The 213,964-nt window shown below is 37.4% G+C and overlaps 8 protein-coding genes across 9 annotated transcripts; 4 read left to right on the top strand and 4 right to left on the bottom strand.

Annotated features, from left to right (window-relative positions):
• Positions 1-2,110: 2,110 nt before the first annotated feature.
• Positions 2,111-10,627, bottom strand: LOC125242324 (RE1-silencing transcription factor-like). Its single transcript, XM_048151098.1, has 3 exons — positions 9,186-10,627; positions 7,857-8,093; positions 2,111-4,286 (listed from the first exon to the last, which is right to left on the bottom strand). Exons 1-3 carry the CDS (start codon positions 10,324-10,326, stop codon positions 2,296-2,298), a joined length of 3,369 nt encoding a protein of 1,122 aa, XP_048007055.1. The 5' UTR covers positions 10,327-10,627; the 3' UTR covers positions 2,111-2,295.
• Positions 10,628-10,962: 335 nt separating this feature from the next.
• Positions 10,963-11,556, top strand: LOC125242232 (transmembrane protein 258). The gene is made up of 2 exons (XM_048150967.1): positions 10,963-11,120; positions 11,198-11,556. The coding sequence occupies exons 1-2, from the start codon at positions 11,115-11,117 to the stop codon at positions 11,435-11,437; spliced, it is 246 nt and encodes an 81-aa protein (XP_048006924.1). The 5' UTR covers positions 10,963-11,114; the 3' UTR covers positions 11,438-11,556.
• A 13,516-nt stretch (positions 11,557-25,072) lies between these two features.
• Positions 25,073-56,788, top strand: LOC125242055 (scavenger receptor class B member 1-like). Its single transcript, XM_048150759.1, has 13 exons — positions 25,073-25,240; positions 42,181-42,247; positions 44,184-44,278; positions 47,789-47,952; positions 49,224-49,371; positions 51,038-51,131; positions 52,059-52,165; positions 52,476-52,600; positions 52,941-53,064; positions 53,615-53,759; positions 54,411-54,529; positions 55,014-55,139; positions 55,609-56,788. Exons 2-13 carry the CDS (start codon positions 42,205-42,207, stop codon positions 55,870-55,872), a joined length of 1,554 nt encoding a protein of 517 aa, XP_048006716.1. The 5' UTR covers positions 25,073-25,240; positions 42,181-42,204; the 3' UTR covers positions 55,873-56,788.
• Positions 56,789-62,154: 5,366 nt separating this feature from the next.
• LOC125242264 (carbohydrate-responsive element-binding protein-like) lies at positions 62,155-64,795 on the bottom strand. 2 transcript variants are annotated; one of them, XM_048151010.1, is made up of 2 exons: positions 64,694-64,795; positions 62,155-63,425 (listed from the first exon to the last, which is right to left on the bottom strand). In XM_048151010.1, exons 1-2 carry the CDS (start codon positions 64,694-64,696, stop codon positions 62,313-62,315), a joined length of 1,116 nt encoding a protein of 371 aa, XP_048006967.1. In that variant the 5' UTR covers positions 64,697-64,795; the 3' UTR covers positions 62,155-62,312. The 2 variants fall into 2 exon arrangements, with proteins under 2 accessions (XP_048006967.1, XP_048006966.1); XM_048151009.1 differs by lacking the exon at positions 64,694-64,795 and adding an exon at positions 63,797-63,920.
• A 1,819-nt stretch (positions 64,796-66,614) lies between these two features.
• LOC125234682 (protein enabled-like) lies at positions 66,615-67,460 on the bottom strand. Its single transcript, XM_048141027.1, has one exon. The coding sequence runs from the start codon at positions 67,458-67,460 to the stop codon at positions 66,615-66,617; it is 846 nt and encodes a 281-aa protein (XP_047996984.1).
• Positions 67,461-71,796: 4,336 nt separating this feature from the next.
• LOC125240465 (mitogen-activated protein kinase kinase kinase 4) lies at positions 71,797-127,287 on the top strand. The gene is given in 33 exon segments (XM_048148360.1): positions 71,797-72,100; positions 87,939-88,088; positions 91,540-91,634; positions 93,773-93,900; positions 95,632-95,814; positions 97,050-97,210; positions 99,389-99,489; positions 101,760-101,947; positions 102,755-102,891; positions 104,224-104,450; positions 104,575-104,782; positions 105,364-105,484; positions 106,951-107,051; positions 108,701-108,860; positions 109,109-109,276; positions 110,273-110,409; positions 111,871-111,969; positions 112,393-112,543; positions 112,875-113,036; positions 114,297-114,449; positions 115,257-115,403; positions 115,976-116,163; positions 116,898-116,979; positions 117,613-117,720; positions 119,124-119,229; positions 120,328-120,512; positions 121,422-121,530; positions 121,533-121,588; positions 121,990-122,155; positions 122,576-122,698; positions 124,144-124,244; positions 125,506-125,685; positions 127,037-127,287. Coding segments are annotated over 33 exon segments (4,509 nt in total). The 5' UTR covers positions 71,797-72,020; the 3' UTR covers positions 127,085-127,287.
• Positions 127,288-135,907: 8,620 nt separating this feature from the next.
• Positions 135,908-185,043, bottom strand: LOC125234644 (choline O-acetyltransferase). Its single transcript, XM_048140979.1, is given in 15 exon segments — positions 135,908-136,175; positions 136,586-136,783; positions 140,040-140,143; positions 140,146-140,228; positions 141,123-141,245; positions 141,811-142,031; positions 145,551-145,729; positions 145,873-146,050; positions 147,461-147,644; positions 148,146-148,318; positions 172,932-173,126; positions 174,854-174,924; positions 178,706-178,859; positions 183,740-184,168; positions 184,621-185,043. Coding segments are annotated over 15 exon segments (2,925 nt in total). The 3' UTR covers positions 135,908-135,965.
• A 9,919-nt stretch (positions 185,044-194,962) lies between these two features.
• Positions 194,963-203,444, top strand: LOC125234635. The gene is made up of 2 exons (XM_048140967.1): positions 194,963-196,621; positions 203,358-203,444. The coding sequence occupies exons 1-2, from the start codon at positions 194,963-194,965 to the stop codon at positions 203,442-203,444; spliced, it is 1,746 nt and encodes a 581-aa protein (XP_047996924.1).
• The last annotated feature ends 10,520 nt before the right edge of the window (positions 203,445-213,964 follow it).

Genomic DNA, 213,964 nt, shown 5'->3' with positions numbered 1-213,964 from the left:
AAATTTTTGAGCGAAATTGAAACCTACGATAATTTAGGCATAATGCAACGGACCCCTTTGAGAGAAGAAAAAAGTAGAAAAGAATCCTTATTGAAGATAAATACCTACGTACGAAGAAAAGTCGTTTTATCACAAATCAATTGAACAACACGTATGCAATTACAATTGCAGGTGCAACGCACATGTATCTAAGAATGCAGGAATGTGACAAAGTTACCCGTGCGGTCCGTTCAACGACTCGGTCGACTGAACTGCAGGAATTTGTATGAGAAAGTGCTGGTGCCGGGTTTGGTCGGGTCCACGTGTAAGTTTGCAGGATATACTGTTATAGGATATTGGCGAGATATAAATAATTGAAAAGTTTTCTTGTGTGACAGTGGCGCCGCCCTGGTGGATAGAGATATAAATTTTTAAACAATTGACGTTTCACATTTCTGATACTACGAACGCAGTCAATCTTGTGTTTTGCATGAGAATATACACATTCTACAATAAAAATAAATTCGTATTTTTTTCTAAAACCATACACCTGCGATAGATGTTAACTTCAATTGCTGTTGAGAAACGGGCTTTACAATTAACTCACACTAATAAGTACGTGTCAAAACTATGACATGTCAATCGCATATCGAACACACAAAGCCCGTTTCTTAACAGCAATTAATGTAACATCTATCGCAGGTGTATGGTGTTTTTCAGAAAAAAGTTACGAATTAAAAAAAACTTACTATGCTATTCTGTTTCCTATAATGGACCTAACTATTAGATGCCGAAGTTAACAGAATTCATCATTCATTTACGTCCATTCAATAATTAAAATCTTTGGCGCACTAATTAATACGGAACAGTAAAAAAAAGAGAGTTACAATTTCGTTTGCTACGGCGCAAAGGAATGGTATCTTGGCTATACCCAAGCCTCAAATTTTACATTTGATTAGTTTATTTACATTAGAATTAACGCCCCTAATAAATGCAAGTGACTAGAAACATTTCAAGATTTCATTGTTCTATTGTCGATTGATTTAATTTTGTGGGTGAAACGGGTGACCTGCGTTTAATGTGTTATTTGTATGCAAGTCAATAGTGTAAATACACACAAAACCATGAAAATGGGTCAGTTTGAACTGATATGACGGTGATAAACAACAATTTTTCGTTGCTTTTGAATGAATAGTAAATGAAAAACGATTTTCATTGGCATTTTATTACCTTTATTGCAAGTGAAAGACGATTTAAAGGAAATTCTCCCGAAAATTATATGAAAATTCCACAAAAAAATTAAACCAAAATGTGACCGATAGGGAAAACAAAATGAAAATGTAGGTATTATAATAAAACAAAAAAAAGAGTAAATAATACCCAGTATATTACAATAATCATAATAACAAACAGTCTTTTAAAACATATTAATATTTCCTTAAATCTACAAATAATCTAATATTATTTACATTAGTAATTAATATAGAACCAAAGTCAGCAAAATCCAATTGGTTTCAAAAGCTGTAACAAAAGTATGCTAATAAAGAAAATTCCATCTATTTACCTATCTAAGGCACTGGTCACACCAAACGCGAGTAAGCTATAAGCGGCGATAGAAAAGAACAAAAAATAGTCGCTTCCGTGTAAACAAAAGATACGAGATGATAGTGCCAGCGAGTTACCTATAGTTCGTCGCCGAGCTATGAACTAGATATCGCTCGTTCTCTCTTTTATTAGGGTTCCGTAGTCAACTAGGAACCCTTATAGTTTCGCCATGTCTGTCTGTCTGTCCGTCCGTCCGTCCGCGAATAATCTCAGCAACCGCTAGCACTAGAAAGCTGAAATTTGGTTTTGTTAGGGTCCACTACATGTAAAGTGGAGACTGATTTTTTTCATTCCAACCCCAACGTGTGATAAATTGTTGGATAGGTATTTAAAAATGAATAAGGGTTTACTAGAATCGTTTTTTGATAATATTAATAATAATAAAATACTCGTAGCTCATAATTTATGTGGTTTTGTATATTTATACTTTTATATTATATATATATATCGCCTGTCTGAGTACCCACAACAAATGAAATGAATAAAGAGAATAATAAAATACTCGTAGCTCATAATATTTATTTATTTATTTTGGTGAGACCAGTGCTTTAGGCGATGTTTATAGTTACTCGCCTAGCGGTGAGCTATCAAAATCGCCTCGTCTCTTTTATTTACTAGCTCGCGGTGGGACCAGTGCCTTAGTAAAAAGAGGACATTACTGATTTTGCTTCTATGTGACTCATTTTATACAATCATTTTCGGTGGTTCATATCAATATTCCTTACATTTATCCTTCATCAATTCAATGTTTTTCACATTAATTTTATTAACAGACTGCCTGACCGACGTATTCATCATAGGATCTTTCTTGCCCTGTATAAAATTAGGGTAATCATTACTAGTACCTTCGCTTGTATGGGAATCCTTCTGATTGATTATAGGGACCTCTGTCACTACTCTGTTTATATCATTTACTTCATTAGGCACACTAGGTACGTCGTTTTCTAGAAAATGGAAATCATTATGCATTAAATATAGAGATTCTAAAGGAAAGTTCATGTCATATCTAGATAGTAGTTTGTTGTCATCAGAATTATCATCTATTTCGATGACATCGTTCTGAGGGTCGGACACATCTAAAGCACCAGCTGAAAGATCTAAATGTCCTGAATATTGTTCTCCTATAATATTATCAATTAAATATTGGTCTATTATAGAAGGATTAGTTGTGGTATTGTTTATAGCCATGTTATAAAACGCGTCGCTTTTTACTTCATTTTTAATCTCTTTAAAGTTCTTGTGGATATCTTCTAGAGGCGGTGACGCTTTATACTCCCTGCTTAGAGTCTGGTTGGTCATTATGTTAGCGTTACACATGCGTTCTAAACTCGGTGATTGCGTGTTCTGTTTGATTGTAGCTTCTATTTTGATGTAACTGGGGTCGTTGTTTTGTATTTTTTGAGGCGGTGGAAGAATGATTGAGTTGACGTTCATTTGGTTGTTGAATGTGAACATTTGGGAGTTGTCCACGTTGTCCACAGGCGGTGTGGATGCGTCATGGAGCATGGTTTCTTGAGGGTACGGGATGATGTTGCTAGGGGATTCGCTAAGCTCGGGCTCTGGTTGTAATTGCATAAACTGAGTAGTTATTAGGTTGTTAAAAGTGACTGCTCCTAATCCAAATCTTTCATTATCTTCTAATCTTTTAAACGCCATCTTTTGCTGAGAATGGAACATATTTTCTTGATCAGGACCTTTTAAAATTAGGTTACTTTTCACAGATATTTTAGGTTTTTTCCTGGGCAATCCATCTGGTTCTATTAAATTTACTGGAGAATTACTAGATGAGGGTACTGGTAGGATCTGTGTAGGTTTTATAATAGGGCCGATAACTTTAGTCATTGGGAGGGATATCTTGTGTACAGGGTTGAGAGTTATGTTTTGCATGGATAGTTGTGCGGGTGGGAGTCTGATAGGGAAATTAGCCATGATATTGTTACTCATATTGCTTATTACTGAATGGTTAGACACTAAAGAGTTCACAGTACTGTTTGGGCATAAAGTCTGCTCCATTGGAACTGAAGTATTCAAATAGTGTAGGTTCCCCTGAGTAGCATCATAGGTTAAATTCTGCAGAGTATGTTGTGTAGTATATTGCCTATCCATTAAAGTATCATTTGAACTTTCCGAAATGAGACAGTCGGAGTTATTATCATCTTTACTAAGATCAGTAACAATGACTTGCGGATCGAAGTTACCCTGTTGTTTTTCATTAGAAGAATTTGCATAATTTTTGGGATAGTTCTGCGATAATGTTTCAGACAGACTATCACAATCGTATACTTCAATAGGGATATCATTAACTGGTTTCGGGCTCTGTTCCTTACTTTCTTCATTGACTTGGGTCGTTTCTTCAACTTTGTCTGTTGTTTCGCTCGGTACAGTCCAAAGTTTTTTGGACTTGGTCATTTCTATGAGCAGTTGTACTCCTTCTTTGTCCGGGTGGGTGGTGAGATGTGATTGGTACTTATCTTTGTTGACTGTTTTGAAGGTGCAGTAAGGGCAGCGATGGACGTCGGTGGAGGGGACGTTGGGGTGCTTGGAGATCATGTGACTGGCGAAGTAGTTGGACTGGATGCAGCTGAAGGGGCAGTGCTTGCACTTGTAAAGGGCCTCCTTGGTGTGTAGCTTCTTGTGTCGCCGCATGGCGTTGTGGTCGGCTGCGCGGTAGCTGCACTGGTCGCAAGAGTAGGGCTTGTCACCTGGAACAGTACAACAAGTTATTGACGGTTAATTAATTAATTTATTTATTTATTTAGTTACAAGAACGGTTTACCCAAGCACGTATATATAGAAAGTCTAAGGGGGGGGGTTCGGGTCATGAACTCAACCGGATAAAAAGAGGTCTCGAACATTTAATTAATAATGATGCAAAATAAAAGACACTACTTCGTTATAAAACTTTTCTTCTTATTTTTCTTCTTAAAATTAGTTGATTGGCAATATCATTAGCGTCTATTATTACGGCAGCTATTTCCCTATGGATAGACGTAAGGGCTAGCCCCGTGAGGCGCTCTTGTCCCGTCCTATTACGCAAAAATGTTTTTAACCTTTTTAAGGTTGAAAAACTTCTTTCAGCAGTTGCTGTAGATACTGGCAAAGTGGCCAGTATCAATAGCAACTTTCTGATCGAAGGAAAGAAATTTGGATCACACTGGTCGATGGCTCCAATAGCAGGTCTAGGTTTTTTTTCAGGCTCCAAGGTTGACCAATGACTCGGTTCTAACTCGGATATCAAATGTTCCAAGAAAGGATAATATACGTTTCGCCGGTAGTATATCTCCGCAGTTTCCCCTGGAACATTATTGCGATGGGTTTGGCGACCAGTTGTACGAGGTGCCACTAGTTCACCGCCAGGCCATAAATTTTCGGCGCCCTTGGGAAGAAAATTCACTACGCAGGAAAATAAATCGCGAGCGTAGCGAGCGCGAAATTTTTTTCATAGTAATGCCGTAATTTGAAGATTAACGCAATACAAAATTTATGGATTTCATCAGACAGAGTGCGAAAGGGACAAATGGTTGAATTTTCGTAGTCGCACCCTAGTATAGTTACGTGTGGCTGAACGTGAATATCATGTACATAAAATAACAAACAAAATGGGGCACTATAGTGGCCAAGTCAGGAAAACAGATTCGGAATTTGTCCTAACTAAAAGAGCAGATAATTATAAATAGTAAGCGCGATTTTTTTTCCTATTGACTTGATTAATTAAGACAACTCGCCAGCGGCGAATCCGCGAACTTTCAAGCTTTTATCGTCTGCATCTGCACTGCAGAGTTGCGGTCTTTGACATAATTTGGGGTATTTTGACTTCACAGGGCGCCTATGTCCCCGACTTTTAGGCCTTATATTTCGCCATCTCTATTATTTTTATATTAATGCTTAAAAGTTAATTAAGAGATTAACTGCGGACTCGATCGTCACCGTCGGGACGCCCATTTCGGTATTTTGCCACTAAGTGATCTGAGTGCTTTGAAATTCGCTCACCATCTGCTCCGACTCACAAAATTGCGCCTCCCTGAGACGTTTTGCGTCTTTGGCTTTATGAGGAACTCCGCTTTGGACTATCGGGTAGACTCATATTTTTGCATTTGGATAGCGACGTAGCTTTGCCATTCGCCGCACAATGTGGTTCGTCAAGGGCTAGCAACAGCGCCCTTATGAATGGCAACCTGGTGCAACTTTCCACTTAATCTGAATTACAAATCTAGATTTTCAATAGGTGGATTAATTTCCGAATCCTCTCGCCCTTTTGTGATATATGCGCGCCCACGCAACGTATAATTATTTGTATGGATTTTTCCATATTCTCGATTTTGGCGCCCCCTTACCATGTGGCGCCTAGAGCGGCCGCTCCACTCGCTCTACCCTTAATCCGGCCCTGCCTAAGGGGGGGGTTTGAACCCCCTGAACCCCCCCCTTATATACGTCCTTGGGTTTACCAATTACACTTGTACATACATCAACTCCGATAAAACATATTGTTAAAAAGTATAGAAAACAGTGATCCGTTTCCTTTACACTTGCATGATATGTGTACCTGTGGTAGTGAGTGACACGAGAAATAAACGCAACGTCTAACTGTAACACGGCTCCGCGCAGGTATGAGACCCGTAGCGTGCTAGCTGGAAAGCTGCCCTGCGTGTCACACAGACTCGCTGTCAGGGAAACTCACACACGTCATGGGTCGCAAGATATAATAACCTCTTAGTCAGCGTCCACACTCATAAGACGCATGTCTCGCGGCGCGGAACGGACGTCTCCGCCACACCGCCTGAATGTAATTCAAAAAACGTCTCCTCAGTACATTTTGTATAGGAAGGACGTAAGACGCGCCCCAGGCGTCGTGGCGGCAGCGTGGCCAACAAACCAACTTAAAAATTGGCTTATAGATCAGACATTCTACGATTGTAAAGAATTCTTTCTTTACAGATAGTTCCTAGTTTTAAACTAATAATTTATATACTTATTTGCGATTGTATTTATAATTGAAATGTAATTTATTTATTACCAATAAAATGAATATGAATATGGTTGGTAGTGCTGCTGCTCCAGGTTGTGCAGAAGGAGCAACAGAGAAAGAGTAACAGAATATTAACGGCTCAGCCACGACATTGGTCTAAGCGCGACAGCGGTGAGCGGCAGCCATATGTGCGAATGAAAAGTCCCGTTGCTGTGTCTCGCTCCAATGTATGGCCGCCGCTCACCGCTGTCGCGCTTAGCCCAATGTCGTGGCTGAGCCGTAAGGGTCTCATACATTGTATGACTCATCGAGTTCGGAATAGACTATAAGTCATCCATACTAATATTATAAATGGGAAAGTGTGTGTGTCTGTTTGTTTGTCCGTCTTTTACGGCAAAACGGAGCGACGAATTGACGTGATTTTTTAAGTGGAGATAGTTGAAGAGATGGAGAGTGACATACGCTACTGTTTGTCTCTTTCTAACCCCCCACTTTCCTGAAATGGGGGGTGGGTGGAAGTTTGTATGGACCATTGTATTGACGATCGGTCTGGCGCAGTCGGTAGTGACCTGCCTGCTGCGCCGCGGTCCCGGGTTCGAATCCCGGTAAGGGCATTTATTTGTGTGATGAGCACAGATATTTGTTCCTGAGTCATGGATGTTTTCTGTGTACCTATACACTATGTAACATAATTGCCGAAGATAAATCCTACGGCTTATACATTACCTTCTATAGTACCTTTAATTTTCATGGTGTTTATTTTAAAAAAAGGAAGTGGTATTCGTAACCGCTATTCGATACCGGTTATGCTCTTAAATGGATCACCAGCATTAATGTTACACCCTGTATAAGTATTTACATATTATATATATCGTTGTCTGAGTACCCACAACACAAGCCTTCTTGAGCTTACCGTGGGCCTCAGTCAATCTGTGTAAGAATGTCCTATAATATTTATAATATTTATAATTATTCCGTGATTTTAGAATTTAACGCGAGCGAAGCCGCGGGCAAAAGCTAGTATGTTATAAATTCAGAATTTGATTTACATAGCTAAAAGCTAATCTTTTTCTAAGTCTAAAGACTCTAAAATCACCTTGAAAATTGGCTTAAAAATTTAACAAAGCATCAGTAAAAACCTTTTGCAGGAATATACAACAGCAGCGGCTAGTCGATACAAGCCGATTCCCACCGGCTTGCCTAAAATTGATTACTAGGTACCTAATGTTAAGGTAGGTTTCATTTTGCTTTGGTGTTGTCTAGCAGAAATTTTCACCAGCCGCCACTGATACACAATGAAACTCACCCGTATGTGACCTCAAATGCAGCTTCATCTCATCTTTCCTCGACGAAGTATAATCACAGTGGCAGCACTTGAACGGCTTCAGCTTCTCGTGCACCGTTGAGATGTGGAGGTTCAGCCTCCGCTTGGTTGAGTAGCGCTTCGGGCAGAGTGAGCACTGGTGCACTATGGCTTCTTTGTGGAACATCCGGTGCTTAGAGAGCTGGTTGGCGTTCTTGAAGGTTTTCGTGCAGATTGTGCCTGAAATTGAAAAAAGAAAGGAGATTTGAGATTTTAACTATAAAACTCCCGTGAGACTCATACATATTTAAAAATATTTTAAGCGGGTTACTCACGCATTAAGTCGATATACCTTTCTCAAGAGTAGCGACCCCGCCTTTACATGTCGAGAGCGCGACGCATATTGACGACGCATACAGTATGCGTCGCGCTCTCGACATGTAAAAGCGGGGTCGCTACTCTTGAGAAAGGTTCTCGAAATTGGACCGAAACATGTCGAACGCTATATCGACTTAATGCGTGAGTAACCCGCTTAAAATATTTTTAGAGATTTGAGATTTCCATTCGAGAAAAAATTTAAGCTGTCAAAAACCTTATACAATATCTGACGATGGGTCTCTATCTGATTCGAATCAATTCGCTAACCACGATATAATAACGTGAGTATGTGCAATGTACAAAATCTGTAAAAAGATCCATACTAATATTATAAGTGGGAAAGTGTGTGTGTCTGTTTGTTTGTCTGTCTTTTACGGCAAAACGGAGCGACGGATTGACGTGATTTTTTAAGTGGAGATAGTTGAAGGGATGGAGAGTGACATAGGCTACTTTTTGTCTCTTTCTAACGCGAGCGAAGCCGCGAGCAAAAGCTAGTATTTCTATATGTAATATGTGTGCATCAAAATGAGAATTAATTTATATGATTATGTAACCTGATAAAAAAATATATTTAACCAAAATATGTGAGTGTGCATGGAAAACATCCCACTTTGTTGTTTGCTATAAAGCTGCTTTGACAGTTTATTCATATAAAAATACAAGTCAATCTAACCTTAATAGCAACGGACACAGTGTGTTTAGTAAAGCATATTTTTTTTATACCACGTCGGTGGCAAACAAGCATACGGCCCACCTGATGGAAAGTGGTCACCATAACCTATGGACGCCTGCAACTCAATCAGTGTCACATGCGCGTCGCCACCCCATTAGAAACTTGTACATTCCCCTTTGCTGTGTTAAATACACAGTAAAAGGAGTGCACACATTCCAAGGAGGGTTCAGGTAACCAGTTAAAAATAAGATTATTTAACCAAAACATTGTCTCCAACTTACATGCATAAGCTTTCACACTGCCATGGCACTTCATATGCTGGTTGTACCTCCCTCGCTTGTATGTTTTAAACCCACAGATCTCACATGTCGGCATCTCCATATCTATCTCATGAGTCTTCCAGAGATGCGTATGTATGGCTTCCACCTCTACAAACACAATGGCACACTCAGGACATTTGAATATAGTTTTGTAATGACATTTTCTATGATACGCTAGTTTTTCGTCACTCTTTAAACGAAACCGACAATTATTCACTGAACATAACTGTGTTTCACACTCAAGTATAGTTTCTAGCTCTTTTTTCTCCTCTTTTTTATCAGTAGTATTTAGGGGTTTGTATTTTGCTGGTCTACCAAGCCTGTTCACTGATTCCATGCTGTCTATAGATGGATTCATGTTACTATCGGCAGGTATCCTCGGCTGAATGGATGAAATCAGGTCTGGAGGTACGCTGGACACTTGCAAGACATTACAAGCTGTCACGGGTGTCACAGCGTTAGTCACATTGACATACTGAGTTGAAATTGGATTTGTGTACACAATGTTTATGCTAGCTTCCTGAATGATCTCCTTAGGATCAACCTTTTCAAAGTTCGGTGTGCTCATCTTCTGCAATTCATCCACTGATATGAAAGCAACACCTTGAGGTAAAGAATCATTGTTAGCATTCACAATATCTGGGACGATTTCGATAACCTGCGGTATTTTAACGTCAGCTTCCTGAGGCGCAGACTGGCTTGTGTTGTCTTCTTTCTTTAATTTGGCGTTTTTTAGAGCCAGCTGAACGAGGCTTTTGACCATTTTCTTGACGTCTTTGATCCCCATTTTGTGATGATTGCGCAGATGGTTCCGTAAAGTCTCTTCTGCGTCGAAAACGCTCGTGCAACCTGGGCAGTTGATTTGTATGTTGTCCGCGAGGCCGTTGCTCTTCGCCAGGTCTGGGTGCGCAGTGAACAAGTGGAACTTTATGTCATCCTCAGCTAGCGCCATGTACGGGCACGCCTCGCACTTAAAGAAGGCCGTAGACCCCACAGATTTCTCTTCATACGACATCAATTTGTCCTTCACTGCTGGTTTGGCGTCACTTGTGTGTGCCTGCGCCCCTGCCTCCATGTTCACGATAAATCGTTGAGACGACATTGTTGTGCGATCACCAGTAATCCTAATCTAAGTGACCATTTTAATAATATTCATGTTTTATGAGAAAAATACAATAGAAACATGAGCGAAATAAACAGAGAAATCAGCTGTCAACCACATTATGTCAAAAATCTGTCATGTCAAAAGTGAAGTCAATAGTCTACAACTGCGTTCTACTTTCGAGAAATGCTCATAATAAAAATGTATGTTTCAATAACTTAATAGTGCTACAAGTAAAGGTTTATTTTAAAAATAACATGAAATATTGGATTCATATTCCCAATAACTGTTTAAACATTAATTTTAAGAATTTCCAACATTCTGTAAAACTACTTTTTATGAACGCACTTGTTTTTTCAAAACGTTCTGTTACACGCATGGTAGCATGATAGCAATATCACCTTAGGGTCCCCATACGTAGTATCTTCTTAGTAGTTTGTGGGGTCCCCCCACATCTGGCGTCTCGCGAGCGTTGCGTCGGGCCAACTGTATGGAAAAAGACGCGACGCTCGCGAGGCGCCAGATGTGGAGGCACCCTTCAATGTAAAATTAATAAAACTGTAATAAAAAAATTGCAGCACAATATGTAATAAATGTGATAATGTTGTAAATTATTTCAGTATATTTTTTTCTGAAAAAGACGAATATAAAACACTGATAATTTATTTAGTTCACTCGGTATTGCGTATAACGGAAAGTGCCCTAAACGCTGACGTTTCCATTGGCCGGCGATTGACAATTTTCGTTCGTGCTTCGTGTATTTTATCCCAACAAAAAACCACATAAAAATGACTGTTAGTATTCTTTTAATCCCTGTTTCGCGTATATGTACTGGTAAATTAAGAGTCTGATTATTTTACTTTCTTTCTAGTTGGAAATCGAGTCTATGGTGCGCTATGCCTCGCCCATCAACCCGGCGATTTTCCCGCACCTAACGATGCTTCTACTGGGCATCGGCATCTTCTTCACGGCGTGGTTCTTCGTGTACGAAGTCACAAGCTCAAAAGGCAACCGGGACCTGTTTAAGGAACTTCTCTTGTCTCTCGTAGCAGCTCTGTTCTCTGGCTTTGGTATCCTATTCTTACTGCTGTGGGTCGGGATATACGTCTAACAATCGCCAAGTTTTAGTTTGTAAGCTATTATTATGCACCATTCCTGGGAGGTATGTGGGACTGAGTTGTCTCTGATGAGAAAATTTTATATTTTAAGAAGTAAAATTTATGCTATCTATATACTGTTTTCTTTCAAAATTCTGAGTTATTTTGGACCCAATGTTTTCTTAATGAGCTTTAATTATACGATTAGGGGGCACTTAACCCTAGAGGGACTTGATCTAAATTATAATGCAATAATTATTTGCCAATGAATATAAACTGTTTCTACAAGAGCCAATCAAAACATGCAGTATGCAGAGTGGCTGGTGAAAATTCCTGCTAGGCAACACTGAGCACAAAAGAACCTTAACATATAGGTACTTTACTAGTAATCAATTTTAGGCAAGCCGGTGGGAATCGGCTTGTATGAACCAGCCGCTGCTGGTATGCAGTAAAGTCAAATCAATCTTTGTCAATTCCTGAACAGACATATCGAGGGTTTACTGGTGAAACCCGATAAGTTGAGCAAACTGGATTTTTGAAATTCGAACTATGTGTAATTTCCACAATTTCAAGGACAGGACAAATTATCTCGATTTAATGGGTTCCACCAGTAAACCCTCGATATCAATTGCAGCTTGGAAAGTCTCAAAAGCATTATAATGATTGGTTAGGTTCAGGACATGAGATCTCCGGTTTCAATTACTGAATTTTGATGAGGATATGAAGTCCATAAAAGAATCAGGACTGTAAGGACATTAATCTGTGCATTGAGGGAACAGCTAAAGACACTCAAGAAGCAGTATGGATCTGAGGGTACTTAATAGGTAAGTATGAGTAAGTAATAGTAGCCCTTTGTACTGTTTATAAAATAAGGTAGTAGAATTAGTAATCGCTAATAGAACACTATGCTAGTTTATTTAATGATTAGAATTGAAGTACAAATCTCTTCCAGTTATAAGGAGAATTACAATTAAATTTGTTGAACGACAAACACTTGTTAGTTTCTTTTGTTACATACCAGCGTGCATAGCCGAATGCACAAACGCTCACAAAACGAAACGCTCGTAGATATCTACTCTTATCTCTATCGCTCTTGCGTATTGGCGTGACAGAGCCAGACTACCTTTCGTTCGTTTTCGTTTCGCGTTGTAGAAATGACATTCGGCTACAGGGCCTGAAGTTACAAATCATAAGTCTATGAACTGCATTGTACGCTTACCATCAATTGTATACGGTTGTTTACCATCGTAATGGCCATAATAATAATACATCTACATCAATTACACATTACATTTATTACCCTGGCATTTCCTACATATTGCTAGTTATGCTCGCAAAGTTAGGGATTGGCTCTTTGCTATTATATTCTGTAAGGCGTTATTTTTTATTTAAGGAATTTGGCTACCTATTTCGTACACGTAGTAGGGTAATACTATTTTTTTGTAAAATATTTCTTAAGTGGGACCCCTAAGACATGCCTTCCAAATGTATGTAGTTAGGTAAATAATATAAACCTATTCCAAGTATTCCAATCCACAGGGTAGACCTTTCGTAGGTACATGAATCCAGGAAACATTAAGTATTATGTATATACGAATATGAGCCGAGTCAGAACTCGAACCCACTCCCTCCGGCTCAGCAAACATTACCGAATGACGTACCTAAATAAAAACGTTGTCATCATTAATTTGCAATGAATCGGCCTTGGAGCTAATACATTGAAATCATATTCAAATAGAAAACAGAGATGACGAACATTGGAAAGGAATTTGGCTGTTTAGCGACTATGTAGTTATTTACTTACTATTCTATTACTTAGGCAAAACGTTGGTTTTATTCGTCTTCAAAATCTAAAGTTCAAAACACTCTTAAGTACATAAGGTAAACAGTTCCAAATAACCTAACCACAAAATTAAAAGTTTTGAATAAACCTCCGACTTAGTGGAAACATGGCTAAGAACACTCCCGACTAACTCAGCTTTCAGACAAAAAAAACTAATTCTACATCGGTTCATCCGTTTGGGAGCTACGATGCCACAGACAAACAGACACATCAAACATATAACACCCCGTCGTTTTTGCGTCGGGGGTTAAAAATTAAATCCAAGGAGAGCCTTTTTATGCGATAAGAGCAGACAGGTCGCCTAAAAGTAAGCGATCACTGCCGATCATGGACACACGAAACACCAGAAGGGCTGCAAGTGCGTTGCTGGCCTTTGTGTACGTTGTTTTCTGGGAGGTTTGAAAGTATGACTATAAACCACGAACAATGTATAGAATTAAGCGTGGGTGAACTTTAGTAATAACTTTGAGGTGCATTTCTTGTTATGATGGTATAAATGACACACGAGAAGACGAATCGCCTGATGGTAAGCGGTTCTATTTCTATTTAGCCTTTATAGCGGGATGTTTTAAAGTAACAACAACGGTTTAACGAATCCAAGCTATATTTTAGTTAAAGTAACATAACAGTTTAACTTTAAACATTCTAACACAATAAAAATAAGACAAAGGGTCGCGCGGATACGCGTGCGTTCTCGAGTGAAAGCTAACGGCCACTGTCTGACGAAAACGCCGCGCTGCCAGCCGCTACGTGTTTTGAACGAAGCTAGTTGCACACAATAACCAGCTAAGGTTGACCCGCGGCTTAGTCCGTCAGGAAGCGAGCCGGGGGTCTACCTCGATTGGTTCTCTTAGGGAGTCGTCTATCTCTCTCTTGACTCGTGCCGCCTCTCTGAGAGGCGTTAGGCGTAAAGCCAGTGTCACACGCTATACCTTTTCTTCTGAACGTGGTCTAGTGTTTATGATTGTTTGTTTAGATGAAGTCGCGTAGTTCAGTGTGCCTGTTGGCATAGGCCTCCTCCAGCTCTTTCCAGTATTTCCTCTGCCTGGCCAGTCTATTTAGTCCAGAAAGGCCCTACAGTGGTTATAATTTCGTCCTCCCATCGTTTGAGCGGTGGGCGTTGAGCTCTTGAACCATCTCTGGGGTGCCACATGAGGACTTTTTGGCTCCATTTTTCGGTCTTACATCTTACAGTGTGGCCGGCCCACCTCCATTTTTGCATGTCTATGTGTGTTAGGATGTGAGGATGGTAAGCGGTTACCTTACTTTTATATTATACCGTGGACAGCTGTAACGGCTCAGCCACGACATTGGTCTAAGCGCGATAGCGGTGAGCGGCGGCCATACATGATTAATGAAAAGCGCCATTAGCAATTGATAAGATAATTATTATTATCTATTAACACTAGAATAAGTCTTTTAATATAATTTAAGGTACTAACTTTGAAAATGAGTGCTTCATTTCGCCGTTAAACGTAAGTTTGGCGAAAAAACTAGAAACTGTATAACTGTAATCTTTGTTTTCAATAAAAAAAAAAAAAAAAACATAGGAGCGAGGCACAGCGATGGGACTTTTCATTCGCACGTATGGCTGCCGCTCACCGCTGTCGCGCTTAGACCAATGTCGTGGCTGGGCCGTAACACCAGACGAGTTGTAAGTTTGCGCTCTGAGTTTTATTACTTTCAATGCGCTCAAGATCGTATCGATGCAAAAAATACCATGTGATACTTTAATTCACATGGCTCAACGGTGCGGGCCAGGAAATTTCTGGAGTAGTGTACAGTTGAGGACTGGTAACCTTTTGGTGAAGATGAAAATGCTGTCGTTAAGAGCAATGGTGGAAAGAAGGAAGTGATTACCTAATCCGTACAGTCAACCAATGAGGAGGCACACTGACATTTTATCCCGCCAGGTGGCGCCTGTGCAAGTGTCTAGGCATGTCACTGTCATTCATATGTGAGAGAGAAAAAACATATCATCTTCTCGCTCTCGCGTATGAAATTCTTTATCTGTGCAATGGACTAATAGGGTGGCGCCATCTGACCTAAGCTTTGAGTGTGCCTCCTCAGTATATAGTGACGTTATAAATCAGATTGTAAGAAATGTGTTACTTCTTATCATTTTGACATGGTTATAGTGTGGCCTAGGTTTCCAGGGTGGTTGACTGTACAATTTATCGGAGACATCTTTTTTTAAGCCTAAGTCTCCTTAGTAATCTAGAATTCTTCTAAGTCCACTCAGTATCACGCACAGCACGCACTCTCAAATAAAGTAACTCAAATCTGTATTTTTTAAGTAATCACACTCAACTATTATATTTTTAAGCATGAAATAAATGTCATATATAAGTACCTACAAAGAAAAAGTGATCAAGGTCTTCAAGTGTTCCGAGCTGGAAACGAAATTGACCAGTGTTCTCCGTTTACCGGACGGGGGCCTAAACCGCTCGGCCATCGGGTCACGGTGGCAAGGGTCAAAAATTCCAAGTAGGTATATGACAATTTCCGAAAGCTTTAATCTCGTTTTCTTTGTTTATTTAGATATAACATTTATTTCAAGTTTTCAGTATGACGCAGTTCCTGTTAATGTAAAAAGGTACTCGAGAACATGGCGCACTCTGTCCTTTACATATTTTCCAACATTGTTATTAGTAGTAAATAATTTGTAAACACGAATATTCTCAGCGACGCAAACGGTATGGTTTGGCTCCGCCAATCACAGGTGGAATACGATAAGGTGATCACTGATTATCATTAGTTCGGAACCTGTTTGGTTATTGTGAATAGGAAATGAAGCATGCTATAGAATGGATAATCGATAATAGCTACTATGAATACAGAATATGTTACGTTACTCGAGAAATTGAACAGCGTCCCCAAAAGCAAATAGGATCGAGTATTTTAGAGAGTTACTGTCAAAGTAAAATGTGTAATCAACTAATCACAGTGCATAGACTACCATATCTCGGTCTCGACACAAGCTTTAAACTTTAGAACCTCAGTTTTGACAATTTGACCCATATTCTTAGCTTGATATGTGTTAAAATATCAAATATTAATATTAGCGCCATCTAGCCGAGTGTCCCCCGAAGGTGTGTCGCCATCTAGGTCACCGTACCTTTTTCTGTATGGTTTTGAGGTACGTTTTTTTCTTAAACTTTATCTGTCTATACGAAGTTACATACCTATGTCTTTGCCAAAAGTTATTTACGTAGTACTTGGAACCAAAAATTACACCTACTAGGTACATTTTCCTTGAAGTTCTTTCTAAAATATAGAGTAGGGTAATGTGTTCTGAACTCGGAGCCGCATAGGGCTATAAGCTGGTTTTAGTGTTACGAGGAATAACCTAACCACAAAATCTCAATCGGTTCATCCGTTCGGGAGCTACGATGCCACAAACAGACACACACACACAGACAGACAGACAGACAAACAGACAGACGGACAGACAGATAGACAAACACACAGACAGACACGTCAAACTTATAACACCCCTTCGTTTTTGCGTCGGGGGTTAAAAACCGCGCGGAGCGGTTCGCACGACCAATTTATATGAAGTTGATGTCGCCCGCGCAGACCCGTCCGGATGTTGGAGTAAGTCCGTTTTCACATTATCCGATCCGATATCGGATATCGGACCGATATCCCATACATTACAGGCGCCATCTTGGATTTGTTCCATTGAAATCCTTCCGACATCCGATATCGGATCGGATAATGTGAAAACGGACTTACTCCAACACGGTCCCTGCCGGCGTATAGCCGACGCTATCGATGCGGCAATCGTCGACGCTAGTCGCCGACAGAAATGCAGTCTGGCTCTGTCGCGCCATTCCGAAAGAGAAATAGAGATAGCTACGAAAAAAACATTATCATGAGCGTTTGTACATTTGGCTACTTACTCTGGGTGCAGATCTAGAGACACTAAAACCAGTCATAGGTCTAGAGGTACAGGATACGCTACAGGTTACCTACGGAGGTTTACTGTTTGTGTTTAGTCATGTTGGGTGATTGGTACTACATATAAGAGAGACGGCCTATCGGTGAAGGGCATAGACATAGACATCCATTAAAACACTTTTTTGGGATTTTTTATTCCATGGGAGCTAAATTACAATCAACTACTTTCAGTCGCTGCTTCTATTCGAATGTTCGTTCTCCTTGACGTTTGTATCTATTATTCTGCAAGGGGATCAACCGCGCGGATCCCTAGACCGTTCACACTACACCGCGCGGTTGTAGTATGAATGTTCCGATCTAGCATCCGCGCGGTCTCGTGTCGAGCGTCCCCCCACATCTAGCGTCTCGCGAGCGTAGCGTCGGGTCAACTGTATGAAAAAAGATGTCGCGTCGACGCAGCGTCAAGCTTTGCCATACAGTTGGCCCGACGCTACGCTGGCGAGACGCTAGATGTGGGGGGACCCTAAATTCGAATCGGGGACTGCAAGTCACCGAACATCAAATGCTGTAAAAGGTTTCATTCCGCTTTATGGAACCTCTTACAGTACCTACAATATTATGCAGTATTCTCAACAAGGTCCTGTTCAATTTGACGACGTTATTCCGCTGAAGTAGATGACATGGCAATTCTGTCTCCCGTCAGTCTTGGGGACTCAATACCATAACATTCAATATACTCTATGTAAGGAACCTTTAGGCATGGAAAGTCACATGAAAAGTTGTCGTAACTTAATACGCCGCATTCGAAAATCTTGACTGATGACTCTATACCATACTATTCAATATACTCTATGACCCCAACCACATATGTAGTAAACTGCGGTTTCCTAATCCTGAACAGTGATCCCACCACTATAACGACCGGTCTGGCCTAGCGGGTAGTGACCCTGCCTGCTAAGCCGCGGTCCCGGGTTCGAATCCCGGTAAGGGCATTTATTTGTGTGATGAGCACAGAGATTTGTTCCTGAGTCATGGATGTTTTCTATGTATATATGTATTTGTATATTATATATATAGTTGCTGAGTACTCACAATACAAGCCTTCTTGAGCTTACCGTGGGGCTCAGTCAATCTGTGTAAAAAATGTCCTATAATATTTATTTATTTATTTATTTATTTATAAATATCTGGCACCTAAGTTACAAGTACTTAGTACAGTGAGCTGCAAAATTGCATGGAGAAATTTGAATCATTGATAAATTCGCCATGGACTTTTGCAGCTCACTGTACTAAACTAAAGCCTCTCAAGATCTTGCTCGCTTGCTTATTGCGCATGATCCTAATTCTAACAGACAATTTTGTGCAGAATTTAGTTACGTAGGTATCTTGTATTCTCACTTAATTAAATTCTGTTAGACATGTAAAGTTATTAATACTCTAAGGCCCACTTGCACCGATCACTTAACTCAGGGTTAGTGGGCTGTCATCTGTCAAATTCCATATAAAATGGTGGGTTAACCCACCATTTTCGTTGGTGCAAGTGGCCCTAAGAGTTAGCGCTAAGTACCTTCTTTGTTTACCTGTCACTTGTTTCGGAGATATCCGGAAAACCGAACTTACCGAACCGTCATCATGTGCGTAGATTTGACGACATTAGTTCATTATTAGCACCCAGTTTTGGTTTACAAAACAATAGGTTCTGAACTCATGTAAAAGTTGTTTTTGTACTTATAGATACTTCCTGAAAATTAAGGATTTGTGTCTATATAAGGTACAGGGGGCAATTACGACTGGGGGGCCAATTTCTACTAATAGATTTTATTTCCATATTTTACATTTTTTGCATTATTAAATAGGCACGCATGTTCAGTGGACAGATACTTATGCAGCTTAAGTTGATGTAGTGTAAACCATGAAAAAAATCGAAAAGTTGAAAATTGCCCTGTACGGTCCTGTACCTTAGTTGCATGTTGCATGTAATGAATTGTATGAAGACACAACTATTAAATTTGGTTAAGCAGTTTAAAAATATGTAGGTATGTAACATATATGGCCACCATTCGTTATAGTAGTAATAGTAGTACTTATAGTCTCTATTGTAGTAATAGACAAGAGTGTGTCGGGCCACGCTCAGTGTAGGGTTCCGTAGTTTTCCGTATTTTTCTCGAAAACTACCTATCAAGTTCAAAACAATTTTCCTAGAAAGTGTTTATAAAGTTCTACTTTTGTGTTTTTTTTTTCATATTTTTTAAACATATGGTTCAAAAGTTAGAGGGACACACTTTTTTTCCTTTAGCAGCAATTATTTTATTTCCGAAAATATTAATATTATCAAAAAACGATTTTAGTAAACCCTTATTCATTTTTAAATACCTATCCAACAATATATCACACATTGGGGTTGGAATGAAAAAAAAATCAGTCCCCACTTTAAATGGGGGGGGGGGTACCCTAACAAAACATTTTTTTCCACTTTTTATTTTACCACTTTGTCGGCGTGATTGATATACATATTGGTACCAAATTTCAGCTTTCTAGTGCTAACGGTCACTGAGATTATCCGCGGACGGACGGACGGACAGACAGACATGGCGAAACTATAAGGGTTCCTAGTTGACTACGGAACCCTAAAAACAACTTAAAAATAACACATTGAGATGTGAAGTACAAAGGCGAAGGCGAGGTGTGAGGCCCTAAGAGGGATTTCTTCCAGTTAACCTTTATTACCGTTAACCGTTATTTATTAGAGTACAGATGCGTATCTACTTAAACAATTTAATTTAGCTATAAATATTAGAAATTTTATAAAGAATAAAACAAATTCTCGCAAATTAGGAGAAAAAGACCCACAGGATCCAAAAATAAATTTTAATTTTGCACTAGTATGATTTCTTCCAAAAATTTTCATAAGTATTGTAATTTCTGAGTTTTACCAACGACCGTTTATAAAAGTAACTACAAATTTCTAAGTGTGAACGTGAGACTTGATACACCTGTAGGCAAAAATAAAAAATCGGCCAAGAGCGTGTCGGGCCACGCTCAGTGTAGGGTTCCGTAGTTTTCCGTATTTTTCTCAAAAACTACTGAACCTATCAAGTTCAAAACAATTTTCCGAAAAGTTTTTATAAAGTTCTACTTATGTGATTTTTTTCATATTTTTTAAACATATGGTTCAAAAGTTAGAGGGAGGGGGGGGGGGGGTACTTTTTTTTCCTTTAAGAGCGATTATTTCCGAAAATATTAATATGTTCCTATATTATCAAAAAACGATTTTAGTAAACCCTTATTCATTTTCAAATACCTATCCAACAATATATCACACGTTGGGGTTGGAATGAAAAAAAAACAGTCCCCACTTTACATGTGGGGGTGGGGGGGAGGGGTAGCCTAACAAAACATTTTTTCCTCTTTTTATTTTACCACTTTGTCGGCGTGATTGATATACATATTGGTACCAAATTTCAGCTTTCTAGTGCTGCATGCTGCTAACGGTCATTGCGGACGGACAGACAGACATGGCGAAACTATAAGGGTTCCTTCGTTCCTAGTTGACTACGGAACCCTAAAAATGTACTTGTTGATTTCCTTCCATTCGAATTGTTAACCTGTACACCTGTCGTTATGTACAAGAGATGAAACAAAACAAAGCAAAGATCAAATATTCAACAATGTATTAAAATTTAAGTTAAAATGTAAAGTAGGTACATTTTTTGTAGCAAGTGCCGAGGTGAAAAGAGCATTTACGCAAACAGGGTTTTTTAATAACAAAATTAAAATAATTATTATTTTAGAACATTAAAGGTATCAAAATCAGTAATTAATAACAAATTAATGAGATTTGTTAAAAATGGCAAAAAATTGCAAATCCGTGGTCGTTCGGACCATTCAAGTATTACGTAAGCACTTAGGGGCGGGGGGGCTGTTGTTGCTTAGTTTATTTTCATGGCGTTGCAGGGAGATGTTCTAATTTAAAATTAATATTAGCTATTTATTTGCTTTTACTGCTTTTTACTAAACAATAACGCCTACTATGTGTGTTATTTAAACCAAGCTGTTTTTCTTGTATAATAAAATACATACCTACTTTAAAACAGGTATAGTTTTACAAACGCAATGGTTTATGGCTATGGTCGGGCCTCTCAAAAATTTATTAGAATATATTCCTCTTTATTTCTTTCAAATCTTAGGCTAGGTTATTTATAATACGAATATAAAAGTAAAATACAAAACCACTTACAAAACAATAAAAAAATATAAACATATTATAAAAAACCTAACCTAGGGTGCCGCCAGCAGCGGGGCAGGGCCCAAGCTGCCGGTGGTTAGGGCTGCAGAGAGAGGAACCGTCGGACTATCCGCGCTGTGTCCAAAATCACCGCCTTCTGCATCTGACCCTTGATCCAACCACCGAGCGAGAGTCTCTTAAGATGTTGGTCGAGACTCTTCGCTATGAGACCGTTCGCTGAAACGACTATCGGGACAATGATCGTTGAATCAACATCCCACATGGTGGTTATCTCGTGAGCCAAGTCTAGGTACTTACTGGACTTGTCCTTCTATTATTAGAATATATTATTATTATTGGGAATTTTAGTTATATGGTCAATATTACTGGTGTTCACGACAGGTTTTTGGTGAATCGATTCAATCACATCTTAGCAGTATTTTAAAATTGATTTATATCATGATGTCTGTATCCTCTTAGTGTACAAAATATTAATTATGTAATATATATTTTTAAGAATTCGTTCGTAATTACACGACAGGGTTTTTACACATTAGGTTAGGTATTTTTGAAAATTCTAGAAACAATTTTTTGTGGTAGGAATCGTTTTTATTTATGTTAATATTTTGCAAGACGTTTCTCGAGCGGTATTTAATTTCATTTTAGTAGTGTAGGTATGGAAAATTCCATGTCTATATTAAATACAGAGTCCAAAATAATTGAGAATTACTATTTAATTTATAAATCTATAATTACCGACGAGTTTCTTAAATTTTCTGAAAAAACAAGCCTTTGAATACCTTTACAAGAACCGGTACCCGGTAGGTAAATCTTCTAGTTGTCAGTGTTGGCAGGTTGGCACACAAAGTGTTACTTAAAAATATAATTATACACATTTTTCTGGAAAGGGGGGCCAGCTAAGACAACAATTGTTAAAATATAAGTAGTTTGCTCAAGTTGAGAACTCACTAAATTGTTACAAAAAAGAAAATAGTTCACAAAAAATCCTAATATATGACATTCACAGTTACTGCTTTAAAAAATGAACTATCATAGGTACATATCATCATTGACTTTATAAAAAAGAACAATAGAACTAAAATAAAATATTTTATGCAGTGCAGAAATAAAGAACCACATAATTAGAAGAAAAATTTGGACAGTAGTTATGTTTAAACATAATTTCATCAAAGAGAAAGATTGACCACGTCACTCCTCAGTATTTCAATCATATTAGAAAATCGTTTTGACAGTTCAAAAAGAAGCTGAACTAGTAGAAACAATTACCATTAATAAACCTTAAATTCTATGCAATAAAATCTACGAGCTAGTAATTAACATCGAACGGTAGAAATAAACCAGTATGACGTGTTATACATAATTTAACTAATTTTTGTTCAGCTAACACATGAGCAGGGCGCGTGGCGATAGAATCGATTGACTGTGTGCGATCATGTGCGTAAATGGATATTTTTTGTTAAGGCGAGGCGGTAAAAAATTCATTGAATTGGTAATCGACTAGTTTATTTTCAATTTCGATGTGACAGGTGTCATGTCCATTTCGCAAAACTACATAAACGTCAGTGTACACTTGCAAATTTGAAAATTACGATGCCTATTTTAAAAAAGGTAATATTATTATTTTGTTAGATAGGGCACTTATAATTTTTTAGGGTCCCGTAGCCAAATGTATGATCACTTTTCCTTAGAGATCATTTTCTGAAACCAAACACAATGTAAATGTGACATCCTCTAACAACGATAACGAAAAATATAAAATTTTTGTTTTCATATTTTTCGTTAGGTATGTATAAATTTTGTTATAAAGTATAACTACAGACCCAGTACTTAATAAATAAATATCATAGGACATTCTTACACAGATTGACTGAGTGCCACGGTAAGCTCAAGAAGGCTTGTGTAATGGGTACTCAGATAACGATATATATAATATACAAATACTTATATACATAGAAAACCTCCATGATTCAAGAACAAATATCTGTGCTCATTAAACAAATAAATGCCCTTACCGGGATTCAAACCCGGGACTAGGCCAGACCGGTCGTCAACACTACCTACTACCTACTTATTTTATAAACATCCCGTTTTAATCATCAATTTATTGTAATTAAACAGAATCTTTGTTCCGATAATTTTTATAATAGGTAAATATAGGACAATAAAACTAGCAAGTACTTGTAGGTATTTATATTTTCCGTTTGCTACGAACAGTACAACCAAATTTTTATCATTAATAGAATAATTTTTATCATTGTAGATTTTTTCTTATACACCGTGTTTCACTTAACACTAAAAACCTGAAAACAGTTTGTTCAGAATCGAGAGTAGAATCGATTGAGCTATATCTTGATGGGGGTAATATTTTTATTTAAATTAGTATTATTAATTATTTTTTACGTGCCCATTCTATTGTACTCGTAATACAACATTGTGTATATCGCATTGCTAGAGGTTGTTTACCTTTTTTCAGTATTTAGGGGTATTAATACTGGCCGGTTACTTGGACGATTATTTTTTCCGCTACTAGTTTGACGTTGTTTGTCAGTTTAATCTTAATGTTTATCATAAGTCTTAACAAATTGAACTCGTACCTAATTACAACCTTGTCATTTTGAATATTGAGTTTATTTGCTTACTGCGATTACCTGTTCAATTTGAAGTTTACTGTGACAAAGCTTTAAAGTGTTTTACAGTGACATCTTAGCTGTCTATTGGTAAACCTTATGTCGTTGCAGTAACGTACACAAATAAATAGTGTTATGGTTTATGATGGTAGTTAGCAATTATTTTATTGAGTGTAGAGCTAAAAGTCAAGTAGAGCTGTACAGAAAATTAAAAATTCAATTTAAAAAAAAGTAACGATCAGATTAAAAGATGAATACTCTAGATGAGTTTAAAAAAATAAAAATCAGTTGGGGTGTCTGAGGTTTTGAGTGATACCGGAAACACCGTGTATAAGTTTTTAAACCTTGTTTTACTGGATAATTTAATATAGTAGTAAATAACATACCTTGGCCATTGATGTAAGAAATGTCACAGGTCACGTGTAATTGTTGGCCGAGATGGAGCCGAGGTCAGAAACATGTAATCTAAGACTTACCTATTTACTGGCCAAGGTGTGTATATTCTGTCTGACGGAGCCAGGAAGCGGTGACTTCGTTTAGCATAGCGGCTTGAAATTTGACACTTTGCCGCTAGAGGACAGAAATTGATATTACAATTTAGTGAAATTGAATTACAAGAGTGTAGTTTAATTTAAAAAGAAAGCAAAGAACCTGATTTTTTTTTTCAATTTTATCTACATAATTATTACAAACATAAAATATAAAAATTATACATTTTGAAACAGTAATATTTGAAGGCAAATAAATCATGTATTGTTATAGAGGTAGGTACAGTCAAGATGATGAAAAGCCTGATAAATCTTGGCTTATTTAAAAAAAATCAGTTTACTTTAAGGAAACAGTCATATTTTCTTTTTTAATTATTTTATTTAGATACTAATTACTTGTATACTAATGAATTACATCAATTTATATTCTCACGCACAACTAAGGGGGCGTATCAGCTACGTATTACGTTTCTTGCCGCACTCCGCCTTAACAATGACATCATGTCAGGTAACATCGAAAAATGTAAGTCATTGGTCACAGACCATAACAAGACTCGCGCGCACCGGTCGTCGCGCGGACTCGCGAAAATTCCGAAAATTCACGGAAAAGTGAAAACCTACAGTATGCGGACGCGAGTGTGACTATGAAAATTGGAAACAGTGTATAGAAAAATACAGGATACAACAAAAAATTTTCTTTTAAATTTCAGGTGAGTTTAAATTATGTTAATTTTATTTTAATTAATTATAAAATTTTAAATCGAGTTTAATTTGTTAAAACAGTCTATGGGGTTAGGGTTAGTAATTTTAATATTATTAATTAAAATTACGAAAATTTAATTCATAAGAATTATAAATAATAAAAATCACAAACACAAATAAAAACATTTAATTCAATTACGTAGCTATTCATTTACGAGAAATATCTATAATAATTGGTTGATAATCCACATCCCGGTAAGGGCATTTATATTTAAGGTTAATTTCGACTAAATTCTCTATTTAATTTAAGGTTAATTTCGACTAAATTCTCTATATAGTCGAAATTAACCTTACCTTACCTTACTTTACCCACTAGTGGATAAAATGCGTTTTTACCCGCTGGTTTTTGGCCGCAAGAGTGGCACTGAAACTTGAGTAGTTTCATGTGCTCTGCCTACCCCTTCATGGGATACAGGCGTGTTGTATGTTGTTTACCCGCTGGTATTAAAGGACAAAACGCGGGTTTCCGAGCTAGTGAGGGGAAAATAAATAAATATATGCCCTTACCGGGCTTCGAATCCAGGACCGCGGCTTAGCAGGCAGGGTCACTACCGACTGAGCCAGACCGGTCGTCCAAGCCTCTATAACTATAAATATAAAGTCCAAGCCTCTGAAAATGCGTGTTTCAATTCATTAGGGTTCCTAGTCCTACACTATAATTTTATAGTCGAGGTATTAAATATAGATGCGGACAAGTGCCAAAAACATGTATCCACAACCTTAACGTAAGCAATAAAACCGTGTACATCATCTATAAGTAAATATTATTACCTTGGCTGTACAATGGACAATGTACGTGTACATCCTACTTTTCACGTCGGATAAATCGTCATTATACTTAATACTAAATAACTCAATACTTATAAAAATGTTCTGTTACTAAACACATGCAGTGAGACGATTTCAAAGCTCGATTATGAAACAACTGTTGTCGGTAAACAATCACTGTGACCTGTTGAGGCTATTATACAATAAAATGCACTGAAACAATGGAAAAAAAATCTAAGTTAATCTCGTTATTTTATCTAAGATACATGCGTATTGTGTTTGAACTGTCCGGCCCCAATGTCGACAACGGATAATATTAACATACCGGTAATTATGGATATAAATATTTCTTAACCGGTATTTAATATTTTGAATACTGTTACAAAACTAACTAATTTATATATCGTGTTATTCAATATTTTTTGTCTAAAGTAGGGAATTCTTTATTTACATGAACATATTCACTTAATAATTATATAAGAAACTAAGCGAAACTAAACATAAAAGCTAGCTAATGTCTAAAATAGGCCCTTGAGGCATTGTACCAAGGATACTGGCGACATTTCCTCGCTGTATTACAATGCTGATACGTTGTGCGAGGAAGTCGCCAGCTCTTCAGTTACCAGTTACCTCAACCAGACGCTTCGCGATTTCTGTGAACAACTTGTTCAAGCTGGGACCCCATGGACCTATAATTTCTACGCCAAAAGGTACAAAAAGGTGTTATTTATTTCCGTTAAATTTGACATGTTTCGTTGGCTTTCCCATTCCTCTCGCCTTACTTACCCTTCCGTTACCTTTATTATCTTTGTCACATGTGCTTTTTGGCAGCACCGACAAAAACAAAAAAGCTCCGTCTTGGGGGTCACATGGCCTAGCTGCCATATTTATGATTATGTTACTGTACTTTTCTTTGTTTTCGCCATTATTTGACAATTAGTATTCCTATGTAATTAATATATCTAATTGTAAAACTGATAATGGATGACTAATACAAAATACAACGTTACATTATAACACAAAATACATAGGTACATTGCAAATTCAATTTTTTTTACAAATACATTAAAAGTGACGTTCAAACTTAGTAAAACATTGTCTTTTGTCTACCCTTATCCAAATAGGTATGTACATTTTATTAACCCACCTCCACCTTTTCTCACGTAATAAATATATGACCCCTAATATTGGAAAAATTATACATAGACTATTATACTAATCAACGTTTTCAAAACAAATATCTGTGCTCATCACACAAATAAATGCCTTTACCGTGATTCGAACCCGGGACCGCGGCGTAGCAGGCAGGGTCACTAGTCACTACGCGCTACGCCAGACCGGTCGTCCAAATAAATTCATTGGTTTTTTAAAACAAAAATCTTGACTGATTTAATTGTACTTACACTCTATTGTTTTTAACCCCCGACGCAAAAACGACGGTGTTATAAGTTTGACGTGTCTGTCTGTCTGTCACTCCTTCTGTCTGTCTGTCTGTCTGTTTGTTTGTCTCTCTGTGTGTGTGTGTCTGTCTGTGGCATCGTAGCTCCCGAACGGATGAACCGATTTAGATTTATTTTGTTTTTGTCTGAAAGCTGAGTTAGTCGGGAGTGTTCTTAGCCATGTTTCATGAAAATCGGTCTACTATGTCGCAATCGGGGGTTTTTTCAAAATTTAAATTTTGTGGTTATTAATTTATTGACATAATAAATCATATTACAGAAATTATAGCACTTATATTTCTTACACTAAATATAAGTTATCAAGAAGCGGAAGGTACAATTAAGGTATTAAGAAGTATACTTAGATGCGGACAACGTGACAAAATATGTATATGTCGCAGGGAAATGGCCAAAACAGAGATTTGATCAAATCTCTAAGGGATATGATCAAATCACGCAGGATGTCAAAATGACGTATCCATTTCATCATTTCTCTAGATCAAATCACGCAGGATGTCAAAATGACGTATCCATTTCATCATTTCTCTAGAAAATTTCAGTCATTTGACTAAATCCCTGACACTGTTTAGTGAAATCACAAAATCGGCCAATAGACACGCCACGTTTTGTCATTTCACTAGATTTGTTTAGGGATTTGATAAAATCCCTGAACCACGACAGCAAGTTGACGAAACGTATTAAAAAAGTCGACTAGTTTTAACATGTCGCTAAACAAATTCAGGGAAATGATAAAGTCTCAACTGGTATATGGTGATTTGATCAAATCTCTGAACTGGTTTCGTGAATTGACGAAGGCAATAATCTAATATATCCAATTTGATTTATTAAATTCTTGCCTTTGTCACTTGATTTCATTAAATCTCTAACTAGATTAGTGAAATGGTAAAATAAAATGTCAAAATAGCTATTAAACTTCTTTTTAAAACCAGCTATTTTAATCAAATACTAGGTGGTTGTAAACTGAAACATAATTATTTGTATGTCTATCAAAGAATATAATACATGTCTATCCCATCATGAAAACCATAGGGTATTCCGGACCTTTGGGAGGCGTGCGCGGAACTGAAGCCAACATGTAGAGGCTTTAATGAAATGTAAGGTGTACAACGAGCAGATGCTGCCCTTGTCCGTGTCATGGGAATGGGACGAACGCAGAGGTAGCACCCGCCAGGGTGTAAGGACTATTTGAGAGTTAAGTAATGGAATCTAAATCTAACAGAACTCCCAGGAGCACGTGGGTACGTGAGGTCGCTGTTCCCCAACAGCTCGACACAAGCTGCCCCGCATTGACTGACTGCACTGGTAAAATTAGTGGGCGATTTCTTTACAGTACTCATTTTACCCTGCTATCTGATCCATGAAGACATTTTAAGTAATTGAATCCGTTTAAAGAGGTTTTTTTTTTCTATAAATACGAAAAAAAATAGAATAAGTGAAGAAACAAAGCTAAAAATGTTTCATTTTTAATTATTTTCTTATTTATTAAAACATTTTGACTTTTCACTGAACTTGTTTAGCGAAATGATAAAACTAGTTGACTTTATAAGCTCGTTTCGTCAACTTGCTGTCGTGGTTCAGGGATTTTATCAAATCCCTAAACAAATCTAGTGAAATGACAAAACGTGGCGTGTCTATTGGCCGATTTTGTGATTTCACTAAACAAAGTCAGGGATTTAGTCAAATGACTGAAATTTTCAAGAGAAATGATAAAATGAATTTGCCATTTTGACATCCTGCGTGATTTGATCATATCCCTTAGAGATTTGATCAAATCTCTGTTTTGGCCATTTCCCTGCGACATATATACAGTCACCGGCATAAAGAAGTGAGGATTTCTGTACCTTGTCATGTTAAGTTAACGTCTTGTCTGAAATGCCATACGAAATTGTCAAACGAGTAAAAGCGATAAGAAACAGAAATCATCACTTCTTTATGCCGGTGGCTGTACGACCAGGCAGGCAAGCATGGTCGCGCGATAAACGACATAACGTCAGGCCGTCCTTTTCGCACTATTGGTAAGTGCGATAGGGACGCATCGATGGGATAAAGTTTATCGAACTAGTGTGCTACGCCCGCTGAACACACATAGCTTATAATTATGTTTGTTCAGCGGGCGTAGTATATCTAGGGGATAAACACAGGGTACTTACACAAAGGCAATTGTTTTTTTTTTCTATAATTCTTAAGTTCTTGACCCTAAGGGTAGAATAATGAACAATGGAAACTACCGAAAAAAACTGGTAAATTCCACATAAAATGCTTAATTTTAAACATAATAAGTTTTTTTTTACCAAAACAAAGGTATATACTTAAATGCGTTACAACAGTTAAGAAAATATATCTTACTTGTAAAAACGAAAACTTAATATGTTATTCATAAATTAATTTAAATAAATAAACAATGTTTGTAATAATTAATAATTTAGTTTTTGTAAATATATTTATGAAATCGGGTTCATTGTTCGTTATAATTTATTTGTAAATTCATGTAGGTTCTTTGATGAGTAAATATTTTGTAAATAATAAAATACTCTAATAACGCAGATATACCTATGTCAATCAATAAAAGTAGGTACTTAAATCTGTATTTTTTTTTATAGAAACTGTCAAGTAAATAACTATTCAATACCTAAATAAACCTTAGCATATTGTAATAAGAGTTATGAATGCGTAATTTTGACGTACCAAGGTGAAGGTCCTGGGTCAAATCTATTCATTTGAAAACAAGATTAAAACGGGTTTGTTTTCCGCAGTTTCAACATATTCTCCAACGGTTGATCTAGTAAGGTCACTATCTTATAGTTAATTCATCGTATTATCACTGCAAGTTGTCAGCAAGGACGAGGCGAGCTTCGTTTTCAGAATAGGGTCACGTGTAAATTTCTAGACAATTCCTAGGCCCCCGGGGGAAGGGGATCATTGACCCCCGTCAGGACCCCTTCAGTGAATCCTCCCTTGCTGGTGTGTTAAGTTAAACTCCACCGCGTCATAGCGCGCATTTTTAATACTCTATTTCATTAAAATGCACTTCAGTTATATAGTAATTTCAAAGAACAGGGAGCCGATTTTTGAATGTCGACTATTCGATTTCGTGAATTTCGTTCAATAATATCTCCACTATTAGCGATTTAAAATCTACTAATTGGATCAAAAACGAGTGGACTAGCCGCCCTTTTTCAAAAATAGCATTACGTCGTTTCCACAGACTTTCGAACGGCGAATTCTTGCCTTCGAGATTCAAAAATCGGTCCCCAGAAACGTAAACGTGCTTTTTTAGGGTTCTGTAGTCAACTAGGAACCCTTATAGTTTCGCCATGTCTGTCTGTCCGTCCGTCCGTCCGCGGATAATCTCAGTGACCGTTAGCACTAGAAAGCTGAAATTTGGTACCAATATGTATATCAATTACGCCAACAAAGTGGTAAAATAAAAAGTGAAAAAAAAAATGTTTTGTTAGGGTAACCCCCTACATGTAAAGTGGGAGCTGATTTATTTTTTTATTCCAACCCCAACGTGTGATATATTGTTGGATAGGTATTTAAAAATGAATAAGGGTTTACTAAGGTCGTTTTTTGATAATATTAATATTTTTGGAAATAATCGCTCCTAAAGGAAAAAAAAGTGCGTCCCCCCCCTCTAACTTTTGAACCATATATTTAAAAAATATGAAAAAAATCACAAAAGTAGAACTTTATAAAGACTTTCTAGGAAAATTGTTTTGAACTTGATAGGTTCAGTAGTTTTTGAGAAAAATACGGAAAACTACGGAACCCTACACTGAGCGTGGCCCGACACGCTCTTGGCCGGTTTTTTTGATAATATTAATATTTTCGTAAATAATCGCTCTTAAAAGAAAAAAAAAGTGTGCCCCCCCCCCTCTAACTTTTGAACCATATGTTTAAAAATATGAAAAAAATCACAAAAGTAGAACTTTATAAAGACTTTCTAGGAAAATTGTTTTGAACTTGATAGGTTCAGTAGTTTTTGAGAAAAATAGGGAAAACTACGGAACCCTACACTGAGCGTGGCCCGACAAGCTCTTGGCCGGTTTTTGAATCATTATTTGACTGCCTCGAATTTAAGTAGTAATTTTGATGGTTTAGAACGCAGGATTGTATTGATTTTAAGTATTTTAACCCTACTAATAATCGCCCCATATCAAGCGCGGATTCAGCTTCATGTTTAATGGAGGGGGGGGGGGGGTCACGTGGTAAAGGCCCAGGCCCCAGGAGGGAGGTCACGTGGTCTATTTGTACGGCTAACCTAGGCTCCGCGCATGCCCCATATAAATAAAAATATGAATATAAGTAACGGAGGCAAATTTGCTCAAAAGCTAAAATTATGAAACTATGAACGATTTTTACATGGTAATATCTATTTATCCTTAAAACCCAAATAGTTCTTAGTTCGCTCAATACTATTCGCAAATACTCATACAATTTTTAGCAATGTACCTAACAACAATTGGACATCGTACGATATTATGAGTGAAAACATCTGCCACGTAACGAAACATTTAAATACATATCGTGTTACCGTATGTTAAAAACATGTATCCGTTTATTTCGTATTTATTTCATAAAAAATGCTGAAAAACATGTATATTTTATAAAGTATGCCTACTAGACTTAATCGCGTAAAACTTACGTTTTATATTTAACGTTACGTTTAACGTTATTTTACGTTTTTTTAGAAGTATTCGATACAGACTGTGTACATGCCGTTGTCGAAGGTGGCGGGGCAACTAAGGTCAGCAAAGGATGTTATTCCATATCAGACGCCAGGCGTTTATAAGATTGACTGTAGCTGTGGTAGTTCTTATATTGGAGAAACCAAACGCACCATAGCGGAAAGGGTCAAAGAACATATCGCGGCGGTCAAAAAACGACAAATAAATAAGTCTGCGGTTGCCGAGCATTTGCTAGAGTCAGGACCGAACCACTGGATTGAACTGCATAATCCCAAAGTCCTTTCAACTGAACGTCTTTACTATAGCAGGAAAGTACGTGAAGCGATTGAAATCAGGAAACATCGTAATTTCAATCAAAATGAAGGGCAAGGGATTTCATCTTCGTGGAATCCAGTGATTAGCAAGTGTAAACGTGAGAAAACTTCCCGTCTCATACCATCGGATGTCGTGAGTGTTGTATGTAGGCAGAGTGGCAACCCTAGCGTAAAAGTGACTGATGACAATCAAGTGCGGGTAGTTCGAAAAACTCGTACAGCTAGAAGATGTTGATACAACTCCCAGCCAGTCTACCCGTGACCACGGACGTAATGTCATGTCCGAAACGTCGGGTTAAATATAAAACGTAAGTTTTACGCGATTAAGTCCCGTTTTAATTTAATAATATGAGTGAAGATCGTGTTAGTTTAAATCAATATATGCCTACTAGCACAGTATGTTCGTTTTTTAGGGTTCCGTAGTCAACTAGGAACCCTTATAGTTTCGCCATGTCTGTCTGTCCGTCCGTCCGTCCGTCCGCGGATAATCTCAGTAACCGTTAGCACTAGAAAGCTGAAATTTGGTACCAATATGTATATCAATCACGCCGACAAAGTGCAAAAATAAAAAACGGAAAAAAATGTTTTATTAGGGTACTCCCCCTACATGTAAAGTGGGGGCTGATATTTTTTTTCATTTCAACCCCAACGTGTGATATATTATTGGATAGGTATTCAAAAATGAATAAGGGTTTACTAAGATCGTTTTTTCATAATATTAATATTTTCGGAAATAATCGCTCCTAAAGGAAAAAAAATGCGTCCCCCCCCCCCTCTAACTTTTGAACCATATGTTTAAAAAATATGAAAAAAATCACAAAAGTAGAACTTTATAAAGACTTTCTAGGAAAATTGTTTTGATCTTGATAGGTTCAGTAGTTTTTGAGAAAAATACGGAAAACTAAGGAACCCTACACTGAGCGTGGCCCGACACGCTCTTGGCCGGTTTTTTTTACTAAACGTTGTTCTTTAACAAAAATGTCAACTAGGGGAAGGTGAGGTATAATGATTCCCTTAAGGGAAAAACTTAACTGTGGCTAAAGCTGAAGACAAAAACCGCAAGATTTCTATTGTTGTAGGTAGTAAACTTACTTGACGTTGTAACTGCACACTTGTTTTTTATTATATGTGTGTATTTTTATAGTATTAGAGGTTTTTGATAAAGTTTAGTAAAGGATCATTTTATACACACCCTTGTATAAAATGATCCCTGGGGTAGGGGTAAAATAATCCCAGGGATCATTTTAAACCCGGCCCTTTATTTATTACGGCCCGGCATTTTATTACGGCCCGTTTGTGCAAACACTCTCGAGTTTTTTGTTGGGACAGTGCATATACTCGTCTCGTCAACATTAAATATCCGATGGGGTGGAAAATAATGTTTTGCTTGCACATTTGCGAAAGTCGAAAAAATTTGTCCACCACAGGCCTTATTAAAGGCTCGCGCCCGAGCAGAAGACATCGATTCTGGGGCACGCATCGTAATGTCCGGATGTCTACGTCTAAACTAAATCAACGAAGCCATTCAAGTCCAACTTTTCCTTTTTCTTCAGAAAATGGATGAGGTCAATTATTTCTGCCAGTTCGTGAGCTAAGCTTAAAACATCCTGTGTGGTCAGTCCGTACATTCTAGACTCCATGTCCTTAATGTAATCAACCAGTTCCTGTTCTTGTTCTAAGTTAAACACAGTTTGTTTGCGACCTAGCTTTTTAGCGGAGCCTACAGCTATTTTATTTACCTTTGGCTCTTTCTTTTAAAGCCATCACCGGGACCTTAAACTCTACTTGCAGTTTTGTAAGGCATGCCATCTCTGACGGCATCTAATGCCTTCTGCATTTTGTTCTTCAAGCCAATTTAGGCGATTACTTTTGCGTATATAAATTCGCGGCATGATCTGTAAAAATAACAAATACTAATGGGGTAAAATGATTCCAGGGATCATTTTAAACACATAGAAAGGCATCGTTTTGCCCCAAACACCAAATTTCTAGATATCGATCAAATTATAACCTTCAAATAACGCGTGCGGTGATCAAACATGGCTTAAATATTAGCTAACCGATATTAATACCCTCAAATAACACAATATTTCAATAAATACGAACATGAATAAAGTAATGAAAGTTCAAAAACAGGCTTATCTTAGATCAGAGCCACACTTTTTGATTATTTTTTAATAGAATCACGCCGAGCTCTCGCACCGCCATGACACTTGGAGAGGTGACTGGCTCAGGCGCGGGGAACATGTTTAAAGCGCATTTGGATAGATGGCACTAGTTGTCTCTGATTTAGGGCGGGGGATCGTTTGACCTCCAGGGATCGTATTACCTCACCTTCCCCTAAGTAGGTAGGTTTCTACAATACTACTTACACTACAGTAGCCAATGACTATTATAAATTATGGAAACCGTTTTTCTATTTTTGTTACGTTTTCTAAACTGCTTTTGTGATTATTACCTACCATGCAAATATACGTAATTTGCAAAGCCTGACTAAACGACGTTAAAAAGTAATTAATTTCACTTTTTTCCCATCCCACAGTTGACAAAAATACACTCGTTCAATTTTCCATCTCCCGTATTCATATTCATATTCATTTATTTCGTAAATGTACAGATCATTACACGTCAACAGTTACAGTTTATATATACAAATTTAAAATTTTAGAATAATGGCAGTCAATGTTTGCATAGGTACAATCATGAGAAATCATAAAATTATAAAAATAATAAGAATAACAATTGGATACATAATTACGTTAATGTTGAAATGTTACAAAATTCGTGTACATCGTAGAATGCATTTTTGATTAACCATTTCTTCAATTCTTTATAAAACAATTATCATTTTCTAAATTTTGAATGTCATTTGGAATGGAATACAATTATAAATTATTGAACCTATTACATAAGTAGTTTTGGTAGACTTGGTGAGTCTGCATTTGGTCGTGGCTAGTACCGCCCCTTAATGGTCTCACGTCTCACGTGATAAATGAATGGCACCTATTATTTTATTTAGTTTGCAATAACCAATTAATACTATTGTTATTCTATTAATGTGGTTAATTTATTTGTGTTAGTAATATCATTAATTTTTTTATACAGATCTTATAAAACAATAATTTCAAAAAATTACCGCTATTTTAATTCTTCATAATATTTTAAGCGTGTTACTCATGTTTAATTTGGTTAGGTCACGTTAGGTCGAAATAACGCTCGACATGTTTCAATTCATTTCCGAGGATCTTTTTCAAAGAGTAACGACCCCGCCTTCACTCGTACAAAGACTACAAAGATCTTCGGAAATGGTTTAAAATATTTTTTCTACTCCCGTGTTGTTATTCGTCATTTACAGTGTCGTGCATAGATCGTTAAAACCCTACATAAAAGATGCCCGCCCCCGCCCGGCGCCCCGCGCACCCACGCATACGATATAGCTCTTAAAGCATTGTTAGGAAGCCTTTAAGGGATATAGCGGGCCGCGGGGCACCGGGGTCTGGCGGCGACGCGGGGGAGTGCGAGCGACAGGGTGAGGCAGGAACAGACGGGAGGCCGACGCGTCAAAATACTCAAAATACAGGAAATAGTGCGAATTTCACGAATGTTATTCTAGAAAACTATTAAAAAGTAAGTGCATGGTCGTAGAAATAGTACATTACATCAGAGGCCGGGAAAATGAGGATTTCCGGCCGAGTGGGTATATACGGCCGAGCGAGCGTGCGAGCGAAGCCGGATAGGGATACGAGGCCGGCAATCCGTTTTCACGCCGAGGCATGTATAGTGCTTTTCTCAAACATACAATGAAATAAAAAATGTTGTCGAAATTAAAAAAAAAGTTACTTTGCAGGCCTAAGCCTAAAAAATAATATAAAATCCCTTTACAGTCCTCTCGAGTTATTGCGCCCAAAAAGCGATACTTCCCAGCCCATTTTAAGGAACGTAAAGACAATATTTCATTGCATGTTTTATATTCAATATTTCATTGCAACGGTGTTTAAGTGAGTCAAAAAATACTCGTGGCGTCTTTTTAACAATTTTCGGCTTCGCCTCAAACTGTTACTCACACCACTCATCTTTTTTGACCTCACTTAAACGCCAGTTGCATAAAATACTATTGAATACAGCTTGGAAAAAAAATTGAACTATTTTTTTCATCATAGCAACACTTACTTTTCTCATACAGAAGTGTCAAAATAGTTGCCAGTGTTGCCACATTCGAATCAGTTTATATAGACAGGGGCGCCCTTATTACTTTCTACTCTTATTTGTCAGGCTATAATGTTTAAGTCTCACTGGAATAGTTTAAATTTTAATTATTTATTTTGTCTTTACATAACGATTTTTTCGATCGCAAAACGTTATTTACTTTTTTAGAATCTAAACTCGTTTTTAATGACTATGATAATGTCAACACAAGGTTTTTTATTATGATCTATAAATTATAGTGACCTTTGACGTCACAGAACGTGAAGTAGTATTTAACTCGATGAGTGTAATTTATAATTATTTACGCTGACGTTTCGAACGTAATATTATTAACTGCTGCATTGTGTTTTTTCTTGACCCTATTTTAGTCTTCAATTTTTTTTTCATCTAAGTATGTTTATTTTTTATTATTTATTTACTTGCTCACAAAAAGGCTGTCCATAAAACCTATCTCATTATTCATTTTATATTTCTATTTACTTAAATATGCAAATTTCATATAAGTATTACGGAAATATGAAAAACAACTTACCTACTTAAATTTATGCATGCATCCTGAAAGGTGGGCCAAAATGGTTACCGAGTGGGACCCACGGACTACCATAGCTATAGATGGTGTAGGGGGGTTCAGGCAGAAAAGGAGATGGTGCGATGACTTGGAAAAAAGTTATTCAAACTGGTGGGAAAATGCGAGTGATAGGGTCGAGTGGAGGAAGAGAGGCCTTTGCCCAGCAGTGGGACAACAATGCAGGCTTAAAAAAACATACTAAAAAACCGACCAATTGCGAGTCGGAGAAGCCCACCGACAGTTCCGTACATAGTTTCAGCAATACTTAAGAGTCGACTAAAAGTATATATTAGTGCCATCTCTCGGTGAATTAGCACACAGCTCTGGTTCAGTTCCAGCTCTAGGCACTAGATGCCTTGATAACTTTTTCTTAGTATAAGTACAACATTTATGATTTTTTTTTAAATTATAAAGTAGTAGTTTTCGGTTCAGAATTTGCAACTTAACCAAGTTCGTCATTCTCAAATACACATTTTTTGCTTCTTTGACGTATGTATTTATATTGCCTAGAATTCATGTTAATTTATGTTAATTAAAAATATAAAAATAACTAATAGGTAAACTCTCAACTTAGCCTATAGAAATGAAAAACAAAATCAAAAAGGTAATCACGGTCTATATCCCGGTCAATATAAGTCAAATGAAAATAACCGTGAATCATTCAAAACTCTTATTAAAAACAATATACTTTGAAAATTGGTATTCCTTAATAGTTTCTAATAGTGGGGACGTTTATCGACAAAAAGAGGCCAAACCTTCTTTTTCTTGACCAAAGCATGAAACTTGGCACAGTTGTTCCTTATATCAAAATAAGCCGATTAAGATCGGGAGCCTTCGGGAGCCTCCCCCCTGGGGCTCGGGAGGGGGGGTCAAAGTACCGCTTCACCCGGCTTGCTTTGAAAAATTCTAACATAGCCCGTTTAGTTCATAGGTCATGTTTGGTATCGTTTTCGAGTAAATCAATAACGTAGAATTCATTTTTGGTACTAAAATTATGATTTAATGGTAAATAAAATAAAAAAAAATTTAAAGTTTGAAATTTTCATCTACGATTTACAAATTCAAGTCATCATAAATGTCAAACTGTTTGCTTTTTCTACAAATAAAAAATATGATATGAAAGCCTATTTAATATAGGTTATGAATAATATAACTTTTACCCACCTTTACTAACGTTAAGTTTCATAAAAAAAAAACTTTAAGCCGCGCGGCGTCGGGACGCCGCGAGCGTAATTTTAAAATACCTTTATTTTAAAAAACTCTATTAGAACCCGTTTAGCTATTAGGTCATATTTAGTACCGTTTTCGAGTAAATTAATAACGTAGAATTTAGTTTTGGTACTAAAATGACCATTTAATGTTAAATGAAATAAAAATAAAAATAAATCATTTTCTGTGAGTTGCAAATTCAAGTCACGATAAATGTCAAACGGTTTGCTTTTTCTATAAATATAAAAATATGATATTAAAGCCTATTCACACAGGATAGTACGCGTTCACCTACGCGAGCTTAGACTGTCTGCGGGGAACGCGCCTCTTTCATATATTTGATCGCCAGTGTCAGAGGTGTGTTAATGCATAAATAGAAAAAGATTCATTATTATTGACGTGTCGACAACGGCAACACTCGGGTCGGACCACACGATCAAAAGACCGACTGTACCTGTTATTTATTCATTGTAGTGAATCCTGAAAGAAATTTATATAATAGTATTTTATACAATCGTGATATAATACAAAACTTTTCAGTCGAGTACCATGTGTAGTACGGTACGAGAGTGAAAAGCTTAATTATATCACTATTGTATACAATACTTTTTCTACGAGTCATCATCTTCGTCATCAATGGACGGAAATATCACCATTCATGCAAGTTAAAATTAATGTCAATAGAGTCGTTCACCGTTGTATCAACATCGAATTACCTAGCAACCAATTGTTTGTAATAACCGTCTCTGATTGGCCGATAACGCGACAGATAAAAAAATGTGTTTCAGATGCAGGAAAATTTGCCAGGTATCGCAAATTAGTATAGAAATTGTATGAAGTTCTATTTTTGAAATTATTATAGTTAACTAAAGTCAATTATAATGAGCTTATTATAATTGAGTCGGAACTGCCATAGAGTATCCAACACTGAAAAGTTAGCACTTATAGTTTAGTCTGTGGTGTCCTAATTGACAGATTACTCATACTCATACTCATACTATACATTCCCTTCACAAAAACATAGCTGGGTACATATGGAACTGCATAAAAAAGGCTCTACCCTCTTTATGCAGTTGCATCGGTTTTTGCAACCTGATTTACATTTACATCTTGTAACTTCTAAGCAGTGTTGTCTGACCAGTGTGGTACCCATTCGTCTCCTTCTTCCTTCCATCCCCAAGAAAACGGACTTGGCAAATTTTGGTGTGGCACCAACGCCAACGCCTGACTCCAAACAAGAACGCCCTGAGTCCCATTTCTCAAAACTGAAAGTTACAAGTTACAAGCGGAAGTCTCTTTCCAACTTGTCATATTAGACATTGACAACCACTTGTAAATTGTAACTTGTAGCTTCGAGAAATGGGCCCCTGGTACACTGTGCGCAGTATATGCTGATCCAAGGCAGCCTCTGAAGGAGGTATGTTCTCCAATTGTCGATCTTTTTTGGTACCTAAAGAGGTAGGTACTTCGACCACTCATTCACCGTTGCGCAACGACTTGGTCTGAAACAATATGTGCATTATCATTTTAGAGTCTACAACTATCAAATTACAACTTTTTGGTGGATCACGTAACCTTCAGTATTACCCACTTACGTTACGTATCATAGAAAATTATTACAAACTTTAGTAGAATCTGATTTGCCTCTGATATTGCTCCATCTTGTAATAGTTTGACACCTTGAGTGGCCTGGCTAAGCTTCAAAGCCAAAAGAAAACGTTTCTAGATTAGACATAGTATGGGATAGGTACGATAAACGCAGCTTGAAACGATCAACAAGGGAGAAACATGGCCACCCAAGGCTTCAAACTATTACGAGATGGAGCAATATCATAGATAGGCTAATCAGATTCTACTAAAGTTTGTAATTATTTTGTATGATAGGTAAGTGTGTAATAGTGAAGGTGATTCACCAAAATGTTGTAATTTGATAGTTGCAGAATCTGTTTAAATAAAATGACAATGCACATATTGTTTCAGATCAAGGGTCCTTACGCAACAGTGAATGAGTGCCGGAAGAACCTCTTTACTAGAAAAGATCGACACTTGGAGAACATACCTCCTTCCGAGGCTGCCTTACTTCATCATATACTGCCATTTGTCTAAGACTGGGGCTAAAGACATGCCAACCACACCCTTGCTGCCGACGCATTAGGACACCACGGACTCCACTGTCAGTCTATTGCTGGCCGAATTTTGTGACACACTGCACTTAACGATTTAATCCGCAAGGCTCTCGGCACAGCGAACATGCCGACAACCCTCGAACCTGTCGGCTTGTCAGCAGCAGACGGAAAGCGGCCTGATGGTTGCTTGCTTTTGCCTTGGTTTCTGGGACGACCCTTGGCGTGGGGCGTGACCTGTGTGGATACCTTGGCTCCGTCCAACGTCTAACGCTCGGCCCAGAAACCAGAGACTGCTGCTGCAAAACGCCCAGTTTAAACGCGCAAATATGCATTTTTAAGAAACAACTACATATTTGCGGCAATTGCATTTGAAACATTTGGACCATGGTCATCAGACACCAAGCAGTTCGTGAAGGAAGTTTCCACCAAACTTGTCTGGGTGTTTGGTGACATAAGAGAAAAAGCAAACGGTTGACATTTTTGTTGACTTGAATTTGCAAATTATAGATGTTTTTTTTTTTAATTTATTTACAATTAAATTATAATTGTAGTACCAAAAATAAATTCTTTGTTATTAATTTACTCGAAAACTATATAAACATGACCTAATAGCTAAACCGGGTCTAATAGAGTTTTTAAAATAGAGGTATTTTAAAATTACGCTCGCGGCGTCCCGACGCCGCGCGTCTTAAAGTAATTTTTTAGTGGAACTTAACGTTTGTGAAGGTGAATAAAAGTTATATTTTTTATAATCTATATTAAATAGGCTTTCTTATCATATTTTTTATTTATAGAAAAAGCAAACAGTTTGTCATTTATGATGACTTGAATTTGTAAATCATGGATGAAAATTTCAAATTTTTAATTTTTTTTTAATTTTACTTACCATTAAATTATAATTTTAGTACCAAAAATGAATTCTACGTTATTGATTTACTCGAAAACGATATCAAACATGACCTAATAGCTAAACGAGGTCTAATAGAGTTTCTAAAATAAAGGCATTTTAAAATTACGTTTGCGGCGTACCGACGCCGCGCGTCTTAAAGTAATTTTTTTGTGAAACTTAACGTTAGTAAAGGTGGATAAAAGTTATATTTTTTATAATCTATATTAAATAGGCTATCATGTCATATTTTTTATTTATAGAAAAAGCAAACAGTTTGTCATTTATGATGACTTGAATTTGTAAATCATGGATGAAAATTTCAAATTTTTTAATTTTTTTTATTTTATTTATCATTAAATGATAATTTTAGTACTGAAAACGAATTCTACGTTATTGATTTACTCGAAAACGATACCAAACATGACCTATTAACTAAACGGGGTAAGTTAGAATTTTTCAAACCAAGCCGGGTGAAGCGGTACTTTGACCCCCCCTCCCGGGCCCCAGGGGGGAGGCTCCCGAAGGCTCCCGATCTTAATCGGCTTATTTTGATATAAGGAACAACTGTGCCAAGTTTCATGCTTTGGTCAAAAAATTTAAGGTTTTTCAATAAACTCCCCAACTATAAGCCTTTCAATAATATATGTTTAATTGTTTCAGTGCATCGAATGCTGCCAATGAGAGATGGCGTTCAACACTACTCGAGAAGCCAAGTTAATGGCGAGGAGTGAGTTTTTTTTTTTATTAATATTATAAATGGGCTTACTCTTGGCCACAGACTAGCCAAAGACAAAGACGTGGCCTACGATGGAGTGAGCTCGCCCAGAAGATGCCTGTTCACTCTTGATTCATTAACTTATACACGGTGTAACACCAGGAAGTCGAAAGGTTTTTGGGGTCAAAATAAGGAAAAAATATGAATTTAAGTAAATTTCACCAAAAAAAATATGTTTTTTTCAATGTTCTCGAATATATTTTGCTTTTGACGACCGGTCTGGCGCAGTCGGTAGTGACCCTGCCTGCTGCGCCGCGGTCCCGGGTTCGAATCCCAGTAAGGGCATTTATTTGTGTGATGAGCACAGATATTTGTTCCTGAGTCATGGATGTTTTCTACGTATATAAGTATTTATAAATATTACATCATTATTATATATATCGTTGTCTGAGTACCCACAACTAGAGATGGGTCGTGGGTAAATACCCAATCTACCCACCCAGGTATTTACCCGGTAAATACCTATCTACCCGGTATTTACCCGTATCTACCCAAATTGACGGGTAGATTCATTTCATGTTGCACATGCTGATTTGTGTTAAAATGGAGATAAATACTAAGTTAGTGGTTGTAATTATTATACACAATTCAAAACGAAACTGTTCAGTCAAATATATAATAAAGATTACAGAAGTTTTAATGTATATTTTTAAAAATAATTAAAAAAATATGTTTTACGTGTGCTTTTTAGATTGCATTAAATAGTCGTATTTATACGATAAAGATAAACTTCCTAGTACTGGTTGGAGGGGGTTATGGTGGGGTTAGGGGGGGTAAAATGTATTTTTTTCATATTTCATGGAAACTATCATGAATATCGAAAAGTTTTGTATGTACGAACTAAAGTAGACACAATTTCCTACAAAAAAGTTTATATACAATTTTGTCATAAAACATACTATGTATGAGTTATGAGCTTCAAAAAGTGATTTTTGAAATATTTTTATTCACATATTTTCATTTACAATTTAATTTATCAGACTTATAATTTATATTAAAAGCATTTTAAATTATTTCCGTGTGTCAGAGAATGATATTACACCATTTTTATAGTTGGAAAGATACACTAAAATCACATTTTATCTCATAGCAACCTATTCGTTCTCAATTTGAATAAACATTATGTGTACAATTACAAAGACTGACTTAAATTAATCTATTTTAGCCCAAAACACCATTTAAAACGTCAAATTTGGAAGAAAAATGAAAATACCCGCGTATTTACCCGCGGGTAGGTAAATATCGGGTATTTACCCGGTAAATACCCACCGTCGGGTATTTACCTGGGTAGTTACCCATCTCTACCCACAACACAAGCCTTCTTGAGCTTACCGTGGGCCTCAGTCAATCTGTGTAAGAATGTCCTATAATATTTATTTATTTATATTTCTTATCTGCAAAGTTAATGTTTAGAATAAATTTAAAAGTGGAAAATGTCTGCCTTGGGTGAGACTTGAACTCACGGCCTCTGGATAAATATTCCAGCGCTCTGCCAACTGAGCCACCAAGACTTCAACCAAGCCAGCGAAATTTTCCACTACTAATTTTCTACTCAGTTGGCAGAGCGCTGGAATATTTATCCATAGGCCGTGAGTTCAAGTCTCACCCAAGGCAGACATTTTCCACTTTTAAATTTATTCTAAGCCTAGTGGCATCGATTGCAGACGTTTCTGCTAATCAGAAGTTAAAATAAAGTTAATGTTATTAGTAAACCTGGCACCTAAAACGAATTTAGATTTTTTTTTTATTGAATCCTAATTATACTCATGTGTTGCCCCATCTCTCTCCCAGTTATTCTCCCACATTCATTGTACCTACAACTTTTGCGTAAAACCCCATTTATATTTTTTAAATGTCTACTTACTAATAAATATGTTTTCTATTGCAGAAAGACTCATAATAGCCTTCTTTTCTGGCGTGCTGTGCATCGTTGTATCTGTGATATTAATGGCCATCGATCCAGTCCACATTATAGCTAAATTTGTGAGTACATATTTTATACATTTTATTAGAATTTATACTTTACTCTTTAAATTTTACATTACAATTAAAAAAATATATTTCACTAAATAAAGATTGCTGCTTCAGTTTGTCCAATCGCAACATGTCAAAATTAAATTTGGGAAGTGCACAATTATATTGCGTAAAAAAAAACAAAAACATACAGACAATTGATAACCTTCTCCCTTGAGATTTGGAAAGGCGGTTAATAATTTATGATGACTGATAAAAGATATCCTACTTCCTACGAATTATCTCCATAATTTAGTGGATTTAACATTTTTACAAAAGTTGTTTCCATTGAAGTGTTACAGAATTATATTTTAACTAATATTTTGTATTAATTAAATATGCATGCATATAAAGTCATGGTTGTCCTTACATAGAAGGTAAATTGGTTTGTTTACATAAGATGATAATATACAGTAAGAGGTAATGTATTGCGAATTCTGTTAAGTCTAAAGTGTGACAGACAACGTCAATGACAACAATAATGGCGTACATTGAAGCTAATATTTATTTTGTATGAAAAATTGAAAATTTAAAGACTTCATAATTTTTAAAAGTCACTGAAAAAATGTTGGTCAGTTTAATGGGTATAGCCTACAGTTTAATTTTTTGCTTTTGTTACAGGCCCCACCCTGTATAATTTCATCTTATCTTAAATCAGTTCGGCCGTTTATTCAATATCAGCGTCAAGAGGTTAACAGACGAACAAACAAATTATTATTTGCATTGGGATAGTGAAAGTAAAAAGTGTATGATTAATATGATCGTTTAGTAATCATAGTAATTATTTTTGTCTCCTTCAAGTACCTATGTATCATAAAATCAAACTCATAAAAACCTTTATTTCACATACCTATATACCTACATAAAATGTTGTTGGTACTGGGTACTTATTTATTGACTGTAAATATAATTTGTCTCTTTCATAAACATTTTTACAATTATTTGTCCTACTCATAATTTGAGACCAAGATGCGTATTGCGTTATCTTTCTCCTAATTCAAATTTATCCTGCTTTTTCTGTTATCAAATAATCGTACGTGTTAGAAAGAGATAGTTGTATATTTAGCATTCCACCCGTTTCTGTTCAAGGTGGAGTGGGACACGATATAGAATTTTAAACGCTTGTGTAACTCTCTCGTTGGTATCCTCACGTACAGTTGACATCACTTTAGCAATACGTAGTAATGTGTACTAGGCCAGTACGTGATTTCCTTAATTTTTAAGTGACCGTCAAAAAGGTTTTCAATTTTACTTGATATTTATTTATTTATTTACTAGCTTTTTCCCGTGGCTTCGCTCGCGTACTAATCTAATCATGTTTTCCCATACAAACCATGGACCCCCATTTCACCCCCTTAGAAAGTGAATTTTGAAAAATCCTTTCTTAGTGCTCCTCTACACTTTATAAGGAACCTACGTGCCAAATTTGGAATCGCTAGGACCAGCGGTTTCGGATGTGCGTTGATAATATGTCAGTCAGATAGGTAGATTTATTTAAACTTTATTGCACAATAAAAAAAAGTATAAATGGCGGACTTAACGGCGTAAGGCATTAAGTCTGCCATTTGTACTTTTGCCTTAAGGCATTCTCTACCAGTCAACCATAGGGCAAAACAGAAAATCGCGAATTTGATATTACCACAAAAGCTGCATTTGCAAAGCGAATTTAAAAATACATGTTTTTTTTAATATTTTAATCAAATATTTTGTCAAGGGATATGTACTGTACTGTAAACTTACAGTGCGTTTTCATTTAGGAAATATTTCAAAGGCAAAAATCAAAGATGGGTGCTGAAATATACGGGATATCCGTCCTACATCCGGTATTGGATAGGATAATGTGAGTACGCACTACGCAGTAAGACTGACCTAACATAACAGTACCTATTTACAGTTAAAACTGTTTACTACGACTTAGTTGACTATCTGTTAAACATATTCTACAAAAGGCCCTAACAATAATACACTAATTGATATAGGTACTATCAAAAATACGTCATTATTGTGACGAATACGGATGTAAAATTCCGTTTTAAGATATTGTCATAGTTTCATAATAACTTAGTTAAACAATAAGCTGACAATAATACTCTAATTGGTTTACAATTCCATGATTACTTAATATGACGCAAGTAAGTGACAATCTTAAGATGTGGTGTTAATAAAAAGATCCGTAAATATCTACAGGATGAAATAATAATAATATAATCCGTTTCCATAGTTTTATTACATGAGTAACTATCACGGTAACCGAAAACAATATTATATCTACAGGTGATTCATGACTTTCTTGAGGCGTGAATAGGACTAGACCTATATAGTATATTTCAAATTTTATACTCTATGGATAAATTTACAGTCGTACATATACAGGCTGTCCGAAGACTATAGGACATGAAGGGAAAGTACATGCCTTAAATATCATAGATAGATTATTTGGCTGAAATAAGACTTTGTTTTTATTTTTAAAAGTTAGTAATTCTGCATACAAAGACATTCTAAAGAATTACTTGCTTCGTTTAGGAATCGAATCGACTGAAATGTGAAAAAAAAAATCACCAACACTTATGATGCCAATTGAAAGAATGTCCAAAAAATAATAATACTTCTTAAGTAACATATTATTTTAAAATATCTTAGGACTCCCTGCATAATCTAAAAATTCTGCACAATCGAAATGAGTAATGACACATGTTAGCGTAACAATCGAGTAGAAAAAATATAGTTTTGTAAAAATACGCGCCGCAAGGATGATTTCTTTCTTTAGATACCAATGTTAGATATAAGTATATTAATACTAAGAATAATGACAGAGATAGTGAGATAATTAAAAGGTTTCCACAGGTAGAAATCGCGTAAAAAACGGAGCGTGTGAAACTACAAATCGATTGATTTTTTTTTGTAATAGTTGTAAACTTGTAATTATGTTGCCTTGCTTGACACCATAATCAATTGATAGATCAGTGAACACAAAACGAAAACAATAGAAATAAACTAGAAATAATTACATAAGTACATACTTAATATAGTGGTGAATTTCCACCTAACGTAATGCACTTTAACAAAAACAAGTCTCTCGCGTTTTCCAAGTGTCTCTTGAAATGTTTTGTTTGCTTAACAAACACTTGAATAGGCTTGAATAGGTTTTAAGACAAAAAACTTAGACCAAGTAAACTCAGCAGCGAATTTTATTTATACTGTACTTTTAATGTCATTTTCATTATTTTTCTTCCTCGGTTCCTCCACTGAATGTGGCGACCACATAAAGTCGTTATTTTGTGCAGTGTGCACCAAAGCTCCCCACTCCGCACGGTCTTCTACGGTCCTAATAAAAGACGCATGTGTTAATGCCCTGGCAGGCCTTCTTAAAACTGTCCACCCAGCGGGTTGGTGGATGGCCACTCCCCCGTCCTCTAAGATCCATCATGCCAACCTTTTTTTTCAATTATATTTTCATAGCATACACAACTTTTTTTTCAGCAAACACGCATAGCTCCAAACTCTCTGCCATACCACCTACTCGAGTCCGAGGTAGAAGGAGTCCACGTGAAAGCATACCTCTTCAACGTCACAAACCCTGAGGAGTTCCTGAGCGGAAGGGACAGAAAAATGAAAATGCAGGAGATCGGCCCTTTTAGCTACAAGTGAGAGGTTATTGTTATGTTAAACTCGAAGTTAGAGCAACGACGCATTATTTGACACGTCCTTAACATTTTGAACTATTAAAAAATTGTAGTTAAAATTTAAATTATAACATACAATGCATCGAAAACCACTCTACTTCGGATCGACACCGTTAGGTTAGTTCACCGCGTTATGAGCTATTAAATAATTACTTACTTAATGACATAAAAAGGCACTTTACGCCACATCGCTTTTACTACAACTACAATCAGAGGTAGAGGGAATCTATGTGAAGATTTAACGTCACCAACCAAATGAAATTCCTGGGTACGTAGCCGAATGGCACAAATGCTCATGAAACGAAACGCTCGTAGAATATCTACGTATCTCTATCGCTCGTGCGCATTGGTGCGTCAGAGCCAGACTACCTTTCGCCGGATATGAAGATGCAGGCAGGAGACCGACCCTTTTAGCTACAAATGAGTGGTTATTGTTCTATTACTCTCCTTTTGGATCAAGATTTATATTTCTTTGACTCTTATAACATAAAACCATTTGAAACTAAACCAAGTAAGTAGTTTCAATATTAAAATTGAAGATTGAAGCTAGGAACACACTACGCGGACGTCCGTCGTAAATCGACCGCGGACGGGAATCTGGACAATGGAAATACACATAACCGTGCAAACTATCGGTCGACGGACGCGGACGTGGCCTTGAGCGCACGGACGTCCGATCGAAATCTGGCTCTCTGGATGTTTTGTTCCGTGCACACTGATAGGTCGCGGTCGCGGTCGTTTTACGGCGGACGTCCGCGTAGTATGTTCCTAGCTTGAAGAAACAGAGTTGTGTTCGACGCATAAGGCTCCGCGCACACGGGCGACAAAACTGTTTTGTCTCCGTCGCTCGGTCTATGGGCTAGTATGAAGGTGCGCACACGAGGCGACGCAACTTTTCATACAAATACGAAAGTCGCCGAGCAACTTTGTCGCCCGTGTGCGCACTGTCTAATACATCGAACACAACTCTGTTTACCGATTAACACTGTTAGGTTAGCCTACGCGTTATGAACTATTAAATAGTGCCATAAAATACACTTTTTACCACAACCCTCAACGTCACAAACTCCAAAACCAAATAAACAGGCGCTTGTAAAGTACTTCTTGAATTGAAAGCCTTCTTAAAACATGTTTTAACAGACATATTATTTTATTAAACTAGGTACTTACTTTTACCTGAGATGACGTTTTAAATTAAAACAGTTTCACATTGCAGAATTACTTATTTACAGAGAACTTCGCTCCAACGATGATTTAGAGCTAGATCAAGATAAAGGTGTGGTGCGATACACGCCCAACGTGAATGTGGAGTTCGTTCCCGAAGAATCTATCGGGAGACCAGAGGACATCAACGTCACTATACCTAATATTGCTATGCTGGTGAGGAAATTTTCATAATCTTAAGGTTACTCCGGAAAGGTGGGCCAAAATATTTACAGACTGGGACCCGCGAAACACCTTAGACGGGGCAGGCCGGGGTGCAGGCAGACCAAAAAGGAGATGGCGGGACGACCTGGACGCATTCTACCCAAAATGGTGGGAAAATGCCAACAACAGGGTCGAGTGGAGAAAGCGAGGGGAGGCCTTTGCCCAGCAGTGGGACACAAAAGAGGCTAATTAAAAAAAAAAAGTTACTCAAGGAAGTTTGCTTTCCTCATAATGCTTTAGCCTTGCTAAGGTGTGTAGCGTATTTACCTATACTTTTTCTTTTTCCCCGAGATTTTTTTTTAAATTATCCTTGTTTGATCATGTAAAATCAATGTTTCAAAAAAAATAGTGCGTGGAGTCCCGCCGTGTAAAGTAAAAACTTTATGTGGAAATGAAAATAAGAATGGGTATTTAAAAAAAAAATCACTGAGCGTTAAACATTTACACGCTGTGAGTTGGAAATCGCATTTGAAATTTCACTTCAATAAATTCGTCATTTATGAAACTGACTTCATTAAATATTGCTGCAATACTTTGGAAGCTTTAGACGCTACATGAGCGAAACTGCTAAAATGGAAAGGAGACCCCCTTTCAATTTGGGAATTTTAGTTAAATATACTAGTGTTATTAAGTAGATTTATCGAACTCAAGGTTTCAAGGTTATTGCGAAAAAATCTTTAAAATCGTGTTTCAGCTCTCGACTGTTTCCTCCTTCAAAACTTAATCAAACTTAACGAAATTTGAGAATCTGAATAAATATGAAATTATCTGTGTCGGACCGCTTAGTTTTTTGGCTAATTGTTTTGAATACCACACCTTTTTTTGCGCCAAGATCAATAAGACCGTTTATGGAAATTTTTGATGGGCTCTAGCGTCATTAAAAATAAGAATATCAAAAAAATGAAAACGGTCCGACGTCACAGATAAAAATAATTATAATCTGTGTTGAGAAAATCAGTGTTCTGAGGAACCAGGGAGGAAATAGTCGAGAGCGTTTGTATGGAAAATTGACCCCTCCTGTATTATATACAGGGTGTAAACCGAATACGGGCGAACCTCTTAACGGTGGTGAGTATAGGACATAAAAAATGGAATTAGATAACTTTTACTTAAAATTGAAATATTTTTTTTATCCATACAAATTAATTCGGCCCGCAACGTAATGCAAACACACTCGCGTTAAACGCTCGTTGACAGTTGTCATTGATTGTCATCGCAACCACGTTTACAGTACATTGCTGCTGGGAATTTTTTCAAAAATTAATTATGGGCTGAAACTTAAGAGTAACTCAAAAACACCTCTTAATTAATGATAACAATATTGAATTATATACCTGGGGGGTTACCATGAAGTGCTAAAGCCATTCACTTTAGGTTGAGAGAAAGGGACGAAGCTATAGCAGTTCTATAGCTCCGTCCCTCTCTCTCAACCTAAACTGAACGGCTTTAGCACTTCATGGTAGCCCCCCTGGTTTCATTTATCGCCCTTATTACGTTTACGCACTGTATATCGTCTTAACGCGACTCCTACAGCCCAAAAAATGAGTACCTATTCAGGTATTGAATAAAGAAGCTTAACCTGTAAATATGTAAGTATTTTAAAAATGTTTGTCCCCAGAGTATGACAGCAATGATGTCCTCATACCCATTCTGGACTCGACTGGGCTACAACGCTTTACAGAAGCAGGTCGATTCGAGAGCTATCATAACAGGTTAGTAATGTCATCATCCTCCTTGCGTTATCCCTGCATTTGCCACTGCTCATGGGAGCCTGGGGTCCGCTTTGACAACTAATCCCAATATTTGGCGTAGGCACTAGTTTTTACGAAAGCGACTGCCATCTGACCTTCCAACCCGAAGGGTAAACTAGACCTTATTGGAATTAGTCCGTTTTCCTCACGATGTTTTCCTTCACCGAAAAGCGACTGGCAAATATCAAATGACATTTCGCGCATAAATTCCGAAAAACTCATTGGTGCGAGCCGGGGTTCGAACCCGCGACCTCCGGAACGAAAGTCGCACGTACTTACCGCTAGGCTACCAGCACTTTTTAATAACTAGGTATATAAGTTTAGGTTAGTAATAAATATATCATACTTTATTACCAGCCTCTGCCCTTGACTACTTCCCTGAAAACCTCCTCAAATTTTCAAAGAAATAATGTTTACACTCGGAAATTGTTGGTCATGATGACTTTACACAGTTTATGAGTTTAGCTGTTCTAGGAAAACATTGTCATTTTACTATGGACAGTTTTACGACACGTGAAATTTCCCCATATAAACAGAATAATACACTGTTGCCGTATAAATAAATTGCTTTATCATTCTGCAGCAGAAATAGCCAATGAGGAGGCACACTGACCTTTTATCCCGCCAGGCGGCGCCAGTGAAAGTGTCTAGGCATGCCAATGTCATTCATATGTGAGAGAGAGAAAAAAATATCTTCTTTTCGCTCTCACGTATGAAATTCTTTATAAGTGCAATGGACTAATAAGGTGGCGCCATCTGTCATAATCTTTGAGTGTGTCTCCTTATTACTACCCGTGGACAGATTTATACCAATTCCTTCCTTCATATACTAGTCTTTTCAAATCTGTGCATGTAAAGATATTTCATATCATGTATTATATTTTGCAGTCCCAGCACACGAGTACCTATGGGGGTACGACGAGGCCCTTATCACTATGGGAAACACGTTCATGCCCGGATGGATACACTTCTCTAAGATGGGCATCATGGACAGGGTAAGACAAGGCATATTTTATAATCTGTACCTACATAGCTCTACCTAAAACATGTACGTACATAGCTCTTTTTCCAAGAAAATCACATTTACTTGCTCTTGTTGTTGTTGACTTCTAAGTCATGCATGAATCTGCCTTTCTGAGTTTTATAACCTCCATTTTTTTTTCTACATCACACGTGCTGAAAGCAACTTAATTTCTAAACAAAAACAGAAATTGTGATACATGATGCAAAACGAACATATTTATAAATAATTAATTTTACTAAAATTTCTTCTTACTTATCCAAATATGTCAATTTTATTTTCAGTTATACGACAAGTCGGTCCCAAACCGACTAGAAGTTGGGGCAAAAGATTCAGACAAGTTTGAAATTAAATCCATGAACGGAATCAGTGGGCTGAGACCTTGGGGATACGAGAATAATACGACCAGGTAAACTGAGTTTTCTTCTATAGATTACATATAAAACACTCTAAAAAGGCCAAGCCCAAGCCCAATTCAAAGCCCAAGTTTTTTCTGATCGATTGAAAATGAGGTTATAGATAAATTTCCGCTCGCAACCTGTAAAGTTTGACCAATGTTTCCGTTGTAACTCCTCGTTATTAAAAACATTTCAAGCAATCATTGACTATATTTTGTGGTCTAATTTGATTTAAAGTTTTCCTCTATATAGTTATATTCATATTCATATGAAACTTTTGCCCACATCATCAGCAGTGACAACATTGGAGAAAATTGTAGAACCTATTGATTATCTATGTCCCTCTTTCAGAACGAAATGCAACACCTTCATAAACGCGTACGAGGGAGTGGCTTACCCGGACGACCTAACTCCCGACACGGAAATCCGGATCTTCCGGAACGTTCTGTGCCGGTTCCTCGAGCTGGACTTTAAGGTAAGGAAGCTAATGATAATATAATCACTAGCCTATGAAACCGTTTTTAGGGCTCCGTATCAATTCAGGGACTGAATAAAACCGTATTCTGCGCCTTCTTCCGTATCCGTCTGTCATATCGCTAAATATCTCGAGGACTACAAAAGTCCATAAGATAACGATTTCAAATTTGGAATAGTCTCTTCGGTCTCTTTAAAGCAAGAGTGAATAGGCTATTACTGAATCGGTGAGCTCCATCTTAGACTCTATCTTCACTTTCCACCAGGTGTGACTATCATATTAATAGGGTCAATCGCTGATCAGTCTACAATAAAATAAAAAAAGTCACGAAAAACGCTAACCCGGCCACAGAAGAGATCCCTTATAGGGATAAGTTCGCCTTTGTACCTCTGTTCCTGTAAACTGTATATGAATCTGTTGTAGACAATAAAGTGATTACTACTAATACACATTTAAACTATTATATGTATTCTACTTTGAAAAATTAAGTCCAGTTAGTAGGACAAATGATCCATTCCTCTGAATAATCCAATCGATATCAAAATTTCAGGAGCAAATCACCATGGACTTCGGGGCTGATGCGTTGGTGTACAAGATCAGTAACCGGACGTTTTCGCCAGGGAAGGACAATGAGTGTCTCTGTGGCAAGGGGATTTGTATGGACGGACTATCGGATCTCTCGCCGTGTTTTTATGGTAATAAGTCACGTCATACAGTTTAGATTAAAAGAAATATTCATTTGCCTGAATGACACTAGAACGTCTTGAAACAGAGATATCGGGATAAGAGCAGTCGTTTTTAATTTAAAAATTAAATTGAGTGTAAGTCCACTAATGGGACGTAATAACAGGTCGAAGATATCATAATAGGTTACATTGCTACAAAAAAATAACGACTAAGGGCCAGTTGCATCAAAGGCAGTTAACAGACACATCATCGTCACGCGGCAGAGGTCTATGGAACTTCTCATACAATAAAATTTAGCGAACGTTTTGACGGTAACAGACGTTTGGTGCAACCGACCCTAAATCAGTTAAGTAGTTACTTAAATTTTGAAAAAAACCCCGACATAGATAGTGGACCGATTTTAATCAAACATGGCTAAGAACATCCCGACTAATTCCGCTTTTAAACAAAAAAATCTAAATCGGTTCATCCGTTCGAAAGACACACATACCTACAGACAGACATGTTAAACTTATAACACCACGTCGTTATTGCGTCGAGGGTTAAAAAAGAACAACGACTAATTAATTGATCTTAATATTTTTTGAGGTATTTAACTGCAAAAGAATGCAGGTTTTAAGTATATAAGGGTCAATAACAGGGGTAACTTTTCCTTTCAGGTTTGCCTCTTGCCATGTCCAACGCGCACTTCCTGAACGCGCCTCCTGAAATGTACGAACGTATCGAAGGCCTTGAACCGAGCGAGGCCAAGCATGGGGGACGGTTTCTTATAGAACCGGTAAGGACCAGTTTTATATCACTCATAGCATTGGTAAATTGTGTGAAGGAGTCACCAGTGTCACCACTCCTAATTGGCACAAATATTTACACGTAGCTAATTATATGAAATGTCAAATATTAATGTGAGCGGCAGCCGTTGGAACTACATAAATTAACACTGTTTAACACAGAGAAGCCTACAAATTGAGGGCCGCACCAGTCATGCATACAGCGATGCAATAGTGACCAATTTTTTACGAGCATTCAAACTCTGTAAGCTTTGTGGACATGGTCACCAGCTCATCACCGATAAGGCTGTGACAAGGAAACCATCATCATTTCTCTTTATGTTTAAGAATTTTAAACCAGCAATGGCAATTGCATTACACCTGATGGTGGTGATCAACCTTGGTTGATAAGATAAATTTCGTTGTAAAAAAATACCATCGAAAAATTCGGTCATGATCCTCAGACAACTGATAAAGATTTTATTGTATTTGCAGCAAATCGGAGCTGTAATAGAGACGGAGTTCACAGTTCAGGTGAACATCGTAATGGGAGACGTGAGCTTCAACGACGAGGCCAAGGCCACGTCCGGCATGGTTGTGCCCGTTGGGTATTTTAGAATTGTGAGTATTTGACGAAATAGGCAAAGATAGCAAATTCCAAGCGCTGCGCTAGAGATCGGATGGGATTTCTGTGCATATCTACTCGAACGGGCTTGGGAAAATCAGCAGGAATGAAGACCCTGTTGAACTTGATTTTAGTCTGTCATTGTAAGGAGACATGAGGCGTACCATAAAGAGGCGTTTGAACAAATTCCCTCGCATCACTACGAAAATAAACTTTGCAGGACGAACAGTCATGGGAGCTGATGCAACGTTATCCATTTTCTGTAAAGTAAAATTTATACTGTAGTAAAGCTGAAACTTTACCAAATCTTTTTTAATTTTTACCTATACTTTCAAGACAAGCTAATTCTGGTTTCCAATTTTTCGCTAAACAAGAAACGTTATAATGTTCAATTTAGGTTTGCAATAAAGAGAAGTTGTATTGCATTGTATGGTATTACATGTTAACAGAGATTTTCTATTTCAGATTCTCCCAGCCCTTCCCGAACACACCAAACAACAGCTCAACCTGATGTACAAAACAGGTCCCGCCATTTTCTTAGCGGTCGAGATATGTCTCTACATCCTCGGCGCAGTTCTTATAGCCTACTCCTTCGTCCAAGTCTGCAGAACTTGGCTCTGTGCTGATGAGAGGGCTATTGAGTACCAGACACCGAGTGATGAGAAGAAGGCCACGATATTGTGCGTTCCGCTGATGGACTTTGATTCGAAAAGCAATAGTTTCTTGTGAGGAGCACGTAAGTTTTGCCCACATCACCAGCAGTGACAACATTGGTTTAAAATTGGTGTAACTATTGATGAAGACGTCATCGACTCATCAGTTATCACCATTAGAAAATGCATGTATCTAATGCATTCAGAAAGGAAACATTGAAAGTAGACATTTCGTTATGTACATCTACATCGCATAATCGGACGATAAAGATGATGATATTTAAATTTTTGGTGTTTCTAGTTAAACCTTCAAGAAGGTACCCTCTTGTACGTTTTAGCATGTCCATGTTGTATAGGGAAAATACGATGAAAAATAAATCTTTCGACAAACATTGAAAAAGTTTAAGAAGAACCTCAAAGCCAGTTACTAAAGTGAACATTTTACAAATAAAATAAAAGTAGTAATGTAGTATACTAATCCACCTACATATTAACGCTATAATTTGATTACAAATATCTTTAAATAGTCTACCTTATCCTGGCTTAGTACATTTCAAATTTAAAGAATTAGGAGTTTACGGAATCAGTTTTTGCCTATTGTTCCGGATAGATTTTATATTTGAAACAGGAGCACAAATATTAACGGTTTTTTTGAAGTCTGACAGTAAGTAAAACAGTGGCATGGGGCACTAGTTTAATCGCAGTACTAAATCGTTCACGAATACACTATTGTTACTTTTTGCTCGAGTTACAAGAAGTAATATGTCAGTAGGTGTTAGCTATAGTACCAAACTATGTCATAATATCATAGTCATAGGTGCGTTTAAACATTTGACTGAAGCTAATTTTATGCTGCTGTCGAAAAGTTTTCATAATTGTAAATTCTCACATGGAATAATATTAAAAATTCCTTTGTAGGTAGTACGGAACTATTAAGGAATTTCCGATTTTTTTTTTCCAGTTTGGATTTCATTTTTTTTTCATTTAATTTTCAAAAATATTTCTAAACTTTTAGCAAGTTTTACAATTATGCACATGTGTTGATAAAACGCATCAATAATGTTTAATGTACCTTATATGTACAGGGTTACATCGTTTTGCTCAAACAGTGATATTTTCTACTAGTGTTTAAGTAATTTGTAAATTTAATTTAATTTTACAAGGGGAAATGCGTTTAAGGATTTTAAGTATTTAATACGGATCCATTTAGGTTAACTTTAGGACGTATTCCCATCTGTCCCTCACGTGACCAAGACGGGGACAGATGGGAATACAAAATTAGGAATAAATATTACTGTGATACGTGGTGGCACGTAAAACATATTTATGTACTTAAATTGAGCAATAATTTTGTGTTCATGAATAGACTTTTATTAGGTTACTTTGTTGTACATAGATTAAAAATAATGCAAATTATATATGTATATTTTTTGTTATCATAAATATTATATATTTTCACAGAATTTTAAATTTGTAAAAAAATCCTTTAAGGTGGCTCGCTTAGGTTACCCGAAGCTCAGGCTGCGTTAGATGGCGTTAATCTGCAAATTACCAGTCTTATTTTTTTTGTGGAGTCGTACAGGCATTTATATACTTTCAATTATGCTTCGCGAACATTTAATATTAAAATTGACGTATTACAACATACATTCAACTTCTCATTGTAACGTTAATCCCCTCAATGTACATAAATTTACTATTTTACACTATTTTTAAGTACCACTCACACATACAAACAGTGTTTTTGTATCCCTTCTAGTCGATAATTTCACGCGGTGACAGCTTGTTTAAATAGCCTTGCGGTAAATACGTGCCATCGCATGATTTGCATGGAAGTACTGGGTTCGAATCCAGCTAGGACTTTTTCTCTTTTTTTTTTTAATACTACGTCGGTGGCAAACAAGCATACGGTCCGTCTGATGGAAAGCGGTCACCGTAACCTATGGACGCCTGCAACTCAAAGAGTTTCGCATGCGTGTTGCCGCCCCATTAGAAACTTGTACACTCCCCTTTGCTGTGTGTGCACAGCAAAAAGGAGTGTACAAGTTCAAAGGAGGGTTTGGGTTGCCGACGACTCAAAGGACAATAGACGGAACAAATTAGTTCCGTAAGTCCTCCCGTCGTCAGCACCCCGCACCCTCGTTGAGCTCTGGCAGCCTTACTCACCGGCAGAAACACAACACTATGAGACACTATTTTTTGTTTTATTATTTATACATAAATGTATATGTACTCGTACAGTAGTTACTGAGCGTTTTCCACAAAAAAGATTAAAAACCTATTCTCTTACATGGTAATAATTTTTGGGTTCGTCGAACTCAGAATTTCTAACATAATTATCCTAATCTGATATTTTAAAAAATTCCAAAAAAGTATAGATAAATTTTAGTTTCTAAACTACGATTCGAATGATTTTTTTTTCTAATTGTTTATTTTCGATGGAGCAAGGGTATTCAAATCGCTTTTGAAATCTTAAATTAGTAAATGAAAATGCAATAGTTAACTGAGTAACGTAATGCTTTAAAAACTCAAGTGGACTTTTTTTTATCTAAGGAGTAATTTCGATAAAATATTATATTTAGCGAGGGTATTAAAAGTTGTGTTTTATATCTCAACTTAATAAATAGAAAATCAAAATGACAATAAAAATATCAATAGGTTCTCTAAGATAAAATTGATACCTTCGGCTCTCCATTCTTGCTCGGTCAATAAAAAATACGAAATTTATATACAAAAAAATACAAAAAGTTTATAGAATCCTGGGAATCGAACGCACCTTCACGGCGTGACAGACGACTGTACACCAACGACGCCATTACATAACACGCTGTTCCCGACGAAATTGGGCTATACATATATAATTATTTAAATATAAATAATAATGTCAAATCCATACTAATATTACAAATGGGAAAGGGTGTGTGTCTGTTTGTTTGTCCGTCTTTCACGGCAAAACCGGAGCGACGAATTGACGTGATTATTTAAGGGGATTTAGTTGAAGGGATGGAGAGTGACATAGGCTACTTTTTGTCTCTTTCTTACGCGAGCGAAGCCGCGGTCAAAAGCTAGTTTATTATAAATGGGAAAAGCTGGTTACTCTATAATCTGAAGTGGAAGAATTCGTTGTTTCACCAAAGATAATGTGTGTTTGTTTGTTTGTCCGTCTTTCACGGCCAAACGGAGCGACGGATTGACATGTTTTTTAAGTGGAGATAGTTGAAGGGATGGAGAGTGACATATGCTACTTTTGTCTCTTTCTAACGCAAGCGAAGCCGCGGGCAAAAGCTACAGTACAGCACGGGTAGCATGGTCGCGCGATAGACGATAAAATATCAGGCCGTCCCTGTCGCACTATTAGTAAGTGCGATTATAGGGACGGCCAGATGTTTTATCATTTATCGCGCGACCATAATTGCCTGCCTGGACCAGATTATATTGATGATAATTCTTATTTGTAACCATTTAGTTAATATTGTCTTCAGTTACCGCGATAGTTACTCATGAAATAAAAACTATGAAAACGGATTAAATCGCGTATAATGAGTTTAAAATTCATCCCGATGTTTCAAACACTTTACAGCGTTCGTGGTCAACGGGTGACTGAGGAAAAATTACAATGTGCAAAAGCTACCCATATTCTTGTATATAACCATTTAGTTGTTGAAGAAAAACATTCACACAACAATAACATAGGTCAACCAGCTCAGTAAATGCAATACTTTACTAATACTATGCCCACACTATGACCTATGTATAATGTATTATACCAGACGTGTAATATTTTATTTTATCAACAAAGGCATAATAAAGGATTGTATTGTATTTTTGTATGAAAATAAAAAATAGGAAAGCAATATAGTAATAGTCAAATATTCCATTAAAAAAATAAAAAATACTTAATAAATCCATAAAAGTTCAAATGATTAAAAAAAACTTCGGACTCGAACCCACGATCTTCTGCATCATAGTCGGTCGTTTGACCGAGACGCCATTTCGATTTACATTAGCAGTGTCGAAATACACGATATGTATCTTTGTTGACAAAATGCGTCATTATTTCTGAGTCTGCTTGAGTTAACTAAACCAATATCTTTAAATAATTACTTGTCAAGAGCCAAATGTCACTGATGACAATGTCAACTAAAAATGCGCGAAATATGACGGCTCTGTGTCTGTACACAAAATTTGGCACGCACATTTACGTAAAATTAATAAAAAATTCACAAGGATTTGTCCATGATTTCTGTATGAAACAATGTATTTCATTCACTACCGCGACGACGGATAATGTATAGTAGATGTATGCGCATATTTTTTTATTTAGTTGTAGTGTGCGGTGACTAAATAAATGGTAGATGTTTTTTGTATGGAAAGCATCTCCTCAGTACACATTTTGTATAGGAAAGACGTAAGACGCGCCCCAAGCGACGTTGAAGTCCGTTCCGCGTCTGAAGTCCGTTCCGCGTCTTACGACGTGCGTCGCCTGAGTGTGGGTTGCCGCTTAGTATTTTTCAATACATTCTCACATTTCATGTAAATATTAAAGTAGTTACTATTTAATTATGATTTTTTTGGGTTCGGATTTATATAAATTATATTTTGTACAAATTAAAAATGATATGTTGAAAAAGATGTACAAAAAAGGAACAAAGGTACAAAAAAGCTGTTGTAAATAAATAATTTATAATATAAAAAAATACATGTTTTAATTACAAAACCTCTGGTAGGCGATTAGAGTACATAATATGTAGGTGTTAATCATCAATCATCATGTAAAATTAATGATTTATAAAAATTGCAGGTTATCGGGTTATATAAAAGGGTTATCGTAAATTATCTGAGTATCTAAGAATTCGATTAGAAAACAATAAAATAAAGAAAGAAAGACGGATACCCAGTTATCTATGTTGCCCCTATAGACATCATTCTTCTTCAAATTCTTACCCAGCTGGAAATGAGTCATCACACTCATCACTGTCATCAGTGGAATCACTATTACTTTTACTACTGCCACCATCACTGCAACCATCTTTTTCATCAGTTTCATCACTATCACTGTCACTGTTAGAACTATCATCGGAAACCTTACGTTTCATTCGTTTTGTTGAATCTTTTTTTTAATCTGCATTTGTATATCTTGGATAATTTGATAATTATCTTCTTGGCCAAAATATAGTGGTACAATGTTGTTAATGCTGAAAGATTGGCACGATATCTACCACCATTGGATGTGATTGTGTCATCGTCTTCTGAATTTGCTTCATATCGCTTTCATTTTGATGAAAGCCTTTGATTATTAAACTTTGTAATCCAAATATTAATAAAATGATCAGTGTCAGAATATATACTCGAATAAAGGACGCATCTCTAAAAACTAATGATGTAGACTGTAAAGTTGTAAACCACGCGCTATTATAAAATGTTACGTAAAAAAACATGTGGCTCTGTACTTTAAATACTAAAAATGAAGATAAGAAGGTACTCAATGTACATAAAAAAACTGCAACATTTTTGTTACTGGTCTAGAAAACGTCTCTTCTTCTTCTCATTTTAGACATGCAGCTATTTATGGCCGTCTTACATGCATAACATTCCCATAATAGTCAAAATCTCTCGAACGACTGTCACCGTCTGTATCACTGTCATAATAACTATCATCTGTCTCATCACTAGAGCTATATTGATGCCGGCATTTATACTTCTTCTTATCTTTTTTGATCCATCTTTGTATTTCCTTGAGCGGTGGGTGGTCGTGCTCCACAGGTTCGTAGTATGTTCTCGCGTGGATCACTAGTGGCGCTGCTGGCGGTGGTGGATACAAATAAGGTATAGGTGGTACGGGTGGTCCTGGCACCATCGGGTAAGGGCAGTTGAAGCAACCAGTCGCGGTACAGCAAGGCTTAATATTTTCCTCCGGTTTCTTTGTACAATTTTCAGCGGTTTTGTTTAAATTTGTAGGTTTCTGAAGATTTCGTTGGATTTGTTGTTGCATTAGCAGCTGATTATAATCGAAAGGTAATCCGTTTACAGATAAACTTTGGAAGTCAAACATTGGTAGAAATATTTGAATGAGAAACAGTGCGTAAAGCTTAGAGCGCATTTTGGTAATGGTAAAGTTGAATCGAATCATAGTTCGTTATAAGGAAACTGTGTGTACGTAACCAGTGATTGTTCATTGAATTCTACTTAAGGTAATTATGTAAAGAAACCAAGCATTGTTATACAAGGCCAGATGTTCAGTTTTTGGGCCTAAAATTTTTTTGGCGTAATAACTTAAATTGATACGTGGATAATTTTTGGCTTTGGTAAAGACAACAAAAAATTATTAAAATAAATTTATTACAAAATACATTTACATATAAGAAAACTTAGATAATACCTGTTTGTCATCCCCATGCACCCTATTTTTTATTTAGTGTGATTCAAAATGCACTTGGTCGACCCAACTGTTCTATACATATAATTTCTATACAAAATTTTTGCTTTACCATTATGTACAAGATGTATTGTATTAATTTATTGAACAACATCAAAAGATACTGTGAGATTAGTAATTTTCTTGTTTGGCGGCGGACTGAATATGACAGTTCTAGTGTCTTTAGAACTGACAGGCCTGACAGCAGATCTTCGACCATTATTATTAAATTCCACACTTTTTGATCTATCTGTATCTGTTCCCATCAAATGTTTAGCATCGTCTTCGCTAAGCTTTTTCTCAAATTTCACTTTCCCGTTCCTGCTTATGTAGGATAACATCGGTTTCACAAGCTTGGTTTCATGAACTATTGTTCCTACATCATGGCTACTTTCGTAACTTCTAGCATTCTTCCTAATGTTACTGAAACGTCGCCTGCTTTTTATGTGTTGCTTGCTTTTTATGTGTTTCCGTCTCTTTCTACGTCGCCAATCTTTATTATAATCAGTATCTGTGTCCGAGGAACTGTCTGAAGTATCAGTATCACTAACTTCGCTCGCCGATTCTATGGGAACTCTTCTCGGTGGACGTCTGAAAGGCATAGCGGGCGGCAAGGGAAAGATGAATATAGGACCTGGCGCCGGAGGTACCATAGGTGGTACCATAGGATACATAGGCATAGGCGCCGGTACTATGGGCATGGGTGGCGGCGGTTTAGGAGGCTGAGGCTTGGGAGTATCGCCACTACTTTTACATCTGCACTTCTGATGACACGGGGAGCAAAAGGAGTAAAACGCAGGCGTGCAGCTCGGAGCGCAAACGCACGGTGGACAAGGAGGGCACTGCTTCGGTCTCGGTTTGTCGTTGCAGAATCTCGGAGGAGGCGCTTGTGGCAACATGAATGGTGCAGGGAATCCGAAAGGCAAAGGGAATGCAATTGCAAAGTGTCCATCACCATTTCCGTCACCGCCATCATTGGGTGATTGGGTTGTTGTGGTAGTAGTAGTGGTGGTAGTTTTTCTGGTGACTATGATAGGTACGGGGACGGGGTAGGGCACAGGGACAGGTACGGGCGGCGGCGGTGGCGCCATCATGAGCATGGGCGGCGGAGGCGGCACCGGCTGGAACATCGGCACTGCCGGCATCGGCATTGCGAATTGTACGTTCACTGGCCTCATAGCAACTAACAATGTAATTGCCGATATCCATGGTCTCTGTAACAAGGCATTAGCATATCCTTATATCTCTTAGTTTAATAACCTTAATTTTACATGAATATTAAATGAATCATATGAGAATTTAAGTTTTTGGTAGTTAAGATCATCAATTTATCAAAATATTGTGTTGTGTATTGTGACATTACTATTAGGAAGTAGTAAACATTCTTAACTTGTACAGTCATTAAAATTACTTATGAGTATAACTTAATAACAGTAAGCGCTAAATACACTATAGTTTCTTTGATAAATTAATTGCATTTGATCTAAACCTCTAATGATCTACCTCCCGTTATAATTAACAGAAATCACTAAAATCAGCTAGATTTATATATGTATACTTAGCCACTTATTGTTCACAGTCTTACATAGGCCATTTTGTAGTTACAGATTATTAACAAAAAATATCCAGTTTTCGAAGAGTTTTAAGGTGGCTCAAGTCATCTACACCTATGATTTTAACACACGGGTACATTTTTATACCACGTTAGTCACGTTATATATTTAAGTATTGTAAATCTATTGAAATTGTACCCTGACACCGTTCTGTACGACGTTGTGTAACTTCGAATCAGCTATAAAATGTAGAATATCGATTTCCATAATGTTCAAGTACCTAATACAAATAATATCTGTGTTTATTGTTTATAACTCAGCACGGGAAGCATGGTCGCGCGATAGACGATAAAATATCAGGCCGTCCCTATCGCACTTACAAATAGTGCGATAGGGACGGCTTACTATGTTTTGTTCTTGTACAAGTCATTTATCACTTATCGCGCGATTTTTTGTTGAAAAAGCACAGACCATATCATTACTCTAATAGTTAATTTATAGTATTTTATTCCTGCCTGGTCTAACTATTTATACGATGACGAAGTTATTATATATAAGACACCGTTTATATTTCATGTAGTCACTTGGGAGATTTTGGATGGTAGAATTAGACCACCAGATTTTATAGACGTACCAAGATTTTATAGACGCAATAAAAGAAAAGGGCATTATTTCGTCAAATTGAAGTTTGTTTTGAAATTAAGCTAAGATGGGACGGGTCTCTTTTATAGAGGATGGGACGGGTCTCTTAAGAGGGGATGGGACTCTTAAGAGGTCCTATCAGTGTTAATGTCATTAGAACGTCACAATTTCATATATTTTTGGCGTTTAAAATACCACCTACAATTAACGGCTAACAAAATCACTGCCAGATAAGCTTGGTCTAAAAGTATTTTATAAATCTCATAATGAACAAGATAGGGACATACCATATCGATTAAATCCAACTCACACTTATAAGAAAACTGACCATCTGCGTGAATGACCACTGAACTACTGAACGTTATCAGGCTTCATGTCGTTCATTTTTAACAGGAACAATGCAAAAGATACGATCAAGACCGAATTCAAAAGATTCTTGAGTAGTTTGACTGGATTTCGTTCATTAATGTATACGGCCATGAGAAGAGCAGCTAATGTAGCTTCCTCAAATTGGAAGTAAAGCCTCACAAGAAATTACTATTGTCCAGATAGCGCTCTTATTCTGATGTATGCGGTGACAGTTCAGTATTGTATGAAAAAATAGTTTTCTGGTCAAACTGGTTATTCCAGAACTTTGAAATTGCAGTGCCACGGTGGTTATAACCACCGTGGCTTATAAGCAGGAGCAACGTATTCAATCGTTAGTATTTTTCTCTGTCATTCTTTAGGTACGTTTTTATTGGAGTAAATACGGTAGATTAGTTCGTATCCTTTTGCCCATGTGGTGATGAGATTATATTTTCACCACCCCCTTTTCTTTCCGGTAGTGTCGCAGAAGTCTACTGTGGAATTTATGTTCAATTGTGGTGTGTACGATGGGCTAACGAACTGTCACTGCCATTATATTGATTTGGTTTTCTTTCAGCCCTTAAATGTCTAAGACAGGCTTCCCTATTTGGGAATGCAGCCGTTTATGTATGTATGAAGAATAGTAGATTAGTCATTTCTGCTGGCCTAGCCAAAATGAGAATCAACGCTAGACGCCGATCGAAACGCAGGCTGACTCTGTCGTATCAATACGACCACAGGCGATAGAGATAACTCAAGTCAACCCACGATAAGTTTGCAACAATTTTGACAGCCTCACCGGTGCAACTGTTATTTTAAACGTCAAAATTCGATGAAATGATGACGTTTACTTTACCCTTAAAGAGGCAGGGCTATCAAAATTGTTGCAAACTTATCGTGGGTCGACTTTAGCTGCGATAACGATATTATCGTAAGAATTTGTGCATTTGGCTACGTACTCTGTTTGTGCTGTTTGTGTTTGTGCGAGAAGAAATACTTATTTGTTATACAAGGGGGCAAAGTTGTATTTTAACGCCGAGTGTGGAATTGAAAAACGAGCAAGTGAAAGGATTCTGTAGTTGAACCACGAGACGAGCAAAGCGAGTGGTTCGAGAATAGAATCCTGAACTTGCGATTTTTTTACACCCGAGAAGTAAAATACATTTGCAAACACAAAACTTTTCCCCTCACTAAAGCGAGGAAACTACAACGCAAAAAATGCGTTTATCACTGCTTCCACAGGTGGTAAATCATCTTTATTACTAGGTGGTAAATCATCTTTATTACTAGATTCACCTACTTTAAGAAAATGAGTTATATCAATTTTCAAAGCAGTTAATTTGACTATATTCAAGGTCAAATTACTTTACCCACTAGTGGATAAAATGCGTTTTTACCCGCTGGTATTAAAGGACAAAACACGTGTTTTCGAGCGAGAGAAAGAGCGTACACCCATCTTAAAGGCCGGCAACGCACCTCCAACACCTCTGGTGTTTCGGGTGTCCATGGGCGGCGGTGATCGCTTACCATCAGGCGACCTGTCTGCTCGTTTGCCTCCTATCCCATAAAAAAAAATAGTGAGGGGAAAATACATAAAATGTATGCGTTCCATTAAAAATTAAAACCCTCTTCTCTTTCCGCATTAACGCTTAAAAACTAAAAAAAAAAAGCGAGCTTGAATTGAACTTAACGTTTGAAATAACACAACTTCCATGTAATAAAATATAAAACTGTATTTTCATTTACAAAAGTATAAAATTATCCATAAATAGGTACTGTACATTTTCGAGTAGGCAATAATACCTACCTACTGCTCTTTTCTTACTGGATTGATAACATTTTATTTACATATAAGAAAATTTAGTGCTGTTTACTCTTCGATTCTTCGCGAATTTCTTGACGAGGGTTTTTTTGCCGTTTTTGAATCTTTTGAATTACCATTTTATGATCTGACTCTTTTGATAAGTCTTTAGTAACAACACGTTTATTTGGCCTCGTCTCGTCTTCATCTCTGCTATATTTCTTGTTGGTCTCTCGTGCTCTATTTACTTTAACAGTATCTTCATTAGGGCCATCACTATCACTTAACCAATCCTTTGCTTCACCTTTTGAAATAGGTTTTTCAAATATAACAAACCCGTCTTTGCTAACGTATTGTAGGACGGGCGTTAAGAACTCCTGTTTTTTAGCATGCCTCATTCTCTTATGTCTCCTCATAGCCCTGCGGTTTTTCCAAGTCCAACGCTTTCTCTCGTAGTCATTCGAATCGCCAGAACTTGAACCGTCAGTGTCCGAGCTTGAGTCAGCGTCAGAATCATGATGATGATGATGTGATTTCTTGATAATCTTGACTTTCCTTTTGTGGGGTTCAGAAGGCTTCTTCGAATCTGGTCTAGGATCTTTATAAGCTGGATCAGGAGAGTAGAACGGCATGACAATGACGGGAAGTTTGGCTTGTGGCGGACCACCGAGCATAGGCATGCCCATTGGCATTCCGGGTAAGCCCATAGGCATCGAACCCATGGGTGCCATTCCCATGGGCATTGGAGGCATCCCCATAGGCATTGGTGGAGAGAAGGGAGCAGGCAGAGGTTTATCTGGAGGAGGAGGAGGATTCCCTGTAATTCCTGACGGGCCAGGCATGAAAGGTGGAATCTGAGGAGGCAAGAGTGCTCCTGGCTGCACAGGCGAGTTGGAGCTGGTCATTTTACAGTGCATTGGCAGAGATTGAGGGAGGAATTGGAAGTTGGTCGGACATGGTGGCAGCTCAGGCTCAGGGTTTTTTGCGAAGACCGTCGTGAAGCTTACCAGAATTGCAAGAGAGCGCAGTTTTCTGGCCATCATAATCTGTGGAAAGGAGGAACAAACTTCTGAAATATGATATTGTGCACTGTACCTACATGACTAAAGAATTATGCCAATTATTTTTGATTAGTTTAGACAAACATATCGGAATTCAAAAATGTTCATTAAATCATATTTATGAGCTTTGATTTAATAATGAATTAGGTACTAAATATTATTTAAACATACCTTTTCAATATCATCAAGTAGTAAAACTTTTCTATTTATCCCAATTAGCTTCCTCCAAAGCGTTTCTTGAAATGCGTATACGCAGAGAACCGCTTTTATGTAAACCAAAAACTATGAGGCCAGGTGGCCGGGGACAATCAGTCGACAACGTAAGATTTACGTAATCAAACGTACAATATGCTCATTGTCGATTTGGCTTACGTAAAACGGGATTATAGGATCTGTAAGGTGAACGATAAACACTCTTATAGGTACTAATTTAGCCGTGGAGCTACTTGCAAAACGGTCTAGGAAACCAGCATAAATTCGACTTTATAATTTTAGGGTAGTTGCTATAAGGCTAGACGACGCAAGGTTCACAGAAAAACATTGTTTTGTGATTGGTGTAAGTAATGTAATACGTCTTAGGTTACCCTAATGTACATGTTTGTTTACACCTAAGCATGTTACATATGAACTTACCTAATAATCACATGCTGTTGTAAGCTATATAACAGCATGAAATACAGGTTTTCCTTAGTCGCGGCCAAATTTTGGTTCTACTCGCACAAGAGTTTGATATGACAGCAATATTGCGTAAAATATCAAGGTACGTAGTGTAACCAGTGTAACTATATCTTGCCTGTCACTTTTCATAACACGTCAGTGGCAAGCGCCTGGTTGTAAGTGGTTACCGTAGCTAATAGACGCCTATAACTCAATGAGGAGTATTAGATATTCGTTACCGATTCTTTAAAAATCTGTGTTACGCTTATATTTTGAAGAACCCTGTATCTCTTCACTGCGGTTCCTCCACAGTTCATTCCACAACTGAAGTTGGAACAGAGGGTCTACAGAGGTAGTAAATGTAATAATTTCATTTTGAACCGCAACGTAGCTACGCTTCCATTATAGAGGGAAGACAGCCTGCCGATAGCGAGCGCTTGCGTAAGATGTTGTTCGTGTAATTTTACATTCATATCTATGTACTTTTCAGATGATCCACCATATCACGCTATTCATGACCCTCCATGCCTTCCACGCTCAAGCTCAGTTCCCAATGCAGTTCCCCGGAGCCATGCCCATGCCAATGGGCAATATGGGCATGCAACCCATGCCAATGCAAATGCCAATCATCGGCCCACCGCAATTGCCAAGCGTCGTAATGCCATACCATTCACGCACAGTCGATAAATTTAGAGAGAAACCGAAGAAGTCCAAAAAACCAAAGAATAAGTCAAAGAAGAAGAAGCCGAAAAAGAAGCATTATGAATCAGAGGAATTCGATTCTTCTGATGATGACAGCCGATCCGAGTCTTCGTCTGAGAGTCTTGAAATCAATTTTACACGAAGAAATAAAGAACATAAGAGAAGACGTGAGGTTCTGACGCCAGTGGTGTCTTACGTGACACAAGATGGATATGTGGTTTATCAGAAAAAGATAAAGAAGGACCGAGCTAAGGACTGGTTGGAAATGGGGAAGAATGAAGATCCTAATGCGCTGGAAAACAAGGATAGTGAAAGCTATGAGGTTGAAGGAAAGGGTGCAGTTCGGAAACGTCGAATTCGTCGTTCGAAACATGGCGATTCTGACGAATGAGTGAAGCTCGACTTTATATACTAAGGCTTATTTTCCATTAAGGCAGAGAAAACAGGAAAGTTAAGGATATCGAACAATAGTAATCTATTTTTTTTTGTGCTCTGCTGGATTGAAACCATTGCCCTTAGTTGAATCCCGTATGTTTCGTCTCTGTCTTACAAGTCTTATTACTATTTAAGCTATAGTGTACAGTATACATAAAATGGTACTAAATGTAACTTTGTAATATTTGTATAAAGTATAATGGCTACAGATATGTGTGTTTAAATTCTCCTACCCTCATAATAGCATACGCAGATTATCAGTAGAAAAAGATTATAAAATTAAAAATTATAGGTGTTAAGAGTTATCTTCCCATAACCACTTTAAATATTGCGCCCTATATAGGTACTGACGGTCTGGATATGCCACAGTATATTTAATCAAAATGTGGGAAGGCCCTGCAAAGGGACTTTTTCGATCAAAAGTCATTCTGATTCTAATCTCATGTACCTACATAACATAGCTTACATAAGCAGCAATAGTGCCTACAGCTACTATAATACCTAAGTAGTAGTTTAAACGTAAGTGAGCAGATCCTTTGTTCGTTTACATGAATTGTGTTACGGAGAGCCTTTAATTTTTTAGAATTGTGGTTTTTAGCGCAGTCTTTGCTGGTTGAAGTTTAACAACACACCTACAGGTAAATTTTCAATTACTAATTTAGAACGTTTATTACTCGAAATAGAGATAGATAGAGATAGATATATTTATTTGCTTATTATATTTATTATATTTATAAGGCCTAGTTACCCTTCGGGTTGGAAGGTCAGATGGCAGTCGCTTTCGTAAAAACTAGTGCCTACGCCAAATCTTGGGATTAGTTGTCAAAGCGGACCCCAGGCTTCCATGAGCCGTGGCAAATGCCGGGATAACGCAAGGAGGATGATGATGATATTTATTTGCTTCCAGTAGATATAAAATGTACATTAAAATGGTAACATGGACCCTAGCAGGGTATTGTAAAAGCAGTTACAAACTTAAAACTAGGCTACAGTATAATATTAGTAAAAAAGTATAATTAATACTTACATTTCTGGTTTTCAGACTATGTTTCCAACACTTCTTGCTATCACAGCGACGGCGGCAGTCTTCACCAGTGCTCAGCAGTGGCCACTATTTCAGCAGAATTTCGCTAATTTGCCAGAAACTCCATATTACCCGTTCCAAGGTCAGCCATATCCTCCAGGCATGCTACCGTATGGGCAATCGTGGATGCAACCAACCCCAGAAACACCATCCTGGCCGTTTAGACCAGGGTATGCTTACGGTCCGCCTGGTCATAGGGCTCCTTTATTTTTCACTTCGTAGATTAGACATTCACACAATTTCATAAGATCAAAACAGAACTGACAGTTGATGTTTGAAAATAAATTATTTATTTTGTGAAGAAAAATACAGCTGATGGCTGTCATCGTGTCTATGATTATTGTCTATGGTGGTTACTAATATGTTGCCAGATAATTGAAAAACTGTTTTTTTGTACAAAATTTGTAACGATACTTTACCGAAGTCTGTTAAAATGAGATGTTTACTTTTTCTATTATCTGTCAAGCCATTTCCGCCAGTATAAAAAAATGTCATAATTTTAAATAATTGGCGCGAGTGTTTATCATCGTATAGAAAAATTGAATTGCGCTCCTTTTTCTAGTGACAAAGTGGTTCGACTGGCTATATTTACCATTTGACGTTTTTAAAGCCGTGGAGGATAACAAAATTATATTATTAATAAGTTTAGTTGTAGATTAATTTATTGGAGTCTTAGGCCCGCAACAGACAGTCTGAAAAATTCATAATCTGAAAAAAGATTTGTATGCAAACTGACACTGACAGATCTGTCAGTGTCAGTTTGAACTGTCAGTTTGCATACAAATCTTTTTTAAGATTATGAATTTTTCAGACTGTCTGTGGCGTGCCTTAATTGCTATGTTGTGTTTCTATTCTGTCAAGCCATTTCCGTTACTATAAAGAAACGAGAAATTTAAAAAATGTATTTCTTATAATAATTAAATCTCGATATCTTAAGACCTGTTTATTGTATTGAAATAAAAAAAGATTTTTGTATTTTAGCTTTTCTTTGATTTTGAGACCTCAATTTTGGTAAAAATACCTACTCTGGCGCAGGTACTTTCTAGGTAAAAATGATACCATCGCAATCGCATCTACATTTTAAATCTAGTTTTGGTTATCAAAAGGAATTATAAAGAAGCTGCAGCAAGCTCAAACGAATTCCGTCTTCCCCAAGTCTTCCCATAAATGGACTTCTTTTTACAGAAAGTGTGGGTGTTTCAGAATAATTAAAACATTCAAGATTTTTACTAATTACAATGGCAACACAATTACCCTGAAACGTCAAGTCAATGTCAAAATAATCAAATCAAGACAAATAGACCAAAAATACGTGTCGGCTGTCGCATTACTCGTACCGATTACATTATCCGTGTATTCTGTGTTTTTTGTGTATTATGAAGTGTTTTTACCAAATCCATAACAATAGTGGCCTCTGACAATGCAGGGATACGTTCCCAGGCTACACAATTTCTCTTACCGCGCGTTCTGTGTGTGAAAAACGAAGTCATGTTCTAGTGCCGTGTTTCAAAGTTTAGGGAAAAAACATGGATGTGTCTCTAGATAAGGATTGGAAGAACAAGGTTGGATTCCAAATCAACTTCAAATCGGATTCTGAAGAAGATCCGTAAGTGTGGTTTTTGATTTATTTGAGTGGTTTAGGTTAAATCATTAATGATACGCAGTTATCAGTTGGAGAGTTTTATGGGTTGCTAATAGTCTAATGGAGAGATTACACGGCCAAGTTTAGAGTGGTCTTTACGGCTACAATTAACTTCGATGGAATGTGTAGTATTTATTTCTGGTTATTGTTGTGTAGGTTTTTTATGTGTAGTGTTTTTATTTTGATTGTCTGTTTTTACGAAGATTTTTTAAGTTTTGATGCACAAGAGTTTCATCATACACTGTTGTAAATATAATAAAATTGGCCTGTTCTTTTTAGGTCAACTTTTTAGGTTTATGTAAACTTCAAACACATTTTTGAAAAACACAATGAACCAATTCATAACTTACAATCAATTTCTCTCTGCCTGTTCTGCTCTCGGCCTGTTATTAAAGGTTGTTATTGTGAAAAATGCTTATATTTTAATACAAATTTACTTTCAAAGAAAGTCTTAAAACTAGACTTATGTCAAACATTGTGAGGGTGTTGTCCATGTGGTATCAATGAAATTAAATTATAGCCTGTTAAATCAATAAGTCCACAAATTATGAAAGTTTTAATCAGTGTTTCTTATAAGAATTAATATTTATTGTAGGTTTAAAAAATATATATTTATAATTTTGGCTATACACCATAGCAAATACAGTTTCATCTATCAGTCTGTCAGTATCTGCCAAAATCCAAAACTTTAGGACACTATTCTTAATTTTTTTTACCATAAGAAAGAAGGCAAAGGATCTTGACCCACAACACAAGCCTTCTTGAGGTTACCGCGGGACCTGGTCAATCCGTGTAAAAATGTCCTATTATATTTATTTATTTATAGAAATACCCCCTTATACATAATCTAGCCGATAATGTTTGTTTGTCCCTTTCCAACATATTGGTGTGATAGAAAGAAACTTTATCAGCTTGATAACTGTAGTGTATGTTTATGAATATAGGGAATAGACTATTAGGACCTCTGGCACTGGTATTACAGTGACCATCAGATCTATTGGTGTGGTCAAGGTGGTAATTATAGCGTGAATTGTGTGTCTGTATTGTCTTAATATGTATGTACGCCGGTAAAGGTAGAGTTTGGTGATACTACTAGAGTAGCAAATATAATCTTAAATTATATGTATATATGTAATAGAGGAGGCCTTTGCCAGGAGGCAAACTGAGTTAGAGGACTTAATTTAAAAACTAAAGAACAGTTATAAACATAAAAACCCAATATGAAACTTAACTTTAATGCCAAAAATGAGAATTCAAACTTAAAACTCAGTAACAAAGGCTATTTTAATTTAATTTTTTAATATGTAATCCATTGTCCACATGCATGAATAATAAATCATGTCAATTCACACCTCTGGGTAATTATTCCATGTAACAGAGTTATGTAAGTGACCAATTATTTGCATATTTCTTTATTTATGGTACAAATTTAAATATCAATATGTCTAAGTATTAACCTCTAGCGACCCACCATACAAAAATTTTGCTAATCACATTTGAAACAATACATAACATAACAATTGTACTAGAAAACAGGGCTGAATTTCTTTTGTTTAAAAATCAAACGAATCAAAACAAAAGCAACTCAATTCTATTTCACGTAGATTCAAATTTCATCGTAGGTATTTTGTCCTAGTATTAGGATATCGAACCCCAGGAGGTTAAAAATAAGTTTCTTTAGAGAAAAATTAATACAGTACAATCTTGATAGGCTGGCACTGGCACTTTCATGGTCCGAAACGTCCAGTAATCTGGAACTAAAACAGAGATGCAAGTGATAATTGCAAGTGCAAATTTACCATCTATGAGTTTGACTCACTTTAAAATGGTCGAATGTTTTCTGAATTCATTATTTTAGCTCAGTCTTTTTATACAACATACATAAAAAAGTATATGTATGGAGAATGGCTCTAATTCCCAGTAATCCGAATTTTCCACTAATCCGGCACCTCCATGTCAGCAACAGTGCTAGATTATCGAGATTGTACTGTACTTCAGTGCATCATAAATAAATAAACATGCAATGAACTGGTCACACATTACAGTTACGTGGAACTCTGTCAAGGCGATAAGGCATGTTCAGATATTTTTGCGCTTCCCGGCCGCTCAGATATCTCGGGGAAGTGTACAAATGTATTGCATCTATAAAAAGCTTAACAGCTATTAATGGAGATACGTTATCACAATCGCCCATCAGCTGATAAGAGCAGAGCAAATTGTAATCTGATAGCAGTATGGAAGTTAGTCGTAAATGGTTATTAGTTACGCTGCGGTTTTTATAGCTTTGTTTATGCTCTATACTATATAAAACACATATTGTAACTTTAAAAAGTAATACAGTCATTGTGCTAATTTGCCACTTCGATGCACTAGTTAATTGATCTGAAAAGTATGCTTTAAATCTCAACCTCTTAACATCGACAACAAGAAAAGAATTTGTGATTTTTTGTGAACTTTTTTAAGTTTTCAAGTGGACAGCCATCATTTAAACGTCTGAAATTGTATTTTTAAATTAAAAATGTTTGATGAAGCTATACAGTTTGTTTCTAGTGTAAGGATATCCCGGTCCATACCTGTGCCTATACTGCCTATATCGGGAAATCGCGTTGCAAGAGTTCCGTACACTACAAGAAGGGCTTAAGCGCCTCCTTTTTAGTAGGAACTTAAGTCATTTTTGCGAATAATCGATATTTTGAACCAAACGAAACAGAAATAAGTTTATATGTAATATTTAAACGCGCTCACACAATTTCAAGAGATTTGGTAGCTCCTTGCAGCGGCAGTGAGTGAAATTCGTAATTTGAGTTTTTTTCTTTTAAGTCCGACTTACGCTTTACTGTAGATTTCTAATAGGTTTTCCTGTAATCTATAAATTGAAAACTATCTCGTGTATTTTTTTTTAATTTTACGCTTAGTAGTTTCGGAGATAAGGGGGGGGGGGGGTAATTTTCTTAAATTACTTTACTAAAAATTATTAAAAAAAATATTTTTGAAATACTTATAAAAAGCTCTTTCATTTGATATGTAGCACAATATAGTTCTAGAAACTTTGATTTTTAATTTTCACTTTTACCCCCCAAAAGTAGTCCCTATAATTGAATTTTCTTAATTTAAATTACTTGTCCGTCTTCGGGTCACAGGTTTACATATGTGTGCCAAATTTCAAGTTAATCGGTTCGGTAGTTTCGGAGAAAATTGGCTGTGACAACGGACAGACAGACACACGAGTGATTCCTATAAGGGTTCCGTTTTTCCTTTTGAGGTACGGAACCCTAAAAAATGGTAGCCTCACAAAGGCTTGTGTTGTTTGCAATCAGATGATATTAAACATGTTGTTTACCTTTGTTTTATGGTGTGCAATAAAGAATAAATATCTGTGATCATCACATAATTAGATGCCCTTACCGGAACTGAACCTAGGGCCATTGGCTTTACATTACAGGCAGGGTTACTTTATTATCCCTAGGCCAGATCGGCCATCATTATAATATGTAGATGTGCAAAGATTTACAGGCTGTGTCTGACTTGCGTGCGAATAGCGTCAGGGGCGGCTCACTCCGCGATCCTTTCGCCGCGCTACAAGTACATGCCGGCGGCCGTGAGTTCGCGGCCCATTCAGTGGCGACGACCTTCGCGCGGCGCAATAGAATTCAATGTCGTCTGCACGCGTGCGGTCCGTTTGTTAATGTAGGTAAGAATTTAGAATGGCGGCGTTTTGTGAACATCAAAGGAGTGAGCCTTCTGTACTTGTACTATTATATATTCTGTGATAGCGTGTGTATCGATAGACCCGGACCGACAGGGTCTTGAACCCTTTTTTTTTTTTTTAATAAGGGCATAAATATAAGGGCCATAATCGGTAGCAACACACTTTCAATTCCTCCGGTTTTGCAGAGGTGTTCGTGGGCAGTGACCATCATATAATTTTTTTCTAGTCTATTTTTGTATCTCACTGCTGGGCAAAGGCCTTTCTCCTCTTGCTCCGGCCAGTTGCTGCAAAGTGCGTCGGGGTCATTCCGCCACTTCTTTTGTCTGCCCTGCCCCGGCCCCCCGGCTAATCGATGATGTCCAATCAGTAGCCAATTTTTCCCACCGATCAGCGTGCGTAGCCGAATGGCATTTCTCCGACGCGAAACGAAAACACGCTGCGAAAGTAGTCTGGCTCTGTAGCGCCAATGCGCAACTGAGATAGAGATAGATATCTACGAAAGTTTCGTTTCGTGAGCGTTAGTGCCATTCGGCTCTACCCTGGATGCACTCGGCAGACTGGGCAGACATAAAATAAGGGTTCCTGTTGTACCTTTTTGGTACGGAACCCTAAAATATACGCGTGCCAACGGCGGCGCGTTATCATAGGCGGGCGGTGTGCACCCTTAGATGAAGTGGATAATCAGCCTTAGATTTACATAATGGATGACCAACCTTATCAATCTTATCATTCATCATTGTTGATAAAGATGACTTGCTAAAACGGGCATTGCTACCACTGTTGAAAGGTTGATGCAACTTTAGCCATTATTAGTGAGTTTGATATGAACCCGATTCCGCGTCGATGTTTGGGGAAACCGTAACAATAGTGTCATCCTGGTAAATGTTTGTGAGCACCTCTGGCGCTTCTATATATCTCATCTTATCGCGACTGTACCACAGTATAATAAAGAGTACTATCGTACAGTATGGCCACTCCTCCCCGCTTGCCAAAAACGCGACGCAACAGTCGACCTGTCATATTTCACTCATACAAGCGTAGTACGCGTTCACCTACACGAACTTAGACTGTGTGCTAGGAACGCGTCTCTTTCATATATTTGATCGCTAGTAATCCGAGATGTGACTGTACTGAGCCCCAGTGGTCACTGGGCGCAACATCAAATGTGTCGCTTAACTTCAAACTCGGGTAAATCCATTCTGTTAAAGTTGATTCTTTTTCAGATTGTATATATTTTTATACATAATCATCCTTAAAGCAAAATGGATTTACCCGAGTTTGAAGTTAAGCGACACAAATTGTTATGATAATTTTCATAATTTACCTCCTCAATTTAAATTTGCTTCTTTGGGCAAACTCTAAAGGTAGCATAATAAAAGCGGTCGTGACTTGACACGTTTTACCGTAAATACCGGTTAGAATAACACTGTTTGCTAATTAGTTTGGCGTCTGCCACTTATTCACGTTAAAACTCAAAGCTAACATATTACGATACATCAAAACGGTGGCTAACATATTTTATAATCGTAGAAAGAGACAAAAAGTAGCCTATGTCACTAAATTCATAAGTTAGACACTGCTCGGACTCAGGTAGTACCCTATTTTATGGCTAAAGGGGCTAGTTAGAGCGAGATAGTGTAATTTTAAATTTTAACCCGCTAATGGCGCTAATATTAACCATTGTCACTTTCTGATTTTGCGAACTTAAATTCAGATGCGAAACGTAGTATTTGGTATTACATTCATTCACAAGCATAACGTCGTAGTTACTTATACACTTTTCACAAAGACGTGTGCATATTTTACTAAACTGGTGGACTTTACTGCAATGTATGGAAAATGGTGGATATGAAAACTATGCTTTATTTTTTACAAGAATTCAAGGTCTATATGTACATGTACCTAGGTATAAATCAGGAAATCTGACTTTTTGGGCCTCGAGTCTGATACAGGTAATTCAATATTTATTTTATTACATTTATGTGAATAAGACGTTGTGCTATTGTTGTAAATTATTACTTTTACATTATTTCGGTGGACAATCGACCATTTAATCGATCATTTATGCATTTAAAAGTTTTAAGACCTTTGTTTTTATTAGATTAAATTGATAAAACAATAATGTTGTCCTCGTCCATATTGCTGTAAATCCTCAAATATGAAATAAGTTCAGAAGGAAAACACTGTATTTGGGGTAGTTTATTTAGTTTTTGTCTAAAATATGTAGTTTTTATTACTGATTGATGTGTCAAATACTATTAAATAATAATGCTAAAATTTAAAATCATTTATTCGTGAACACAAACAAGACAAAGAACACATCCAACCTTAAAATAAAACAGTACTTAACACTACTCCCATGCGAAAATTCATCCGCAACGCAGGCTTCGTCATGTGGCCACAAATCCAAATCAACAACATGCTTCGTCAAACAAACCAATGATGATATCCGCAACAGGCTTCGTCACACATAAAATAATAACTTTAAGCTAAATGAAACCGTCCCGAATCGTACCCGGTTCAAATGTCCCCATCACACCGGCAGCGTTACCACGCTGAATAGCCAATGAGATCTGTTGGACCAGGTACGATCCGGACCGAGGGTCACATCCCTTGTCCCTTAAATGCTAAATAATGCTAAATATATTTACTTTAATGTTAACTACTATCACAAAACTGGCACTAAAACCTCGTTTGTATCGTTTGTTGTTGTTCGAAATACTTAGCAAGACCGATTTTGACACAAAATGGGCTTTCCTGTAAAATTACTAAAATGAAAATTGCAGTGTTATATGCCTTTTAGGTACGGAGTTATTGTCTTAAACGTCGATTAATAATAAATTATAATTTAAAATTGTATTATTTCATTTTAGAGTGAGTTGTTATCCACTTTTCAAATCATTAAGACTTCTAACATTACCTTCATTATACATACTTGAAGTGGCTCTCTTTGTAAAAAGAAATCCTGACTTGTTTATTTATGTAACACAGAAACGTAGGCTACCTATACGTCCTCAATATGAGGGTCAGTTGTATATTCCACTCATGAAAACAGCATTAATGCGAAATAGCTTCTTTGGAATGGCACCCAGGATATTCAATAAAATACCGTCTGAAATAAGAAACCTTCAATTTCATCAATTTAAAAAGCAATTGGTTGCATATTTAATTGAAAAACGTTTTTACTCCATTAAAGAGTTCTTAGATGCCGCCTAATTGTAAATAATATGAATATGAACTAATTATAAATGTATTTTTTTTTTTTTTTTATGAAACCTGAATATAATTACACTTTATTTAAAATTAATAATTATGATATTTAAAGAATAATTTTTATATAAGCAAGTGACTTGATTTTATGACATGCATGCATTAATATTTCTATGCCGTATGTGGCAGGATGTGCTGATCAAAAATGTATTACCAACCTACAATGTACCACATTCTAAGAAATAAAATATTTGATTGATTGATTGATTGATTCATCAGAAATCCACCAGAAAACAAAACGAAAAAAAATTGTCCAATTCCGGAACTAGTTCCGGAATTCCGGAATTGAAGTCCAATCTCGAAAACCAGTTCCGGAATTGAAAATCGTCCGATATTGCAAGCCCTATATGTCACTCTCCATCCCTTCAACTATCTCCACTTAAAAAATCACGTCAATTCGTCGCTCCGTTTTGCCGTGAAAGACGGACAAACAAACAGACACACACACTTTCCCATTTATAATATTAGTATGGATTTGTTAAACTAGGTTCCGCTTGCTACTGTGTCTACATATAATTTTTTTTAAATAAATACAGTCAGTCCTATATTCAACCCTTTAAGGGACTGATTATCAGTTCGGCGGACGCCATAACAGCCCGTCAAATATTGAGATTGAAAGTCAGAAAGTCGGTTCATAACATAACGCATCGATCGTAGGTACAGTCAACCAATTTGAATCCTAGGCTACTGTAGAACCTTTTCACAGTCAACGTCAAAAGTAACTTCTATGGCCAATAAAGCACGGTGTCAATAAGACAGGGTTCTAGAGTGGCCTATGATTCAAATTTGTTGAACGTACCTACTCCGTAAAGTGCACAATTGGTGCTGCCGGCTAATTTTCTATGTTATAAATATTCTATGTTAAATCTTATGGATGGAGTTAAATTATTACGTAACTCCAACGACCGCCTTAGCATTAATGTTGGTCATATTCATAAGATTACTGTATTTGTGACAACTGTCTCACTCCTTCACGCACGTTGCCAATAGCTGCTATCAGTAAGGTCAATGGATAAGGACAGCGCTGATGGCCTAGCGGTACGAGCGTGCGACTTTCGATCCGGAGGTCGGGGGTTCGAACCCCGGCTCGTACCAGTGAGTTTTTCGGAACTTATGTGCTTATTTGATATTTGCCAGTCGCTTTTCGGTGAAGGAAAACATAGTGAGGAAACCGGACTATCCCAATAAGGCCTAGTTACCCTCCGGGTTGGAAGGTCAGATGGCAGTAGCTTTCGTAAAACTGGTGCCTACGCCAAATTGGGATTAGTTGTCAAAGCGGACCCCAGGCTCCCATGAGCAGTGGCAAATGCCGGGATAACGCATGGAGGATGATGAAGGTCAATACGGATAAGTGTGCCATAAGGTGAAGTCTGTCACAGGAGGTTTTGCGATTTCAATTTTCATTCTTTTGCTACTTGCTACTCATAATTAGTCATAAACGTATTTAATTCTCAATGAAATCTGGGGGTTTGAAATATTTAAGTACGCGTACTTGCTCGCACGCTTACGCGTACTTGATAGCTATCACCCACTATACACCGTGTTTCACTTAACACTAAAAAACTGAAAACAGTTTGTTCAGAATCGAGAGTAGAATCGATTGAGCTATATCTTGATGGGGGTAATATTTTTATTTAAATTAGTATTATTATGAAATAAAACTATGGAAACGGATTAAATCGCGTATAATGAATTTAAAATACATCCCGACGTTTCGAACTCTTTACAGCGTTCGTGGTCAACGGGTGACTGAGGAAAAATTAAAATGTGCAAAAGCTACCCACTTACAAGAAATATTAACGAACCATGACCACAAATAATATAGATTTCTAAGGCAGGTTCACACACTATTAATAAAGCTAGTTATACAATATTCAAAAAATTTTACCATTACTCTGTTAAAAAATAATTAACCAATTAATCTACACAAAATTGACAAAGAAACAAACTGCAAATGTCCACCACCATACAACACAAATGCCTCACAGCCTTCGTCGTGCTTGTTCCATTATCAGATGTACTACTGGATCCCAAGCCGGTGGTAAAGTAAAGCCATCCTCTCTATTAAAGTTTGGATATTTCTTAGTATTATTAGTTATTTTTTACGTGCCCATTCTATTGTACTCGTAATACAACATTGTGTATATCGCATTGCTAGAGGTTGTTTACCTTTTTCAGTATTTAGGGGTATTAATACTGGCTGGTTACTTGGACGATTATTTTTTCCGCTACTAGTTTGACGTTGTTTGTCAGTTTAATCTTAATGTTTATCATAAGTCATAACAAATTGAACTCGTACCTAATTACAACCTTGTCATTTTGAATATTGGGTTTAAATTTGCTTACTGCAGTTACTGCGATTACCTGTCCAATTTGAAGTTTACTGTGATAAAGCTTTAAAGTGTTTTACAGTGACATCTTAGCTGTCTATTGGTAAACCTTATGTCGTTGCAGTAACGTACACAAATAAATAGTCTTATGGTTTATGATGGTAGTTAGCAATTATTTTATTGAGTGTAGAGCTAAAAGTCAAGTAGAGCTGTACAGAAAATTAAAATTCAATTAAAAAAAAAGTAACGATCAGATTAAAAGATGAATACTCTAGATGAGTTTAAAAAAATAAAAATCAGTTGGGGTGTCTGAGGTTTTGAGTGATACCGGAAACAGGTTGTATACCTAGTTACTCAAAAAAATGGTGCCAGAAATGTAGATTAGGTTAGAATCCCTATCCAGACAAAATACTCACACGGCACAGAAATCTTATATGTCACAGAGTCGGTTTAGGCGACGACGAGTGAAGCGAGGAGGAGCGTGTTAGGTTGACAGTAAGTAAACCAGAAAACCCTTTTTAATGCAAAAAACATAAGTGACTTATTCTGCGCATTAACATTATGCCAAATGTATTATTCTTCCTAAGAAAATTGTGCGAAATGACAGAATGCCAAGTCAATAGAATGCGAAGCAATTTTCGACAAAACAATCGATTATACGACTGTATACCATTTACCATTATGCCATTGTATTACTCTGCTTTAAATAATTCTGCAAAATGACAGTATGCCAAGAAATGTATGCAAAAAGTCATTCTGCCAAGCGTTGTTATGCGAAGGTAAAATATGATTAAAAAAATTATGCCAGATAATGGTAATCCGAAATCTGGTCATTGATTAAACAATTTTAACTATAAAACTCCCGTGAGACTCATGCATATTTAAAAATATTTTAAGCGGGTTACTCACGTATTAAGTCGATATAGCGTTCGACATGTTTCGGTTCAATATATGTGAGTAACCCGCTTAAAATATTTTTAAATATTGATTAAACAGGCCAAATGTGAAGGCCGGACACATTTCCCCTTATGACACACTTAACAATATGCACCTCACTTGGTGGTCGCTATCGGATGTAAGAAGCGCCTGGCATCCGTTGGCTCGTTGGGTGGACGACATTCGAAAAACTGCGGGGCACTTCTGGATGAGATTAGCCCAGGACCGGGATAAGTGGCGTACACGAAGGGATGCCTATGCTCAGCAGTGGGCGATTAATGGCTGAAATGATGAAGGTGATGATGACATTACTTGAAATCGCGCTTGATCTAGAGGTATATGGCTTCGCGCGCGAGAACTCAAGTTCTAAACCGCCAGAACTTTATGTATAAAGTTTGGTTTGAATCCATTTCTTTCTATAGCATTGGGTTTGTATAAGCACGAAAGAGAGGCGAGATAGCAATGTGACTCGTGATTAGTATAGTACGATGCGAGTACTACGAGTAGGTCTTTATTTACACTATGTTGTGAAATTTGTGAATTACGGTTGACCGTGACCCTGCGGACTTAACATTGATGGTTACGGACAATCATGATTTGAATATTTTGTACCAGCACTTGTACTGTTAACAAAAAATCACCTAATTGTCAAAAATATAAGGTTTGCTTTTGTAGTTAAGTACCTACGGACATGTAGATACTATAGCAATTTGCTGGCAATTTTGTGGGGACATTAAACTCCAGCATTTTCATTTCCAATTATGTTTTTATCAACTTGATACCTCATACCTCCGCGCTTAAAAGGTTTGGACAGACAGACATACAAATAGACGGACAACAAAGTAATCCTAGAAAGGTTCCATTTTTATACCCTTTCGAGCCGAAGGATGGAACCCTAAAAACCACACCGCTCTGTGGGTACCTATCCATTCCACCCACCTACTTACCATCAGTTACCATTAGGTATAGTCTTTCTTGGTAATGATTTATGTGTAATTGGTCAATAACCATTAGCGTGCCAATGTCAACATAACAAGTGCTACCTGCCTAAGACTATCCACACACAGGCGACGCATGTCCTAAGACGCGGAACAGACGTCAGCGCCGCGCCGCCCGAGTGTAATTAAAAATACGTCTCCTCACTCCTCAGCGACGCGTCGCTTGAGGCGCCTCTTACGTCCTTCCTATACAAAATGTACTGAGGAGACTTTTTTTTTAAATCACACTCTGGCGGCGGCGGCGGCGTGGCGCTGACGGCCGTTCCGCGTCTTACGACGTGCGTCGCCGGATTGTGGGTTGCCGCTAACCAATCTAGCCTAACCTAACTATCCATAGTCTATTTTAATGGCATTGGCATACAATGTAAACAAACCAAAACACGTGACTCCGTCATTCCGCTAAAGAAATACACTCCTACAACTTTTTGTATCTTTATTTTATATCATAGGCTAAGCGTACCACCGTTATACCAATGTTTATATATTTAATACTAGCTTTTTCCCGCGGCTTCGCTCGCGTTAGAAAGAGAAAAAAGTACCCTATGTCACTCTCCATCCCTTCAACTATCTCCACTTAAAAAATCACGTCAATTCGTCACTCCGTTTTGCCGTGAAAGACGAACAAACAGGCACACACACTTTCCCATTTATAATATTAGTATGGATTTAAGGCATTAAATGGATATCGTATGCTCATGTAAATTTACCGAGTAGGTACTTAAGATATCATCTAATCTAATTGACCTACGTACGATTTATGATTAGTAGGTTACTGGGACCAATCCGTTGTTCTATGATATCGTAAATTACTACTACATACAAGTTTTCCTACTATACTAAAGTCCAAACACCTGTGAGACATTTCACTACAGTGACATTGACACTTCATCATCCTCCTTGCGTTACCCCGGCATTTGCCACGGCTCATGGGAGCCTGGGGTCCGCTTTGGCAACTAATCCCAAGATTTGGCGTAGGCACTAGTTTTACAAAAGCGACTGCCATCTGACCTTTCAACCTGAAGGGTAACTAGGCATTATTGGAATCACTCCGATTTCCTCACGACATTGACACTTGACTCTGATAATTCCGGGTTTATTTTTGGGTTGATAAGTAACATCGTTACTCAGCGTCTATATTTCCTTGTTAAACAGGCAATGAACGGCGAATTGTCACTGTCAGGCGACAATAATCATTTTTGTGAAATAGGCCACTGTATAATGTTTACGGATTTTGACAGTATTCGGATGAAAGAAGCACAGCATTGAAGATGGCGGGACACTGCAGGATGAAACTAGCCCAGGAAGACGAAGTAGCGTATACCTGGGTGCGTAGCCGAATGGCACAAACGCTCACGAAACGCTCACGAAACGAAACGCTAGTAGATATCTATCCCTAATATCCCTATCGCTCTTGCGTATTGGCGCGACAGAGCCGAACTATGTTTTGTTTTCGTTTGGCGTCGGAGAAATGCCATTCGGCTACGGGGCCTGGGTACGTACCCGAATGGCACAAACGCTCACGAAACGAAACACTCGTAGTTAGATTAGATTAGATTAATGTATTTCATAATACAAATTACAGTATAAATTGCATGTCAATCTACAAGAATTCATATTACGATCGTCAAATATACAAGAATATAAATAATTTCATAATAATTCTAAAAATAAACAATATCAATATCTAATGTCAAAGTATTATCTCCTATAGCGGATCATCAAATTACACGATATCTATCTCTATCGCTCTGCCTATTGGCGCGACAGAGCCAGACTACCTTTTTTAAAATTATAAATGGGCTTACTCTTGGCCTCAGACTAGCCGTAGGCAAAGACGTAGCCTACGATGGAGTGAGCTCGCCCAGAAGATGTTCACTCTTGATTTGAACGTTGCCGGGTTATATGAGCTCGGAAATATAGCCGCCGGCAAGGAATTCCACTCCTTGGCAGTGCGCATAAGAAAAGAAGAAGCGAATTCGCAGAATATCTACCAAGTAAGGATGGAAACCGGCCGTGCGTTTCGTTTTCGTTGCGCGTCGCAGAAATGCCATTCGGCTACGGCACCTGAAGAGAAGCCTATGGTTTATGTATGGTCGTGCTTAGCACTGATAGGAGAGTAAAATGATGACTATGATGATTTGTTACCTATAGATGTAGACCGCTATTTCATGCTATTTCCGCGGTCATGTAATGAGGAGGGATGAGTAAAGGCAAAATAATGTTGGAGATGAATGTTGATGATGAGAGATTTGGATTGTGTGACCGAAAGATAGGGGAGAATGGAAGAGGAAGACATATAACGTGGGATAAGGGTAGGAGGAAGAAGGAGGAGATGTAGACCGCTATTTGGTAGGCAAGAGTAGGCAAAATTTATCAAGATACTACTAAAGATAATATACGATTACGTGTGTTGATTTTAAAGTAAATGTTATCTTTAAAGAATGCACGAAATGTTTGATATGGTCGGACTCAAACCGGATATTTGCTGAAATTCGAAGAGATTTCGCTTTGTTCTAGTTCCGGCCAAGCAAGACCAAAATTTAATGTACGTACTAGGCAAAGTACGTTCGGTTTCGGAACTCAATGTGCTAAGCTAAATATCATTGGATATTTCGCCAGTCGCTTTTCGGTGAAGGAAAACATCGTGAGGAAACCGGACTAATTCCAATACGACCCAGTTACCGGTTGGAAGGTCAGATGGCAGTCGCTTTCGTAAAACTAGTACCTACGCCAAATCTTGGGATTAGTTGATAAAGCAGACCCCAGGCTCCCATGAGCCGTGGCAAATAACGCAAGGAGGATGACGAGGCAAAGTACATAATGTGAATGCCTGAATTAATACCGTGGTGTGCTTGGGAATGGAGTGCCATCCCTAATCAGGGTTTCCAAGGTGTCAAAAAATATTAAAAACCAAATCAAGCCTTAAAACAAAACAAGCTTAGTATTAAACAAGCAAGTATACTAAAAGCCAAGGAGTGGAATGCCCTGCCCTGCCTGAGTCTGCGTTTCCACATGAGTACAATCCAGGTCTCTTCAAAGCAAAGTGAATAGGTATCTCATAGGTAAGCGTGCTCCACCGTAGACTGCATCATCACTTACCATCAGGTGTGATCGTGGTCAAATGTCTCTAAGTCACATAATGAGGACTCCCCATCAGTAATTTCCCAAAGATTCCCCTGCTGTACCATGCCCGTTGTCGGCGCTGGGCCTAATAAAGTATGCTGAAATGGAGTTTACAAGCCTACACTGGATGAATTTGCTAGGTAACTATCGTTTAAAAAACGTTTAAAAACTATATTTACAGAAGACCTTGGCATGCACTAAACAGTCCATCTGTTCCGCCTCCATACAATGAGACTATTCATCAAACATACTGAAAATGTTTACTGAAATAGTTTAGAATAGTGCTATTATTAGTCCTTATCGTCTTAGCGATTATGACGTATAACAAACATAGTTCAGACTTTTATTGTAATTTATTGATTATAATTAATTTTATCTCTGTTAACGAATGACAGACTAAATCGTAACTCGTGTCAATATTTAACCTAGCGTATATATATATATATATATATATACAATGCGGCGCAGGTCTCACAGGTGTGATGTTTTGATATAAATACCAATTAATTAATAAGCACTTTATTTGTAGGTCTTAAAATCACAGTCGGCCATTAATTTCTAGCCTATAGGGACAAGAAAGAGCGAGGCCAACCTGTTAGAAGGAGATAGCGTTCGTCGCGTTCACTAAGGCCCACTTGCACTAACCACTTAACTCAGGGTTAGTGGACTGTCATCTGTCAAATTCCATATAGAATGGTGGGTTAACCCTCCATTTTCATTGGTGCAAGTGGCCCTAAGGATGCGTTCTCACAACAGGCATTTTTTATGCGATAGGAGGCAAGCGATGCATACAGGCAGGCGACCTGCGATCACTGCCGCTCATTGGGAACCCAAAACACCAGAAGCTTTGGAGGTGTGTTGCCGACCTTTAACATGGGTGTATACGCTCTTTTCTTGTAGGTTGAAGGTCCATTGACAGGGCGAAGCCAAGGGCCTTATGATTATAAGAAAATAATTTGAGTCAAATTTACTTTTTTTTGCTTACCGTAACAAACGAAATTTGTTTTGCATCTTTATAGGCGTCCTTATGGCAAGGGCCGGAGTTGGTCTTTTTACTTGGAAACGATACATAATAATCTCTATTGTTTTTATACTTCTTTGCCAATATTTTTAACCCCCGACGCAAAAACGACGGGGTGTTATAAGTTTTAAGTTTGACGTGTCTGTCTGTCTGTTTGTCTGTCTGTTTGTCTGTCTGTCTGTCTGTCTGTCTGTCTGTCTGTCTGTCTGTCTGTCTGTCTGTCTGTCTGTCTGTCTGTCTGTGTGTGTGTCTGTCTGTGGCACCGTAGCTCCCGAACGAATGAACCAATTTCGATTTAGTTTTTTTTGTTTGAAAGCTGAGTTAATCGGGAGTGTTCATAGACATGTTTCATGAAAATCGGTTCACTATGTCGCGGTCGGGGGTTTTTTCAAAATTTTAATTTTTCTCATTCCAGTGACCTAGCAGACGTGGTAATGCGTCGGCCGCCGCCGTCGCGTCGCTCCACCGATTACCTACTCGACGACGTCGGCGATGGGGCTGAAGCTGACCTGCTGAGCAGCACTCCACCGAGGGCACTTATCAGGAAAAAGGAGAAGGCGAGAAGGTAACTAAACCAAAAGATTCTAAGGAGGGGTGGGAGGAATGTAGAAATAATTACTAAACCATAACTAACCTGTACCCCCTGTAACCTGTAGTCCCGTGTGGTGACGGGTTAAGAATTTCACCACCCCCTTTATTCCCGTGGGTGTCGTAGAAGTCGACTGTGGGATATGGGTTAAATTGTGGCGTAGGCGAGAGGCTGGCAACCTGTCACTGTAATGTCACAATTTGGATTTCTTTCAACTCCTTTTTGCCAAGAGTGGCACTGAAACTTAGTAGTTCATGTGCTCTGCCTACCCCTTTATGGGATACAGGCGTAATTGTATGTATGTATGTATGTATGTATGTAACTAACCTGGGTGCGTAGCCGAATGGCACAAACGCTCACGAAACGCTCGTAAATATCTATAATATAATACAAGGTGCTCGCGAGGAACCCAAATAACTTTAACGGCATATTCTTGGTCACATTTTAAGACTAAAATGTCATATTATAAACTTAGACTAGATTTCGTTTAGTTTCAGAGTTATTGCCAATTTAAAAAAAAACATTTCCGTATTGTTACTCAGTAGAAAAGGTTTCTTAACGGCGCTGATGCGCAATTGTGGAGCATAGTCTCACAGTAGTCATTGATAGATGTCAAAATGTGACAAGAAAAACTTCCAAATAATTTGGTTTTTAGAAAAATAAATGAAGGAACTCATTTTAATTGCCAACTTTATGGATAAAAAATTTTTTTATGTGAAAATACGTCCAAAAACGTAGAAAAAAAACAAAAAAAAATTTTTTTTTTGGCGAAATATTTTAAAATTCATATAACATTTTTTCTTTCTTTTTGCCTCAGAAACGCGTGGTTCAAGTTATGCGGGTTCCTCGCGAGCACCTTGTATAATAATATATAATTTATATCTCTATCGCTCGTGCGTATTGGCGCGACAAACCCAGACTAACTGTTCGCGGCGTTTCGTTTTCATTTCGCGTCGGAGAAATGCCATTCGGCTACGGCACCTGTTTATTTTCGAGCTATACATACAAGCATTTAAGTATGAAATATCCCATGAAGTAAAAATTAGCGAACGTAATAGTAAGGATGGTAACGATGACATGTCGTTTTTTCAACTGACTCCAATAGTTAACTTAACAATCAAATAATTCAGGCGAATTGTCTGCTCGTTTGCCTTTTATCTCAGAAAGTAAAAGTGTAGAAGATGACTGTTCAGACAAAAATGTCTTCGATAAAAGCTGATATCAAAACTGAAATTCATAAGGACGTTTTCACATTATCCGATCCGATATCGGATGTCGGACCGACATGCTACATCCGATAAACGCTTCCGATAGTGTCGGATGTCGGTCCGATAAAACGCATTGTTCCAAATCAATGAAGTATGATTTTGTATCAAAAAATATTTAAAAAATGTTTTATATTAGTAATTATAAGCACTATGTCTTAAATATTATATTGTAAAATTAAAATAACGAGCATAAAAAATACTCAAAGTGTCAGGCAAAATAAATAATTTTACATTCAACTATATCTACTAAAAGATGAAAAAACTAGTATCCGCAGTTCGGACCGATGCATTACAACCTTCTTTTTTCCATGGAAATCGTCAACTATTTTGAATTTCGATCATTAGTAGCTGTTTAATAGACGCCATTTTTGTCACGCACACTACAAACATACATTTTTTTTATGGGATAGGAGGCAAACGAGCAGACAGGTCGCCTGATGGTAAGCGATCACCGCCGCCCATGGACACCCGAAACACCAGAGGTGTTGGAGGTGCGTTGCCGGCCTTTAAGATGGGTGTACGCTCTTTTCTTGAAGATTTGAAGGTCGTATCGGTCCGGAAATACCGCAGGCGACAATTCATTCCACAGTTTAGCTGTGCGGGGCAGGAAGTTTCTGGTGAAACGCACAGTTGAGGACTGCCAGCCATCTAGATGATGACGATGGAAATGTTGTCGCGTAGGGCGACATACATTATATACGCACACAAACAAATATTATCGGCCTACAACTGGCGGGGGGTCCGGCATGCCAAAAAATGTCGGAAGCGTCCTGCCGATATCGGCAGTTCGATGGTGCCTCGGACAAAAACTGTTGTAGGAAAGTGCCATCGGCATTAAATCCGCAATTTTTGCGTTTTATATCGTTTTTAGTAATAGTGATCTATTAAATACATAAATGAAGACCTGGAAGCGCATAAATCTTACATTTTACATCCTTCCTACATCCGATATCGGATCGAATAATGTGAAAACGGCCTAACAATAAAATTATTTAGTTCGAATACATATGATGACTAAATCATGTCCGCTTAGTCATGTATATATTTCAGTCCGCCAGATGATTATTGGCGTGCGCGTTATCATGTGGGCTATCTTATCACCTACTTATGGCTCTCGACTGCGGTGTGATTGCTGTTAATTGCTATGGAGAGTGAGTGGTCAAATATAAACACAAAATTAAAATTTTGAAAAAACCCCCGACCGCCACATAGTGGACCGATTTTCACGAAACATGCATAAGAACACTCCCGACTAACTCAGCTTTCAGACAAAAAAAACTAAATCTAAATCGGTTCATCCGTTCTGGAGCTACGATGCCACAGACAGACACACACACAGACAGACAGACAGACAGACAGACAGACAGACACGTCAAACTTATAACACCCCTTCGTTTTTGCGTCGGGGGTTAAAAATAGGAGTTAATAAATAAAATAAAAAAACTAGAGCCCACATGTGGCTGAACAAACAAACAGACACACACACTTTCCCATTTATAATATTCATATGGATTCGCTTAAAACCACTTTTGTTTGCCAGTTTCTCTGAGGGGAAGATCATTTTATTCAGCTACAAAACAAATATCTCGTCCAAATGGTTGAAATAATAAGAAAAGGACGGGCTGCCTAATTGATACTCGTAGAATTAAGTTGGCTGTGCAAAGCCTAGCAGTCTAATAAATTTAATATAGTCTTTTCGGAAAGTGAATAGTCGTGGAATGTATTAGGAGCCCATACATTTCACGACTCTTCTCTTTCCAAACAGACTCTAAAGGTTCGGCCACACTAGGGCGTTTTGATAGCGTAGTGTTAGCGGAGCAGAATGCAAGCGCATTCAGAGCGCATTGTGAGCGGACTTGTCTGCATATGGATTATATGTTAACCACTTAGCTAGTTGTTTTATTACAAAATGTCGTTTTGATTTCTTATGTGTCATTCAATACTTATTAGAAGTTTAGAGTTGCAAAGTATGGGCTTATAAGTTACCATGTGCAGAACGCGCGCGGATCGGCGGCGCATCGGCGCACCGCCATCATTGCGCTCCGCTAACGCTGCGCTCTCAAAACGCGCTAGTGTGGCCGAGCTTTAATAGTTATGTACGCAATAAAGGCTATTGTATTATTATACATTCAGATTGTAAGGTGTTGTGTTTTTGTCAGGGAAAACATTGACGAGGCGAGGTTCCAGAAAATGATGCGTGACAGAAGAAACACAACTGTCTACGTGTCTTCCAACGATTCTCTTGTCATACCAGGTAAATACTGTCATGTATATTGAAGTTAAGAGGGCTTTCGTGTTAAAAATAGTGAAATCGCAACCGAGCGCTCGATCATACCGTGTGTGGTATCAAATTAAAGGGCTTTGTGAGTAGTTTATAAATATATATCACATTATAGGACTTTTTCTACTTGGTCTAACAAAATATGAGAAAATGTCCAAAAGTGGTAATAATTGTACCGGTGAAGGCTCGTTTTCAAAAAATTGGCAAAAATCAATAATAGCAATTTATAATCACTAAGGCATTACAGCAATTTAAGTAAACGTTGCAGATTAATTTAGTACAAAACTTACTTCGATGTGATGTAGATTTTCAAAGAAATTGTCACTTAATTTTAGGTAATTTCTGAAAAAAATTGAATTCGCCTTAGGCTAGTTTACTCTTTTTCAAAAACTTAAAATAAAAATCTAGTCTGAAATGATTGTGGTACAGGATATACGAATTATAAATTTACCCGTTCTAATATTCAAAATTGTCCAAATTTTACAAATAAGATCGACTGATTCAGCTCTATACGTGCGTTTTTCTAAACGTGCATTAGAGAAAAATTCATAATTAATTTAGTGAGTTAGTTTTCAAAAATCCAGTCTTATAAAAATCAAGATAATAAGATGCTCTAACTGGAACTTGAATTAAATAAATCTATTGGATAACGGCAAGTGAAGTATTTCACCGACTAAAACTATCAATTTTACATTCTTTTGACGTTTTTTTTGAAAGCAGCCTTAACACATTAATTGCCACCCGGTCAAATAAGCACCAGGTCACAATCACATATCAAGTTTCACAAATGTCATTTTGGTCAATTAAAAATAGATACTAAATAAAATATGCGAAATAAAAATAAAAGAGCTACCTTTCCGTAATCGTTATAACGTATACTATCAGAAAAAAATATTATTTGCCTATCTTTAATAGTTATTTGTAAGAATATGGGCCAAATTGTCATAAACCCCCTTTTGCGTTGGCGTAGTCGGGTAAAAACTGAGGTTCAAAAGTTTTTAATCCTGTGTCGAGAGATGGCACGGTCGACGGGGTGTTATAAGTTTGACGTGTCTGTCTGTCTGTCTGTGTGTGTCTATGTGGCATCGTAGCTCCCGAACGGATGAACCAATTTAGATTTCGTTTCTTTTTTGTTTGAAAGCCGAGTTGGTCGGGAGTGTTCTTGGCCATGTTTCATGAAAGTCTGGGGTTTTTTCTAAATTTTAATTTTGTTTTTAGGTTATAGTTACAGTAATCCACTTTTATACTTCCTCTTTGGATTTCTATCTTTTAGACAATATGGTAGTTTTCTCGTCAATAACAGTGCCGAATATCGGGTCGTCCGGCCCGAGAACAAAATTATTAAAAAACCCGATGGGGTCATCGGCACTGAATGAGTAAATCTATGCTTTAGTAGCATATCAAAATACACTGTTAACAATGTTAGGGCCAAATAAACATAACTCGATGCAACGGATACGCAATGGTACGCATAAGAATGCGCCGAACGGCCGATACAATCATACCACGTCCAATTAAGTAATTTTGGTTCGTTTTGTCAAGTTTTAAAGCCTCCGCCACACATAAAGCGTTTTGATAGCGTAGCGTTAGCGGAGCGCAATGATAGCGGTGCGCCGGCGGAACGCTGGCGTTCCGCTCGCAATCCGCGCGCATTCCGCTCGCAATCAGCGCTCGTTAGTTCCCGCCGGCGTCCGCTGGGCGCAACGCCAGCGTTCGTCCGGCGCACCGCTGACGCTCCGCTAACCGCTCCGCCTACGCTATCAAAACGCGCATGTGTGGCCGAGCTTTAAGTCACTGGTCCCACCGCGAGCTAGTACGCTATGGGCTATAAAAACTAACAAAAGATAATCACTCCCGCGTAAATAAAAGAGACACGGCGATGTTTGTAGTTACTCGCCCAGCGGTGAGCTATCAAATTCGCCGTGTCTCTTTTATTTGCACGGGAGTGCTTATCTTTTTTCGTTTTAATAGCCGATAGCTCATAGCTCGCAATGGGACTAGTGCCTAAACTTTGTACAATTATACATTTGGAAATATACATTGCAATCTTTCACATATCCTGGAAATGAAATATTAAGATAAGTCCAATAATATTTTTAATTTGATTCCAGAGCGTTTAAAAAAGCGATGGAGCTTAAAACGGTCAACCGACAGAGACTGGAAGAACGAGATGGGAAACCGAGGAGAGCAGAAAGCGGACTCCCTCCCTCTCACAGAAACGCCCGCCGTGCCTACTCTGGTAAGTAAGACCTCAGTATAATAAAGAGTACTATCAAAGACATATATATATAACTTCGTATAGACAGATAAAGTCTAAGAAAAAAACGTACCTCGGTACCATACATCATCATTTAAAACAAAAGGCATCATGTACCATTTATCCGTCACGAAACGGAACTGAAGTTTGCTATCCTTCTGCTCCAAAGACAGCTTTTTTTACAAATAATATTTTATGTATGTCGGTAAAAATATTTAATCATTTACCCCTAGAAATAAGAAACTCAGACATGCCTCAATTTAAAAATAAACTACATGAATTTTGTCTACATAAACAATATTACAGGATTGACGAATACATGAACATTTTGACATGAATTGTATTAAAATAATAATGAGAATATGCAATGTGTAAATAATTTGTAATTTTTTAAATGTCTAATGTAATGAGTATTAATTATTAATTTATTATTTTGCAGCAGTTACTTAAATCCTTATAATTTTTGGTCTGTTAAATAACTTTTAGCATACGCTATTAGAATAGCTTAATTAAGTAGCTTATAAGTAAAATTTGCATGCTTATTCAAGTAGAATGTACGCACTTTTTGTGTACTTACACTTAAGAACTCACTGTAATACTACATTTTTAGGGTTCCGTAGTCAACTAGGAACCCTTATAGTTTCGCCATGTCTGTCTGTCCGTCCGTCCGTCCGCGGATAATCTCAGTAACCGTAAGCACCAGAAAGCTGAAATTTGGTACCAATATGTATATCAATCACGCCAACAAAGTGCAAAAATAAAAAATGGAAAAAAATGTTTTATTAGTGTACCCCCCCTACATGTAAAGTGGGGGCGGATTTTTTTTTTCATTCCAACCCCAAAGTGTGATATATTGTTGGATAGGTATTTAAAAATGAATAAGGGTTTACTAAGATCGTTTTTTGATAATATTAATATTTTCGGATATAATCGCTCCTAAAGGAAAAAAAGTGCGTCCTCCCCCCCTCTAACTTTTAATCAATTACTTTTTGAATTTTTTAATCAATTACTCCGACCTGGCCTAGTAGGTAGCGATCCTGCCTGCTAACCGCGGTCTTGGGTTCGTATCCCGGTAAGGGCATTTATTTGTGTGATTAGACTGATGAGCACAGATATTTGTTCCTGAGTCATAGGAGCGCTGGTGGCCTAGCGGTAAGAACGTACGACTTTCAATCCGGAGGTCGCGGTTTCGAACCCCGGCTCGTACCAATGAGTTGTTCGGAACTTATGTGCGAAATTAAATATCATTTGATATTTGCCAGTCGCTTTTCGGTGAAGGAAAACATCGTGAGGAAACCTGACTAATTCCAATAAGGCCTAGTTAGGTTGGAGGGTCAGATGGCAGTCGCTATCGTAAAAGTAGTGCCTACGCCAAATATTGGCATTAGTTGTCAAAGCGGACCCCAGGCTCCCATGTGCCCTGGCGAATGCCGGGATAACGCAATAAGGATGATCGTAGCATAGCACCCATTGTACAAGCTTTACTTAGTTCGGGGCTGGGCTGATCTGTGTAAGGTGTGTATAGGTGAAAAAATTAAGAGTCACCTGTTGTGTGAGTGACGTGTTCGAATAGAGAACACATATTTAAAATTAGTAACATAAACAAAACAAACGCCTATTCGAACACGTCACTCACACATACAACAGGTGACTTTCTTAAGTTTTTCACCTATACCCCATTATTTATTTATTTAAATTCTGATCTTTGTTCAGGTGGAATCTTGCAGTCGCTTCATGTCGCTAACCTCGCGCCTCAAATGCCGCGCCTCGCACGCCGAACACACGGACGAGAGGGAAACACCTCAAGAGCAGCTGCCAGAATCTCGGGTCAACTTCCACAGGACCTTCAGCATGCTTATCAATATGGGGAATGTGGACAAGGGCTGTAGAAGGACGGTGAGGACTTTTAGAGCTTGTTTGTGTAATAAGAAACCAAATGTCTTAAAACAAACTTTGATCCAGGTCGAAGGGCTAACTATACGTATCTTAAGGGACTGTCCACACTCTCGCGACGCACGTCGTAAGACGCGGAACGGACCCTCTGTACATTTTGTGCAGGAAGGACGTAAGACTCCGCCACGTCGCTTGAGGCGCGCCCCAAGCGACGTGGCGCGCGACGCGTCGTTGGGCGGCGCGGCGCTGACGTCCGTTCTGCGTCTTAAGACGTGTGTCGCCTGAGTGTGGGTTGCCGCTAACATCACCTAGAACAATACTGTGGCAGGACCTTATTTATTTATTTATTTATTTATTGGTATTTAGGACAACAACAGCCGTAAATATTAAACTTACATAAGTATTTTTACATAGTCTTAGGCCAATAACAGTTATCCGTTGTCAACGGACCGTTGATTGAAATGTATTTATTATACACAATATATTACTAAAAAAAACTGTGTTATTTAAAATTACAGTGAAAGTGTGCAAGCCACACAGGAAATACTAGCCCCCACTACCCTAATTTTTTTAGCTGATTGGAGTACCGTTTTTGGTATTTGGTACTATTTAGTGTGTCAAACGAGTCAAGATTTGACTAGTAGGAAACTAGCCTATTCAGCTTTCATACAGACAGAAGGATTTTTAGGGTTCCGTAGTCAACTGGGAACCCTTATAGTTTCGCCATGTCTGTCTGTCCGTCCGTCCGTCCGTCCGCGGATAATCTCAGTTACTGTTAGCACTAGAAAGCTGAAATTTGGTACCAATATGTATATCAGTCACGCCGACAAAGTGCAAAAATAAAAAGTGGAAAAAAATGTTTTATTAGGGTACTCCCCCTACACGTAAAGTGGGGAGTGATTTTTTTGTTCATTGCAATCCTAACGTGTGATATATTGTTGGATAGGTATTTAAAAATGAATAAAGGTTTACTAAAATCGTTTTTTGATAATATTTATATTTTCGGAAATAATCGCTCCTAAAGGAAAAAAAAGTGTGTCCCCCCCTCTAACTTTTGAACCATGTTTAAAAATATGAAAAAAATCACAAAAATAGAACTTTATAAAGACTTTATAGGAAAATTGTTTTGAACTTGATAGGTTCAGTAGTTTTTGAGAAAAATACGGAAAACTACGGAACCCTACACTGAGCGTGGACCGACACGCTCTTGGCCGGTTTTAACACAATATTGTTTTCAGATAAGCCGCGAAGAGCAAGTATGGCAGAACGAGCTAAAAGATCTGATTTGGCTCGAGCTGCAAGCCAAGATCGCCGGCCGCACGCTGGCGCAGCAAGATCTCTTCCTCTGCCATCAGAGAAACGTTATACCTACGCTCATTAAGAATATTATTGATTATAAGTGAGTGATCCTTCTCTTAGTGATTTTAACTCTATAGGGTACTGGCACACCTCGGATAATGACGATCAAATATATGAGAGAGGCGCGTTCTTACGCACACAGTCTAAGCTCGTGTATGGAAACGCGTACCGTGCTTGTATGAGATCAAAGACATATATAACTCCGTATAGACAGATAAAGTCTAAGAAAAAAGTGTACCTCAGTACCATACAGAAAAAGGTACGGTGGCCTAGATAGCATTACACCTTTGGGGTACGCTCAGCTAGGTGGCGCTAATATTAATATTTGACATTTTAAAACATTTCAAGCTAAGAATATGGGCCAAATTGTCAAAACTGAGGTTCAAAAGTTTTAAGCCTGTGTCAAGAGATGGCAGTCTATGCACTGTGATTACAGATTTTACTTCGACAGTAACTCTCTGTAATACTCGATCCTCTTTGTATGAGATAAAACAGGTCGACTGGTCGCGTTGTTGACCGGCGGTAACTGTGAGGTAATCGAGAGCGGGTGGGCGGCACTTTCAGCGGGAAGCAGGGTGGTTATACTGAACGATAATACTCTTTATTACAAGTACTGGCATCAAAAAATACCACCTTGTAACTTGAGCTAAAAGACCCGATACCAGAGAAACGTTATACCTGCGCTGATTAAGAATATAATTGATTATAAGTGAGTATAAATCCTTTTCTTCGTCGTAAATCGTACAGTATGGCCACTCCGTGCTTCCCGCTGAAAGTGCCGCCCACTTACTATCGGTTACCTCACAGTTACCGCTTGTCAATGCAATGGCGCGACCAGTTGTTTTGTCTTATCTCACTCATACAATCACGGTACGCGTTCGCCTACACGAGCTTACGGCTCAGCCACGACATTGGTCTAAGCGCGACAGCGGTGAGCGGCGGCCATACATTGGAGCGAGACACAGCGATGGGACTTTTCATTCGCACGTATGGCGGCCGCTCACCGCTGTCGCGCTTAGACCAATGTCGTGGCTGGGCCGTTTGACTGTGTGCGTAGGAACGCGCTTCTTTCATATATGAAAGAATTGATAGCCATTGGTGTGGTTTAACTTTTTATACGGCACTGGTATTAAAAAATACCACCTTATAACTTGAGCTAAAAGCCACCCGGTATTAAAAAATACCACCTTATAACTTGAGCTAAAAGACCCGTAAGCCATAATCACAAAATTAAAATTTTGAAAAAACCTCCGACCGCGACATAGGGTACTGATTTTCATGAAACATGGCTAAGAACTCTCCCGACTAACTCAGCTTTCAAACAACAAAAAACTAAATCGAAGTCGGTTCATCCGTTCGGGAGCTACGATGTCACAGACATACACATATACAGACATACAGACAAACAGACACGTCAAACTTATAACACCCCGTCGTTTTTGCGTAGGGGGTTAAAAATCGCTGGAAAAAACTATTTCCCTTTAGAAAAATGCGTGAAATATAAAATTCACACTGAAGTTCGATTACTAACTACTTTCTACATTTTCAAAATTCGACCTTTTTTACTGTAAAATTGGAAACCAGACATGTACAGTCACCGTCATAAATAAATGATGATTTCTGTACCTTGTCGCTTTTAATCGTTTGACAATTTCGTATGACATTTCAAACACGGCATTAAAGTGACAAAGTACAGAAGTCATCACTTTTTATGCCGGTGACTGTAATATATTAGTCATTATAATATTTTTCCCCTCACTAGCTCGGAAACACGTGCTTTGTCCTTTAATACCAGCGGGTAAAAACGCATTTTATCCACTAGTGGGTAAAGTAATTTGACCTTGAATAAAGTCAAATTAACTGCTTTAAAATTGATAAAAGTAGGTGAATTTAGTAATAAAGATGATTTACCACCTCTGGAACCTGGAAGCAGTGATTAACGCATTTTTTGCGTTGTAGTTTCCTCGCTATAGTGAGGGGAAAAGTTTTGTGTTACACTCGGGTGCAAATGTATTTTACTTTTCGTGTGTTTAAAAAACTCGCAAGTTCAGGATTCTATTCTCGAACCACTCGCTTCGCTCGTGGTTCAACTATAAAATTGAACCACGTTAACGAGAACCACTATAGAATTCACTTTTCGGTCTTCACTCGTTTTTCAATTCCACACTCGACGTTAAAATACAACTTTGCCCCCTTGTATAACAAATAATTATTTCAGGTTTGTAAACCCGAATCCTTGCAAAGGCCGCTCGAAGCGTCTTTGCGCGGCCAACGGTTCGTGCGAAGATCTCAGTAAAGAAGACCCTGTCGATGAAACAGGTAAGTGCGTTTTCACATTATCCGATCCGATATCGGATGTCGGACCGATATTCCATACATTACAGGCGCCATCTTGGATTTTTTCCATCGAAATCGTTCCGACATCCGATATTGGATCAGATAATGTGAAAACGGACTAAGGGTAGCTTCTTTTTGAAGTGACTTCTAATGCGACTTCCAACTGACAGCGCCGTAACACTCAGTCAGTGAAAAGTTGCGTGAAATGTCGATCACTCAGCGCGTCACAGTCTGTCAGTGTTGTTGCGCTGAACGCGACTCACTCATTCCATTCATTCAATCAGTCACTGACAGAACAGAATGCCCAGAATGGTTTTGAATGGTGGAATGGTTGGTTGGAATGTGTGTGTTTTATATTTAAATCGAGTGCAAAATAAGTTATGCTTGTTTTTTCGATAATTTGAGCGAATATCAATGTAAAATATTTAAAACAGTAAAAAGATGGACGTAACTAAACGCAAAAACGTGATGGTCACTTGACAAAATGTTTTTTCTCAAACATGCAATGAAATATTGTCTTTACGTTCCTTAAAATGGGCTGGGAAGTATAGCTTTTTGGGCGCAACAATTCGAGAGGACTGTAAAGGGACTTCATATTATTTTTTAGGCCTAGGCCTGCAAAGTAACTTTTTTTTATAAAATATTGTCCTTTAGAGCATTTTTTTTTAATTTCATTGTATGTTTGAGAAAAGCACTATACATGCCTCGGCGTGAAAACGGATTCCCGGCCTCGTATCCCTATCCCAGTATATACCCACTTGGCCGGAAATCCTCATTTTCCCGGCCTCTGATGTAATGTACTATTAAAGTTATGTTATGAAGTCCTTCTTCTTCTTCCGCGCGAAGAGACTCCACGTACTGTTTTTTTTTGCTTTAATTTTGTAAAGTATTCTTGTAGATGTAAGTACTGGGGGGCTACCATGAAGTGCTAAAGCCGGTCAGTTTAGGTTGAGAGGGAGGGACGGAGCTATGGAACTGCTATAGCTTCGTCCCTTTCTCTCAACCTAAACTGAACGGCTTTAGCACTTCATGGTAACCCCCCTGCTCGCCTTTAGGCCTCGGCTAATTGTAATTTTTAACCCTCGACGCAAACACGGGATGTTATAAGTTTGACGTGTCTGTCTGTCTGTGCTAGAATGAGATAACGATATAATAATAAATAAATAAATAATAAGAAATATTGGGGACACCTTACACAGATCAACTTAGCCCCAAACTAAGCATAGCTTGTACTATGGGTGCTAAGCGACGATATACATACTTAAATAGATAAATACATACTTATATACATAGAAAACATCCATGACTCAGGAACAAATATCAGTGCTCATCACACAAATAAATGCTCTTACCGGGATTCGAACCCAGGACCGCGGCTTAGCAGTCAGGGTCACTACCGACTGAGCCAGACCGGTCGTCATTATATTATATTCATCTCTAATTCTGTGATATAGCACAGTTAACTTTGAAGTAGCTGGATATTTTCAAAAATTAGGACCCACAATAGGCTACTTGCCTCCTAGTCAAATCAGCTTCTTTTTAAGAACTGTCAAAACGAATTTGAACGACTTGCTAATATGGAATTTATATGAAATTGAATTGAGTGACGTCACGGTCAACTCAGTTACTTTATATATTTCTACCTGACTTATTAAATAGAAATTTGATTTAAAAATAACTTCTGTCCCTGTTTTTCTTATATTATCTGATGCTTTATTTCGTGCATGGTATAAAATATTTTATTCGAACTACGGTCAAGTTCCCTATAGTGAAGGTTGTTAACAAAAATGAACTCGATGTCAGTTTTGTGACGACAATTAATCATGAAATTTCAATAAAAATATTGCTTTTGTGTTAATTACATAAACTATAAGCAATAATCTACATTTAGAACATGAAAAAAGTTGGTTTTTGACAAATTTTATTCTTAATTGTCGTCACGAAACTGACATCGAGTTAATTTTTGTTAACAACTGTCACTAATTTTAGGTCCCAATTTCTGAAAATGCCTATTTACTTTCCAACAGCTTTTCTTAACCTTTGAAGACCCGCCGGCTCCCCAGGGAGCCAGCTTAAAAATTTAAATGACACCTTAATTAATTTTGGCATAATTAAAAATGGAGTGTTCTATTTTGAGGTATGGGTCTCGAAAGGTTAAGGGAATTCGTGGAATGCACCATATGAGGTTGATGTCACTTTAGGGAGGAACATTTTTTTTACTAGATTATTAATACAGATCAATTTAATTTCAGAGGAGGACAAACTCGGCTGCTTATCCTTCGACTGCCGTCTATGCTCGTCCGCCATTGGCGCAGCCATGACAGAAGTCCGAACACTGCTGGAGTCCTTCCACCGAGCCAGCGCCCTGTACCCGTCCACACAGGCCATGACGGCAGACCACAACCTGCTAGCCACCAGTCTGTTCCAAAATAGAATTAAGGTATAAATAACCTTATCAACAAAATTTAAATTTTGAAAAACCGTCGATATAGTGGACCGATTTTCATGAAACATGGTCTTAGCCATTGTATTTTTACATAAATCCATACTAATATTATAAATGGGAAAGTGTGTGTGCCTGTTTGTTTGTCCGTCTTTCACGGCAAAACGGAGCGACGAATTGACGTGATTTTTTTAAATTGAGATAGTCGAAGGGATGGAGAGTGACATAGGCTACTTTTTGTCTCTTTTTAACGTGAGCGAAGACGCGTGCAAAAGCTAGTAATAAATAAATAATGTACTAACACCAAAAATACAATACTCGACGACCTGTTTTGCCTCTCTACAAGGCATTGGTAGAAGTGGTGGCCCACAGTAGATGCTGGAGATGCTGATTGTCCCATATCCGGCAACTGACATTATTATTCCATTGATGGTTTATAAAAAAAAACCTCACTTGTTTTCTAAAGAGTGTGTGTGTGAGAGTGAGAGACGACACCATAAAAATAATGGCATTCCGTTTAGTCCGTCAGTTAGATCATCCAAATATATTTTTCGCTTTTTCTAATTAATGAAAAAATACAAAGATATAGAGCATCAAAGTTCCGGAGTGGGGACTTGTGACGTCACTTCTAAGTAAAAATTGTACCTAGGCGTGACGTCACGCGAAACTTCAACGCACTGTACCGTCGTCATTTTTCGTTTACGAGAAAAAAGAAAAAATACGTTTCTTGATAATCTAACTGACGGACTAATGAGTTTTTTTTAGTCGCCTCGCCTATTCTGGAAAAAAATTGTATTGTTACAGGCTCTTTGTCTCTGGTACAACATGGCAATGCATATGCGACTGAAAATCTTGTCAGTCCGTCGTCTGTTGGCCACCGTCGCGGCGAAGGGCCGGCCAACTATGTCCGAGGAGTACTTCGTCGAGCCTAGCATAGACGGGTATGTTATAAAACCAGAACCGAATCTAAGTACCAAGCTATAGGCTACTTGCCTTCTAGTCAAATCAGTTTCTTTTTAAGAACTGTCAAAACGAAATTGGAAGGACTTGCTAATATGGAATTTATATGAAATTGAATTGAGTGACGTCACGGTCAACTCAGTTGCTTTATATATTTCTACCTGACTTATTAAATAGAAATTAGATTTAAAAATAACTTCTGTCCATGTTTTTCTTATAATTATCTGATTCTTTATTTCGTGCATGGTAAAATAGTTATTTGTTATACAAGGGGGCAAAGTTGTATTTTAACGCCGAGTGTGGAATTGAAAAACGAGTGAAGACCGAAAAGTGAATTCTATAGTGGTTCTCGTTGACGTGGTTCAATTCTATAGTTGAGTTATAGTTTTAACTCACCAGAAGTAAAATACATTTGCACCCGAGTGTAACACAAAACTTTTCCCCTCACTATAGCGAGGAAACCACTACGCAAAAAATGCATTTATCACTGCTTCCAGTAGTTCCACAGGTGGTAAATCTTCTTTATTACTAGATTCACCTACTTTTATCAATTTCAAAGCAGTATTTTGACTTTATTCAAGGTCGAATTACTTTACCCACTAGTGGATAAAATGCGTTTTTACCCGCTGGTATTAAAGGACAAAACACGTGTTTCTGAGCTAGTGAGGGGAAAAAAATATTTTAACTAAAGTCAAGTTCCCTATTTCCAATAACTTCCTGTTAACACTTTTGCAACCAAGAATCCGCCTGGTGGGCACTCGTGAACTTTGCTCAGGTGCTAGAGAACCCGCTAGGCGGGTTGACGCTATAAAACCGGGCGGTTATAGATTACGACCTGTTTCTGACGTAGTGCGCCAGTTTTCGTCTGGTAGTGTATGTGTTAATGTCGGTGCAAAGTTAGCTTAGACTGGCTCTAGTATCACTTATGTTCAAAATTTGTAGCAATAATATGTGGACGTTAAATTTTCGTGAGACATATTCAAATATTTAATGAATCTACGGTTGTACTCACGTTATTATATCGCTACTGCTGCGACTTGTTTCGGGCCAATTTTGGAGGCCCTCTTCAGGCATATAGGAGTTCACGCGGCGGCTAAACTCCGAGCACTGAGCGCGCCGCTCGCCGCTCCGCCGCTGCGCGCGCGCTGATAGGACGGGGGCGGGGGGCGCGGAGCAGTCTGCAGCCGGAGTTAATATGTGTTTATAAAACTCAAAAGTAATTTTTCACAAACACACCCTAATTAAGGATCTAATTTTTTTGTTGCAATAAAAAAAATCTGCACTGTCTATTGAAAATGACCTTTTTTTATCAGAGTAAGCACAGAACGCGACGCAGACCAATGCAGCCAGCGTCACGTTCGCTTCAACTGTGATAACCCTACGAGCTCATCCAATAGCGACGAGAGTAGTCGCACGGAGAACCAATCAGAGGCCGAGAAAGAATCGGCCGGCCAATCAGAGCGCGGCACGGTGGAGTCAGGGGTGGCGCAGAGTGATGGAGAGAAAAATGTAGATGAGACTGATTGTGTTATTAAGACAGGTATATATACCAATTATTTAACAATAATGTATCATGCAAATGCGTCTGAAAGCGAGAATAAATATTTTTAAATTAAAGAAAGAAGGCGTAATGGTACTTTTTTTCAATTATCTTACTTTTTCAGATGATACCGGCCAAACTACACCCGAGATCGTGATCTCCGACGCAAAATACAGCACCAACGACACAAGCACGTCGAGCGAGAGCGGCTATATGTCAGAGAGAGAGAAGTGGTTCAACTGCAGTTCATCCGAGTCGGTGTTCAACGTTGGCTCATTGGCTGACCTCACGAGACTGAGGCTGCTTAACAAATGCGATGTGTCGCCTTATAGGTGAGTCCCATCACGACACGTATGCGTCAACATACATGTCAGAGAGAAGTGGTTCAACAGCAGTTCATCCGAGTTGGTGTTCAACGTTGGCTCCTTAGCTGACCTGACGAGGCTGAGGCTGCTTAACAAATGCAATGTATCGCCTTATAGGTGAGTCCCATCACGACACGTATGCGTCAACATACATGTAAGAGAGAAGTGGTTCAACAGCAGTTCATCCGAGTTGGTGTTCAACGTTGGCTCCTTAGCTGACCTGACGAGGCTGAGGCTGCTTAACAAATGCGATGTATCGCCTTATAGGTGAGTTCAATCACGATACGTATGCGTCAAAATTCATGTCAGTGGTTCAACTGCAGTTACGCAAAGGAATTGTTTTCGGGGTTATTAGAATCGATAAGTATTAGTTGCCCGTGGAAATAAAAGTAAAGCCATAAATGCTCCTAATTCTTATTTTTAGGGTTCCGTACCAAAAAGGTACAAAAGGAACCCTTATGGCGCGACTCTGTCCGTCTGTCTGTCGCATTCCTAAATATCTCGAGAACTACTTATTTAATTATGTACCACATACTTTTTGTCCTCAGAGAGTATCACTACGAGATTCTAAAGATCCAGGGCGTGCGTCGGTCCATGATGTTCATACACAAACTGCGGAAGAAGTTGCTTAGCAAAGTCTACCTCACATTCTTGGAGCCGGAACCTGAGGTATGTCAGATAACTAATTATTATTAGCTTGCTGGGCAAAGGTCTTCCATTCGTCCTGGTTTTGAGCTACATCTAGCATTACAAAAAAGAGAAATGTTATATGCAAAAGTGCATGGTGAATTTATTATATGAATATTTTAATCTCATGTGTATATGTATAACCATTGAACTACTATGTACTACGTACTAGAAATGACAACTCGAACATATTCTGTGCGCCGACTGGCAGCGGCGGCAGCGCGAGGCGCATGCGCGTGAAGCGAACCGTGTCATAGAGTAAGACTTGACCACCTAGACGCGACACTTTTAGTATAGACCTTTGTTTTATACTTTCTGTGTGAAATACTAAGTAGTTTACTTTTAGCACTATTATACATTGTGTTATATTTAATTTCTACTCAGTGAAATAAAAATAAGTAATTGTTTTTTTCATAAATTTTAATTTCCTTTGAATAAAATTAGTTTTGTAAGTTTCTGTCGCTTAGAATAATAATCGCCCCATTCACCTTGTTTTACTTCCCTTAAACACCGGTTGCTTTAAATACTATTTCAGTTTTGGTGTCACTATTTTTCGTCAATAATGAGAATTATAATTCAGAAATAATTCAAAATCATGCTTATTGTATAATATTATCGACTAAAATTCGTATTAGAACCGTGTAATATTCAAAACTATAAATTGAAATAAATATTTTTATATTATATATTGAAAACAGAATATGATCACAATTATTATACCTTATTACCTACATGTCATGTCTGCGCGATTCATCTATGATTCCAGTTGTCAAAATGGCGGCCATAGCATCGCGTTTAAGGAGCTCGTCCCTTCATTATAATAATTACTTAAATTAAGTTAGATCAAAATAGCTTGTCTACTAACCGATGAAATGTGACACCGTCACTTTTATTAGATTTTCTCGTATGGCTTGAACAGTATCTTGGAGAGTTATAGCACAGGAAGGCATTTTTTCATTTTATTTGTGTGCAGTCAGAGACAACCTCCTCCCACCACGCGCAGAGACTGACTGAGGCAACATAAGTCCACTGGACTTATGTTCGTGGCGCAAACTTTTTGTTCGCCGTGTCCTCTCTAGTACATTATACCTCAATGTGTATAACTCATTTTCTTAGATGTTTAGTCTAGATTTAAGTTTTTTACATTATAAAATCCTAATGTAACACTTATTCATTGTTTGTAACATTTTCATGTGATGTTGAATAAAGATTTTCTATGTCTATGTCTATTATATGCAATTTCGCAGCTGCCATTGATAAATTAGTTTGATTCGTAGTGCATCCCCTTCGTGATTTTTTCCATTTGTTCACCTGTGATGCATATGATATCAATAACGATACTATCGAAATTACAAAACTGAGTTAAATATGGTTGTGGCGCACAGTAAAAAAAAAAAAACTTTAATATGTTTTGTGATCATCCACTTTAAAGAGTTTTAATATTTCAGAGCCCTCTGGACGAGTTGAGTAGAGAAGAAGACCCGACAGAGGAAAAGGATGACAAGGCACAGAGGGCCAAGGAAGTAGAAGACGACCACGAGTTGAGAAGGTACCTCTTTTATACATCTCCTGGTAAAGCTCTCTTAAAGTATCGTTTTTACATTATCCGATTCGATATCGGATGTAGGAATGGTGTAATAGGCAGATGTATAAGATATACACCTTTAATATATACAGAGTTGGGCAGATAAACTGTCCTAGTTTAAAAGTGGTATAAAATTTTAAACACACGATAATGTGACAAGTAGTGCTATGATTTACATTCATAACATTCTATATTTTAATGTCCTATATGATATATTGTATTTGCTATTCTTTAAGTTGAATAATTTTAGGTATTTTGTTGTAGAAGGAGTTTGACCCGACACGCTCGACCTCATCAGCTATGTCATGCCATTAATGTCTAACCCGACCCCAGAATATACCACATTTTTTAGCCATTTGCCATCTCAATAAAACTCTGCATTTATTTGTACATGAATATATTAATAGTTATCGGTATCGTGAAGATGCGTAGCGTACTTTTCAAGGTAAAATGTCAGTCTAAAAATTTCGACGAAAATGTCACTTTTCCTCATGAAGATAATGCTCTGACCGAGTTTCTCTTTTGAATACGTTTGTAGTTAAAATATCTTCGTTTCTATTCCTTAATATAAAACCATGCTGAGCATCAGTCCTACATTTGTTGAACTCCTGAAATTGAAATGCATTGAAAGGTTAACTGGAAGAAATCCCTCAAAGGGATAAGTTCGCCTTTGTACTGTTCTTTACTGTAATTTTTTTTTTTTTATACTACGTCGGTGGCAAACAAGTATACGGCCCGCCTGATGTAAAGCGGTCACCGTAACCTATGGACGCCTGCAACTCAAACAGTGTCACATGCGCGTTGCCACCCCATTAGAAACTTGTACATTCCCTTTTGCTGTGTTAAGTACACAGCAAAAAGGAGTGTACAAGTTCCAAGGAGGGTTCGGGTTGCCGACGACTCAAAGGACAATAAACGGAACAAGTTAGTTCCGTAAGTCCTCCCGTCATCAGCACACCGCACCCTCGTTGAGCTCTGGCAACCTTACTCACCGACAGGAACACAACACTATGAGTAGGGTCTAGTGCTATTTGGCTGCGGTCTTCTGTAAGGCGGAGGTACTACCCCAGTTGGGCTCTGCTCTAGATTCGAACGAGACGATATCCGCTGTGCTGTGCCCTACCACACAAAGCGGAATATCATTCGCTATGCCCTACCTCCTTCTGTGTTATTTGTTACTGTGATTATAATTACTGTGTTTTTTGTTATTAATTGTACAATAAAGAGTTTACTACTACTACATTTCTTAGGAAAATGGCTCAAACGCGCAGCGCTAATTCAAATGATAACCAATTAGCTCTTTACTTAATTATCAATTTTTAACTAATGCGTGTCAATATTAATGTTTTCCCTAGATAACTAGGTATACACCATTTCAAATACGAAGGCCCGATTTGTGAAAACAACAGATACAGGTCTGACTAGACCCTTTTTACGATTATATGCAGTTTGCACCAACGTGTGCTAATTTTAAGTGCTCCTAATTAAATGAAAATGAAAAAATATATATATTTATTAAACTAACCATTTCTATTTCTCAGTCCCACTGTGATAATTATCATACCATCACTCACCACACCTTAGTGTATTTTTATTCAGCCTAACCCTTCCAGATTCGGGTGCTGGTCCGAAGAAACCCTATCAATGGGGTTACCCTCGTACCGTAACCACTTTCTGCTGCTCAGCAGTATTTGCATGGAGGCCGTGCATGATTACCTCACGTTGAGGCTCGATTGCCGCCCTGAACATCCCTCTTGTCTCACTATAAAGCAGGTAAACATTTTTGGACATTAACTAAATATTCAGACCTTGACGACACATAGAGAATACTTGAAATAAATGTCATATACCTGCAAAAAAAGTGCCAAGGCCTCTAAGTGTCCCGAGCTGGAACCAAACCAGCGTCCTCCAAGTATATGACAATTCCAAGTATATGACAATTTCCGAAGGCTTGAGTTAAAAAATGATAATGACATGCCTTGGAATGAGAAAAAAATACAATCATTTTGTGTTTTTTTCAGCTAATTCACGAATTAAAAGAGGGTCTGGACATCGCAACGACCATGCGTCAAGCGTTTGTGGGTAACATCGAGGTGGCGTTACGCGGCTGCCGCGCCGGCCACGCCGCGAGACAGGACTTGTTACTCATCATTAAGACCTTCGACGCCAGTGTGGAAGACGTCTTTAAGGTTAGATATTGGTCTATAAAAAAATAAATGAATTGTCTTTTATTGCCCTTACCATGCCGTGCACGAGACTAACCGTATTGATAGGGTTTAGGGGAACCCTTTCAACAGGGTTACACTTATTTCGCAACTGTCGTATTTTGTATAAATGTGTAAAACTTGGGTAAATCCATTCTGCTTTAAGGTTGAATATATAAAAAATGTAATATGATCTGAAAAATAATCAACCTTATAACAGGATGGATTTACCCAAGTTTTAAGTTGAGCGACACAAATATGAATAGCAGGATCTATACATTATACAATTACATATAGCTTTGTTTGATGCTCGAAAGAATACAGTTTTGTTCCTTTTCAGAATTAAGGAATATCTTTTATAAGTAAAATGAGCTTACCCAAGGTTTTAAGTTAAGCACTTTACCTCCTAAGTTCATTTTTAACCCCCGACGCAAAAACCACGGGGTGTTATAAGTTTAACGTGTCTCTCTGTCTGTGGCATCGTAGCTCCCGAACGGATGAACCGATTTAGGTTTAGTTTTTTTTGTTTGAAAGCTGAATTAGTCGGAAGTGTTCTTAGCCATGTTTTTTTTAATACTAACAAGCAAACAAAATGGCAAACAAGTATACGGTCCGCCTCATGGAAAGCGGTCACCGTCACCTATAGACGCCTGCAACTCAAGGAGAGTCACGTGCGCGTTGCCAACTCATTAGAAACTTTTACACTCCTTTTTGCCAAGTTAATTACACAGCAAAAAAGAGTGTATTACAAGTCTAAGGAGGGTTTGAGTTGCCGACGACTCGAAGGGCAATAGACGGAACAAATTAGTTCCGTAAGCCCTCCTGTCGCCAGCACACCGCACCCTCGTTGAGCTCTGGCAGCCTTATTCACCGGCAGGAACACAACACTATGTTTATGAATAGAGTAATGGGCTATGCTTGATGGAAATCGGTCCACTATGTCGGTTTTTTTTTATTTTTGAAATTATTGTTTGTCCACAGCAATACCTATCCTACTTAACCTCCATGTCGGAAGTCGAGCACATGCCGCGCTCGAGCCTGGAGGCCGAATGGAGCTTCGTGGCCCAAGTCGCCGAGCGGGGATCGTGGGTCAAAGACCTCGCGCCCGTCGCCTTCACGTGAGTATGATATAAATAAATAAATATTAAACTTAAATCCAATATACTAAGAAAAAGTAACCAATGCTGCCAGTTGCCTACGGCTGGAATCAACCCAGCGTCCACTGCTTTTCCGGCAGGTGCCTGAGCCATAAATAAATAATTATTGGACATTCTTATACAGATTGACTGATTCCCACAGTAAGCTCAAGAAGGCTTGTATTATGGGTACTTAAGATAACGATACATAAACGTAAATACATACGAGGGGTGATCCAAAAGTAATGCTAACTGAATACTTTTTGCATCGGATTAAAATAAATAGGTATGCCGTTACTGTCCACAAAGACTCCTTAGTAAATAAAAAAAAATAAAAATAAAAAATATGTATCTGTCAGAGAGTTGCATTTGTTTTTTCACGAGCAGTCGGAACAATATCGCAAAAATGGAGAAAACTGAGGTGAGAGCGGTTATTAAATACTTCTGTTTGAAAAAAATGTGTACTAAAGATATATACGCTGAATTAGTGGGAACACTGGGGGAGTCCGCTCCGCCGTATTCTACAGTGGCACGCTGGTCAAAGGAGTTTAACTTGGGAAGAACATCCACTCAAGATGAACACCGCGAAGGCCGTCCATCTGTCGCCCTTACTGGAGAAAACGTAAAAAAATTAATGATCTCGTTTTAACAGATAGAAGGATGACTATCAGGCATCTAGTTGAGCTCACAGGCATCTCGTATGGCAGCATTCAAAGAATCTTAACTGATGAATTACATATGAAAAAAGTCTCCGCTCGTTGGGTGCCTAGAATGTTAACGGCTGAACAAAAGAAAATACGTTGTGAGATTTCGAAGTCTAATCTTGAAAAATTTCAAACTGATCCCGAAACATTTTTGCGTCGGTTTGTAACCATGGACGAGTCTTGGATCCATCATTTCGATCCTGAGACCAAACAGCAATCCATGACCTGGAAGCGAGCGTCGTCCCCTACACCGAAGAAATTCAAGGTAGCAAGCTCCGCTGGTAAGGTCATGGCTTCAGTGTTTTGGGATGCTGAGGGAGTCATAATGATCGAATACCTGGAAAAGGGAACCACTATTACGGGCTCCTACTACGCTGACCAAATACGCAGATTGAGAGAGGCAATCAAAGAAAAGCGGCGGGGTAAACTTCGAGCTGGCATCCTGTTTCACCAGGACAACGTCAAGAAAAAGATTTTTTTTTTAAAGGAATTCGTAGTCTGGAGAAACGATGGTCCAAGTGTGTAGACTTGGAAGAGATTACGTAGAAAAATAAATTATTTTATTAAACATTTTATGTGTCTTTCATACTGATTATCATTACTTTTGGATCACCCCTCGTAGAATACACCCATAACTTAAGAACAAATAAATTAAAAAAAAAGTTTGGAGAATAAATAAAAGTGGCTTCAATATTTGGTAGTATTTTGTAGATACTGATGTAGATTGTTTGTGTTGCAGTGACATCGCATGTAACCAGCTTAATAGAGTAATGAAACAATTCGAGGCTAAAATAAGAGCAATCGATGACGTTAACAGAGAGTCGGAGCAACCGGACAGGTAAAACTATTTTCTTTGTAACTTTAGTAATCAATTATTACTTCTTACCTTATTTATCATGACAAATGTTCAGTTGAATGTGGGCGACCGTTCGAATGACCTATCGAATAGGCACTCTGATTAGTAACCCTTTAAAAGGGTTACTTACCGGATATCATTTGAATGAAAGGGTAACCTGCCTCACAATGCTGCCAACGCGCTAGCACCCTGTCCTTCACTTTAAAAATTAAGCTAGGTATACTGGATTTTATTTTTTAAATAATCTTGAACATGGCATGAGGTTTTTATATCCTTAGGAAAGGATATCTGCTTACCCCTAATTATGAAGCGCCAAATGCATTTAGCAACAGGTTTGGTAAGTAAAGCCTTATGAAATATCCCTTTGAAACAGGGGTACGATGGTGAAAGTATATTTTTTTACAGATACACGTTCTACACACTATGCCGGTTAGCGCAGAGCGTGTTCGCTAGCGAGCGCGAGGCGGCACTCCAAGCGGCTGCGTTCGCGCGTGCTCTTGCCGCGCACCACGCTCGTTCCGGCTCGGACGCGAGGCGCTCTAGACGCAGGATCTACGTAAGACATAATTTACTCCATTTCATAACTAACGGATTTTACATACATTGCTGAGTGTGTTCGATAGCGGCCAAAACATACTCAATGCGCCGAAAATATCTTTTAAATCAATTGTTTTAATTTATACACTACCGTGATACCGTTGTTGACCCGCTTGCGGCTCACTTTCGGTAAAAGCTTGAAGTTGGCAACCATGTTTAAATATTTCTGGCTTTTACCGATCGGCACCGCTAGGGTTTATATAAATCATAAAAATAACATGTTAAAGTTCAATACATATTTAGCAGATCTGCTACAAACAATACCAAAGCTTAATCCCATTTGTCCACAGGAAAGTCTTTTCCGACTGCGCGAATGCATCGTCCGTCACACCATGAAAATACTCGAGCACGCTAGCCAAAGTCCTCCAGAGGAATACCTTCACGAACTCACCGACGGCGTCGTGGCTAGGATCAAAGATTTGCTACTACAGATATACAAGCTTGGATTTGAGGTACGAACAATTCAAGTTCTCTCACTGTACTCAGCAGTATAAGTTTAACCGACAGACTCATGTGCAGAGAAGCAAAAAGCAAAAGAGACTACTAAACACTTTCTTCTGGATTGTAAACAGGTAGAAGTATATAGGAGCAAGTACCTACGCCGAACACACTGATAAAGGTATTTAGCAACCTGGAAACACTGGTAGGTTTTATAAAGGAGCTAGGGTATTTAGAGTGCCATCTGGTCTTTCATGCAAAATGGGCATAATGGTTGTCGATTTGCTGAAAATGTCCAATACAACTAACTCTCTCACTGTACTCAGTCTACTACTTACGGCCAGTTGCGTCAATCACAGTTAACAGATATCAACGTCACAGTCTATGGAAATTCCCATCGGTAACAGACGGTTTGGTGAAACCTACCCTTAGTCTACTTCATCTTTACAACTTCGAATCTTGGACACTATCTGAGGTCACAGATGGTGTTGCAGCTAGTGCCAGATAATTATTACAGACTTGGATTTGAGGTAAGAAGCTTTAAAGTTTTCTCTTTTATGCTGTATCGGACTCCATGGTACTCAATAAAAGGAGAGGAGATTTTAGGGTGAATCAGCAAGAATGTAAGGTATAATTATACATATTTTTTCGCTGTGGGTCTCTGGATTTTCACTAGGTCACCGCACTTTGCACTTTAGTGACGTCTTACTTTAAATAATGTGTCCTAGTAAGTGAAATAGATAATTTTTACTCCTGCATTACGATTGCATGATTTCATAATCCATGTTATCCATGAGTGCATCAATATTACTAATACTAACAGTTGAAATGTTTTGGTACTCTTTATAATAATAAGGCAAGCTAAGCGGGCCTCTCAAAGGTATGAGACACCCAATGGTTTCCGTGATGGGAAAGGCAAGCTAATACTTATAATTGATCTTCCAAAAAAATGTTCAGAGAATGAAATAATCCATTCCCGCAATTGTTGGCAGATTAATCAAATTCAAATGAAGGCATATTATTCCAGCATTGTGTAGTAGCGTACCGAAAGCTGCTACCTAAAACATGAATCCATCCCCAAAAATTGTACCTTCTTTCAATTAATGATTTTTTGGCGGTTCCTTTTCTTTAAATTGTATCTACATTTTAAAAATGTAAATTAATTTCCAAGCCCCTCTTGTGATACTGGGGTATCTCCTCTAAAAACGGTATATTTTTGATTCGTTTCATAAACGCTTCGCACGCCCGCACGCTAACACGCATGCGCTCCACAGCTCCACCGCGAATGCTACAAATTCGTTCACGGCAACAAGCCGCCGCCGCGTCGCCAGCGCCCGTCGTCACTGCAACCGCCGCGGGCCAGGTTCATGCGAGAGCGGCCGAGACGACCCGAGACCGTGCTAGTGCCTGAGTCCTTCAATATGGTGGTAATGGATTCTGGAACGTTCTGGACGCTTCGCTTTGTGTGGTTTCAGTGATACTCCTGCTATTTCATGATCGCCTGGTATCAACCGCCAAGTGTTACTGACTGTTTACTGTGGAATGTGATAATGGATTTCTAGACTGTTCTGTGATTTTGGAGTGCTATGCTTGGGATTTTTGTTGATTGTAACTCCTGCTACGTCATTCTATCCTGGTATCCTTTGAACCATGAGAGACTCTTTAGACGTCAGACCTGGGGCCCATTTCTCGAAGCTACAATTTTTACAAGTGGTAGTCAATGTTTCATATGACAAGTTGGAAAGAGACTTCCGCTTGTAACTTTTAACTTTCAGTTTTGAGAAATGGGCCCTAGGGCGCCCGGAGACCATGCTCGTACCTGAGTTCCTCATTATGGTGGATTCTGGAAGGTGAAGCATCGCTTTGTGTGGCATTACTGATACACCTGCTATGTCATGATCGCCTGGTACTTTCAGCCAAATGTGGAATGTGATGGTGAAGGGGTTAAGAAACTTTCTTGAAGTTTTTTGTTTTCTTGAAGTTGTGTGTTCTTGAGAAGGATAGTTCGCTGCTTGTGTATTATGCTCTTATATTGTGTATTTAAGGCTAGTAATAAACACATGTCATAAGTCTTGACGCAATTACCACAACACCTCTAATTACTACTGTGTTTTATGGTAATCGGCAGATTTCTAACCGATAAAAACATTGAGTGAAGATACGCATTCATCAGAATCTAATATGAACTTATCAGTTACTGAATGTTCTAAAAAAGTTATACATACTTTCCACAGATACACAGAGAGCTGCACCGCTTCGTTAAGGAGCGGTTCGGCCGCTTATGCCGACCTCCCGGTGCGCGCTGGCTGCTACGCTCAGAGTCTGTCACTGAAGACGAACCAGACGGGACCTTCGCTGAGATAGACTATCCTGATGTCAAGGTACTATACATTCCTATAGTTAGGGCCGAGATACACAGAGAGCTGCACCTCTTTGAAAGAGTGGTTCGGCCGCTTACGCCGACCTCCCGGAGCCCGCTGGCTGCTACGCTTAGAGTTTGTCACTGAGGACGAACCAGATGGGACCTTCGCTGAAATAGACTATCCTGATCTCAAGGTACTTCTATACATTCCTACTTTTCATCAGCAATCGCTCTGGCAGTTAGTCTTTCTCACCGGGTGCCCCTATAACTAACGCCAGAGAACATTAAGAATAGCTAGAATAGAGATATAGGTGGGAATCCCACCCACGACTAGCGAGAAAGATAAAGAATGAAAGAAAGAATCGTATGTAGAATGAAAGTGCGAGAAGTGAACAAGCGAGAACTGGTATGAAAGAGTAACCCGTAGATACAAGCTCCGATCAAGTTGGAGGAGGATCAGCATAGGAAAAAAAAACCAACGCCAAAATGAAGAGAGGTGATAGGACATCTCATTAGTTATCACATTAAGAGAATTTGACCTTAATGAAAGTGTCATGGTTTTTGAGATAATATGGACTTTATTTTCCACAGAGCCAAGTGTCAATAGAAGAGCTCCTCGGTTCCTCGCCGCCGCCACCCCCGCCCCGTCCAGAAGAAGAACCTCACACTGATGAGGAGGCGTGGAGCGCGGCGGTCGCTCGCGCTATAGTGTCTTTTGCCCGTTGTTGGATGCGCTTCGTCATGGAGCGGTGCGAACGCGGACGCGGCAGGCGACCAAGGTATTTTTTTATTTACTCACAGAAATTACAAGTCTATTCGTCGTAGGCCCCGAAAATCTCGAAAGATGAAATTCCAACGATTCTAGAGCCTAATTACAGTAAATAATGTCGTATACAGGGACCGGAACCTCTTAGCAATAAAACGGCATTACCTGGGGTGGTTGATGGAGTTGTTCATAAAAACCCTATAAATTCGGTAAACATGTCAATGACTTACCCAACCGATAGTCTAACCAAATAAATACAGTTAATTCGGGTAAGTGCTTACCCAAATAAAACGCCTTGAATAGGGTTTCCCCTTCCCCATTTCGAGCGAAGCGAATAGGTAAAAACATGGCGGTTCGTGCCTTCACGGAAAAAGGGATGGGAATATGGTAACCCTATTATACGGTATGAGGTAAATATTCAAGCTATCTTCATCCCATTCTATCTGAAAACAAATGCTTATTTAGAAGGATTCCACATCTGTATGGTAAGGTAACCCAATGGTAGGGTAACCATAACGTGAGGGGTTAAGACTTTGATAGAGTTACTGTTTTCCGGTCTTTTGTTATAGTCAGTTATGCCACTACATTTGCGAAGTGTCATGGAATACCGGAATATTCGGAGTGCTTCATAAAAAGTAATGTTTGTTCTATGTTTCTTTACTTGAGGTTAATTAAATTTGCTCACTCTCTGAAGAAGTACGTTCACAAATAGGCGGTCTATTAATTCGTTTTTTTTTGTATTGTTAGATGGGCGAGTCAAGGTCTGGAGTTCCTAATGCTGGCATGCGATCCGTACAACACGAGGCATCTCAGCGATGAAGAATTCGAGGTAAGATTATTAATTTAATCTTGTATTTTGTGATGATATCACAAAATACATGGGGTTTCTTTCGTTCTTAGCAATCGGTAAACGAGCATTCTTTAAATTACATGTTAAGTAATTGTAAGGATAATTATTTATAGTTTTTTGTATAGTCGCTGGGATTAATATCGTACAAAAGGACGGCCGCATGAATATCTGAAACGCTCTCTCATTATGTCAGATCTTTTTGTGCGATATTATTAAAAAAGCGCTGGTAGCCTAGCGGTAAGTACGTGCGACTTTCGTTCCGGAGGTCGCGGGTTCAAACCCCGGCTCGCACCAATGAGTTTTTCGGAATTTATGTGCGAAATGTCATTTGACATTTGCCAGTCGCTTTTCGGTGAAGGAAAACATCGTAAGGAAACCGGACTAATTCCAATAAGGTCTAGTTTACCCTTCGGGTTGGAAGGTCCGATGGCAGTCGCTTTAGTAAAAACTAGTGACTACGCCAAATCTTGGGATTAGTTGTCAAAGCGGACCCCAGGCTCCCATGAGCCGTGGCAAAATGCCGGGATGAGGCAAGGAGGATGATGATGACTACTTTTTCACGCATTTAGCAAATTGTATCTTAATGGGCTAGTTTTTTTTTTAACATTTCAGGAGCTAAAACATCTCATGGACGGTTGCATATCTCACGTTATCGGATCGCGCGGCACCACTCGCGGTTCAGACTCGGAACCTTCGCCGCGGCCGCGACATCGATTGCATGTGAGTACCAATACAATACAATACAAATACTCTTTTCCCCTCACTAGCTCGGAAACACGTGTTTTGTCGTTTAATACCAGCGGGTAAAAACGCATTTTATCTAATAGTGGATAAAGTAATTTGACCTTGACTATAGTAATTTTTTTGCTTTAAAATTAATAAAAGTGAGTGAATCTAGTGATGACGATGATTTACCACCTGTGGAACTACTGGAAGCAGTGATAAACACGTTTTTTGCGTTGTAGTTTCCTCGCTATGGTGAGGGGAAAAGTTTTGTGTTTAACTCGGGTGCAAATGTATTTCACTTCTCGTGTTTTAATTTTAACTCGCAAAAAATTCCACACTCGGCGTTAAAATACAACTTTGCACTCTCCATCAGGCGGGTCGTATACTTGTTTGCCACCGACGTGGTATAAAAAAAACTACATATTATTCCACACCTTGATAAAATACAACAATACAAAACAAAGAAGCAACACGAACAAAGGTAAATAACAGGCGGTCTTATCGCTGAAGAGCGATTTCTTCCAGACAACCTTAAGGTACTCTGTTTGGTCAGCAGATTATGTATACAGATGTACTGCCAAAAGCTTTTCCTTCGTATTTTTACGGAAACGTACGAACGTGTCACGCTATTTCAGTCAGTCTCACTACAAAATGTACTGACACCACACCTCGGACACTGGCGATCAAATATACGAAAGAGGCGCGTTCCTAGCACACAGTCTGAGCTCGTGTAGGTGAACGCGTACTATGCTTGTATGAGTGTCATATGACAGGTCGACTGTTCGCGTTTCTGACAGGCGGTAACTGTGAAGTAACCGAGAGGGGGTGGGCGGCACTTTCAGCGGGGAGCGGGAGTGGCCATACTGTACGATAGTTACTCTTTATTATACTGTGCTGACACTGTGTACTAGCCTGAAAAATATGAACGTTTCCATAAAAGTAATAAGAAAAAGCTTTTCGCAATATATTATATCTAAATTAAATTCCTAGCAATAACAGGTTCCATCTATGTCAGATGATTTAAGTAGCATCCAAACGATTTTGCGTTCATAGCTGTATAGCCCAATGCGTGACACGATCTTGCGTCCACACACGCGGCAGGTGTATGCCCCTTTTAGGTAGGCGGGGGCTAGTTAGATCGAAATTATATCATAATTACTTTGACTTTGCTTTATTGATCTACTTCTCATTTACATACTCTTAAGATTCTAGCTATCCGTGACCATAACGGCTCAGCCACGACATTGGTCTAAGCGCGACAGCGGTGAGCGGCGGCCATACATTGGAGCGAGACACAGCGATAGGACTTTTCATTTGCACGTATGGTTGCCGCTCACCGCTGTCGCGCTTAGACCAATCTCGTGGCTGGGCCGTAACGTCTTGTCTTTCACTTACAGAGTCCCATGCCAAGCCAGTCGGGTGCTTCCAAAGAAAGCCCCACACCATCAACTCCGCCTGGAGATCCCGAGGCAGCTCCCAACTTCAACGTACCTGAACCACATGGTAAGTTATTTATTCACCCCCGACGCAAAAACGACGGGGTGTTATAAGTTTGACGTGTCTGTCTGTCTGTCTGTGTGTGTGTCTGTCTGTGGCATCGTAGCTCCCGAACGGATGAACCGATATAGATTTAGTTTTTTTTGTCTGAAAGCTGAGTTAGTCGGGAGTGTTCTTAGCCATGTTTCATGAAAATCGGTCTACTATGTCGCGGTCGGGGGTTTTTCAAAATTTAAATTTTGTGGTTATGTTATTACTTATTACAATTATCCATTATCATACCCCTTTATCACCCACTGCTGATCATAGGCCTCTCTTCTAGTACGCCACTTGTCCCGGTCCTGAACTAGTCTCATCCAGTTGTGACCCGCAATTTTCCGGATGTCGTCCACTCAACGAGCTAACGGATGCCAAGCGCTTTTTACATCATTCTGTAAGGTCTTTTTACCATTCCGTCAACGATTTAGTCCACCTGCCATGACTCTGTCCAGCAACATGTCCTGTTTACCTCCATTTTAGTTTGATAATAACGAAACCCACGTCTTGCACCTTGGTGCGACGACGGATCTCGGCATTCCTCAAGCATGCATTATAGCTCACTATAAACTCTTGCCGCAACTGTTAAGGTATTAGAAATGATACAACATTGAACCCAGTTAAAAGTGAGAAGTCTATATTCCTTTGCCTTTATAAATTGCATACTGATGCAGTTGTCACTCACACAATCAAAGTTTCATGCATCCGATTTGTGACCCGACCTATAATGATCCTCATTCTTTTAGAAAAAAACTATCGTTTTTTTTTCTTCTAATTAACACAAGTCAAATTATATTCTATTGCAAATATTTCAACTTGTGCTATCTTAAAGTAGTCACACCACTATATATATTACTCATATGAGAGATAATTTCGACCTCAGCAGCTGTGACCTGGGTGGCCGAGCGGAAATAGGCATCTGCCGCGATTGCAGGGTACGCTGGTTCGATTCCAGCCTCAGGCACTGGAGGCCTTGGTCACATTTTCTTTCATATGTGTAATTTTTTCGGTTTTAATTTATCGTATTTTTGGCTTAAATTGTGAAATTTTTATTTGTTCTTTTTTCAGCACGCACTAGAAGCGTGATGGAAGCGATAAAGAAACTAGATTTGTCCCGCGACGCGGCCCTGCGTTCTATGAAGGCGGTGGGCCGAGTGGCGGAGCCCGCTGTCACGAGTTACGAGCCGAGGGTTAGACAGGTCACCTTCAAGTGGCAGCGTGGATTGAAAATTGGCGCTGGGACTTTTGGCAAGGTCAGTTTTGTTACAAATAAATTAAAATCAAATCTCAAGACACCATGCTGTACAAAGTTCGAACGAAATACGCGGACAATCGGCCGCGACGGTCGACGAAACCATTTGTTAGTCGTACTCATTTTACCTGGGTTTTACTGGGGTTCACTGGGATATAATACGTGGTACGACATATATCAACATCAACATTTGCATTAATAATATTTTATTAGTAATATCCTGGTAATATCAGTGATATGCATTACGAGGTTATATAACCAGGAGAAAAACTACAAATGCGAAATGCATTTACAAAACAAAACTATAAAGGTAAAGTGCTTGAAGGAAAAATCACGATATCTAATAACGCATTACAAACAAATATCTATTGAGGTGAAAAGCGACTAAAGTGAAGAAAGGCAGGGAAGTAAATATACTATGAATTTTATACACCATTGTAATTGGCGACCAAAAATCATACTACAAGAAAAAAAATCGGTTCAGAAATTTTGAGATCGCGGCGAAACGCGAATAGGTGAAAAGCTACAAGGATTTTTTGATTTCGAGGTATACGACTAACAAATGGACGAAACAATGACAAGCTCTCGGCAACTCGTCGCGCGGCGAGGGTCATTATCCGATCCGATATCAGATGCCGGAAAGATTTTAATGGAAACAATCCAATGGGATATGGGTCCTACATCCGATATCGGATCGGATAATGTGAAAACGCGCTTACTCACCGGCAGGAACACAACACTAAGAGTAAAGTCTACTGCTATTAAATTTTAGTATAAGAAGTACTGACATTGTCTGATCTACGAGTAGCATGACAAATACGAACGTTTTCGTAAAAATATGAAAGAAAAATATTTCAAATTACATCTGTACTAGTTTCAATAGCTTTCATATTTAAACTTTCTATTTTAGGTGTACACTGTAGTCAACACAGAAACGGGTCAACTCCTCGCCATGAAGGAAGTCAGCATCGCCGCGGGCGACCGGCGCGCCATGCAGCGCGCGGCCAACGAGCTGCGGGTACTGAGGGGGCGCAGCATCCACACCTAGTGCGGTACTACGGGATAGAGGTTCATAGGGTAAGTGGCTGTCGTAAACCAATCATAGTTAAGAATCAGGACCCCAGGCTCCCATGCCGTGGCGAATGCCGGGATAACACAAGGATGATGAAAAAAGTAAAACATTGCTGTTGCTGACCTTAGGGTCATGTAGCGAGCGGTCAACGAGCTAAGGGTACTTTAGGTACAAACCCTCATTTATTGCGGTACTAATGTCTTAAATACTAGCAGCATTTTATCATGACAAATGATCATGATCTTCACCACGAATCAGTGAATGATAAATTCAGTTGACCACAACAACTTGTAAAAAAGGCGACCCTGCCAATATAAGGTTTTAATTTGTGAGACTATGACAAACTAAATTCTGATCCTAGCAAGAATATAAAACCGAATAATAACATTTATTTTCATATTCCTAGGAGGAAATGTTGATCTTCATGGAGCTATGCGTGGAAGGGTCTCTGGAGACCCTCATAGCTACATCAGGCGCGCTACCTGAACAGACGGTCCGGCGGTACACGGCGCAACTACTCAGCGCGGTTTCAGAGTTGCATGCGAGGAACATAGCACATAGGGATATTAAAAGTGAGTGTAAACTTGTTCTCGAAACACGATTTTTTTTGGATAAAAGCAATTAGTTAAACAGATTTAAATCGAAAGTAACTTTATTTGCTTTGATTATCCATGAAATTTTGCTTCTCGCCGATCAGATAAGATCTTGAATTTGTAATATTTCTTCGGTAAAAACTTCTCGACAATAAGACAGGATAACGATATCATTATAACCTTTCCCTATAATTAGTCTACATGGGACTATGCCTGTCTAGAAGCAAATGCCACCTTCAGAAGTTGACAGGATTGACTAAGGGTGTTGCATCAACCACAGTCGTGTCATGCAATAAAAGTATATGGAACTTTCCATACAATATTTAGCGAAAGCGTTTATAGTGACTGACAGTTTTTTCCAATTAATTAAATTCTAACTTATACAAAATTATCTTTTAGGTGGCAATATATTCCTGATGAACGAAGGCCATTGCCTGAAGCTGGGTGATTTCGGGTGCGCGGTCAAGATCCGCGCAACCACCACTGCAGCGGGAGAGCTGCAGGGTTACGTCGGAACACAAGGTAAATATAGACTGCATTTTTAAATATCAAACATCCGCCATTTTAAAATGAGACTGCGAAACTGGAAATTTTAGGCGTACTCATTTAATACATAACGTTACTGCTTACGGTTATATCACAGTATAATAAAGACTACTATCGTACAGTATGGCCACTCCCGGTCCCTGCTGAAAGTGTCGCCCACCCCCTCTCGGTTACCTCACAGTTACCGCCTGTTAAAAACGCAAACAGTCGACCTGCCATATCTCACTCACACAAGCAGGTTACGCGTTTACCTACACGAGCTTAGAATGTGTGCTAGCAAAACGCCTCTTTCATATATTTGATCGCCAGTGTCCGAGATGTGGTTATTGGCTTCGTGCGAAGTGCATGGAGGGGGTAAGCAAAGCGATCGCAGTGCTTGCGGTGGTCAAAATCGACACTGATTGTGGTTGTCATCTATCAAAACTCATAAAATATAATACAATGTGTAATGTTTGATATGGGGCATCAATGTTGTTTCGTTGTTAATTGTAAAAATAATGGCATAAATAGTCGTTGCACGTTCTATGCGTTTCTTAGAGCACACTGGAAATTGGATCAAAGAACTAAATGGATAGCTACGGTGAAAAGAAAACGTAAGTGACATGTCAAAACAAAACATTATAATAAATATTAATATTAATTACGTAAACATTATAATTATATTTAAGCTTTGTTTACCTTTGTTCAATACGCTGTTAGTATTTATCCTACCGTAAAAGATTATGCTTAAAGATTCAGGCCTAGCCTGGGAATAGGCCCGTGTCGAATATTTCTGCGGCCGCGGACATGACTAGGTACTTACGTTTAGATTTGTTTTATATGGCATTAACGGGACGGAGGTTTAGCGAATATCATATCACTAACTCGAAGAACTTGTACCATTACTCCTATGTTCTTCAAGATTCCTTATATGCCCTGCCAGCACCAATTTATTGACTTTTTCTGTAGTCTGGGGTTGGAAGTTTATACCGTGAGTAATGCCTTTGGAAACTGATTTTTGGTATTATATCCATGTCTTTATAATCTATCTACCTAAATTACACTTGAAATAGTAGCTCTTGTTATTCGATGTATTTAAAATTAACGAAAAATCGTTAAAATATAATGTTTGTTTACATGTCAGTTTTTGACATTTTCCACTTCAGGTTCACATGGTAGTGGGCGTAATTGTCGTGCACGTAGCCAATATGGCACGAGTTTGTTGTATGTATGATTTGAAAGCCTAAAATTGTAGTGAAAATCGCCGTGCGATAAGCGCTTAGTTTTTAGAAAACTTTATGTTTAGTTACATAACATAAAACATGCATAGCAATTATTTAAATAAAACATGAGTATCTTGAATGCACTATGTATTTGTTTGTGTACTATGTACACACATATATTGGTAACACTGAAAGTGAAAACTTTTTATTTCTACGCAGCATATATGGCGCCCGAGGTGTTCATGAAATCTGACGGGCACGGGCGCGCTACAGACATTTGGTCGCTCGGCTGCGTCGTCACGGAAATGGCTTCTGGCAAGGTAATCTATCTTTTTACGACCGGTCTGGCCTAGGTAGTGACTCTGCCTGCTAAACCGCGGTTCCGGGTTTGGATCCCGGTAAGGGCATTTATTTGTGTGATGAGCACAGATATTTGTTCCTGAGTCATGGATGTTTTCTATGTATATAAGTATTTGTATATTATATATATCGTTGTCTGAGTATCCACAACACAAGCCTTCTTGGGCTTACCGTGGGACCGAGTCAGTCTGTGAAATAATGTCCTATAATAATTATTTATTTATTTACATTGTTAACAATTACGTATACTAAAAAAAAATAAGTTATCTCTGCTTTATTTCTCATTATATTCTAAAACGAGCGCATTATAGTGTTGCTATGACAATTTTTGTTCATGCGTCCTTTTCATGATTCATCGATTCCTCGCCGCTAAATAAGCCATTTTAGTCAGTGAATAGAACACCTTTATTTTTAACCCCGACGCAAAAACGACGGGGTGTTTTAAGTTTGACGTGTCTGTATGTCTGTCTGTTTGTCTGTTTGTCTGTTTGTCTGTCTGTCTGTCTGTCTGTCTGTCTGTCTGTCTGTCTGTCTGTCTGTCTGTCTGTCTGTCTGTCTGTCTGTCTGTGTGTCTATCTGTGGCATCGTAGCTCCCGAACGGATGAACCGATTTAGATTTAGTTTTTTTTTTGTTTGAAACTTGAGTTAGTCGGGAGTGTTCTTAGCCATGTTTCATGAAAATCGGTCCACTATATCGCGGTCATGGTTTTTTTTTTCAAATTGTAATTTTGTGGTTATTACGGTAACAAAGGTGTATTGCAATATAATTCGCGCTTTAACTATCCCAGCATATTCGTTGCGTACTACGTGTTACGTCTTTGAGGACTTTCTGAACATCTAACATTAGGTTAGTCATTTTGTTTTATACTCAATAGAGCCAGAGAAAGCCTACATAACCTATACAATAAAATAAAATTTTGAAAAAAAAAACCCCCGACCGCGACATAGTGGACCGATTTTCATGAAACATGGCTAAATTGGCTAACAACACTCTCCACTAACTCAACTTTCAAACAAAAAAAACTAAATCTAAATCGGTTCATCCGTTCGGGAGCTACGATGCCCCAAACAGACACACACACAGACAGACAGACAGACAAACACGACAAACTTATAACACCCCGTCGTTTTTGCGTCAGGGTTAAAAATAAAGGTGTTCTATTCACTGACTAAAATGGCTTATTTAGCGGATTAAAAACAAAACTGATTGACCTGTTACAGCGACCATTCTTCGAGTACGATAGCAACTACCAAATAATGTTCGTAGTCGGCATGGGAGGCCGACCGCACATACACGAGACACTCTCTGAAGAGGGACAACAGTTCTGCTTGCTCTGTCTAACACACGACCCCGACAAGAGGCCGAAGGCTGAGGCGCTCAAGTTACACCACTTTCTCATGGTAAGCTCATAGGCTACGTGGACTGCTTACTATCAGGTCGACCGTATCCTTGTTTGCCACCGACCGTATTTCAAACAAGGGAGTATAAAGTTGGTAGCCAAAAGGGATTGGCCCCGGATATGCCAAAAACTGTGTCTTATGTTTAAGGACCACATACCATACTTACCTACTTCTATACTTATTAGGGTTCCGTACCAAAAAGGTACAAAAGGAACCCTTATGGTGCTACTATGTCCGTCGGTCACGTTTCTAATTTGTACTTGTATCTTAGTCAACCAATTGGAACGCTAGGCCACTGTAGAACTATGTCATAGTGAGATAGTGACGTTATAAATCAGATTGTAAGAAATCTCTTACTGCTTGCTCAGACGAAGGATACTATAGACTTGACGCAAGCGTACACCCGTAAGGGACAGATATAGAATAATGGAGCGAATTTAAGAATCACTTTAAAAATGGCTGACAGTTTACCATAAACAACCTACGTAATTTGGGCGGATAATAAGCTTGACAAGTCACGTCCTTATTGTTTGCCACAAACTCGTTTGTGGCAACGGCGGAAAAGTGAAACTATGACAAAGACAAAAAATAACATTTTGCTCTCTGTCACTCTTATTATAATTTGTATGTGACCATCTCGTTCGGTAGTGGTATTATTATTTGGCTGTCTAGTCTATAGTATCCTTTGTTTAAGTACTGCTTGTCATTTTTAAGTACTGGTTGTGGAGTAGCCTAGGGTTCCAATTGGTTGACTACGTATACCACATACGCACACTATGACAGTGATTTTAGGGTTCAGTGAATCAACTTTTTCTTGCCTGTTATTGCCATGGTTACGGTCCCCTGAGTCACGCTGGTTGTATGCTGGTTTTATTTAATCTGTGAGTTTTATGATTTTATCTTTTTATGCTATAGTATAAACAGAAAAAAAAATGTCAATATTGTCGCAAATATAATTTTAATTTTAATTTAATTTTTGAAATTGCTGCTAAATTATGTATTTTTGAACTGTGATTTATTTATTTTAATTGTACTGTTTGGACCATATGTTGTCTGAAATAAACGGATTTATTTACTTTTATGCTACTTAAACTATGCAAACACGCATTTTTCTGGTGTTAACAAGCCCTTTCCTTAAATTGCCGCCTACAAACACATTTCATAATTTCAGTAGCATAATTTTGCATAAAACCAGCGTGACTCTTCCCGGGGTGTCGTACCGTAATCATGGCAATAACAGCAATGTCACAGTTTCAAACCCCTTATTTGCCAAGAGTGGCACTGAAGCTTTACTAGTTTATTCACCTTCATATAAAATCGTGGGTGTTTGAAACTGATTTGTTTATTTCAGGTGAAAAATGACGAATGTTTCGAATGCCAGCCCGGAAAGTTCCTATAAATCTATAAGGACGACTTTGGTGACAAGGGGAGTGTATAGGGACTGATTTTCATTTTGACAGCTCGAGTTTTGATCAAGAATATGAAGAACTGGCACGAATGGATGAATGAATGAAAATGTCTATGAAATAAAACTATGGAAACGGATTAAATCGCGTATAATGAATTTAAAATACATCCCGACGTTTCGAACTCTTTACAGCGTTCGTGGTCAACGGGTGACGAACGCGTGTATTTTAAATTCATTATACGCGATTTAATCCGTTTCCATAGTTTTATTTCATGAATAACTATCGCGGTAACCGAAGACGAAAATGTCTATGTTTATTATATTATACTATACATAAACTATCGTTTATTATATTATTACAAACTTATGTATTGCGAGTGACAAATGTGTCGCATCGTACTTAGACGTTTTCATTCCATTTGTATTAGCTCTTATAAATTGGCTTTATACCTGTAGGCTTAGCACATGATTGCCGCGAGATAGATCACGTCTTCTTCTAAGAGTATTAATGACATAAGGACGGGTAGTCTACCTCGCGGCGACATACTCTCGCGGCAATCATGTGGTAAGCCTACTGTAATCATAAGAACAAAAAGTTTCTAAGGGTTAGACTGTAGATTATTTGTGTAGAAGTTTAGTGAAACGTCCCAATTTATCGGTTATCATAAAAACGAGATTTGCTTGTATTTTTATATGATTAACCGGTCAATAAAATGTAATAACATAACCACAAAATTAAAATTTTGAAAAAACCCCCGACCGCGACCGCGCATGGCTAAGAACACTCCCGATTAACTCAGCTTTCAAACAAAAAAAAACTAAATCGAAATCGGTTCATCCGTTCGGGAGCTACGATGCCAGACACACACACACGCACAGACAGACAGACAGACAGACACACACACACACACAGCCAGACACGTCAAACTTATAACACCCCGTCGTTTTTGCGTCGGGGGTTAAAAGAGTGTCTCTATTCGCCCACAAACGGCTATGCAGTTTAGCGAAGATTTAAAGCATGATTTGTGTAATATGTTTCCTGTAATAAATTAATTTAAAAAAAGTCATGGCAAGCAACAAAGTGGGGCGTTTTGTTGGAAAATTACACATTTTACCCTTAGAGTAACTCAATCCGGCCTAGTCGCATAGAACAAGTTGGTGGCTTATATTGTGCTTTAATAGTATATCTGACGATCATAAATAGTTGATACATTTTATAACACTTTTTCAGGCTTCAAGTAGACAAAAAAAATCTAATACTGAATATTTAAAAAACCAGAAGGCAAAGCCAGAGGTCGCAGGTTCGAGTCCTGCCGGAGGTGTGAATTTATAAAATATGTAATATCGCTCGCAGACGTTTCTGCATGATAAAAAACAAACCTAATACTGAAGAAGATGATAGTTTGCCATGTAGCTAAATGTAATAAGTACTGTTACATAGCAATTTTAGCTAAATTTATCTAGTCAAGAAATACTATAATTGAGTGATTTTACCCCCGTTTTTATAAAATACGACCAATGTTTTGTGATTTCCATTATCTTTTTATAGCATATTTTTTACCTACCTACCTTGCAGCTTGAGAGATATGAAAAAAATTGAGTATTCACTATTTTATGAAAATTTTAAAAATTTTGTAATTAAGAAAATGACTTAGGAATATGTCTAAAAAGAAACGCTGCAATATATTATATATTATAAATGGGAAAGTGTGTGGTTCTTTTGTTTGTCCAGTTTTCACGGCAAAACGGAGCGACGAATTGTCCTGATTTTTTGAGTGGAGATAGTTGAAGGGATGGAGAGTGACATAGACTACTTTTTGTCTCTTTCTAACGCGAGCGAAGCCGCGGTCAAAAGCTAGTATATTATATAATGGAGGCGTTAAATACAATGGAAAGAGTTTTTAACTGTACCTACAGGTCACTTCACGACAGCTGTCACAAACGGAGTGAACAAAACTTTGATTCTATGAGTAACACCTGTGGTTTTTTATATGTATTTTAAAACTACTTAAGCGGAAGTATAATAAATACATGCATTTGAAGTTGCTTTTTATATTTTTTATTGCAATGGACTTGATTTTTATGATGATGATTAATTTTTATAATAGTAATATTTTTATGAATAATCAATAGGTGTATTTGATAGGTCTCAATGGTGTCATTATAGTTAATTATCTCATTTTTAAATATAAGTATAAACAATAATAAAGAACAACTAGAGAACAAATCAAATTATTTTACTGATTTTTTTTTATTTGTTCTTTTTTCAAGTAGTCACACTACTATAATATATAGATTATAAATTGAAATAGATATCATACACGAAAGAAAAAAAAAAGAGGCAAGGCCCACTGGTGGCGGGCGTGTGGTCTAGTGGTAAAGACGTTAGCCGCGTAAGCTGAAGACCCGGGTTCGTTTCCCGGCTCGGCCACCAGTGGGCCTTGCCGTTTTTTCGTTCGTGTATGATATCTATTTCAATTTATAAAATAATAAAGAAATTCAACATATTTTAGACCGGATAAAATTCAATGTTTTGTACATTTGTAGCCATTATATTATTAGTTTTATGTGAAATTTAATTCTTACCAAAAATGTAAGGCCAGCACTGTTTACATATTTTTTAATAAAATACATTTATGATAAATCTCTGATTTAGTTACGTCACATTATTTTAGGGGATGACGTATTATGTTGTTAGACGTAAATTGTTATATGTATATAGTTGTTTTATCTTGGACGATTAAGGAGTAATAAATCATCGATAATGTGTATGTTGTCTTTTATTGCCATATACACCTTATATCATTTATAAGCGCTAGGTCCCATAACAAAAAATTGTTCATTGTGACCTCAAAAATCACTATGAAAAGTATGAACGGTCCTTTTTATTTCACCCTGTATTTAATACATTTTTTTCAAAGTTGTCCACCCCAATTTTTTTGGATTTGGAAATTTTTATGTGGTTTCCACTCAGAATCGCGAGCTCTTTCAATTCTAATAGGAGAAAAAATACAGTGTCCCAAGGTACATATTTTTTTGTGTTTTTAAAGGAACAGCATGCATTTACGTACCCATTCCGTTACCATTTTTCCATACATTTTGTATGGCGGTAACGGAATGGAAGGTTCGAAAAAAGTGACATGTATGGAAATCTTGGGACTTTTTTTTTCTCCTATCAGGATCGAAAGAGCTCGCGTTTCTGAGTATTAATCGCGTAAAAAATACCCATGTTACAAAAAAAGTGGGGTGGACAACTTTGAAAAAAATGGCCCATATTATATACCGACTTAGTAAATCAATCAATCAATCAATTATTTATTCGTGATAACTACAAAATACACAAGTAAGAAAACAGAAACAGCAAATAAAATAAATTAAACATATAAGTTACCACGAAATGGTCCCGACTCAGCATAAAATGCTAACCCGAGGGTCAGCACTGGTCTTCCGTCGGGACCATTTTGTTGGTCACGAACGCATGCAGCTGTGACGACGCGAAATGAAACTCTTATTCGTCAGTAATATTTATTGAGAGCAACATTCAATTGACATTGGACATACAATCTACTGATATGTTTAGTTACTTGCGCTAACATAAATGCTAATCGCTTAGGGAGACTGGGGACATTTGATACCCTAAAATAAGTACAAAAACTGATAAATCTGCCAAAATAAATTAAATAAACCTTTCTCAAGTGGAAGTACTTTAATACAAGTATTTCAAAATATAACAAAGCAATAAGACAAAGGTTGTATTTAACAATAAAGCAAATTCAGACAACCTTTGGGAAAGCTTACAATTTATGAACATTTAACACTTTGACCGCCAAGAACACCTAAATGCTTCGTGTGCTGTCGTGCCCACGAGGCCAGTTGTTAGTTGCTATGGCGGTCGCTGTCAAAGCAATAATTGCCCTGCTGACAGGTAAGGTTTATTTTCGTTATTTACTAATAGAGTATTGACGTGTAGGCCACATTTTGACGAGGCAAAGCGTTCAAAAGGTTAAAACCAAAGTCAATATCTTAAAAAGGATTATTTTATTTATGTAACAACTGTCCCCAGTCTCCCCTGCCGCTCACGCACAGGTACTGGTGAACTTATCTAGACTAAGGAACAGTCAGAGATAGAGGATCTGATATTTTATAACCTCTAATGTGAAGATACGACCTTCAAGAAAAGAGCGTACACCCATCTTAAAGGCCGGCAACGCACCTCCAACACTTCTAGTGTTTCGGGTGTCCATGGGCGGCAGTGATCGCTTACCATCACGTGACCTGTCTGCTCGTTTGCCTCCTGACACATAAAAATACTAAAATAAATAAACAGTAACCATATATGCTTCAACAGTTTCAATGGTTTGTTGTCAAAACAACAACTCGGCAAAATACTGGTCATTATTCAACATTAGGTTACAAAATATACATACACTCAAATTATTACAGTGGTATGACTGATCATCCAATAGGGAATCTACAGTAAAGCCTAACAAATCTAACAATTATATTTTAAGCTTTTGATATACTTACGTACTCTATGTAAGTTAGTAAAGTCAGCAACAAAAGTCGTTAGGCGAGATTATCAAAATGATCTCAATAAGTACCTATTGCTAACCTCATATTTGGATATTTTTTTCTTATGAGCAGTGATCGGGGATTTGGATGCCACACGGAGTGAATGTACTTAAACATTATGCTAGTATGGACACGACGCGGGATTCCAGCCATTCCAGGCTTTATGTGGTTAGAAAAAAGACAGTTTTTTTTATAATAATATTATGTACCTACCTTTACATTATCAATTTATTGCTATTACGGGTCAATGTTTTAAATGCGACATCAAATCATCATTGTTATTACTGCTGAAAGTGCTGAATTTATTTTTCTTCCAATCAAATATGCGTATACAACTTTATATTTCACTTTATTATAGATAAATAATTTAGTGCAAAATTAAAACAGTAATTTTCTTAGTGACAAAGAAAGTTTTACTTTTTTTAATATTACACGTAAATAATACCTACATTTTTGTACAATTTCATTATTTTTATATAATCATTCCTATTTCCCTATATCATAACCAACATTTGCTAAACTTGCCTATTCAATATCGTTTATATTATAAATATTATTACCTACACGTGAATTGCGTTTATTTTTCGATCAGTTACTTGTAACCTCATTTTTTATGAGCTACGGTAGTTATTTACCATCAGGCGATCCGTCTGATCATTTGTCTACTAAGAAATAAGAAAAATTATCACGGGCCGGAAGGCATATCCATATCACTGTTTCTACTTGATATCCCGCGGTGTGGCATCCAAATCCCCGATCACTGCTTATGAGGAACAGGTAAACCATTTGACCACAATCTCACCTGATGAAAAGTGCCGATGCAGTCTAAGATGAAGCATGTTTACCCAAAAAATGTCTATTCACTCTTGATTTAAAAAGATCCAAATTATAGTGGGTTGGAAATAGACATGATATGATAAGGATCTTGCGTTATTCGCATACGGCTGTGTTAGTTTTGCTGCTGACTGTATCACTCTAATAAACTTAGTTCTACAACTAACGAACAATCAACAAGTGCTATAATTTTATTAAGACATTGAAGCCGTCTCAATCACAATCTTGTAAATCTTTTTAGAAGACCGTTTTTTGTACGGTCAGGTCACGGGCTTTAATTGTTGATCCACATCTAGCTCATTTTATACTGGACACGTCATAGTTAAGGTATGCCATGTCCAGCATAAAATGAGCTAGAAGTGGATCTACAATTAAAGTCCGTGTACAACTTCCATTTTATAAAATGGGATTTTTTTAGGATATACTGTTGCTTGCTCACGAGTCCCAAAAGTTTGTTTTTTAATGTATATAAGTAATAGTAAGTAGGTAGTAAGGTGTCTCATATTTCTTTAGAACTCGTGTGCATACCTACACAATTGCAGAGTTTTGGTACAAAATGGGGGTAGTAACGTGTAGGTACACTATTTCTATAATTTTGTTCTTGTTATTTAAGATAGACACGTACCTATAGATTCTTTATTTTAAACAACTTCTGATTTTTTTTATTGTAAGTAATAATACAATCAAATGGACTACGTTTCAAAATTGTAATTCAGGGGTACGTAGTATTGCAAACTAAGCGTTGACATTACTTGATGTCGCTAATGGTCTATATACGTGGAAATATTATTTTAATTTGTATTTAATATTTACTAAAATAATAATTGGATTCGCGATATATTGTTAGCATTTGTTAAACCCATAATAAAATAAGATCATATATTTAAACAATATACCTAACTCAAAAAATATCGTTATTGTAAAAAATACTGAAATGACTTAACAGGCTATCATTATCACAAAGTAAATAATAAATATCTATAATAAAATTTTGTTTATATTTCATAATATCAATAATGAAACAATGAGATCGTTCAACAATATTCTAATTAATCACTCTACCCAACACAAGATGGCGTTGTGCACATAATTATACTCTTATTGTACAGCAAGAGAGACATCTATATTACAACAATATAACTATTTTTAACATTCACTTAGAACTACAAATCTTATATTTTAGGACATTTTGATATGTATCCGTTTCAATTACAACTAATCGATATGTTTTTGATATTCTTGGTCATGTCTAACATGATCGTTGACATTTGATATGTATAAGTTACATTAAAATTACCATGCTAGAACTACGATTAACATTCAATTGTATTTTCAATTTAATATTAAATCTACGTCAATAAATTATCCATAGTGTTTATTATTTTTAATACTATAATAAACAAAATTAATATAACATTTCAATCCGTTAAAGAATGCTTCTAAATATAGTTGTACAATTCCTTTAAAATAATTTATGATTTCAATACAAATTATCAATTTTTACACTTTAAGAATGTATTTTTATTTAATACCATTACATACCTTTATAGACCAGAAAATGTTTTTAAAGCACTTATATGTGCGTAAAAATTGCATTCAAAATATAACCTAATTTTAGCTTTAAAAGCTGTACGTAAAATTTTGGCTAAATATATAAGGTTATATGGTGTATAGTGCTCAATTTTTTAAAATAATCAATATTTTTTTTATTTAGAGGATAACAAATGTATAGGTAATGCATCTTAATACTCTAGTGACTGGGTATAAGAAAATACATTTTTTTGCAATAAATGATATGTGCATCGAATGCAACATAAATGCAATATAGTAGGTATACCTACGATTATGGTACAAAATCTTTGGAATGTTTCCATTTCAATAAAGAATTTTACTCATAATAATCATCAGCACGTGCATGTAAGGGCAAATAACAACGAGTGTATAAAATATATCTAAAAAGTCTCAAAACAGGTAAAGATATTTTTAAATAGTTTTTTAAGCATATAAACTCTATGGTGTTTTTTTATGGTGGATTTGCTATATTAGCATTAAACATTACATACGTATATTTCTACTTATGCACTAAGTAAGTATATTTGGATTTTGCATTCAACAAATTGACTAGAGATTTTATGACTAGAACATTTTACACAAATTTTGTAAGCATTAGAACATTTACAATTACATTTTAAGGACAATTTTTTGATATGTTTTAGTTCCCTAAATTTATTAATTGTTTCTTACATTTACACAAATGCGCGTATTAAATACAGAACAATTTAAACATTTTGTAACTTAATTATGATAAAATATGTATGTTTTTAAACTTTCAAAAAATCGCTTAAAAAGCGGATAACGTGAGTTTCATATATTTGTTTTTGTATTTAAAAATCCTTCTATCCATCACATTGTATATAATTTCTACTGTTCACAGATACGCCTTTGCAATTTAAAATAAGTGAATAATATAAAAGGTAGGTACTCTGATATTTTTTGGATATTTACTAAATAAATTTGAATTTATTTAACAAATTGAACTAGATTATACGGGTGCCTAGAGCATATTACATAAAAATTGTAAGCATTAAAAGCTAATATTACAACTATATTTTAGGACAATATTTTTGATATGTTTTAGTTCCATTACCCTTTAATCAATTTCTTATAACTACCTATGTGCGTATTACATACGGAATAAAGTTGATAATTTCTTAAACTTTCATTAAACATTGAAAATATCGCTTAAAAAGCGACCAACTTCAATTTTATATTTTTCATAAACTTTTTAATATTTCTCCAATACAAACATGTCAGACACTGATTATTTTTTAGATTTATTTAACTTTGTTTAATTAATTGAGTTCATGACAAACGCAGCGCATTACAAATATGTTTACAAACATTTGCAACTACTGTTCTTCTCCATTTTAATATATTAAAAATAATTAATTTTGCAAAAGTTTTATCAATAAAAAGAACACCCTCGATAATTTCCACGCTTTTATTACATTTTCCTACAACATTCTAAAACCCATCGACATCCCAACCCCAAACATATCATTTTTCCCATGCACAACATTTCTAAACCCACCTTTGATACAACTAATCTCTTAGAGACCACCTCACTCTTCAGCGCTTCTGAGCAGCGATAGTACTGAAGTAGAATCTCCAGCCATAAATATAAGATCATACCATCCCATACATTAAAATGGGACCTCCTAAGAACACGCATACACTACACCACACATAGATGGCGCCACAAAAAAATGCCTGGTTGCCATCTATTATTTGTAGATTGGCGTTCTTTCAAGCCATAAATCTATGTCAAAAGTGACACTTAACGCCATCTACAAGTATAATCGAAAGCTACAAGACATTTTTGTGGCGCCATCTATGTGTGGTGTAGGCGGTCGCATTTTAATGTATGGGATGGTATGATCTTCTTATATTTAGTCTATGCTCCAGTTTAATTCTGACGATGTTGGAACATGAGCTTCATGGAGTCCAGTGCCTCTTCCAGCGACTGGCGGAAGGCCTCCGTGTTGGTGACGCTGGAGGACACGAAGGACGAGATGCAGAAGATGATGGAGTCCTTCTTGGGGTTGTAGCAGCAGCCGTAGCCGTCGGGGACGACCGCTCCGTAGCCCATGAACGTGCCGTCGGTGGTGGTGGCAACCTGAAAAAGAATAGAATAGAGATTCACATTTAAGATAAAATCGGGGATTCGAAACCCGGTAAGGGCATGTATAAAAATAAGGCGCCACGAAATGGCCTCATCTCGGCATATCGCTGGCGAATTCCAGCGTCCTGGCACAAACGTGTCATCTTCAAGCCCTTTCAGCAGGAACTTATACGTCAGAGGGGTTCGGTTGAGAAATCCGTTTATTGGAGTTTAGTTGTTAGAGAAATTCCTGGAGAAATCCACAGTCGAAAATATAATATATCAATTATGTCAAATTAAGTGGTGATAATCGAAATGTGTTTACACCTGCAGGTGAAAAAAGGATAGGGATCAATCAAAACACCCCAAGCAATTCTCGTTAACATTAAAGAGGCAATCTACTGGTGATCACTTAAGAGTGTTACCTGACTAGTGCTCAGCTTAAATTCGTTCATCAACTTGTAGGTGGGATCAGTGAAGAGGTCCGGCAAGGGTCCCTGCGCTCGCGCCGTTTCTCGCAGCGCTAGAAGATGGTTGTCTATGCCCCGGCCGAGGATGTTGGCTTCCATTATGGCGGTCTGCTTCTTCGCTGCTTCGTCGAAGAGTTCCAGTTTCTTCTGTTCCTGAAACGCAATCGCTGCATTTGTACCAGTTTTGTACCTACTAAAAAAACAGATGAGTTGACATGTGTAACCTAACAACCTGAATAGTGATACAATCAGAGATGAAAACTTTAATTTCAATTAAGTATATATGTCTTATTTTATTTTATTGGTATTCAGGATAACAACAGCCGTAAATATAACTAAGACATACTACTGCTTACGTATAAGAAGGCCAATAACAGTCATCCATTAAATTACATTTTGTAAGAATTAAATTAACTAAATGTTATATAAACAATCAAAATGTGCAATACACACAAATGCTCCAACGGCTAAAGTACATACAGGTTGTTAATTAAGTATTCTTATAATTTCGTAACTTAAGGCTTCAATAGCTATCCACCTACTTAATTCATTAGAATACTAGTATAAATACCCAGACACTCATAAGTCAGACACCAACAAAACTTACGTCAAGAATTTACAATAGTACCCACCAGACCATTGCCGATAAATAGCATAGCATTCCCCTAGTACCCAGTAAAAGTTACGAAGCAATTAATATATAAAAGTAGTACTACCTACTCTAATACTGATCTAATACTGATTATTTTATTTTTTGATTTTATTATCATTTGAGTCGTTAATTGCTTACTGGCTGAGCATAGGCCTCCCTTCGTGTATGCCACTTATCCCTCCTGGGCTAATCTCATTCAGAGGTGCCCCGCAGTTTTCGAATGTCTCCCAGACAATATTTGTACAACTTCTAGGTATAAATTATTTTTCCTTAAAATAAAATTGTATCTTTGTAAAACTGTTTAAAGTCTAATATGGTAAAATTTCTATAAATTTAAAATACCTACTTAGATGAAAAAAAGCCAATAACACGGGGGTACACACTTGTTATACAATCGACATTTTTGGGATCTAGATTTTATGCTACCGGATTTCGATACTAAACACTGACTTGCAACATTTATTTACAACTACTACAAGCGTCTACCAGCAAAAGTGTAGCTATAATTAGGCCAGTTTCAGTTTCCGCCCTCAAATTAAATTACAAGACATTTTTTATAGTTTTAAAACTGATAAGATTATGAATTTACCTATCGATAGCAAAGCGACTACCACCCACTAAATATCTCTACACATTAACACAAGCCAAGTGTGGTATTTTAAATTTCGCTGTACATTATTTTTAAATCTACAGGGTGAAATAAAAAGGATCGTTCAGATTTTGCATAATGACTTTTCAGGTCATAATGAACAAGTTTTACTATGGGACCAATGCAAATCAATCGCGAAATAAAATCGGCTGTTCCATAGAAATGAGTGGCAACATGTCAGTCGAAATGTATGAAACAACCAATTTTTTTTTTCGATTTCAGCATTGGTCCCATAATAAAAGTTGTTCATTATGACCTCAGAAGTCACTATGCAATGTTTGAACGGTCCTTTTAATTTCACCCTGCATTGGGGCATTTTCAGAATTTGGGACCCCCTAACTAGCGTAAGTTGTTAACAAAAATTAACTCACTGTCAGTTTTGTGACGATACGAGTAATTAAGTATGAAACAATAAAAATATTGTTTTTGTGTTAATTACATAAACTTTAAGTGGTAATCTACATTCAGAATGTGGAAAAAGCAAATTCTTAGACAGATTTAATGCTTGGTTGTCGTCACAAAACTGACAGCGAGTTAATTTTTGTTAACAACTTACACTAATTGGGGGGGGGGGCAAAATTCTGAAAATGCCCATAGTAAAAGCGACCCACTAAACTCCGCTAGACATTGACACAAGCTAACTAAGTGGCATGTCGAATGTCAAGTTCCTCACCCCATATAAATTAAAAGACACCTTTTTCTGGCTATCCTCGTCTCGGGGAGGGGCGGGGTCTCGTCGGCGCACATGACCTTGGCCCAGCCGAGCGCGAGGGGAGGGGGGGGGCGGGGAGCGGATGTTGTCTACGCGACTTTTGAGTACCTCTATCTAACTGTATTCATAGCACAAAAGCAACCCACTAAACTCCGCTAGATATTGACACAAGCTAACTAGTTCCTCAACCCATATAAATTAAAAGACACCTTTTTCTGGCTATCCTCGCCTCGGAGAGGGGCGGGGTCTCGTCGGCGCACATGACCTTGGACCAGGCGAGCGCGGGGGGAGGGGGTGTGCGGGGAGAGGATGTTGTCTACGCGACTTTTGAGTACCTCTATCTAACTATATTCATAGCACAAAAGCAACCCACTAAACTCCGCTAGACATTGACACAAGCTAAGTGGCATGTCGAATGTCAAGTTCCTCACCCCATATAAATTAAAAGACACCTTTTTGTGGCTGTCCTCGGCCTCGGAGAGGGGCGGGGTCTCGTCGGCGCACATGGCCTTGGCCCAGGCGAGCGCGGGGGGAGGGGGTGTGCGGGGAGCGGATGTTGTCTACGCGACTTTTGAGTACCTCTATCTAACTATATTCATAGCACAAAAGCAACCCACTAAACTCCGCTAGACATTGACACAAGCTAAGTGGCATGTCGAATGTCAAGTTCCTCACCCCATATAAATTAAAAGACACCTTTTTCTGGCTAACCTCGCCTCGGGGAGGGGCGGGGTCTCGTCGGCGCACATGACCTTGGCCTGAGCGCGGGGGGAGGGGGTGTGCGGGGAGCGGATGTTGTCTACGCGACTTTTGAGTACCTCTATCTAACTATATTCATAGCACAAAAGCAACCCACTAAACTCCGCTAGACATTGACACAAGCTAACTAAGTGGCATGTCGAATGTCAAGTTCCTCACCCCATATAAATTAAAAGACACCTTTTTCTGGCTATCCTCGCCTCGGAGAGGGGCGGGGTCTCGTCGGCGCACATGACCTTGGCCCAGGCGAGCGCGGGGGAGGGGGGGGGAGCGGATGTTCTCTATGCGACTTACCTCTATCTAACTGTATTCATAGCACAAAAGCAACCCACTAAACTCCGCTAGACATTGACACAAGCTAACTAAATGGCATGTCGAATGTCAAGTTCCTCACCCCATATAAATTAAAAGACACCTTTTTCTGGCTATCCTCGCCTCGGGGAGGGGCGGGGTCTCGTCTGCGCACATGACCTTGGATCAGGCGAGCGCGGGGGGAGGGGGTGTGCGGGGAGAGGATGTTGTCTACGCGACTTCTGAGTACCTCTATCTAACTGTATTCATAGCACAAAAGCAACCCACTAAACTCCGCTAGACATTGACACAAGCTAAGTGGCATGTCGAATGTCAAGTTCCTCACCCCATATAAATTAAAAGACACCTTTTTGTGGCTGTCCTCGGCCTCGGAGAGGGGCGGGGTCTCGTCGGCGCACATGGCCTTGGCCCAGGCGAGGGCGGGGGGTGCGCGGAGCGGATGTTGTCTACGCGACCTTCGAGGAAGCGACGAAGGGAGGCTGACTCGTACGTTGGCACCAGGTGACCGTACATCCTGAGAAGCAGACACACATATAACACCATCAAGAGAATACGGTCGCCTAGATGGCGCTACAACTTTGGATGACTCTCGGCTAGATGGCGCTAATTAATATTTGTCGATTTTAACACTATCAAGTTCAGAATATGAGCCAAATTGTCAAAACTGAGGTTCATAAGTTTTAAGCCCTTGTCGAGTGATGGCAGTCTAATGCACTGTGACTACACACGTTACTTTGGCAGTAATTCTGTACCTATATATTTTATCCTCTTTGTTGAGGATTAAAGAATATAATTTGATGGACATTCTAGTTATTTTGAGTCTTGAGAATAAGCGATATCGTGTAAATTTAGGACTCAAATTAACAATAGAAGGAAATTACAAGCTTCGGCCACACATAGGGCGTTTTGATAGCGTAGCGTTAGCGGAGCGGAAATACGGATTGTTTGTTTTATTCCACAATGTTGTTTTGATTTCTTATGAGTAATTCAATACTTATTAGAAGTTTACAGTTGCAAAATTTAGGCTTAGAAGTTACCATGTGAGGCTCCGCTTTGAATACGCTCGCAATCGGCTCCGTCCGATGCACCGCCATTATTGCGCTCCGCTAACGCTCCGCTTTCAAAACGCGCATGTGTGGCCGAGCCTAAGGAATATGACCAGAGGATCGATTTTTGAATTTTGAACGCTCGAATTCGCCGTTCGAAAGTCTGTGGAAAACGACGTAATGCTATTTTTGAAAAAGGACGGCTAGTAATTTTGTAACTAGTGGTAATGACCACTCGTTTTCGATTCTGCTAGTAGAATTTAAGTCGCTAGTAGTGGAAATATTATTGAACGAATTTCACGAAATCGAATGGCCGATATTCAAAAATCGGTCCCCAGATGATAAATCGTCCAATATCTTACTTGAAGTAGGCGTATTGCATGGCGAGCTGGATGTAGACGTCAGGGCTGGTGCGGCAGCTCTTCATGTACTCCCTGCCGTAGCCCTTGTACGTGTACACCTTCACGTCCAGGTCTGCGATGTTGCTGGAACATTCAGATAGTATTCATCGGCTGTCGAAAATTGTAACATATATTAGGTACTACTAATCTCTCTGGAACTTCAGTCATGAGCAGAGATCGGATTTTTGTGCGTCATCTCATACTAAAAGTCATTAAAATGACGTAAGTCACTAAGAATGTCGCAAATCCGTCCGATCTCTGGTCATGAGAGATGATCTCCTAGCTACCTAGATATCAGTTCAAAGAGCTATGTTGCAACTAGGTATAGTTGCATAGTAGTAACCTCATCCGAATATAGCTAATGCCACGAAAGGGTCTGAGCAAATTTAATGGTTCAAATTCTGTCGAAACATTGTTTTCTTTAGCATGGTACATATCGAAGTTCAAAGGCAGGGTGGGAAGGACAGCAGGCGGCAGGACAGGCCGAGCTACCACCGCAGTCCGAGCTAAAAAAACCCGCTTGGCCAGACGAACTATTGAGACACCTTCCGACACGCTGTGTTCACAGCCAATTCGCTCGTGTCGATGGAAGTCAAAATTATCAAAAGGTTGGTCTCGTAGAATTATATTTCGTGGTACTTATACTTACCGATCAATCTCCCTCCCAGCTTGCTCAATCATCCTCTCCACATCCGTCGTGAGGGTCCACTTCATGGCTTGCGGGGCAGGTAGAAGAGCAGGCGGCGGGGCAGGGCGGGCCGCCACCGCAGCCCGAGCTAAAGCCCGTTCAGCCAGACGAACGACTGCCACGCCTTCGGCTGCGCTGTGCTCGTAGCACATTCCCACGGTGCCGTCGGAGGAGATGATCAGCTGGAAAGTATGTTGTGATCAATTATTCTGTTTTTGTGAAGATACATTGAAATAAAATGGGTCGGTCAAGAATAGACCTCTCTATAGGTAAACCCGAATGCCCCGAATTTTCACCATTTGTGCGAAATTGGTCATTTATTATATTTTTGTCGCAAATTAGCTACAACCAAAGAATTATAAGCTTTCACCTGCACAGTCTTATCAAACCAACGGTTGGCAGAGTGATTCTTAGCCCCGACCGCATGCATTACTTACAACAAAACGTTGATGTCACCATCAGCGTCAGATCTATCCTCTAGTAATTAAGGTGGCTCGCTTTCCATACAAAAAACATCTACCATTTATTTAGTCATCGCACACTACAACTAAATAAAAATATGCGCATACATCTACTATACATTATCCGTCGTCGCGGTAGTGAATGAAATACATTGTTTCATACAGAAATCATGGACAAATCCTTGTGAATTTTTTATTAATTTTACGTAAATGTGCGTGCCAAATTTTGTGTACAGACACAGAGCCGTCATATTTCGCGCATTTTTAGTTGACATTGTCATCAGTGACATTTGGCTCTTGACAAGTAATTATTTAAAGATATTGGTTTAGTTAACTTAAGCAGACTCAGAAATAATGACGCATTTTGTCAACAAAGATACATATCGTGTATTTCGACACTGCTAATGTAAATCGAAATGGCGTCTCGGTCAAACGACTGACTATGATGCAGAAGATCGTGGGTTCGAATCCGAAGTTTTTTTTAATCATTTGAACTTTTATGGATTTATTAAGTATTTTTTATTTTTTTAATGGAATATTTGACTATTACTATATTGCTTTCCTATTTTTTATTTTCATACAAAAATACAATACAATCCTTTATTATGCCTTTGTTGATAAAATAAAATATTACACGTCTGGTATAATACATTATACATAGGTCAAGTGTGGGCATAGTATTAGTAAAGTATTGCATTTACTGAGCTGGTTGACCTATGTTATTGTTGTGTGAATGTTTTTCTTCAACAACTAAATGGTTATATACAAGAATATGGGTACGAGTAGCTTTTGCACATTGTAATTTTTCCTCAGTCACCCGTTGACCACGAACGCTGTAAAGTGTTTGAAACATCGGGATGAATTTTAAACTCATTATACGCGATTTAATCCGTTTTCATGGTTTTTATTTCATGAGTAACTATCGCGGTAACTGAAGACAATATTAACTAAATGGTTACAAATAATAATTATCATCAATATAATCTGGTCCAGGCAGGCAATTATGGTCGCGCGATAAATGATAAAACATCTGGCCGTCCCTATAATCGCACTTACTAATAGTGCGACAGGGACGGCCTGATATTTTATCGTCTATCGCGCGACCATGCTACCCGTGCTGTACTAGCTTTTGCCCGCGGCTTCGCTTGCGTTAGAAAGAGACAAAAGTAGCATATGTCACTCTCCATCCCTTCAACTATCTCCACTTAAAAAACATGTTAATCCGTCGCTCCGTTTGGCCGTGAAAGACGGACAAACAAACAAACACACATTATCTTTGGTGAAACAACGAATTCTTTCACTTTAGATTATAGAGTAACCAGCTTTTCCCATTTATAATAAACTAGCTTTTGACCGCGGCTTCGCTCACGTAAGAAAGAGACAAAAAGTAGCCTATGTCACTCTCCATCCCTTCAACTAAATCCCCTTAAATAATCACGTCAATTCGTCGCTCCGGTTTTGCCGTGAAAGACGGACAAACAAACAGACACACACCCTTTCCCATTTGTAATATTAGTATGGATTTGACATTATTATTTATATTTAATTAATTATATATGTATAGCCCAATTTCGTCGGGAACAGCGTGTTATGTAATGGCGTCGTTGGTGTACAGTCGTCTGTCACGCCGTGAAGGTGCGTTCGATTCCCGGGATTCTATTAACTTTTTGTATTTTTTTGGATATAAATTTCGTATTTTTTATTAACCGAGCAAGAATGGAGAGCCGAAGGTATCAATTTTATCTTAGAGAACCTATTGATATTTTTATTGTCATTTTGATTTTCTATTTATTAAGTTGAGATATAAAACACAACTTTTAATACCCTCGCTAAATATAATATTTTATCGAAATTACTCCTTAGATAAAAAAAGTCCACTTGAGTTTTTAAAGCATTACGTTACTCAGTTAACTATTGCATTTTCATTTACTAATTTAAGATTTCAAAAGCGATTTGAATACCCTTGCTCCATCGAAAATAAACAATTAGAAAAAAAAATCACTCGAAGAAAATAAAATTTATCTATACTTTTTTGGAATTTTTAAAAATATCAGATTAGGATAATTATGTTAGAAATTCTGAGTTCGACGAACCCAAAAATTATTACCATGTAAGAGAATAGGTTTTTAATCTTTTTTGTGGAAAACGCTCAGTAACTACTGTACGAGTACATATACATTTATGTATAATAATAAAACAAAAAATAGTGTCTCATAGTGTTGTGTTCCTGCCGGTGAGTAAGGCTGCCAGAGCTCAACGAGGGTGTGGGGTGCTGACGACGGGAGGACTTACGGAACTAATTTGTTCCGTCTATTGTCCTTTGAGTCGTCGGCAACCCAAACCCTCCTTTGAACTTGTACACTCCTTTTTGCTGTGCACACGCAGCAAAGGGGAGTGTACAAGTTTCTAATGGGGCGGCAACGCGCATGCGACACTCTTTGAGTTGCAGGCATCCATAGGTTACGGTGACCGCTTTCCATTAGACGGACCGTATGCTTATTTGCCACCGACGTATTATTACTTAAAAAAAAAAAAAGAGAAAAAGTCCTGGATTCGAACCCAGTACTTCCATGCAAATCATGCGATGGCACGTATTTACCGCAAGGCTATTTAAACAAGCAGTCGCCGCGTGAAATTATCGACTAGAAGGAATACAAAAACACTGTTTGTATGTGTGAGTGGTACTTAGAAATAGTGTAAAATAGTAAATTTATCTACATTAAGGGGATTAACGTTACAATGAGAAGTTGAATGTTTGTTGTAATACGTCAATTTTAATATTAAATGTTCGCGAAGCATAATTGAAAGTATATAAATGCCTGTACGACTCCACAAAAAAAATAAGACTGGTAATTTGAAGATTAACGCCATCTAACGCAGCCTGAGCTTCGGGTAACCTAAGCGAGCCACCTTAAGTAATTTCTGAAGCGTTCCTGAGTTCACCAGCCAGTCTTATCAAACCGGCGGTTGGCAGAGTGATTCTTTATACCTGACCAGTGCATAGCTCATAAAAATGCGTTGCTATCGGTGCCGAAGTCTGATCTGCCCCCAAAGATCATGTCATTTCTGAAGCGTTCCTGAGCTCACCTGCACAGTCTTGTCAAACCAGCGGTTGGCAGAGTGTTGTTTAGTCCATGCCCCGTGCATAACTCGTAAGAACGCGTTGGTGTCACTATAGACGTCTGTTCTGTCCCTTTTAGTCCTACAATCGAGTAATTGCTGAAGTGTTTCAAAGCTTACCTGCACAGTCTTGTCAAACCAGCGGTTGGCAGAGTGATGCTTAGTCCCTGCTCCATGCATGGCTCGCAAGAACGCGTTGGTGTCACTATCGACGTCTGCTCTGTCTCCCCCAGCCTCGTCCAGGCACACGATGCAGAGTGCGCGGGAGATCAGCTCCATGTTGTGACGGTTGGTCTCGTCTGGAATGCAAAAATTAGAGATCTTAAACGGGCTTTCCTTCTCCTCCTGGGATCCTGGGGGATCCTTTTTTAACCAAGGCAAAATTCCTGGATCAAAATGAGTGATAGGTAATATAAAGAAGAAGGTTAAATTGAATGCCTACCTTCACAGAGTATGTCCCTCGCTCTAGCCCAGGCGTCTCTCGGCAGTGAAGACAGAAGCCCAACGCGGGGTGCCGACGGGGCCCCCGCTGCATCCACCATGGCCATCAGAAGTTGTGCTTGAATCTCGCCAGGGGTGAGACGTCCGCGGTCGGCAGCTTTCACTGGGATGGGATAGAACTGGAAAAATAGAAGTTAGATAAAGTTTGTCTTGCTGGTGACTTGACAATTTTATGAATAAATAATAAGTATTGAGTCTCCTAACCTATTGTTGAAAAAATAAGATTTGTAAAATGCCTGTGAATGATAACTAAAAATAATAATAGTACATTACGATACAAGTGCGTAAAAAAGCCTCCTTTTCGCACGTGTATCGTACGACGTTTTTCAGTACAGATGGCAATCCGAAGTTTCGACCTGACATATAATGAATCACTTCTCGCACTAGTGCGTAAAAAAACACCATCTGTACTGAATAAATACATAATATAGTTTCCAAATATACTAAAGACACTTACACTGTCAGCAAAGTTTTACTATTAAGTTCTAATGTATTTTTACGAACTACACAATAAAAGTTTTAATGGTATTTCTTACTTTCGCCAACGAAACTCTTTAAAAGTACATCGTAAAACAAATGGAACCATTAGTTGTTAAGAAACTAACCATAAATTCAGTCTCTAAACTGTAATCAGATTTTCAAAACTTAGGTCATAATGTTGTTAAGAGACCGGTGCCACAGTAGACCTACTTTAATCAGTAGACCCGTTAATAAACGATGTCCTTAATAAAACTATATTTATCGTAACCATGCAGTAAGATCTAAAAAATATTTTAGTGTAGGTATATCTGGTAATAAAAGATTCAACGTTAAAAAATAGTTTGCACAACTGTCAAGAGAAGTTTACTCTGACGAGGGACGGACGGCTAAGTAATGAGATTATTTTAGATATTGAATTAGAAGGGTCCACATCTCGTAAAACTAACTAGTATGCAGTTAATCTAAAACTGTTTGAATAAATAAACGTATATAATAAACGTAAATATAAAGCTTTATTTTGCAAACATGCAAAGCATACATCGTTTTACAGATGTACAAACCCTTGCTTCCAGTTTCCACGTGTCTTAAATTAAAATTGATTGGATACTTCTGTGACTTCTACTTGTGCTATGCTTTGACTATCTCTGGTTTCCATACTCTAGTCAAGTATCAATTTTATTAGATCCGGTTGGACTTGGAAGCCACTGGCTGGAAATATAAGAAACATTTAGATCTAAATACATCTCTGCAGGCGATGACAACCAGCTCGTATTGCTCCCTTTCTGGATGTATCAGTGATAGCTCCAATCCTTGCCCAGCTGTGGGAATCTGCAGCGCTGCAGGAACCCCACGACGGATCAGCTAATAACAGGCCTTTCCATCTACGTATATCAGATGACTTAAGTTACATCCAAACGACACTTACGTTCGTGGCTGTATAGCCCAATGCTGTGTCCACACACGTGGCAGGTGTATGCTTCCCCAGGTAATCGACTGTTAATAATTGACCAAGTTTGTCTGATGCTTGTCGAATATTTTGGTAAACTTACATAGTTCCTGCAAGCCACAACGACCAGTTCCTCCTGCTCCCCTTCTGGACGCATCGGTGGGAGCTCCAGACGGTCTTTGCCCAGCTGTGGGATGCGGCAGACGCCCAGTAGGCGGTAGAACTGCGCCATGCAGAGAGGCTGGCCCTTTTCGCGGCTGGTGGCTCGTTCTAGAGGGAGCTCGCCTCTGTAACATATAAGGATGAAAATTTATCAAAATTTCAATAATAAGCTACTTCTTGTAGATTCAGGAGATAATTTTCACAATGGGGTTGAACATCTCCCGTAAATAATTTCTTTAAATGTTGAGAGTTATTTCGAGCAAATTCTGGATTAAAGGATAGGATAAGGTGATGGATATAGGTAGGTAATATATGAAAAGATGGGCGGATGGATAAGTGGATTGAGAGATCGAAATGGATGGATGGATAGGGAATCCGAAGGATGGTGATTCTGCATAATCCAGCAATACGTACTTGGAACCTGGCTAGCTGAATATACGGACGATTTGTTAGAAGAAACTCTCGTACTTATCCAGCATATCCTTATAATTCAGCAGGCCATCAATGAACAGGGCAGCTAGATCGGTGATCTCATCGACCTTGACGACCTTTCTGCCGGGGAATACCAAGCCAGGGTTAGAGATGACGGACAGCTGCAGAAGGATGGATAGAAGGAACTGTCGCACCTGTCCAGCATCTCCTTATAATCCAGCAGGTCATCAATGAACAGTGCAGCTAGATCGGCAACCTCGTCGACTTTGGCGAACTTTCTGCCAGGGAAGACCATGCCAGGATTGGAGTTGATAGGCAGCGGCAGCCGCACCTTCAGGTACAGGTCTTCCAGCCAGTAGTCTGTCACCTGGAACAATGAGTGCCAGTCTTAACAAGGTTGTTGAGTGTTAGGGTCGTCAATGCGCATGAACGTCCTTCTGTAGTATGTTTCTTGCCTTGCAGAATAGATATTTTTCTACAGATTTCGAGCAGTATAATCCATACTAATATTATAAATGGGAAAGTGTGTGTGTGTTTGTTTGTCCGTCTTTCACGGCAAACCGGAGCGACGAATTGACGTGATTTTGTAAGTGGAGATAGTTGAAGGGATGGAGAGTGACATAGGCTACTTTTTGTCTCTTTCTAAAGCGAGCGAAGCCGCGGGCAAAAGCTAGTCTTAAATAAAATAAAACCTCATTATCGTTTTTTTATAATTGGGTCATTTTGACACCATTTCATTGTAAACAAGTTGTAAATGTGACGTTGACGTGTATAATTCCTCCGATATGTACAAATCATGTAAAACCATGTATCGAAAACGCATATTCACTTACCATATAAGTCGCCCGCGAAATGTACGGTACCTATATATCATCACATTATTGTCAAGACTCAAGTCAGTGGAAAAATAGCCAGGCGAATCAGCCTAAAATTAATAATGCATCTATGCTTATGACATAATGACATGTCATTTATGTGACATGAATACTCGACTGCCGGGTGACTGCCGGGCGTATTTTGGACTGTCTTCATGTGCCTTGGTGCAGCGTAGAGATGTGGCCTCGCTCCTCATGTTTATTGCCTGTATATTATACATTGTATAACGCAGAGTGCTACAAGAAGTTCGGATTAATACCTGCCGCTCCTTTTCGTTATATCCCTACGCGACAACATTTTCATCTTCTCCACCTAAATGACCTTCTATATTATGATATTATGATTAATGTAGTACTTATAAATCGTGGTGTTTGTAGTTCTAGATTAAGTTTAATCAGATAACAATACGTGTAATTATAAACCACATAAATTATTGTGACAAGTGTGATATTGTGGTCGCTTCTACGAGTTTCTGAAATTCAGCGCGTTTGTCTACTTTTTATGTAAGTAAGTAGTTTTGAGACATTCCATAAGTTTAATGTATTTCGCAGTAAAATTTAATATTTTTCATAGACCCAGAGCCCAGGCCCGCCAGACCTTCCTCAAATTCTCAAGGATGAAACTTTGGGACAATGTAGAGTTCATATCGGCGGTTAATATGTGCATATTTTCTAGTTCGGCCCATCGGCGAATTTTTTGCTATCAAGTGATGAAGGTGAAAAAAAAGTGCTTACTTTCCTTAAATTCTCAAGGCTGATTTTTATATATGTGTCTAGAGCACGTTGTTAGAAATTGGTTATCATAAATGCCAGACCGTTTCCGCCGGCCATAACTTTTACCAGACGCGACAAAGTTGGCAAAAAACGACTCTAACTTACCTCATTTTCTCAAGCCTGATTTTGATATATGATACGCAGGGACCTGTAACTAGACCGTTTGTAAGCAGCCAGACCAATCGGATGGACCCAACCATCCGCCAGACCGACTTAAAGTTTCGATATGAGCATTAGTAGAATTGAAATATTCCGGGTCTATAAAAGCTAAAAACTTGAATTTTCTGCATTAAGCTACGTGTATATTGTATACTTGACGTAATAAGCGACTTTCAAAAATTTTACTTCTAAGGAAATAAAAAAATGAAAGTTTATATGTGGTGCAAGATTAATTTTAAGCTATGAATTTTATTTACACTGCGTTAGTACATGTGTATTTAATTATAAATATAACTTTTACCAGACGCGACAAAGTTGGCAAAAAACGACTCTTTACCTCATTTTCTCAAGCCTGATTTTGGTATATGATACGCAGGGACCTGTAACCAGACCGTTTGTAAGCAGCCAGACCAATCGGATGGACCCAACCATCCGCCAGACTGACTTAAAGTTTCGATATGAGCATTAGTAGAATTGAAATATTCTGGGTCTATAAAAGCTAAAAACTTGAATTTTCTACATTAAACTACGTGTATATTGTATACTTGACGGAATAAGCGACTTTCAAAAATTTTACTTCTAAGGAAATAAAAAAATGAAAGTTTATATGTGGTGCAAGACTAATTTTAAGCTATGAATTTTATTTACACTGCGTAACTACATGTGTATTTTATTATAAATAAAAGAAGAAAAGTAAATTAAACTTTTTTTCGGTCGTCGAACAAGGTGGTTTAAAATTAGTTTTAAGATCGATCCTTTTTAATTTGTGGGCGAGGGACCTCACACTATGTATAAATATGGCATATACTAATTATTACAATATAAGATAGAATAATAATCTACATCGAATATATTTCAATTTATTTTATATTTTTTTACAAAAGCATAATCGTTGAATAATGCAAGAAAAGTTAATTGTTGAACGTTCATTTTGAATATTCATCCCCTACACGGGTTATAATAGAGTTGAAGTTTAGATTTGCAGTGTAAATAAAATTCATAGCTTAAAATTAATCTTGCACCACATATAAACTTTCTTTTTTTTATTTCCTTAGAAGTAAAATTTTTGAAAGTCGTTATTACGTCAAGTATACAATATACACGTAGCTTAATGTAGAAAATTCAAGTTTTTAGCTTTTATAGACCCGGAATATTTCAATTCTACTGCCTGCGTATCATATACCAAAATCAGGCTTGAGAAAATGAGGTAAGTTAGAGTCGTTTTTTGCCAACTTTGTCACGTCTGGTAAAAGTTATATTTATAATTAAATACACATGTACTTACGCAGTGTAAATAAAATTCATAGCTTAAAATTAATCTTGCACCACATATAAACTTTCATTTTTTTTATTTCCTTAGAAGTAAAATTTTTGAAAGTCGCTTATTACGTCAAGTATACAATATACACGTAGCTTAATGTAGAAAATTCAAGTTTTTAGCTTTTGTAGACCCGGAATATTTCAATTCTACTAATGCTCATATCGAAACTTTAAGTCGGTATGGCGGATGGTTAGGTCCATCCGATTGGTCTGGCTGCTTACAAACGGTCTAGTTATAGGTCCCTGCGTATCATATATCAAAATCAGGCTTGAGAAAATGAGGTAAGTTAGAGTCGTTTTTTGCCAACTTTGTCGCGTCTGGTAAAAGTTATGGCCGGCGGAAACGGTCTGGCATTGATGATAACCAATTTCTAACAACGTGCTCTAACACATATATAAAAATCAGCCTTGAGAATTTAAGGAAAGTAAGCACTTTTTTTTTCACCTTCATCACTTGATAGCAAAAAATTGGCCGATGGGCCGAACTAGAAAATATGCACACATTAAACGCCGATGTGAACTCTACATTGTCCCAAAGTTTCATCCTTGAGAATTTGAGGAAGGTCTGGCGGGCCTGGGCTCTTGATCTAATATGCTGTGGCTCTGTACAGTGTACTCTGGCAAACTCACTTTGTCAGTAGAAAGATGCACGATTTTTTAACCCTCAAAAAGAGCATTCCAGGAAAAGTTTACCATTGTTCCGAACAAACGTGAATTTTCAGCAAATTTGCTAAGGCCAAGATATTTTTCTAAGGTAATATGCACAGAAAATTGATTGTAATTTTTTATGCTTTAAACGCCGAAAAAGAATATCGCAAGACGGGTACGGGACAGCCCATGGAATGCTCCAAAAGAAGTACCTATTAACGGGTTGGTTAATAAAAAAGCAATTTTGTAACACAACAATTTATCAATACAAATAAATACATTTACATAATCTTATAATACCTCTCCGACAAGTACGACAAGAAATTGTGGAAATTAATAGGTGGCAAGAACTTATGGCGGAGCAAAATTTGTAGTACAGTCACTGAAGAAATATCTGACACGCTCTTATGGCTCTAGAAATATGATCGTGTTTGATATTTTTGCAGCCTTCTTTTTGTGCGATGTTATTGCCGGTGACTGTACTGTTCTGTTTCTTTCGTATTGATTTGAAAGTAACTAACGACACTACAGTGTTGCTACTTTTTAATATACAACAATTTCTTATCGAACTGTAAATGAACACTAATACTATGACGCTTAACCAAATGCAACAAATCAAGTTTACTAATGTAAAATTGTGCACTAATTTAAGCGTGTCAATATTCCTTTACAGTTTACAAATGACCTAAAAATAATGATTATACGGTACAGTTGGACTTAAAAAGAATATCGTTTTCTTTGGCCTAGTGACCTGAGGGGATGGGGAGAGTGTTGGGGGTGAGGTATGTGTCTGCTCTGAGGACTTTTCTGCACTGTAGTACATATGTTCTTGCGTGTCCGAAGCATCCACCATTACCCCTGACTTCTCCACCCTCGGAGGACTCTTGAAATGCCTCCGTCCATTCACTACGTCCCTGTCTTCATTGTAAATATAACTCCTGATAGACTCCACTTTGTCTCGTAGGAAGTAAGGCTTTAGAACTGTGGGCATGTAATACGGTACGTCGATCACAGGTTGAAAGTTTATCCTTTTAGCTGTTTCTACACCCGAGCGACGCTGGGGCTCTAACGGTTTCGTTCGCTTGTTCGTTCGCACTTCCCCTACCTTCTCCCTCCAAAATTGGCCAGGTCTGTGACGAAATTGGAAGTTATTTCTATAGTAATCCCGATCAACATGCATTATGTTTTCCTTGGGCATTACTCGCCTCGCGGACGTTTTAAGGTCTTCAAATGAGTTGAACTTAGGTCTCAGTATGACTCGTTTTGGAGCCCGTGTCTGGACGGTCGGAACATTAATCGGACGCCTGGGCGCGGGGGGCTTCGGGTTTAACTTTTCAAAGAAATGTAATTTCTTTGTGACAGGACGTCGGAAAGAGCGGAAGTCGTCAGTATGCATCATAATTATTGGTCGCTTACTATTCTTTATCTGAATACGATTTGATGACTTCCATTGTGTTTGTTTTGAAAGCTTTTCGATGGGATGGAGATATGTGTTATTAGTAAATCTATAAATTGTATCATTTATTAGGGTGTCTTGATGAGAATCGATATTATATAGACTTGTTTTAATATATTTATCTGTAGAAGGATAGCGTTTGGATTTAAAGATATATTTATTTTGTTTAGTCCGAGGTTTGCTAGCCACATTTAAAAGAGATTTTATGGCGTTAATTTCTTTTGTGTAAATTGTGGAATATCTAGTTTTAATCTTTTTGACATCAGGTGGAAGGGTGAGCTCTTCTTCAGTTAGAGGTTTATATGTGTTGTAAACGATTGATTTCGTAGTATCGTGGTTTAGCTTACTTTCCTTTGCCAACTGATTATGTTTTTTATGACCACTTCTTTCTAGTAATGCAACATATTTTGGTTGAACAGATATCCTATTGTAATTTTTTTGCTTACTATATGTGTCATCTATTGAATGCGTTTGGTTATAATACTCATCAGTGCTATTTTCTTGACTAAACTTTGCATATTTAACAAAAGAAATTGGTGTTTTGACTAAATTTCTATGCTTAGAAAGGTTAGAATGAAATATTAATTTAGGTTTAACAATATTTTTCAATACTCTCTCTTTTGTAGAATCATTCGTAAGCCCACTCGTGATAAAAATAGTTTTTGTGAATGAATTGTTATGATCAATATTTTTGGTGTCTTTATTTTTTGTGATATATTTATTCGAGAAGTTTCCGACAAGTTTTTCATTCTTTTTCATTGTAATCGGAACAAATATAGTGCTTATTATTTGATCTTGTGAAACTTTTGCATTTTTAAGGTTTTTGTGTTTCATATCATGATTTTTGGTAGACGTTTTAAATGAGATATTAGTTAATTGTTCATTAACGTCAAAAACCATGTCAGTTCCGTTTGTAATATTTTGGTAGCGAGCAACACTTTCATATTTTTTAGCTTTTGTTAAATCATTGTTTCCTTCAACTTTATGAAGAACGTTCGTTTTTGCAGTATTTTGCGCTGCTGATGTAACAGTGCTGGTTTCAAATATACTACTGTGATATGAAACATGAACTGAGATGGGCTCAGTTTTGGTTATGTTTACTGAATAATCAAAAGGGGTCTTAATAGTTGTAGTAATTTTTTTATCCAGACTAGTAACACTATTATTATGAAGACTTTGAGAATTCAAAGTTTTGTTTATACTTGTATAAATAGTGACTGACGTATCTGGGTCCAACATTACCGGGGCATTTGGCAAAGTGATATGGGTTGTGTTATGTGTTTTATTATCTTTCTCGACGTTTTTAATAGGAGTATACGACAGGGCTTTCTGAAGTGAGATATTTGTATTTAACGCACTTTGAACTGGTGACTTTGTGGATATGAAGTTCATTGCTGCATTGTCAATCAATTCTTTCTCGATTTGAAATATATCGTCTTCCGTATTCAATAATTTATAAATATGTGTTTTCATGCTAGGCAAATAATTTATTGAAGTATTGTTATTGGATTCGAAAGTTGTTGAATTCCGTAGTTCTTGGCTCAAATCATAATTTAGTATAGAAGGATTCAAGCTTGATACAGATTTATAGACATTGTTCTGTTCTTCGTTTTGCGCGGGAGATGAATGTATCTGGTCTTCGTTAACTATAGGATTGGTTTTGATTAATTCGTGTGATTTGATCCCATTTTCACTCTGATAGTCAACATACATTTCCGTAACATATTCTGATATGGTTGTATTGATTGGTACACTATAAATTACACTGCTTTCATTTTCTTTACTTTGTTCCCATTCCGAATGTATTTTAACCTCCGTTACTTTGTTTCTTATTTTTTCTGTCTGTGAAACATGAAATTCACCAGATGTAATAATTTTACTTCGAGCCTCATCTTGAAGTTTTAAGAAGACGGAGCTATCTTTATGTATGATAGGTGAATAAGGGGTAATATTTTGTGAAACTTGTTCGAGTAAGTCTGAATGCGCATAATTATATGAATCGGTTACTGTTGGGAGCTCGTTATCTTTGGTATGGTTATCAAACGTCAATTGATAATTCATTACATAAGTATCTTTGTTGTCTTTGCCGTTAAGAATTTCATCGATAGCATATGGTTTTGTGTCGAGTGGCTTGTGAGTATTAGAAAAATCGGCAGCGAGGAAGGATTGAGTTAAGCTTGTGTTTGTTTTTGTTGTTTTATCTGTAGTATTTTGATTAATATATTTGAATATTGATCGATTTTTGTTATCTTTATATGGAGCTTGCATACCATCTATATGATAATCGTCTGTGCCTTGATATATCGAGCTTAATGAGTCATTGAACAATGATTTACGTGTATCGATATATTTTTGATAATCACTGACCGAATCAAAAGCTATGGCACCATTGGTGATTGGTGATTTTTCATGTTTTTTAAAAATTGTTGATGAAGTATTTTGATTTAAGAACGTTGGCGAGTCTTGTATAGTCAAGGAATTCATAATATCTGAGCTTACCGTGGAATCATAATTTGCTATTAAATTGTGTTCAATTGCAGGAGGTGTACTTGGTGCGTTAAGCACATTAGGAAATACTAAAACATCACGTGGTCGAGATGTAGTTTGAACTATTTTAGAATTAGTACTATGTGTAGCTATTACACCTTTACTTTGTTTAATTAATTTATAAGAAACGTTTTCTTCGTCCAAATCTTTAGGGATGTCAGGGCTGGTTGTTGTCAAGTGATCGAAACTTGTATTCCACAATGGTGACACTTTTGTGTTAACTCCAGAATTATTACTTTGGGTCCTAAATGGTGTTTTGTTGTGGTCTAAAATTTGTTTTGACACATTTGGTGCATTTTCAGTCACGATGTATGTTTGTCTATCAAGAGTTTCTGTATTTAAATCTGACGTAGGTCGTATATTGGTTTCACTTGTGGTGAAGTTAAAAGTAGGTTTTGTTAAAGGCAACGTGTTTGCAATTGAAACATTATTAGTAGTAAATGATGTTGTAAAAACGGTTTTATGTTTGTTAGGTGCGTTATTAACATCGCCTTTCAATTCCAATATCGTTCTTTGATCTAAATAAGGATTTGAGGAGTCTGTTTCATTTCTGGTGGCCATGACACCCAAAGTGTTCATAAATGACGGGTTAGTCGTATTTTTAAAAGTGTCCCCTGAATTCTTTAAAATGTAAAATACCTTTGAGTCTGTATTTGGCAGTAAACTACTTCTATAGTTATTTATATTATAATGGGGTATTACAATATTCATCTTGTCAGTATTATTTTTAGGTAAAGTATGTATTACCAGTTTGGCTGGGTTCCAAGATTCAAACTTAAAATCATTAGTAGTTTTAGCAGGAGCTTTATTTGAAGTGATGTTTTTATTATACTTAGATAAGTTATGATCAGATTTATTTTTATGATGATGCTTATGGCCTGGTTTTGGTAATGTGATATCAAAACCACTTGAAAATGTAAATTTCCGTTCCTTTTTTAATATTTTCTTAATGTGGTTTATCATGTTTATTATAGAATGTTCTGGATTTGATGTCTTTTCAGTTTTACTTTCCGTATTCAGCTTAACCTTTGTACTTTTAGTATCATCTAAATTGCTCGTTACTCTATCAACATTCCCTGATTTGAATGCTTGAGATTTAAAATTATTTACAGTAGTTTTGATACTGTTTGTATAATCGTTGTATATATGTGCTTGTGTTATGTATACTGAACTATCAGTTGTATTAGTTAGATTATAATTGCCATCAGTATCGGTAGACGGAGAGGTTTTTATTTCATTAGTAGTTATCTGACTTAATAACCCATTGCTGTCCTTAGTAAAACTTTGCAACTGAGCAAAATCGTTGCGTGTATTAAAAATAGTATAATCGGTTCTTTCAAATGGAACGATTGTTACTATGTGATGTTGAGTAGCTAAATAAGGTTTTGCGAAATTAGAATATTTATTTAATGGCACCGTGATAGGAGAAGCTTCGTCGGGCACTTCATGTAATTGGGAATTAGTGTCATATGAATCAGTGATCGTATAATCTGTTTTAAGTTTCTTATCATAACCATTATTTTTTTTATCAGTATATCGAGATGTGGTATCATCATCAGCCCAGTATGGTTTTGTGTTGAGTAACGTTTTTCCACTAAAATCCGTTTCCAAATGATCAGCAAATAAGGGTATATTTGTAATTGGGGTAGTTTCCACCGATATGAGTATTTGACTGTCATTTCTTGTGTGGTGTAGTTTTAAACTTTCTTCACCTGTTGTCATACTCTCAGGTTCACTTTGAGGGTATGTAGTGTAAAACGTGCTGTCAGTTTCCAAATTATCATTTAATGCTAATTTGATTATTGACTGTGTTTGCGACGAAGTGCTGGTTTGGTTTTCATTTTCTGATTTTTGTACAATATTGTCGTCTGCTAGTGGAATACTTTTAGGTATACGTTCGCGCTGGTTAAGAGGATATGTATTTTCAAATGACGCAGAATTGTTAAATTTTTTTTTATCTAAATTCTTTTCTAAATTAACAATATTCAATATTGGCTCAGTTTTTGACGTAGTGCTTAATTTACTTTCTTTTTCAAGACTTTGACGACCTCTTTGAAGTAGAATATTGTTACTCTCAGTTACATTTTGTTGAATAAGGGTTGTGCTGAAAGATGTACTACTAGAAACATCAGTATTTTCTAGAGTAGATGTATATTTTGGTGTTTTTTGTATTTTCATAATATTAGACTCATCTTTGGGTGTTATCATTTCTCCTCCAATGTGACTTATTGGATCTTGGTTCATTGAATATATTTGTTTATTGTAAAACATATCTTTATTTGTAGTAAGCTTATCAGAAAATGTGGTTGGAACTGTAAATGGTTCAGTTATCGGCAAAACAGTTATTAGGCTGTCATTTTTAGAATATTTGTCTATCTTATCACCAAACAATATAAAATTACTATCCTTAGGAATAGTACTGAACTCAACTTCTCTTGAGTGTATAATTTTGTCACCAATTTCAGTTGGATATTGATTCGTTATGAGTTTAGTACTATATTTATAGTATATGTCTTTATTTAAATCTATTTCAATATCTTCACCATCTGGATTACGTTCATTAGTATTTTTAATAACGTCTGTTGTAATTGGTGCAGTTATTGGCAAAAGACTTATCTGTCTGTCATTGCCAGTATATTTTTCAGTTTTATCACCTGAAACTAGAACATTACTATCCTCAGTTATACTTTCAGGGTTATTTGGAGGATAAGACGTATATAATATTTTAGTGACAAAGTACTAGAATGGTTAACTTTGTGAGATGCTCTAATAGTACTAAACGGTACGTCTTTTTTGTCTATGAAAGTACTGAACCCAACCTCTTTTGAATTAATAATTTCATCACCAGTTTTAGTTGCATATTGATTTGTCGTAAGCTTAGCATTATCATATATTTCTTTATTTAAATCAACGTCAATATCAGCAATGACTGTATCTAGAGTAGCAGTATGTTCTGTTACCTCTGTTGTATTCTCGATGGTTGTTTGATTTATTGTACTTATCGGTTCAAGGTTGTTATTGAGTTCAAAAGTTTTGGCATCAAAAACTTTAGATTGCATAATATCATGTTCAACTTCATTTGTTTCATATGGTATCTTTGTAGATTCCTTAGTATACAAAATGTTTGTATTGAATTTTTCATTAAATTTATCATGTAATGCAGCTGTTATTGTACCTGGTTTACTTTCTGATAACATGCTTAGTTGATTTGTATTTTCAGTGCCTGCGGTAATTTTATCACCTGGTGGTAAATTTTCGTCATTTGTCAAACTTTGTCCCATGATGTAGGAAAAGTTAGCTGTCGTAGTATATACGTTTGTTATACTTCGCGTCGTCATTTTGTTGATTTGATTTGTTATTGGGTTTTCAGTTAAATCTATATCCGAATGAACACTAACTATCTTAGTAAATGACGTACGTTCTGGCAATATGTTAATGAGGCTTGCATTTTCTAATTTATTAACAATGTCATCACTTGAAGGTGTAGTATTCGTAATACTTTCAGAATCACTATCTGTATTAGTTTTCATTGAACTGGATACAGAATTTATTATTTCCTGACTGGCTGCACTTATGGGTATGGTATCATAAATTTCAGAAGCTTTGTATATCACCTTTTTTGATGGATATATATTGGTATCTACTTTGTTTATTCGATATTGATCTGCTGTAGACGGTTTTGTGTTATCTAATATACTACCAGTTTGATATGTATCAGAATTATTATCAAATTCTAATATATTGGCCATTGGCGTAATTTCAGGAATTATGAAGTTTGAACTTTCTTTATGTTTGACAATTCCGTTACTTGTAGGTAAAATATTAGTACCTTTAGTTTCACTTTCAAGATATTTTGTACTTAATATTTCAAACTCAGAAGAACTAGTAGTTTTTATTGCACCTGTAGCAGAATCAAAATGTTTCTCACCTATGTTTATTGGTATGGTATTGATTTCAAACGTACTGTATTCTATTTCTTTTGGTTTATCGGTATCATTATCTATTTTTCTTATTGGATATTGATTTGATGTGAATGGTTTTGTAACATTTGACATTCCATCAGTAAAATATGTGTCCGAATTATTATTTAACTCTAATATATTGGCAGTGGGTTCAATTTCTGGGAATACATTTATTAAGTTTGTATTTTCTATATTTTTGACGATATCGTCACTTGAAGGAAAAATAGCAGTACCTTCAGTTATACTTTCAAGATATTTTGGGCTTAAGGACTCTATGACAGAAGAAGTAGCTGTTTTTATTGCACTTATTGTAGAATGGAAATCTTTTTCACTTGCTTCACTTACTGGTATGGTATTATTGATTTCAAATGTACTGTATTTCATATCTTTTGATCGATCGATATCATCCTTATCTATTTCGATTATTGGATATTGATCTGATGTGAATGGTATTGTACTATATGGCATAGCATTAGTAAAAAATGTGTCCGAATTATTAGATAATGTATTCACATTGGCAACGGGCGTCAATTCTGGCAATACAATTGTGAAATTCGTATGTTCTATATTTTTGACATTGTCGTCACTTGTAGGTAAATTGGTAGTACCTTCAGTTATACTTTCAAGGTATGCTGTACTTAATAATTGAATGTCAGTAGAACTATTCGTTTCTGTTGCAGCTAATGTAGAATTCAAATTTTTCTCACTAGCTTCACTTATCGGTAAATTATTATCGATTTCCAAACCGCTGGACTCCTCTTTTGAGTAGCTGATGGCATCATCAATTTCACCTACTGAATATCGTTCAGTTGTGAATGATTGTGTAAAGTAAAATGTGTCATTAGTAAAATCCGTATCCAAATTAACATCTGTATTCAATGTTATTTTATTTTTTGTTGCTTCTGTTACAGAGCCACTAATTGTTTGTGTTGTTTTAAATACCGGTGTTGTATCTTTATTAATTTCAGAAGCACTGGAGACTCCGGTTTTTGGTTGAATGGTGATGTTTGGGTACCGATCAGTTTCCACTGATTGTGTATGGTCATGTATGTCTTTAGTAAAAATAGGGTCCAAAGTAAGTATAGCTCCTGCAGACGCTATTTTTGGTGAATTGTTTATGTGTTCTGAAGGTAGAAAATTGGTATCTTCAATTGCACTACTATTAAGCTTTATGTGAAGATATGGGGTACTTGGAGAAGTTATGACAAAAGTACCTGTATTTTTTATTTGCTCTGTTTCTGGATCAAAAATGTTTTGAGTGTTATAGATGTTCAAAGTACTCGATAGATCGCTCTTTGATTGAATAGTTTCATCATCAACTTTACTTTCTGAATATTGGTCTGTCGTGTATAATTTTGAATCATAAAACATGTCGTTAGTAAAATCTGTGTCCATATCATGAGCCTCTGTTTCAAATATTACATTATTTTTTATTCCTTCTGTTATATATTCATGAAATACTGGTATCTTACCCGTGTTCATATTTAAAGAACTAACAGCAGCATATCCTGGTTTAAAAATATCACCTTCGGTTTCGGTTTTTGAATATTGGTCGGGTGTAATTGGTTTTGCATTGTAAAATATGTCTTTATTTAAATTAGGGTCTAATGTAGGTATAGTTGTGATGGGCGCTATTTTTGGTGAAACACTTACAGTACTGGCGTCTACCACAGCAATTTCGTCGCTTGAATGTGGAATAATAATATCACCAGTTAAGCTATTAAGATTCATTGGAGGATATGTCGTATTAATAGAAGTTAAAGGATCAACTATATTTTGACTCAGTTCATCATTTGGTAGAATATTATTGACTTTTAAATTATTGTTGTTTGATTGAATGTTTTTGTCATCAGTATTACTTATTGGATATCGATCTGTAGTGTATGATTTTGATTCGTAAAATATATCGTTGGTGTATTTGGTGTCAAATTTATCAGCACCTGTTTCTAAACTTTTATGCTTATTCTCCTCAGTTATAGAGTCACTATATATTTGAGTTGCTATAACAACCGGTGCCATATCATTATCACCTTGGTAAGTACTGAAAACATCGTAATCTGGTGGTATTATGTCATATTTTATTTCCGTACTTGGGAGTTTATCACTTTGAGAGGGTTTTGTTTCATTAAATCTGTCTTTACTGAAATTAGGGTCCAAAGAAAACATAGTTGTAACGGGCTCTTTTGGCGAAACATTTATATAGCTTTCATATCCAATGTTTTTGGTATCGTCATTGGAAAAAGTTATACCAGCATCGTCACTTAAAGTTATAAGAGGCATGGGAGGATATGTTGTGTTTACAAAAGTTATGCGAGAACCTTCCGTGAAAACATTTTCCTGTGTTATAGAAGCAACATTTTTTTCACGTTCCTTAATCTTCATGGTGTTATTATTGACTTTAAAAGTACTAGATTTCACGCTTTCTGTTTCATTGATTTCATTTACTATTTCTGTAAATTCATCTTGATTCATTGTGTCTGACTTTATATCGTTAAATACATCTGTAGTGAAATCCGAATCTAAATAATTAGTACCTGTACCCAATATAACAGTATCTTTTATAGTCCCTGATACAGCGTGATTAATTGTTTGAGTGGCTACGACTAACGGTGTAGTATCTTTATTCATCTCAAAACTACTAGTATCAGTAATCTTGTGCTGAATAATGTTATCCTTGAATCCGATTCCTGTGTATTGATCAGTGGTAACTGGTTTTGTATCATAATATTTGTCTGTAGTGAAATCAGAGTCCAAAGTAAATATTCCGTGCGCTGGTTTTAATGAAACACTTGTGAATTTTACATTTTCAGTATTCTTGGCAAATTCGTCACTTGAAAGTAGAATATTAGTATATTCAGTAAACTTGTTAAACTTTGGCGGAGGATATGTTGTAGAAGTTGTGGCAGAAATTTCAGTAAAAATATCTGCTACCGTTATATCATTAGTGATTTCATTTTCATTACTTTTTACCGGAGTATAATTGATTTTAAATGTACTAGACTTTACGTTGTCTGATTGAATTTCTTCATAAGGAATTTCACCTACTGGATATTCATCATTAGTGTTTAATTTCGATTCGTAAAATACGTTGTTAGTGAAATCAGTGTCTGTTTTCTTCATTACATTATTTTTTATGACCTCTGTTATAGATCCAATTTTTGTCTCAGTTGCTAAAAATACTGGTGTCGTATCATGATTAACTTGGAAAGTACTGAAAACAGGTAGCGGAAAAACATCATCTCCAATTTCAGTTTTTGGGTATTTATCATTTGTAACTGGTGTTGTTTTGTAAAATTTGTATGTAGTGAAATTAGGTTTCAAAGATTTAGTTGTAACGTGCGCTGGTTTTAAAACAGATGTATAGCTTAAATTTTCCAAATTTTTGGCAATTTCGTTACTTGAAATTAGAATATACGTTTCATCAGTTAAATTTTTGAGCGTTATAGGAGGATACGTTATGTTTTCAGAAGTCGTATCATAAACTGCAGTAAATGGTGTTTCCTCTATTGCAGGCTCAACAATGTTTTCATTTTCATTACTTTTCATCGGAGTATTATTAAAACTACTAGGCAAAACGTTACTTTCATTATAATTTTCAGTTATTGAATAATGATCTGTGGTATATGATTTAGAGTCATTAAACACGTCCTTAGTTAAAACTTTGTCCAAATCATCGGCATCTGTTTCGAAAATCACATTATTTTTTATCTCATCTGTTCTAGAGTCAATAATTGTTTCAGTTGCTGGTGTGCTAGAAGTTTCAGTAGACTCTATTGCCTCTGTTAGTTGAACACCAATATTTGGACTAAATTTACTTTGCACAAAGGTATCATTGACTACAACATTAGTGGATTTCACGTCAGCTGATTGATTGGTGGATTTCACGTCAGCTGATTCATCTATTTCGCTTAGTGGATATCGAATTGTTGTGAATGCGTTTATATTATAAAATTTGTTGTTAGTCAAATCTGTATCCAAATCTGCAGCATCGGTATCTAATGCAACTATATCGTTTATTGATTCTCCTACAGCGTCATCAGTTATTTGATTGGCAATGAATGTTGTGGTAATGTCTTTTGGGATTTCAAAACTACTGAATGTAGTGATATTTGGCTGAAATAAGTCATCTTTTATTTCGTTTTTTGAGTATTGATCAGTGTTATTTGGTTTTGTATCGTAATATTTGTTCTTAGTTAAATATGGATTCAAAGTTGATAGAGTGGTGTCAAAAGCTTCAGTAAGTGCTGTTTCTTTTGTTACAGGATCAACAATATTTTCATTAACTATACTTTTCAATGGAGTAATATCGACTTTAGAAGTAACGAATTGAGTGTCATTTGATTTAATGTTTTCATCGGCAATATCATTAATTAGATATTGATCAGTTGTATATAATTTCGATTCCGCAAATTTATCGTTAGTGAAATCTGTATCCAAATCTGCAGCGTTGATATCTAATGCAACTATATCTTTTATTGTTCCTGCTACAGCACCATTATTTGTTTGATTGGCAATTAATGTTGTGGTAATATCTTTTATAATTTCAAAACTACTAAATGTAGTGATATTCGGCTGAAAAAAGTCATCTTTGATTTCGCTTTTGGAGTATTGATCAGCGTTATTTGGTTTAGTATCGTAATATTTGTCCTTAGTGAAATATCGATTGAAAGTTGATAGAGTTGTGCCAAAAGCTTCAGTAAATACTGTTTCTTTTGTTGCAGGGCCAACAATATTTTCTTTAACTTTACTTTTCAATGAAGTAATGTCGACTTTAGAAGTAATGAGTTGAGTGTCATTTGATTTAATGGGTTCATCAGCAATTTCAGTCATTGATAACTGATTAGTTGTATATAATTTTGGTTGGTAAAATTTGTCTTTAGTGAATACTGTATCTAAGTTATCAGTATCTGATACAACATTTACAGTATTTTTTATCGCGTCTGTTATGGAATCATTATTTGTTTCAGTTGCTACAAATACTGATGTCATATCTTTATAATGTTGAAAAGTACTGAAAACAGGTTGTTGAAAAATATCATCTCCGCCTTCACTTTTTGGGTATTTATCAGTTGTAGCAGGTTTTGGATCGGAAAATATGTCTTTAGTGAAATTAGGGTGCAAAGTAGACATGGCTGTAACGGGCACTGTTTTTGGCAAAATACTTATATAGCTTGAATCCTCTGTATGTTTGGCATTACTATCACTTGAAAGTAGAATATTAGTAAAATCAGTAAAACTTTCAGGAGTATTGTTTGCAGAAATTGTGTTAAAAGCTCCAGTAGAAACAGTTTCCTCTGTAACAGTATCAGTAATATTCTGACTTAATTTACTTTTTACTAAAGTATTAGTAATTTCAAAACTAATATTATTCACATCCTTTGATTGTTTGATTTCATCATCTATTCCGCTAGGTGGATATTGATTTGTTATGTATGAATTTATATGGTTAAACATATCTGTAGTGAAATCCTTGCTTAAATTAGCAGACTCTGATTTCAATAGAACATTACCTGTTACCGCGTGGACAATTGTTTGAGTGTGTCCAAATACCGGTATAGTGCTGTCTTTATTAATTTTAAAGCTACTATAAGCAGTATTTGTTGACTGAATGATGTCATTTTTGATGTCGCTTTCTGAGTATTGATCGGTTGTAACTGATTTTGTATCATAAAATATGTCATTTGTGAAATTAGGCCCTAAACTAGATATTGTTTTAATGGACGCCGTGTTTGGCAGTACACTTATATTGGTCGTATAATCGATATCCTTGCCAATTTTGTCCCTTGAAAATAGAATATTATTATCGTCAGATAATTTGTTAAGCGTCGTGGAAGGATATGTCGAGTTAACAGAGCTTGTGTCGAATGCTCCAGTAAATAATGTTGCCTCTGTTGCAGGATCAACTTTTTGACTTCCTTTGCTTTTTGTCGGAGTTGTATCGACTTCAGAAACACTTTTTGATTGAATGTTTTCATCAGTAATTTCAGTCATCGGATATTGATCTTTTTTATATAATTTCATATCATAAAACGTGTCGTTATTAAAATCTGTGTCTAAAGCAGGAGCATCTGTTTCCACAATGAGATTATTTTTTGACATGTCTGTTAAATAGTCATTATTCGTTTCAGTGGCTATAAGTACTGGTGTCATATCTTGATTAAGTTGAAAAGTACTGAAAATAGGTAGTTGAAAAATATTATCTCCTACTTTACTTGTTTGGTATTTATCAGTCGTAACAGGGTTTGTATCGGAAAATATGTCTTCAGTGAACTTAGGATCCAAAGTAGATATGGCAGTAACGGGTGCTGTTTTTGGTGAAACTCTTATAAAGCTTAAATTTTCAATATTTATAGCAATGTTGTCACTTGAAAGTAGAATATTGTTATCATCAGTATGCGTGTTAGGCGTGTCAGTAGATACTGTTTCCTCTGTAATAGGATCAATATTTTGACTTACTTTACTTATAAGTAGTATATTATCGACATTAAAAGCACTGGGTTGCACGTCTTCTGGTGTACTTATTTCATTACCTATCGTGCTGAGTGGATATTGATTTGTTGTGTATGTCATCGTATCGTAAAATATGTCGTTAGTGAAATCAGTATCCAAATTACCACCATCGGTATCTGATGCAACTATATCTTTTGTTACCCCTGCTACAGCGTCGTGAATTGTTTGAGTGGCTATTAATGTCGGTGTAATGTTTTCAGTAATTTCTAAACTACTAAAGATAGTGTTATTCGATTGAGCATTGTCTTTTTCATGCTCAATTTGGTCATTTATTATTGATTCAGTAATTTCTGGAGTACCTATAACTGCCGCTATTGTACCTTTGTGCATTTCAAATGTACCGTCATCGTCTTTGGACTGAATTATTTCATTTTCATTTATTGGATATGGAGTCGCTCTGAATGGTTTTGTCTGTCCTAATAGATCATATTTGTGTTTAGTCACTAAATTTATCGGTAATTCAGAGTTGGATTGAATATAGCTAGCATCCGTAACTTTTAATGTTAAGATGTTATTTTCGATTTTATTCCCTACATAGTGAGGTGTTGTGTAAGTTTTTGTTTCATTTAATATTATACTTAATTTATCAGCAACTTCAGTTGTAAAATTACCTGGATCAATTAGTGGCGAATCCATTGTTTGGCTTCTATTTCCAGCAAGTGGAAAATGTGTATCCTCAGATAAAGTTTCAAGTTTCAATGGAGGATACGTTGTGTTTAAATTTTTTATATGTGATGAATCACTATATGTTATTGTTTCTGTTATAGAGTCATTGAAGTTTTGAGTTTCTATATTCAATGGTAGCGTAGTTTTGTTAATTTGAAAGCTACTTGAGCCAATGTCGTTTGTTTGTACGATTTCTTGTTCAATCTCATTGAGTGTTAATTGTTTTGTAGTAAGTTTCGTATCATAAGATAAGTCTTTACTAAAACTTGTATCCATATCGCCAGATAATGAAGATACATCACTAATTGGCGGCATTTTTGATGAAACGCTGATGTGACTGACGTTTTTATCAACTTCGTTAATTGGTGGTGGCATATAATTATCCTCAATTAAAATTTTAAGTTTCAATGGAGGATATGTTGTGTTTAAAATATTTATATGTGGTGAATCACTATGTTTCATCGTTTCTGTTATAGAGGCATTGAAGTTTTGAGTTGATATGTTCAATGGTAACGTAGTATTATTGATTTGAAAGCTGCTTGAGCCAATGTCGTTTGTCTGAATGATTTCTTGTTCAGTCTCATTGATTGTATATTGTTTTGTGGTAGGTCTCGTATCAAAAGATAAGTCTTTACTAAAACTTGTATCCATGTCGTCAGATAATGAATATGCATCTCTAATTGTCGGCATTTCTGATGAAAAGCTAACATGGCTGACTTTTTTATCAACTTCGTCAATTGGTGGTCGGTTATAATTATCTTCAGTTAAAACTTCAAGCTTAAGATTTGGGTCAGTCGTATTTAAAGTGTTGATGTCTGACGCAGCGGTATAGTTCATTGCATCTGTTATTGAGCCATACATATTTTTAGTATTTATATATACCGGGGTTGTATGTTTATTAATTTCAATAGTACTTGCTAAGTATTTTGGAAGAATACTTTCATATCCTAGTTCACTTATTGTAGTTGTAATCAGTGTCCTGTCTGGCAAAATGGTGTGTTGCGATAAATCGGATTCAGTTACTTCAGATTGATTTTGTTTATTTTGCTTTTGTTGATTGACATCATTTATTATTGGAGGTAAGGGAGAATTGTCAATACTTTGTGTTACAATACTGTTCGACACATCAGTATTGTAAATTCCATGATTGGTATAATAGTCATCATACAATTTGTCTGTTGTAAGAGTTTCATGTTCATCATTCGAATATGGATGCGTAGTATGTGATATTTCTTTTATATCAATACTATGACTAGTAATAGTATTAAATACATTAATACCAGATTCAATAGTATTTAAGGCATCTTCTGATGGCAAGGCTATTGCATTAGTATATTCCGAAGACGTGACGGTCGGCTCTTGAGTAAATTTCATCGGTTTAGGGAGAAATGAATAAATAGGAGACGAAACTTGGCTAGGAGTCATTGTATCTACTTTTTGATTAACTGAATATATCGAGTCTGGTGATGTATTTTTAGAACTAGTAGTAACATTTTCAGCTTTCTCGGCGTTTGATAAAGTGTAGTTTAGATTTGTCGTATTTGTGTGCTGCAATTTAGCAGTAGGGTTATAATTAGAATAAATATAATTTTTTACTTTGCTAAATTTTGAGTTTGAACCAGAAGCTTCAGATTTACTTTCGTTTAGATGGAGCTCATCAGCAAAGTCCTTTAAGTATATTTTATAATCATTATCTCTTTCTGGAGCTAGAGTTGCAAGTAAAGACGAATGCAAATTGACTTTGTCGGTACTTTCATTGAAAAATGCGAATTTTAAACTATAGTTATCGGTTGGTGTTATATTGACAGATTTGTTAAAATATTTTTTCGCGTTGTCAGATTCTAAGCCTGATGAATTTTGATCATTAGTACTTAAAATGGCGTTTTGTATATTATAATTAAAGTCAGTTGTATTTTCAATGTGTTTTTCGGTTAAATATAAATAATTTTTGTATATTTTATACTGTTCTGGGGATTTTTCAAAGGTATGTCCTTTTTCTGATAAAGTAAAATGTTGTGTATGATTATTGATACTTACGCCTTCTTTTAACCTGTAAGGTATATTCGTTAGTGTATTCATATCATTTATTTCTTTTATTGTTTGAAATGCTTGTGGTAGCGTTATATTTTGCACAGGGTAAGTTACTGGGTCAATATTTTGGTTTGAGCTTGCACCAGCAGCTTGTATGTCATTATTATCACTTAGAATGGTTACGAATAATGAGTCTATGTTTGTCGCATTATCGTCCGAAGTTATTTCATTAGAAATATCATTCCTCGTCTGTGAAATATAGCCGCCTTTAGCAAAATTTTCAATATTTATGTCGTTGTGTGTTTTGTTATCTTTTTCCAATTTGTCTCGATTTTGCACATAGTCTGAAAAAGTTGTATTTTGTTGTTTGGTTATGGTATAGTTTAGGTCTGCATTATTTTGATTTATATCGTTGATGAGACCATTTACTATGCTACTCGAGGAAAATATTTGTTGTGTTGTATCAGGCATGTTTTCAGTTTCAGTGTTTAGTAGATAGTCATGTAGAGAGTACTCTATATTATGGTTTGGATCAGATTGCTGTGATAAGTTTAAATAATGGTGTAACGTATTTCTATCTTTGATAAAAGTCGGTAGTGTAACTTGATTAGCTACATTAGTAATAATGCGATTCTTTATAAATGAATTGCTGTATGTCGTGAAAATGTCCGTCATCTCAGTAGGATTAGAATTTATTGTTACCATAGACGTTTCATTATCAATATCAAGAATGTTTTTCATTTCTATTGGGGTATTTTTGATACTTACGTTTAAATTGTTAAATGGCCTTAAGTCACTATACTCATGGGTATCGCGATGATCATCAAGCGTGTCGTTATGATTATTTTGAAAAATTGTTGTATTTGATTGTTTTTGATTCAGATTACTGATGTCGACAGTAATTTTGTTATTTGTGCTATTATGTACATTTGTAGTGGGTAAATAACTTTGTGGCTCTAATGTTACTAACAAATTTGTAACTTTGTATGGTGGATTTCTTTTTGGTATTTCTTCATCTTTTTTTATTATTTCATTATTTACTATTTCCAAATCAATGGTAACTGGTGATGCTCGTGTGGTCACTTCGGTTGACAGTTTTTCAATTTTACTTATATCCGAAAATATATCAGTATCTTTTACTGTAATAAAATTATCAAGACCTATAATAGAACTTGTATTAGTTGTTTTGATTGAAAATAATTCATTTTCTGTAGAATGCTGTTTTTTTGTTAGGGATATACATATACTCAAAATACAATCCGCTGAATTTGGTTTAACAGATGGTTTTGAGAGATTATAATTATTGTTAGTTTTTAGCTCACCAGCTGTCTGAAGCTTTTGGATTGCTTTTAAATGTGGATCTACAAACAAATCATGTAGTGAAATCTTTTTCTGTTTGTTATTTGTTGTAACTACGATTTCGAGTGTATTTTCTATTGGTAAATTAGATATTGTAGAAATAACATTACTAGAACCTGTCAGGCGGGGATTCATTATAGTTTCGGAGGCAATGTCTGGTGGTTTTTCAGTCGTTGGAGATGTTGAGTGTGGGTAGTAAGTAGTTTGATCCCAATAGGTTAATTTTCGCCTTGTTGTTCTGTCAATTTGCGGATTAATTATATCAGTTGGTTTTTCTATCTCTTTGTTCATAGATTTTAAATAAAGTTCTTCTTCTTTATAATTTTTTTTTCCGTAAAGTTTAAAAAATCTTTCTCTGTTATTGGCGCACTATGTTCATTAGGAAAAGTAAAATATTTCGTAACTTCATTATTAAATAAACTAGTTGGTTTCCTGTTGGTTACAAGATCATGCTTTTTATTTAGTGCAGCCGGTGAAACTGTAACCTTGTTGTAAGGCAATGTAATTAGTTCTAAATCGGATATCCATTTATTATTTTTTTCATGACTGGATTCATCGAACACTATACGATTCATCCACAATTCTTCTATATCCGTATAATTAGGCATGAGGTCAGATCCGGACATATTTTTAAAAGATTTAAAAATACCTTGTTGCTTAGCTGTTTCGAGTTTTTCAGTGTGTGTTTCATAGTCGCTCTTAGTAATAAAATCGTTTTGACTGATAAGAGTTTTATAGGTGCTTGATCTTTTTAACTTTTTATTCATCAACTTTTTGTCATACAGTTTCACTAGAGTTTTTATTTTTAAAATTGTTTCTTTGAAATGTCCAGTCTTTTGCTTTGTATAAGAACTTGTAGTTATTTCTTTTGAGTCAAAACTTTCATTTATAAAGTCTATTTTACACATTGGTTCATTGGTTTTCTTACAGCAACACATTCTAGTATAATCAGAATGATAAGCTTCAGAATTTACATCAATATAAACTTTAATAGTATTATTTCGATGCATCAACTTAAAAACTTTTGTCTTATTATATTTTTCACTTTGTAGCAAAAAAGCGTAAATAGATTTTAAAGTGCAGTCCGGAGCTTCTTTTGGTTTTAAGCTTTCTTCGGTGATATTTTCTTTTTGACCAAATCTTGCATCAATAATATCTATATCTATTGGCGAATGAGTGTGTAAGGTATTGTTTAGTTCATCCGTAAGTTTGGTACAGTTGGTTATTAAGGAACTTGTATCATTTACTGGATAGAAGGTAAGTATTACTATAATATTATGCTTGCCTGGAACGCGTGACTCTTGCTTTGTGTGTTTATATAAACTGTATTTTCTGGTGCGGAATTTATGGTAACTACGTGTTTTTATAAACGTTTGGTATAAAATGTCTTCAAGCCTGGTTTCATTGGCATCACTGGTTTCATTGATTCTTCCCTCTTCCTCATAAATATTTGTATTAATATCTGGAATCTGTGCTTTCCCACAGTCACTTTTCAGAATAAATTCCTTTTCTTCGTCTGAGGATATATATGCACTTTTATTTACCTTCGATGCTACTTCATTTTTTAAATCAAAACAAGTTTTATTATAAATATTCTGATAAATGTCTAGTACCTTCTTGCTTTGATCTTTGTTTTTGTCATCAGCTTGCACCGAGTTGTTATCACCACTGAACGATGCACTTTCAAGTTGCTTCGCTTTTAGAGTTTCACGCATACAGACACACAAACTCTTGAGTAGTTGTAAAGAAACGTCCAACAGCCGTTCGTCGGTAGTCGCGGCGTCCACTGTTTGCAGTAGCCTCATCAACACCGGGTTCTTTGCCGTCAGTCCTACTGCCGTACTAGTAGTCAGAAAGGCACGGTTTTCAACCACCACCGAAGAGATGAAAATGAACAAATACTTGAACATTTTAGGTAAAAGGTTTGTTGTTGCGTGAGGACATGTTATCGTGGTGCCGACCGAACAATACCGTTGACGCCGTTTGTTTGGGGTAAAATTACGGAAAGGAAACACGCTACTGATAAGAGCGCTCGGTCTACTAATAATGTACTGTGACTTAGTTCGTCCTATCCTTTCCACACATAAGACATGAAAGGTAATGCAAGACAGAATAAGAAAGACAAAAACTTAAGTGACTCCTAAAGTTAAGTAAATTATTGATTTATGATTACTTGGATCTGGTCTAGTTTTTATTGGAAATTGTCTTTCAAGCAGCTGAACTTTTGTATCTTCGGCTATTGTGTTGATTCACTTCCGCTAAAAAACCCGTAGTAGCTGAATAGATAAGGTGTCCGAGGGGGTAAAGAGGGTGGGAGATAAAGCAAATTTTATAAAACGGGTGAGTTGTGTGTTATACATGCAGCTGCTGCCCAGACAGTGCGGCATCTGTCTGGGTCATCCAAGGCCCAGGCTTCATGGCATGTCCAACTATGTCTTCTAAAAGGTATGATATAAATGAGGAAGGAAGGTTAAAATGGCTTTCCCAGTTGTCCATCTCCAAGCGTCTTTGCAGCAGTGTCGCCTGCAGCTACGGCCTGGGTCCTACAGGAACGCCTTAGCCAGGATCCTGGTATCTTCCAGCTCTTATGAACATGTCTCTAAGGCTTCTGAGAGCTACTCGAGCTTAGAAAGTTGGACGAATGAGTGAGGAAGGAAGGTTGAAATGGCTTACCCAGTTGTCCATCTCCACGCGTCTCTGCAGCAGTTCCGCCTGCAGCTTCGGCCCTGGGTCTTCCAGAAACGCCTTAGCCAGGGCCCTGGTGTGTTCCAGCTGAGAAGCGCTGGAGACGACGGCTGTAGCCATGTCTACGTAAGTCTCCAGGGTCGCCTGGAGATCTGGGACGGGCAACTTCGGGAGCTGGACGTTCTGGAAATGTTTTATAGGTTATGATAGTCCATGCTAAGATATGAAGTTCTTAAAACGCGTTAATGAACTATTGTATGACTCATATGCGATTATGCGTACGGTGGATTTATCCTACAAATGTAAATTAATTAATTAATCAATACATTAAAAAACATATTTTGAATTAAACACAGGTAATATGCCAGATTATTCTTTATAAAATAAATAAATAAATATTATAGGACATTCTTACACAGATTGACTGACTCCCACGGTAAGCTCGAGGTGGCTTGTGTTGCAGGTACTCAGACAACGATATATATAATATACTAAATACTTATATACATAGAGAATATCCATGACTCAGGAACAAATATCTGTGCTCATCACACAAATAAATGCCCATACCGGGATTCGAACCCAGGACCGCGGCTTAGCAGGCAGGGTCACTACAGACTGAGCCAGACCGGTCGTAATAATGTTGTTTATAATTTTATCATCTTAAAAATATGGTCTCATTCATCTCAACACGTTGTTTCATGTTAATTTGAACTGTGCCATTTTCTGAAATAATGAAATAATTATTAGACTCACTGAAACAATTCTGTTTATACCATATTCCGTAAAAGTCAGGACAACTGAATGACTTTTAATACAATTTCTATGTCATTACGTTTGAAACCGTATTCTTAGAATCTATTTTCTTTAGAACTAGAGCTACATTTTCACGTCGTTAAAGCAAAAGGTATACTTAGTGTTAGTATTCTTCGAATTCTTATTATTTGAAAGCTTGGCTGTATTTATCAGTCATGGGGAGTTATGGGTAATTAGTTAGACTTTTCCGTACAGTAAATAACTAGACTTGAAATTGTTGGAGCACTATTATAGGCACAAAAAGTAAAAGTGAAATTATATTTCTTACAACGCTGTAATTCTCCACTAATTACCAGGAATTTAACTACGACAGGCTTAAAAAAAACTATTAATATGTCATCTCTATAAGATTTTGTGAAATCTGTCGTTTTAGGTTACCATAAGCGAGTTTCAAGAATTCTATATTATACGTACTTACAGCTCTAAGATTAAAAATGGTAGAATACGCTCGATTCCACCCTCGGGTACTAAATAGAAAGGCTCTTTCGACTCTTTTATTAACCCCCGACGCAAAAACGACGGGGTGTTATAAGTTTGACATGTCTGTGTGTGTGTGTCTGTCTGTCTGTTTGTCTGTCTGTCTGTCTGTCTGTCTGTCTGTCTCTCTGTTTGTCTGTCTGTCTGTCTGTGTGTGTGTCTGTCTGTGACATCGTAGCTCCCGAACGGATGAACCGATTTCGATTTAGTTTTTTTTGTTTGAAAGCTGAGTTAGTCGGGAGTGTTCTTAGCCATGTTTTATGAAAATTAATCCACTATGTCGCGGTCAGGTTTTTTTTTTAAATTTTAATTTTGTGGTTAGGTTATTGTTTTTATATAATTACATATGTATAGCAAATGTCTTAATATCCATGACTCAGGAACAAATATCTGTGCTCATCACACAAATAAATGCCCATACCGGGATTCGAACCCAGGACCGCGGCTTAGCAGGCAGGGTCACTACAGACTGAGCCAGACCGGTCGTAATAATGTTGTTTATAAGTAATTTTATCATCTTAAAAATATGGTTTTTTTTTTAAATTTTTTTTTAAATTTTAATTTTGTGGTTAGGTTATTGTTTTTATATAATTACATATGTATAGCAAATGTCTTACTTCGTACTCGTCCTCGTCCCCCTGCTGGCTGAGCCATCGCTTCGGCAAAGAGAGCAGCGACTCGCCCCATGCTGTAACAAACAACAATACCTATCAGTAATAATTAAAACACTAACTATAGTTAGGGGAAAATCTTAAGCAGATCGACCTAATCCCAAAATATGCAAAACTTGTAGGTACTAAGAACATAAGTACCTTCTAGTACTTTAGTCAATTTACCTACATACATACCTGATATAGATCACTATAATTATGGTTTGAACAGTTGCTACTGAATAACTATTCGGGGTTAGGTAATAGGTTTGTGTTAGGACACAAATAAATGCTTAATATAAAAGTCATCCAAGAACCTTTTTAAATCACCGCCGCTAAGGCCTGCTTTAGACGGCGTGCGAACTCGCAGACGATTTTAGTTACATTTGTTGTTGTTGAGGTTACTTACATACAATTTCGCACAGCCATCAAATACCGCAATGTAATAAAACTCGTATGCGATTTCTCGTTCCGTCTAAATGGGTCCTAAGGAAGGAGCTAGGCCGTTTAAACCTCGAAACGATTTAAAAAATGAGAGAGATTGTGATGCCTTACGACCCCATTCGAGCAATGCTTATAAGAAAAGATACCGATTCATCAGCGTTAAAGTGATATTTATTCCACCAAAAACGTCTCTTTTTACCGACAAATCGGTACAGACGGTACAGTATCGCTGACGTATCTTAAAAGCGATACCGATCCGAATTGGGCCGTCGCGTCACCCATTAAACGACCCAGCGATCGGTCACTGTCGACCGAGATTCGTCCTCGGCTCTCGCTACGTCTTTTTCGTGACGCCCCTTAATTGATGCATGCACCGAAAAATGGCTATTAAGGGGGACATTGCATTTTTCGGTGTAGGCACAAAATAGACGATTCACATAGTTACCACTTATAACTGGATACTTAATGCGAATCGAATTGGGTTTGACCCCAGACCCCAGAGGACAGCAATATTGCATTGCAGATTGACTAAGTCCCACGGTAACTTCGGAGTCGGTTTGTACTGTGGGTACTCAGGTATATGACACAGAAACAAATATCTGTAGGTTAGGTACATCACACAAATTAATGTCCTTAACACTTAACAGGTTTCGAACACACATATAGTTCACATAGGTAGATAATTCGCCTATTTCGAATCACCCAATATAACCCTGCCGTCGTAGCTGAATGGAAATCGTCGACGCCAGACGCCGACAGACAATGTGATCCGAGTTTACTTAAATTAAAATAAAACCATGTGCACTAATAATTCTAGCCTTTTATTTACTGGAAAAGTTGGAGCCAATGTGGAAATTGAGTATTAGGGGGTTGCTGTGATCCTCTCCAGCAACTCCAACTTCGTTTGGCTTTTAGTCCTAAACTAAAGGGGTACAAATTATTACAAGTAAGTACAAATTCAGTACCTATTGTGTACTAAATCCTCGTATGATAAAAAAAAACACAAAACGTTAAGTGGGGTTGCTGGAGAGCATCACATGACAGAAATGCAGTCAGCTCTGTCGTGCCAGATATAGAGATAGATACGCAACAGATATTATCGTGAGTGTTCATACATTTGGCTATACCCTGCTATATTTGCCGTATTCCCATCGGTCACTCTCGCCCCGTAATCAATTCGATTTGTCGCCGGTCGCCGTGTCCCCCCTCGACGCCCCGTAATTAAGTAATACGGCGTTACATTACTCTTTAACGATTGATGAGGCGACACGTCTGCGTTCATTTGTAATTTGTACAGCGTTTGGCTAGTTTTAGTGTCACGGCCATGCTGAAATTAGCCTTTCATACGAGGGTAAGTAAAGTAGGTAAAACTTTATTTCAGTTCATAATATTGCAATTAACATAGCCTGGCTGGTAGTTAGCCAACATAGCTATGGGTATTCAAACGGGAAGTTGCGCGCATAGTTAAAAACAAAAAATAGACAGCATTATTGTATTTATTTATTTATTTAAACTTTATTGCACGACATAAAATTGTACAAATGGCGGACTTAATGCCTTAAGGCATTCTCTACCAGTCAACCATTGGATCAAACAGAAACTTTAGTTAGTGCAGGATTGTCAATATAGAGATGTGACAAGAAACACAAATCACATTACCTATGTATCCAATAAAAGAATATATTTACTGAATCATCACCCTCCTTGCATTACCCCGGCATTTGTCACGGCTGATGGAAGCCTGGGGTCCGCTTTTGACAACTAATCCCAATATTTGGCGTAGTCACTAGTTTTACGAAAACGGCTGCCATCTGACCTTCCAACCCGAAGGTTTTATTGGGATAAGTCTGGTTTCCTCACGATGATTTCCTTAACCGAAAAGCCGGGGATCGAACCCGCGACCTCCGGATTAAAAGTCGCACGCTCTTACCGCTAGGCCACCAGTGCTTTCTGTTGTATTTACTAAATATTAAAGTGTATCAATATGTATCACTATTTGACAAAACAGAACCGGGGGCTATCAATGACCATAGGTTAAACGCAAAGTAATTCGTAACGCTACGTTGTAAGTCTATAACATGGATTTCCCCGTATCGTAAAATGCGTGTGTTGCAAAAATGTCAACGTACCTACGAAACCAGTAATAACTCTTCAAACAAACGTACGCCGCGCGGGGTGCACACAAGCGCGTCGTGTAAGTACGCAACACATGCAAGCGGATTTGCATGGGTAGCATGGTCGCGCGATAGACGATAAAATATCAGGCCGTCTCTATCGCACTATTAGTAAGTGCGATAGGGACGGCTTGATGTTTTATCATTTATCGCGCGACCATAATTGTCTGCCCGCGTATTATGATTCCAATTTTATCACTTATCCACGTGGATAAAGCATCCGTCACGCTTTGGCAAGTATGTCAGTGTGAGAGTGACAGTCGTCTTATCCACGTGGACAAGTGATAAAATTGTAAGCATGATACGCCGGCTGTTTGGATAAACGTGGATAAGAATAATATGCAATGATATTTTTTGTGTTTTCTGACTGATATAATGTGGTATTATTATACTAATAATACTAATAGTTAATAGTATTAAATAACATCTTACTTCAGTCGATGTCGAGTAACATTTTTAGGAATTTTGTTCAACCACGTGCTTTCGAACGCAGTAGGTACCTTTCGCGTCGCCGCTGCCGGAGAGTAACTATACTGAGTTGTCCTTATACTGTGTTAGCGCTCAATGCGCGCAAATTTTCACCTAGCCAAATTAAATGAAATTGTAACATCTTCCCGTTCCCCTCCAACATGGCCAACGCAGCAAAGCTCAGGATTACCACACTTGTCAAACAAGCACGGTTGACCGCCCTACCCTAAAGGCATGTTTGCACTGGGAGCACCGGGATGACCGGGAGCGGCATTGAGACTTTACAAAATTGATATTAACTTGATTACTTGATTAGATTCTCTTTTAAAATAAATGTAGCTACTGTAACTAGTGATTACTAACTAAAATACTCCTTTAAACATAAGAAATATGTTTATTTTAAGTTAAATTTTTTTTAAATTAAACATGGGCTTACTCTTGGCCACAGACTAGTCAAAGGCAAAGACGTAGCTTACGATGGAGTGAGCTCGCTCAGTAGATGCTTGTTCACCCTGTATCCCGTAATCACCAAAATCAATATCTTAGAATTCGTGATTTCGTTTCGAAACTCTTAAAATTCATACTTATAAAGTAAAACTATATAAACGAATTATTCAAATTAACTAAAAATCACATAAATTTTCCATGATGTCGACGCAATCTAGAAATACATTCTAACACATCAACATCTCACTGTAAATTACGAATGAAATGAGTTTCTTCTTTCACGTACCATAATTTAGGGAAATATGCGAGATTTCCACGTACATTTCGGTATAATTTTCTACGCCCGCTCTATTAGGGCTGTATTGAAACTGGACGCCGACAGGTGCGAGTTCGCACGAAAATCGATACAATTCGGCTGCGGGCGAGGTGAAAGTCAGCGTCTGACGGATTTAGGGAGTATGTATTCAAACAAAATATTTAAGAAATAAATATTACATATAATATAAGAAATAAATATTACGTAGGCATTTAAAATAAGCATTTTAGTTTGTTTGAACGGCAATAAAAAGTATTCATATAAAAAATAGACGGCATCACAGCGCCGCAGCGTCTGACAGTTTTAGGGAGGCAGTTGTAGGGGGCACTTAAGGCTTTGACTTAAGGTATTAAAACAATATTTAGACATTTAAAATATGGCATTTAAAGGCATGCTTCACGGTTTCATCTCTTATTTTAAAACAATATATTTAAACGATAATAAAAAAGTTGCATATACCTACCTAGAATAGACAGGGTGACAGCGCACAGCGTCTGACGAATTTAGAGAGTATGAGGTATTCGAACAATATTTATTTAGGTATTTTAAATAAGTGTTTCAGTTGTTTAAACAGTAATAGGTAAGTTATCTGTGATCATAATAAATTATTCCACACCATGCACGAAATAAAGTATGAGATTGTTGTAATAGAAGAACATGAACAGCAAACAGTTTTTTTAAACAGACTAGCGGGTGTTACACACTACTTCGATAAACTTTATCGCACTTACAAATAGTGCGAAAAGGACGGCCTGACGTTATGACGACGATATACGACTTGATTCATTTAAAAAAATACGTCTGGGTTAGTTCAATATTCTTTTAGGGAGCGACATTTACCGTAATAAGAAGCGACACCAAGCGTGTCAAGTACATGACAGTAAAATATTCTACTTCTAAATGTATTCTAAGACGCTTAACAGCGTCGTTCGCAGAATTTTTAGCATCAAAAGCGTATTTCGTTTCACTTAAGTATAATTGACTAACAAGGCAAGTTAAATAAAAGCTTGTAAAAATGTACACCTCCTGCAGGGCTCGACTCTGCGACCTCTGACCAACTGAGGCCAGTTGATCGCTCGCAAACGTTTCAGCTTGATAAAAATACCAACAAATTCCGTAAGACATTGTAAAGAGCGCCAATCGGGGCCCAAAACATATTCTTTCCCGGAAATAGTGCTAATAGAAAAGAAACCGTTAATATCGCTCCATTGGGGAGCTAATGGGGATACTTCCGGTTCCGCTGGCGAACGCTTCCGGTCGCCATGTTTCTGAAAATGCAGTCTTTGTGGAGGAAGCAATTAGTTATTCTCCTTTGAGATACATCAGATAGGTTTACATATTACAAAATCGAAAAAGTTAAGTCTAGTGCGCAAAGTGGTTAATTTTTTTCAGGTCTGGTCGAAACTTCAGTACTACACTACTGAAGAACATCGGCATTGTACAATACACGTGAGAGAAGAAAATTCATGAGCAATTCCCGAAAAGTTTGTACATTTGGATCACGTCTTTGATTTTCATAAAAATTGGTAGGCTGATAGAGTCCATGATGACTGGGTTTCCCAAAATGTCCCCGGTAGTTTGTATGAAACCTTCCTTTTTTGTAACCAGATTTCTATACATTTTCGGTAACAAAAAAGGACAGTTTCATACAAAATACCTAGGACATTTTAGGAAACCTAGTGGATCTTGCTCAGCATCATGGACTCTATCTGTCTACCAATTTTCATCAAAATCAAAGACGTGATCCAAATGTACAAACTTTTCGGGAATTGCTGTCATAACTCGTGTCGATGTAAAACACTTTCTTCGGCCGTGTTTTAATTTATCGTCACTCATTTCGAACTTCCTTTTTCCGCACCTGTGTCGTAATTTACTATTATTGTATGTCGTATGTACACAATAAAGTGATTACTAACTTACTACTACCATTCGCTTTGTGGACTAATGTGAGTGTGTCGTGTGGAGTGGTATCGGACTATCGGTGCTTCACCTCGAACGCCCTCTATTCAGACATCCACTCAAATTATCCATACAACCATTCATTTTGTATTAAGTGTAGGTATAATATGTCGCACTCGCAGTCAGATTGTAATATAATCAACCGTTATTCATTTCGATGTTTTCGATTTAAATTTGTTTATTAGGTACATTACGGCTCGTCTTTATCTAAAACAGGGCTATTTAAAATTTTGGCTATTTTGGATTTATTGCGGCCGAAAGAAAATCGGCCAGAATGTATTCGGTGCCAAACATTCTTTAATACGGCGGATTCTACGATCCGGCTGCGACGAGGGGGTAGTGAAATTCTTAACCCATACGAGTAAAAAAATAGAATATTGTGGAATGCTCCATACAAACTCCCCCCCCCCCCATTTTAGGGAAGTGGGGGGTTAGGTAGAGGCATAGCACACGTCACTCTTCATCCCTTCAACTATCTACACTTAAATAAAACACGTCAATTCGTCGCTCCGTTTTGCCGTGAAAGACGGACGAACAAATAGTCATACACACTTTTCCATTCATAATCATAATCTTAGTTATGTTAGTAGGACGCTTAGAGACCTTATACACCTCTAAGATTTTTGTTTTCATTATATAGCGTAGTTATATAAAATTTATTTAAAGTATGATAGTACACTGACCCTTAGAGACCTTTACATCTCTAAGTCACGTTGAGCATGTAATTAGTTATGTATAGCTATACTAGGCATTGTTGCCCTCTTTAATGTCACCTACAAGCTTAATGTCGTGTTTCACTGTGTCGATTTTTCTTTTGTCAATTTGCTGTTAGCTTGAACATGTCATGCTCGCTTAAAAGTCTTTGCTTACGGTGGCGTGTTGATCGGGTCGCCACCTTCCCGAATGGAGGTTGAGGGAGGCGATGGCTGAGATACGCGTCATACTCGTGAACGGGTGCTGTTTGTGGAGACTGGTCTGTTCAAGCTTACCTGGGCCACATGTTTTGTTAGATTATTTAACTTTACTTTTGAGCGGATTGCGAGACACTACATTCGGTTCTTGTAAGAATTAAACTTAAGTAAGTAATGTCTTAAGGATGACACTAGAGACCATCACGTTGTCGTTTAATTTAGTTAATTTTAGCTTTTGGACACTTAGAGACTTTATACATCTCTGAGATTTTGATTATATTTTATTTTAAAATAGATTCCTTACTTTAATGACCTTGTTGTCGTTTGATTAAGTTAATGTTAGTTTTTTGGACACTTAGAGACCTTATACATCTCTGAGATTTTGATTATATTTTTAAACTTAATTTGTAACCTTGATTGGCCCTTATTTGTAAACTTGATTTGTTCTTTAATGATTGACAACTAGAGACTTGTACATCTCTTGAAATGTGTAATTTAGCTGTTCATTTTCTGTATTTTTTATTTTTTTTTGTATTATTTGACAAAGGTTTTTACTTTTAAATATTTTAATTTGTTGACATGTAAAAGTGCCCCCGTGGCCTATTTGCTGAATAAATGATTTTGTATTTTGTATTTTGTATAATATTAATGAAGTATGGATATGTAAGTAAATATACTCCATTTTTGTTCTATTAATTAGGTAATATTTCAATAAGTTGTTCGAAAGACTGTATTAAAATCGTGCTACTAAATAGTTTCACCGTAATGGCCGGTTGCCGTGCTGTACGATTGATTGTCGACTGGCGGCCTTGACCTTCGGGTCATGGGTTCATATCTAAAGATATTTATCAAACTAGAAAACTATGTAATTTTGAAAATTATTGTTATCAGTCTAATCTTTACTTGTCTGGCCGAAAAACATCGAGTGCGACTACCAATATAATGAATATCGTCACTACTTTTAAAAAATCTCGTATCTCACGCTGTTCCTCAAAGTTAAAACGCAGTAAGTCTATATGCATTCCATACATATTACTACAATTTTCTTTTCATTGACAGACGAAGATACAAGTTTTTTTAAAAGTAGTGACGATATGTATATTTTTGTTTTCAGTTAAAAATTTCAGTGTGCGTAGCCGAATGCACAAACGCTCACGAAACGCTCACGATAATATCTCTTGCGCAGCTATCTATCTCTATCGCTCTTGCGTATTGGCGCGACAGAGCCAGACTACCTTTCTGTGGCGTTTCGATTGCGTTTCGCGTCGTAGAAATGCCATTCGGCTACGGGGCCAGTTAACTACAAACCATCTGAGTCTGAAAAGATCACAACAGATAATACAAACATGACATATAAAATATAAGGTAGGGGTTTAAGTTTTAAAGATGTGTGCACGACCCATCACACCCATTAAATGATAAATAATATTTAAAAAAAAATCATAAGACTATCATTATTTGTTGTCATCCTGTACCATATGAAATGAAATGAAATAGTTTATTAATAACAAAGTTACACGTCAGGTTGGTATTATGTATAAGATTTGTATAAGATTTGATATAAATAATAAATAATAATTTTAAAACTTATCAGGATTATTATAGAGTAATTAAGTACAAATTACAATTTTATTATAATATTATGTCAGGATAGGTAGGTTCAGAAACTCTTCAAGAGTATAAAACAAGTGGGTCAATAGCCACAACTTTAATTTGTTTTTGAACGCCGCGGTGGTAGCTGCAGTTCTAATAGTGTCGGGCAACCGATTATATACACAAGGTCCCAAAATTTGTGTCAATTTTGCTGATTTGGCGAGTCGGTGTGTTTCGACTACCAGCCTATTTTTATGTTTGTTACTGCGGAGGTTATACTTTTCGTTAACACCTTTACATTTGTACCTGGCAATATTTTCTCGCGTGAAAGTGCTACTTGTTGTATAAACAGACAAGGTAAGGGGAGGATCTTCATATCCCGAAAGAGATCACGAGCCGGGGTATCCGCTGCTTTGTTTGTCATAGCTCGAATTGCTCTTTTTTGCATGGAGAACACACGTTTCCAGTCAGCTGCACGGCCCCACAATTCTACGCCGTATGTAAGGAGTGAGTGCACTGTGGCAAAGTAGCACTCTCTTACCGCGGACTTTCCCGCGGTGTGCGTAAGCCTGCGCAGCGCGAAACACGCTCGCCCAAGCTTGCCGCACAGCTCGTCAACGTGTGCTTCCCATGTTAAAGCACTGTCCAGCTGGAACCCGAGGAGGCGTGTGCAGGTCACCTGCTGTATAGGGGCACCGCCCGCACACACTCTCAGGGGTGAGCTGGCATGGCCGTTCAGTTTGATGGTCATGAAGGACGTTTTTTCCTTATTAAGGGCCAAACCGTTGGTTTGGAACCATACATACAGCTGATTCATTACACCGTTTAGTGCTCTCTCCAACTCCTGCTCGGAGGTCGTGCTTACTATCGCCGTTACGTCGTCGGCGTACATAAAAATTTGAGCGCCTTTTACCGTTTTCGGCAGGTCATTCAGCAAAATACTGAACAGTGTGTTGGAGAGGCACGATCCCTGGGGACACCCATCAGGTTTTGTAATTCTGAGGACTTGATTTTACCGCCGTCCCCTACTACAATTTGGGCTCTCCCGCTCATAAATGACAATAATAGTCGGGAGGCCGGTCCCCGTATGCCATAGTGGGCGAGCTTGTCCGCAATAAGGGCGTGGTCCGCTGTGTCAAATGCGCGGGATAGGTCGCAGCAGATCACCGCAACGCTGTGTCCTGCCTCGCGAGCGAGCATCACGGAGCGTACTACTTCTCGCACCAAGTCGGTGGTCGACCGACCCTGGCGATAGGCATATTGACTCTCAGTAAATACGTTCCTTGACGACCAGAAGTCCAACAGTCTTTTGTTTAATCCTACTTCAAGGCACTTACTTGGGCATGGGACTAAGGATATGGGACGGTAAGATTTAATCGTAGATTTCTGGCCTTTACCTTTATACAGTGGGCTTATCTTTACCTTTTTCAAGCTCTCCGGGTAAACACCTTCTCTAATGCAGCAGTTAAATAGCTGAGATAAAGCATACGATACCGCCGGGCTGGCTTGCTTTAGGAGATTGGCAGATAGGCCGTACACGTCAGTACTGTTTTTTGGTGCTATACATGATTTAAATATCTGAACTACTTCGTCTGGTGAAAAAGGTCTGAGCCTTATTGAGCAGTCGCTGGCGGTACGCTCTTGTGTTAAAGTGGTGATTGAGATGGCGCGGTCGGCAGCGGGCGCGCCACACGCCGTCGCGGCCGTCACGAACTCGCGGTTGAGCGCGTCCACGGCGAGCTGTTTCGTGGCATACGGGACCCCGGCGCCGTCCACCAGCAGGTCTGTATAGTCCACTCGCTCACGGGGCGACCGCCCCAGCTCGGTATTAATAGCATTCCACATTGCTTTGCTTTTGTTTGGGCTATTGCTAATTAAGTTGTTAAAATAATTTGTACGTTTAGTTTTCAGTTTAAGGTTGTATAGATTCAAGATTTTATTTGACGAATCGGTTATGGAGAGATTTGTGGGGTATTTTTTAGAGAGATTTATAAAATCAAATGCTAAAAGTTTTAGATCAATAATTTCAGAATCTATCCACGGATTACTTTTTAGCTGTTGCGTTATGTTTTTAATTGGGATATGTATATCTAGCAAATAGCTCATTATATTTATTATTTTTGTGGCGAATAAATTACATTTGCCGTGGTATTTACTGGCTATGTCATACCAGTCTATGGATTCGAGCGCATTAACAAAAGACGCTCTGTTTTTATTACTAAATACTCGTTTCCTTATCAGTATAGGCGGCTGGTTGCGTATTCTGGCAAATAAAGAAATTCTATTCTATTCTATTCTATTCCATGAAAGACCCAATGTATCGACGACGATATCGGATGTAGGAAAGGGTGTCAAAAGCAAAACTCAAATTTGGCGTCTTTAATACATATATGGAATATCGGTCCTACATCCGATTTCGGATCGGATGATGTGAAAACGCACTTACAGTATTTGTTTATACTTACCCAAAACGGGAATAAATACAGTTTAAATGTCAAAATACAATTTAAGACTTGGATTTTCTCGTTTACAAAGGGTACAATTGCATTGTAATTTGTAATTGTAACCACCCTTTAGATTGTAAAAGCTCGCTTAAATACGATTGTGTGTTGCGGGAGGTTGTATGCTTATAATAAGGGTCGTCGCACACTCGGAGCGAAGTGTGGAGACGTGGTACCAAGACAGAGACGTAGGGTTACCCACAACTTCTTTAATGGAACACGACGCATAATATAATTTCAAACCACACCTACGTTTAATATTATTGTTAATACTTCGACACGAAGCACCTAGCACCTGCTGAACACATTAAAAGGTACAGTAGATCCCCTGGTTTCAATTTCGGGATCACTGGTCTTCAAAATGGAAATTAACACTATAATATTCTGTATTGAAATTTCTGTTCCAATCGCGTCAAACAAGTATACGGTCCGCTTGATGGAAAGCGGTCACCGTCACCTATGGACGCCTGTAACTCAAGGAGTGTCACGTGGAGCGTTGCCAACCTATTAGAAACTTGTACACTACCTTTTGCTGTGTTAAGTACACAGCAAAAAAGAGTGTACAAGTTCCAAGAAGGGTTTGGGTTGCCGACGACTCAAAGGACAATAAACGGAACAAAGTAGTTCCGTAGGTCCTTCCGTCACCAGTACACCGCACCCTCGTTGAGCTCTGGCAGCCTTACTCACCGGCAGGAACATAACACTATGAGTATAGGGTCTAGTGATATTTGGCTGTGATCTTCTGTAAGGCGGATGTACTTCTCGCGCAACTCGAGAAAAGTAAAGATATTATATGTTATAAAACTTATAAATGCAAAAATATGCTAGGGAATATTATAGTGGTACATACCAACACCGAGCATTCGAGGTTCCAAGGTTTCCTGTGGAAAACCTCGGCCGGAAACTTTGTTGGCAGCCGTGCAGCTTAATAAATTAAGCCGCGGTTTTAAATTTAGAATCGGCGTTGTGACAACCCTGCAGTATCTGTGCCTAAGATTTATGCGGCATTCTTTGTTATCACTGTTATCAGTTTACTTTTGGTATTGAAAATGAAAATGAAAATGAAATATTTATTTTTCAAGTAGGCATATTACAATGCGCATATGAACGTCAAATAAAGCTACGCCGGCTCTAACCCTACGCCTCAGCCTCGAGAAGATTTCAGTCCCCCCTCAGTTGGGAGGGGGTATCCACTATGGGACCGGCAAGAAACTCGGCGGGCAACTTCTTTTCAAAACATTACATCTTATAATTAACATGCATTAAATAACAACATACAATTTAACATGCAAAAGTATTCATCAAAGAATATGAACAGACTAGGTACTCTATGGAAATCAATTTCAATAAATTATATTATTGCTTAATAATACGTCGTTCTTCTTCAGAGAAAACATATCAAATTGTCATAGAAGAAAAAGATAATATGAATCTCAACATCATTAAATATGTAATTTACCTACACAACATAAAATATAAAATATTTGATGTGCTTTCTTATCTGAACTGTGTCCTCTATGCATAATACAATTATTTTAATTGCTATTCGTTTTTTGTAGTTTCTGGTTCGGGCCATGCATGTTTGTCTGTCAAATAGTCCTCGACTCTGTAATAAGCCTGTAATTTAACGTAGACTCTGTAATTTAACATCAATGATTTTTTTAAGTAGTTCTTAAGAGCTGGGAGGGGTAATCTCAAAGCAGTGTCAGGTAACTTATTATAAAAATGAATGCATTGCCCAACAAATGACTTCTGTACTTTACGGACACGAAACTTCTTTATGGCAAGCTTATTTTTGTTTCTAGTGTTATAATTATGGATATCAGAATTCTTAGTGAAACAGTCTAAATTTTTAACAACATAAATTATACTATCATAAATGTATTGGGAAGCTACAGTTAAGATATTAATTTCTTTGAAGAGTTCTCTTACTGATTCACGTGTTCCTAAGTTGTAAATAGAACGAATGGCTCTCTTTTGTAATACAAAGATAGTCTGTATGTCAGCTGCTTTGCCCCAAACCAGAATACCGTATGACATTACACTGTGAAAATAACTATGATACACTAGGCGAGCTGTCTCAACATTAGTCAGTTGCCTGATTCTCCTAACGGCGTATGCGGCTGAACTTAATTTGCTTGCTAGTTTCTTTATATGAGGACTCCATTGTAGATTTTTGTCCAATGTTAAACCAAGAAACAGTGTTGTATCTACCATCTCTAAGCATTCATCATTCAAAAGTATTTTTGTATCGATTGGTTTAACATTCGGCAGAGAAAATCGAATACATTTGGTTTTCTTAGAATTAAGAAGTAAATTGTTGACAGTAAACCACTGCAGTACATCAGCTAACGTGCTATTAATTACATTGTAATCCGTAGATTTTCGGTCAACATTAAAAAGCAGTGATGTATCATCAGCAAAAAGTACTATTTCACAAAAGTTTTTCACTATACATGGCAAATCATTTATATAAACCAAAAACAGGAATGGACCTAAAATTGAGCCTTGTGGCACTCCTAATTGGACTACAGTCCCGCTAGAGCGAGTTTTGTTAACAACTACTGTTTGTGTTCTATTGCTAAGGTAAGAAGACATAAAGTTTAGGGCATTTATAGACAAACCATAGTGTTCTAATTTCAAAATGAGCGTTCCATGATCCACTTTGTATTGTTATGCACGGCCACTTTCATTTCCCACTTTATTACCACATCTCGGACACTGGCGATCAAATATATGAAAGAGGCGCGTTCCTAGCACACATTTTAAGCTCGTGTAGGTGAACACGTACCATGCTTTTGTATGAGTGATATATGACAGGTCGACTGTTCGCGTTTTTGACAGGCTGAAACTGTGAGGTAACCGAGAGGGGGTGGGCGGCACTTTCAGCGGGGAGCGGGAGTGGCCATACTGTACGATAGTACTCTTTATTATACTCTGTTATTACTGAAAACGCGATTGAAGTCTGCCTATCTACAGTACCCTTACTGTGTTTTCTTTAATTTCCTGCTAACAGCTAAACTGTAGAATAGAATACATTAATGCGAATGCCTGAGGTTTTGTGTGAGATTGGATGCTAGGCCTTCATCTGTTATTTAGTATATTTACAATACAATACAATACAAATTTTATTTTGTGTTACTTGTTGTAATGTTTATTTAAAATTCACGGTGCTTTAGTTTTATTTACTGTCATACTGTGTAATTTTCTTTGTGTAAATAAATAAAAATAAAAATAAATAAAATAAATTAAGTAATATTTATTACTTTAAAATTTATAAGAAAATATGGAATGATACGAGCGCTTCTGATAGAGTTCCGCTCCATTGGTTGAGCTTTGCATTTATGCAGGTTCAAGTCCTATACCAGGAGCAGTATATTTTTAATTTGTGGTATCTATACCTAGATATTTTTCTAGCACGAACGTCAAGTTGTTAGTGCTTAATAAAATAAAAACATCGACAATCCTTTTGTCGATAAATAGCCTTACGTAAGGTTATTAATTACCCATCTAAATATATAAAAGAAGAAGCTGACTGACTGACTGACTGACTGACTGACTGACTGACTGACTGACTGACTGACTGACATATCAACGCACAGCCGAAACCGCTGGTCCTAGAGATTTCAAATTTGGCACGTAGGTTCCTTATGTAGTGTAGAGGAGCACTAAGAAAGGATTTTCCAAAATTCACCTCCTAAGGGGGTCAAATGGGGGTTCAAAGTTTGTATGGGGAAACAAGATTAGTTTGACTATTTTATTCGAAACTTCACAGGAAGATTCCGTAAGACATATGACTGAATACGTGTTTCAGGTTTTTTGAAAATTTAACCCCTAAAAGGGTGAAAAGGGGGTGATAAAGTAAAAAAATCAATATGGGTATCGTTTTTATGGTTTATCGGGTCGCTGATCACGATAAATACAACGTTTTTAAAATCTAACGAGGCGGAAGTGAAATACCTTCTCCCCTGTTGTGGTGCAATGGGGTTTAAATATCAAAAATATATATAAAAGTTGATATTGACTGACTGACTGACATATCAACGCACAGCCGAAACCGCTGGTCCTAGAGATGTCAAATTTGGCACGTAGGTTCCCTATATAGTGTAGAGGAGCACTAAGAAAGGATTTTTCAAAATTCGCCTCCTAAGGGACTCAAATGGGGGTTCAAAGTTTGTATGGGGAAACAAGATTAGTTTGACTATTTTATACGAAACTTCACAGGAGGATTTCTAAAGACATATGACTAAATACATGTTGCAGGTTTTTTGAAAATTTGACCCCTAAAGGGGTGCCTAGGGGGTAAAGTCAAAAACACAATATGGGTATCGTTTTTATGGTTTATTGGGTCGCTGATTACGATAAATACAACGAATTTAAAATCTAATGAGGTGGAAAAGAAATTTTCTCCCCTGTTGTAGTGCAATAGGGTTAAAATATCCAAAATAGCCATAAGAGGAGCATTAAGAAAGGATTTTTCAAAGTTCACCTCCTAGCATGATAATTTCACAGGGGCAAGGACAGGGACAGGGACAGGGACAGGGACAGGGACAGGAACGGGATAGGGTTAGGGTTAGGGTTAGGGTTAGGGTTAGGGATAGGGATAGGGATAGGGATAGGGATAGGGATAGGGATAGGGATAGGGATAGGGATAGGGATAGGGATAGGGGGATAGGGATAGGGATAGGGATAGGGATAGGGATAGGGATAGGGATAGGGATAGGGGATAGGGATAGGGATAGGGATAGGGATAGGGATAGGGATAGGGATAGGGATAGGGATAGGGATAGGGATAGGGATAGGGATAGGGATAGGGATAGGGATAGGGATAGGGATAGGGATAGGGATAGGGATAGGGATAGGGATAGGGATAGGATAGGGATAGGGATAGGGATAGGGATAGGGATAGGGATAGGGATAGGGATAGGGATAGGGATAGGGATAGGGATAGGGATAGGGATAGGGATAGGATAGGGATAGGGATAGGGATAGGGATAGGATAGGGATAGGGATAGGGATAGGGATAGGGATAGGATAGGGATAGGGATAGGGATAGGGATAGGGATAGGGATAGGGATAGGGATAGGGATATAGGGATAGGGATAGGGATAGGGATAGGGATAGGGATAGGATAGGGATAGGGATAGGATAGGGATAGGGATAGGGATAGGGATAGGGATAGGGATAGGGATAGGGATAGGGATAGGGATAGGGATAGGGATAGGATAGGGATAGGATAGGGATCGGGATCGGGATCGGGATCGGGATCGGGATAGGGATAGGGATAGGGATAGGGATAGGGATAGGATAGGGATAGGGATAGGGATAGGGATAGGGATAGGGATAGGGATAGGGATAGGGATAGGGATAGGGATAGGGATAGGGATAGGGATAGGGATAGGGATAGGGATAGGGATAGGGATAGGGATAGGGATAGGATAGGGATAGGGATAGGGATAGGGATAGGGATAGGGATAGGGATAGGGATAGGGATAGGGATAGGGATAGGGATAGGGATAGGGATAGGGATAGGGATAGGGATAGGGATAGGGATAGGGATAGGGATAGGGATAGGGATAGGGATAGGGATAGGATAGGGATAGGGATAGGGATAGGGATAGGGATAGGGATAGGGATAGGGATAGGGATAGGGATAGGGATAGGGATAGGGATAGGGATAGGGATAGGGATAGGGATAGGGATAGGGATAGGATAGGGATAGGGATAGGGATAGGGATAGGGATAGGGATAGGGATAGGGGACGGGGACGGGGACGGGGACGGGGACGGGGACGGGGACGGGGACGGGGACGGGGACGGGGACGGGGACGGGGACGGGGACGGGGACGGGGACGGGGACGGGGACGGGGACGGGGACGGGGATAGGGATAGGTATAGATAGGGATAGGGATAGAAATAGGGATAGGAATAGGGGACGGGGACGGGGATAGGGATAGGGGAGGGACGGGGACGGGGACGAGGACAAGGACAGAGATAGGGACGGGGATAAGAATAGGGATTGGGGTCGGAATAATCGGCCGGCAATCGATACCAAGGCAGTGTAAAATGCAGGTGGCTCAGTGGGAAGGGATTAGTAAGTAGGCATCGGCGAGTATCCTGCATCCGTGATAACTATTATATTCAATGTGCTGTAAGAATATCGTTGTTTGCTTGCCTTTTATATGTTTATGTTTGCAATAAGTATAAGCAAAATGGAAAAAATTGTAAGCGATAATGCAAGGAAGTACTTTTTACCCTACCGACCATAGCGTAGAGATACTGGCTATGTGGGTTGTATGAAGTTTCCCCAGTATAAATATTTATATAGGTAAAATACATACATATTCGTACCTACTACCTACGCTGTGGTCGCTGTGTAACAATTCTACAATAATTGCAAGAATTTCTTTTAAAACAATAGTAATATGTGTAAGGTACAGTCAGCCAAAAAGCAGTGTAAGGTTCTTGGCTGACCGTACAGCAAATAGATCAGTTACAATGGCCCCCCAGTCGAGAATTGCCCCGCTTTACCTTAATCGAAATAATCGCGGACAGATGTACCTACAAAGAAACCTACGGATCCAAATGAAAATCTTATTTTTTGTAAACGTTTCAATAAGAATACTTTTATTACGCGGGCGAAGCCGCGGGTAAAAGCTAGTAATAATATATAATCTCTATAATCTTGAATAATCATTTAAGAAATTATGTAACCTATTAAAATATGGTTCGTTTTATTATTATTGCCCATTAATTTTCAAACATGTGACATTTTTAAAACATTAATGTTACATACACATAAATTTAAGCATATATTCCCTAAACGGGGTAGGCAGAGCACATGCAACTACTCAAGATTCAGTGCCATGGCATTAGTTAATGACATATTATAATGTGAATTATCGATGAAGTAAATATCGGAAGAAAGTCACTAGTGTGCCAGAAAAATATCTAGGTATAGTGATATTGCTATCAGCAATTCGTCTGCTCGTTAATCTCCTATATTGACATACATTTATGAAATCTAACAGATTTAAATTTAGAACGAGTGGCAACCCTGGGCCGCACCTGAGCGATCGATCGCACCTGGTTGCCAGGCGACGCCCCCCGCTAGTTAAGCGGCCCACTTTTTGACGCTCCTGCCGCGGGCCGCGGCCCGAGGGTTTGTCTGCTCTTGTTTGTAGTTAATGATATTTTTAGCTCCGGATTTTTAGGTTTTAGAATCAGACCAAGCTAACAAAGATGTTTTACCACATAAAGAGCGAGGGTCATTTTAAACGTAAAACTTCTATTAAGTATATTATACTTTTACCACAGATATAAGAAGTTCTTGAACCCACACACTTGTAGATTGACGCTACTATACATATTGCGTAATATACGCGCATCATTTCCATGTCTGTGTACAAGTGTATACTCAAGGAGCTAACAATTGCGACATCTCCACCGGCAGCGTAACCTGAGATGAGACTTGAAGCTCGGCCACACTTGCGCATTTTGAGAGCGCAGCGTTAGCGGAGCGCAAAGATGGCGGTGCGCCGGACGGAGCAGATTGCGAGCGTTTTCAAAGCGCATGCGCCGCCGATCCGCGCGTGTTCTGTACATGGTAACTTGTAAGCCTATTTATTTTTCAACTGTAAACTTCTAAGTATTGAATGACACATACGAAATCAAAACAACATTTTGGAATAAAACAATTAGCTAAGTGGTTAATATTTAATCCATATTCATACAAGTTCGCTCACAATGGGCGCTGTGTTGTGTGAGCGGATTCCGCTACGCTGACGCTACGCTATTAAAACGCCCTAGTGTGGCCGAACATTTACTGTTAGATAAATTCAAAAAGCTCGCACGAGAAGAGTTCGATAAAAGATTGACCATGACGAAGCACCGCGATAAACGAGGAACGTGATATGTATCACAATCTACTTTCGAGCCTAATAGGGCATTTAACTCGATGATTTATCGACAAACGTGGGTGAGGTGAGGTAATATTTAATACATGTTATTTAGACTAAAGAAATCAAAGTTGGTTTTATAAGAATCCTTGGCAAATATTTTTTTCTGAGAAGGCTGACTTTGAGTCTTTAACTTGTTTTTTCTGTGTAAACGAATATTTAATTCAAAAGCTTTTATTTAACAACAAAAGAATGTTTTTTCTGACAGTCTTCTTTTATTTAGAATTTTAATTTGAAAGCAAAACTATTATCTTGAATTACTTTATGTATTCATTGCGAAAAACACAATTGTGTTTTCAATTTGTATATCAACGAGAAATCTTTTTAAAACAACAAAGGAAATTAGGTTTTAAAACAACGAGAACATAATTTATCCCGGACATTATTTATGGTTATTTTATCTAGTTCCCGGAATAAATTCATTCTTTCTACAAGCGGGTTTAATTAGAATTCAGCATGTTCGTGGGACGCTGCGTGGATCGTAATCCTCATAATCAAGTTAGGTACACTCGGGGGCAACGGAAATGAGTTAGGTTATGGGCATTTTTTATTTTGATGGAGATTTTTTTCAATAACGAACTAACATATTTTTATATTGATTTAAACTAACACGATCTTCACTCATATTATTAAATTAAAACGGGACTTAATCGCGTAAAACTTACGTTTTATATTTAACCCGACGTTTCGGACATGACATTACGTCCGTGGTCACGGGTAGACTGGCTGGGAGTTGTATCAACATCTTCTAGCTGTACGAGTTTTTCGAACTACCCCCACTTGATTGTCATCAGTCACTTTTACGCTAGGGTTGCCACTCTGCCTACATACAACACTCACGACATCCGATGGTATGAGACGGGAAGTTTTCTCACGTTTACACTTGCTAATCACTGGATTCCACGAAGATGAAATCCCTTGCCCTTCATTTTTCGGGGTTCGAAGGGGTTGTATGGGTCTCATAAGTGTTCAGAAGAGGACACTCTACCCTCTGCAACTCAACTCCAAATCCGCACCTTCCCGAAGGCAAACACGCCGGGTGAACCCTGTTAAGCCAAGCAACATAGTTGGGCGGCGACAGACGCGGATTGGGGGCAGGTAGAAGCATTTCATCCCACCCTACCTGTGTAATAGAGCAATAGAAAAACCGGAATGCAATAAACTTCAGTCAACCACAGTCATCTACAGTAACACAGTCTGAATAATAGAAATTGCCAGCCAGCGATCATATAATAGATACCAATATAGCCTGTGCAGAAGGACGTGGGACCCCACTGCACCTACTATAGTCCCAAGAAAAGTCAACATGCAAAGTCTATCTAGAGTAATAACGAGTGAGCAATGTGATCCGGCCAGCAACCGGCGTCACTTGGGTTCCGGGCCCAGTGATGTTAAATCTGTTACCGAAGAAGAAGAAAATCCTAAATCTACGAAGTTCAAGCTTACCAGAAAGAAGAATGAATGCATTAAAATAGCGACGTGGAATGTACGGAGCCTCAAGAAAGAAGGTAAATTAGAGAACACAATACAAGAAATGACTAGAATGAAGCTTGATATATTGGGTCTCAGTGAAATTAAATACCCGGATAATGGTTTTGTAAGTACAGACGAGGCTACCTTATACTACTCGGGCAACCCGGCATCAGATAAAAAGCATCACCACGGCGTCGGGATTCTGGTTAAAAACGAGCTGACAAAATATATTACCAACTTCCTGCCCTTTTCAGAAAGATGCATGTTACTACAAATCAGTGGTCAACCTTTCAACATCAGCTTAATACAGGCGTATGCACCAACTGCAGATAAGAACGACGAGACTATAGAGGAGTTTTACAGACAACTAGAGGAAATAATTAAAAGTATAAAGTCACAAGACTTAGTAATAATTTTAGGAGATTTTAACGCTAAAGTGGGGAAAGGGACAGTGGGAAAAGTGGTAGGAGATTTTGGTTTGGGAAATAGAAATGTTAGAGGAGACAGATTAATACAGTTTTGCGAGGAAAAAGAATTTATAATCACAAACACATGGTATCAACACCCACCACGAAGACTATACACATGGATCTCGCCTAAAGATAACTCTGAAAAAATTGTTAGAAATCAAATAGATTACATATTAGTACCCTCAAGATTCCGAAACTCGGTTATTAATGTTAAGACATATCCTGGAGCAGATGTAGGATCTGATCACAATCCTGTAGTAGCCAAACTCAAGTTAAAATTAAAGCAAGTAAAAAAACCAGCGCAAAATAGAGTTAATTTTGATCTAAATAAGCTTAAAAATGAAGATACAAAGAATAAAACCAAGGGTTACTTAAACAACGAAATATATAAAATGGTTTCTACCGATTCGGAATTCCAGCAACAAGAAGTTGAATCTCATTGGGAAAAATTGAAAAGTATAATTCTGAATACGGCTGAAACACAGCTGGGATACTCTAAGAAACCTAAAAGTAATAATGAATGGATCACAGATGATATATTGAATTTAATGAAAGAAAGGAAAGAGTATAAAGATACAAATAAGAAGAAATATAAAGAGTTGGATAACATAATAAGAAACAAAATTAGGAAAGAAAGAGATTCATACCTACAAAATAAATGCGATGAAATAGAAAAGCTGGATGCTAAACATGATAGTCTTAACCTACACAAAAAAATAAAAGACTTCACTAAAACTAACAGAAAACATATTATTAGCAAACTATATGATGATCAGCATAACTTAGTAATAGACAAAGATGAACAGGGCAGAACATGGGAACAATATATAGAAAAACTATTTTATGACAACAGATCGAATGTCCACAGGGAAAACACCGAGAACGTCGCGGAGGGACCGCCAATTATTAAATCAGAAGTTTTGAAGGCCATTAAGAGCCTAAAAGACGGAAAAGCAGTGGGGCCCGATGGTGTATTTGCCGAATTGCTTAAATTATTAGATGATAATAACGTAATGGTGATGGTTGGATTGCTTAATTTAATATACAATACCGGAACAATCCCTAATGACTGGCTAAAATCTACTTTTCTACCTCTTCCGAAAAAACCCAGTGCTAAGTATTGTAATGACTATAGAATGATTAGCTTAATGAGTCACGCTCTTAAAATCTTACTGAAAATAATACATCAAAGAATCTACAACAGAATTGACAGTAACATTAGCTCTACGCAGTTTGGTTTTCGCAACGGCCTGGGAACCAGGGAAGCATTGGTATCCATTCAGGTGCTGATAGAAAAATGTTTGGAACACAATAAAAACGCTTATATATGCTTCATTGACTTTGAAAAAGCGTTCGACAATGTCAAACATGAAAAATTAATTCAACTGTTAGAACGCACTGATATAGACGAGAAAGACAGACGAATATTAAAGAACTTATACTGGAACCAAACAGCTAACATAAAAGTAGGTCAAAGACACTGTAAAGACCTAAATATTCTAAAAGGAGTACGACAAGGATGTATACTCTCTCCAGCTCTGTTTAATCTATATTCAGAATTTATATTCCAAGAAGCCTTAGAAGACGTTGATATGGGAATTAAAGTTAATGGTACAAAAATAAATAACCTAAGATATGCAGACGATACAGCAATAATAGCAAATAATATGAATGAGTTAAATTTTTATTATCACGACTAAATTCTAAATTTGAACAATATGGCTTAAAGATCAATATATCTAAGACTAAATACATGATCATTAGTAAAAAACATGAAAAGGATGAATCCCTAAATATAAATGGTAAACCAGTAGAAAGGGTTGAAAAATATAAGTACTTGGGATGTTGGCTCAATGAAAAATGGGACCCTAAAAAGGAGATCCAAGTAAGAATAGAAATGGCCAGGAGTGCCTTTATAAAAATGGAAAAATTATTCACAAATAAAGATATAAACTTGAATCTCAGATGGAGACTGGTTAAATGTTTTGTTCTGCCAATTCTGATGTACGGAGTGGAAGCATGGACCCTAAATAAATCAATAGTCAACAAGCTAAATGCATTTGAAATGTGGATATACAGAAGGATGCTGAGAATATCTTGGGTAGATAAGATATCTAACAAACAAGTATTGGACAGAATGAAAAAGACAACGGAAGTTGTATTGACAGTCAAAAGAAGAAAAACAGCATATTTTGGACATATTTACAGAAACACCAAATATTCCCTACTGAAAAACATTGTAGAGGGAAAGATGGACGGAAAGAGAAGTAGAGGAAGACCAAGAACATCATGGTGTGGCAATATAAGGAGTTGGACCGGTATTGCAGACGCTACCACTCTGAGTAGAGTGGCTAAACACAGAGAAGATTTTCGCATGGTGATCGCCGACATCCGTTAGGATATGGCACCTTAAGAAGAAGGATCCATCCATCCGACCTATCACATATTTTTTTATTAAAAGGTAAAAAATTAAAAATATTGTGGGACAATTTACTCAGATCAACCTAGCTCCAAACTAAGCAAACCTTATACTATGGGTGCTAGACGACGATATACATACTTAAATAGATAAATTAATGCTTATTATATATATAGAGAACATCCATGACTCAGGAAAAAATATCTGTGCTCATCACACAAATAAATGCGACGGTCTGGCGCAGTCGGTAGTGACCCTGCCTGCTGCGCCGCGGTCCCGGGTTCGAATCCCGGTAAGGGCATTTATTTGTGTGATGAGCACAGATATTTGTCCCTGAGTCATGGATGTTTTCTATGTATATACGTATTTATATATTATATATATCGTTGTCTGAGTACCCACAACACAAGCCTCCTTGAGCTTACCGTGGGCCTCAGTCAATCTGTGTAAGAATGTCCTATATTTATAAAAAAAAAATGCCCTTACCGATTAGGCCAGACCGGTCGTCCAAATAATAAAAGTAAACACATAGATGCCGGTAGGTGCGTGTGTTATTTTGTCCCTTTGCTGCTCTTTGCATGACCTCAGGCCGACCGCCTACCGGACCGATAACCTAGTTTAGAACGGATCATCATATTACTCGGTGCCGAAGTGATAGTAGAACCAATTTATTTATTTATTTAATCTTTATTGTTGTACAAAGAAAATACAACTGTACACTAGGCGGATTTAATCCTATAAGGCATTCTCTATCGTTAAACTTTGGGTAAATTAGAGAAATTGTAGGCGGTGCAACATTAAATTTAATTATATTAAGAACAAAATAATTATTTAACCATACTTAGTTACATGTAGATTAATAATGTTTACTAGCACGGAAGGCTCCGAAAAAATAGGTTTATAATTTCGTAAGGCATTATAACGGAAAGTGTGGCAGAGCATATATCACGTTGCTTTTCTGTAAGAACGGGCCTATTTAACCGTTGCGATCCGTTGCGGTATTTCCGGACCGATAGGACCTTCAAACTTTCAAGAAAAAAGCGTAAGATGGGTGCATATTAAAGGCCGGTGACGCACCTCCAACACTTCTGGTGTTTTGGGTGTCCATGGGCGACAGTGATCGCTTAACATCAGACGACCTATCTGCTCGTTTGCCTCCTATCACATAAAAAATACTATAAATAGTTTTATTACATTGCGGTATTTAACGGATGTGCTGTATTGTACATGACCTCAACAGTCCGCAATGTAACTAAGATTGCATGCGAGTTAATTGCATGCATATTTTTAAAACAGCGAATATACCCTCGGGTACTTTTCCACCCCTTCATCGTGGCCCCCGCTCCATGCGTGGCCTCAGGGCTCGTGCAAATCTAGTTTATGGCGGATCATCACATTCCTCGGTGCCGTGGCGACAGTACATACCTTGATATAGCTCAATGTTGACTTTATGTGACACATTTGTCACAGCTTATTCTTATAGTTGAAATTTAAACGAGACGTAGGTCTTAGGTAAGATGTGAAATGATTCAGAAAGAAATTTAGGTAAATATATTTAGGTAAATTTAGGTTTTATATTTAGGTATATTTAGGTAAACGCAACGCACCTCCAACACCTCTGGTGTTTCGGGTGTCCATGGGCGGCGGTGATCGCTTACCATCAGGCGACCTGTCTGCTCGTTTGCCTCCTATCCCTTAAAAATAAAAAAATATCGTTGGATTTACCAGCAAACTGGCACTGATTTTAAAACGAAACCACAAGCGCGACTCAGGTAGACATCTGAATATTTTTTTTTTTAGTATGAATAGGTAGACGTTTGACCACGATCACACCTGATGGTAAGTGATGATGCAGTCTACGGTGGAGCACGCTTACCTATGAGATACCTACATATATTTACTCTTGCTTTGAAGATACCTATACTTTCTTAGTTTGAAAATAAAGGCACGATGAGGATCGCCTTAGTGCGGACTCTAATTTTGGTTACACTTCTGACAGATGTGCTAGATTATGCCGACCATGAAGGGCTATATAGCGACAAGCGGCGCTGTCGCTCAATCAGACGTGCTGCTTAAATCATCTGTGGATGTACAAGGCTAATGATGATGATGAAAATAAGTGTACGTAATCAGGCAGGCAATTATGGTCGCGCGATAAATGATAAAACATCTGGCCGTCCCTATCGCACTTACTAATAGTGCGATAGGGACGGCCTGATATTTTATCGTCTATCGCGCGACCATGCTACCCGTGCAGGTTAGATTAGGTACTTTAACTACTTGCAAAACCTTTTTACACCTACGTACCTAAATACACGTTTACTGAAAGGTTTTCCAAACAAGAAGAGTTCGTTAAAAATAGATGACTCGGCGAACTATTCGTACAAAGAAGTTCGTTCAATGGAAAAACCCGCCGCGCCCACTCTGTGTTCAAAGAAACACAAAGTAAGAATTGTACAGTTAATTGACTACCTACCGATATTTCAGCCGAGTATTCACTATATCAATTTTGTTTTGAAATACGGTTTTTAAACAATGCTTCTGATTGAGTCTAGATTTAAGTTTTTTATTACTTTATCAAATCCTAATGTAACACTTCTTTGTTTGTAACATTTTAAATGTGATGTTGAATAAAGATTTTTTATGTCTATGTCTATGATTACCATACACTTTTTGAGAAACGATATTTCGAAACAAGAATTTTTATAATGAATACGCACTTTTAAACAACATAAACAAACGATACAAATGACATTTATAAAGATGATTAGGATCCATTAAATTGAATAATTTGATTTATTGAACTTATAAAGATCGTATTTCTCTCGTCTTGGTATGGTGAAAAACTTTGTACTGTGTTTCTCTAGTTGGTACTTTTTAAATCCTTGGTTCCACTTTTTGATCCGCTCGCTACGCTCGTGGTTCAATATTGCAATCTCTCTCTTGCTCGGCTATCAATATTAGCACCGGCGGTTAACTAACTACTTATAGAGGTAAAGTGACTTCAAACACAAAGTCTTAATAACTTTACCCCGTGCGCTTTTGTTTGTACTGGCAGTTATGTAGGTACTTCGTTGATATTTGAATCAACATACTGTGTCAATATTATTATTGTAGCACCGCCCAGGCCGGGAATTAAGTTTTCAGCCATTTTGTTTCTTGCGCGACTAATGACACTTTTTGTGAGGGTATTAGTGCGGAATCTTTTCTTTTAGAAATAAAATACCCAGTTTTTTTTTTGGAGTTGTTCATTCAGGTGAGGCATCGCCATCGAGGTGGGTGTTAAGTGAAATATTTCTTTTGTTCTAAAATTACCTCTATATTTATACGTAACTTCAGCCAACCTCATTCCTTTCCGAAGAGATTGAGTGAAATACCTAGCATGACACATTCGTTTCATTTTGTGATGAAATAAAATTTGAAAGCGTAAGTGCCTCGGAAAACGTGTGTAATTTTTGATCATAGTAACCGTTTGAGGTCGACGCTCCATGCAATGAATGCCTTTTTTAAATAGTCTAGAGCCAATTTGGCCACAAGTCGTCTCCTTCACGATTTTCGTCGACATCTCTTCTAAATACCTAAAACAGGTATGGATATGTTCCTCGTTCTCTCCAGATTACGAATTGACCTGTTTTAGTTTAAGGAGGGGGACGGGTCGAGAAAAAGGGGGGAAAGATGGCGACCGACCATCATAGATATTTATTCACATCTCGAGTCCTATGGCACCAATCTGTTCGTGCGAGGTGTCATTTGAAAGCTTATTAAACCTACTTTAATTGTTTTTAAATAACTATGCTCATAAAAGTAACCGTTTAGGAAATATTTGAAAATATTTGTTTTTTTGTCGCGCATGAATTGCACAACTACTAGTAAAAAATGCGTCTAACTCAATAAACAATAACTTTACCGCAATTGATGTTATTATAAAATTTTTGCGTCTATTCATGCTCTTTCTAAAAATATAAGGTTCATTGGTATATGATAATATATAACCATGTAATTAAGAATTTTGTTTGGCAGGGGTTATCCTCCAGGTCGCATAAACGGGCGCTGACCGTAGTAAAGTATTCAATATTTTTGAGGTCTTATTTTACGGATCCATATAGGAGAGGTATCGTTTGAAAGATAATTAAACCTACTATAATTGTTTACACATAACTATAATATTAAAGGTACTTAGCTGTTTACATAATATTTGAAAATATGTGTTTTTTATCGAGCATGAATCGCACAAGTACTGGTAAAAAATGCTTCTAAGTCAATAAACAATAACGTTACCGCAATTGAAGGCATGTTTACAAAAACAACATAACTACACTAGACATGAATTTACAGGAAACGAAAAAAACTAAATGTCTTCTTATATATTAGCTATTGGACATAAACGTTATATACGTTACTTAAGTAAGTGGCCATTAGTTCCGAAACACACGATTAGACATCTCAAAGACAATTATTTTTGGAAAAAATATGAAAAACAAGTTCGTCAGTTATGCTGTTTTTGTAAAATTTTGTTAGTTATGTTCTTTTTGTTAGAAAATAAAACAAGTTTCTATAGAAATTATGTTTTGTATTCTATCATTTATCTTACTAAACTAGTGCTGCTGTTGTCATCGTTATCTACCTCCAGAGACGACGATTCTTGACACGTATTTAGGGATTGCAATCCGGTCTGATATCCAATCCGGCCGGATCCGGCCGGATTTTGGTCCCAATCCGGCGGATCCGGCCGGATCCGGCCGGATTGGCCTTAAGGATTAAAAGTACCCAAATAGTTACTTTTTTTGTATGTTTTCAGCTTAATATGAAAAATATGATGGTATTTTGCTTCACGATTAAAAAACCAAAAGTTGAAAGCTTAGAAATCAACATTTTTACCAGGTAACAAGTAAATTTTACTAAAATAATCAGTCGCAAATAAAATTCTTTCGTTCTTTTTAAACTTTCATAGGATAACAAAATTATTTTTATTTTTACTGTATTGTTTTACAGTAGGTAATACCTATAGAGCTTTTAAGATACAATTAAGAACGGGCATTATAACATTACCTACATGCATTATGAGATAACTATTTTAAAAAAGATAATTAACTATGGTTTGTGTTATTTTACAGTTAACTTTTCTCACACGCAAAGAACTAAAAAAAACTACAGTAGCTAAATTAATGTCATCAAGAGTAATTGACCTTAGTATTATTTGCTATTGCTGAAACCACAATCTTACTGGATACCTATTAAAAATGTTCATATTTAAGCTCTGAATTGTTTTTTTATGATTATTGTAGCAATGTGCCCCTCATACTTCTTATATCATGCTGAAAACGTTGTTGTTCTTGTAGTCCTACGTCACCACAGAGATGCAAAGGGCCTTCTCAAGCTCGCGCCATGCCTTCCTATCTTCAGCTACCCTCATGGCCTCGCTCTAGCTCGACCCGGTCGCTCGTAGTTCATCCTCAACGGACCGCTTCCATGAGTTTACAGGGCGCCCGGAGCCAAGGCTCCTTCCAGCGGCGGGTGATTTCCAGCCGAAAGAAATGGTTGCGTTATTTCGTTAGAGGGAACTCTTGGAATTATGTGCTACCAATGTACTTTTTGTGTCGCGGTTTCCTCACTAATGGGTGTTTGCTGGCATATACTCAATAGGTCTTGATTTCGGATAGTACATACAGAAACATACACATGCATAGAGAAACAACATGTACTGTTACCACCTAAAATGTACCTATGTTTTCACAAATAAAGAGATTCTGATTCTGATAGTGTTTGGCCAGAAAACGCGAAGGATCGACCTCAGTGACATGTTAACGAAAAGTTTTGTCGTGTGGCCCTTTGTCACTCTCCACTATTCCACATTTTGCATCCAAGCAAACAATTGCACAGATTTCACTACAGATTCAAAGACGGAAAATTTGACGCGTCACTTGAGCACATTATTTTACTTCCAAACGGCCTAGTAATGCAAAAAACGTACGTATTAAATTATTTTTTGATTGGAAATCAGACCGCATTTCAATCCCCTGTTAAGCTTACGTTCAAATGTTAGCGTAAATGTTATTTTTTTCACTATTATAACATATTAAATTAAATTACCGGATCCGGTACCGGATCCGGCGAATTTCACCGGATCCGGTAGCATGAAAAAAGCACCGGATCCGGCCGGATTACCGGATCCGCCGGACCGGATTGCAATCCCTACACGTATTATACAAAATTGATTGGTAGAATTGATGGCTCGATGGTTTGACCAAAAACTGCATCAATTTTCTCAAGTCGCCTACTTTGTGAGGATTAAGGGGAAGTGAAGACTCATAAGCACGTTTTAAATTGATGTTCTTGGGCACTTTCTTCCTATTTCTTATATCAATAGTAACCCAAGGTAACCTAAAACGTTACGTAAACTAAAAAGAGTTTGTATATATTTTATTGAAAATTAAGTTTTTTACGTGAACGATAAACAGTTATGTTCTTTTTGTAAAAAACAATGTAGATATGTAGTTTTTGCAAAATGGGTATATTTTTGGGGACTGAGTGTGGACAATTGGGGTAATTTTTGGACACTATCTTTTGCTCTACGTATAGATCCTGCTTAGACAAATGCTATGATACCAAAAACTCAAATTCGCAAAAAATGTTAGTTATGTTGTTTTTGTAAACATGCCTTCAATTGATGTAATTATAAAATTTACGCCACTATTCATGAGCTTTCTAAAAATATAAGTTTTATTGGTAAGTGATAATATAACCATTAAATTACGAATTTTGTTTCGTAGTGGTCACTCCGCCGGTCGCATAAAAATGAGCGCTGACCGTAGTAAAGTATTCAATATTTTTAAGTTCTTATTTTACGGATCCATATGTAAGAGGTATCATTTGAAAGCAAATTAAACCTGCTATAATTATTTTTTAATAACTATAGTTATAAAGGTAGCTGTTTACAAAATATTTGAAAACATGAGTTTTTTTTTCGAGCACGAGTTGCACATATACAGATAAAAAATGCTTCTAACTTAATAAACCATAACTTCACCGCAATTAATGTTATTATAAAATTTACGCGAAATTTCATGCGCTTTGTAAAAATATAAGTTTTATTGGTGTATGATAATATATGACCAAGTAATTACGAATTTGGTTTAGCAGGGGTCACTGCGCCCTGTCACGATATTGGGTGCTGACTGACCGTCGCCAAATTTTCTACGTTACTCAGATCCTATTTTACTGATAAATTTGTGAGAGGTATCATTTGAAAGCATATTATGCGTACAATCTTTATTTCTAATATTTCAAGTCGAAACTGTAGAAGTTTACAAAATATTTGATTAGTAATATGTGTATTTTACTGTGCATGAATAGCATTGGCATTGATAAGACACGCTTCTAGCTCAATAAATTATAGTTTTCCGCAATTGAAATACTAACAAAATAAACGGAAAATGTATGACTTACACAAAAAATAAGTTTGGTTTGTATTGCATAAACAATTAATTTGAATTTGTTCAGCTCACCTACTGCGCACCATCATATAAATGGATGTCCACCGTCGTTGCCTTTTTCAGATTTTATTTCACTAATCGTATATTCATAATAAATATAATCTATCACGTATCGAATTTACTTATATACTTAATTGATCAGTAAAATAAAATCTGTAAAATGATGAAAAAATTAAGGCAACGGCGGTGGACATCCGTTTATATGACGATTGACCGTGCGCAGTGGGTATGGTGGACAAATTAACATTAATTGTTTAGGTAAAACTAACAAAACTCATTTTTTGTAAAGGCCATACATTTTGCGGTTCATTTCGTTATTATATCAATTGCGGAAAAATATAATTTATTGAGCTAGAAGCATGTTTCACTCGTATCAGTGCGAATGCTATTCATATACAGTAAAAATACACATATTGTCAAATATTTTGTTAACTTCTACAATTACGACTAAAATAATTAAAAAGCAACGATAGTACGCATAATATGCTTTCAAATGATACCTCTCACAATTTGATCGCTAAAATAGGATCTGAGAAATTTAATACGTAAAATTAGGCGACGGTTAGCACTTATTTACGTCACGGGGGTGCAGTGACACCTGCTAAACCAAATTCGTAATTACTTGGTTGTATAATATCATACATCAATAAAACTTATATTTTTAGAAAGCATATGAAATGTCCTGTAAATCTTATCATAACATTATTTGCGGTAAAGTTATTGTTTATTGGTCATGCACCAAGATACAATCTTAAAAATTATGAAAACGGCAACGAAAATGGTCATCCATGTATATTGTATATGACGGTGCGCAGTGAGTATGATGGATAAATTAACATTAATTGTTTATGCAATACTGACAAAACTTATTATTTGAAAAGGTCATACATTTCGCCGTTTATTTTGTTATTATATCAATTGCGGAAAAAATATAATTCATTGAGCTAGAAGCATGTTTTACTCACATCGGTTCCAATGCATATTTTCAAATATTTTGTTAGCTACTACAGTTACAACTAAAATTATTGAGAACTAATGATAGTACGCATAATATGCTTTCAAAAGATTCCTGTTAAATAAAATAGGATCTGAAAAATATAGAAAATTTGGCAACGGTCAGCATCCATACGTGGCCGGGCGCTGTGGCCCCTACTTAACCATATTTGTAATTACTTGGTTATATAATATCATACACCAATAAAACTTATGTTATTAGAAAGCGCACAAAATTCCGCGTAAATCTTATATTAACATCAATTCCGGAAAAGTTGTTGTTTATTGATTAAGAGGCATTTTTTACCAGTAGGTACTTGTGCGACTCATGGTCTATAAAACACATATTTTCAAATATTTTCTAAACAGCTACCTTCATGATTATAGTTATTTATAAAAAAATATAGTAGGTTTAATTAGCTTTGAAACGATACCTCTCGCATATGGATCTGTAAAATAGGACCTCAAAAATATTGAATACTTTACTACGGTCAGCGCCCATTTCTGCGACCGGGCAGAGTGACTCCTGCTAAACCAAATTCGTAATTACATGGTTATATATTATCATATACCAATGAAACTTATATTTTTAAAAAGAGCACGAATAGACGCGAAAATTTTATAATACTTAATATCAATTGCGGTAAAGTTATTGTTTATTGAGTTAGACGCATTTTTTCTAGTACTTGTGCAACTCATGCGCGATAAAAAAACACATATTTTCAAATATTTCGTAAACGGTTACTGTTATGAGTATAGTTATTTGAAAACAATTAAAGTAGGTTTAATAAGCTTTCAAACGACACCTTGCACGAACAGATTGGTGCCATAGGAGTCGAGATGTGAATAAATATCTATGATGGTCGGCCGCCATCTTTCTCCCCCCTTTTTCTCAACCCGTCCCCCCCTCCTTAAACTAAAACAGGTCAATTCGTAATCTGGAGATAACGAGGAACACATCCATACCTGTTTTAGGTATTTAGAAGAGATGTCGACGACTTTTTGTAAAAGAGGTCGTTTGGTCCCTGACTAAAATTATAAATGGGTTTTCTCTTGGCTACAGACTAGCCAAAGGCAAAGACGTGGCCTACGATGGAGTGAGCTCGCCCAGGAGGTGTATTTTAATAAATCAAAATATCATAAATAAATTCTTTTCTATTACTATTTCTACTAGATTTATCTGACTTTAGACCCCCATCGATGCTCATACCATAATTAAATTGTGCCAACGTCGGAATGTTGTTTCAAGAGCTAATCCCATCGACCGCCACCTGAACCCTTCGAGGGATCTCTGTTTGCTCGCTTTTTGCCTAATTAAAGCTTGTCTTATTAGATGAGAGCTATGAAAGGTAGTAAAGACCCTTGATCTTGATTTGAATATATACTGATATAAATATAAAAAATAATAAGTGTTTTTGCAAAAATTACATTTTTGGCACAGGCTTTTATCGCCGACTGTACCTTTCTTTCAACTGTCATCTACTGCTCTCCGAGACGTTTCTAAAAACCCCTTTCTTGGGATACGGATGGGATGGGATGGGATGGGATGGGAATACGACGTTTCATAACAGAGTTCCTATGACCACCTTTCTGCTCTATCATCAGGCCCCGTAGTCGAATGGCATTTCTCCGACGCCAAACGAAAACGAAACGTAGTCCGGCTCTGTCGTGCCAATACGCAAGGGCGATAGGGATAGATATCTACTAGCGTTTCGTTTCGTGACCGTTTGTGCCATTCGGCTACGCACCCAGATCAGCTCGATGATACCGTAATATTGCATTGTCACGTGATTTACATATGTGTGCAAAATTTAGCTCAATCGGACACCGGGAAGTGGGTCAAATTTAGCTTCTACGTTTTGATCCAAACTAACATACTAACAAGGCAAGTAGAATAAAAAAGTCTTGTAAAAAGCTATTTATTTACCAACACAAAACGAAATGAATGAAAATGAAAATGAAAATGAAATATTTATTTTTCAAGTAGGCATATTACAATGCGCATATGAACGTCAAATAAAGCTACGCCGGCTCTAACCCTACGCCTCAGCCTCGAGAAGATTTCAGTCCCCCCTCAGTTGGGAGGGGGGTATCCACTATGGGACCGGCAAGAAACTCGGCGGGCAACTTCTTTTCAAAACATTACATCTTATAATTAACATGCATTAAATAACAACATACAATTTAACATGCAAAAGTATTCATCAAAGAATATGAACAGACTAGGTACTCTATGGAAATCAATTTCAATAAATTATATTATTGCTTAATATTTAATACGTCGTTCTTCTTCAGAGAAAACATATCAAATTGTCATAGAAGAAAAAGATAATATGAATCTCAATATCATTAAATATGTAATTTACCTACACAACATAAAATATAAAATATTTGATGTGCTTTCTTATCTGAACTGTGTCCTCTATACATAATACAATTATTTTAATTGCTATTCGTTTTTTGTAGTTTCTGGTTCGGGCCATGCATGTTTGTCTGTCAAATAGTCCTCGACTCTGTAATAAGCCTTTAACATCAATGATTTTTTTAAGTAGTTCTTAAGAGCTGGGAGGGGTAATCTCAAAGCAGTGTCAGGTAACTTATTATAAAAATGAATGCATTGCCCAACAAATGACTTCTGTACTTTACGGACACGAAACTTCTTTATGGCAAGCTTATTTTTGTTTCTAGTGTTATAATTATGGATATCAGAATTCTTAGTGAAACAGTCTAAATTCTTAACAACATAAATTATACTATCATAAATGTATTGGGAAGCTACAGTTAAGATATTAATTTCTTTGAAGAGTTCTCTTACTGATTCACGTGTTCCTAAGTTGTAAATAGAACGAATGGCTCTCTTTTGTAATACAAAGATAGTCTGTATGTCAGCTGCTTTGCCCCAAACCAGAATACCGTATGACATTACACTGTGAAAATAACTATGATACACTAGGCGAGCTGTCTCAACATTAGTCAGTTGCCTGATTCTCCTAACGGCGTATGCGGCTGAACTTAATTTGCTTGCTAGTTTCTTTATATGAGGACTCCATTGTAGATTTTTGTCCAATGTTAAACCAAGAAACAGTGTTGTATCTACCATCTCTAAGCATTCATCATTCAAAAGTATTTTTGTATCGATTGGTTTAACATTCGGCAGAGAAAATCGAATACATTTGGTTTTCTTAGAATTAAGAAGTAAATTGTTGACAGTAAACCACTGCAGTACATCAGCTAACGTGCTATTAATTACATTGTAATCCGTAGATTTTCGGTCAACATTAAAAAGCAGTGATGTATCATCAGCAAAAAGTACTATTTCACAAAAGTTTTTCACTATACATGGCAAATCATTTATATAAACCAAAAACAGGAATGGACCTAAAATTGAGCCTTGTGGCACTCCTAATTGGACTACAGTCCCGCTAGAGCGAGTTTTGTTAACAACTACTGTTTGTGTTCTATTGCTAAGGTAAGAAGACATAAAGTTTAGGGCATTTATAGACAAACCATAGTGTTCTAATTTCAAAATGAGCGTTCCATGATCCACACAATCAAAGGCTTTTGAAAGATCACAAAATATGCCAATTGCATCACAAGAATTTTCCCAAAAATTATATATATGTTTAATGAGTACCGAAGCAGCATCGGTCGTGGAACGGCCCCTTGTGAAACCGAACTGTTTGCTTGTAAGTAATCTATGTCTGTTGAAGTGTCCCAGCAGGCCTAGCACATGATGGCCGCGAGAGTATGTCGCCGCGAGATAGACTACCTGTCCTTATGTCATTAATACAATTAGACAAAGACGTGTCATCTATCTCGCGGCGACATACTCCCGCGGCCATCATGTGCTAGGCCTACTGTAGATCATTTAACATTAGCTTCTCAAAGACTTTACTTAGTACAGGAAGTATTGATATGGGACGGAAATTGGTTATATCACTCGAATCACCCGATTTAAAAAGCGGTATGACTTTGCTACATTTCATAAGATCTGGAAAGGTGCCTTGTGAAATTGAAATATTATATATTACGGCCAAGTAAGGTGCTATTATATCTATGACATGACTAATTACTTTAACTGATGTTCCCCATAAGTCTTCCGTTTTCTTTAAATTGAGTGACTTGAATGTTTTAACAATATTTACAGAGTCTACTTGACTAAATTCAAATGAATTATTACATTTCTTAACATTAGCACAAAGTAATGAATGGGCTTGAGCCGCAGAAGAATGTAAACATTTTGTGGTGTTAACGGCTATATTTGAGAAATAATCTTCGAATGCCGAGGCAACATCGCTGTTCGACACTATTTGTTGATTATCTGATACAATGTTGACTTGACAATCGTGTGATTTACATTTACCAGCTTCTTTATTTATAATACTCCAAGTTGTTTTCACTTTGTTGTCCGACACTTTCAATTTAGAACTAATAAAGTTTTTCTTGGCAGTTAAACACACTTTCTTGAAGATTCTTGAGTAGTTTCTTACATAGTCCAGGAATTCTGAATTCTTGTTCAGCTCTCTCTCACCATAAAGTTCATAAAGTCTTTTTCTACTTTTGTGAATACCTACAGTAGCCCATTCACTAAACTTTGTTTTAACTTTTGACCCACTAATAGATTTCACTTTGAAATTGTTATTAAATTGATTAAGAATTACATTGAAAACATCTTGATACAAATGATTACAGTCATAATGCGAAAATGGTATTATAGACAAACTATGTAGAATTTCATTTTTGAATGATTCCAAGCGAGATCCAGTAATGGGTCTATATGTTATTGTTTGTGGAGTATCATGAATAACGTTTAAGAAAGCTGCCCTTTGGCCGCTGTGATCGGAATGAAAACAGTTAAATAATTTCTTATCTATACATTCACAGTTACAAAAAATATTATCTAGGCATGTTGCACTAGTCACACCTACCCGGGTAGGTTCAAGAAATAAATTAAATAAATTAAATGATTTAAACAAACAGAACATTTTAACAGTATTACTAGATGACTCGAGCAAGTTAACATTAAAATCTCCACATACAATAACATGTTTTTGGCCCTTGCATACTAAATTCAGAACATTTTCCATTGTAGATTCAAATATGCTGAAGTCAGCTGATGGTGGTCTATAAACACATACAATAATATATCTGTCTAATTCAACACATGAAATTTCTATAGTTCTTTCTATGGAATATTTTACAACATCTTTGCGCTCTTTACACTTTATACAATTTTTAACAATAATAAGGGAGCCACCATGAGCAGCAGATTTTCTGGCAAAAAAACTAGCTAATTTAAAATTAACATAATCAAATATCAACTGTTCTTGTTTCAACCAATGTTCAGTAATACACATAACTTCAACATTATTACTATCTAAAAATAATCCTACTTCTAATTCTTTGCTGGAAAAACCCTGAATATTCTGGTGAACAACGTTCATATTCAGGTGTTTTTCCGCTGTCTTACAATCTAGTTTAAATGAGGCATGGGGTCCTTGGCTTTGTCAGCTGACTGAGACTTATATATAACACTATTACATCTATTTGGCTCAATATTGAAGGCCAATAACTCCACTAAATATACAAATAATTTCTTTGGCAAAAATACCTTCCGTGGAGCTAGCATGAAGCGCTCAATGAATTTATTTAAGTCAAAGAAATGGTACTTTTTATTAACAGCTATGGCATGGTACATTAAAGAATTATAGTAAGCTATCTTACAATTATAGTCATATGATACATTTTCTGCATAAGGTAGTGCACATAATATAATTTTCCCCACACCAGATTTTTCAATAACATTTAGTGTGGACATCAATTTATCTATGCTAAGCTTATCTACATTAAGACTATTTCCTAATAAAATTACTAATGTAGTACTGCTATCATAACATCCCTTTGAAATAAGGTCACATAAATGAGACAAAGTAATGTTTTGATAACAGTAATTTGTCACTTGTTGCTCTAACTCTAATGAAATTATGATGAGTAAAATTACAAAAGTTTGTGCAGTAAAATGGATGAGACTTAGCGAGACCGTTGATTTTCAGTCCCCAACCAAAAAACTTAAATCTAAGTATTTTATTGAACGTTGGAGATTTAATTTAGCCTAACTCTAATCCCATCGCTCGAGCCAGTGAGAATTTCTGTTCCCTCTCTTTTTGTCTAATTGAGACTTGCTTTATGATAAGACAGCAAGGTAGTACCACAGTATAATAAAGAGTACTATCGTACAGTATGGCCACTCCCGCTCCCCGCTGAAAGTGCCGCCCATCCCCTCTCGGTTACCTCACAGTTACCGCCTGTCAAAAACGCGAACAGTCGACCTGTCATATTTCACTCATACAAGCATACGCGTTCACTTAAGAGCTTAGACTGTGTGCTAGGAATGCGCTTTTTTCAATATATTTGATCGCCAGTGTCCGAGGTGTGGCAGTATGGGTAGTACCTAAGGATTCATGATGATTTTGGTTATGTTTAGAAAAAAGTTCTGTTCTATGTGTTTGCTCTATATTGTCGGAGGCCAAGACTCATTTTGGGTCGCTGCGCCAATAAGTAGCAGTAACTGTAGAGTTAGTTCAGTTTAACTCTAATCCCATTGCCCGGGCACCTGAACATTTCTAGGGACTTTTGTTTGCTCCCTTTTCGCTTAATTAAAACTTGCCGTGTGTATTGGGCGAGGATGGAGGGTGGTAAGGGCTCTTGATTCCAACATGCCTTTTGGTCAAGCTTATTGTAATTGCTAAAAGTGGCACTGAAACGAGCAGTTTTGTATGCTCTGCCTACCCCTTTTGGGAGTACAGACGTAAATTTATCAATGTATGTATGTTACTGAAATTATGAAAAAAAAAGACACTTGTATAAGGTACAGCGTGGCCAATCTCGACTGGGGGGCAATTGTAACTAATCCATTTTTTCCATTATTACACTATAATGTTGAGTTCTACATGTATCCACTGAATACGCCTAACATATATAACCGGTGGACACTCTATTTAATAATGCAAACATTGTAAAATATGGAAAAAATGTACCAGTTACATTTGTCCCCCAGTCAAGATTTGCCCCGCCGTACCTTAGTTATATGTATAAATTGATGATTACAATTATTATTACTTATGATTACATATGAGGAGTGTCTTTTCAAAAGGACTTATTTCTATAAGTCAACAGAGGTTATTTTTATCTATGTCTTCCTAGAGAAATAAACCTTGTTGACTTATAGAAATAAGTCCTTTTGAAAAGACACTCCTCATATGCAGAACACACATCGCATGCACAGTTAAGTGTTTATGAGAGCTTACCTATACCGGTGTAAAATTCATATAGGTAGAAATTCTCCTATCGATTGACTCGTCTACCTGAGCGGTTTCTCTTTTCGTATATTTTTGTGAGAAGGTTAAACCCCTAAACGCAATTCCCGTGAAGGCCGTAAGAAAATATTTGGAAAAAATGTC

The sequence above is a fragment of the Leguminivora glycinivorella genome, chromosome 2, assembly GCF_023078275.1.
Source record: "Leguminivora glycinivorella isolate SPB_JAAS2020 chromosome 2, LegGlyc_1.1, whole genome shotgun sequence".
Taxonomy (NCBI): Eukaryota; Metazoa; Arthropoda; class Insecta; order Lepidoptera; family Tortricidae; genus Leguminivora; species Leguminivora glycinivorella.
This window is presented reverse-complemented; position numbering and strand designations above follow the sequence as displayed.

What these genes read in the sequence shown, in the direction of transcription:
- LOC125242055 (XM_048150759.1), top strand. Translation starts at nt 42,205, where the DNA reads ATGGCGTTCAACACTACTCGAGAAGCCAAGTTAATGGCGAGGA. An exon ending in TTCGAGAGCTATCATAACAG is followed by an intron (nt 51,132 to 52,058) that starts GTTAGTAATGTC and finishes TATATTTTGCAG; the next exon opens with TCCCAGCACACGAGTACCTA. An exon ending in CCGTTGGGTATTTTAGAATT is followed by an intron (nt 55,140 to 55,608) that starts GTGAGTATTTGA and finishes TTTCTATTTCAG; the next exon opens with ATTCTCCCAGCCCTTCCCGA.
- LOC125234682 (XM_048141027.1), bottom strand. Translation starts at nt 67,460, where the DNA reads ATGACCAGCTCCAACTCGCCTGTGCAGCCAGGAGCACTCTTGCCTCCT.
- LOC125242324 (XM_048151098.1), bottom strand. Translation starts at nt 10,326, where the DNA reads ATGTCGTCTCAACGATTTATCGTGAACATGGAGGCAGGGGCGCAGGCA. An exon ending in CAGTGTGAAAGCTTATGCAT is followed by an intron (nt 8,094 to 9,185) that starts GTAAGTTGGAGA and finishes TTTCAATTTCAG; the next exon opens with GCACAATCTGCACGAAAACC. An exon ending in GCATTTGAGGTCACATACGG is followed by an intron (nt 4,287 to 7,856) that starts GTGAGTTTCATT and finishes GTACTGTTCCAG; the next exon opens with GTGACAAGCCCTACTCTTGC.
- LOC125234635 (XM_048140967.1), top strand. Translation starts at nt 194,963, where the DNA reads ATGCAAAGTCTATCTAGAGTAATAACGAGTGAGCAATGTGATCCGGCC. An exon ending in ATAATAACGTAATGGTGATG is followed by an intron (nt 196,622 to 203,357) that starts GTTGGATTGCTT and finishes TTGTTCTTGTAG; the next exon opens with TCCTACGTCACCACAGAGAT.